The sequence below is a fragment of the Microplitis mediator genome, chromosome 7 (assembly GCF_029852145.1).
Source record: "Microplitis mediator isolate UGA2020A chromosome 7, iyMicMedi2.1, whole genome shotgun sequence".
Taxonomy (NCBI): Eukaryota; Metazoa; Arthropoda; class Insecta; order Hymenoptera; family Braconidae; genus Microplitis; species Microplitis mediator.
Window position 1 is genome coordinate 19552742 of NC_079975.1, and position 247094 is coordinate 19799835.

The window sequence follows — 247094 nt, forward strand, 5'->3', positions numbered from 1 at the left end:
TTCAACAAGTAAGTAATCAAGTAGCATTTATAACTAATTAATAAAATTTTTCATTCAGTACGAACTGGAAAACCTAGAATTTTACCATGGTTAGAAAAAAACGTACTGTGCTATTGAATAATTTTTTATTGTTCCTCATATGTGCGTCATTTCTTTATTACGATGGACAGGTGGCTCAATGGATAAATTGAACGAAATATGGCAGAGGCTCGGATAGCTTAACTAGAAGAGTACTTGGTGCGTAACCAGCATGGTCTGGGTTCGACTCCAAGTTCGGATTATCCATATTAAACTCAATTATTTATAAACTTTTCATCTCGACTTATTAAGATCCTAGAAAACTGCCCGGGAAAAAAATTTAGATCTGTTCTGATCAAATTAGATCAGCTCAGATCGAATCTGATCATAATTTATACTGAATCCAGATCCAAGTAGAGCTGATTTGATCTGTTCAGATCAAACTAGATCTGATCAGATACGACATTTTTCTTTGGGAAAAAATAGTCCACATCTACCGTGATTAAATCTGATCAAGTCGGATCAACCTAGATCAAGTTAGATCAACCTAGATCTAGTCAGATTAAAATAGATCAACATTGATTAAACGATCAATATGTGAAGTAAATATAAATAGATATAATTGAATTTGTACGGATCAAACTAGATCTGAGCTGATATAACTTTTTCTCAAGAAACAAAGTTCAGATCTGATCTGATCAGATTATAAAGAAATATTTCTCAAGAAATTATTTTCATTGGGTAAACACGTATGAAATACTTTAAGGAAAAATTCTTTATGTATCTTAGAAAAAGATTATTTTCATTATTGTTTATAAAAAGTGATCCTTTATATTTATGCAAAATATTTCATATTGATTATAATCATTTTTATTTAACAAAAAATCAGTCTAATTTATGACAATATTTAATTACTTATACTCATTTTGTATTACTGTCGAGATCAATAACTATTGGATATTTCGTTTTTTTTAAATTGGTATCTTCTTAATTATATGTTAATTTGTATTGTTTGGAGAAGAGTGATCTTGAATATGAATCTTTATTAAGTTCAATTTCAATTGTATCATTCAAAGGAGGAAATAAAGCTGATCTCACATGGAACATGAAACGTTTACTTTTAATTTTAATGGCTTCAATCCTATATATTCTATATTATTGTGATATATTTAATAAATTTTTAATCAGACATACCAATTTTTATTAAGATAGAGATAAAAAAAACAGATCTATTTAGATCTAGCGAATTAGATCGAATTTGATCGGAGCAGGTCTAAGAGTGTTTTTTATTTACCTTGATCTGTTTAGATCCAAGCAAATCTATTCTGATTAGAGTAGATCTAATTTGATCTAAATATACCCGGTCAAAATGCAGATCTGTTCAGATCTGAAACATCGGATCTAATTTGATCTGAATAGATCTAAATTTTTTTTCCCGGGTGTTATGACGATTTTCAAGATGACGTTCGAGTGTATGTATGTATTAAATTAGTTTTGCACTAGATCTCAACTTCATTTCAATATATACGTATATATATCAATTCCTAGATTCTGCAAGAAATTGAGCTCCGTTGATACAGTTTGTTTTAAGATATTCCAAAAATGAAATCTTTGGAAAAACTTTTTTTTTTATTTTTATTACTTTTAACATACTTTATGGATCGATTGTAACGTATGATCATTTCTCATCAGTTCTAAATCTCTAAAAACCCCGTCAAATGAAGAAATGATTTTTTGACGAAACCAACGCTGTGTGATTCCTTCGATAGTAAAAATATACACAGAGAAAAATGTCAAGGAAATATGCCTATGCAGCATAGTAATAATTACATTACTCTATAGTTTGGATAAGCAGTCTCATAATAGCGTCGTGACACAAACTATAGAGTAATGTAATTATTACTATGCTGCATAGGCATATTTACTTGACGTTTCTCTCCGTGTGTTACATCGATTCCTCACGTCGTTCTTGAGATATCTTTCTTACACACTATTTTTGTACTACGAGCTAAAGGACAGATGATGATAAAACTTTTTTTTATAATTATACGTATGCCATCACTCAATTAAAGTAGCAACCTTGTTAATTAGTATTTCTCTTAACATTAACGTGCTTTTCATAACATGTTCGTGCAATATAAAAATAACAAACAATTTAATATTTCACTTGATCTTGACAGTTCGACAGTAAAGCTCAACGTCTCTGCTTCGTATTCGAAGTTTGAATTATTTTCACACAACTCGTAAAATGGTTTTAGTGTCACATTTGTATAAAGTATGAATTAATAGATTACTGATCCTTGGCAACCGTAAGTAGCAGTACTAACACTGAGTATGATGTTTTGATAGCCTGCATAAAATAAAAGAGTATTTAACTCATTTACATGATGAAGATAAAAGTATAATATCGTAAGGCAAGAGATAAATGATACCATTTGTACACTTTACCCCAAGCCGCACGTTTGTATACATTTTTCATAACCAGCGGCATTGATATTTGAAGTTTTAATGTATATAGAACTACTCAAATCGAAATTCGAAATCAACTGGGTGAATAATTGCCTTTATGAAATCAAGTCTCCATAGTTATTTATTCATTAACTTTGGTTGAAATAGAATAAGTACAAGTACCCTATTATAAATTGAGTTATTTAATAAAAGCGGGCTATTAAAATGGACTTTATTGGCATTAAAACTTCAATCATCGATACAGATGTGTTAAAAACATGATTTTGCAATAATAATTTTCTTACAGAAACAAAGGTTTGTAATGACAAAGGAACAACACCAACTGCACGAATTTCTAATGACTGTAACGACAGTATCATTGGTATTGATACGGTATTACGTATTCCATGCTTGTGTTCATTTTCCCAACCGCACATCCACAGATTACTTGTCAATGACTCTGCCTTATTTACAATTTTATATCTTAATATAATGTTTATGCTACAGAACTATTTGCTGTCTTGACAAATTTTACACCCGTGAACAATTTTCGGACTAAACGCCCATTAAATCCGGAGTAAATTTTGAACAGATAATTTTTAATATTTAATTATAATTGATATTTAATAAATGACTTGGTTATGATTTTGTTTAAAAAACTGTTCTATTAAATATACACTGAGGAAAAAATTTCTTCTGACAACTAAATTTTAGTTATGACAACAAAATGATTTGATTGCCCATTACCAATCATATACTTGGTTGATTTAACTAAATCTTTTATAATCCACCAACAAAACAAATTATTGGAAACTATAAAATATTTAGTAAAAATAATTACGCGTTAAGTAGCAAGCATAAAATCAATTTGATTACCTGTAGAGCTTATAAAGTAGTAATTATGAAATATATAAGTGAGCCTTAGAAAATGAGTTATTACTAATAATTAAATATTATTTTAAAATGACAGATTATTTATTCAACAATTAAATAAATGCACATTTAGAAAAATAATTTACTTTCTTGACACGTACTTTCTTTTTACTATGATCAAGATTGTTCAGAGAAATATTACTCTTAAATATTAATGTCATAATGTTATATTTCTCTGCCACTGAATAACAGCAAACCCGTCCCATAAATGCAAGTTCGGAATATAAAACTTCTGAAATAAGTTTCTTACCAGGGACACTACAAGTGGTAGGCGCCATCTAGTGGCGAGCACCGAACTACACCCGTTGCTGTTGGCTAGCATAGTGACAACTGTCTTTTCTGATGGTAAATATTTATTAGGTTCAAATATATATTTATTAACTTCGAACAAATATATATATTTATTCTACATGAATATATTTTTTTGTGTCTAATAAGTAATATTCATTAGAGTTATCCCTTTAGAGTCTGACTTTGAAACCCCACTCTTCTGTCTGGCGGAGCCCGATAGAATTAGAAAGAGCGCGAAGCAAATGTGACAGGGCCGTATTATGAGAGAAAAAATTTCACCTACGCGGGAAGTAAAAATTATTTTATTTTTAATTTTTAATTTATTAAATAATAAATATCAAAGGACTTAAATTCAAAATAAGAACAACATTTGGTTTCATTATAAATATAGTTAAGTAATATTGCAATTACATACACTGTAAAAAATCACCGGGGTAAGTCCAAGCGGTGTAGGTGTTAAAATTATCGGTGTTAAATTTACCCCTAAAAGCGGTGTGAAAATAACGCCGCCACCGGTGTAAATATTCTAGACCGGTGTTAAAATAACGCCGCCGCCAGTGTAAACATTCTTTACCGGTGTTAAAATATTTTATTTTGTGAATATTTTTACTTACTCGATCACTATACTTGTTAATAAATTATATTTTTTTATTAATTTTCATGAAGAACTGACATTTTTTGTTTTATAATCTTTAAAGTTAATACTCCAAGCGGACGCAATTTATCCCGCTTTTACACCTGTTACCCCGCTTTTACACCGGTATTACTCCGGTTACCCCGCTTTAACACCGGTATTTTTAACACCGGTGTATTACTCCTACACCGGTGTAATTTCATTTTTACACCGGGCGGAGTTAAAACGAGTCCATTTTTAACACCGCTCTTTTTACAGTGTAGCAATGTATAAAATTTTTAAAATTTTTCTAACCTTACTTTCGGAGACTATTTCCTCACGTCAACAATACTAACTACGGCACTGTCGATGAACGCAGCGCGAGATTCAAACGAGTGGAAGGGTACTCACAGGCACACTACTACTCTCACATGTCACTTATACATGCTCACGGGACTCTACGATTCGCGCTCTCCCCACTAATCTCACGCGGAGACGTTTCGAGATCCTCTGACTCTAAAGGGTTAATATAATCTAACTTTGCTTTCATATTTGGGTTTATTGGCACTATTAAATAATTTAGTTGTCTATCAAACAAATATTTTCTGAACTCTACCAAATGATTTTATTATCTAAGAGAGAGAAATATTAACTTCAACCAAATAGAGTCTATTAAATCATTTGTTAAAAATGACAAAGTAGATTATGTTGACGTAATAAAATTTAGTTGTCCCAAATAAATTTTAGTTTAACAGAACTTAACAAAATCGATTTAACTGCCCAAAGAGAAATTTTTTCTCAGTGTAATTTTATTTTTACATTAAAATTTAAAAACGAACTGGATGCGGATTAAAACAAGATTCACATCAAAAATTCACTCCGCTAAAAAAGAATCTCCCTAATTATTCCATACATGGGGTGATTTTTTGAAAACTTCGAGTGACAGAGTTAATTCGGATTGAAAATTTACCCCGAATTTTTTTATAGTGTATCATTATCAATGATTCAAAATTAATATTTACAACTTACTGCTGCACTCATTTTGTTTCCATACCAGCACCAAACAAATAGTTGAAATAGGACGACTATGATTGCCAAAATTCTTCTGATTAGCAGATGAAGATTATCATAACTCTGAAAACATTGGGTGAAAAATAGTACATTGCATAGCGAGTGGGCTAGGTGAGTCTTTATATGGGAAGCACAATGTTTTTAACACGAATCGCAGGTACACATGTACGAGCAAGTGATTGTGCACTGAATACGAGTGCTAAAAATATTGTGTTTGATAAATAATGACTTAGCCCATATGATATGCATTATATTTTTTTTAACAAATGTCTGGTTTTTGCGAATCACGATATCAGCAAAGTAAACCATAAGTTGATTGGGGTTATATATAATAATCGTTTTTGGCTGCTTTCAACCCTCATTTCTTATTTATTTTATTTTAATTAATAAAAAATTATCAACGTATTTATAGATAGGAGAATAAGGGCTAAAAATCTACAGGTGTCTTTTGATACATACAAAAAGATGTCAAAGATTTAGTTGAATAAATAGATATGGTTTTTAAAATCTGGTGATTTGATATGAAATGACCTATATATATGTCGTAGAAATATCGTGAAATCAGACATTTTATGAACTGTCTAGACATTTCATGAACTGCAAACAGATCGTGTAACGGTCATTTCGTTATCCGGTGTCTAAAATTTTTAGGCATTTCATGAAATGAAACAGTCAGGCCTTAGATAGATCGTGTAATGTTGTAGAATTATAAGAAATGTCTAATTTATTTAGACAGTTCGTCAAATTTCTAATGGCGGTATTGTTTATAGTGTAATATTGTAAATTAAATAAATATTTTCGAACAAGTCATATTTCGCGCTCAACAACTCTGTGTTAAAGTTTAACCGTGAGCCTAGTGATCCCCAAAATATATTATGTTTCATCACGGATCAAAAAGAAGAAGTGAACCAAGTAGCTGTACAAGCCAGTGTCATAATAGAGTGATTCAGGCTGGAAAGTCTTATCTTGGCTGGCTCTCAATTTCTTTTACAGGATGAAATCAGCATGAATCTGCTATCTTTGAGGAAAGCTGTTAAAAACTCCAGCGGTGGACAGGGATACTTTCAATGCTCGTGTAGAGTTTCGGACGTGCAATGCACAACTAAAAGGTGTGATTGTAAAAAAACAAACGTGTTATGTAATAGTAGATCTCATGCTAGCGCTCTACACAATGAGAAATGTATTGCGTTTATCACTATACTTTTATATTCGTATAGTATGTAACACTATACTTATGGCGTTTTCTACAATACTGTATAGTATATAACGCCATAAGTATGGTGCTACACGCCATACTAATGGTACTCAATGCGATAGTGTATAAAAGTATGATTAATTCGCATTTACATATATCACTCCTAGACATTACACAATCAGCAATACCCCCATTAGGCATTTCACGAACTGTCTAAATAACTTAGACATTTCTTATAATTCTACAACATTACACGATCTGTCTAAGGCCCTATTGCATTTCATAATATGCCTGCAAATTTTGTTCACTTCGTGGAAGAAAAAGACCGTTACACGATCTGTCTGCAGTTCACAAAATGTTTAGACAGTTCATGAAATGTCCAATTTCACGATGTGTCTACACGGAGAGAAAAATATCGTCAGAATGACTATCCAATGTGTCCTCAAATGACGTATTGTCAGAATAACGATTCGTATCCCTAATTTAAGAATACTCACATGTTAATTTAACAATCTATACTATCGTTAATTTAAAGATATGCATTTAGGTTAGGATGAGTATTCATTTATTTAATTCAAAAATACGACGAATAGCCTTTGTAAGGATATGTAGTTTCGTTGATATAGGTAACTGTATCGCCAGCGTCAGGATCCGTATAGCTAAATTGGCTATACGTTTCATCGTTTTCGGTTGCCGGATGCCTAACTACAGAGTTTGCGCAATAGTCATGTCAGTGATTCATAAAACGCCTAAAATAAGGATACGAATCGTCATTTTGACAATCCCCACACGGAAAAAGTATATATCCGTATATATTCGGGCAAATCTGAATATATGCCGAATATATGCGGCATATATTCAGATTTGCCCGAATATATACGGATATATAATTTTTCCGTGCGGGTCCACTGTGAGGATACTCGGTATAGCTGAATTGGCTATACGGCGTATAGCCAGAATGGTGATACGTATACTTACTCTGACGATATTTTTCTCTCTGAGTACGTCATATATACAGATTATGACCAAATTTTTTGGAAAATCTACCATGAGGACAAATACAAATGCTAGATTTCTATGAATTGAAAATCTAAAAAGACCCACGGGGTTTTTAAAAGAAATAACATTTTCAAAAATGTATTTATATCGTTATGATCAAACCCTGCAAAATTTAATTCATTCCAAATTCGACATTCTCACTTTTTTCCAATCTTACTGTCTCTTGATACAAACTATTACTTACTAGAATTATTTGAAATCCATTCAAACATACTAATACAGTGCTGGTCATAATTTGAACAACTGCACAAAAACTGAAACAGTTATTGGCTACATTTAACATATTAATTATTTTTTGATGGTGTGTAACACAGTGCTTAAACCTCCAATCAAAGGTATCTTCGTCATACACATTCGTCTCTTGCATTTCAAACATCACGAATTCCCTTATTTCGTTGTCTTTATTATTATCACCATCGTTATGAGCGTTTGTTATTGCGCTACTCTGAAATATTGTTGAATTCTTATCTGATGACAAATTGATAGCACGTTTATTAGAATTACTGCGACAATGTCTGCAATTTGCTTTTAATATTTCTAATTGGACAGTCAGATATCTCATTATTACAATTACCATGATATCAACACCAAAAAGAGAGTAGTCGACAATTAAAATACCATAAGATATTGCGACATACATTAAATGATAATAAGGTGACTTTGATGCATCAAACGGAACAAAAATACGTACTGGAAATTCTCGGTTTTTAATGTCAGCACTAAAAATGCGTGCTGATGCTACTAAAATGACCATTCCAAAAACTGTCAAAAATTGTCGATTTTCAAAATCCGCTATCTCAGTAATCCATTTCATAACTTGAACATCTGAAATTTTAAGATTTTAATAAATTAATCATAAATCAATAATTATCTTTAGTTTAACTCACTGTTTTTTTTCTTAATTATGTCTATCGGTTCATAAATATCGTTTATAAGTTTCTTGATATTTTTATATTCAATGCAACATTTCAATCCCTTTGCTAATGTTTCGAAACTTCCGATCAAGAAACATAAATTATCTGTAATAAGTGATATCTCATTGATGTTAGCGATTGCATCGGCTGACATAATCAATGTTAATAACACAATTATGGTGAGGTTGAACAAACGGAAAATTGAATTTAAAAATCTAAAACTTGTAATCGTTGTTTCTACAGGCCAAATACCACCAAACCTTTGATACGTTTTAAAATAAAAAAGTATATAAATTAATAAATTGAAATTAGTATACTATTGTAAAATATATTCAAATAAACGTATAAAACATTATTGAACGTATTTAACTTCATAAAGTTTGTTCACCTCAGCATTGTAGCGAGTCTATTTATTGTAAGCTTATAATGCATAATGACAAGTATTTCTTTTATAACTGAATGTGAAAAATATTTTTATTTTCCAGTCTCGTTTTGTTCTTTAGCTATCGATTATATAAAGCAAGTTCTCTTCCGACTATCATTCAATATCTTTGTTTCTTTATTTTACAATGTTTTTTCACGCACACACCAAAAGACATGTAATTGAACTAAACGGTTTTGGGGTAGAAGAATATGAGTACTTTTACTCGTTATACATCAAGTACCAAATTACAGTCTACAAGTTATTACCGAGAAAATATAATTTACGTGAATAAAATATGAGGTAAATTTATCTAAGATGGACTTACATTGTTATTACCTGGCATCGATTCCGCGAACGTTAATTCAAGGGGGTTGAAGAAGTTTTTTCTTAGCACCGCCACTTTATCATATTTCTGATAGTCGTACAGTTAACATCACCTTTCTTTTGAAGAATCCTAATACTTAATAGAAATAATTTTATTTAAAAAAAAAAAAAAAACATTTTCGTGCCTTGGGATTCAGTTTCTGGGTTAAAGAAAAGAAAGCAAAACTTTTCTCTATCATTTGTATTTAAATTTATTTATAATTGTAATTAATAATATTTTTTCATTTTCTTCTCAGTATACAATACTTGTTTATGAAAGTGTTTTTAAAAGAAATCATTTTATAGTTATCAGAGTAAACACACAAAAAAAAAATGAGTTAAATGTAACCTAATCAATGAACGTTAAACAATAACATAAGTTTCGTGTTGAATATTTTACCTACCAGAGATGGGCAAAAACAGATTTAAAAATTACTACGTACTCAAATAAAGTTGTGTCTAATATCTAAATTATTGTTTTGCATCGGACGAAAAAATATACTTATTTAAACAATGACGGGAGCAAAAAAATAAAAAAAAAGTTTGTGGTCATTTTTAGAGGGCTGTAACATTGTGAAAAATCATCGCATAGACAATAAAAAAATGCTGGAAAATCTTAATACGCACACTCGAACGCTCAAGTCAAAATAAAAATGTAACTTGAATTTGCCTTATTTTGGTGTTATTTTTATACAAACATCTGATTCTATAAAAATATAGATCAATTCATTAAAAAAACAAAAAAAAACTTTTAATACATTCACTTTGTTAACGTCGAAAATTATACGTTATTGACAGATGTATTTATTTATGTTTTTGTTTTTATTTACACTTAACTGGCTTACTTAATCACAATTTGATACGACCACATCTAAGTCAAATTTCATTTTTGACTCGGGACTGCTAATTTTTCTGGAACTTGTCTCTGGAGGTGATTGAAGAAATATGAATAGAAACATAGCTACTTTTCTCATTACTTTTCTAACAACTCATAATATACGGGTCGAAATATTCCGAAAATCATGCCAGGACTGCTTTTTTGAAGCCCCTCTCGACTATTGAAATAATTATTTAAATCTGTTCTTTAGTTTCAGAAGTATCGCAAAGAGCAATTTTTTTTTTTTCAATTATCGTAATTAATAACTTACGCTATTTGGAATCGAAAGCCCATCAGACTTGGGAGTCTATCTGTACATCAAATTGTTAATTATCTAAGGAAATGTTTTATTTTTTAAATGTTATTTTTTGAATAATTTATAATCTGTTTAGTTGATTAATTGCATATCTTTTTCAGACATGGCACTCATTAAGGTTTCGCGGTTGACGCAAGCTTTATTATTTGAATCGATCGAGTCACTCAAGAGCTTCATAAAATTCACACTTGCATACACACTCGAACATCTTTCTGAAAGTCAGCGGTGGCTTCCAAATTAAATCTTAAAATATGTTGATATCTACTAAGGAAATAAAAAAAAAATGAAAAGATATCAGATTGTAGACGTCATCTTTATTTTGACGCTTGTAACAATTCGTTTTATCAGGATATAATAATACTTTGACGTAGTAACCATTAAATTAGATAGTTCCATTTCTTACCAGTATTAAATGGATTTTTAATTATCACTTTGAACAAGATAAAATTATCGTTTCCCTCAAATACTATTTATTTCGAATTGAATTTTGTATCGAAACACAACAGGTAAGAGTATTAACTAAATATTATTTTTCTATTATCGAAAAAGTCTAACGTTTAAGTTATTATAAAATATTTTTGTTTGAATTTGTATACTCACTCACTTTGTGAAAAATCTTCGGTGTAAATGCAGTGTAAATACGAAACGGATAATTATTTATTAATTTAATCTTCTTAGATTGAAGTTTACTCCAAAAAGAGAAGGAGGATAATTATGTTATTTATGAAGAAACTGCAAAATTACAAGTATTCAAATGAATCAAGCTGTACAATTTTGCATGAAAACATTTTTTTTTTATTTAATGTAAATCTATTAAAACATTAAAATTACGTTATTATACAAAAAAAAAAAAAGCACCCGGGTCAAAAAATTTTATCTGTTTTAAATCAAATAAAAATTTTAAGTTATTTATATTCGATTTTACTTTTGATTTGTATTTAATTAGCATGTGAAATTTAATCGAATTTTGCCTGTTCTATTTGATATTTAGACTATTTTCAGACACTTGTTTTTAATAATTTTTAGTCTGGTATTGGTCGCCTCTAGATCAAAATCAGACTTTCTCATTAAGTAGTTGTTTCGAGGTAGTCACGTCCAAAAGTATAGCTTACCAGATTAAAAAAACAACAACTAAAGTGGTTAGTTTAACGCTGCTCATTGAAAACTTTTGCAAAAGTACAGTCATATGGCTATCACATACATTCAAGTAGTATCAATACGTTTATGTACACATACATCCATAATATTCGAGAAGTGATCGTGGCAACAACGTTTACTGTTACTGCGCACCTTTTTTGCGTTCAGTGATAATTATTATCATAGTCGTAAGACATAACCAAAGTAACCATCAAAATATTAAGATCGATTTATAAAAAAAAAAAGTGTTAGTATATAAAGTAAAACAAGTGACGAATGTAACTCGAGGAAGAATTAAAATATTGATTTTTTCCTGTTTTCCTCAACACCTTGAATGATTGAGTGTGTTCATCGAAATAACAATCATCCAAGTACTGGGTAGTGAATAAAATGTCCTTGTCTTCAATATTTACAAATATTTAATGTAATTAATAAATTAGTTAAATTTTTTTATTAATAATAGAATAATTAATTAATTTCATTTATTGGTTATATTTTTATATTAAAGTGCCTATTTGTACTTTCGCGCGCTTCTCTTGTTGTAATATAAGCGCTGTTGTCACATTACACTACTGTTTTGGTACGTCTTTAAAATTTTTAACAAGTTTCAAGCTCTGATAAATTATAATTCAAAAACGGCGTGGTCAATAATTTTCATTTTTTTTTATGTGGTTTATAATTTCAGTTTCATATCATATAAAATTTTTGAAAGTTCCTACATTATGTATTGATTTTAGTCCAAAAAAATCACCCATAAATCTCTATTCTCCGTAAGAGCCCGTGTTAAAATTTCAGTATTTTGAAAACGTTTTTCATAAAATTGGGGTGGTCAATGTTACTCAGATTCCCTCATATGATTTGCAGTCAATCAAAGAACAATCAGGTGAAGTTTCATAAAAATCCTACATTAAATTAATCCACGCAACAACTAACTCAATACATGTATATTATATTATTTGTTTTTATTCAGACCAAAATAAGACTTTTACTGCTGATTATTTTTATTAGTCTGTATTGATCGTCTTTAGATAAAAAACGACTTCAAATTTTTACAAAAATTTGGAGACCAATTAGTTCAAATACAATATAGTTAAACTAAAGTTAGATCAAATTTTTCATTCCGGGTATTGCATTATTAATTTCATATCTAGTGCGAAGAATCATTCTCTTGACAGAACGAAACCAAAATTTATTTGCACTACTGCAAAAAAAAAAAGATCAAAATATTTTAAAATGAACTTGGGTCTCTCCGATTAAGAAAATTATTTTTTATAAAGTTTTTTAATTTTTGCACCAAAAATATATTAGATTAAAAATTCTCACTATCATCATTTAGTGTGGTAAGAATATATGAGATTCAAAAAAATTTTTTCTCTCTCAGCTTAGAGTAGATAAAAATCGAAATAAAATCTACATTTCCTGTGAAACTATTCCGCTGAAAAAAACTCTTAACTCTATTAATTCTAAACGCAGGATAATTTTTTTTTAAACTTGAGAACTGAGTTTCAAAATGAATTCGAGTAAAATTCATTTAAAATTCAGTCCTGATTATCAACAATATATGAGTATAAAAAAATTATAAAAGAATAAGTAACAATAAATCTCAACTGCACGATAATATTTGAACACGATTATTGTCTAGCAGATGACTCAGTCGTGTGCTGAACAGTGTAATCAGTCGTCTTTTAATTTTTCCATGCCCGCAATTTTTTTTTTCCTGCTTCAGGTCTCACGCAAGAATAACTAAATAAATATTTGTCGAATATTTATCAAAAGATGGGATTAATATTACACATTTTCATAATTCAATTATCATTTACAATGATAACTGTAATAAATTCGAATCTGATATCAGATACTCCCTTAAGAGATAACGTGAATGATAAAGAAAAATTATTCGAAGTTCACGAATTATTTAATAGAACACGGAGAACAGTTGTGACAACTAAAAAAGAGCATCTTTGGAATGGAGCTATTATTCCTTATGTAATTGAGGATATTTTTACTGGACTACAACATAGATTGATAAAACAAGCAATGCGTATATGGGAGGAATCAACTTGCATCACATTTGTTGAAAGAATCCCAAATATTCATTCTAAATATATCACGATCACTAAATTAAACTGCGGGTATCCAATTATATTAAATATCTCGTTATTATTTTATTGAATGAACAAAAAATTTTGATTGATAACTAATAAATTAATGATTTCAGATGTTGTTTCTTGTTGAAACCATCAGTAAGAAATGGTGGATTTTTGAGTTTAATAAATAGTTGTGATAAACTACCGATCGTTCTACATGAATTAGGACATGTAATTGGTTTTGAACATGAACATAATCGACCAGACCGTGATGATTATCTTGAAATAATTAATGAAAACATAATGAAAGGTAAAGTACACGGTAAAAACTATTCGGATCAAACGCGGATTACACTCGGCCTGAATGATTTTGTATTTCCCTATCAAAAAAATCCATGGGGGATTGCATAGGAACCCATAGGACCCCATACAGAAAGTATGCTCTCTTAAAATGAACCAGTGAAATTCCACTGATTCAACCAGTGAATTTCACTGGTTGAATCAGTGAACGTCGCGCTCACTGGTTTCAACCAGTGAACTAATAATATGTAAGCGCGCGAGTACAGGAGCATTCTGTACATGAGTATATTTAAGTGCTTTATTATGTCAATAAATAAGTAATATTTATTGATTATCTTCATGTAATATTTTAACTAACTTTTATATAACAATAATAATTATATGACACAATTTTTACAGAGTTTAAAAATAAATAACTTTAGAGTAATTTCAATAGCTTGGAGCTAACCTCAAAAATGAATGACATAATTTTAAAATTAAACAATATAAAAAGCTCATTGAAAATAGAAACAAATTAAATTTTTATAAATCCTAATAAATATTATTTATTTTACTACTAAATAATTTTTAATTAAATATAATTGTTATTAAGACTCTTTTTGTTTTACTTCACTTTGCTTATAAATAAACGTTTATCAAAAATAAAATTAATCTAACCTATTGTGTTTATATTTATGTAGTACACCGGCGTATCACTGGTTTAACCAGTGAGTTTTACTGGTTCAACCAGTGAGCCAAGCGATCATCTTATTCCACTGGTTCAATCAGTGAATTTCACTGGAGAATCAGTGAAATTTCACTGGTTCATTTTAAGAGAGTGAATTTATGTAAGAGTTCATAAGAATTAATATAGGAGTTTATGGATTTCTATGAGAATCCATGTAAGAAAGTATGGATATGTGGATTCCCATACGGGAAATCATATACCACAAATGGGTATATGAATTCTCACATATGAAACCCCCATAGGAATCCAGGCTGGATTCCCATATGGCTTTTTTTGTATGGTTGTTTAATTCTCTTAAATTGATACTATTTTCGAAGGGATGTAATGTACATTATTAATAAAAAAAATTTCCCGGAGTAAAATAATTTTAGGGAAATTCACACGTTCAATACTAAAATGCAGTTAAATCATGAAGTAAACAAATAAAAAAAATAAATTATGTATAATTTTTGACAGTTAAATATATTATATACGTAGAGAAGGGTTATCCAACGTAATTTATCAATATTCGAAATCAGTCATGTAGATTATGAGTTATTTCAGGAATAAAAAAGTTTTTTTATTTCTTTAGATATTTTAGAAATTACTCAATCGATTGGTTTTATAATCAGCTCTAGCAATTAAAGTACAAAGAAATTTTAGAAACATGAAGTAAATGCGCAATAGATGCTTCACAAATATGTTGTTATACGTTAACTATCACATTTTTTTTTTATCGAGAAGTAATAAAAATTTCATAATCTAATATTCCAGTCATTAATTTTAAAGATTAGTATTTCAAAACAACAATAAATATAAAAAAAAATAAAAAAACCAATGATAACTAATCATCAAGCAGTTTGATAGATATTTTGTAATTCGCCAAACTTTTGTTTCCGACAAACTTAGGGAAGGGAGGAGCAAAACGGAGTAAGGGGAGGGGAAGGCAAAATGAAGTACTTCTGAAATCTTATAAAAAAAATTTGTTTTTTAAACATTCCAAAATCACTTTTGTAAATATATTTGAGAATTATTTTGAATTTTATTTTGTTAAACTATTTCAACAATGAAAAGTTTCAGCCGAAAAATGTTAATGACATTTGTTTTATGAGTTTATGACAATAACTATTAAAAACTTTTTTCTTTATCCCTTAGTCGAAAGTACGCACTTCCCTCCCTAATTTTAAGGCCTAAAGTCTCATTTCCCTCTCCTAGTGGAGTTACACGCGCCCCACTTACATCGCCGGGAGCAAAAAATTTTTTCGTGCCTACGGAAACAGCCGGCTGCTGCCATCTAGTGATCGTCTACCACTTTATAAATAAAATTTTTCACGATAACATCATAGATCGTTACTTTATTTATATGTACGTCAGTGTTTTTTGTGTCTCGTTGTTTGTGATATTTTAAGTAAACAGTGTACTTGCAATAATAAAATGACTGAAAAAGTATCATCTTATGACTCTATGGACGAGGATGAGGTGATAAAAGATTTTGATGCAGAGGCGAGGTTAATTATTGAAAGTTTATGTATTCATTTATATATTATTTATTGGCAGGAAAAAAATCTTGTTCATAGGCATAAATTTATTTCTTTCGAAAAAAAATAATTATTTTTTATTTTTATTTTTTATAAGTATAATTATGTCTTTTTTAACTTCCCGCTAAGAAAATTGTAAATTTTCAAAAATTCGGGAAGTTATTGGTTTCGGTCCGATTTACGAAAATCGAATTTCCATCAGATGTCGACGTTTTGAGGTCCGAGGGAGCTATTCTGACTAATTTCACGATGATGTCCGAGTGTACGTATGTAAATACCTGTATCTTTTGAACGGATGAACCGATTTTGAACTTTAAGGTGTCATTCGACGCGGATTGACAATATCTTGAAGCCGAAAGAAAATTGAGCTTGATCGGTAGGGCTCGTTCAGAGATATTCCAAAAATAAAGTTTTTTGAAAAATGTTTTTTTTTGATAACTTTTAATGTGCTCAATAGATTGATTCCAAAATGGACTGGGCTCTAGAGCTTTATAAGCCGCGTCGAATGCCACCTCAACCATCAAAATCGGTTTATTAGTTCAAGAGAAACCGTTGTCGAAAGAATTAAAAAAAAAAAAATTTTTTATTTTTCCTGAAATATCACAAAAACGACTCAATAAATCGAATCCAAAATTTGATCAGCTTTAGAACTTGACAAAACGCGTCGATTGCCGCCTCAACCATCAAAATCGGTTAATTCGTTCGCGAGATATCGTGGGAGAAAGAAATGCTAAAAAATGGTTTTTTACAAAACAATGGCATACAAAAATATTTGCGAGCTCGAAGAGCTTGAAAATGTATTCACAATAGTGTTTTTGAGCTCGTTGAGCTCGAGAACAGCGGGAAGTTTTGGGGCTGGCCCGCAGGGTCAACTTATAGACCGATTTTTTTTGTTTTGTTTTTGATGCCTGCCCCCGCCGACCAGACGCACTCGCTTCGCTCGTGCTTTCAAATGTCGCGGGACAGGCATCAAAAACGCAACAAAAAAAAAAAAGGGAGACGGAAAAAAATTAAAGTTTTATGTATGTCCGAAAGAGGCGCGTCAATAGGGAGCAAATAAACAAACATGGCCGACCTGTCAGCTGAAGGCAGAACGTGGTTGTGTTGTTTATAGTATTCAAAAATGTAATTAATAAACGTACTTTCGACCAGGTATAAAGAAAAATCGTATACACCACACGGGAAGATAGTTAAAAGCCCTGCCCTGTGTGTCATGATGCCCTCGGCTTCGCCTCGGGCATCATATCACACAGGGCAGGAATTTCAACTTTCTTCCCTTGTAGTGTAATATACTATTTTCTTGCCTTGCATCCAATAATTATGAGAAATGTTATTTAGCTTTATGTAAATTACTAAGAAGAAAATTTAATTTAATCAAATTTATTCGATGGAGAGATGTCGCTGTAAAATTAAATAGTAAAAAACTTTTTTTTTTTTTTTTTTTTTTTTTTTTTTTTCAAATATCATCGAGACAAATGAACCGATGAATTTTCAAATCTGAACTGTTCTTGAACTCAATAATATGCAACGATTGCAGTATTAATCATCAGAATCAAATAATTTGCTAGACAGATATCGCTGACTACACAAAATTTACACTGTAAAAAATTCGCGGAGTGAATGCGGATTAAATCCGGAGTGAATGCGGAGTGAATTAATTTTTAATTATTCACTCCCCTTGGAGTGAAATTCACTCCGCAGGGGAGTTTTCACGGAGTGGATAATTTTTTATTAATTTAATCCCTCCGGAGTGAAATTCACCCCGGAGGGGAGTTTTAAAAATATTAATAATAAAATATAACTCCACTAAGTAAAATCGAAATAAAAATTCGCGTATTACAGTACTGATCAACTGATACGCACACACACACGCACACACACCCGAACACACGCACGCACACATTCGCACACACACGCACGCACACATTCACACACATGCGCACACACACCCGAACACACGTGCACACACCCGAACACATTCGCACAAACACATGCACACATTGCACACACCCGAACACACACACGCACACATTTGCACACTCGCACGCGCACTCACGTACGGACACACATCCACATATACGCGCACATACACGCTGTTTAACAACTAATATAAATTAATTTAAATGTTAAAACTCCGGACCGGAGTGAATTGGGAGTGAAATACAATCCGCATCACTCCGCTAAAAAAACTCCCAATAAAATTTTGTAAAAAATTTACGGATTGAATGCGGATTTAATCGCGAGTGAATGAATTTTTAACTCCCCTCGGAGTGAAATTCACCCCGAAGAGGAGTTTTGAAAATATTATTAATAAAAAATGACTCTATTAAATAAAATCGAAGTAAAAACTTGCGTATCACATAACTGATCAGCTGATACGCACACACACACGCACACTTACACACACCTCGATTTAGTCGTTCAGGAGATATCGAATCTATAGGCATATTGTGAATATTTAATCACCATATATGCACCTATATAGAGTATAAATAGCCATGTATGTACTTATCAAGTATTATATTTCAGTTGGACCCGATTGAAATTTCCCAATCGTCTCCAATCGGAAAATAATGTATATTTTCGATATCAATTAGTTTTAATCCGATTAAATTGAAATTGAAAATTAGAGATAGCTACCCTATCAAAAAAATCCATGTGAAGTCGCATGAGGACCCATAGGGATCCAGATAGGGAAGTATAGATTTATGTAAGAATCCATAGGAATTAATATAGCAGGGCGTGGATTTATATAAGAATCCATGTTGGAAACCATGTGTATTTGGATTCCCATATGGGATCTCCATATAGGATACTGTGGGTACCCGAATTCTTATTTGGGAACTTCACATAGGAAACTGGGTACCTGGATTTCCAAATAGAAAACCTACATACGAAGCTGTGGGTGCCTAGATTTCCATATAGGAACTCGGCATAGGAACTAGAATATATCAATTACTATGTTGGAAATTCATATAGGAATCTAGGTTCCTATATAAATTTTTTTTCTTTTTTCTTTTCTTTCTTTTCCCAAATAAAATATCGTCCTTTATCTTAGTTGCCTTGTATAAAAACCACATAATTCATTATAATTTATCGATGTATATTTATAATTTTTAAAAAAAGGTTATGAAGATGAGTTTAAAAAACAATCACCTCACGAAGTAGAAACATTTAATCAAACTTACGATTATCATTCAGTCATGCACTACCCTTCGGATTCATTTTCAATTTCGTGGCCTTTTGAGACATTGATACCTAAGCAAGGAATGCAAAATGAGGTTCAATTCATGGGTGCCCAAATAAAACTTAGTGAAGGTGATATAGCGACTACAAATCTTCTATACAACTGTCCCAGTAAGTATAACATTATTGAATACGATTTGTGTGTCAAGGGGTGAAACAAGGCAATTTTAGATAAGGCTAAGGTTGGCTGCTTGATGCAGAAACTGGCATGAATAAATTAATATTCACTCCGTGTCACACATTATTTTTATCATAATTATATGGATCGTATCTGCGAGTTTTAATGCCTGCACGGAAAAAAATAAACTTTAAAAATTAGTGTTTGAAATTATAATCTGGAACCCGGGTGTCAATATGGGGAATTTTAACATTCCAAAAAATAAATTTTATAATACGTGTCGTCAATTTTCTAAGTATCAGTTACGATTTTAAAGTTCAAATAGTAATTTATCTTGCATAGACAATAAATTTTCATACTTATCCTGTAATTATTCACGTTTTAATCATAAACGAAAAATTAATATTTAGAATGATAGCACAGGTCTACAATGATTTTGGTGCTGCTAAAAGTAGAACGGATTTCAAGTACATTCGGTACCCGGATAAAAACGTGATACTTACTTTTTTAATGCTACGTATAGATTTCGAGATTTCATTTATTAAAAAACAAAAGAACATTTAATTCAAAACAGTTAAATACATTTAATTACACATTTTATTTCACAGGTTAGAAGCTTCTCTTTTTAGATTTTCTCCGATGGATGTCTTCAGGACATTCCCGTGTAATACTCCAACAGTAATCTGCCATCATCTGCTCATCCCAGCGACCTTGGTATCTATCTTCCATCACCTTTAAATCTTGATGAAAACGTTCTCATTATAGTGCCGGATAGCTCAACTGGTAGAGCACTCGGCGCGATACCGAATTAGTCTGAGTTTGATTCCCAGTTCGGGCTATCTATATTTTTCTCAATTTATCTATAAATTGTCTTATTGAGAAGGTTTGCATGTTTAGGTTTACACTATATTTAAATGGTGGCATATCGACAGCATATCAATATTATTAATTTACAAAAAAATTTATTGATTATAATGACATTAACTATGATAAAATACGTTTTTTAGGTTATTATAACGATCGATACAAACCTGAACGTAGCTTCATAATTTTGACAGCTTCGCACGACATCTTGTGGGCTAATTAACCAAAATATAACCTAGAATTAGCGGCACCAAACAAAAAATTTTTTTTTGTAGACCTGTGTAGTTTTTACTGATCGCTTTATCATTATAACTTGTCGTTCCCAATTTAAATAGTTCATTTTTTTCCGTGTGGAATCAGTCAAAACGAAACAACTTAAGGATAAAAGTGCGTAGATGAATTCAACTGTTCGTGATTAGAAAGAGATATGATTATTTTGAGGCTTCCAATAATCAAACGTAGGCAGAACTGATACCTTTTTTTTTTTTTTTTTAAAGAAAGAATTGATGATTTTCAATCTGACTAACAACATTGATCTCAAAATGGTTCGGTTTAATTTATTTATGATAAGCAGTGATCTCGTAACCATAAAGCAATCTGTTCGAAATCTCACGTATTATTGTCAACTGCGCAATACTTGCCTGCTTCTGTAAATCTTGCAACACTCTGATAACAGTTTGAGATTGTGTCTTTTGCGCGGTTTGCACAACAGTTTATTGTGTGACATGAGATGAAACAAGTATTTTGAGGTTAGGGTTGGCTGACCAAACCGTAAGTGGGCGCTGGCTTCACCCAAAGTTTGAAATCATGTTTTATCTCGTGTCATGCACCAGTGTGTTACACACCATAATAGAAAGTAGGATACTCCAACCCGTGTATATGATTCCCTATACCTGGGCTCAGGCGAAGATCACAAACACGCGAATTGGGACGTCCTACCTTCCTCCGTGGTATTTTATATACTATTTGAAACGCTTTTCTTCATAAATTCTGCAAGCTTATTTCGGATATATTGCTAATGAACAGCTATAGTGAGACGTACAGATTTTTGCCAGAAACTCGCATATATTGGCCGTGTTTGGCCAAATTAAGTTTACTCAGGATTTAGTTCGGCCAAACACGGTCATTATAATTATAATAATTTTCTGTTAATAATTAGCTATACCTAACTAATACTGTCATCTTTTAGAATGTGGTGAGACCTTCTATAAACCTACCGGCTCTTTTTATTTTTCAATGAATTCGACTCGTTTGTTGATGAAACCTACACATTGCGAATGGAGAATTAGAGCTGCTCAAGGTGAAAGAGTTGAACTCGTAATTACATCATTGAGTATTTATGAGACTCCTAAGTGCGCAGTCGATTATTTGGAAATAAGAAATGGTTACTCATACAATAACTCCGTCTTAGGTATTTTATTTTTCTCCTAACACAATAATAGTACATTGCATAGCGAATGGGCTCACGCAAATTCGCCTTAGTTTCGACTTAACTGGCTTACTTATTCACGATTTAAGACGACCAAGTCTTAATCAAGTTTTATTTTCGACAAGGGTATCAATTTATTTATTTTGCAGCTCGTTACTGTGGGGATGTTAATGTAGCTACTCTAACCGCCAGTAATATTTTGTCCGTGGCATATGTCAAAATGAGTCAAAACATTTCTAACAGTGGTTTCAAAGCATATTATAGGACTATTTGCGGTGGAACTGTTAATATTAAAACAAATACTCCTTACAAAATAGAATCAACAAACTATCCAGATGCGTATCCACCCAATCAAAGATGCAGTTGGCATTTTACTGCTCCAGATAATCATCGCATAGCATTAAGAGTTCACTTTTTTGAACTGGAAATGAGTGACAATTGTATGAATGATTTTCTTATGATAAAAGCTGGCACTGAATACAGTTCACCGATTATTCGATTGGAATGTGGATCACAAGACTCTTGGCAAGTTAATTCAACTGGTCCTGAATTGTCAGTCATATTTTCCAGTGACAAGCTGATTGAATATGCAGGATTTTCAGCTACTTTATATGCAATACCTTTAAATAATTGATCGACTGATCTATATTTGTCAGGCGTTCTCTCAATTCAACCGAGGAAAATTTCATTGATTGTACATTAAAAATTCACTGATTTATAGTGAAACTTACGCTCTGACAAATAGAAGTTTCATGTGTGCCAAATATAAATGTAATGCATACTATATAGGGCTCATTTCTATGCCATAAAATACTACGTTCGGAGATATTGAGTTCCAAACTAGCATATTATAATGATTAAGTATAATTTCCAATTAGCTATAATACTAGGATCACGGAGATAATTTCTTAATGAACGTTATACTCAGTAATTTGGAGTAGTCCTGAGCCATTCCAAATTCTTATAAGAAATTGTTGTCTTGTATTTTAATTTCCAATTATTTTTGTTGGAATTGTTTGTAACTTAAATGAAATTCCCGATGAAAAAAGATTTTATACAATTGTATAAAATTATATACAAAAAATGGCCCGATCCAATTGTATATAACTGTATAGAAATTGTATACGATTCTACACAAATTGTATACAAGTCTATATAATTATATACAATTTTATACAAATTATATACAATTCTATATAATTATATACATTTCTATATAATTGCAATATATAGAATTATATAGAATTGTATACAATTTGTATAGAATTGTATACAATTTTCTATACAAATTGTACACAATTGGATCGGGCCATTTTTTCTATCCAATTATCTATAGTCTATATATCATTATATATAGTCCATATACAATTGATATATAATTCTATACAATTGTATAAAATCTTTTTTCATCGGGTTTCGAATTCCTTGAAGTAATTTTTACTCTACTCTGCTGGATAATAATTCTGTAGTCTACGTTAATATACGGCTCATCTCGGCTTCTCTCGCTGCGCTTGCCCATATAACATCTTCGGTCTGTTGAGAATGCGCCACAATATCAGACTCGTGACTTCACTCCTAGGCTGCCGGAACCCCTATCTTTGTACATGTGTATCGACAATAATTATTCTCATCCTAAATTTTTATGTAACAGGAAAATTACTGTGTAATAAAGATAAAGAATACTTTTTTATCTTTCTGCTCGTAGACCAATAAAAATTTATGTGATCTTAAACTAGTATACGAATTTTTGTTTTAATTGCGCTCCATTATTTTCATTTCGCGACTTGGTAATATGCACATGTTTATATTGCTAAATCATGAAAAAGCAATAATAGTTTATCTACATAACTGATAATACAAATGAGTCATATTCAAATTACTTCAACTATACTATGGTTGAGTATTTGAACGGATGACACCTTCAAACTTAAAACTATTGCACACCATATCGAAACATTGAGACAAATATATATTTTTTGTATAATTATTAGTAATTTTTAAATAATATATTTTGATTTCAATAATTAACTCAAGGTCGTAAAACATGTTGTACATTTTTTTTATTACTCTAAAAGTTATTGTTTTAGCGTCATTTTTTTCTTCGTATGAAACAGTAGTAACTGCATCAAATATTCGTGTCAAAAGATCTTTAGCTGTACTTGACAAAGATCAGTTATGGGATGATGGTATTATCCCATATGAAATAGATAATACATTGAGTGGTTCACATCGTAGACTATTAAAACTAGCTATGGAGGAATGGGAACAATCAACTTGTATTCAATTTGTCGACAGAGATAATGAAACCTTTCTACACTACTTATTAGTCAGTAGATCGGGCTTCGGGTAATTATAATTATACATTAATAACGACTCAAATTTCAATGCATATACTATCATTATTATATTTTTACTTGGGAAGATAAATCATACACACGGTAAAAAATATTATGTACATGTATTAGAAACGGTGCGTGTTAAATTTTTTGTGCTAATTATTTTGTGTTAAATTGAACTGTGTACACTGTAAAAAATCCGGAGTGAATTCGGAGTGAAATTAAATCCGAATTCACTCCGCATTCACTCCGCCACTCGGAGTTCCGGAGTTTTGAAAAAAATCACTCCGCATGCGGAGTGAATTGGGAGTTTTTTTTAGCGGAGTGATCTTGGAGTGACGCGGATTTTGATTCCCTCCCAATTCACTCCGGTCTGGAGTTTTAATACTTAAATAAATTTATATCAAACTGCTAAACAATGTGTGTGTGTGTGTGTGTGCAAATGTGTGCGTGTGTGCAAATGTCTGTACAAATAGGTGCGTGTGTGTGTGTGTTCGATTGTGTGCTTGTGTGCAAATGTGTGCGTGCGTGTGTGTGCGAGTGCGCGTGTTTGCCTAAATATGTATGTGCGTATGTGTGTGCATATCAGCTGATCAATAATGTAATACGCGAATTTTTACTTCGATTTTATTGAGTGGAGTTATTTTTTATTAATAATATTTTCAAAACTCCGCTCCGGAGTGAATTTCACTCCAGAGGGATTAAATTAATAAAAAATTATCCACTCCGCGCAAACTCCCCTGCGGAGTGAATTTCACTCCGAGGGGAGTGAATAATTAAAAATTCATTCACTCTGCATTCACTCCGGATTTAATCCGCATTCACTCCGCGAATTTTTTACAGTGTAACCTGGAAATTTTCAATTGATTTACTATTTAACACTTTAACAGTGTTACTTATTAGTATGAAAATTGAAATTATTACCATTTATCAAGTGTTCCTTTTAAATTAATAAAAAAATTCATGTTGTAAACTTAATCTATAAGTCATAGAAGAATTATTTAAAAAATGAAAGTGAAATTGACATTGTAGAAATGACAATTTTACTAAAAGTTTATATTATTAATATATTAAATTTGCCATTCACTTAAAGCTGGAATGCTTATCATATGAATAAAAAAGATTTAGATATAATTTTGAATTATTTCATGTACTGTAGAAAATAATGTTTCGCTAAATAAAAATGTGTTTTTGTTTTTTAAAAAAAAATTAATTAGTTTACTATTCACAACCGCCACGAAGTATTACGTGATTTTTTTTTAACTTCTTGACTAATAAAAATATTGTTTACTAGCAAAAAGTAGTTCAGTGTTAAATAATAATTGTTGTCACTTTTGAAAACCTCAACATAATATCTTAATTACATTTAATGAATATTCATGTTACAAAAATAAAATGTAAAAGTTAAATTTTTTTTGTGTCGGAACTGACATTTAAAAAGTGTTAAATTTACTTCTCGCATTACATAAATTTTGTGTTGTAATACATCCGAATAGTATGTTTTCAAAAACTATGTGGACCGATTCTAACACGCAAATTGTCTTGATTTTACCACTATATTTTTTACTGTGTACAGTCATATATACTAGACGTATGATCCATAGATGTATAACATATGTCCACATATAGATCATACATGGAACATATATGATCCATATACATGTCAAATGTGCCCACATAAAAATGATATTTGGATCCTATATATGATCCATATATTCTTCATAGGCGGCTAATTTTGATATATACTCCATATATGCTTTATATCGGTGTATATATGATTTATTTTCATCGGGATAAATTGACTAATTTACGTATTGTCCTGATTTATTTGCACTAGTTGTGAATCGTATGTCGGCAGAACTCTTAGTGGCCGAAATGATTTGAATTTGGGTGGTGGTTGTATGTCGTACAGAATTTTATTGCATGAATTAGGACATATAATTGGCTTTTATCATGAACATAATCGTCCAGATCGTGATGAACATGTAATCATCAATATGGACAATGTCAAAACAGGTAATAAACATATTTTGTTTCATCTTTAATTTTGCAATTAAAAGTTAATGCTATGAATTTTTAACAGGCAATAATTATAATTTCGACAAATTGTCATCTGAAGAAACTAATACACTTAATCAAAAATATGATTATTATTCAATAATGCATTACCGACGAAATGAATTTTCAATTGATAAGTTTAAAGATACGATAACTCCCATTGAATCAGCTAACAATGAAATTGATATAATTGGTAAAAAAGCACGATTAAGTGATACTGATGTTACTGCTACAAATTTACTTTACGAATGCCCCGGTATGTATTGGACGTAAACAATTACTGAAATTTGCTTGTATCAATTCATACATAGTAATTTTACGCAATATTCAAACTAAATCGAACGGTGAGCATTAAAAAAAGGGATGATTTGAAAAGCTCTTTCTTGAAAGAGCTTTAGTTTTTATAATTTAAGATATGCATTAAGAATTAAAATAGAATGCTGACGGAAACCAATCGACCTTATTTTTCGAGCAAGGGTGCTTATGGTTAAGTCGGAACTATCGAAAAAAATTCCAGTTGAATTTATAACATCATCGAGTTCGGTTTTTTTGATTAAGTAAATGTTGTTACGTTAGGGTTTACGTACAAACTGTATTTGAGGTGTTTATATACAGCTTCTCGTGAATCTGACACTACTAGCTCAGATTGAGACTCGTTTTTATGAATTTTACCCGAACTGGCCTTACAAATTACACTAATACTAGTACCTAACCTAATTTGGTGTTCAGTGAATGCTCCTTGATGGTGATGGAACTGGCTGATTTGTGGTTCTCTAGAATAACCCTCTCGGACCCGTGATAGCTGCTCTCAGCAGCGGATTCTCTTACTCTTAATTGTATGAGATGGATAGGAAAAACAGGCGAATTCACTCAAACACTGGTTTAATGTTAATAGAATAGACGTTTATTTAACTAACGGTATTCTATTTGCCACAACGCACACACACTGATCACAATTATCTGGTATTGGTTGACTAAGTGTTTCCAAATACCACAAAATGTTACTGTAACTACTTCTGCAGGACCTTTATCAACGTACTAGATAACATCCTGATTTGACCCGATAATAGTACAATACTAAATGATTGCTGTATTAATTAACTAACTGTAATTAATACACTGAATATAAGACCGAATTAACTAACTGTAATTTACTATAACGTCTTAATATTTCTGACTTTATATCTGGAATGAGACTAAATGTTCTCAAATGTAAGCTACTCATTACAAGACTACACGCTTTTAAAGTAGTTGATCGTGACTGATGGTATTAGACCAAGCCGCAGAAGGTACCAAAAGTGCGTCTGCACGCTTTTTTATAGCCTTCGCGCCATACTTAGCTACGTGATAATTACCATCCCGAATTATTCCGGAGGTGCACGATCCCACATCGTAACAATGTATGTAAGTGTTTGATATACTTTGTCTATACCATATTTTCGAAATGACTCATAGGAATCAAACTGATTGTTTTTGTTTCCATGTAGAAATAAATAACAGGCTAACGCTTGGTCCAAATTGGTGCCAAGTCTCGTGAAATGTGAGTCTAGCTTGGTTGCCAAAAGCTAGACCCTATCCTTTTTAAACTATGGGATGATGTCCTCGGCTCAAGCTTAGTAACCAAGGCTACGGCCAATCTTGGAGATTAAGCGTATACTAAGTGTTAAAATGAAAAAAAAATTACAAAGCCTGAACAAAGACATTACTTAAAATGATAAAAAAATTGATTAATTTAAATAATCATGATTTTACATTATTAATTTCATCTGTTAGAAACAAATTGATGCAATGATTATCAGTGGGTTGCAGTGTACATCCTCTGTAGCGACCTTTTACATTTTTGTCTTTTTAACTGCCTTCTTTCTAGTATCTGCTATATCCTACTATTGGCTCTTCTACTTATCATCTACCTTTTCGTGGAGGAAAAAGGAAGCTCGCCTTGCTATTAATACCTGTCTTTCATACCCTGCCTTACTCATCTAACTCCTTACACGCGTTTTATACTTTTATTCAAAATTTCTATTACATCATAATTAACGACGTTCACACCGTAATTGATACTAAAAAGCTTCAGACTTTGCGTTATTTGATTGAAGTATTATTTTTTAAATGAAATTTCCGATGCTACATCGTAAGAATTATGATTTTAAAGGTATAGTCCACCACTACAATAATCAATCGGAAAAATTACAATCATAGCATCGTAAATTTAACTGGAATTTTTTTCTGTGTACTGATTTTTTGTCACTCGGGTTCAAATCAAAACTAAATTAATTCTTCGACTAGTAAATGGCTAGTGCATCAAGCTTTTTCTACCATTTGTATAAATACTTCATTAGTATTCATTACAAACTTATCAGACATTGCTCAGTTTATATGAATTACATGCAATTCATGATTGTTTCATTTTGTTGTAATCGCAGAATGTGGAGAAACTTTACGATATTCTAATGGAACTTTTGGATCATCAAATAATTCACTTATTATTGGTGAATATTGTCAATGGAGAATTACGGCAGCCCATGGAGAGAAAATTGCTCTTGTTATTACATCATTAAGTGTTCCAAGAAAAAGTAATTGTCCATCAGATTACTTAGAAATCATCGATGGATATTCGTTGAGAAGCCCTGTTCTAGGTTCACTATTTTCTTACACAAATTAAAAAAACAACAAACTCATATTGATAAACGAAATTATTTTTACAGCACGTTTGTGTGGAAAAGGGAAAGTTTTGCAGCCATTAATTTCTACTTCTAATCATATGTTAGTAGAATACAAAAGAAAAACATTTAATAAAAAGAACTATGGTTTTACAGCTAATTATTATAAAATCTGTGGTGGTGATATAAATATTAACGACGAGGACAAATATTATTATTTAGAATCACCAAATTATCCCCATAAGTACGAAGCCAATAAAAAATGTATTTGGCATATAAATGCACCCCGAAATCGAAAAATTTCAGTCGTGTTCGACTACTTCAAACTTGAAAATTCTGTTGATTGTAAGAATGATTTTCTAGAAATACGAGACGGGAATGGTGATGATTATTCTTCCCCGCTCATTGGAATTTATTGCCATAAAAATAGTCCGAGGAAAGTACTTTCAACAGATAATAAATTATTTATTAAATTTGTTAGCAATGATGAAATTGAAAAAAATGGATTTTCGGCCATCATTAATGTGAAACACTAATGAAGAAATATTAATATAGGGTAGATTAAGCAGATTAGAAGTTTAAAAAATAGAAAATCTGTTATGATTTTAATATTATATTTTCAATAACAATTAAAATTTTCAGTACCCGAGTAAAAATGAAATTAAAATTTAACTTTAATTTTATTTATTTAATGTAGCATATGAAATTTCGCATATTCCGATAGTATATCCTTTCAAAAATAACGTACTCGAATTTCAAGTGCATGTCTCAAATAGTTTTTTTGAGTTACAGCCATCTGGAGACCAGCCGCTCATCGGTTCTCAAAACTACATTTTCCAAAATTGCTAAAGTTATAGCTCGAAAACAAATCATCCAATCATTTTGATTCTTATTGCAGCTTCTTTTATATATGCTTCTCCATATCAAGAAATTCTATTTTTTAGATCAAATAGAAAATGTAATTTCGGCATGCCAAAAATATTTTAATTTTCGCGAGAAATTTGATACTTTTTTTTTTAAAACTCCGAGATTTTGTTAAATTTCAATTTTTCTTTTCGATCGAGGGTCATGGTACACGGAGAGAAAAATATCGCCAGATTAAGTATACGTATCGCTATTCTGGCTATACGCTGTATAGTCATCTTACTTAACGATACGCCGTATAGCCAATTCAGCTATACAGAGTATCCTCACAATGTATCGTCAAAATGACGATCCGTATCCTTATTTTAGGCGTTTTATGAATCGCTGACATGACTATTGCGCAAAATCTGTATTTAGGCATCCGGCAACCGAAAACGATGATACGTATAGCCAATTTAGCTGTACGGATCCTGACGCTGGCGATACAGATACCTATATCAACGAAACTACATATCGTTACAAAGGCTATTCGTCGTATTGTTAAATTAAATAAACGAATACTTATCTTAACCTAAATACGTATCTTTATTTTAACGATACTATAGATTATTAAATTAATATGAGAGTATTCCTAAATTAGGTATACGGATCGTTATTCTGACGATACGTCGTTTGAGGATACATTGGATAATCATTCTGGCGATATTTTTCTCTCTGTGTACGGAAAAACTTTTTGGTTTTTGTGATTTCATGTTCTGAGAGGGTTGCTATCGATAGCTTGATACCGATAGTAATTTGACAATTGAAATTATTGAAATTTGCTGCCCGAATTTGCCGACAATTTGACAGCAAAAGTCGGAAAGAAAAATTTGCGGTTGATTTTTTTTCAATTCAGAGGTAAATTTATTTACTTGAAAAAACCCTACTAAAAGTTTTTTTGAATTTTTCGTCAAATGTCTACCAACTTCGGGTTTTTCCGTTTTTGACGACAATTTGTATACAACTTTTGAAGTGAATTTGCATTCTAATTCGGGTAATAAGTTTACGTCAAATTGTACAGTAACCTGTATACAAATTGTCGTTAAAAAGGAAAAAGCCTGAAGTTGACGGACATTTGACGAAAAATTCAAGGAAACTTTTGTAGAATAAACTTTTGCTAAGCAAACTGTGCTATTAGGGTCAGACCTGCGTTGAACAAAAAAGTTGTAATTTTATCCGGAGTGTAATCTAATGTACTAGGGACATTATATTTGAAGGAACTAAACAGGTTTTTTATTGACGAAAAAATCCCGGTGACTGCTGGGCTCGAATCCGTATTTAATATTTATTTTTTGAAGCAACAAAGAATATTATTATTGTTGAAGCCGATTGTTATTACCCTGTTTAGAAAATCTCATAGAATCCAATAAATTCTTATAAATTCCCATAGAAATTTTATAAGAATGAATGAGTTCTATGAGAAGTGCTATAGTTAAGTATAGGGCCTTATACATACAGCTATAAGAATCTATCGGATTTTTTAAGCAGGGTACTGTTGAGAAAAAAGAATAAGCAGTAAAAATAGATGCCAATTCAATACAAAAATTTTTTTTTAAATTTTATTAAAAACAATATAATATATATTCAACTATAAATAAATTTGCATACAATATATATTTGTAATATTGCAATAATAATAATAATAATATTTAACTTATACAACAAATGTTATTTACAAAAAATATTCAAATATTTAAAGTATTTTGTTACGTTTTTTTTATTGTTTCGTAAAAATATCGATAAAATTATCTTGAATTTAACTTCGCATTGAATTTAGCAATGAAATCCATCGCTTGATTATCTCCTTTTCGATGTTCTAAGGCACGAATTACATCAGTTGCTATAAATAAAAAATGTAATATTTTTATAAAATCTAATCATTATTTTATTGTTTTTATCTATAGAGTATTATTACTTTTATCCACTGGTCGTGATAATTTTAAATGAATTTGATCCAGAGAATCGATTCCAACATCATGACCGGTATCAGGAATATCACTAAACTGCAAAAATGCTTCTGCCATAAATCTAGTTCGTAGAAAATCTTTATCTTTAACATCAAAAACTACAATTGCATCCTCAATATTCCTTTGTTCTGGAGTCAAAGAACTGTAACAAAATATTAAATGAATGATATATTGACGATAGTATATGTGTGAAAAGGGATGAAAAAAGATAGTTTCAGTCAGAGGAGAAGTTGGCTGTGGATACGGGTTGGCATCACCCGCAGCAAAAAATTGTATTACAACCCTCGGCATAAATTTTAGTTTTCAATGGAAACTTCAAGTTTCAGTATCAGTATCAGCCAGTCAAAAACTTATTGATTGAAATCTAATTTGCAACTCACAATTAAACAGAAACAATTAATAATATTTTTTATTTACACACGCAGAGAATTTTTGGGTAAAAATTACCTATAAAGTTTGGTGCTGTGAGGACATCTAGCCAGTATCTAAATTTTTACTATGTTGTTAGTTGAAAATACCTTTCATTTACATGCTGTCAAATAGTTTCTTTTACAATGTGCATGCGAAAAATTTAGATACTTTTCACATGTCCTCGCAGTATTATGTTTTTTCGGTAATTTTTACTAAAAATTTCTCTGCGTGCACTTTTTTAACTTCCTGCTATAAAAATTGAAAATTTTCCAAAAAAGGAAAGTTATTTCTTTCGGTGCGATTTCTAGATGGACGTCCGCGCTCTGCGTGTATGTTTGTGTATGCGTGGGTTTATAAACTAATTTTTGTCGTACGATAACTTTGGAACGAATCAATCGGATTGAACGTGCTCGGCGGCAGTCAAAAGGGCTCATCAAGTCTTATATCTAGTAGATTTTGAAGTCGGTTGGTCAAATATTTCACGAGTTATACAAAAAACAAAGTTTTTTTTTTTTGAGGTTTTTTCGTATAATTCCTAAATCACTTGCTTTATTTACTTCAAAATGAAATCAGCTTTAAGTCTTGACAAGCCCTTTCGACTGCCACCAAGTACGCTCAAATCGGTTGATTCGTTCTAAAGATATCGTATGACAAAAGGTGATTTTTTTTAGCTAAATGTATTTTTTAGATCGAACCACAAAATAACTATTTTTGTTCTCAACGAGGTCAAAGTTTAGAAATAATAACGTTTTCGAGCTTCCTGAGCTCGAAAACAGAGCAAAGTTTTGGGGTTGGCCCACAGTATCGAGCGATTTTCAAATTTTTTTTATAAAAATCAATCATTAGTGTTCTGAAATATATGATGATAGACAAATGAAAAGTATCAAAGCTGAAATCAAAAGTGAAACTGGCGTTTAGCGGGTAGAATCATTATTTGTTTCTTACCAAGAGATGAAACGAATTTGTTTTTGCTCGCTGACTTGAAGCATTCACAATTTACGCATTCGTTTATATTTTCCCGCGGCATTGGGCAAAAATTAGTTTATTTCTACTGACTGTACAGACATTAAAATTTAAAGTCACGATACTTGTATCATGAAAACAAGTATTTACTTCGGAAAACTTTTTTTTTTTTTTGTAAATACTTACATGTTAACAGTCTCATCAAAAAGAGGAAAAAGTGTTTCTTTCTGCACATGAGTTTTCGGCAATTTTACGTCACAGAATTTTTCCTCCGGCAATAGTCTTATTTTTACGTAGGAATCACATTTTCCTGAAATCCCAAAAAAAATATCATCTTTAATTAAAAGTACAGAATGATTTCAAACTAATACCCTATATGGATCCCATAGACGAAGTTCATGCACGGTGAAGGTGATTTTAAATTATCTACGAATTAATTATGAATTTTTATATTATCCCATCATATAAAAAATCAAGTTTATATTCTTTATGTATACGTGTCATGCAACCCTTATTTTCATGTAAAGTGAATAAAAATAAATTAGAAAATGGACAAGCATAACAGAGTAATTGATAGAGAGGAGCATAACAATTTGCATGACATTCGCTTTACATACTTGTCTTCATCTCTTTCAGTCTTTTAGTCGGTTGTTTACTCTTTGAATGTAGTTTGCGCTCAAGAGTAGACAGCTTGCCTATTAAATCTCCTATAAAATTTAAAGAAAACATCATTCCCGACTACCAAGTTATTTATTTACCATCAAATTATTATCTCAGCATAGGCGGGGTCTATTTTATCGACTACAAGTACCGTCATACCAACTTCCAGACTAAAATATTTTTAAATTATTATCTTTTTTTCAATAACCAGTAAAATAGTTAAGCCATTCACTACCCAGCAGTAAACCACTAGTTATAACCATATTTAACTAAAACACAGTTTAACAGAAATATTCTTTGCCATCGTATCCAAATGCATTCGAGTAATTCTACGAAACTCGGTTAACTTTGCTGTCGAATTTTGATCATGCAATTCAAATTTTTCTTGCCGGTCCGGCATAATAATTTTCCTGAACAATAATTTATTTAGTATACACATAGAAAAAAATTCACGTCCGTAGCAAAAATGCTTTTTTAAGTACAGTCGAGTCGCGTTATGAACCCACCTTCAGGGCTGTCGAGGAATGTAATTCTAAAAATTTCTGTACCCCCATTTCTGCTAAGTAGTCGATTATGTTTTCCCTACTTTACAAGTGTGTGAGTTCGTACGTGATTATTTTCATAGTCGCGTTATGAGTCCGCCCGGTTGATAAGTCCGCACTTAATTCCGTATTTAATTTATAATTAATTATTTAATTATTTATTATAATAATACGTATTCAATGATTGAACCCTGGTTAAAAATATTGATTGAAAAGAATTGAGAAGCGGTCACTCCATGCAAACTGTATATCTATATATACAAACAAAAAAATTGAAATCAATTGAAATTATTGAAAAGAATTCGAATTTATCACTATTAATTATTTTCAATCAATATTTTTAAACAGGGAAAGTTGTGTTTTGTATTTTATTAAAAACTAAAACGTATAATTAATTAATATTTAGATAACTCTACCGATGCCCAGTTTCTCGAGCTTTTTTGGGTCTTACAGACTACCTAGAAGCTATTGTAGACAAAAATGTTTTCGATATAGTTTAATTGTTTTATTGCCGGTTTTGAAAGGTTCTATCTACGATTTACGATTACGCAAGTCTTATTTGCGTTTTCGTACGTCAACTACGTCTAAAATACGTCTTACGACTATTTACGTCTTCAAAGGTTGAATTTACGTTTTCAACGTCTTGTACGTTCAATCTACGATTTAAATTTCGACTCGGGTAAGTCTACATTTAACCAAAGTGAATTACAAATAATTAACTGCAAAACTGTTTATTCCGAGACTGACAAATTCACTGGCCCACCCCATATTTGTAACATTTACATGTCACTAAAACTAAATTCAAAATAGCTTACCAACAACAAAAGTTATCTGTTCATAAAATTAAGCCGTTTTTTTTTTTTTAAATAAAACGTATTATCATTTTTTTAAAACTGTTTATAATCGAAAATTAAAGCATTTCACTCCATTTTGTCCTATAAATAATTTGTATTCGTACCCATTTCATGTTGTTTATAAGAATTAAATTTCCTCAGTAGCAACTGAAATACTTGTTTAGACACCGAGCGAACTGAATTTTGCGAAACTACCCATTTATAAAACAATTTAGTTGAAGACACGTTATTATGCTTCAACGCATAGTGTAAAATCAAGTATTCAACTCACCATTACTATCCATAGGGCGGAGATTTCGGGCATTTAGAATTTGTACATTCAATGAATTGCTGATGAATTGGGCACGAACGGTGAGCATTCCAAGGGAAGCTTCCTTAATATTTTTTTGTTCTTGTGCCCGTTCCAAATGATACCGATGAATCAATTCCGCTGTTTCAAGTCCATGAAGACTAAGAAGCCGTTCTATTTTTTCCAAAATTTGTACATTTGCAGTCTCATCAGCACCCAAATTGAAAAATCTTATTAATGTATGTAAAGTACGATTAAGATTTGAATAAAATGATGGAGGTCTACGTTTTTCCAAATTTGAATGCACGAGTCTATACAAAGTTTCTGACATTATTTCCCAGATAACCAAAAGAACACGTTCAAAATTATCTTCATTAAGATTATCATGCAATGTCGTGATATTTGAATCTAAATACTGTAGCAAGCGATCCATTGCATTGCTCGTAGTGTCTATTAACTCAGCGCCTTCCATCAAATATCTACTCATAGCAGGCTGCATTTTACTTGCTACAACTTCAAGTAATTCGATAATTTTATTTTTTACAGTGTCCGTAGTATTGTTGATGAGAAGTTGCAGAGTTTGTCGACAACGGTCAGCTTCCTGTTGAGTTTTGCTTTCACTTAGACTATCAATGATGTCTTGGAGACCTAAATCATGAGTCAAGGGTTCGATTGAAGTTCTAATGTAGTCAATGTTATTGATAGCAAAGCACCAAGCATTTGATACTTCAAATTTGTTGTCATAAACACTGCTATTGTTTTCTGAATTCTGAATTTGTAGATCAACTTTTTCAGCTTTTGACGCCATCATATCAGCATATGAAATCGTACACTTACAGATATCATCTATTATCTTAGCAATAAAGGTGTAGGAGCCTTCGATGTCTGGCCAAGCTAATTGAGTCCAGAAGACTTTTATTTGGTAGAATATCGTTAAAGTATCAACGGCACTTGAACTGTACTGCACACTGGAGTCAACTGGTTGAAGTGTATCAAACTCAACAGCTCTTTCAATTCTTCTTAATGCTTTGTACACAGATATATCTAACCAATGCGAAACTCCAGCTCTAAACCATTCGTGGTAGCTTTGAATTTTCATTTGATCAATTCCGTCAAGACAAAACATGTTACTTAAAACAGCGTATCGTTGTAGAGTGAGATACAGCTCAAATAATGTTGTCCCTAATGTAAGTTCTGCTTCATCGTGACTGTCAACTTCAATTCGTTTTAATCGAAGACACACGTCTTCAATAATTACCATACACATATCACTTATTCGTTTTTCATACATGATGTAAAGTGTACGTGCGTAGGGAAAATTAATTTTTTTGATAAACATACGGTCATAAATTTCCATTGCCCGCTGAAGATCTGCTCTAATTAATTGGATTACTTTTATTTGATACTTAAGTGCATCATCGTCACTATCACTTTCTGGAGTATTATTATTCAATATATGATCAAACCTATAAATAGAAATGTCATAGTTTAAATCAACTTTATTTTGCTCATAACTTAATAGTGATAACGTTTTTATTTATCGATGATAAGCAATAAATCTTGTGAAATTTTATTATAGAAACATTAATTATCTATCTTATTAAAAGAATAAGGAAGATTTTATGACAACTATCTCTATAACAAAACTAATTAAATTCATAGAATTTGTTACTATAAAAAAGATCTTTTAGATCACTGTCGAAATATTTCACAAATATAAATCTACGAGAGAATTATACGGCAATAATTAAAAAATTTAAGTATATGTTGGGTTTGAAAAGTATTTTACAGTTACGATTATAAAAAAAAACTTAAGATTTTAAGCCAGATAAGAATATTTGCCGCATTAAATTTTATAGCTAATAAAAATTTTAAAATACAATCTGGTAGCCGGAAGAGCAGCCAGATTTTTTAAAACAAATAATGTTTTTATTTAAAAGTTATTATCACCTCAGTGGATCCGAATTACTGCATTTTACCGCAAAACACCGTAATTTACTGCAAATTTGTCGTAAAATGCCGCACTTAGGTAAACTACCGCACTTTTACCGTAAAATACCGCAGTATTGCTGCAAATCATTTGGTTAACGGCCGTAATTTCACTGTACATTTGCTGTAAAATGCGCTATTTTACCTTAATTACCGTAAAATACCTATTTTCGGCAAATTACGGTAATTTACCGTAATTCGGATCTACTAGGGCAAGTTGTAGTAAAATTTTTAAACTGAATTCGATAGTAGTAAATATCATTTAAATTATTAAATAAAAAATCTGAATTGTACTATCTACCAATTATATGGCAAAATCTACAACTATATGACAAATCTACTTGTTCTCGTTAATAATACGCTATAACCTAAGACTTGTGTCACTAATGCAGGGCATACCGCACACCCTCGTTTTAATCATATGTATCGAAAATAGCTATATCCTATTTTTTATATAGTTAAAATTAAAAATTTAAGATCATAGATAGAACAATAAAATTTTCTTCGTGCAGGTACGTAGGGACTGAAGGTTCCTCAAAATAAATAAATAAATAATTACCATTCAGCTCCGCCTTGAATTACTGAATACTCTAATGCCTTCATCACGTCAACTTTTGTATCATCTGGCTCAGGAAACCAGCCAAACATTTTTGTAGGAAATAATTCAAAATCCTCAGGAATTCGAAGTGAAGAAATAGATGATAGGATTCTAATAAAAAATTAAAAATTACCGTAAGCATTAAATAAACTTTAATGATTTTAATAAATAAACTTACCCTAAAATAGCGCCCATTTGTGTCATAACATTTTTATCACCAGGAGAAAGTCTTCTTATTTTTCTAATGCTATTTAAACACGAATAAATAATTTTTCTTGTAGCATCCCAGAATAATTTTTCTTCGTCTTTTGAAAACAAACAATTTTCCAACGGTCTGAGTAATTCGACAGCGACTTTATTAAAAACAGAAAAATGAAGCGGATGTTGTTGATGAATACGTGAGTATTCAACCCATTGCGCCAATGAAACATTTCTTGCTAACAATCCACGTTGCGCACTATGTTGAAGAATCAAAGCTTCAGATGGAGCAGACCAACGACCACACCAACAATATTTTTCAACTTTTTCTGTTTCCAATTCATGAAGAAGTAAAATTCTAACTAGATGCCGATGCTCTTGTGCTGCAACTTGAGTATTATGTTCTGCACTGAATGCCAGTCTGAGTTTAACGACACCACGTCGTTTAGATTTATTTTTTTTTTCAAGTGAATACCATGTTGTGTGTCCAGTTACCGGAATGTCTTTCAATGGTATTTTACATCGACCAATAAATTCATTATCATGACTACCAGTCGTCGCAGTAACTGCAATTTCTTTAGCTAGTTTTACTAATCCACGTACACCTTTAACATCTTTTACTTTGCTCATTTTTTCCGGTACCGTTTCAGCTGCATCAAAATCCCAAACTTCAAGACACAGAGTATCATTTTCGGCATCTTCTAGAGGTAATTCAAAATGTTCCTCCCAAACTGGAGTCAATGTTGTTGTCTTAACAGCCGTGTTGTATCTTCGAGTTGGTGCTGATTCAAGATAAAGTGCACAAAATGGATCACTTTTGCCATTTGAATCTTTTGAAATAAGCTCTTTAGCTTCGATTACTTCAACATTTAGATGCATTACCGGTGCCTAAAAATAGTTACATTCAATTTTAAATTACCATAAATTTCAATGAATGTAAATATAGATTTCATATTTATGTATACACTTTATTTTTAGATGTAACAAGTATTCGTTTAATTTACCTCCATGTTTTGAGTTTCCTCTATAACTTGCGAATGTAACTCATTGTCAACCTTGAAAGCTTGCTGCAGATGGTTAAGCAAAGCTTCCCGTCCACATTCATTTGTAACATCATAACCGATTTGGTGTTGCGTCATATAAACAAGAGCCGTATAAAGTTCTTCGATCTAATAACAAATAATGTAAACAATTTAAAATACTATTTAATTGTAGTTGACGTCATTAGAAAATTTATTGACATGAAATTCTTTTATCTATTAATTGCACGTGCAAAATAATAAATATTTCAATCAAAACTATAAACTACAGATAAATAGGTTTAATAAAATACTCGGATCGTAAACAGCCAATCAAGTCACTGAAATAGGGGAGAAGGGCAAAACGGGGGAACCCCAAAATTTTATAACTAAATTTTTTTTTCAAATAGTTTTTGTGAAAATACTTTAGTAATTTGTTCTTGTAAAAAATTAGTATGAAATTAATTTGATTTCTTTTTTTATCAATTTACAATAAAAAAACATTCGGTGTGAAATTACTTCAGATGTATTTCAATAATCAACTTGAGAATAATTACAATTTTTATAGTTTTGACATTAAATTAACTATTTACCTGAAGATCGGAACGTTTTTTGCTCAAGGAAAATGAAAAAAATTTATCTGATTTGATTACTAAAGGGTAACTTAAGGGGTAGTTCCGGAGTTTAGAGGTGACTTGTAATTCTCGGCTGACATACTAGCACCTATTACACTGTTAAAAATAATTTAGAAATTACAATACAAAAGGAATTAAATTTTCATAACTAGATATTTGAATTGTATTTTCAATAAAAAAAGCTTCAAATTTAATATACGTAATTTAATAATCAAGCTGGTATTTAAAATTAAGATAAAAAATATGAATTTTAATAAACGTACTTAAAATTTATACTTGTTTTTTAAATTTTCAAACCAAGTATTGAAAATTCTAAGACATATTGAATTTTAATATTTCCATTTGAAATTTCATAATACTTATTTGAAAATTCAAATGCTTCTATATAAAATTTCTGCGCGTGACGTGCTGCGCGTCCAGTAATCAAGGATTGTGTAGTGAAATATATAATACACTGTTAAAATAATTCTTTGAAATTTCAAAACATTGTATACAACGCAATAAACACATACAATTGTGTTGGAAATTTCATTGTAACGATCGTATAGAATTTAAAATAAACACTTTTGAATTTTCAAATACACGCTTCAGATTTTCAAAAACATTTATTTAAAAATTAAAAAGTAAGTATTTGAAAATTAAAAAAAGAGTATTTGAAAATTCAAAAAGAAGTATTTGAAAATCCAAAGTGTTAATTTGAAAATTCAAAAAAATGTATTTTAAATTCTATATGAAATTAGTAATGAAATTTCAAGCACAAATGTATGTGTTTATTGCATTATATAAAATGTTTTGAAAATTCAAACAATTTTTTTAACAGTAAAACGTGAAACATTTTAGAAATCTAGATCCAGTAGATTTTTTTCTTATCATTTTGTTTTTTTTTTTATTTTTGCTCAAATGACGTTTGTTTAATAATAAAAACTATTCAAAATTTTGTTTTTTTTCTTTGCATCCAATAATTATGTAAAATTTAATTTTTTTTATGTAAATTTCTTACAAGGAAATTTAATTTAATCAAATTTATTTAATATCCAGAAATTTTTTTCTCTTTTTTTAGGGGTGCCCTCTTTTGCCCGCAAAAAATGAAAATTTCTTTTAATGGAAACTGAAAATTTTTTCTGATTACTTTGAATATCAAAAAAAAAAAAAAGATTTAACCTATTCGAGTTACTCAGCCCTCCCCTCACCTATAAATAAAAACTAAAATTTGAAATCTCAATTTTTTAATTCTTACCGTCATTGCACGAAGAATCGCATTAGTTTTACGTTCTAATTCCGCTTTTGGAATACCTCGAAAGGTATTCTTACTACGGATGCTTGTATTCATCCCTCCAAATGTTTTTGTTACGACCATGATAGTAAATTAGTCGAAAACTTTTTTAATATTATTAATTACCGCAACACAAATTTTTTTTTGTCCACCATTAATTTTTTATCATTGTCATTAATTAAATTTATTAATCAAAAATTCTAAACTTTCATTAATAAATACACTTGAAATAATGCTGATTAAATGACTGAATTATGCAGAAATATAAAATATAATTAAAAAAACTATCAAGAAATAAATAATCTAATTCTCAAACACTAAACAATTATTTAAAATTTAATTTTGGTTCCTAAATAATAATTTATGGTCTCTATCTGAAGATCATCAACGACACATATGTTAACTTTTCGCATTAAAAAAAAAAAAAAAAAAAATCCACACGCTGTAATTCTTACAACAAAGATGAACTTCGTCTGTGACCTTTCCTATCGATAATCCACAACCAACGAGCCCCACTTATCCCCGCGCATATCCGATTATACGAATGTTCAAAGTTTTAATTGTTAATGAGTACTCAGTCATTAATTTAAAAAAATTGAATGCAAGTTAAAATGCAAAATTTTTTTTTTTTTATCATCAAGGAAAAAAAATTCTAGACATTGTCTCGGGTCATCATCACTTAGTACTAACTACGAAAGAATTAAGAGAATGCGGCACTAATGTCTACAAATAGTTGACGCTTTGCCATTTGATACGATGAATTTAAAAAAAAAGTTTGATTGATGTTTCTTAAAGTAGACGTACGTAATTGAACTTTTTAATTTTATTCGCAGTTTAAATATCATTTCTTTAGACGCGTAATTTTTGGCAGAGACTTCTAATTCATAGCTAAATAAATATATATATGTATAAATTATATATTGAATGAGGTGCGCAGGTGACCAAGAATCTGAGGTAGTCAATTCGAACTGGGCCGCATCCCGTTTAAACTAGTAAGTTGTCTATATAACCGTAGCGCGTTTAGTTCATCATATGTTCCTACAATTGCGTCCAATGAAAGTTGATATACCGACAATTAGCTGATTGACTATCAAGGCATCTCCAAGGCACTTTGTTGTGTTGCCATTCTAATAAACTTATTATTAATATTATTATTTATTTTTAAGATCGTTCTCGTCAGACGTATCACGATATCAATCACAAGGTTTTTATTCTGTGATTTTTATTTTCTTTAATATTTTAAATAAAAAATTATTACATGCGTCTAGAAATTTTTTTTCATTTTAATAGAAATTTGTTTTAATTTAGAATTTAATTTGTCCATTATATAATTATTATTGTGTCCAATTAAATTAACAGAATTAATAATTTTAATTTATAATTTGGAATAATAATTACTATACTAATTTGAATTATTTAAAAAATTGGTCCACTTAACAATTTGACTTGCGACTATTTTTATATTATTTAAAAATAAAAATTTAAACACAGCGATTCTACAAAAAACTTGTAACTTAAAAATAAAAAAATATTTAAGAGCTCAAGGAAAAAAAAAAAAATTGTCAAATGAATGAGAAAAATTTCTGAAATTTCACAATCGAACGAAAACTGACGTACTAAAAATATAACGAGTTTAAAAAATATATATTAATAATGTTTCTTTATAAAATTACTCTACAATTACACTAAACAAATAATCACAACAACTTAACAAGACTGTTATTTAATTTCTAAAGCTCACTGATACATATCACAGATTAAATAACAACTTAAATAAACATCTTCATATTAAATATGACTCGTGTAAGTATACCATTTTATTCTGTCTTCTTGATTTTATAAATTAACATCTAATAGATAAAAAAAAAAAGTAATATTGAAACAAATAAATAAAAATATATATGAAAATAAATTAAATGCAAGAAGACAGATACGTAACTAACTCTAACTCAACACTGCCAGGAATAGATGGACTGAGTTTATTTGTCAGCGAATCCTCGTGGTGGTGTTTCACCACGTACGTCACATTTGTAAGTACGAAAGCAAACGCTGAAACCCGATGAATCCCGACCAAGATTCGTCCCGATTAAACTAGACATATTATATATATATATAGTGTACTACAAAGTTGTTCATCCCGACCTAGTACCCTTGGTCAAGCTCACAAGATTTATATGAATGTCTCGTTAATTTTGGTGTCTCTTCTTTACACTATAATTTGAAATGTCTTGGAATAGTCACCCTTGAGCCAAATTCATCGGTTAATGTTAATGTTATACCAAGTAATTAGTATTGTCTTGTAAACAATATAGAAAAAAAAGAAACTGAAAAAATTGTTTTTTCTTTAAATTATAATCCGGAACCTGGGTATCAATACAGATAATTTTTAAATTTCAAACGATAAATTTTATATAATACATGTCATAAATTTTTAATGATTAAGTTACGATTTCTAAAGTTAAAATATCAATTTTTTCAGCATATACAATAATTTTTAATATTTACCCCATAATTATTTACATTTTAACCTTTAAACGGTACCCCTGGTCGGACAGACTGCTAATCAAATTTGAAATCAATGAAACATTTTTTAATATGTTCATGTTAAAATATTAATTAATGTGAATTTTCAAAATAAATAAAGTTTATAATATCATTAAATCATGACTTTTTCGTGAAGATATAGTTTTATTCATGTAAATAGATAGTCCCTGTCTCAAAAGTAAAAAAACCAAGTGTACTTCTAATAGCGGTCAGACGGGCATTACCCGTAGCGTGCAAATTTTTAGGATTACCGTTAAAAAGTTAATTATAATATAAAGAATTACTATTTAGAATAATAACATTTCCTGATCACTTTATCATTAAAATACTTGTCGTTTCTCAGTTGGCATCGTTCATTTTTTTCTGTGTAGGGTAGAAGGGGGCAAGACAATCCTGTTGGGGATTTTATTAATTTATTTTAATCGAGCATATTTTGTCATGAAATGGGACATAATGACTTCTTTCAAAAAATAAAGCAATTTTTTTTTTTAGATTTTTGACTTTTTGACTTTTTATAATTTAAAAAATTAATATAAATTTTTCAATAATTTTTTCCGTCAATGTCAAATTTTCGATTTTTCTGCACATCATTTTTATATTTATATAAGTTCAAATATTTACTGGTAAATACAAATTCAATTATAAATAAATATGAAAACAGATAAAATTTTGAATTGGAAAATTTTTTATTGCTTGATTTCGTAAGAAGAGTCCCGGTTATATTTATAAGACAAACGATAATTATTTTGTTTCTGACTTACAGAAAAATGGTCGAAATTGTCAGTGAATTTACTCTAGTGAGCTATCAGGCCCCAATAAATATAAAAATAGCAAAGAAATTTTTTTTTGATTAGGACTTTTCTAAGCGGGTCCGTTATAGAGTAGAGAAAATATGTTGGCCCATATTCTTTATAGATTTGATTATCAAGTGAAATAAAACATATAATAGGCTCATTAATTAATAAAAATTAGTCCGTTATCTGCGGATGAATAGTTTAATTTCTGTTTCACACACGGATCAAGTTTCTAAATAGCCTGCTATAAATTAACACAGCTTTCATCGAACAGGCGATGCATTGTACAAGTCGATGTACGATGATACGATTTCTTACAATGCATTCAATGAATCCGTTCAGATGTTTAATCAATCACAGTTGTCATTTAAAATACAATAAACAGACTTTAAGTGGCTTTATTGATACATTGATGTATGGGAAACAAAAATTTAAAAAAAAAAATAAAAATGTTTAATGTATCAAATTGTTAAACTTACATTCCAACCAACTGAGCCAATGACAATATCCAAAGCTTGTTCATTTTCATCTCTATCACTGTCGGATTCCAGTAGAGCTTCAGTTGGTTCTTCTATACTTCCTCCCTCGCTTATTACATCCTCCTCGTAATTATTGTCAGATTTAACTGGTAGCGGTCCTTCTGCAAGCTCTTGAGCTCGAACTTTTTCTGCTAATAACGTTCCCAAGTTCTCGAAAAATCCTCCGTCTGAATCTTGAATTCTATAAATATTTATTTATGTTGTTAAAAAAAAAATTATGTAATTTTTTTTATTTATAATCAATGAATTTTTATAAAAATAACTTTATGTAATTTTATACATGTTCCAGTTATAAATTATTATCTGGTATTTTTAAAAATATTTATCAGCTTTATTTAAGATATTAAATAATCAAAGTAATTTAGATAATTTGTCATAAATTGAAGACTTGTAAAATAAATAATTAGAATTTTATAATTTTGTAGTTGTTTTGTATTAAATTTAGTATTGGGCAATTAACTGGGGCATGGATAATTAAAAACAAAATTGATAAAATTTAATCAATTGATATAATGGTTCAATATAATATTTACTGAGAAAAAAATAACTTTTTTTCTCAGTATAATTATTTTTTTCTAAAAATGAATCAACATTTTTTTTAAACGCAAAATGAAAAAAAAAATTTCATATGCACTGAGATAAAAAAAAAAGCTTAAAAAAAAAAATATATACATTCTTGATCTAAAAAATGCATTTATTGCGAATTTGCGAGAAAGTTTTTTTTATGTTCTAGCTTCTACATGTAAAGAAAAAAATTGATAAATTCTTTTATCATACTTAGATTATTGAAACTAATAAAACATGTGGGTGCATGTGAATTTTTTGTCAACAAATATTCAACAATTTGAAAATTAAATTACGACTGAAGTGATTGTGGTTTCATCAGTCGACAAAAAAATTGTCACAAAATTTTAATTAATTTTCGGGCAAATCCTGATTAACGTCAATTTACGATTCCTCTCTACAGTAAGCTTACGGTGTTTTATGGTCGAATTACTGTATATTCATGGTGAGAATTCGATGCATTTTCAGTGTTTTATAAATAGAAATATTTACCAAAGTAATTATAGTTTTGTTAAATAAAAAGTGAAAATTTAAATTTCATCCTGCATGTGGATGAAAAAATCTCCGCCATGTGCTGGGCTCGAACCCGGATTCTTTCGATTCTAAATTTTTGCTGTTATCAATTGCGCCCACCCACGTACGTGATCGCGTAAGAATAAATAATATATTTATTAAGATACCAGAGAATTCTGAGTTGACGGTGATTTTATGGTTCTGTAATGTTTTATCGTTACGGGTCATGTACCATAAATACTACGATTTGTCGTAATTAGACCGCAATTTCACGATGAGTTTGCGGTATCTTATGTTGCGTTTGAGATGAATTTATCGTAAATTCACGGTAATTTTTACTTCTACCATAATTTTACGCTGCAACGGTGATACACTGTAAAAAAATTTGGTGTCAAAATGACCCCCGAGACCTTTATACGCCCGTGTAGAGTGAAATAACGGTGTAAAAAATCCTCGGTGTAAATTATCCATCCGTTTAATTTTAACGCGATGTAATCTACTTTTTTTACATCGCTCTGTGTTACTTATTAACAATGAGTACACAGAAGATGTTCATTATAATTTTGATTAATGAGCAACAAATGATCATCGAACATTTTTAACTACTTAATCAACAACTCTATTAATTATAATTAGATATTTCAATAATTTAAGACGATTTTTTCTTAACGCAAAACTACCATGAATTAAACATTTACACGCTCTGCGGTGTAAAAATTTTTTAATTCACAACACCTAAATTCAACGCGATATTTTATGGAATTATCACACCAAATTTTTTACACTGAGTCATTTACTCTATACCGAGTCTGAAAATTTTTACAGTGTACAAACATCGTAATTTTATAGTCACTTGGATCCGTCAGGGCTAATTTCTTAGATCAAAATTTTGCTTATCTCATAAAAGCTATTTTTTCTTGCAATGTATATTCGACAAGAATCTACCTTAATTTGCAACCTATAAATAACTAATGTATAAAAAAATAAAAATTCTACTTGTCTACAGAGATCAATGTAAATCTACTCTCTTAAATTTAAAACGGTGAAAATAGTGACTATTCACTGTTTACTAGTGAAAAGTATGTCATTAATTCAAACAGTGGTATACTTTTCACTAGCAATAAGTGACTATTCACTGCCAAATAGTGATTGTCACGTGATTTTCACTAATTCGTTTTTAGAGAGTAAAGTAAAATCGAGTTAAATCAAAATTATTTTTTTCTGTATATTACAATAAAACAAAATGCACTAACTATACACAAATATAAATATCATACACAAGTGCAGCAATAAAAAGAGAAAATTATTTTATCATTGAAAAATAAATAAATTGAACCTTGAAGCCATGCTTTAACACAACTAAACAAAAACACAGCTAAATTTTTATTACTCAAAAAAAAAAAATGAAAACATTCAGTACATAAATTTTTTCTGACACTTAAATTCACTACAGTATCACCTTTTGTGGATAAAGTTGTGCGCAACGAACTTCCAATATATACTTCCTACTGTGACAGGTTTATTTTCTGGCTTTTGGGTCATTCGAAATGCCGCAATTGCGTAGTAAGGATGTTTTGTATCACATTTTGCAAAATGAGCCATTTTGTATTTTTTTTCAGGCCTTAGACATAAATTCAATCATATAAATTATTTATAAAAAAATTATTTTAATAACTTGATTCAGTCTGTAACTTATAATATATTTATTTATCACTACAAAATTTTAACTTATTTTGTACAGTTATTTACTCGTTAATTAAATGATTTGGAGTATTTTAAATTGCCAGGTAAAATGATTCTTGTAAAGCAGTTATTATAAGACTGATTATACTATATTTCTTCTTCCGACTTGAGCCAGTGTTGAAACGTAGTAGGAGGTGTGTAAACCTACAATGCTAGTCTTATGTGCTTTAAAAATTGATTTCCATGATAACATTAATAATAAATGGACAAACATTCTTTCTATACTGCTTAGAATAATTCAAAAGTGTGTAAATTTATATAAATGTTGAGGTACAAAATATAAAATGTTGTTATAAATTTATTGTCTAGAAGGTCATTGAATCTTTAAACTTTATTTTTGACTATTTGTTTTACATATACCTTTACATTATATTACAATATTAATCATTGTCAAGTTTATGATGAATTTATTTATATTTATTTAATGACACATTATCACTTATCAAAACTCAATTGCAGTCTAAAATTCAGATTATGTGAATTAAACGATTATAACACACCTTTGTATTTATACAAATTATATGAGTTATCTATTTTTATATTCGTTATCTTATTATTTTCTTTTTTTAATTCTTGTTTCTTATTTATTATTATTTTTAGAAATTATTATTTATTACGCAGATGAGAGAGAAAATTGGCAATAATTCACTAAAAAAGCGGATTTCTTATTTCGAGAAATTTCGATTTGAAACCAGAAAACTTTTGTATTACACTGTAAAAAGAGCGGTGTTAAAAATGGACTCATTTTAACTCCGCGTGGTGTTAAAATGAAATAACACCGCGGTGTGGGAGGCGTAATTCGGCGGTGTTAAAATACCGATGTTAAACCGGTGTAAAAGTAGGGTAAACTGCGTCCACTCAGAGTATTAACTTTGGGAAGCTTATAAAACACAAAAAATATCTTGACACACACACACGCTTGCGCGCACACGCACTCAAACACGTGAGCGCACACACGTGTGCGTGCACACTCAAACACAAGTGCATACGCACACATTCCTATAGTAAAATATTTTAACACCGGTAAAGATTATTTACACCGGCAGCGGCGTTATTTTCACACCACAAATTTTAACACCTACACCGCTTGGACTTACCCCGGTCATTTTTACAGGGTATGAAGTGACAACTAAAATTTTCTGGGCCTAGAAAAAGTTTCTTACGCCAAGAAATTATTTTTCGTTCGAAGAAAAATTTGTTTATAGTTCATGATGCAAAAAATTTCTTGTGTTGAAAAGAGTTGTCTTGAGTTAGAAGAATTATAAACAAACAAATTTTTCTTCAATAAAATTTTTCCTTTGAAAGCAGCGTTTTTTTATTTAAAGATTATGGAACTACTTTTTATAATAATAATCTTTTCGACCAAGTGATGGAGTCACCAACTTTAGCCAAAAATTATAAAAAATGTAATCCAAGAAAACGAGTATCTCGGCTTTAGTGTCAAATGTATATAAAATGTTTTTTTTTTTTTTTTTTCAATTAACGATCTTTTCTCAAAATAAAACCATGATTTTTTACGACAATTAAGTTTACGTCTTGAATCAAGAATAATTATGTCTTATTTAAAAAAAAAATAATAATTAATTCAAATCATCATAGAAATTTAATTCAAATTCAAATATTTTCTAACCAAAAGTACGATTTTTTTGTTTTTGATGCCAGAGCTCTATTAATTTATTCAAGAATAATTTCTTAAATTGAGAAAGCTGAATAATTCAAATGACAAATAGCACTTTTGATACAAAAATGTTTGTTGATTAGACTAGATTTATACTTTTTTTTCGTGCCAAAATTTTTTCTCACTTTAGAATTTTGTAAATTTTTGTAGATCTATTTTAAACCAATACTAGATCTAAATAGATTCATCCTGTACGAAAAAAGTATATATCCGGGACATATCCGGGCACAATTGAATATATATGTCTTATACATGCGAGATATATTCAGATTTGCCTGGGTATATACGGATATATACTTTTTTCGTACGGGATATGGAGATCAGCATATTAGGTAACTGATTAAAAAATAAGTTCTACATTAATCTTATGAGATATAAATTTTTTTTTTTAGATTCTGTCATTAATGTCAATTTTTAAAAGTAAAAAAGAAATTAATTTAGTCAAATTGTATAAAATTTAAAGATTATTAGTTCCAAAATTTGAAATAGTTATTTATAAAATAATAACTTTTTAAACTCATTTTCTTAATATTTCATTCCTAATTTATGGTGAAAACAAAAAAAAAACAAGTTTTAGAAACGTATCTTTTAAAACAAAGTAAATATTTTAAGACGCTCACGTAATCGGTCAGTAGTCTTGACATTGATCTACAAATACTTGGATCGTAATTATCAGAAGACATAATTTATATTTTTTTCGACATATCCCAGGGCAATTAGTAATTAAATTTTATTAATGAATGACCCAATATTTATTATTCTAAAACTTTTAATTCTTATAAATTTTATAACAATATATATGTATAAATACGTTTAGTTATTGAGAGTGGGGCAAAAAGGGAAACCATTTTTCAACAAAAGAAATTTTTATTTTTGTTAATGGTTGTATATAATCTATAAGAAATTTGTTACTATAAGTTATCTTATCTTGCGGTTACAAAAAATTTTTTTCCGTGTACCGATCGTCGACTTGAATGTGATAGAGAAAAAATTGAGACCCCTCTTAACAAACAATTAAACAAAAAAAAAAAAAAAAATTGTAATAAAAATGGAGTCTTTACTGAAAAAAAATAATCGCTAGTTGCTAAAGAAAAAAATCGCTAGCAGCTAACGATTATTTTTTCAGTGTTATTTTACCTTGCACCCTTATCAAGTATATGGTGCCTCATCTTGCCCCACTCTTCCTTTCATGCATTCATACACATATAAATCTTAGTTATCGAAACAAACTACACTTACCGATAGAGTATCGTATAAACTTTCAAATTATTTCTCACAGAGAATCAACTTCCTTACACCTATTGTATCATAGTTAAGTTATATTTGGTACGGTATGTAAAAGTGATGACTGATGAGGCAATGATTCATTATTTAACCTTCACACGCCGATCTCTAAGTATTCTAAGAGACAATTTACAGTCTCTTTTAAACCATACCTAACATATACATATACATATTTACACATGATAAAATAACAGACATCACATATGTTAAGCCTTTCTTTTTTTTTTTGCATATATGTGTGACTCAATGGATCAGAATAGTAACGACTGAGTTACTTTCTAAGCATTTTGGTTTGACGTTTCGGCGCGCTTATTTATATCACATTTAAAGTCGCTTGACTACGTTGTATATGAAATTTATCAGTCTGCTTTTATCTTATATATTTCCAACTACATGATACTGTACAATTACTAATATGATTTTTTTAGTCGATCATAATATTAGTCATTAATTGATGTCATAATTGAATATATCGTTTGACAATTGAATATTATTTTCCATTAAAAATTTAATATTTAATAAAAAAATCAAAATACTGTTAAGTATTTAATGTATTTCAAATTCTAATTTAAATTTATAAATAAAATTATCAATTTCTAATTATTTAAAATTTTTTACCTGAGATCATGTTCTGTTTTTTCAACTTTTGATTCTTTTTCTTTAACTATTTTTTCATAAAATCCTTTCCACATCGCTTCTTCATCCATTGTTAATATTTATTATATTATCTGATTATAAAAAAATAGTAACTTTATTTAATTTTGATTATAACACCGGTGTGTTGACAATCGAATCTGTCAAACTCAATTCATTAACTCAAGCTAACAAATAAACTTAAAATTTCTTTATCAGCAAATAAAACACACGCGAATTAGAACCTTTGTAGATGTTTATTATTATGATAATTAAATTAATAATTAAAAATCGAATGAAGCAATAGAAATATTGAATTTAATGCAGATGTATGTTGAGTATTTTGGGCCAAGGATGCCGCCTTGTCAGGTATTTACTGGCTGGAGCCAAGACTAGTAGATACAGTTACGTTTGTCGAACGAGTAAGTGGAACAATCTTTATTGTCCCAGATGGCGCCACCATCCCGTCTATTGTACAGATTTTCACTTACCTATATAATAAGTTTCTCTATCTTATCTTAATTGTTATATTTTTTAAATTTAAATACAATACTAATTTATTCGCGCCAAAATTAAAACTTAAAGTATTTTATTTATACATTTTTTTTTGTAAAATAAAATGAATTAATGGAAAATTTTATTTACCCGACACAGATACTATTAAAAAATTAAACTGCAGATATGAGTCAAGCGTTAAATTCAGCTAGATTATACACTGACGTAATTGGATTTTTCAATTCATAAATTCAGAGAATATCAACTACATTGTGGCAATAGAGGAAAATAATGCAGATACTTGTCATTGTAATTGTTGTTATTTATATTCATAATTCAATTTTAATGAACATGAAGATAACGCAGCTAATAAATAAAAAAAGATTTATAGTTTTTGCACGATAATTTAAAATTGATTTTGTTTTATTTTATTTTTTTAATAATTTTTTTATTATTTATGATCAATAAATTTTTTCGATGAGATTAAATGTAATAAGTGATGAGATACGTTTGAAGATGTAATGATTATAAAAGGAAAATGTTACATTTTGTAACCAGTTCGCTTCGTCATGCATTGTGTGTTACTGATTATTTTTTTTTCCATTTGTAAGCTGATTATATTATATTTTATGTACACTCATAGAAGGATTTCTTAGAATTTAAAAAGATTTGATGTCTAAAGAAATTATTTCTTAAATACTAAGAAATCTTTTTAAATACTAAGAAATCCTTCTATCAGGGTATTAATATTACAACTGGTGGTACAAAGTTGAGAAATTGACCATTTTTTTGGTATATTTTTAATAATAAATCTAAATTATACTTAAACAATCTTGATAATTTGTGTATATTTTTAATATTTAAGTTTTTTTTTAAATTAACGTTTAATTAAAGCTAATTAAAAGCGATTAAACCCGTGCAAAAAAAAATTTGCCTTATTATGAATTTCATTACGAATTTGATAATTAAATTCAGATTTTGAAACAAATATGACTTTGATAATGAATTAGCTATAAAAATCCTCTAATATGAAATAAAACACATTTTTCTTATAATTAATTTAATATGAATCTCGTACTGAATTGATAATAATTATTATCAAATTTATCATGAATTACTCCTATTCGTTGTCTTAATTTTTTTCGATCCGTCGAGGAGAAAAATAGTATACACTCCTCGGGAAGTAAATAAGAAAGCCTCAGATCACATGTTTGTTGACCTCGGCTTCGCCTCGGCCAACAATTACATGTGATCTGAGACATTTCTTACTTTACTTCCCTAGGTGTGTAATATACTATTTTTATAATGTACTCATCACTTGTTTAAAGCGAAAGGCAAGTTTTTAAAAATTACCCATTAAATTATTAGATTTCAGCTGTTGGTTACCCATCAAATTCAGCTGTAGTAGAAAATTAGAGGTTTTTTATAACTAATTCATCATCAAAGTCATATTTGTTTCAAAATCTGAATTTGATTATCAAATTCATAATGAAATTCATAATGAAGCAAATTTTTTTTTGCACGGGAAGGAGGGTCAAGAGAGAATCTTGGAAATCTTTTACTTGATTCTCTTTTGATATTATTGACGTACTCTCTTAAAATGAATCAGTAAAAAAACTCCAATCAGTAAATATTCACTGCACGAATAGTCCCAAATATATCACTAATTGAATCAGTCCTGCAGGTCTTTTTACTGATTTATTTTAAGAATGTAAAACGAGAAATATTATCGTTAGCAGAGTACTAAAAAACATTCAAAATTACATCGAACTAATTGAGTACGAGGTATATCTCAAATAATTTTCTTTTGACTTTTTTCAATTGTGAAAAACAAGAGAAAATCAAAAATATTAACAGTGAATCAATACTTCGACTCGGGGTATGATATATTGCGGGCCAAATGCCAAAAGGGCGTATTACAGCAGTTAGATAGGGTTCCATGCCAAAAAGCCGTAAAAAAAAATTTTGCCATTCTTTTTAGAATCGCTCGAAACGTAAAGATCTGCAGAAAAAAAATTTTTGACGTACTAACGCCAAAAGAGCGTATCTTAAGATATGCGCCTCTTTGGCTTTAGGAAATTTTTGGTCCAAAGCCAAAAGGGTGTATAAAAAAAAATCAGGATTTTTTAAAATTTCGAAAAAAGTCTTCAAAATTGTCCGGAGAAGGTTTGTATGAAAAAAAATTTTGATAAAGTGAACATTTTTGATGGTAGTAACTTTAATTTTTAATCAACTAGGAAATTCCCAAATAATTAATAATTATAAGCTAGAGATGATAAAGTTTAATATTCGCTCCTATATTCAATGTCACGCGGAGCATATGGTAGAGAGCTAGTATTTGAAACGTACGTCCTTTCGGCTTTGGAAATTTTTTTTCATTTTTAGGCTTCGAACATGTTTACAAAACGATTGGTACAAAAAAAAAAAAAATTATACGCCCTTTTGGCATTTAGCACGCGATATAAATTACTGTCCATATAGGATAATATTTCTTTGAAAAAGCGTGTGTAGAATATTCATGTTGGAATAATTTACTATACATTTTGTAAAATAAATCCCGCTAAATATTTAATACTTGTAAATTTAAATAGTGTGTTTCAATGTTACTATATGAATAGAGTAATTATAAACCATATTTTTTCAGTACAAGTTACCAAATTTTTTTTTTCCACGAATCAATTTATCGTTTATGAAAATTTATCCACTGAGAATGATAGTTTGTGAATTCAATTAAATCTATTAAATCTAGATTTCTGAAATGTTTCGCATAGACGTTAGTATGTTCCTATCTTTAGTTACATGTTAATTGACTAAAAATAGTCCACCAATTTCTCATGCTTTAACCCAAACCGAACATTACTCTCATTTCGTATTATAATAAATATTGAATTAATTCTATTTACTGATTTTACAGCAATTCCTCTCAAAGGATCACTGGGGAATGAAATACACGATTTAAAACATAAAAATGATTCTGATTTCAATCTAAACCAATCGCAAGAAGTAGACTTAGTTATTGACGGATTGAAACAAATATTTGATGAAAATACACATGAACCAAATTTGCGTAAAAATGTAAAATCCATAAATAAAGTAAAATCTGAAATGCAAATAGTAGGACGCAATATTTTCGGAAAAATACAATATGTCTTAAACTATTTAGGACTATTCAGATCTAATAATAAATTTATGTCATCGATTCACAGATTAATTAATAATGACATCCGTTCATCAACAGTTAAAGATGAAGTTTTACGTCAATACTTATCGTTAGCAAATTTAATTCCTTTACATTCTCAAATAGTCACTAACATAAATAATCATTATCATAAAAGTAATTATCGTAGAAAAGGATATGCGCCATCTAATTTAAATTTATACAGTGGAGTAATTAATAATGATGATGTTCATGGATTTAAATGGATTACTTTAATCGAAAAATTGTCAAATCTTGTAATTAAATCTTTGGGTTGTTTGAACTCGAAAAAATGGTTTGATATTTCAAAATCATTCTCAAGAATTGTACAAAATTCATTAGATATTATTAAAAGAATAATAACCACACGTTTATCAAGAAATATCCCCAAAAATCCAAGAATGGATGGTCCGGCTTATAGTGATTTTCAAGCATTGGTTTGTCATATTTTAGTACGAGATCTGAAAAAAGACTTTACTAATTGTTTGCAACAAGTAAAGGCAATAGAAATTTGTAGTGCACAGAAATCAAAACAATCTTCTGACAAATCTTTAGTAAGAATGTCGAAATCATTTAAACAAAATTTAAATAATAATGTTGCCGGCAAGTGTTCCGTTAAATCTATTAATGAAACGTTAATAACATTTTGTGAAAACGGTTCAAAAAATAATTTAACGCAAAGTTTCATTTTTCTTTTCTCGAGACCTGTTCGAGATAAATTAATAAATTCACCGGATTTAAAATATATCATGGATTATATTGGTAAAGTCGTTATCAATAATGATGTAGGTTCTACTATTCTCAAAGAATTAGTTGGTATGAAGAGTGTGTTTGAGCCACGTATCAATACACAAAGTAACAAAGCTAAAAAATTGAAAAATAATTTATCAAAAATTATCTTACGAACGATTAATCGTGTTCATGAAATGAACACTGGTATTGAAAAAAAATTGATTAATACGTCAGGAGATTTAAAAATGAAATTATCAAACAATTTACGAACAATGAGATGTATTTATGAATTGATAGACATGATTTTAAATTCTAATATGTATGGATTTAATCAAACAAAATCTGATAAATCAAATATGAGCAGAAAAATGAATATTAATAATGATGGCAAAGTATTTATTAAAAAACATGGATTTGATTATTATGAGAAACCGGTCAAAGATTTAGTTATATCGATGAAACATCTAGCTGAAATAAATTCAAGAAAAAGTAGCACTATTTTTACACTTGCTAATACATTTTTACTAGCTACTGTATTTTATGAATGTATTAGTATATTAGTTACTTTAATGTATCGTGGAGATAATAATCATATTTTACCTTCAAATCCGGTAAGAAATTTCTTATCCTCGTGATTTAAGTTACTATTTTAAAGTAAAGAGCCCGGGTCAAAATAATAACATGCTTTTGAATTTTTACTTATGTGACTTGCTTTTGACTTAATTCACTTGATTTTGACTGCTATAATTTATTTGACTTGCATTTGACTCATTTAACTTGATCTTGGGTACACTTACTTTGTTTAACTTCAATATGACTTTTTTAACTAAAAAATTTAAGCCAAATTCAAGTCAAGTTCCACTTATTTGACTTAAAAATTTAAATGAACTAAGTCAAAATTAAGACAATGTGACTTTAATTTGACTTGGTTGGCGTAAATCGGTACTATCTAAGACAACTTAGTCAAAAATAAATCTAAACCAAATTTGTTTTCATATATTAAAATGTGTTTTTCATTCATGAAAAAAAGAACTTAAACTTGACTTGCTTTTGTCTTGCTTTATTTTCAATTTTCGAAATTACGCCAAAATCAAGTTATTTTTTGGACCTGGAAGACATTTTTGCGCTAAGAAGTTATTTTATCGCAAATTTGCAATAAAATCTATCTTAGCCAATAAAACACTACCTCTATTCAAGTAATTGTTTTTTAAAACAAAAAAATTTATTGGGAATTCAAACTAAGCATTTTCTTTGCCTAAAAATGTATTCCTTTGAGTTGAGAAATTAGTAATTTATAAACTCAAAAATATAGTTATTTTTTTTTAAGAAAATTTGTTGTCTCGATATAAGGTTTAATTTATTGAGAGCAAATATTTTTTCAGACGGATCATAATCATAGCCATAATCATAATGAAGGTTATTATGGAACTATCACTACTGAAAATGTAAATGGTGATGTTAGTAATTATGAAGACTATGACGAGCAACAAAACCGGATTTACAGACGAGAAGCTGGAGAACAATATACTGATTTTTCAAGCGTTCGAGAATCTATATATGAAAATAATGAAACATTTGATTACTCAAATTTTTATGATGTTGTCTTTCATGATTACGTTTATAAGAAAATATCATAAATTTTAAAATATGAAATATTCTCTTTGGAGATTTAGTTTTGCGTCGATGTAATGAAATGAATTAGTTAATAAATGATTCAAATATCTGCATATATTAATTCAGTTGTATCATTTTCGAATAAATAATAAATTTTTTAATCACATAAAGAAATAAAAATTTTACTAACTTATTTTTTTTTATTTCTGAACTAATTTTTTTAAACATTTCTTTTTTGATTATCAATATTTACAATACGATTTATTGTCTAAGTTTTCATTTTTTTTTTTTTTGAGAATTGACAATTAGTCAGTTTTTTAAGAGAATCTGATTTCGTAGTTAACTTAAGTATTATAATTTATTACCACATGTATATAACAACATTGAATTTAATCTCTCTTCAGAGGGGAAAAATTGTACTTTTCTGTTAAGGGAAAAAATACGAAATAAATATATGGATACGATAATTTTCCCTAAAAATACTTTTCAATAAGAAAGAATCGCAATTTTCTTCTAGCTAAACCAGAAAAAAACTTTAAATTTCGGGTGCTAGTATGTTGAAAAGTAGTATACACAGCTGAGAAGGCTGAATGCTTATCTAAACCCTCCTGTCTTTGCCTGCCTTCCTGAGCTTCAAGTATTTACTATATGTGAATTTAAATGTCTTACTTCCTTTCCTAATTTGACAGTAGTACTACTTTTAATGAAAACTAAATTTCCTATATTACCTTGCATATTTTTCGAGTAAATGCTATGTATATATATTGCTTCGAAAAAAGTTTCATTATTGTTAAGATTAATTAATTAATGTAACGGGACCTAAGTCCACCTCCTCCACGGAAGCCGATACCTCGCCCTTTTGGGCATACTCGCGTTGCGTGTGGTCCCTATTTTTATAATCAACACTACCATATATTATAAAAGCAAAATATGAACATAAGCCCACATTAGCTTACCCATTAGGCATGCATTGCATGTGGGTGCCTCACCGACAACCACCACGAGACCGACCTCATTCGGACCCAAACACTCCTCCCATCTCTGGTCGAAGTGGGGCTTGGAATGGATCCCCCATAGTACCAGACTTCAGCTCTGGTCAATTGCTTGCGTAGGATTAGTGGTGGGGGGCAAGTTCTTCCCCAACCCATAAGGGCTACCTCCACTTAGGAATATAATCACCACACTGAGAAAAAAATTTTCTTCTGACAACTAAATTTTAGTTATGATAACAAAATGATTTTATTGCCTATTGCTAATCATATATTTGGTTGTTTTAACTAAATATTTTATAATCCATTAACAAAACAAATAATTATAGAAACTATAAAATATTTAATAAAGATAATTACGCGTTGTAGCAAGCATAAAATCAAATTGATTACCTGTAGAGCTTATAAAGTAGTCATTATGAAATATATTAGTGAGCCTTAAAGATTGAGTTATTAATAATAATTAAATATTATTTTAAAATCACAGAATATTTATTTAACAATTAAATAAATGCATATTTAAAAAAATAATTTATTTCTTTGACACATACTTTTTTTTGTACTATGACCAAAATTGTTCAGGGAAACATTAATATTAAACATTAATGTCATAGTGTACAACAGGATACCCCTGTATTACTATCAAAAACGGGTTAGGGTCACTCTGCTAATTTATCTGCGAATATAATAACTCTGAAATAAGTTTCTTACCAGGGACACTACAAGCTGTGGGCGCGATCTAGTGGCGAGCACCGAACTACTCCCGCTGCTGCTGCCTAGCACCATAACTTCCTCTCCACCATATTTATTTTTTCTCCCAAAAAATTTTTCTTTAAGTTTTGATGCAAGCCAACAGCCGCGGGAATAGTTCGGTGCTCGCCACTAGATCGCGCCCAACCTCTTGTAGTGTCCCTGGTAATAAACTTATTTCAGAGTTATTATATTCCCAAATAATAGTACCATATTATTTGTTTTAATTAAATGAATTTTTCATTTGTAATCAACAAACATTAGGTTTAATTATATATTTATTAACCTCGAACAAATATATATTTATTCTAAATGAATATATTTTTCTATGTTTAAGTAATATTTATTAGAGTTGATATAATAATACTTTGCTTTAATATTTGAGTTTGTTGGCACTATAAAATAATTTAGTTGTCTATTAAATGAATATTTTCTTAACTTTACCAAATGATTTTATTATCTTAGAGAGAGAAATATTAATGTCAACAAAATAGAGTCTATTCAATCATTTGTTAAAAATGGCAAAATAGATTATGTTGACCTAATAAAATTTAGTTGTCCCAAATAAATATTAGTTTAACAGAATTTAACAAAACCGATTTAATTGTCCAAAGATAAACTTTTTCTCAGTGCAAGATTTCAGACACGCCATTATAAACACTTGCCTTCATCCATCACCTAGTGATCTCTAATCTATGAGTTTTTTTGTGGCCGCCATGATGTTTTAAGGCACAAAATGGCGGAGGTTGGTCCACTCCCCAATTATTGTTAAGATTGTTGAGATTTCTACAATAAATATATACACCTTCAAAACAATCTTAACTATTGAGTCCATGGCTTGGCAGAGTGGGACCAGCTTCAGCTGCTATGCAGAAGGATCCAGATTCGAACCCCAGTAATGACGAGTAGAACACATTTAATGTATGTTAAAATTATACACTAGTATAAGCTACTCTTTCCTCAATACCAAGCCGTTTGCTCGTTAGGCATCTTGAGACTCGTAGCCTCTAAAGTCAGGAGCTACCCCTATAGCCTGTGACAAGGTTCACCCCCGCTAGAAAAGCGCGAGAACGACATTGTGGCCAATGAAGAAGAGGGATTTCGACGAGATCCTCCGAGAGGATCCAACGTGACGTCATATAGCCATTCTCACCCTTCCCCTTATTAAATCCATTATTATTAAACGTCCGTATTATATGATTAGGTGTCGGGTCCAATAATGTTTAATTGTTAAATAAATATTTGGTTCTATTAACTAGCAAGTAAAATATATTAAAGTGTTTTTCTTACACTTGTAACACACTTGGTTTTAGAGTGTGAAATTACTATAAAACAAATGACAAGTATCAAAGTTGAAATTGCGAATTCCGTCAGTCAGCAGGCAGTAACATTATTTATTTCTTCCCAAGGGACGAAACACATGCACTGTAAAAATGATCGGGGTAAGTCTAAGTTAAATTTTAACACCGAAAGCGCTGCCACCGGTGTAAATATTCTTTACCGGTGTTAACTAAAATTTCCCAGTGTTAAAATATTTTACTTTAGGAATATTTTTACTTACTCGATCACTACAGTTAAACAGTGTGTGCGTGTGTGTGCGCTCGTGAGTTTGAGTGTGTGTGCGTGTGTGTCTGCGTATGTGCGCTCGAGTATTTGAGTGCGTGTGTGTGTGAAGATATTTTTTGCATTTTATAAGCTTATTTCCAAAGTTAATATTCTGAGCGGGCGCAGCTTACTCCGCTTTTACACCGGTATTTTAACGCCGCCGAATTACGCCTCCTACACTGGTGTCATTTCATTTTAACACCGTGGGGTTAAAATGAGTCCATTTTTAACACCGCTCTTTTTACAGTGTATGTTTCTGATGCCCACTGACTGAAGGCATTCGAAATATATGCGTTTGCTAGTATTCCTTCGCAGCATTGAATTGAAATCAACTCGTTTCGACTGGCTATAAAGATACTGTAACTTGAAACTTCGATGCTGGCACCATGAAATAGTATATTAAATACCAAGCGAAGAAAGTAGGGCATTTCTAGGGACGTCCTACCTTTTTCCGTCGAGTGAATATTATTTTTCACTAGATTTATACGCGAAAGTTTAAATTTTTACTTCTGTTTGTAGAAAGAATGGCGCATGCGCTAATTGTTATTATTTGTTTGCTCATAAAAAAAAGAACGACTTTCTTTCCTCTAAATAGCATAGGAATTTGAACTTACGGTGCAAGTATGAGTAAAATTCTTTTAGTTTTTCCGAAAAGTTAACTATTTTATTATATCTATATAATTTATATATAACTTATATAGTTTAATATAAGACTTTATATATAAGTCTGATTATATTAAATCATATTTAATTATATAATTTCTCCAGACAAATTATCCATTAAAAAAAAACTCATAACCATTTAAAAGGTCACATAATACATAAATTGTGTAAATTATATTGATGTCGACATACAAATGCTAGTGTGTGATTGATATAACTGTTTAATGACTAATAAAACTGATCAATGAGTGATTTAGTTATCTAAAGATTCGCTCAACAGACGTTTTTAAATTCTCAGTATTTTTATCTTTTTTTTTTATTATTCATAATTTCTGCGTTCGTTGAAATATTAAGTATAAGTTTATTACATTTTTGACATTATTTACATCGACTTTGTCGAGAAAAAATATATCTAGAGATAACGAAAAAACATATGTACACTCGGTTCTCAGTTGACCAGACTTTAAGATGTTCATTTTACTGTGCTTGTTTTTTTTTCTAAGTAATGATTATATATTTAATTCAATATTCAAAAAGAAGAATCAATCAATTTTTACTACACTTTTAGAATAATTGTACCAGTCTTAAAAAAGTAGTCAAAGCAACTTGAAATTTTTCCTATTATAAAAAAAAAAAAAAATTAGAATTGATCACTTTTTGATGTCTCGTAAAAATTAATTGATTTTTGTGATCTATTTTATTTTTATTGTCTAATTATATTTTAAAAGGTATCGCTGCTGAAAAAAATAATTTTATTCGTCCAATTAATAATAATACACGTTTAAAAATAATTAATGGACATCCAATAAATATTGAACTTCGACCATTTATGGTTTCACTTCACTGCAGAAATTTTTTTATATGCGGTGGAAGCATCATATCCTCATCTTGGGTATTAACTGCTCAACACTGCATGTAAATTAAATATTGTAAAATTTTATAATTTTATTATGAATTATTTTTGTTACTGTACGTTATTTATTTCGATTTTCAGTAATCCACAAGAACCATTACATCATTACTATATTCGTGCAGGGTCTGTGTATTATTACCAAGGGCAAATTTATTATTTGTCTAGGATTGAAATGATAAATACCGAAAACGAGTCTGCGAATAACGGCTCATCAGTGGTTGATTATTTACCAAAGCATGACATAGTATTATTAAAAATGACTCGAAAATTTAAATATTCTTCAACGATAAAACCAGCTAAATTGCCAATTAATGATGAAATTCCCCATTATCTTTGGGCTTCTGGATGGGGCTTAACTGAATCAAACGTAAGTTTTAATTTTTGTCTTACCAAAGAATTTTGTCAATTTTATAGCTATTAAAAAACTAAAAACTAGTAGGGAAGCCTTGGGCTCGATAAGATTCCTAAGCTAATCATTGGTAATTTTACTTTTTAAGACGAGTTGATGAAAATCACTATTTTTGGTAGCCAATATTCACTTATTGCTAGTGACAAGTAATGTAAAGGGCTCAGTTATTGACAGTCCCAGTATCTGGTACTTTCAACTTTATTTTAAATTTAAAAAATTAATTAATTCGAATAGATATAAATAAATTTGTTCTTAATTGCACGACTCATGATGCGAAGCATCTGAGTGTGCTTTACGATCAAAAAATTTTTAAAAAAACTTTTCCCGTACCTAATCAATAGTCATAAGAAAAATAAAAAAAAATAAAAAATATCTTAAGGAGAAAAAATTTTTAATCTGAGAGTGGCTGTAGAAGCCATTTTTTAGTTATAGTGCAAGCAGTTTACGGAAGAGCGTTCCAGAATCGAATCTGTTATCTTATCACCTTGTAATTATATAAATATAATAAAAAATACATGGATAGGTCAATAATTAACTGTAATTTTGTTTAAAATATTATTATATCATATTAAATAACATTTTATTATTAAAATGTGAGTATTAATAACTAGGCTCAATTTTATAGATATGTCACAGTTATTGACCCTTAAATCAATCATGATTTTTAATATTGGTGATGATTCGTTTGTTTACGTGAAGATTTATACTGGTATTTTATAACAGAATTTAAATAGTTCGTCTTGAAAAAAAAACATGCGCTATACCCTGTTTAAAAATATTGATTGAAAAGAATTAAAAGTGATGAAATTCGAATTCTTTTCAATAATTTCAATTGATTTCAATTTTTTTGTTTGTATATATAGATATACAGTTTGCATGGAGTGACCGCTTCTCAATTCTTTTCAATCAATATTTTTAATCAGGGTATTTATGATAAATATAGGATGGGGAGAGGTTAGTTTTCGCGATATTTTGATTGTACAACTTGTCCCTATAATCATTTAGCCTCTCCCTACCCTACCATACTCCGTCGTGCCTCGGTCTTCCTTACATTTTAATAATGCTTCTAGATTTGTTAATTTGAATATTTGATTTCATTTTCAGGAACCATCAACGAAATTACGAATAGTTGGGTTAACAAAGATACCTTATAATGCTTGTTTCAATATATCTAGTTATTCTAGGGTATTACTGAATGACCATCATATATGCTTTGGTAGTGGAGGTTATGATTCTTGCTCGGGAGATTCAGGAGGGCCTTTAGCAAATTATGATACAATATATGGCATAGTTTCATTCGGAATAACCAAGTGTGGATTTGGTCCTGGAGTCTATGAAAAAGTTTCTTTTTATTCTGATTGGATAAACTATATAATTAATACATAATACATTCTACAGTGAATTAATATTATGGTATCATGCATTATTATAATCTGTACTTATGAATTAAAATGGTTTTTGGCTTGGAACACTTATAACTGAGGCTCTGAAGTTAGTGCTTATAACAATTCTTGGAAGATATTTTAAACGGTTTTTCATATATTTTACCATGTATCTAAAACACCAATTCTTTGGTCCTACTTATAATTTAAGAACTTGTAAACTGTCAAAAATGCAATTTTCACCAGTCGATGCAGCGTTATTCGAAAATAAGTTATGATATTTATTACATTTCATTCACCCTGGCTGATCGGAATTACGGCCAATTACCGTAATATATCGCATTTTGCAGTAACTTACCGGAAAATACGGTATTTCCACAGCGAATTTACCGCATTTAGTAGTAATTTACGGTATTAGGCGATAATTTACGGCTTTTGCGGTAAATTACTGTAAAATACCGCAATTCATCGTAATTTATGGCATTTTTACCGTAAGCACTGTATACTTTTTTATTTTTACAGTTTTTACAATGCTTTACTTTACGGTAAAATACCGCAATTTCCGGTAAAAAACCGTAATAGTTGCAAATACCGTATATTACGATAAATGACTGTAAATTATAGTAATTATCGTAATTTTTCCGAATACCGTAAATTACCGTAATTCGAATCCGCCAGGGCACTCACTTTTTATTGTTTTTTTTTAAATTTACTTTTTAAAATACCTGCGTCAAAAATTTACATTTCTGCCCTGTTAAGTGGAAAAAATAGGATATATTGTGAGCCTCTAAATATTTGTGTAATTCTACTAACGGACCGAAAAAAATAATATGAGTTCAAATAAAAAAAAATGTTAAGTGAGTATAAATTCATCGTACTTTTTATTAAATTATTTGAATGTACATAAATAAAATACAGGATGAATTATTTGCGTGCTATCAGTCCTAAATTAGCCTGTTTCGACTGTTTCCAGACATTAATACTCCCAGTATCAATACAGGTAATATGAAAAATATTGCGCGTGACACGGAATAAAATACGATTTCAGACGTCAGGTAATATCAACTTTATCGTCATTCAAAATCGTCTTATTTCATCCCTAGCCATGTAATATACTATTTGAATATTAAGATGGAGCCTTACAGAAAAAAAAATATTTTCAAAAATTTTGCTTAGCGACTAATCAAGCGGACAAGAGTATTGCTAGCATATGTCTACAGTATACTATATTTTAATAAAAATCAAAAATAAATATCAATAAAAAAATTAATTTATAAATTTACATTCATAATACTATCAATGTGAATGCTTAGTGATAAAGATGATTGCTTAACAGAATACGGATGTGCTCCCATCTTTACTGAAGCTATCGCAAGATTAACAGGTACAAAAGTCAAGTTACAAAAGATACGACAATGAAATCACAGAGTGTGGCCCTCTCGTGCGTTCAGGTTGGTTGCACTCAGAGGAAGTCCATTACAAATATATAAATGTATATGTTATGTATATATATATAAAGTAGAGGTAGCATGGTTTCACACGGTTGCAGATGGACACGCAGACACGAGGCTTATAAACACAGGACTACACACGCACGTGGCTAAAAGAACTGCACGTACAATAAAATTTACCTCTCAGACTATCGTTTACTCGGATGACTCACCTGTACCTCCCTACATTCACCGATTCCTGTCCCCACTAGCCATTTCCGGAGGTCTTTAAACTTAACCACGTGTATTTTATTTTTATCCAACAAAATATAATAATAACAATAACAATAACACAACAAAACAAAAGAAAAAAAATGTATCCATGTTCAACTTACCCATCGATAGGAAACACTTTTGTTCTAAAGCTTTTTGTAATTTCACTCTTCAATTTTGTATACCACCCAAAATATTTAAGACCACACGTATTTTCAAGTGGCTTTAATTTTATTTTGGAATTGTTAGTACTTTCAGTCAGTGTCTTTGCCTTCTTATTCAGTGTCAGTAAAATTAACGAAGATGTAATGCCCGATTTAATAAGTATTTTTTCACTATTTTTCAATTTTTTTCTATGCCGATAAATTGGCTCGCGAATATCTGTTCCGATTTCCGTGTCCGTCATTATTGACAGCAACCTTTTCTGAGGACCAAGATTGATAACTTCATGTCTTTGATGACTTACATTGTGAGAGTCGTTTTTTAACAATTTTAGTCGGCTTCGTCTTATTGCTTTCTTGCGAACGAACGTATAGTCCACGTTAATTGTTTTTGACATTATTAGAAAATTGATTTTTCACATTATTTTAACTATTATATAGAATCTAAATTTTGTGAAAGGCTTTGATGTGGAAATGTAACTCGTGTGGTTGTTGAGTAAAGACTAAACCATAGAGTAAAAGAGCTATCGTGGGTGGGGAATAAAAAAAAATTCATTACGGCGTCAGTGACCGATGTAGTAGGGGTCAGTTCTCAATACAAAGGGCTTCCCACTTTTCCTTCAAACTATCGTTCTCGTAAAGATAAACAAATTAATATTATGTATACCAGTAATAATAATCAATATTATAATTTTGTTATTTTTCAAACAATTTAAAAAATTGGATAGTGAAAAAGAAAACTGTTAAAGTTGAATAATAATTTTTTTTTTTTCATCAATTCGTGGATATCATAACTTATGAGAACAATGAAATCGACCGATAGCTATCGAATCACGTAGTCGTTAATGTTTCTGTGACTTACAATAACGTCAATATGAACGCGTGCTCAGACTTAGTGATGATTAAAATTTTTTCTCTAAACCAGCGTAAAAAAATTCTTTATCTCATTACACTGAGATTGCATTGAGAATGACATAACGGAAATGAAAAATTATGTTCGTGCTGAAATTATTATCATAGAACTGTAAAAACTTTTTTTTTATTATCATCTTAAGTTAATAATTATTTTTATGTTTACTGGAAGGAACAAACTAATTATGATACTGAAGGTTGACGATGTATATCATTTTCATTTAGTATATCAAGTATATACTAATAAACGTGACATAAATCGGTTAACATTTTTTTAATGATATCTTGGACTTTAAACTTATTATTATCGAGAAAAAATTTCTGTACACAGAAAAAAAACTTACTCTAAATCAAGGAGAATTTCCTCGAGCCAAGAACATCCTTGTGAAGAAATAATTTGTTTTTGGTTCAAGGATATTTTTATTTCACAATTTATATTTTTGATTCAAGAAAACATTTTTTCTATTGATAATTTGAGTTCTTAAACCGAGTATAGTTTTGATAAATTGACAAAAAAAAATTTTTTTTTGCTTAGAAAACCACAAACTTTTGTTCAAACTTTATTACCGACTTAAAGCAAGAGTGGTAAGCCCATTCAAGAATATCGGTTTCTTGATTATTAAATTCCCTCACTTGACTGTCCAAACCATGGAGAATAGAGAGACATCTTTACCGTTTTCATAGTATTTATCAGCCTTCAAAACATTTCAAATTTCTCGACCTCAGCATCTGTAATCCTTATTTGACTGTGTTAAATCTTAGAACAAGGATTCAATTTCGAAAAAACATAAAATTCTTGATTCATGTAAAATATTTTTCTGTGTAATCTGTGACGAAGCAGTCGAAGAGGGCGAGTAGGACAGCGACCCAATAAAAAACGTTTGAATCCAACGAGATATGTCTGGATCTCGTTATATCTGTTTATATCCAAATGCAACCAAATATATGATCTTGCTAGATATAAGCATATATAATTATATCTGCTCCGACCTAATCATAAATAAGTAGATATAGAGATGTATTAAGATTGATATCCAAGTAGATATACTCATATCCAAACATAAAATATATCTGCTCAGATTCAACTACATATAAGTAGATATAGAAATTGATACTCATGCAGATTTGCTTATATCCAAGCATATACAAGTATATATGGTTATATCTGCTCAGATCCAACTGTATATATGTGGGTATATAGATATATGTGCTTAAATCTATGTAAGTTTCTTTAGAGATCGACATTTACGCCGATCTGCTTGGATACACTTATATATTCGTGGACATAGTGAGATCTGTTTGGATATTTTAAGATCTGTTTGGATATACTTAAACATAGTGAGATCTCTTTGGATATTGTCAGATCTGTTTGGATCCGCTTGGATCGCGCCAAAATTTGGATCCAAGCATATCTGACTGTTTGAATCCAATCATATATGCTTGGGTCTAAACATTTTTTATCGGGGAGTCAAATTTTTTTTTGTTCATTTTCATTATTATGATCCTGTCATTTCTGTAACCACACAATTTTATAAGAGTTAGTCGGCATTACTATTTTTGGAGTACCTACTTTTATTCTATTCAAATCAAAGTTATTTTAAATTAATAATTTTGTAATTATTCTTAATTCTTTCGGTCCTTCTTCTAACTGACTACTGGCAGTCAGCGACTGCAGGTGATGCCACAACTGATATTATTACGCTCTGAGAAAACTTTAACAATAAGTAGTCATGTGGCTGACAACGAGCGTAAGAACATCACTGTCAGTACTTTTGGAAGTGACCGTGAAAATAATGTACGGAGGCATGACAGCATATATTACTAGTCAGTGTAGTTTATTATCTATCCGCAAGTGAAGTAAATTGAACTGCACTCTTTTTTACATGAAGTACGGAGCAATCACACTAAAATACGAAAAATATTATCAAAGGCCCTCGCCAGATAAGCCGGGGTAAAATGCCCCCATTGCAATCGGGTTAAGTTTTCTTTCTGAAATACCTTATACTGTGGACAACTTCTCAGCCCAGTTTCAACTTCGAAATATCACGCGTTTTTGAGTTAAAAAAAAAAGTTTTTTTTTTTTTCAAATCTATTTTTCTCCGAATCTACTTGACAATATTAAAAAAAGTGCTTATGGGTTTTTAGATATCACTAATTCGTATTCCTAGAAAAATTTGCTCGATAATTGGGTAAGTTGGTCATGGGTAAAAATGCGATTATATTTTTAAAAAAATTTTTTTATGCCAAAAACGTATGGTACATCTTAGCTTTTTTTTGCACGTATTACTCTTACATTGACCTACAATATATATTTTTTTGAGATTTTTCAAAATATTAGACGATAGTTAGAAACAATAAAATATTCTTAAAACATTTTTTTTGCCTCAAATCCCTTATGCGTTACATCCATATCAGGATCCTCGTCAGGATACCCTGATCGGGACCTTATTTGAAATAAGGTTCACCCGATAAGGACCTCGTCAGGCCCTTATGAAAAATTCTAGTCGGGTTCCTATCTTAATGAAGTAACTGTTCCCATCTTTACATTTTGATGATTCTCATTTTTTTTAATTAACTTAAACTCCTATCGGACATGGTAAGCATTCTTAATCAAGATGATAATCATTACCATCTCAGAAGGCAAAATTGAAAATTTTTTCAGATATAAGTCCTGATAGCACGAGTTGCTCGTCAGAAAGTTGGTATTCATTGGTTTGCGACCAACTTGACGACAACTTGTCGACAACTAGCTTTTGTAGCTGTTGGCTACAGGTTACCTAGTTGGCTACAGGTTTCTCAGAAAGTTGGCGCCAGAGAGCAGCCGCAAGCCAAACGCAGGTTTCTGAGAAAATTGAAGGCAACTTTCCGTCAACTTATGGAATTGACAATTTTTGCCTCCAACTTTCTCAAAAAGTGACCGCCAACTTTTTGAATTGCCAACTTTCGCCACCAACTTTCTCAGAAAGTGACCGTCAACTTATTCACTAGGCGTGCCGTCGACATGGTTTCGGTTCAACTTCCAGATTATATTCAAGCTTTAAAAAAAAAATTAATTTTCAAATTTAAGTTCAGACAATTTTTCTATTGAGACGTATTAAAAGTAAACCACAATCTAAAACACTTTGCAAGGGTTCCTTATTCATAAATCATTTAAAGTGAACAAAAATTTTGGGGGTCCATTTTGCCCCCAGATGCCCCCCCGATATTGTACACCAAGAGAGAAAATAGAACATTTCAACCCTCGTGTGCAACTGCCTACCCGAACTAAAGGCTTCTTTTTCTCAGGTCTTTTTTTTCATCATGACGCATCATTTATCAACTGTTTGTGTTTTTAGACAGACATTTATCGTTTAAGTTAAATACTATAGGTTACTTTTCATTATAAGAATATGTGTCAATAAATATGCTTTCAACTTTTTTCACTTTTTCGCATCAAGTAATTAATAGCTAAAAAAGCCAATTTTGATATTTTTAAGCAACTAATTTTTTTGTCTTCAAAATAAAAGTTAAAAAAATACCTATTTAATACTTTTTCAGTCTCAGATTGTAGCATGCTAATTTCCTTAATATATCAATGAATATAATCTTAAAAAGCTTTAATTAAAATATTGCTACACGGAAAGAAATGTATGGTTCTTATCGCCATACTATTATTATAGTATTGCAGCCAGTACCATAAGTATGGCGTTATCTACTATACTGTATAGTACAAAAATCTTTGCGTAGTTTACATGTCTGTATAGCGGGATAGACAATATCAGTATGGGCTTGAGTCCCATACTACATTGAAGGAACGGCAATGTCACTAGGCTGCGTCACAATAGATCTTTGTGGAGTAGTCAATACACTATCGGATTACCATCAATACTGCGTAAATGTAGTTGCTAATTTTTTTATATAATCTTTATTAATGGCAATAATGCTGTACATTAATCAAATGAAAAAAGAAATCATAATCAAATTAATTTTAAAAAGAAATTAATACTTATTTTCTTATTCATCTTTTAAATTTTACAAAAAATAATGCCTCATAATTTAAAAATTAATTTTTTTAAAAGACATATTTCTATTATTTAAAGCAATCAATATATTTCAGAACATTTTTATCATATTTTAATTTCCACTGAATCCCATCGAGAATTTTTAATTGGTATGAATTGATTTCAATCGAGAATAAAAAAAAAATATAATATATACTGAAAATAATTAATATTAATAATGACATAGATTTATCATTGATATTATGTTCTTATATATTTCTCTACTTATAAATATTGGGTTTACTCTTTTAATATTTATAGATAATATATTTAAAACTATAACCAAACATAACCTACGTTTTGACTTTAATAAACTTTGGTACTACTACAATATAAGCATACGTAATTTTACAATACTGAATAGGGTTATCTGCCAGAAGCATTGTGGATACCACCAAGCAGTATGGGCCTGACGCACATACTGGCATGGACTCATACGCCATGATTATTGTGAATGTTACCATTCCCGTATGGTCAAATCATCTATACATACAATTTTTAAACGAATGAAAAAATCCTTGCTACCATACAGTATGGTGGAATCGACCATACAGCATAGTGGTATCCGCAAAAAATTTCTTTCCGTGTAAATAAATAAATAGAACTTAAAGAATAAATTCATTTTTATAAATAGAAATAAATAATTATTGTAAGAGATTATACTCGGAAATTGATTTAATGAACCATCACAAAATACTTTGTTTATATCGTACATTACCAGGAAATTAAATTAAGCTCTAATTGAACTTCAAATAGCTGACCTACGTGTGTTATATGTTTGTTAATAAAAAATATTTTTTACTTATCATTGTACTTATCCTTTGTATGATAAAGTTCAACGAACAATATATTATATTTTTACTTGGTCTATTGTAAACTTTAATTATAAAAGTAAAACGAAAAAAAAATTATATTGTACTTACTCGCGAGTTGAAGTCAATCTCTGGAATCTAGGATGTGATCTTATTGTTGGTTTTTTTTTCAGCGTGCGTGCCCAGCGCCAAAATTTAAATGAATCCATTATCTTAATTAACCGAGCTCTAATCTTTTAATTTGATGCACAACTTATGTATGAATAAACTAGTAACAGATATAATAATATTCCTTGTTGCTTATCAGACGTCTGCAGGATTACTGCAAAATTATTTGAGGTATATAATACTCAGAGACTCGTGAGTTAGATAATTATGTGATTTAATGAATGATAATTACACGCTTTGTGTGTTCCACATGACGCATGTTAATTATATCGAAATTGAATAATTGTTAAATTAATTGTCTACGTGATTAAATTTACACAAATATTATTTTTTAGTTTACTGTCAGATAAAAATAAAATTTACAGTTATTGTTATCGTGATTTTATTAAAATATGTTGTAAATAAAAAATTTTTTTTTCTTTCTATAGTATGTATACTTGATATAACGTAAAAAAATAATTATGATATCACTCCTATACGTTTAGTAATATAAATAAAGAAGTCTACCATAATTTAAAAAGAATATAATACACAATTGTTAACTATAATTGAATGGTATATAATAATGTATCTAATAGATCAACTAATTCAATATTTTATTTTCTTAATTTATACTTGTTAATTAATAATATTATTTATTGATTTTGATAAAAAACAGACATTTTTTGTGTTTTATAAGCTTTCCAAAATTAATGTTCTGAACGAACGCAGTTTTTACCTCTCTTTTACACCGGTATTACTCCATCTTTACACCGGTTTGATACCGGTATATTAACACCCCCAAATTACACCGCCTACGCCGGTGTTATTTAATTTTAACACCACGTGGTGTTATATTGAGTTCATTTTTAACACCTCTTTTTTATAGTATAGGAAATAGAAACTTTTGCGTAATTCTGGTATAATAGTGCAGTTATATTAGGGGTTTCACTTCGGAATGAGCGATAATAAGCTGTAAACTCGTATTCACCTTCATTTTGGTGTTTTAAAAGTTGTCTTAAAAGTCTCATAAAATCTTGTTTCTGCACCGTAAGTTATTCAAGGTCAAAAGTCACAAATATTAGTTTTTCACGACTATCTTGGTTTCTATACACGGAAAAAAATAATCGGTATCAGCTACCGACTATTTTTCGGCTGCCGCTACCGATTAGTTCGGTATTAGCTATTTATTATTTCGGTTCTACTAATCATTTTTAGTGGCCAAAAAAAAAACGATTTTTAAGGGATGTTATACGGGATTTTCACATAAAATTTAACTTTGAATCAGAAAATATCTAATTTTTTTCTTTGAGGTCATAGTTTAAAAGTTGTGGCGATTTATTATTGATTTCTTGAATAATTAAAAAAAATTACTTATAAGGACCCAAAATTGTTCTCTCGTCTAAAAAATGGTACTCAATGATTTAATATAAACATAAATTAATTAAAATAACATAAATAAAATAAAATATGAATGGAATATGCACAGACAACATCAAAATTCTTTACCTAAAATAAATCTATTGTAATAGAAAACTATCCTCAAATTGATCATTCCAAGAAATTTCTATTCAGAATAACTCTCTTCGGATTTACTCTGCTCCGAAACTTTTCTATTCAATGACAAGACTTCGAAATAACATTATCCATTATCGACTCAGCTAGAAAATAGTCGGTAACTGAGAAAACACTTCAATTTGCATTTCAACTAACGCTTTTTCTCATTTACCGATTATTTTCTACACTGTAAAAAAAAGTGGGTTAATCGAGACGGTATAGGTGTTCAAATTTCCGATGTTAAATTTCAACAACGAAAGCGTTGTTAAAATAACACCACCACTGGTGTAAATATTTTTTACCAGTGATTAAAATGGTAGTTGTAAAATTGTAAATTTTTTAAATAAATTACGTATAACATAAGTCATTTTTTAAATAAGTAAATAGTAAAATTGAAATTTGCTTCAGATAATATTCATCAAATTTTTATATTATTTCATATGTGATAAATTTTTTTTCTAATTTTTATACGTGGATTTTTTATTCCACCGATTTAACACCGGTATTTTAACACCGCCTACACCGGTGTTATTTCATTTTAACACTGCGTGGTATTAAAATGAGTCCATTTTTAACACCGCTCATTTTACAGTAGCTCAGTCGATAATGTTATTTCGGATGCGCCTTGCCATTGAAAAGAAGCTTCGAAGTATATTAGTTCAAGAATAGTTTTATTTTACGATAGAAATATTTGAGATAGAAAATTTTATGGAGTTGATTGTGCATAGACTCTTTTTGGAGCGACTTGTCATAATGACAATAATTATTATCTTAATATTATTTATATATGACAATATAATTACCTATACATAAATCATTTGAATCAACAAAATATTTCTGTTAAATTTTAGGTAAAAATATTTTAACATAAAATATAGGAATAATTTTAAAGGGTTTAAATTGTTATTATTTACTTCCATTACAACAGAGTATCGATACAAGCGTTACCATTTAATCTACTACTCTAGATACATAACAGACATTTTTATTTACAATCGGTAAATGATAAAATTCATCAAATGATAATACACAATATATATTTAATGAAAAATTAATTCTTCGACATGATTATTTTTCTCATTATATCACATTATGTTACTTTATTGTACCTGTTCTTAATGTACACATTGTAAATCTATAATTTTAAATAAGTAATGGCATTACAGTTTGTTATGTGTATTACAATACAAAAAAAAAATAGAGCACTACCTCTTCGCTTCGCGATTAAGGTGAGCGAAAAAATAGTCAATAATTAAAATACACTTGAATACTTCAACACAAATTGATAATAACAACAATAATGCTTTTAAAATAACGATAAAAATAATAATAAAATTTATTTTGCTACAAATATCAATTAATGATACAAGTACATACATTTATATAATACTTGAAATCACATATCGAATATTATTAAATTGCTCTATTTATTAATTTATTAACTGCGCTCATTAGATTGTCAGGCAAAGCATGCATAAAACTTTTTTTTGTTTTATGCCTCATATTATATGTACATATATTCATAATTTTCTACATATAGTATATTGATGAAATTTATTTATTAATTTAATTTTTTTTTTTTAACATTTCCTTATATTTTATTTACTTCCGGTCGCATATGTTTTATGAAAAATTTTTCATTTGTATATTTAAATTTGATATATAATTTAAAATTATTTTTTTATTTGTACATACTACAAATGTGTCATGGTCGTGTTTAGTTTGCATAAACGACAGATAATTATAATTTGTTTGATTTAGGCCAACGAAAGACCAATGATATCGTCTAATCAATCTTGCAAATTACTCTTAGCCTCACATGACTGAATCCTCGCAATTATTTTCTCCTTTCTATGATTCATTCATTGAAGCACATTTGATTTTTATCAATTAATGTACATATATGTGTATATATTTATATTTTTTTCTATTTGTTTGTGTATTTGAGGTAGTGTTTAAGGTTTTAAATAATAATGTGTGCGTTGTTTAATTATAAATGAAATAAATATTAAATTATAAAATCATTCTACTTTATGTTTACTAATTTTTTAAACGTATTATTTAAATTAAATTAATATAATGAGAAAAGCAATATATTTATAGTTAATATATTTAATGTGAGGGCTCATCCGTAATTTACATAACGCTTTTTTTTATACTTCTTCATACCCCCCCCCCCCCTCAAGGTCTTCGAACACTAGGAAGGAAGTTGCCTACAAACTTCCCTTCGCTATAACATAACATAGTTTATTTTTTGAGTAAAATAGTACTTTAATTGAATATGATATAGTACGAAAAGTCGAAATTTATTTGGGATACATGACATTATTTTTGACCAACCCTCTTTTTCCTGTAACAAATTACGACCCCCTCCCTCACGAAGGTTGTTATATAATTTATGAATGATCCCTGATATGCTTTATTTACTAAATACTTTTTTTTTTTTACCATATTGATTAAATTTTTTTTTTAGTAACCTAGTAATTTTTTATAGTCACTTGATTTAAGTCAAAGGATATTGCAATTTTTTATGTAATTGGCTTCCAGTGGAATTTATTGATTTTTTTTATACATCCTAATACATGAAATGTATGTGCCGCAAACATATTGTCACGATAATCTTTAGTGAAATAAGCACGTATTTAAGATAGAGACGCATGTACAATATTCTTATTAGTAGAACAATTTATTTTTTGCAATTATGACTAACTTTTAGTCACCATCACATGAACTGAAAAATCTGTAAACCGATTAATCTTGTGGGTCAGCTATAAAACTCTCCGGCATTTTCGAGCTAGAAAACAATATTACACATATTTTTTTTATTTATTTGAGCTCATAATATTTTTTTTCTATGTCAAAGTTAATGTTCTAAAATATTAAAAGAGAGTAAAAAAAAACACTTTCAAAATTTTATTATATACTTCTTAAAAAAAAAACTAATTGGTTCAAATAGTTTAAATTGTTACTAAACACGTAAGGTAACACGTAAGATTATTTGGGTCATAATTTTTAGCGATATTTGATAAGAATGATAAATTGTTAGTTTTTCGTACTATGTAGTAAAAAACTAGATTTTTGTAAATTTGACCAAATGCAACAGCGTCTTATATTTCAATTTTTCATGAGAAACTTTTAAATTTAGTAAGATCTGGTCAAATCAAACTCTATCTGGTCAGATATTCAATTTCGATCGGACCATATCTGATGGATCTATCTAATCAGACCTAATTTTATCTGCCAAATTTTTTCCTGGACAAACTGATTTAGATCTACGGTGATCTTTAACATACTTTAGCATACAGTGATGTTCTACGGACATCAATTGTATCATTTTTTAGAGCTCCATAGATCAAGATAAAAAACGATAAATTACTAAAGTAAAGAGAATTCAAAATGAGAATTTATATAGAGATTTCAAAGCTGTATAAAAAAATTTTTCAAAAATTTTAGATCTAGAGAGACCTTCAAGGATCAGAATTAATTTAAATAAATCGACTCTGTTCAAAATAGATGTCAATTATGGAAAAATTTGATTTTCGTAGATCTGAATAAATCGAAATTATTTTTTTCGTATTTTGGTAAGACCTGAATTTATACGAAGAATTCTGAAAAAGTATCAAGAAAAAAATACAACAGATACCATTAGATCTGCCGAGAAATGTTCAAATTTGGTCAAGTCTGAATTCGATACGTGACCTATCATAATTTTATCCGACCAAACCATGTCACCCATTATTAGATCTAATCTTTTTTCCCGGGTTTTGGGTTTATTAACGGAATATTAAAAATTCAACCAATCCCACTGAAAGCTAATTTGCGCAAAGAATGCCAGATATATTGATATAGGTCGAGTTATTTTAATTGTGCTGACGTAAAAAAAGTATATTGAATTATATAATTTACTTTTATGAATATCTTCCCATAAATATTTTGCTTCTCTTCACTATCATATCTTACTCGGGAGCTTGAATAAATTATATAAAAAAAATATAATAAAGTAGTTATAAATAAATAGTTAATATATACGCATGAGTTTTATAACTAATCTCGTCTCTAATATCGATAAAATACATTGACTATGTCGTAAAGTCTATTTTTATATGAACTATATTTCTTTATAAACTACAATGATATTTACAAGAAAAACATCACAATGATAATTAAATTATATGTAAATTGACATTTTCATTAATATTTTACTATATATGTAACATGTATGTACTTTAATAGTAAAAAGAAAGTCGGAAGATATGAAAAGAGACTTCGTCCAGCGAAGCATAACAAACATTATAAATAGTTACACAAACCAGTCAATTGAGTATAATAATGTGTATGCACATGCTCTTCGCATTGAAGACACGTCTGCCAATAATATTGGAATAAATATTGGATTATAAGCTATATAGATTGTTTGTTTTCTTCTTTTTGTTTTTTTTATGTTAATAGACGCAATAAAGGAGAATAGGACAATGATGATACGGTCTATTGCTATTTTACATCTAATATCGATTTGTTGCTGTCTCACTTGTCGCTTAACAATTTATGATTAAGTTAATATAAGCGTTAAATCTTTGTGCGGTGAGTATGTGAAAGAGATTATTGTGAGTGCCTAGCCGACATGGGGCTCATAAGCGGCGAGGCACTCATCTGTATCCCTTAATCGCTTATCCACAATCGCACATCGCGTTAAACGTTGTACAGTTAACCTATACTACGAAAATTACAGTACCAATATCATCATAATAAATAATATCATCAAAAATTTTTTTTTCTATTACAGTTAATTAGTTTAACTAATCTTTATCGTAATTATTATTTATTATTACAATTATTATTGATTATTACTAATCTCATTAAATTTTATGCTGCCATTTTCTATTTTTATTGAATTTATCTACTACGTATATATACTAGGGTGGTCGGTTTAGAATGACTTTTTTTTTTCACTCCTACTTCAAAATATTGTTGTAGACATTGGAAACAAATTCCCTTTAAGTTTCAGCTCTTCATTATAATTTTCACTACTTTACATTTGATTTTGAAGTTTTCCTATTTAAAATATATAGGATTTTCTTTTTATTCTCTATAGCTCAGCCGCATTTCTAGTTATCGAATCACCATTCGCGGCATTTTGCAGGTAATTTAATACTCTTCAGAAGTCTTCGTAGTAATTTTACTGAGACTCTAATTGTTTTTTCTGTATTAGTCTTGAAAATCATTTTTTTAATAATAATTTGGGTTTTTAGTTGATATTGACTAAACAACGAAATTTACAGTAAAAATACAGATAACGAAGTTTTTGGAAATTCGATTCTCTACAAAAAAGCACCACTTAGTTAAGTAACACAAGTTCTTTGTTCACGTGATATAGGGATTTTATTAATTTTATAAATAAAATATTTGTCAAAAACTTTTCCGAAGCTTATCAAATTTAAACCTTCGTATTTTCATTAATATGTTAAATTATTAACTGATTTAAAATTAAAATTAAAACGTTTTTGGTCGAATTTTTTAAAAAATTACCTAAAAAATGCTGCAAACGGCGACCCGATAAATTGAAATGCGGCTGAGCTGTAGAGAATTGAAAAAAAAATCCTAACTTTTCTATGGATTTTAAATGGGAAAACTTCAAATTCGAATGTAAACCACTTAAAGTTCAAATTAATGGTTGGAACTTTCAGAGAATTTTTTTTCAATATCTACAACAATATTTTGAAGTGGGAGTATGAAAACAAAATAGTCCTTCCAAACGGACCACCCTAATATAATCAATACGCATTGTTAATTATTTAATTTGCCTAATCTAAATTATTGTATTTCACAAAAAAATACTCGCAATACCATCACGGATTACAATAAATTACATTCGAATTGATTCATTTTTTATTATTGTTTACTTTAAAAAGGCCTTATAATTGTAGGCCACTTTCGGCAGTGCATCGAGATATTTTTATGATCCACTGATTAACTTCAATCCGTGATTGTATCGACTAAAATTTTTTAAATATAAATTTTATCTAAATATTGAAATGGTGAATTCTTGTTTAATTCCGGTTAGAAAAAAAAAAATTAATTTGACTATTTCACTTTGTGTCTTCCATAACGATTATAAACCGTTACAATTTCTTTAGTTTCTTACTAATATACAATTTACAGTAAATTTTAAATTCTATGTTACTTTTATAAACAATTTTACTTATAATTTAACAATATAAACTATAATACTCAATTTATCTAAGCAATATTTCAGCATCGATTAATCATTAAGATCATTAATCGATATTTACGCGAATAAGGATAGAGTTTATAATTTAAATATTAACGTCACATATATCTTAAACTTAATCCATAATAAATAAATATTCACATATACATTATATACATTTTTTATAATTAAGTTGTAATACGACAATCATCTAATTAATAATATATACACAATGGTAATCGAACATATTGTCAATGTTCACTCTTGATGAACCCACAAAACTCTATAAGAAATTATTATGTAGTTCTATATATTTTTATTATTTTTTATATTTAAAAACATTTTTAAACTATATTATTGTCCATTCACCATACCCTCAATTGAAATTTGATTACTTTGCCAAATTCATACATATATATTGAATATATATGTATATTTTTTTTTTATTTTAATATACACAGAAAAAAAGATTTCTTGGCGTAAGAAAAATTTTGCATTATATAATGAAACCAAAAATTTTCTTAGGACTAGAAAAATTTCTTGACGAAAGAAATTTTTTCTTTGCTCAAAAAAAGGTACTCGTGTACAATCGCTGCGCCACCTGTTTTTTCAAACAAAAATCTCAATATAGACAAATTACTTTGAAACCAATTGCAGATGGCAGATTGAAGATACATTTGCCTAAGCTATAAGTTAATACCAAAGGTATAAAATATGCTTAATTTTAAGATTATCTTTGTTATTTTCTAGTTCCGTGCTACACTGCACTAATTGACATAATTTTCTCATTATTCTATGCAGTGACTCTTAAATCAACCACCAGAACTTAAGATATATGTCTATGTGCCAAAATACATAGAAGTTTCGTCCTAAGTAGGTTGACAGACTCGTCAGCAAGGCTATGTTACCGTACACTTGCCTTGGACTACGCATTATACTAGTACGCACCGAGCTAAAGCCGTGTTGCGGGCTTCAACCCAATACTATACTAGTAGAGGAAGGCAGATACCGTCCAAATTATTTGCATCCAACTGTTAGGTAAGCTGTTCTACACCGCAAAAGTATAGAAATAACAGAAATATGCCAATTTTCAAGTATTACACGTGAGCTCCAATATAATTGTAGCTCTTAAATAAACCTATAGAACTCCACCGTCCATCTTACGATATTATATACAAATTTTAATTATATAATTGGAAACGTATTTTTGAAAATTTGCAAGATTTCATGTCATTTTCATCAATTTTACACACTTGAGGTGCAAGGCTTAGATAGGTATCTAGTGATAAAGAAAAATACATAGAGAAAACTTCATGCGCTGTCTAACTGAACACGGAAAAAATTTATTTATGTATATTTAAGGTGTAAGCACCTGGAACTTTGAAAAATGTGTGGAGCCGTGATTGTAAACAAATGCCCAAAAAAATTTTCGTTTCTAATTCATAATGCAAAAAATTTCTTAGGACAAGTAAAAATTTTCTTGGGGCGAATAAAAATTTTTTGCGCCAAGAAATTTTTTTTTATGTGTATCTATAAATTGATAGTAATAATTATGTCAATAATATTTATTTACGTCATATGAAAATCGCCTTTGAGTATTCTCGTAAATGTTTTTTTAAATTGTTGATTAGCTAGCGCATAGCAGAAAGGATTCATTGGACTGTTAGCGTAACATAGAAAATATGAGAACATATAAAGATGTTCATTAGTACAGGGGCGATGAGAACAAAAACCTTCAACTAGGGCCATGACATGATAGGGTGTCCAACAAGCAACAAAAGCACCTAAAATAAATGAAATAGTCCTAAAAGCTTTTCTAGCCCGATTTTCAGTTCGTGACTTTTGCCTACCAATTGTCGGATCTTTTTTTTGTGTTTTAGCTTTCAAACGTCGACCGATCGACTTTACAAAATCACGTCGTGATCCGCTACTGGTATCTGTTTCTTTGTCATTATCTTTTTTTTTCGACTGACGCTTTGGATTTTGGTTGATAACATTTGCCGCGACAACTGTTGGAAGAGCACTGCTCGAAGATGACATCTGCTGTGGGTTATTTGTTTTTTGTTCAGTCGTTGTGCCATTATTGGACGAGTCAACAGATGTGTTAACTACCGTAGTAATTGGTTGACGCTTAATATCTTCAACTTTAACGGTAACTTCAGTATTAACTTTACTAACAACGGTTGGTGATGTCTGCGACGATGCGTTGATCTGATGAGTGACGAAAACACGTGGAGGATGGGTTTGTGATGATGCGTGTGTTACTTGAGGATTGTGCACAGGTTGTGATTGGGTTGTGCCGGATTGGTGCTGAGCAGCTGCCCGGATGAGCGCCGCTTGTAGGAGACTAGTGTTGGCTGCTGATGTTCCAGTGTGCCCGAGGACAGGAGATGATGGTGCCGTTGACAGAGGATTCGCGAGGCTGAGGGAAAAAGAAGATGGTGGACTTTCATAGGAAGGACTAGGTAAAATAATTGAACTTTCATCCATATACCTTAAATCTGCGCCGTCCAGTCCGGTCATGATGTCGTAGGTTCCTGGTCCGTGGGCCATTAATGATTTGGTTTTGTCGATAGACGATGAAGTTGACGTACTCTCTGAAATTGATGGGCTACCTAGAAACTGTGTTGGCGGAGGAATTATACTTGGTTGCCCAGATGATGAGCTTTTATTTCGTATTTCGGATGGTGGTGTTTCTTCAATACGCTCAATGGTATGACTCAAATCAATGTCATTAGATCTTAATGATTGCTCAGGTGTTAATGTCGTACTACTTTTTTCGTGTTCAACTGTATGTTCTACTGTATTTTCAACATCTACGATACTGTGCTCTTGAATCTTCGGCAGTGTATGAGCTTTGGAAGCTGGATCTAGCAATGGAGATGTAGGTGACAATCTTCTCATCATTGGATTCATTTCGACGTTAATTGGAACCATTCCGTTAAGTCTGTTGTTGGTGGCAAATGCATGAAGAGCGCCTGTTTGAACCATCAATCCAGCAATTGATGATCGTTTCCGCACAGCTGATTGCTGGCTAGTTGTTGTAACAGCCACTGCACTGTCATCATCTGAATCAAATGCTGGACTACTTGATCGCTCAGATTTTTCCATTTCTGACGATACCATTCCTGATTTTTGTTTATTACCGGAATCTTTATTTTGAGATTGATGTGCAGATAACTTACGTGCGGTCGTGGTTTCACTACCATCCTTGAGATCTTCACCAGAAGCTTGAGCATTATCAACACTTGTACTTGACGTACCACCACTTGGATCTTTGGGTTTGTCTTGACTAAGTATTGTGCTTTGCGTCTTTGAGATTCCAATACCAGCTGCTCGGCCTGCCATTCCTGACATTGCACCAGCACTAAGCGCTACCATTGATTGCATCTTTCTTTGCTTTGCTTCACTTTTTTTCTGCATATCATAAGCTGTTTTATATATACCACCATAAAGAATAAATAGCACTACAAGAGTAGTCCAGTAATAACCAATTATCAAGGCAGTGTTAAATATAGGATCTTTTAAAAATTGTACAGCACATTCATTTGGTTTTAGATTTCTGTAACCAACAAAGTGTTCCCAACCAAAAATACTTATGAAAAACAATAGTGCTGGTATTATCCAAGTAATTGTCACCATCCATATAACACGGTTTTTAGTACGCCAACTCCGATACTTGGCAGCAATCTTGACTGAGCAAAATCGATCTATTGTGATTAATAAGACCGTGTACTGAGACACCAGACAAACAGTGTAATCTACCGAAAGCCATAAATCACAGAGAAGAGGACCAAGATCCCACGAACCCATTAGCACATATACAGTGTAGAATGGCATGGATACAGTGCCTGTAAAATAAAACTTTATTAGTAAGTTAAGTGTTTTTTTTTTTGTTTTTTTAATAACCATTACTACGGTTACCGATAAGCATGTCAGTGGCGGCTAATGATGCTATAAAGTAATTGCTTGGTTGCCTTATTGATCGATCGACAATAAAAGCTAACAGCACGAGGATATTTCCACCGATAGTTAAGACTATGCAAGCAGCAAGACATATAGCTATCAAGACTGTCTGCCAGAGTTCAAAAGGTAATGTGTATTCATCTGGATCAAGTGATTCGTCTAAAAATAAACAACATAAATCATTTAATATCCATATTATTTTTAAGAAAAACTAAATTGTTTCACTTTACAAAGTTCGATAGTATAAATTTTAAATATGTACGGAAAAATGAATCGTAAAGAGATCTTTAAAAAATATGAAATTCTAAACTCATAATTTAGATGATTATACTGTAAAAATTTTTCGGAGTGAACGCGGATTAAATCTAGAGTGAATGCGGAGTGGATGACTGTGTATTTACTCGTTCCCCTTTGAGTAAAACTCCCTATCAAGAGAAGATTATTTTAATATTGAAACTCTGAATTGGAGTAAATGTGGATCTAAATAAAATCCAGATTACTCCGAAATCACTCCGCTCAAAAAACAAACTTACTATTTACTCCGTAGGCGAAGTGATTTTTCCTAGAACTTCAGGGTGACGGAGTGAATTCGGATTTAAATTCGGAGTGAAATGAAATCCGTAATCAGTCCAAATTCACTTCGAATTTTTTACAGAGTATAATTTGTTTCTATAGTTTCAATTGTACTTTCATTTTTTATCTTTTAATTGAAACTACCTCAATTTACTTCATACACGGAAAAAAATTTACTGTTGCTGCAACAGGCGGCAGCCATGTTGCAGCAACAGGAAAAAATCCTGTTGTAGCAACAGGATTTTCCTGTAGTTGCAACAGGAAAAAATTCTGTTATAGCAACAGGATTAATACTGTTGCTGCAACATGAATGCCTCCCGTTGCAGCAACAGTAGATTTTTTTCCGTCAAAACGCAAAACTTTAAAGTCACGAAAGTATTTTTTTTTTTTTTTTTTTTTTTTTTTAAGAATAAATCAAATCTAAAACTCAAAAAAAAAAGTTTCGTTTTTAATAACTATGACACATGGTTACTAATTAGGGAAGAATGAAGTGAGTTTTCATAAATGTGTGAGGCAACATGAGACAACTTTTTAACCAAAAAAACTTTTTTTTCTGTAAATGTTTATCTCCAGTCACTAGAAAGAATGTAAAGTGAAAAGGTCACCCCGACTAGTACGACCAATTCGAAATTTGAACCAAAAAAATATTTATTTCGTGTTTATTATTTGTTATTTTATTTTTCGAAAATCGGTAAAAGTTGACTTGAGCGTACAATGAACTTAAAAAAATAAACAAATTGTTTTTATCAAGTTTTTTTTTTAATCTTTAAAATAAATATTCTATAACTATTAGCTATGACTCGCATTTTGGTTTTAAAAATTATTTTGAATTTCAATACAAAATTTAAAAATTTTTTACTAGATCTTATACGAGCATTGCTGTCATATTTTTTTTAATTTCAGTAAACATGAAAACATTTTTTTTTTGGGTCGAAATTTAAACATGGTCGAACTACTCGAGTCGACCAACTTATATTATTACACACTTTTTATAGAGATTATATCGATGGCCTAGTTTTTACACGTCGTAACCCACAGTCAAGGTCATTTGAAATTTTAACTGAAATTGGTTTGTGAACTCGCTTTCTTACGTTTGAAATATTGAAAGCTAAAAAAATTTTCGAGTATTTTGTAAATTAGTTCAAAAATCAAACTTACAATACAATTTTAGGGGAGTGTTGGTAAGTTTTTGATGACTCCTGTGAAGTTTTTTTCTGGATTACGTTTAAAAATTAGACTATCAATACTCAAAAAATTACAAAAAAAATTTTTTTGTGAAAAATCATGTTTGATTTTGCCCCAAGATCTAATGGAACCCCACTTTCCTATATACAAAAATTGATTATGAAATTGCAATTATAAGAGAAACTCACCTTATATGTTATAGCCGACTGTCTGTCAGTCAGCCCTAGAACTTTCCTTTACGAGCTTTTCGACTTTTACAAGAGTAATATTGAGGTCAAAGAGCTAAATTTTACATTTTCAAAAATGGAAAGTTCTAGGTGCAGCTCACAAAAGATATAAACGTTTTAGAATTTTTTTACCTGCATATGATGAATTTGTGATGTTGGTGATATTATTCCAAAACCAATCTGGAAATAGTTCACTGTATTCCCCGTTGAACCGAGAGTCATTGGAATCTAACCAAGTACCATTTAATTGGATACATTCAGCACTCATATGATCTGATATATATCGACATATTTGTTTTGGTTGTTTTTGAAATCGTCTGAAATGAAAAAAAAAAAAAAAAAATTGAAAGATAAATAATAACAAAAGAAAAACATATTTTGTCTAGGTTCATTTACGCTTTAGCAATATTTCAAGTTGCAAAGTAAACGTTGATAGTACTCTTCTCTTTGAGCTCATTGCGATGATATTGCAACTCGAAAGTTAGTTATGACTTACGCGATATATATATATCTATATATATATATTTCTACCACAAGTGGAACAGAATGAAGAGAAACGAAAGTGAGATTAGGGAGAAAATACCAACCCCAATGTATATTCCCCATTTTCCCAAGTGACAGCAACCTCTTCATAAATCTGATACTATAGTATAACCTATGTTCCATAATGGAACGACGGTATATTGAGTCAAAGAAATGAATGCACCAGTCTCAATACAATGGTTTTGTAATAAGTAAGGCATGAATGGTCTGCTTGTATATATATATATATATGGTAACATATATATGTCACAGTAATACACAATCGAATGATCTTACAATTTTAGCTTTTATATATGATTCATAATCATAATTTATAAATAAATTATAATTGGTTTCATTGTTTTGTAATAAGACGTCTGTGAATTTGACATTTATAAATTACTAAAAGATCTTACTCATTTATCCATGACATTTAAAGAGCTTACCAGTTGTCAGAACCTCACTACCGGTGGATAGGATATTACTGATGTTAGTTGACATCAGTATATTGTAGATAAAATCTTTAATATGTCAGTGAAACTTCAAATTTTCTTCTAATATTTTTATTACTATTGCTATTACTTTATAACCTTAAGAAAAAATACTACCCATACGAAAAAAATATATATCCGGATATATCCGGGCCAATCTGCATATATGAGACATACATTTTTATATATGTCGTTTATATGCAGAATGGCCGGGATATATCCGGGATATATCCGGATATATATTTTTTTCGTATGGGTAATGAACATTATTGGAAAACACTAATGAAAAACTAAAGGTATAGTATTTTCGCGCACTAATGCTTTGGTGTCATTAGTTTGCTTAGTGTAATTAGTACGTTTAGTATTCTTGGTATTTTTAGTGTCATAAGCGTAATCCACTTGTTTTTTAGTATCGACGGTGTAACCCAATAAAAAAATTTTTAATCCAATCATAAATACTTAGACTACTATTTGTACTGATTAATTGATTTATATTAATTTTTTATCGATGAAAAACAATTAATCATTACTAGGACTCGAACCTGGGTACTTCTACCTATCAGTTGAAGCTTGTACCACTCTGCCAATACCATGGACTGGAATAGTTAGGATTATTTCGAAGCTCAATATATTTGTCATAGAAATGTCAATGATCGTAACAATGCAAACGATATTAATCGTGGTAATTGAGCGATTTATAAATTTTTACCGTATTTATATAAAAGATTAATTATAAAATTATTAAGATACAGTTTTTTAACTTCCCGCTAAGAAAATCGAGGATTTTCGAAAAATTCGGGAAGTTATTGCTTTCACCCCGACTTTCGAAAATCGAGTTTTCATTAGATGCTGATGTTTTGAGGTCCTAAGAAAATATTCTGACTATTTTCAGAATGATGTCCGAGTGTCTGTATGGGTATGTGTGTGTGTGAACGGTCTATAACTTTTTAACTAATGAATCGATTTGGATGGTTAAGGCGGCAATTGAAAGAGCTTGTTAGCCATCAACTGTCCTAAAAATTTCAGATCATTTGATCAAGTAGACTCGAAAATATTTGCGAATTACGAAAAAACAAAATTTTTTTTTTTAGTTTTTTATTGATTTCTCAGAAACAAGTTGAACGATCGACTTCAAAATCTAATCAGCTTTAGAACTTAATAAAACGTGTCGATCGCCGCCTTAACCATCTTAATCGGTTAATTTGTTCGAGAGACATCGTTGGAGAAAGAAATGGTAAAAAACGTTTTTATTCGAAAACAATGGCACAGAAAAGTATTCTCGAGCTCGAAGAAAATGTATTCACGCCAATGTTTTCGAGCTCCTTGAGCTCGAAAACGGCGGGAAGTTTTGAGGCAGGCCCGCAGGGTCATCTGACAGACAGATTTTTTTATTTGAAACATGATCAATATACTGATATCACTTTCAACAATGATGTAGATTCACTAATAAGATTACTTATCAATATTATTGAAAGCATGATCGACACTAATCACTTTCAATAGTGATGTTGACTCACTAATCGGATTACTAATGATCACTAATGAAACACTATTCAGCACTAATAATTTTTAATAGTGTTGCTAGATTCACTAGTCGGAGTATTAATGATCAGTGTTCATTACTTTTTTTCCTTAAATTTAGTAGTCAGATATTTGCAAAAGCATTAGAAAAGTTTTTTATTCTAGATGATTCAAACCTGTATTTGAGACTAAAAAGTGATTTATTATTATAAATAAATTTCCTGTTATAAATTTTTTTATTCAAAATGCGAATTTTTTGCACATCTCAAGCGTGAAAGTGCTGAAGGTGCATTATGACCGATCTATTATTTTCGAATCATTCACTCATTAAATGATCTTTACACTCTTTTAATTACACTAAAATGTATACTAATACAAAGACAATTTATCAAAGAATAATTCCGACCCTACATCAAGTCGATAGATTTTTCCATTATTTAAATATACGATAATTAAAAACATAAAACTGATTAATTACAAAAAATTCAGGTGCTGTTTTTATTTTTACTATTGGTATTATTTTTCAAGACAAAAAGGCGGGATATTTAAAAAAAAAATTCAACTGAAAATAAGAAACAAAAAAATTGATATTATGAAATAAAAATAAAATAAAAGTAATGATTAAAATTAAAATGAGCAATTGAGGTGTCCACCTTTTGCATTTTCCAATATTTTTATATGAAGATGAAACTTAATTATAAAAAATTTATAATGAAATTTTTTCTTGTATAAACAAAAAAATATTTATGAATTTCGTTGAAAAAAACGAAACGAAATGAAAAAAATAATTTTCTTTATTAAAAACAAAAATGAGAACTAAAAGAAGAAGGTTTAAAATTGTAATAAGAAAAATTCAACGAATGTCTTTTTTTAGTATTACTACTTGAGCCAAGCACAAAGTCTGAAAATTTTTTAGTGAAAGAAGGTTGAAATAATCGCAAAAGAGATCCTTTAAAAATGAATGAAAATGAAAGGATAGTTTGATATGATGGAAGTAAAGATGAAAAAGATAGCAAGTGTATTCATCATACAGCAGCTATTTCCCGGAAAAATGTAACATGTCGAGAGTACCTCACCAGTAAAGATTGGAGTATATATGAATGCTTGTATGATTCAGATAGTATAGACATATAAGCCTCCAACAGCCGGGGATCATCACTGTAAAATGGTATGAATGTACAGGCAGATAAAGAGATAGAATGGTGGCTGACGTAAACAGAGGGTGCACTAGTAAAAAATCAGAGCGATGAACGGCGAACGAGTGAATGTGGGGAAAAGAGGATTCAAGGGCTGTGGGTGTCAAAACGAATGAGAGAATGTGCAAGGGGCAACAAGTACTCGGCACTGTTCCAACTCACTGTCAATTTTATATACGTCGCATCTATTTCATTTTAAAATTTACTAAACTGTTGCATCTAAACTCTTTTCTATACCAATAAGTAATGTTTTTTTTAAAGCAAGTCATATTTTGGTAATTGTTTAGAATCGGGGCTCACATGTTTTTTAATAAGCAGAAATCATAGTTTAGACAGATTTTTTTTTAATCCAAATTTATCGGCAAGTAGTCATCGGCGGGTTGATGATATATTTGATTTATTACCTATTATACATGCATCAATATTCTATGTGTCTGTACCAAATCGATTTCACGATTATTTTTGAAATTTTTCGTTCAGTGCCACGCTGCACTTTAGAACGTAATTTCCTTATTTTTTTTTCTATGTATTGACTCTTAAGTCAAACACCAAACCTTGAAACATACGTCTATGTGTCATAATAGGTAGTAATTTCGTCCTGAGTACGTTGACGGATTCATCAGCAGAGCTATATTAACGTACTCGTACATTGAACTGCGTCTTATACTAATACGAACAGGGTTAAAACTGTGTAGCGGACTTCGCTCAGCACTATAGTAGTAGAGGGAGGCGGATACCGTCCAGACTACTTGCATCTCAATGTTAAACGAGCTGCTGGAGATTATAAAAGACATGAAATAACAGAAGTATGCCAATTTTCAAGTATTGCAAGAGCTCCAAAATTATTTTAGCCTTTAAATCGACCTTCGAAACTCCACCCTCCATCTTGTGGTGTTATAAAAAGAATTATAATTAATATATGTAAAAATTTTACTTTTGAAAATTTGGAAGCTCTCATGTCATTTTCATCAATTTCTTGCCCTTAAGGTGCAAGGTCTGGATAGATATCTAGTGTTAAAGACAAAATTATACGCAGATAATTTAATCCGCCATGTAACTAAACACTTGGGAAAAAGTTATTTATAGATATTTAAAATATGAGTTCTTGGAACTTTGACAACCGTGATGAGCCCTGATTCCAAGCAATTACTTTTTTTTAAAAGCAAGCCATTTTTTTTAGGGGTGTCCGAATAGTTTTCGAATCGAATAATTCAAAGAATTCGTAAACTTTTGAATTATTCATTTATTTTTTAATTATTCAAAAATTTTCATATTTGTCGATTGGATTTTGAATATTCAATTCGAAGTTTGAATATAATATTTTTATCTTACTTATGTTTAAGTATAAAAAATTTATTACAATAATTTACGAATAACTCAGGTTTTGAATGCTTCGAAAATTTATAAATAATTCGAAAACTGATGAATATATTAAATTATTCATAAATTTATATTGTTTGATTCGGATTTCAAATCGAAAATTATTATTTGTTTTGACACGAATAATTCGTTAGTTAAAATTATTCGTACTCTCTTAAAATGAATCAGTGAAAAGTGCTTCAAATCAGGAAATATTCACTGCGAAACAGTCCCAAGTATATCACTGATTCAATTAGTGATATACTTGAGACTATTTATGCAGTGAATATTCACTGATTGGAGTACTTTTCACTGATTCATTTTAAGATAGTATACCAATTGCATGCCTTGAGCGCGAAGCGCTGAGGCTATGCTCTATACTCGCCTGAAAATGAAAAACTCGATTTTCTTTTATGCTATGGTTATACAAATTGAAAATCATCAAAGAAAGGGAAGTCGTTGACTTCAACTGCAGATGTCCGCGTTTCGAGGTCATAGATACCATTTATGACCATGTTTAACTCCCAAGTGGGCAACATCTTAGTTTTGGCTCGAAAAATCAAAGTGTGCTCAACCTCGGAAAACTAGTTTATAGCTCAGGGACAGGACAAATGAATAATAGCTAGTCCACATATTGAAAGCGATATAAGTCGAGTGAGCCCTTCTATGGGGGAATAAGGCGCAAACGCGCCTTACCATTTATCTCAAAGCGACCTATTTACCAGAACTGGGAACTGGCACTACAAGTGGGTTTTCCTAAGCTCACTTTGTCCAGAGTCTCTTTATTTTCTGAATTGGAATAAGTGATAGACACACAGAGATATGGACTCATGCTGGCTGTAGTTAGACACCACATGTCAATAGGAAACGTTCTTGGAATCACCACCGGTTAACGTCATCCTTGGCCACGTGATCATATTTTTTCGGCTAAGGGCGTCATCTGGGGCCGGAAACGGGAATGAACACAACGCCTGTGTACCTAAAAAGGTGAAAAAACGGCCTCCGTAAAGTCAAGTGAGCATTGAAAGGACTGGTCTCTAATTAGTTCTGTTACATTAATTAATTGACCATATTTGAAGAACTTTCTTACGAATGTGTTTAGACCACACAATAATTCTTGAACAAATCAACGAAATTGAACATTCTTTGCAGAAATCGAAAAAATTTATTAATACTTAAATATAATTGATTTTCAGAATCTAGTACACGGTAAGAAATGCATGGCGTTCAACACCATGCTGGTATGGTCTCAAAACAGATACTAAAATAGTATGTGAAATGATCCAAGACAGTATTGTAACGAGTCCCAGAAGTATGACGTTATTTACACTGTAAAAAATCACCGGGGTAAGTCCAAGCGGTGTAGGTGTTAAAATTATCGGTGTTAAATTTACCCCCGAAAGCGGTGTGAAAATAACGCCGCCACCGGTGTAAATATTCTATACTGGTGTTAAAATATTTTACTTTGTAAATATTTTTACTTACTCGATCACTATACTTGTTAATAAATGATATTTTTTATTAATTTTCATAAAGAACTGACATTTTTTGTGTTTTATAATCTTTAAAATTAATACTCCAAGCGGACGCAATTTACCCCGCTTTTACACCGGCATTAATCCACTTTTACACCTGTTACCCCGCTTTTACACCGGTATTACTCTGCTTTTACACCGGTTACCCCGATTTAACACCGGTATTTTTAACACCGGTGTATTACTTCTCCTACACAGGTGTAATTTCATTTTTACACCGGGCGGAGTTAAAATGAGTCCATTTTTAACACCGCTCTTTTTACAGTGTACTATACTGTATAATACTGGAGCTATTGTATTACTCACATGTATGCATAGCAGGCACGGCGAAACAGCATGGCCCTGAGACCCATATACTACAATGCCGAGAGCACAATGCTACTAGTTTTTCCCGCCATAATTTTTGGCGTGTCAATCAATGTATACTATCGTATTACCGACAAAACTATATAGATGTTGTTAGACTAGGTTTATATGCCAGAAGCATTGTGGATACGCGGTATGGGCCTGACGGCCATACTGGCATTACGGCGTCCGCGACACCTATCGCCAATGTTACTATTCCCGCAATGGTCGAATCATCTATGCATAAAATTTTACAACTTATAAAAATTATCGATACCATACAGTATGGCGTTCACGCCTATACTGGCATAGTGATATCCACAAAATATTTATTACCGTGTAGTTGAGCAGTTTACGAATTATTCAAAAAATAAAATTCAGGAAAAAAATTTTACTCCTGAAATTTCATCAGAAATTATTTTTTTCAAGTGAAAAAAAAAAATTTGTTCTCATATTTAAAATATCGAAACTAAAGTATTAAAAAATAAAATTAAGTATTCAAAAACTAAAATTAAAACTACGTTTTTATTTCGATAAATAACAATATATGTATTAAAGATGAACGATTCTGAGTTGCATTTAAACTTTGAAAGACGGAAATTGATGACCAATAAATTAATTGAGGTTGATTAATTGGGCAAAATACTAAAAGATAAAAAGTTTAAGCGTCGACGCAAGTGTTCAAAGTTCTGACTAGTTTCAAAGTTCGTACCTCAGCGATTTCATTTATTCTTCAAAAGAAAAAAAATTCAACATTTAATAAATAATTACTTCTGAAACAATATTTTTTAGTTTTAAATTACCGTTAAAAAAAAATTTATTCATTTCTATAGATTATATTAATATTTAATATTTATATAACTCGCAATATGTACTTTCGGGTGAAAGATAAATATTTATTCGTTCCAATCAGAAGAAATAAATATTAAAAAAAAAATATTTTATAGAAAAGAATTTTGAAAAATGAACAGGCTATAGTTCAAGTACAAAATTTAATTAAAAATATTTATAATTATTACTGAAAAAATATATAGTGCTATGTTACAAAAAAAATTAGTTAAAACGTTTGAGCCATTTATAAAAATATAATAGAGGCAAAAAATTGATGGAAGCATACAAAGGACGATGATGTCAGGGTCGTTGAATTCAAAGTGTTTAGTTTGTCCACTCTGTGGTCCTTTTATGTCCACCATGTTTACATTTTATTTTTAAATTCCCCTCGAGGAAATTCTTTTTCTCTTCTCTTTTTTAGATATACTATAGATGCAATACGTAACCTATAACCTCAGGCTGATATCAGAGACTGTGGCTGTACAAATCGAGGCCTTTTCCGGTGCAACATCGCTTTCCACCAAAAATTCACAGATAACCTCAGGCGGAATATTTCTCTGAGAGGAAAATGTACTCCAATTCACACGAGACAACGGACTAAAAAAAGTTTAAATTTGAAAAAAGTATTTTGTATTACTCTTTACTCTAGATGTCTTCAATTATAAGTTTTTTTTTTATTATTTTATTTTTCATTTTACAATAAACTTTTTTTTTTTCTATAGGACAAAAGTTGTCACGCAAATGTAACCGAAGAATGAGAAAATTCTCAAGACGTTGATAAATGCAAATGGAATTTGGGAAGTCAAGCAGTCACTTGGATAAGACAACCCTGACTTATCCTTCCTGAACAATGTGTTACTTTAAGTAAAATTGTTTCGTTGGTTATTTATTTATTAAATTCTTCCTCTACTTGTTTTACATTTATTAATGCTAAAATTATACTGTTAAAAACATTCCTTTAAATTCAAAGCAAATTACTTGAAGTTATTGGCAGGTTGAAATCACTCAAAAAAATATACAACATAAATATCATTAAAAATCGACTTATTTCTATACTTCATTTTTACATTACTCTACATTTACAAGCCATAAAAGTTGTAAACATTAAGATCACAATGTGCATGGAGAGAAAGCCATGACAACCGTTTCTAGTGCGCTTATGAAATATCATCACTGTAACGCTATGGTAAAATTATTTGTGATTATGGAACACACGCCTATAATTTCTGGGAAAAGTTCCCATAAAAATAGGAACAATTCTAATAATTATGGTGAAAGTCCCTATATCGTATGGTAATTGAACTATTGCAATGATCACCATACTCATGGAAATAGTTCCCATAGTCACACAGGAATAAATTCTATGTTCACATTAAATGGGTTCCTAGGTGTGTATGGGAATAAACGTCATGTACTATGGTAATCGTTCCCATCGATTATAGTAATGATTCGTATCATATATGGGAATCATTAGCATAATATTACGGTAACGATCACAATGATAGTATGGTAACCATACTATTATGGTAATGATTCCCAAAATATGAGGAATTTCTAAAGATTACAGTAGTACTTACCATAATATTATAGTGACGATTACCATAATATTATGGTCCCTTTTTCCATGGTAAATGGTAACGGTTATCATAGTAGGATATGGTACACTGATAAAAAAGTTGACTTGATTCAAGAGCGAAAATCTTGAACCAAGAATAGCATTTTGAAGAAAACGATTTTCTCGAGTCGAGAGAAAAAATTCTTGAACCAAAAGAAATTTACTTGAATCAAGAAAAATTTCTTGGCTCAAGAATTTTTTCTCTTGACTCAAGAAAATCGTTTTCTTCAAAATGCTGTTCTTGGTTCAAGATTTTTGATCTTGAATCAAGTCAACTTTTATGTCAGTGTACCGATTACTTTGAGAATGATGACCTAATGACACAGGAATTATTATGATAATGTTATAGGAACTATTCCACTGTCGTATGAGAATAAAAGCCATATAGATAAAAATCGTTACCATAATTTGTCTGGACGCCTTTTGTATATTTGATATTTCGAAAAAGCCTGTCCCTATGTGATATGGGAACCATTTGAATTGTTACCGTAAATTTCTTTCCGTATATTTTATTCCATTTCATTTTAATAATTGATTTTTTTACTATCCACAAGTCAATTACTATTAAATTATTTTCTTTTTCAAACTGATAGTTATTTGAAAAATCACGATTTGAATTAAATTTTTTTGAATAGTAAAATTGCATTTCAATTACAAGTTATGTTTAAGTTATGTGAAAAGTCGATATCGAGGTAAAAACTAATAAGTTATATTCATTTTTCATCACAATTATTCTTGAAAATCGAAATAGTATACAGAGTGACAAGGGATGAAACAATGTATGAATGCAAACCAGGGTAAAGTTGTCTGATTGAGCCGAAGGTGAGGACTGAAATCATCTGTACCTGCATTCATGTTTCATCCTGTGTCACTCATTATATTTTTCATAACATTTGCTCGAAACAGAGTTTCAATATTTGAGGTCTGTTGGAATTAGTTAATTTCCGCTTAATGATGAGGAAAGCTATATGCGCTTTTGTAAATCACGAATTATACAATCAAGATAAATTTTATTTACTTGTGAATTAAAAGCTATCAGTTATTTGAATAGTTAGCATATACAATTAGTTACAAGCAATTGACATGCCGTAGGTTGAAATGAACATGATTAGCTTTGACGGGCTAAAATCAAAATTGCATTCACCCTGCTAATTTATTGAATTAGCGATTTAATTGTACGCCACATTTTGTCATGGAACTCCCGTAAAATTAGATTGTTTTGACTGGCTACCCGATCAAAAAAATCCATACGGAAATCTAGCCAAGATTCTTGTGGGTTCCTACATTGCGTTTTCAGATGAATTCCCTTATGGTTTTTATAAGAATATTAATCTTACTTACGGAAAAAAAACTAATGAACACTCATGAACAATATTGAAAATTCATTAGTGTTAATAAGTGACTTATTAGTGATCATAAGTGACCATTTGTACTTCGACTAATAAATCTTGCCACACTATTGAAAGTGGTTAGTTTTGAATATTATTTTATTAGTGTTCATTAGTACTCTGGCTAATGAATCTTGCAACATTGATGAAAGTGATTAGTGTTGTATTTGTGATCATTAGTACACCAAATACTGAGTCTGGTAGCTCTATTAGAAATGATTCGTGTTAAATAGCGTGTTATGAGTAATTATTAGTAGTCTAATTAGTGAATCTTACTATCTTACTGGAAGTGATAAGTGCTGATTAGGGTTCAATAGTATTCATTGGTAATCCGAATAGTCAGTACTACTCTATTGTGAAATTCAAATGAATGACACTAAATGCACTAATTACACTAAACTATTAGTGCGCGTTTCTCATTAGTGCTGATTAGTTTTGTACGGTAAGGGCTAGACATAAAAATTCAGATACCCTCGATCCTATAGGAATCACTTATATAGAAACAGATTCCATATGAATTTCCTGAAAAGAAATCTATTCATCTAAATCCCCATGTCAAGTTCTTGTCTGGGAATCCAGGTACCCACAGTTTTCTATGTAGGTTTCCTATGTGGGAATCCAGATACCCATAGATTCTTATGTAAATCCATACACTTCTATCTTTCTATGGGTTTTTATGCAATCCCACATGCATTTTTTATAGAGATGCGTATATGATTAAACAGTGAAAAAAATAATCGGTAGCAGTTATCGATTGGCATTGGTAGCCGCTACCAATTATTTTTCGGTAACACACGGAGAAAAAAATATTGTTCCTCGAACGATCTAAAGTATAGCAACTCGTAGATCGTTACCACAACAATATGTATACTTATGGTAACAATAACGTATCGTTCCTGTAACTATCTATTAGATAGCTGTGAACCCTATACGACTTTTCGTAGTCGTCACCTGACACGGCACCACCTAACCTATTTAAGCATCTATTTTTGCGTCTATTTTGTGTATCAGATATAATTTTTGCAAGCAGACGCTCAATAAATAAATTATTTTATTTAGTTATCATTTATTTATTAATGATAGAGATTTTAAATGTCTCTTATCATTTGCAACGCACGTGACGTCAGATAGGGCTCAGAACGATACGGTATAGGCCTCAGAGCTACCTACCGTATTGTTGTCAGAACGATACAGTAGATCGTTGCAATAACAGTCTAGTAGATAACTTTTTCGTATTGTTACTGTAACTATACAGTATACTTTTCAGAACAATACTTTTTTCTCCATGCAGCTACCGAAATAATCGGTAACTGTTACTGAATAATCGGTAGCTGTTACCGATTTTTTTTGTATCAGTTACGTACCCTCACACACGCACTCGCACACACACGCGTACGCAGGGAAACACACACGCGCACTCGCGCACGCGCGGACACACTTTTCTCGTTATTCTGCTTTTTATCATTCGAAACCTTTTTTTATTTATTTATTTTTAACGTTATTGATTTTCTGCTGAGAAAATTAAAAGTTTAAAGAAAAGAGAATTTTTTTTTTTAGCCCAATTTTCGAAAATTAAATTATTCAGCATATCGACGTTTCAAAGTCTTTAAAAATTAATCTGACCATTTTCAGAATCACATCCGTATGCGCATATGTGTGTGCGAATGTAATCTTTCCATCATTTTTTAGCAAGTTTGTAAAAATTCAAGTTTCATCGAATGAATAGGTTTTAAAATATTCCAGAAAGAAAATCTATTGGCTTGAAAACAGCGGAAAGTTTTGGGGCTAACCCGCAGGGTCAATCGTTTATCAGATTTTTTTCTACAATTTAATACATAAAGTACAATAGCATTGCGATATATAAAATAGAAAGATTTAAAAGACTTCCTCTTTAGTTTTTTTTTTTTTTTTTTTTTTTTTTTGAGTACATTAACAAATTTTTTATAAATAATATTCAGAAATATTTCCTATTGTTGTTATGTCTACTGTGTAATTCTTACTTTCGTTCAACTGTGGACAATAGACCTCTTCAGTAATACCGAGGACTATTTTTCCTTTTTTTTTTATCCTCTCTTTTACTTCTATCTTTTTACTTGGCTGTCCAACGCGGGGTTCCCTAGAGTTGAGATGAAAGTACGGTATAGTAAACTATAGTTGTAGATGTTCTCTTGCTTGCGGCCTCAATGCAATGCTGTGGCTTGTGGTTTAGTTTACGCGCTAAAGTATAAGAGCCTTGTTGAATATTCTAAATGAAATGTAAGAAGAGTACAGTCATTTTTTTAGATTTATTTTTTTGAGGGAAATTTTTACGATTTTTTTTTTTCATTTAACATTTTAAAAATTAATTTCAAATTTTCATTAAGTAACTTTGCTTTTTTTAACAGTTTTCTATAAAGTTGTGTGAAGTTACAGGTTATTAATCAATCAATAAACTTGCAATTAAAACATTCTCAAGTGGGTTTTTAATTTAAAAACTTTCGAAATTTATAAAATCCTTCTATTAACTTCCCTACTTATATTTATTTTTTTTATTTACTTCAATCCAGAAAAAAAAAATAAAAAATAAATGATTCAAATCTATCGTTTTCATATTTAATAAACTCAATATAAAAATACAGTTTAATGAGGAAAAGTGAAGTGACCTTGACAGGTCCGTTATAAAGCACAACCTCGCCGCTTCGCGTTCGAGGCGTGCAATACATATTATAGGAGGTATCATTTTTAGAAATTCTCTGATAAATTCAATTTATTATAAATTCACTCTGCAACTATTGCGTTTAATTCCCTAACGTGAATTACCTCACTCGAGTATTGAATTTAATAGTTCGCATATGTATCGGATTATCACGTACATTGATGATAAAACAACGATTAATGTCAGCATATCATGAATTCAATCCAAATGATGTATAATATCAAAGATATGTATAGAGAAAAAGGTTAAGTTTAAAGTTGATTTTTCAGAAAAAATTTACTTGTCATTATTTTCCACTATTTCATTTTTAACTTCCCGCTAAGAAAATTGAAAATTTTCAAAAATTCGGGAAGTTATAGATTTCGGTCCGATATTCGAAAATCGAATTTCTATCAGATCTTGACATTTTGAGGTTCTAGGATATTATTCTGACTAATTTCAAAATCATGTATGAGTGTATGTATGCATGTATGTACGTACGTACGTGTGTAAATACCTGTATCTTTTGAACGGGTGAACCGATATCGATCGTCAAGGCGGCATTCGACGCGACTTGTCAATATCGAAAAGCTGTAAGAAATTAAAATCGATCGGTAGGGTGCGTTTGAAGATATTCAAAAAAAAAATTTTTTTCCAAAATGTTTTTTTTTGGGATAACTTTTTAGAATGCTTGATGGATTGATTCCAAAATCAACTGGGCTCTAAAACTTTGTAAGTCGCGTCGAATGCCATCTTAATCTTCAAAATCGGTTCATTCGTTCAAGAGAAACGTTGTCGAAAGAAATAAAAATTTTTTTTTAGTTTGTTTAAAATATCTCAGAAACGACTAGATCAGTCAATTCCAAAATCTGATCAGCCTTAGAACTCGATAAAACGCGTTGATTGCCACCTCAATCGGTCAATTCGATTGCGAGATGTCGTTGGAGAAATAAATGGTAAAAAACGTTTTTTTTTCGAAAACAACGGCATACAAAAGTATTTTCGAGCTCGAAGAGCTCGAAAATGTATTTACAACAATGTTTTCGAGCTCCTTGAGCTCGAAAATAGCGGGAAGTTTTAGGACTGGCCCGCAGGGTCAACCGATAGACCGATTTTTATTCTAGATGCTACATAAATTTTTTATTCCAGTATGAGATTATCGAGATAAAAAAATAAAACTTAGAATTTAGGATAAAATGAATTGAAGAAAAAAAAAAAAAATCAATCGAAAATTTAGCGAAGTATTAAATAAATTACTCGAGTAAAATTTATTTTATTTTAATTTCTAAGCAAAATTCTTAGAGGACCATTTTGCCTCTTTAAATTTTACTTTATTGAAAATCTCAAGGGACATCCCCCCACCCCTCTCATTCCTCTCTCTTTTTGTCTTAATCTAAATAAACAAGAAAGTCTGTTAATGATAATAATTAATTTGAATTGTCTCAAAATTACTCGAGAGTGCCTTGAAATATATGTCAAAGAATATTCTATTTTCAGAATCCAGCAATCATATATTTTTTATCATGAATATAATACCCAAAGGTTATATGGATCGAAATTGAAAGGTCTGACCTTCACAATAGTTCATCCACTTACGTACTAACAGGTGATCGTCCGAGTTATCGCCAGACACATTCATGTGAAGTAGACAATCTTTTTATTTTATCTCTTGTAATTAATCGATAAGCGCTTATTTATTACAAAACTTTATCAATCTACAGACTTCGTTAATGCTTTGGATCTTGTTACTAATAAATTATGAGAATTAAAAATTAGTAAAAGGAGCAAAAAAAAGGTATTGAATAATAAACTTGACTAAGAATATAACTCACAAAAAATCCCATAATTCAGAGAAGATGAATAGCATACCGTTAAAATATAATCAAAAAGGATTCAAGTACATACACTATAAAAAGAGCGGTGTTAAAAATGGACTCAATTCAACACCACGTGATGTTAAAATGAAATAACACCGGTATAATTTAATGATGTTAAAATACTGGCGTTAAATCGGTGTAAAAAAAATCCACATATGGAAATTAGATAAAAAAATGTATTACATAAAAAAAAATAATAAACTTTAATGAATATTATCTGGAGGAAATTTAAATTCCTACGTACGTATTTAAATAATTATTTATGTTATACATAATTTATTTAAAAATTACGCAATTTTACACCCACCATTTCAATTACCAATAATTTAATTAATTAATAAAAACACTGTTGAACTGTAGTAATTGAGTAAGTAAAAATATTCACAAAGTAAAATATTTTCAACACCGAAAAATATTTTAACACCGGGAAATTTTTTTAATACGAATAAAAACTATTTACATTCTTGGCGGTGTTGAAATTTAACACCGAAAATTTTAACACCTACACCACCTGGACTTACCCCGGTTATTTTTACAGTGTAGTTAAAAACCGGAAGTCACGTTATCTAAATTAGAATGTCGGTGAAGACCTTGAGGTTTATTGATTTCTTCCGATAATCTTTTTATATCTAACATAAAATTCAGTGTCGATCTTGCTGATAGTTTGTAGTTTTGTTAACAATTGTTATCATTATTTATTAATTCAGTATTAACTTTGCTCATATTTTCCAATGTTTATTATCTTTTCAATTGAATTCAGTCTCTAAGATAGCTCGTATAGTTCGCATCAATGAATGTCTTTGAACTTCCGAAATTTGTCCGTTCATCATCTAGCGTCAACATTTCATTATTTATTCACCAGTGTATCCGTGCTAGCTGCCGACACTGGTAACATCATCGATCGTTCTCGTTTCCAGTTTCAACCTTCCCACACTACTCTCAAAGCTAGTCGGCTTTTCTCTCTACTCGTGATCTGGAAACACGCGAGAGAGAGAGACTATAACGTGACCTGAAATATCGAATAACGTCGAGCCAACACCGACAATATACTGACAATTAAACAATATATATATTATATATATAGATATTGTAATGATTAAGAAAAAGCTTTCTTAGTTATCATTGATCAATTTTAATTGACTCTCGTGACTGAACTTTATTAAATTGTATCACGGATAAAGTTTCTCTTTCATTTGTTTTATTTTTTTGTCAGGAGTTGAGGATAAAGTGGTTGTATTCTATATATTGAGATTTTTAGTTTCTTTGTTATAAATAAGAGACGAATAATTTTGCAACGATTATTCATCAAACTTTTCAGAGTATCTAGGTAAATGCAACATAAAATATTTTACTGATAATACTGCATCGTTTTTATTTTAAAATCCATCATATACTATGTAGTTATTACTTATTCTTTTGCGGATTTTTTATATTCTAAAAAATGCGATGAATGGTATCTCCAATAAATATAATATAGTATATTGTATGACGAGGGATGTAACAAATCGATTTCAGATCAGGCTGACATCACCCGCAGTTTGAAATCGCGTTTTATCCTGAGTTACACACTATATTTTTCATGATTACCTTCATTGGGACTTAAAGTTTCAGTGTCAGCAGCCAGTCAGAAACAAGTTAATTTAAGACCAATGGCGCGATCAACTATTCGTGTAAGCGTAAATTAGGATTTGCAATTTATAGCTAAGCAGTAACTATGAATACTATTTGTTATTTACACTCATTTTTATAAAACTTAATCACAAAGTCAGAACTGTCATTTACATAAATAATATTAATGGCCTGAAATGACTATTAAACAACCCGACTAGAATTTTTCATAAGGGCCTGACGAGGTCCTTATCGGGTTAACCTTCAAATAAGGTCCCGATCAGGGTATCCTGACGAGGATCCTGATATGGATGTAACGATTAAGACCCATGAGGCACTTATTGGGATTGCCTTATCAGGTCCTTACCAGGATATCCTCATCAAATCCTTATCAGGATTACCTTATTAGTAATTATTTTTACAAAAATATTAAATTGCAAAAAAAAATAAGAGAATTTTAATTCGATCGAGAATGTTATCTATTATATTAAGAGCATTAATTAGAGGAAGTAAACATATTTTTTATTGATGAAAAAATCCCGATGACTACTGGGCTCGAACCTGCGTCCTTCTGATTCAAAGTCCTCGATGCTATCCACTGCACTGACATACATATGTGATCTTGTAAGTGTAAATATAATATTCATTATGATGTCAAAGAATAACTGATGAAGAAGTAAAAAATCTGTGCTGCAATGATTGACGTGATTTTTATATAATATTCTTTTGTACTTTGTTTAATTTTTAGCCTGTAAATGGAATATTTAAAGGGATGGGATAACTTTTTTTTTTAATAAGGATATCCTGACGAGGTCCTGATCAGGAACTTGTCAGGTTGACCCGATGGCAAATAACTTTTTTTTGAATAAAGATATCCTGATGAGGTCCTGATCAGAAACTCGTCAGGTTTGCCCTAATAAGGCAAACCTGATAAGGTCCTTATGGTACTTCAGGCAAATCAGGAAAAAATTCTAGTCGAGAAATGATAAGTATCAGAGTTGAAATTGCGAAAGCCTTCAGTTAGCGGGCAGGAACATTATTTGTTTCTTCCCAAAGAACGAAATCCATATGCTTTTGCCCGCTGACTAACGGCATTCACAATTTACGTGTTTGCTAATATTCGTTCGCGGCATTGGACTGAAATTAGTTTGTTTCGACTGGCTGTAGAGACACTGAAACTTGAAGTTTCACTGCTGGTATTGTGAAAAGAACATTAAAAAACATGAAACCAAGTAACTGCTCCAGGAACATAAATTGTGTATCTAGGAGAAAAATTATAGTTTGCCAATAAAAAATAAACGGAAAAGTTCAGAGAAATGGTGATAATTACTCTCATAATATTAAGAGAAAATTCCTATGTTTATGGAGGGATTACTTCTATACAGTGCTAGAATTATTCCGATCATAATCGAGGCCATTTTCAAATATACTGGAATTGTCCTCATAATATTATAGGAAGAGTTCTTATACCCTACAGTGACCCATAAAAATGGTCATTTTTTTTTTTTTTTTTTAATCACGTACAGAAATTCTGACGTTTCAGACATTTTAAAAACTCTTCAAAAATCAGTATGATTGAAAAATTTTCCATAATCCGTTTCTCTCTTACGGGAAAAAACCGATAAATACTATTGAAAATTCATTAGTGTTGAATATAGTGTTTTATCAGTGATCAATAGTACTAGTGAGTTTAGCAAGACTATTGGAAGTGATTAGTGTTGAATAGTGTTTCATTCGTGATCATTAGTCTGATTAGTAAGTCTTTAGCACTATTAGAAAAAACTAGCTTTGAAATTTCAAATTCAATCACTATATAAGTACAGTGAAAATTAATAAATTGCTCAATCATCTTGATTGATATCATTTGAATTGTCAAGATTATTGAGATTTCTATGATAAACATGGAGACCTTCAAAAAAATTCATCGAGTCCATAGCTTGGCAGAGTAGTGCAAGCTTAAACTGATACACAGAAGGATCCAAGTTCAAGCTCCAGTGATGATGAATAATTTTTCATCGATCAAAAAATTAACAATCATCATTTAATCAGGCCAAATAGTATCCAAGTATATATGATTGGGTCCAAATTTTTTTTATCGGGTTACACCATCGATACTAAGCAATGGTTAGGTTTCCACTATATTTAAATGGTGTATTACCGTACGATGGACGGTGTGGCTCAATAAGTTATAGATCAAATTGAACGGAATATAGTATAGTGCCGGATAGCTCAACTGGTAGAGCACTCGGCGCGATACCAAATTGGTCTGAGTTCGATTCCCAGTTCGGGCTATCTATATTTTTCTCAATTTATCTATAAATTGTCTTATTGAGAAGGTTATTTGCATGTTTGCATGTTTAGGTTTCCACTATATTTAAATCGATACTAAGTAATAAAAGCACTGCAATCATAATGATAAAAAGACTGAGAATACTAAACAAACGCTAAACGCGCGAATTACACGAAACAAACTAATGATCTTGAAGCATTAGTGCGCAAAAATACAAGTGCATTAGTTTTTCATTAGTATTTTTCAATAGTGTTGATTAATATTTTTCTGTAAAAGCCATAAGTGTATAGCCATTGTTCTCGTAATTTGTTTTCATTGTCAATATTCTAAATAAATTATTATCACACAAATGAATTATATTGGTTTTATAAAATTACTATTGTATAATTGAAGTTCAAAAACGCTAAATCAAATTATGTAATTGAGTGACAGATGCCTTTTTTTAATATTAAAAAATTGATTGAAATAAAGATTAAATAAAAAGATAAAAAAGAAAAAAAAAATTTATTTGACTGTTAGAGTTCATCTTGATAGGATTCATCAGGGATTTTCTTCTCAAGCATCTCATCTTACTCCATCTCTTTAGGCTGAGCTAAACATGAACACACACACACACACACACACACACACACACACTTACACACACACATATATATATATATATATATATATATATATATATATATATATATATATATATATATATATATATATATTATATATATATATATATACTCCTCAAGTCAAGCTGTTTCAGCTTTTTTTTATCCTTAACTTTTTACACTGTGATATTTTCATGCAACTACATCTTTCTTGAAAGATCATCAGCGATTTAAATAAGAAAAAATACTGTCTGTAGATCTAATATGGAATTGAAATTCAGTCGAGAGAAATTCAACAAATATCTTAAGAATGTTATTACCCCTTGTGTCATATTCTTTTATTGCGCAATGAAGAAAGGACAATGTTCGTTTCATTTCGCATGTTTATATAGATCACAATTGTCTTCACTCTCTGTCTTTCGTTATTTCCTTCATTTACAGAGTTCATTCTAGACATGTCTTCCGCAATTTTCACGATTTAATATTTTCTTTCGGATGGTAGAAAATAATTTTAGATGAAAAAAAAAATTGAACAAAATTTATAGGAGTGAATAAGCAACAAATTAAATTTAGACGTTAATTAATTTAATTGTTTTATGTAATAATTTAACGTAAGTTTTCTCAGTTAAAATAATTAAATTTTCTTTTGTTTTGAATCCTCTCTCTCCACCTCTTGACCTTTTGAACTCATCAAAAAATTTATCTTCATTTTGTTTTTATAAAAGCAACGATGCATTATGACAGTTGTTAAATTTAATAAACGGTAGTTTTAATTTATTTAATTCACGTATTAAAGGTCAGTAGTTTTCATTTGTTGTCACTTGCAATTAGCCAACATTGTACATCAAAAATATAAACGTTTAATTTCTTAATTAAATTATAACGACATCCATAAACTTTGAATAAATTTTTTTAAGCTTTACAATATAATTAATAAATTTTAATGTAATGCCTGAAAATTGTTTCAGCAGCATCCTAAGATCTCAGAATGTCGTCGTCAGTTGAAAACTAGATTACCGTAGTTCAGACCGTTCAGACTGAAATCTATGATGAAGAACTATAAAAAAATCCTACAAAATATTTTTTGCAACTCATGGTAAGCAAGCACGTCTTTGATTAGTTAAAAATGACAATACAAAAAATAAATATTGCACATAATGTCTACATTGTTCGTGAAAAATATGACAAATCTAGACTTTTTATAAATATATAGATTAGGGTGTTTCAGAAAAAACAAATTTTTTTTTGTTATTCAAAATTTGAAAGTATACCTGGAAATAAAAATTTTGGTGCCAATCCAAGCGATTAACAATAAAATTAAGGTTTGCCTTAATCCATTTTTCTACTTTCTATTTAAATAACATAGGAAAAAATTTTTTTTTTTTTTAGAATTTTCCAACTCAGAATCCAATCAACGGATTTTTATGCGCAATAAAACTTTGTGTAGAAAATTGAACGCTCTACAAAAAAAGTCTCTTATCATTTTTTGATAAATCCCACTGTTAAAAAGTTATTTAAGTTTCAAGTCAAATTTATAGTAAATTTTGAGATCTTTTCAGTTTTCCGGCGAAACTATCAGTCTTATAACAAAATGTCATAGAAACTTTTTTGTAGGTAATTTTATTCCTTACAAATTATTACGAATAAAATTTTTCGAAATTCCGCATTGTTTTCAATTTATTTCCATTTCAATGTCAAGCTCTTAAAATTAATCAGAAATCTTATTTTTTTAAGAGCTTGACATTGAAATGGATATAACTCGAAAACAACGCAGAATTTCAAAAAATTTTATTCCTGATAATTTGTAAGCAATAAAATTATCTACAAAAAAAATCCCTACAATATTTTTTGATAAGACTGATAATTTCGCCGGAAAAATAAAAAAATCTCAAAATTTACTATAAATTTGACTTGAAGCTTAAATAATTTTTGAACAGTGAGATTTATCAAAAAATGATAAGAGACTTTTTTTGTAGAGCGTTCAATTTCCTACAAAAACATTTATTGTGCATAAAAATCCGTTGATTGGTTTATGAGCTGGTAAATTCTAAAAAAAAAAAATTTGTTTTCCCGTGTTATTTAAATGGAAAATAGAAAAATGGATTGCGGCAAACCTTAATATCATTATTAAGAGCTCGGAATGGTACAAAAATTTTTATTTTTAGTTATACTTTCAATTTCTGGATACCATAAAAAAAAACAAATTGTTTTTTTTTTTTTGAAACACCCTAATATAGATATACTGTTTATTGATCACTAATCGATCCAACAGAAAATTCAATGAACAGAGGTCTTAAGTTAGGGCAACAGAAAATCGCAGACTATAGAAAATCATCTTACTGTATTGAATTAAAATATGCAATATACTGTATGAACCTGCCTAGGAACTCTATAGTTTTTACTGAGTATCCTTTATGTTGAAAACAATTCAAAGTATGACGACTAAGTTTCAAAGCTTGGTATAATAATTCCAATACTACACGAGCTTTATGGACAGAAGGGTGATATGGATTATAATTTAAGAGTCTCGCCGAACTCGTCGGTTTTTGATACCAAAATTGAAAAATAAAGATCAATTGCTAAGATTATCGAATGTAATTTATCAAATTCCGTGTCATTGTATGAAATCGTGGGCCAGACTAAACAGTATTTAGGCAGTAGAATTTCTTGACATGAATATTGCTGTAGAAAGAATAATAATAATAATAATAGTAATAATGGTAGTGGTATTGGTAATAGTGATAATAATGATGACAATGGTAATAATGGTGATAGTAATAATAATAACAATAATAATAACAACCGTAACCAAACGGCGTTAACGATGCACTGTTTTTAAACTAGACATAAATTTCGTTTCGATAAAGTAGAATACTGGACAAAGAACGAGTTATATTTAATCGCCAGATAGACGTGTTACAGATAATTAATTACACACACCCAAGTAGTCAAACGATACTATCTTTGTTGCACTAATACAGTAACCAAACTACTTTTTGGAATTAGTGGTTCGATTTGCACTTTGAATTAGTGAATGTTTGCTTATTTTTACTACTTCATGTTGAGAGAGTAGTCTGTAGTAAGTATTTAGATATTTTGTTTCCGAGAAATACTCAGCTGAAAATATCTGATAACTTGACTGTTTAAATAAAAAAAATAGTGTTATGCAAGAACTATTGAAAAAGTGAGACTTGTAAAAATTATTTCCGATTTTGATATTCGTGTCCATATTTATTAATATTTGATAAACCGTTGGTTAATACTGGATAAACTGTTAATTAATATTTCATGATTACGTTCACTAATATTTAATAAACCGTTTTGATAGTTGTTTACTTGGAATCAATCAAAGTAAACCGTTTATCAAATATTGATAAATTTTATAAATATTTGATAAATTCTTCTCTCAGTGTATAGATGTAATATGATTCCTGTTAAAAATTGATTTAAATATATTCATGCACACAGACAATATTTATTTTTTTTTATTGAATTTACATTTTGTAAAACTTGGAAACAATGTTCAATGATATTATTGAACGATCAAATATAGGGAATAACTGTAGAATACAAGTTTACCATAGACTGTCAGAGTTACATTATTTCCGCGGGAAATACAGACACAAATCCCGTGCAGAATTTCTAACGGATCAGAGATTTTACAACATGGATTTCAAATTCGCAATATATCCTATCTGTCTGCTTACATTTTTTTTTTTACAGCAAAAGCACACGCAAATTCAATTGTTCGTAGAAATGGAGACTGAAAAAATATCGCTACTGAGAGTAGTCTCTTTTATAAACTAAAATTAAATTTTCTGTATCTATAATATTCAATAGCAATTTTTAAAAATAAAGTTATATGAATAACCACGGAATCTTTTATCTTCGAATATTGCGGAATGATAAAAAATAAATATATTATTAGTCAACTCAATTTGAAAATCGAAGAAGTATGTTTTGTATAGATTTTTATTAAAATATTCGCTATATTTTGATTAACAATATACACATCGATACTTTTAAATTTATTTTTTGACAATTTTATTTTCGAAATAAAATATAGGGGAGGGTGGGGCAGAGCGGCCCCCCTAAGCCAATTATTATTTTTTGTGGCTTTCAACCATAAGATCACTTTACTTTGGTCCTATTTCGAACAAATTTATGAATTTTGCCAAAATTCTGAAAAAAATTTTTTTTTTTTGTGGGGTAGAGCGGCCCTCCTTCAAAAAGTGATAAAAAAATTTTTTTTTCGTTTTTTTTTTTTTTTTACATTGTTTTAATCATTAAAAATGTATTTCTTTCTCTTGACAACTATTTTTGGTTTTATATTACTCGAAAAAAATTTTTTAAAGTGTAATAAATCGTTCACTCTCGATTACCTTAATTACTAATTGTTATTTAATAAAAAAAAAAATCAATTCTATAGTTTTACTTTATTTCAAAAATTTATCAACTAAAAAAAAAAAATTTTATTTTTATAAATTTTTAGTGACCAAATTTGCCTCTTACATAGAGAAACGGCCGAAAAATATGAAAAAATAATTTTTTCGGAAGTTTCGGCTGGTCCATTTTGCTCCAGGTGTTATGCGTAGGGCTAGAAATGTGGAATTATACTAATTTTTCTATAATTTGACGATAAAAATATGAAAAAATCACTTTTTCTAAATTTTGGGCTTGTCCATTTTGCCCCAAATGTCATGCGTAGGGGTAAAAATGCGCAAACATATCGGATTTATAGTAATTAGTCGAAAAAAAAAAAATTTTTTTTTGATCAAAATTTCAGGGGGGCCGCTCTGCCCCACCCTCCCCTATTTATATTTTTTTTCTACATGGATGAAAATTTAACTTAAGCGAGAAAGAATGTATACTACTAAAAAAAAAAAAAAATAATAATAAATAAATTATGTGAATTGAAACGGATATAATGAAAAGTTTTAAATTAGCTACTAGATAACTTTTTTTTTCTTTATAATAAAATTTCCATGTTTTATACATTGGCTGTCTAGATTTCTGTAGAAATGTAAATGCACAAAATGCGAAGTCATCGACCGTTTTGCAGTGAGAAGAGGCAACAGGCGCGAAATATCTGTGCCAAGTCAGCAGACTTCTCCATTATCTCTATTCATACATATTATTTACACAAGTGATGTTCACTACAATTACACCCGACGTAAAAAAACTTCATCGTTATGGTTATACGTATACATGAATGGAAATAAAAATTTTAGTTTGACCAAAAAAACAAAAAGTAATACTAATAATAATAATAATCATTATTATTATAATAATAATAATAATAAAAAAAATAAAGTATACCAGACTTGGTATAATTTGCATCAAGGCTTTAAAAGCACATGTTAATCAGACCTACTATTTGTCACTGGGGATTTTTTTCACGTTTCTTTGATCATTTCAAAATATGTCGAGTTATTCGTTGTCAAAAATCTTAAATTAAAATATTGTTTTCGGCTTTAATTACAAAAATAGTAAAGATGAAAATCGTTAGTGTTCTTTTTAAATTGGAGAATAGCTTTAACATTAATAGTGGCAATCTTTTTTCTTTAAGTATACATTTGCAGAAGCAAATCAAAATGCACATTACAGCTGGATTAATTTTTCTTTAAATACTTAAATTTTTATGATTTTTGATGTCCTCTCATTTAGTGAAGACATCGAAAGTCTCTCTTTCTCTCTTTAGATGTTCTCAAATAGTCACACATTAGAGCTTGTTTCTCTAGTGAATCTCACTTTAGATCATTCTGGTGATTTTTCAATTAATCTTAACGAACTTTTGTCCAGCAGAACATTTAAATCGATTGGTGAAGCTAAGAAAGTCTTGAAGCCTTGGGGATACAAATTTGTTTGGTCCAAGGAAAATTCAGTGATTGTCAAGAAGAATGATGAAGCCCTAATCCAAGTCATCACGTGTCATGAAGATCTACTCAAAATTAAGCATCAGCTGGATTCATACTCTGTCATCAAATAAAACTAAAACATCTCAACAACGTCAAATCATCTGAGTAAACTAATAACTCAGTGGAATAACAACAGTAGATACGATAATAACTTTTCATCATGTTCTATTAGAGCTTACTGCCTGAATGCAAATTCTCTGTGATCTCACATGGTGGCGATTCTGCAATTCCTGGGTTTACATTCTCTACATCATCTTATTGTCATTACTCATTACTTAGACCTGGTTGGCTGAAGCAATATATCTGATTTGGTAGATAACATTCCTGGCTATAACATCGTACGCAGTGATCGTAATGTTCGTAGAGCTGGTATGGATATAGACTATCATGAACCTTTAAACTTATTTGTTACTCTTAAATCTACGATTTTTTGGACTGGCAAACCTAGCTCTCCAGAATTCATTGCTTGCAAGTTGTATGTCAGGAATGCCGCGCCCATATTTGAAGCATAAGATCATCTTCAGGCTCTCTAATGGAGGTCAACTTCAACAGTGCTTTGATGCCTCACACATCAAGTCCTTCATAAGCATTTGTTCCTTAAAACCTATTGTTCATGGAGCAACAACACCTGTAACCAGTCAGTCTGAAACTCAACTTGATCTCTGTATGATTCACAAACAAGATTAGATCGACTCCTAAGGAAACTCAGACAGATCTCGTGGTGCTGGACATCATCTAATTTATATATCTATGTATCTAGACAGCCCAATTCTTACTAACAGCACTTTTGACTTGTCAAAGACCTCTGATATTGTGGATCTCTAACTGCCCATCAACATGCTCGTTATGGGAAGTTTCTCTGAACCAGTTCCTCTGTGGATTGCCTCCTACACGGAAAAATTAAAACCCGACTGGTTACTGTTCTGCACCCGACTCAGTACGGTCCTGGAAAAAAATGCTCGGTTGTGGTGCAGCGCCACACTGATTACTGTGCAGAACCTGATTGAGTCGTGTGTGCCTTTCACTGTCAGGTTCCGTACAGTAATCAGTGTGGCGCTGCACCACAACCAAGCATTTTTTTCCAGCACCGTACTGAGTTGGGTGCAGAACAGTAACCAGACGGGTTCTAATCTTTCCGTGTAATTAACTGAGAGATCACACGCTGTCGGAAATCGTGAAGGCGATCTTCCTGACTGAATATTCACAAATATTGATATCTCTCAAGATTCCATACTTGACCCTCTACTTTTCTCACTCTTCTTTAATGATATTAGTGTGTGTACACTTTTGTAAATGTTTACTTAAGGCGGAAGACTTAAAAACCTACGTAGCTTGCTTTCCTTATGAGCTGGATCTACGTGAACGTCAGATGAATGCAAACATTAAGCGCATTAATAATTGGGCTGCTAAAAATCGCCTACAACTGAACTTAGGAAAAACCAAGATCATCCAACATGATAGCTGTTTTCCTGTAATCAATAATCGACAAAAGTAATTGATCGTTGATCAGAAATACAAATAATGTTTGAACATCCGTTATAAAGTCGTCATGTTCGAAGCCGGAACCCAATTTTTTTTTCGTTTTAATCTACTTATCGGATTGATAGCTCGTTTGTAGTCTGAATTCGCATCACTAATGGCGTGAAACGTTGCCCACCGGGAAACTCTTCAAATTTTTGATAGTTCAAAATCACGTGTCAATTACTGAGGACCAGAGAAGATCTATTTTCCTACAACTTATAGCAACAATTTCTATAATTATGGTGTAAAAGCTCCTATGTCGTATAGTAATATAGTTTGATAATCACCATCATACTCATGGTAACAGTTCCCACACGTAAATAAGAATGAATCCTGTTGTGACTTTGGAACGGTTCTAAGTGAACATGGGAATAAACTATATATCATGATAACCATGACCATACAAACATTCTCCTGGTATTATAGTAATCAGTTCCATACTACCATGGTAAAATTTACCTACTATTACAGGGACATTTACTATAATGACATAAAAACGATTACCGTAATTTCAAAAGAACTATTCCAATACCGTATGGAAATGAAGTCCACATAGATAAGAATGGTTATTATAATATGATAATAGTTACCATAATTGTATGGTAATGATCGCACTATTATGGTCCTCATTACCAAATCATTTGGAAATTCATCATATTATGAGAACTATTATCATACTACCATGATAACAATTACCATAATTTGTATGGATGCTATTCCTATGATTGATATTTAAAAAAACCTGTTCTCATACGATATGTGGATCATTCCTAAGGAATACTGTAATTATTACCATAAATTTTCTTTCTGCGTAACACTCAAGTCTTTCTTGTGCCTATTTTACGACAGGCTCATCCTAATCCTAAATTTATGACCTAGTTTTACGCACTTTATTCTCACAGCATGCATTCTGTCGTTCAAACTCGCCATCCCACATTTATAAAGTGATTTTTTTTATTAAGAATTTTACCATGTTCATCTCTCCTCTGTATAGCTTGATATTAAACTGATGATACCAGTAATTAACTTGTATGTGACGCTTCCACATTGTTGTTACTAGTTTGACATGTTGTGAAGCTGTTCGTCACGTCAACTGTTAGCTTTAAAGCTCGACAAAGGGATAGTCTACGCTCATATTGTCGTTCATGTGGTCACTTTGCTTAAAAGTTAAAAAAGCATTTTTTATTCATTTAGTTCACTTTTTTTTAGTAATCGTCAAATACCATAATATTTATAAAAGTCTGAATTCACACGATTTGATATTTAGTGAAATGATCAGCCAGAAAAATTGATTCATCATGAAAAAAAAAAAATTAATAGTGGCATTGAATTCGGAATCTTTAATTGGTAATTGTTTAGAATCACGGCTCCACCTGTTTATATCAAGCATAAATCCAAAAATATTCAAATTGCCAAGAGACTTGTTTCATTCTCTGGCATTTGTCGGCGGATTAAAGATGTACTTGATTATTTAGGTGTTATTTAAGCATTAATAAATTGTACGTGTATACCAAAGGTATAAAATTAGCTTGATTTACAGATTTAGTTTGAAATTTTTCTGTTCCGTGCTACACTGCACCATTTGACATATTTTTCTTTTTCATCTATGTATTGACTCTTAAGTCAACCACCAAAACTTAAGATATATGCCTATTTGCCATAATTTCTGTAGTTTCGTCCTAAGTACGTTAACGGACTCGTCAGTAAGGCTATGTTAACGCACTCTTGCCTTAGACTAGATCTTTTACTAGTACGAGCCGGCATAAAACTGTGTTGTGGGCTTCAGCCAGACACTATACTAGCAAAGGAAGGCGGATACCGTCCAAACTACTTGCAACAAAATGCTAGGTGAGCTGTTGTACACCGTTAGTGTATTGAAATAACAGAAATATGCCAATTCTCACTATACAAGAGCTCAAAGAATCTTTGTAAGTCTTAGTTAGACCTTTCTATCGCCACCGTCCATCTTACGGTATTAATAAAATTAATTATTTGTATCTATTAGAAATTTATTAAATTTATTTTGGAAAATTAGCATAATTTGTGTCATTTTTTATCAATTTTGCGCACTTTAGTTACAAGGTTCGGATAGATATCTTGTGTTAAAGACATAAATACATACAGAAAATTCTTTCCGCCGTGTAGCAGAACACGTGGAAAAAATTTAATTATAGATCTTTGATGTGTGAGCACTTGGAACTTTGGAAAATGCGTGGAGTCGCTATTGTCAACAAATACCCTTTAATTAATTAAATATTTTGCTGCGTTATTAAATTTCAAATTAAATAGCGTGAGAACAAATCTTGAATACGTGACTTGAATATTGATGATGCATAATTGATATAAGCGTTGTGTGCACATTGCACTCTTGGGGTGAATGTTGTTATAAATTTATTAAGGAGTTTCAATTAAAATAAGAGTCTTTCAAGTAGTATATTCTGTGGAAGGTTGATTTTAAGGATAGAAAATTAGTGCTTGCACAATGTTTAGCTCATCGCATGGGTACAAAATAATACTTACGTCCCGTGGGATCAGCAATTGAGATTGCGTGATTATTATATGCAGCACGACATTGCCTCTTTACTATTATGTATATAATACTTGTAAAAATATAAATTTTATTTTTTTGTTAAATGGAATTATTAACACTATTAGTTTTGCTTTTTGCTGTTTTCTATCCTAATAATTTTACTATTTATAATATTTGTTTATTTGCGGTTAATTATATTATCTATATTATTAAATAAAAAGTGTACTCTCTAAACATAAATTAGTGAAAATAAGTGAATATTCACTTATTCATGTTTAGAGAGTAGCGCTAGTTAATAAGTATTTGAGTAATAGATGAACTGACGTTTATCTTATTTTCCGAAGTAACTGTTTGCAAAAAAGAGCCTTAAATTTATGTACTAGTAATACTCATTTTTTAAAATTAATGAATAAGTATGTGTATATTTATCTATAACATGAGACGTGATGACTTTACCGGCGATACTATCAGTCTTATCACAAAATGTCATGGGAACTTTTTTGTAGGTAATTTTATTCTCGATAAATAGTACGAATAAAGTTTTTAAAAATTCCGCATAACTTCCTAGTTATTTTCATTTTAATGTCAAGCTCTTAAAATCACTCAGAAAATTATTTTTTAAAGAGCTTGACATTAAAATGAAAATAACTAGGAAGCTATGCAGAATTTCGAAAAACTTTGTCCGCAGTAATTTTTTCTGACATAATTATGTTGAAAACATATGATCAATAGGATAAAAAATGATAGGACCTCAATCGATAGGATCAAAAGTTGTAACCTTCAAGTCACAATAATTTCTGACCGAATCAACCGGTAGGTAAAAAAAAAAGTTTTTTTTTACAATTCCATATATAACGCACTATTCCACCAAGAGTATCGTGAAGAAAATATTATCAAGGAATATTCAAACATATATGGTAAATTCTATCTAGAAAATAATCAAAAACTATTCCCCAGACTTATAAAAAAAGATATTGGTTAAAATAAGTAGTTTTTAAAATCAGACTGCAGTCTATCAATATCTATACCTCTAAAATTTTTATTTTCCGAGTGAAAAATAAAATGTAGGTCAGCAATAATTTCTCAATGAAGTTCACTATTTGAATTTATAATGCAAGTTATATCTAAGATATAATTAGCTGTCAACCTTATAATGGTCAATTGAAATATGAATAATTCTGTATTGATTGTTAAGTAGTTTAAGTTCGATCAATTTAAAAATATTTAGAAATGGTTTGAATAGATACAGCGAGTTGAATAAAAGTAGACCATGCAGAAAAAAGAGGTGCGTAAATTTTTCCATTTCAAATATTTCAGTATACGATCTAATCGCTATCATTATTTAGAGTAATGTTTTTTTTTTTTTTTTTTTTTTTTTTTTTTTTTTTTTTTTTTTCAAATATTAATTCCGTGATAACGCAGTTCAAAAGCTATCAATCATCGTTAAATTCAGTACTCGATTATTTACGAATATTCGAATGAGTATACACATCTGTTAGTTAAAAAAGTTATTTTATGCACAATAAAACATTTTTATTATCAAAATTAACACATATGACTTGTAAAAAATCGTTTTACACTCATTTACATGTTATTTTTTGTAATACACTTAAAATGGAAGGCATTCAGCGCCTCTACTCGGAAGCTAAAAATATTAGATATGCCACAGCGGGTATTTAAGGTACACTGATAGAAGGATTTCTTTAAATTTAAAATGATTTGTTAATATTTAACAAATGGTTAATTAATGAACATGTTCAAATGAATATTTATTAACAGTTAACAAATTATTTATTAGCGAACATTTTCTTGGACCAAAAAAATGTTTATTAATATGTAGTAAATGATTTATTAGTATTTACTAAATCATTTAGTTGATGCAATTTGACGTATTTGAAGATATAACCAAATTTTCTTTCTCAAGATATGAACAATAAAAATATTTAAAAAATGTATTTTAAATAAAAAAATAATTCAAGTGAAAGATAATAATTATCATTCTATTCATTATAATGAATAATAAAAAAAAAAAAAACAATTATTAAAAGTAAGGTACCCGCGGGTACACTGTAAAAATTCGCGGAGTGAATGCGGATTAAATCCGGAGTGAATGCGGAGTGAATGAATTTTTAATTATTCACTCCCCTCGGAGTGAAATTCACTCCGGAGCGGAGTTTTAAAAATATTATTAATAAAATATAACTCCACATAATAAAATCGAAGTAAACATTCGCGTATTACATTATTGATCAGCTGATATGCACACACATACGCACATACATATTTAGGCACACACGCGCACCCGCACACACACGCACACACAAATTTGCACACACGCATACATTTGCACACACGCACACATTTGCACACACGCACACAAACACCTGCACACACCCAAACACACACTCGCACACACACACACACACACACACACATTGTTTAGCAGTTTAATATAAATTAATATAAATTTATTTAAGTATTAAAACTCCAGACCGGAGTGAATTGGGAGTGAAATAAAATCCGCGTCACTCCGAGATCACTCCACATGCGGAGTGATTTTTTTTTAAAACTTCCGGAACTCCGAGTAGCGAAGTGAATCCGGAGTGAATTCGGATTTTATTTCACTCCGAATTCACTCCGGATTTTTACAGTGTAATAAGGCCAGTCGGGTAATAAGGCCTAAGTGACAAAAATGATATTTAAAATAACCGCCTCCGCTAAAGGCTACTCTAGTAGATGAGTCTTGCATAGAGATGTTACGACAAATTTATTGAGTCCTGATACCATGTTCCCTGTCTTCTATATTTCATCATCCGTCATTTGATGTCGTAGCGCAGAAGAAATTATAAAAAACAATCTAGTCTTCTGACTCTTAAAAAGAATACTGATAGTTTTAAGTGCTGTTGAGCAAAGCAATCTAATCTTCTGTCTTTAAAAAAGTATTGTTGCTAAATTTAAGTGATGATTCATCTCTAATACCAATTTTATTAAGTATAATTAAACTATTCCAGTTTGTTTAACCCGTAGGCCTTATTACCTTACCGTAGTAAAATAAGGTCTTTTCGTATGGTTTTTGTAAAAGTTTAATTTTTTGTTTGTTTGTGGTATAAATTACCATTACTTTATTAAATTTTATGGCTAATGTATTGAAATACAGATTAATGATACATTTTGATAATTAAATGCAATATTTTCGATTCTATTCAAAATCTCCCTTAGCTAGGCCTTATTACCCGCCGGTACCTTATATTGTACAACTAGTGCGGTAAGTTGTCGCTTGCCCACGAGAGCAAAGTTGAGCGCACGAACGAAGTGAGCCGTATACAGGCTGAAGGCCCCCTTTGTTCCTAGGATCTAAAACATTCTTCTACCTCAATTTTTAATATGATAGGTGCTCGATTTACGTGGTTGCACACGGGTGGCCCAATTAGAGATTCTATTGTCAAACCTTCCATAATTATGTTCAAAATAAATTTTAAGTCAAGAAAAAAAAAAATTACTGATTGAGAATTTCTTGGCGTGGAAAAGGAAAGTTTCATTGTATATAAAATTTTATTTCTGCTCGTAAATATATTTCAACCCGACTATGACGGAACAGAAGTAAAATAAAAAGGCAAATTTTAATCGAAATGTAAGCTCCCTTTCTCCTTCATAAAAGGCAGATACTAGGATAGGTAATTATATAAAAAGCAGACAGATCAATCGATAAAAACAAAAGTGGAAAAGGTCTCTACAAATGATGTACACTGCAATCTACTAATAATAATAATAATGAATTCTCTATACTTTTATTATTATTTATTTTGAAAATTAACACGGTAGTTAACGTGTTTTCTCTTTTACCGGTTATCTTTTAGCTAAATCGATAACAGAGTGTTACTTTGGGTAGTTTTGTCATTGAACAAGTTCTAAAATAGAGTTTGAGTTTAAGGAGAGTTGTTCTGGGTAGAGATGATTCGGAGCAAATCAGTTTAAAAATAGTTTTATTTTACGATAAAGTAATTTTAGATAAATTGTTATGAAGTTGTCTGTGCTTCCGGTTCGATTTTGCAGTTTCTTTTAATCATAGCATAATTTACTGCATTCGGTTTGTTAATTTTGGTAACATCGTCAATAAAATATTACGATTTTACTCAGATATTTCATGAACCAAAATTTCAGAGCTATTTGTTTTTTGAAACTATTTTCATTTTTTTGAATAATCACAGTTTGTGGGAACTCATAGCTTTTTTCGGGCTCAATAAGCTAGAAAATATATTTACAATATTATATTTCATTTTACAGAACTCGAAAACAGCGGGAAATTATGGGTCTAGTCCTTAGGGTCAACTGTTTTCAAAAATTTATTTTTTAAAATCCATCAAAATATAATCCTTTAAATAAAAATTTTTGGGTTCAAGTTTGAAAGCTGTAGATGTACCTAACTGCCTTAGGTAACCATAATTCATAAAAATTATGAGGCTTTAGAATACAAAATAGTTCAGTGTTGACTTGGGTTCACGGTACAATATAAAGATATAGTTGATGCATACCTTTAAGCAATCTTTTTTGTCTCCCTGTTTCTCTCAATCTTCATTGTCGTAAATTTTTCGCCTTTTAGATTGATTTTTTACCGCACCGTACTTTGTTTCAACTCAGTCAAGTGTAAAATTAAAAAATAAATTAAAAAACTAAGTAAATAAATCAGTGAAATGAATGGTGGCGTTGGTGTACAAACTAATGAAGATTGACTGTACTAATTTATGCCCGACAGTTTGTGGTGTATACGCAAATATATTGTGCTAAGTCAATTGGAAAGTGGATATGGAACGTCATATGCAGACGATATAGTTATCCTATGACTTTAAGCTCACTAGTTTTCATGTACTAGTACTTCATTTATCATTATACTCATTATCGAATGTTAAATTTGTTATAAGATATAATTTTATTTGAGTATAAATGGTTATATCTTATATCAAATTCGTTATTCATAATCATATCCCTGTTTGAAAAATCTCACAAAATTCAATAGATTCTCATAAATTATCATCAAGGTTTTATGAGAATATATCAATTCGATGAGAAAGTTCTATAGTCGAGTATAGGCCTTATATACATGAAGCTATGAGATTGCCGTTTTTTTTTTCTTTTAAAGAGAGATATAACTATAAAATTATATCGAACTTATCATATTGCATAATATATAAATTTTTGCAACTCATGGTAAGAAAGCGCGTCTCTGATTGGTTAAAAATGATACTATAAAGGATAAATATCGCGAAGAATGTCCACATTGTTCGTGAAAAATATGACAAATCTACACTTTTTATTTATATATATTTGGGTGAGCCAAAAAAACCAACCTATCGAATTTACGTCTTAAAAAGGACCTATATATCGAGAAAAACATTCTCCCATTGGGCAAAATTTTTAGCTCAATTTTAAAAGGTGTCGGTAGCCATTTGAAATTTCCCATTTAAATAACATGCAAAAAAATTTTTTTTTATTAAAAATATTATAACTTTTGAACTGTGTGAGACAAAAACTCGGCTCTAGGATATTCATGTAGGGCATTAAATTACTTAAAAGAAAGTCCTGGGAGTCGAATTTGTAAACTTTATATTTCGTATACTAACAGGCTATCAAAGTCTAGAGTAAACAGAATCATACAAATTGAAGGCTTTATTTAGATTTTAATAAGAATGAATATTATTTTAAGTTAATTGAAAAATTAAATTTAATGTAATGTCCTGATTTACCAATAAAAGACATTATTTCTTACTATTCGATGCAAAAACTATTGTAACTATTGTAAGAAGTTTTTCATGGAACATCAAAATAATTGTGGAATTATTTTTGTTTATAAATTTGATACGATCCAAACTTTATTCTTCAATTACAACTAATTTCAAATATTAGACGGAAGGATTGAATATCAATTAGAAATTTTCGTGTTAGGTAGTAATTATTAAATATTTAATAGATACAATGTATGAGATGTCATTATAATTAATGCCAAAAATTTTTAATAAACTATACAATTTATCAGTAGTAAATTTTAAACTAAATATATTTAATTTTGAAAAAATTACATAATACGCATTTTACTCTTTATTTTTTTTTAGAAAAAGGGAGGCTGGGACACAACGGTTTTGACAGTAAAACTTATTACAGAAAAAACAATGTATTTCACAAAAGTTCCTTCATTATATACAGATTATTAGGAATTTAGGAGCAAAACAGAGTGGGATACAATGAGATGCCAAGAAATTCTAAAAAACTAAAATTAAATTTTACTAAACAAAAATTTTGTGCTTATAACTTTTTCGAGGAGAACATCGACCTGCCTCGGGAAGAGAAAATTTTTTTTATTGATGATAAAATATTATTAGATTCGTTCGAAATAAATCAAAATGATTTGTATCTACGTTTTTCTAATTAACACTAAAAATTTTTAAATGAATAATAACATTTGTTAATAGAACACGTTTTAAATTTAATCAATTTATCTTCAAAACCATTACAAACACATTTTTTACGACGAAATTATTCAGCATTTTCTTTCAATTTGTTATTATACACCTCATCTCTACTAACAAGGGTGTATTGAGTTGCATTCACTTTTAAAAAAGTTACAGTCTACTTGGGAAAAAAAATATTGTTGTTGCTTGATACAACGTTCTGAATATTTAATAAAGAAAAAAAAAGCTCAAACGATCTCAGTTTACGTCGAAAGTAAAATAAATATCTCAGGTTTTCGCGAACAAATCAGAAGAAACAGAAAGAGAATGAATACATAAATATTATTTAAAAGCATTTCATAATAAAAATTTAAAAAAAAAATTATAATTTACATAATAGCGAATAATTAAAAAATGGATTTTTATTGAAACGTATAAATTTTTCAAATTTGTTTAATAATAAATTTATAGCGAATCAATTTTTTCAATAGTACGAATACTTGTACATTCTTCCACCGAAAACCACATCCAATTCGATAGTGCATTTTAAAGCCTTGAAGTGAAAAAAGAACAAAACGATTTGTAAAGCAAGGCACGGACAAAAAAATAATAAAGCGGAAATCAATCAAGCGTTTGCTCTAGAATATATATCTGGGGTTGTGCGAAGCTATAAATTTTCCTTTTTCATCGTACTTTAATACTCACTTATTACTATATCTCACATTTAATATGATATATAATAATTGCTACACATATCCGTATATTTGTACTCAATATGCGATTGTTTTACATACATAAATAAGTGCTGTACATAGTTGAGTGCTCTTAGTACATACCAGAGCTTGTACTCTTACGGGAGAAAAGTAATAACACTATTGAAGATTCATTAGTGTTAATAAGTGTTTATTGGTGATCATTAGTACTCTGACTAGCTAATCTTGCAAAACTATTGGAAATGATTAGTGTTAAATAGTGTTTCATTAGAGATCATTAGTAGTCCGTTTAGTAAATTTACAGAGCTATTAAGAGTGATTAGTGTTGGCCACGCTTTCAATTATGTTGATAAGCAATCCGATTAGTGAGTCTACATCTCTATTGAAAGCGATATCAATATCGATAATGTTTCGAATAAAAAAATACGCTAACCTTATAATTATTTGTTTCATTTCTATGTAAGTACAGTAAAAATTTTTTAATTTCTGAATCATCGCGATTAATATCATTTGCAAGATTATTGAGATTTCTATGATAAATATATTGAGACAATGTGAATTGTCTTCTTCATCCTCAGCTGTGCGGTTCCCATTTTTCCCCGTCTCGTTGGCGTCTGAAACTACCCAAGTCATAGTGCCGTAGTCACATGACTAATTATCACGTCGACGCATGTCCGTAAGGGTGCAGTGGGGACAGAGTCCCGAGACGAGTCCTACGCCCAAAATTATCGGTCAATCACTTCGATCTTGGATCCCTAACTGCGCTAACATGCAATTTAACTCTTATAATTTAGTATTAGCGACTACCTGCTACTTAATTCTTTTATACTCTTATTTCATACTACTTTCTTAAAGTTAAGTTTATCTAGCTATAGTTAAGAATTTATTTAAACCAAACATACGGAGCCTTGCGCCCTTTTGTAATTAATAAATAAACACTGTGCCATGCGCCCAAATACTTTGTACTGGAACCGTTGCCGCCAAGGAGCAACTTAATTATTGATAAGGAATCACTGCGTACTATTGTAAGTAATTCTTGTTATTATAATAGGCAATAAACTTGTCTAATTTTATTTAATCATTGTGCCTGTATTCTGCCTTATCCTCTAATTTAACAATTTTAAGTTAATTATTTCTATAAACTAAATAAAATAGCCGTAAGGGAATTTAGTAGGATATTCATTGATTGTTGGTTGAATGAGTGCGAGTTTTTCTCATTACGAGAACCTCTCTGCGTTGTCCAAGTAAAATAAATTTTGTAGAGGCCAGCCTAAGCCAGGGTTCAACCCGCGAATTCTGGTGGCTGCTGGTGAAAATCGCAAGCAGAAAAAGCGATTTGTCTCAATATAGACCTTTAAAATAATCCTTACCATTGAGTCCGTGGATTGGCAGAATAGCACAACCTTAAAGTGATACATAGAAGGATCCAGGTTCGAGCCCCAGCAATGATGAATAATTTTTCATCGACAAAAAAATTAACACACATCAATTAATCAGTACAAATAGTAATCTAAGTATTTATGATTGAATCAAAAATTTTTTATTGGGTTACACCAACGATACTAAAGGAAAAGTGCATTTCGCTTATGACACTAAAAATACCGAGAACACTAAATGCACTAATTACATTAAACCAACTAATGACGCTAAAGCATTGATGCGCAAAAACACTAGACCATTAGATGTTCATTAGTGTTTTCCAATAGTATTCAATAGTATTTTATAAAGGATGGACTGATAATACTCAAAACATAAAATACATCAATAAATGGAAGTATAATATTTGTTGTGTTGTTAATAATTGTTTTAATAATAGGAACTGTGCTCATAAGTATGGTAATTATTATCATAATTGAATTAACCTACGAAATAGCAACAAACTATAATCATAAGAATTGTTCCCATAGTTATGGAGGCTTTTACCAGAAAGTATGAGCGTATATTACATAATTCCAAGTAATTATCATCATAACGATATGGGTTGATATTTTAAAAGCATACTAGGAACGGTTACCAAAATTTTCTCTCCTTGCATAAAAACGATTTCTATTGTGGTATGGTAATGGGTACATGCTATTAGGTTATCTGTTCCTATAACGAGAGGAACTTCTATATGTTCTTAATGCCATATAAATATAGTCATAATTGCGATATTACTACCCAGTAAAAAAGGATTCGTCAAAATCAACACACACCGTGTGTAAAACGAACATTTTACACTTATTTATATGTTATTTTAACATGTTGTGAGTGTCAAAAAAAGTTACACACGTATACGTTAAAAATAAAAATTTTTCAAGAATTCTTTTGTGATGGTCGACATTATTTTTAACATATTTTGAGTGTTGATTTGATAGTATCATATAAAAAGTATTACATTTGAATAAAATGACATTTTTGTGTGTTAAAAAATCAATCGATTGCGACAGTTCAAACAAGATAAATACTGTGTGTTAAATTGACACACAGAAGTGTTAAAAATTCAACACTCAGAATTTTAACACAAGTTTTTTTTACACTTTGACGATTCGTTTTTTACTGTGTATGGTAATAATTACAATATTACTACGGTGATTACTTCCACACATTATGGAAATTATTAACATCATTTATGGAAACGTTTACCATAGTAGTATAAAAATGATTACGATAATATTATGGGAAAGGGCCTTATGATAAATAGAGTTTAACTATGAAGAATATTTCTATGAGCGTAGTAATTATAACCATAAATTAAGTATCATACGATATAAGAATTTTGACTCTTATTATAGAAATTGTTCCTATAATTATAGAAACCATTTCCTTCATAGGCGTATATTTCATAAATCCATATGTAATTGTTGCTCTGACGAGCTAGGGTAATATTTCATAAACAAACTAGGAACAGTTACCATGATATTTTCTGTGTGTTAAATGCGCATCCTCATAAGCATATTGTTTGCTGTGATATGATATATGATATCTAAATGATGATTTTAATTATCTGTATTAATTCGAGATAAGCTCAAAATCAAACATTGAATAGATTGATTTATCACTTGGCTACTATGAGAATCTAATCGGTATGCGTTAGTTCAAATGCAGCAGTGAAATAATTTAAATTTAAAACTCACGTCACTCTCCATTTTGTCATGAAATCTGAACCAATTGTGAAAACTGACGCCGATGTTCGATTTGCATCGGTTGCATTGAAACTGCCATCCGTGCCGTTGTTACTCTCCATAACCCTCTTGACACCTCACCCGCCACGTTTAGATAAGAGTTTACCCAAGTGGCTAAATCCAGCCTCTCCTCCGCCACCTTAAGACACTCGAGTCATCTCCAGCACATTCTGAAAATTTCATCATTTATTATCATATTGAATCAGGGTTTTTTTTTTTTTGTTATACTTGAGTTATAAATAACAATAATGGAGAGTCATGTATTTACATGTAAATACTGCAGTCGCAATAAAATTCATGTGATAACTTGAAGATTTTCTGAGTTCTTAATTGTCAAGTTAAGCAAAATTTTTTACTTAAACAATTATTTTTGAATATATACTAATATATGTATGAATGTATTCGGAATATAATCGTGTGAGAAAAATTAGATCTAAATATAATCTAAAAACGTGCATCACAGTAAACTTTAAAATTTGAAACATTTCGAAATTTTAAGTAGAATTATTTTGGAATGTTTAAATGTCAAGAATCAAAACAATACTTTATTTAGTAGCCTTATTTAGTAAATATTCAAAAGTTTTGAGGATTTTTTTTTAAATAGCCGTAACTTGCTGAAAATTAATCTGATTAAAACGTTTTTTTTGCTTGTGTGCTTTTTGATGAATTTTCGTAAAAATTGATGCAAAAAAAAAAAAAATACGGGCAGAAGTTATAAAAAATAATGATTTTTATCAATTTTCATTATTTTATTTTTATGCGTCCTGAAACAAATTTTTTTCTCCCGCCAACTTGTTTTTTATTGAATATTGGAAAACGTTCAATTAAGTTTGATACTGAGTTCGTATTAATTTCATATAAAAGCTAAAAATATTTGTATCAATATATAATGAACTCCTATAAAGTTTTTAATTCAAAAAACACCTTACTTAATCAATTGTAATGTTTTACATTTTTATATATCTTAATAACCTACATATTTATGAAAGATAAATGTATAATTAAAGATTCTGATTTTACTGTTAGTAACCTAACTACTCTCTAAACATGAATAAGTGAAAATCAGTGCATATTCACTAATTCTGAGTGCCAACCGAACCACTTTTTGAAATTAGTGGTTCGGTTTGCACTTGGAATTAGTGAATATTCACTTATTTCCACTAATTCATGTTTAGAGAATAGAAAATTACTGAGTAAGTCAAGTTACATTTTTTACTTTAAATTATCCTGTATCGTAAAAATATGAGGAAAAATAATATTAATTAATTAAAATAAAAATTTCATATTTTTTTGTGCCATTGTACAAAGCATTTTTTCATTTAATTTAAAAAATGGAGCGTTTATAATGAAAACAAAATTATTAAGTGAACATATTGAAAAAAAAAAAAAAAAAATTATATAGTCTTTTAATTTTCAGGCTTGCAAGCTTGCTCGTTAATGTCCAAAGCATGCAAGAGACAATTTCGCAGCTCGTTATACAAACATGGGTCATCAGTAAAAGATTAACACGGGACTCAAGCTGTCTAGATAACCATAGTGATGATATTAACTCAACAGCTCTTAAAAGCCCGAGCTTATTGCCTCTTTAAATTAATTTCAGTATACACGGGAAAAAAAAGGCGTGGGAGCAACAGGACAAAATCCTGTTGCAGCAACAGGATTGTCATGTTACAGCAACGGGACACATCCTGTGGGAGCAACAGGACAAAATCCTGTTGCAGCAACAGGATTTTTCCGGTGGAATCAATAAAATAAGGAACAAGTTTCATGTACCAATTTTTTTTGTCAGTATAGTGAAATTTCAAAATTTGAAAAAAAATTTAGCTTAGAATAAATTCAAATTATGAAAAAAATTCAAATTTTGACAGAAACTTTTAATTTTAAAAGTGGATTTTTTTTTTCAAATTTTGAAATTTTACTATACTGACAAAAAAAATTGGTGCATGAAACTTGTTCCTTATTTTATTGATTCAACAACAAATCCTGTTGCTGTAACATGAAATTCCTGTTGCTACAACAAGATTTTGTCCTGTTGCAGCACCTATTTTTTTTCCGTGTAGTTTTCAGAAAATGTTGCCACTCTCTAAATCTGAAACAGTGAAAACCACTGAATAATAGTGCATATACACTATTTTACAGTTTAAGTATACCACTTGGTATACTTATAACTGTGAAACAGTGAATATTCACTGTTTCAAATTTGGAGAGCAGGGTTATAATTTAATAGCATTGTCATCAATGGTTTTATTGTTTTCTACTCGGTTTTCAAATATTTTTTTTTATTTCACCGGTAATTAAAAAAAAAATCTTGAAAAATCTAAACTTGTACACCTTGAACTCTCACGTCAAAATAAAAATGTACCTTAAATTTTTACAATCCACGTCTAACATTTGCAAAATCATCGTTATCGACAGTTTATATTTTTTTCAATTTGTTTTTTACGTTCATTTTAAACCGTGGCGCTGTAACGAGTATTATTGAAAAAAAAACTATCAAGTATAAGGTAAAATACCAAATACTCAGCCAGGGACTAGTACCCGATTACTCCATGTATCCATTTATCTATCATTATAAATATAAATATACAAATATATGGAGTGATCAGGTACTAGCCCCTGATTGAGTATTAGGTCTTTTACGTTATACTAAAAATTTATAAGAGTGAAATATATCGGAATAAATATGTACACGTAAAAAAATGATGTAGTTGAAGGTATTACACTGAACTACACTTTGTGGTCTTCATATCGACAAATCTAGTAACACAAATGATATTTTATAAGATTTGTCTTTACTGTATTAGTAATGGCCCATTAATAGGTCTACCATAAAAATCTCTACCCTACGACAAGTGAACCATAACCAGGCCTATCACAAGCAACTGTACCAGACAACAGCTATACCAGTTTCAAAAACTACCCGTGAAAATCTCAACCAATCAATAATTCTATCACTTAAAAACTCTATCACATTACCAGATTACAACCCTCCCAGTAACGAACTTAACCATAAAAATCTATGCTATATACATCTCTACCACAATATTGGTCACCCATAAAATTGCCTTCATTAGCATTTCTACCATTTACAAGCCTATCTTAAATAACTTAACCACATTTTAACTATACCAGAATAAATCTCCACTAACAAAATACACTACCAAAAAATAGCTCGACCATTTTTCACGTCTACCCAAAAAAAAAAACACTACCATATAGTGAGCACTACCAGAAAAATAACACTTTCTTTATGTTATACATAGCATATGATAAAGACAGTGTTGCTTTTCTGGTAGTGCTCACTATATGGTAGTGTTTTTATTGGGTAGACTTAAAAAATGATAGAGCTATCTTTTGTTAGTATATTTTGTTGGTGGATATTTATTCTGGTATATTTAAAATATGGTTGAGTATTGATATACTAGCAATTTTAATTTAAACCCGGATAAAAATAAACCCTGCTTGAAAAACTGGCCCTTAAGGATAAAAAATTTTAAACTACTGTAAACAATCTTCAAACCGCTTATTTTACATATATATTTAAGCAAATCAATTTAAAAATTTATTTTCCATATTGATTAGAATTTTTAATTTATATAAATGCCCAACCTAAATGAATTCATGACGTTATATAAATAAGAGAATCAATTTAACGTGAGAGCGTCGAGCTATCACTTTTTTCTAAAAGCTTGATGGTCTATTAAAAATATCACTACTTCTATTTTTAGAAAAATTAAATTTATCATCTCTGTATAAAATAATATAATAAAAACGAAAAAAACAATATTTTAAGATTAAAAGACATTTTTCCACTTTAATAGAGTTAAATGAGAATTTTCGTATATAATTTATAATTCCAATTTTAAAATATCTTATGCAGACAAGAAATTTGAACAGTTGAAAAATTTTATTAAAAATTCAGAATGAAGATTAGTTTAAATAGAAAATATAAAGATGATTTTCTCTTCTCTACAGGTGCATATGCATATGTACACGGATGAAAAAAAAAATTAGAAAAATAGCAGTTTTACATACTAACGCGACGTTTTAACTCAGAAACCGGATATATTTGGAAAAATTGTGTACACAGAAAAAAATGATTTCTTGACGTAAAAAATTTTCAATGACCCTAAGAAATTTTTTGCATTATAAATTGAATACAAAAATTTTATGGGGCGAGAAAAAATTTTTTGAAGCGAGAAAAAAATTCTTGAGCTAAGAAAATTTTTGCCTTCAATTCGTAACGCAACATATTTCTTGCGCCAAGAAATCCATTTTTACTATGTAAAAATCACAAAGAGCGAAAAAAAAAATACTTATCAAACAAACTTATCAGCACGTAACTGCAGTCTTCAAAGTCAACGACGCGATGCCCACAATATCTAGCTTTAAAACTTCAATAATTTATTAAGAAGCTTAATAATGAATCTCACAATCGTTTGAGAAATTAAGTAAGTATTTATACCTGCCAAATATAAAAGGTACAAAGTTTTCTCTAATTAATAACGGCTTTATAAGAATACTGTTTATAGGAAAACTTCAAAAACGCACTAATTGAATAGTTTAAACAAATTTTTTAAAAATTATTCTCGAGGAATTGATTTTAGAGCAATTTAGAGACAAATTTAATGCTCAACATGACGAAAGAAAAAAAAAGCTTAAACTCTTTTTCAGTAATTTCATCTGAAAGGTTATTTCCTTAGCTTCAAGATTTCTCCAACTCAATTTGTTCCTGCTTTATTGAATGATAAGCAAAAAGAAGGACTTCACTAAAATGATTATAACTCGGTAAAAAAATTTTGTAGGAAGCCTTCTAGCCTTCCTTATTAGTACTCAGAAAACCCACCCTTTAAATACATCGTAGATAAATTTAGCTGAATATTTTTTTTGTTAATAAACAGATTCAAAACAGTAAACTACCTCTGGAAACTTGTCGTCTTACTCACAAGAAACATAATTTTAATATCTAAATATTGAAGCTTCAAAATGATAACAGTACGATCATCATAAGAGAAATTACACCTTTTTTTTAAAATACAGTAAAAAATACCGATGTAAGTTAAATTCAACCCTTAAAAAAGTGTTAAAATAATACCGGTGGCGGTGTATAAATTTTTCCTGATGACACATATATAGAAAAAACGTAGTTTAATTTCTAAAGTATTAGAAATCGGATTGTATTTTGAATACAAAAAAAATGTATATTTATTGTTTAAACAATTAATGATACAAAATATTTACCGTCAAGTGAACTACCCATACAAAAAAAACGAATCAGCCCATTACTGGATCGTGAATGGCTGCCAATTTTCAAGCATCGACCGAAGATCGGCTAAATATTGGATGATAACGGTATGCCAAGCATAGCAGTCGCAAGCATTGGCCAATCGTAGCAATCAATCATCGGCCAAAGCTTGGTATCAAGAGCACTCGATCAAACCGTTGGTCAACGAACGGCGGTTAATTGTGCGCCGTTTTCATAAGCAAAAAGACGGCTGCCAATTATTCACCATGCACAGGCCAGTATAGTTAACCATTTATTGACCAATCATTGCAAACCAGGCATCGGCCGATCTATGGTAAAATTTCGAAGCTCGGCGACTTTGTATGGGTATTGCACTGTAAAAATAAAAACAAAATACGGTGCTTATGGTAAAAAAGCCGCAGAAATACCGTATTTTACGGTAATTACAGCGAATTACCGTAATTTGGATCCACCAGGGTACTCGGATCGTAGATAATTTATTCCCCATGTGCACCGTTAGATATAACTGATAAGTAACACTTCCATATCGGTGTGAGTTCATTTGAACACCGTTTTTTTTTTACAGTGAATAAACGATTAATATATAACACAGGTCTACAATGATTTTGGTGCTGCTAAAAGTAAAACTGATTTCAAGTACATTCGGTACCCTGATAAAAATGTGATACTTCTTTTTTTAATGCTACGTATAGTTTTCGAGAGTTTCATTTATTAAAAAACAAAAGAACATTTAATTCAAAACAGTTAAATACATTTAATTACATATTTTATTTCACAGGTTAGAAGCTTCTCTTTTTAGAATTTCTCCAATGGATGTCTTCAGGACATTCCCGTGTAATACTCCAACAGTAATCTGCCATCATATGCTCATCCCAGCGACCTTGGTATCTATCTATCATCACCTTTAAATCTTAATGAAAACGTTCTCATTATAGTGCCGGATAGATCAACTGGTAGAGCACTCGGCGCGATACCGAATTGGTCTGGGTTCGATTCCCAGTTCGGGCTATCTATATTTTTCTCAATTTATCTATAAATTGTCTTATTGAGAGGTTTGCATGTTAAGGTTTCCACTATATAAAAATGGTTATATAAGGCCAATTTCTATATACAATTATATATAATATTATATATAATTATATATAAACTTTTTTACCCGGGTTATGATAAAATACGTTATTTAGGTTATTATATCGATCGATACAAACCTGAACGTAGCTTCATAATTTTGACAGCTTCGCACGACATCTTGTGGGCTAATTAACCAAAATATAACCGAGAATTAGCAGCACCAAACAAAAAATTTTTTTTTGTAGACCTGTGTAATTAATTTGATTTCGGTGTCCTATATTCATTTTTCAAATTTTCAATACCATTTGTTATGACTAAACAATATTTCTTTTCTAACTAAATATTTTTGCACTTACTTGAAATTAATGAAACATCAGTAACGTTTAACAACATTCATATTTACTCAAGTTGAAGGTGTGTGTCGTACGACAGTGTTACGAAACAACAACAATGATATTATTGTACACGGCTAGTGATCCATTGATTCCGGGCTGCTTTTATGTTTTCATCAGTACATCATTCTAGCATTCATCCAACCACTCAAATAAACTTTATCGTATTTTACTTTTTTCATTACATGGATCCATATACATATTACTCGGATTATTGGAAAACTCTAGACATAAATTATATATTCTCGTCTAGCTATAACGAGTGCCTACCAAAGTATCCATTTCCTTCTACTCCAATGTCGATTTCTCGTTCATCTAACGTCCGACCTCTATTTCTTTTTTTTTCATTATTCACTATAACGAACCTTTATAAAGACAATTCACCAGCACTAATTGTGAACGAAACAAAAAAAAAATAAAACAAAATAAAAAGAAATATTGAAAACAAAAGATAAAATCGTCGACTACAATAGTCATAAAAATTCTGCATAGAAATAAGATGAATGTAAATATTGTTTAAGTATATTTCTTAAAATTCAAATTGATCAATAAATACATTGAAAGTTAACGAAATCAATAAAAATTATAATTATGTGAGAAACCGGAGCGAAATGAGACAGTATATTTTTGGTAAGTGTTCGGGAAAAAAATGACGCATCATTTTTGAGAGAAATAAAAGTTTAGCTTTGTCGCAAAATACTTAGTTGCGATTTTTAGAAAAAAATGAAGCAAGCTACATAAGTCAAAAAAATCTGAAGACCGGTTGACCCTGCGGGCCAGCCCCAAAATTTCCCGCTATTTTCGAGCTCATCGAGTTCGAAAACCTTGCGGTTCAAATATAATATAAAGTTTCAGCCACCTAGAGGGTCTCGTTGACCGCATCGAATAGGTTAAGAAAGTCGCGTGTGTAAAATAAAGTCCAGGGGACTTAGTAGAGTGTGACTGCGTGTGTGATATAGTCAAAGGTAGTCGACTATTATTATATAAGGATAATAGGTTATAAGGTTTAAAACTTAAAATAAGGAATGTATTTTCGAGCTCTTTGAGGTCGAAAACAATTTTAGGTACATTTTTTCTTTCAGCTCTTCGAACTCAAAAAAATCTGTAGTGATCGAAAGAGACTGTAAAATGGCAGATTCGGTTCAATTTTAGGTACGTGTCATAAATTTTATAGTGAGTTGTTCAGGAAAGATGATGAGGACAATGTTAATTTTTGTTTAACTTCATCGCCAATATTTTTTCAACTAAATAGACTGATTTTGACATTTGAGGTGTCATTCTATACAGTTTTTTGTCTCTAACGCTGAAATTTTTTTGAAAATAGTCAATTTAACGTTTTTTATTTTATTCGAAAAAAAAACACACTTTTGAAACTTTTTACGTTAGCAATATCTCTTGAACAAATGATTCAATTTTGATAGTTGAGGTGCGATTCGACGTGGCTTATAAAGTTTTAGAGCTGATTAGATTCTGGAATCAACCTATAAAGTAAGTTAGAAGTCATCAAAAATTTTTGAAAATCATTTTATTTCGGAAATATCTCAAAAAGCCAAATCGGCTCATCCGTTCAAATGTTACAGAATATTTACATACAGACATGCGTACGTGAGTACACACATACATACACTCGGGCATCCTTTTGAAAATAGTCAGAATAGTAAATATCTAAATTTTTCTAGTGCACATTGTAAAATTTGAAAAAAACATTTTTTAAAAAATTTAATTTTTCAAATAAATCCGACCATACTGTACTGATCTTTTTTTTTTAATCCTTTTTGGCTATCGTCCCTCTTGTGCCACGTGACAGTTACTGTTGTATTTTTTAATTGTCTTCATTCCGTTGATGTTGTTCTTGTTCTGTTTTAATACTATACTAATTAAGCTTAATTCTTCACAGATTGTAGGAATTACTAAGCCGCTTTGAATGCCACCTCAACGATCTAAATCAGTTAATCTGTCAAAAGTTAAAAACTATGTTTTACAATCGTGCTCCATTGAATGGATAATTGAAATAAAAGGCGTATGCACTCCAGGGTCACTCGCGATTTTTCACAGTAATGTATTTTTCATAGCATTCAAGTGCGTTATAAAATTAAGACAAATTATTTAGGATATGTATCGCATTACTTTGAGACAATGGAAATGCAGCTCATCTAATCACTTCGCAGTTGAGATGTGCAATAGTGGGTTATAAAGTAAAATTCATCTACCTTTTTTTTTTCATTTTCTATTTACCTATAGCTTAAATAACGAGTGCTAATAGACATTATAAAATATTTTATCGTGTTTTATGATACACATTACTTTCTCAGTATTACAGTTTACATATACAACTGTAGCAATTACTCTAGTGAATTGAGTTTGACGCACAATTATTTTTCTTTTTTTTTTTACTTTAGCTTCATGCAATCACCCCAACACTCTGGATAGACCCGACACAAACCATAAATTCTTGATTTATATTTGTTAGAGCGTCAAGTTAAGCTGACACACTGTTATATATATCTTAAACAATCATTGTTAAAAAAAAGTAAATCTAAAAAATGGTTGACCCTGTGGGACAAACCTAAAACTTCCCGCTGTTTTCGAGTTTAGGGAACCCGAAAATGTTACTATAGGTGAGCTTTTGAGCTCAAAGAGCTCAAAAAATAGTTAGGTCACAAAAATTTACATTTCGCTGAAAAAAAGTAATTTTTGTCCGACGATATCTTTAGAACAATGCGTTCGATTTGCACGTGCTTTGCGGTAATTGAAAGAGGTCGTTGAGACTTAGATTTGATAAAACTTAGAAATTAATTGGTCGAGCTATTTGCGAGTTATGCAACAAAATCCTAAAAAAAAATCGGTCTATTAGTTGACCCTGCGGGCCAGCCCTAAAACTTCCCGCTGTTTTCGAGCTCGTTGAGCTCGAAAACATTATTGTGGATACATTTTCGAGCTCTTCGAGCTCGAAAATACTTTTGTATGCCATTGTTTTCTAAAAAAACATTTTTTAGCATTTCTTTCTCCCACGATATCTCGCGAACGAATTAAACCGATTTTGATGGTTGAGGCGGCAATCGACGCATTTTCTTAAGTTCTAAAGCTGATCAAATTTTAAAATTGATTTATCCAGCCGTTTTTGAGAAATTTAAAAAAAACTAAAAAAAAATTTTTTTTTGAATTCTTTCGTAAACGGTTTCTCTTGAACAAATGAACCGATTTTGATGGTTGAGGTGGCATTCGACGCGGCTTATAGAGTTTTAGAGCTGATTAGATTTTAGAATCAATCCATCGAGCAAATTAAAAGTTATCCAAATAAAACATTTTTGAAATATCTCTGAACGCACCCTACCGATTAAGTACAAATTTCTACGGCTTCAAGATATTAACAAGCCGCGTCGAATGACACCTCAAAGATCAAAATCGGTTTATCCGTTTAAGAGTTATGAATATTTACATACATACATACGTACGTACGTACACACATACATACACTCGGACATCATCGTGAAATTAGTCAGGATAGCTTCCTAGAACCTCAAAACGTCAAAATCTGATAGAAATTTGATTTTTGCAAATCGGACCGAAACCCATAACTTCCCGAATTTTTGAAAATTTTAAATTTTCTTAGCGGGAAATTAAAAAGTGTGTTTAAATTATTATTTTTTGTATAACTTGTGAGCTAGTCGGCCGATCAACTTCAAAATCTATTCAGTTCTAAGTCTTGGTGAGCCTTTTTGATTGCTGGCAGATGTGCTCAAATCAGTTAATTCGTTCCAATGATATCGTCGGACAAAAAAAGCTGCACGCATACCCCACACACACACACATGTGCGTGCGCGCGCGGGCGGGCGTCTGTCCGAAAATGGTCAGAATAGCTGCTTAGGACCTCAAGACGTCAAGATATGTTGAAAATTGGAATTTCGAAAATCGGCCCGTAACCTTTATAACCGTAACGTTATATAACTTCTCTTTCTTTGATAATTTTCAATTTTGACCGCGCTCTCTTAAAATGAATCAGTGAAAAGTACTTCAAATCAGTGAATTTTCATTGCGGATCAGCCCCGAGTATATCACTGATTAGAGTACTTTTCGCTGATTTGTTTTGAGAGAGCGGAAAGTTAAAAAAAAATCACAAATCAAGTGGGGAATTGAATACTTTCTACAAAATTTTTTTGTTAATCAACAGTGATATATATAATTAAGCAGTATGATAATAATATGATCCATACGAGAAATTTCTAAAAGTCATTTACTACCATATCTATTTACAAACTTATCTATTGACATACTCTATCTGTATACACGGCACACGACGTACAATAAAACATTCATGAGTTAAGTGTATTAATGGTAAATCAATAAGTTTAACTTCTTGCTGTAATGTTCAATGCCATCGACGATATCCCATCGAATTCATATCTAGTCGATAATTACGTCGTCATACAGACGCGCCCAGGGGCTTGCTCGATTTAACTATAATCTAGGGGAATAACGAGCTATCGGACCTTGACCCTACTGGTTTTCTTGATTCAAAATGATCTCGACACGACACTTTATACCGATCGTACATAAAACTTTTCAAATACTAATTCTGTCAGTTTCTTTCTTACTTGATATATTGCTTAATATTATGACATTGTCATTTTTAATTAAACTCTAGAGTATTGAGTAAGTTCCAATATTTGTTTACACAGAGTAAAAAGTATTGCACTGAAAAAAAAAACATATTTTCGCTAACGACGCACCAGGTTATCGAGAAAGCAACCAATTTAAATGATTTATATTTAAAATAACTCCTGTTCCTTAGATTCCAAGAAATGGAAATTTGCCGCTCAAAAATTTTATCCTTAAAGCGGAAGTTCAGGTGTCGTTGAAGTAACGACCAGTAGTTTTAACATAAAGTATGTACATTTTGATGACACTAACTGCATACTCATTTGACTCCAAGTTATAAATATTTTGACGAATAATGAATCCTATTGAAATAAAAACATAATGGTTAACATAATCATAACATTATCAGCTGAAACAAATTTCAATTGACTGAATTTGTGTTTATAATTCTCTCAAATAATTTAACTATCCAACTGATTAATTTATTTTTTTCACTTAAAATTCATATGATGTTGAAATAATTAAATTTCTTCGTTGATTCAAATATTGGCGAGTTAATTCAACTCTTAATAATGTTGGATCAACTATTGAAAATTTGATAAATGAATATCGAAACAAGTTAGAATCAAAGACAGCTTAATTCTCACAACGATATCGCTTATTGACAAGAAGCCGTAATTCCAACGACGGTGATTATTTCAATTTCCGTCAAATGGTCAACACCATCCGGCTTTACTATGACACCACAGTATTTCAAACAAGAATAATTTCTTCGTGTAATCGACCTAGTAGCCAATCAGGGACAAGTCCTCAATTGTTCTGTGGATTTGTAGATCTATATTTTGATATTTCTATTAGAAATGTATGCGGTGATCGAGTACTGGTTCCTGATCAGCTACTAGGTCTTTTACCTTACTATACGCTGAAAAAAGGAGAAGAGTCATTTCTATGGGAGCCTAATAATTATCACTCTTCAGCACAGTAACGAAAATGCATATTTGAAGTTACTTCCAAAACAAAATGAATGCAGCTATGGTTACAAAGTACTGAAATCAATGCCGCACTCTACACATTAATATGCTGCCAAGATAACATTAGTATTTAAAAAAGTACTTGCGCGGGGAAAAAAAATTCTTGTCATTGGATGCATCTAATGGATCTTAATGCACTTTTCGTGAAGGAAGTGATCTGTATAGCTCTAACAACGATCTGAGTAGTTATAATTACCGTAACGATCCATTCTAGTTCCTTGAGATATGATCGCTGCCAACACTATACATATCGCTACTCGTACTAAACTCCAAACAGCTTGACGAGTATAGTAGGGTGGCCCAAAAAAACCGACTATTTTTTTTTTTTGAGTCTCTTATGAAAATTTGTTGGTTTAAGATGTTTTAAGAAGCCTCTCCAAAAATCAGCTCGATAAAAAATTTCCAAGAGGTCGCTCACGAATTTTGAAAATATAAAAAATGATCGAAATTCGGATTTTTTGTTCTAAATTTCTTCTTTCTCGTGGTAGCTATAGTTTATATTTATGAAATCATGACTACGCTGAAAATTTCAGCCCAAAACTAAAATATTTAAACGTCGCTCAAGAATTTTGAATGTTTCCGAGTACTGTCTCTTGGACGTTTTCGAGCGACCCTTGAATATTAATAATAAAACTTTTCAATTTTTTCACCATCAATTTGTATCATAATGAATAAAAATACAACCCGAGAAATATAAATAATAAATTATTTACATACTTTTTTATTTTTTAATTCAATTTTTAGGTTTTTTTGCTTATTCAAAACTTACCCAATTTCATTGTTTAAGACTGTCCGGTATATTTTCAGTTATGCAAAAGTTATATTTAAGTGAAATGACAGTAATTGAGTTATAAAAAAATACAAAAACTAATTCAAAGTATTAGTTACATATTATCAGTTAATATTCAAAATTCTTGAGCGCCGTTTAAATATTCAAATTTTGGGCTGAAATTTTCAGTGTAGTCATGATTTCATAAGTATAAACTATAGCTGCTACGAGAAAGAAGAAATTTAGAACAGAAAAATCAGAATTTCGATCATTTTTGATATTTTCAAAATTCGTGAGCGACCTCTTGAAAATTTTGTATCGAGCCGATTTTTGGAGATGCTTCTTAAAACATCTTAAACCAACAAATTTTCACAAGAGACTCGAAAATAAAAAATAGTCGGTTTTTTTGGGCCACCCTAGAGTATAGTAACAGTCAGGTAATCGTAGATATTTTCAATGATTTTTTTTTTGCACGCGTCGAGCGCAGAGCGGAGAGGTTGTGCTTTATAACAGACTTGTCAAGGTCATGCGATTTCTTCACATTAAACTATATGTATTATTTTCATATCACACTTACACGTTGTGAAAAACGCGTTAATATAAAGAGGAAGCACTAATGAATCAGCCTGATACTTTTATGAAGTTGTCCGATACGTATTGTTATGAAAAATAGTTCCAAAAAAAATTTATCGTGGATGTCAGTTAGTCTGGGGTTCAAAAAAAGTCTGTGGCAAAGATATCTCGAGAATGACTTGACGAATTGTCTTAATTTTTGTTTTCACTATTTTCAGAATGATGCAAAGAAGGTTCGTTTCGAAAATCACTACTGTAGTCCTTCTCGTTTTTTTAAAATTATTCATTTGTTTGAAAACCGGCATTTTTACATGCAAACAAACACACTGTAGCCATTTTTATTGGGAATGTTTTCCTTTCCTCATCTCACTTTTTTTTTATTGACTGTTATTTCACTGTATATTTACCATGCAATTTCTATCGAAAAAACGCGGGCAATTCAAATTTGTATTTTTCTTATATTTGTTGCTATTATTTATTTAATATCTTCATCAGTAAGTAAATAAGAATTTTCAGTATTGTACTTTAAAAAAATATTTCGTGTGAATTAACCCAATAATAAAACTTTTGTTTACCTTAAAAAAGAATACGTGGTTCAGTAATTAATAAAAGTAAATTGACTACTAAAAATATGACATGAGCATTTGAGGAGTGCATTTTTGGGTTTTCCAAAACTTTTTAAACTATATATTTTTTTCATAGATTGAGTATTATATAGCAATATAATAGATTTTTTATTTTTTTTTTTTTTTCTGTAGTAATATTCACAGGACATTTCTCTCCATGTGGAATTCACATTCCGATATTTTGATGTTAATTTAATTGAAAATGCAATATGCTAAATGCAATCAAAATAATTTATTAAATTTCAATATTTCATACGGACAAAATACTCTATTGCATAATAATTTAATAGAAATTTAATTTGTGTGTTATCACTGCTTGTTGAATTATTTTATTAAAACGTTCGATATTTTAAAGAAAAATAATAATTACTATTATTATTATTGACTTGAAAATTTTCGTAGGCAAAAAGAAAGTTAATTTTTTCTAGAACAGAATAATCGACAACATTTTCTTGAAAAACTTATTTTTGACCCGGGTATTGTTCAATTATAATTTTTATACAAAAAGAATTAAGATTATTAACCCTAATCCGGTGTCGCCGTTTTCAGCACCTGTAAACGTTGAACATGAGTCCTTAGCGTCCGCATCTTATTTAACTATATTATTCTGTAAGGAAAGATCTGAGTAAATTCGTAGGTCTTCTTTTGACTTCTACCTAGGTGATAGAGTTGTTGCCAGCCCAAAAATCCCTTTTTCAATAAACATTTTCATCTAAATTCGGAGGCATATAGGCTATTTACAGTAGAATATGTGGACACAAACGACCCATGTTCAACCGATTAGGGTTAAATACCAAAACTCATGAAGTTTTAAATTACTAAATAGTGGTAATTATTTTAAATATTAATAGAGGTTATTTTTTGGCGATGATAATAGTTATTATCAGTGATTACTGTTGACATAAAAAGGCTAAATAATTTCCAAGTTCCTGTGTTCAATCGAATTCCATTAACTCGAAACTTCCCGAATCTTCAGCTCCACTTCGGGCTACGCTCGGGGCATTTGATAAGTCGGAATTTCCAGGAAATTTTCGCTCCTCCGTAGATTGACTGTACGTGTTAATGGAATCTGCCTGTACTTGAGGTGTACCAATAATTGAAACTCACGACTCGAATCTAATACTAAAATTTGAAATCCAAATTGGATAATTCGAATTATTCGTAAATTTTCGAATTATAAATAAATCTGAATTATTCATAATTTATTGCAAAGAAACTTTTTGTAATTTATTGCAAGTAAAATAAAAATTAAATATTCAGAATTCTGTCCGAAATTAGGAATAGGTACCGGGAGCAATAGGGGTGTATAGAAAAAAAGCTCTTATCCCCTTACAGCGGCATACTTTGTTAGGATACGTCCTTACGACACCTGTAACACGATTTAGTCACCTTAAAAAGTTCCGAATGGAAATTAATACCACAAAATTACTAGCCTAATTCTGATGAAAAGTCACTAATAATTGACAAACAGGGATAATTACATAATTATTTGTTTTTTTTCAAAGACACTGAAAAACGAACCAAAAAATCGTGATCGTGAAATATGATTTTCTTGCAAATGTCGGTATGAAGTTTGTAGTTTAATAATGTGCCATTTTAGGCTACAATCTACATAGACGCCCGGGATTACATATATCTAATAATCGAAACAATCAAACTGACATAAGTCTACGAGTAGAATATGGAATTTAAGTCTCGTCTAAATCTAAATTATTTTTCCAGATGGTAAATATACTATCAAATTCCTCGGCTATGATCAATTATGAAGGATTCTCTTGTAAATCAGAATAAAATAGTTATTTTTCTCATCAGCCTTGGTAAATACGCCTATAATATTTAATTATTTTTAAGAAAATTTTTAGTCTTAAATTTCAACAGATTCAATATTGATTCGATTATGAATAACGCATTCCATAAAATTTAAGCTGGCATGACCATATAGTATTACACAATAGTTGACAATAAATCAGATAAAACCGATTAATCGTATCGGTAATTTTGAAAGCTTATCGGTCACCGTCATGCGTGTATAAATGATGTCTGATAATTAATTTTCGTATGCTAAGCGCTCGTTGAAACTGGTGTGTAATTATATACGAATCAAATGAACAAATAGACAAACCAGTGAGGTAAAATGTGAGTTCGTAGTTGAGGCCAATTAACTCTACGTGACGGTGTGATGAATCGGACGATTCAATAACATGAAATTTCGATGTTTCTACTCTCGGTTGCACTCACAAACTATAACCAACTGTACCAATGAAATGGACTGATTAAAACCATCACCTAGATTGAATTATTGTTGTTAGAGAATTCGTTAACCTACTGAATGTGCATTATTATTATACAGTTAGAAATTTTATGTATCTGTGTTGAAAAAATTAGTCAGTTGAATTTTTTGTGTTGATTTTTAATACAGAAATATGTTTTCAATACAAGTCGCTTGTGTTATTTTGTTAGAAAAGATTGCTTTGTGTTAAATGATCAGAATGTCCGGAATGTAAAACATGTTTTGTTTTTTTTTCGAAAATTAACATAAAAATGTTGTCGTTTGTTTAAATATTCCTGTGACTACCGCGCGTTTATTAATTACTATATCTAAGCAAAACACTGTAGTAACAGCATCGGCACGTTAAATCGGATTGTAACTGATTTTCAATTAATTATTAAAGAGATCGTATTTTTTTCCAAGCATACGTTTGTGTGCGTAACATGTAAGTTGTCGCGAGCAAAATAACATACATTTAATAGAAGCCGAGATTAATCGAAGATTAACGGAGACTACTGAATTTTATTCAAGTTACAATTTTTCATCATAAAATCAATGGGTTTAAAAGAATGGTATATTGGAAAATAAAAATTAATACACGTAGAGTAAGAATCGTTAGATGAAGATGAAATATTCACAGTAACCGATTAAATATAGGATTCAAACAAAGTATAAAATAACACAATTATACCACTTTGTCTGCTGTTAGAAAATAACTCATTACAGTAAAATATAGTCTAGGGACGTTCATATTTCAACAAAAAATATTAAGAATTGACATGAACAAAAGCGATTTTTTTGGAATGGCTTAAGATTACTTGAAATTATACAAAGTAATTTTCATCAAAATAGTATATTGCATATTTAGGATACTGAGATAGACTTTATGTGGTGAGGGCAATGTTTTTAGCACGAGTCGTATAGGGTCACATGCACGGGCCAAAGGCTCAACGAGTCCTTATGATGTTTAAATCGATGGAGCTCAGTCGAAAATCTTGAGAAACATTGCAATATTTCATTATAACACTCACTTTTCAGAACGCCGGTGGAAAACGTGGAAAACTATTTTGACTTTACTCAACTTCTAAGCACCGGTCGATAAATAGCCGTTTAGGTTTCGCAGCGTGGATGTCATATAGCACACAAATCAGACCTGCGTTGAATAAAATTAATTTCGTGTAGCTCTATTTAATTTAGAAATCACAGAAAATAACACCAGTTCATTGCTAAATTGAGGTTAAGTCAATATACACTTCGACAATACACTTGGATAGGTTAGGTTATGTTCATACACTGTAAAAAAGCGGTATTAAAATGATCTCATACGAGTGTAGCGGTGCTATCCAACCGGTATTAAAACGGTGTACATGTGGTATTAATCAACTTTGATCGGAATATGAAAGTATGAGTATAAGTATATCAAGATCTACAGAACAAAATAATAATTATATCAATAACAATAATAATAATTCACTAAAATTAAGTAATTATCGTTATTTGAGATATAAACGATTTCATAACCTATAAAATAAAAAATATCACGTTTCTTAAACTGAATAAATTGCTAAATATTTTGATCACTTATCAAATTAATTGTCAAAATAACAGATTTTATGCCTTCAATTTTTTAATATAAAATTTGTAATAGAGCTGAATTACCAAAATTTCTAACTGTGTAATCAATCTTTTATATTTTTTGAGAAATCCCATTAATGGTAAATTTATTTCAAATAGTGGCAACACAGTTTTACTACGACCTAATTCACTTCGTAAATCGGAAGTACTTCTCATCCTCCTGTTGACAATTGAATATACCCAGAGCTTCCTTTTCTGAGTCAATAAGAATAAAAATAAACGTAAAAACAATTCAAAAGAAAAAAAAAAAAATAGTGTCTTCAGACCTTGTAATTTCATTGAATTACATGTAATTGGAACGACCGCGACTAGAATGAACTGGCAGTCTATGACGTCTGGATAAATAAACGTTGATAGAATTGATTAGTAAAAAAAACAAACTAAAAAAATAATAAATGAAGAATATTTTCTTAGCTTAATCTCACTTTTCTTGTTGTCTACAACGACCATCGAGGAATCTCTATCGAACCACAAAGTTTGTTGCCACGGTAGGCATCGCATCTGTGGCCAAAGGGGATATAATAATTAACCTTCTCGTGAGTTCTCTACTTCTATAAAGAAGGCTATCGGTGTTAATATTCTTATCTTAGTCAAGATTTATCCCACTCGCAAAATGTAACTAATATAAAGTTTACCAGTATAAATAAATTTCAAAATAGCCGAGGGCTATAAACAATTTTTTTATTTGTTAAATGATGCGCTCTATTTCAAAAAGCTTTAGCATTGTCTTACAACAAGTAATTTATTTTTCATACTATGTTAATTAAATTAAAATAAATAGCTTTTATTAAATCAACAACATGGCATTATTTAATTGTCCAGTTACAACTAACTTATTGTATTATTAAAATTTTATACAAATATAAGTTCGAAATTTATTAATTTTTTAAATTTACACAATTAGAAATTTTGTGCTGAATTCAACACAAATCGTGTGTTGCAAACGGTCGACACAAATTTTTGTGTTAATTCAACACATAAAATCTGTTATTTTGGCAAAAAATCCATGTAAATCTATTAGACTTTTTGTGTTAAAGTTAACTAATAAATGTAAGCACATAACCTAACCAACTCAAGTATAATGATTGTTTTTTATCACAATCGCGGATGGGATGTTAATGTTCATGCAATTGTAATAATTTAATAAGTTAAATTAATATCTTATTAATGTTTCTTTATTTTGAATTTCAATATAGTAACTGATGTAATTTAATAATGAACAAAATGCTTCTATAAATTAATTGAACAAAAATGGTGAATATAAATAAATAAACAAATTCGGTAATAACTTCAAAATGGAATTTGCTTTGAATCTTGGTAAGGATGAGAACTAGGCAAGTCTCAACTAAACGGTTTGGGTTCTTAGTGGTAACTGTCTTATTATTTTTGTCTTGTATCTGAGAGACCCTTTAACCTCAGGACCCTTGAACTGTATGTAAAAATCTAAGTGTTTAGAAAAGGTGGGAAAAGTGACATTGTGATTGGGAATCAGCAATTGTAGGAGTAACAATCCTTGAAGTAGGAGGAGGTATTGCGAGAAAGGATAGACAAGAGAAAAGAGCGAGACATTAGAAAGGCTAGAAATTATTTAGAGACAACTGGAGACCATATGATATCGACATAGGCTTAGGACAGAAGACATTTAAAGGAAAAAGGCAATAAAGTAATGTAGTTCAGCTGGACGACGTCGTCTGGGAAAATAAGTTTAAATTTTACTTAAGGAATAAATTTTAAGAGGCTTTTAGAATTAAGTTGTAAATTATCTAAACTTAAATTCAGAGAAACTCACATTTTGAAGTTTTACAATATATAAAAAAAAAGGTCTTAAATCACAAAACTAAAATATTGTCAAACAATGGAATTAAATTTGGCTATGCTCTCAACGCTGATAGTTATATTGTCTTAAAAAATATTTGGAATAAAATAAAAAATTATAAAATGTTGAACTACAATATTATAAAAATCAGTCATAACTTTAAACAATGATCTAACCTTCGTACAACTTATGTCAATTTAGCAAGCAATTAATTCGATTTTCTGTGAATTATCGAAAAAAAACATTGAACCTGATCATAAAAATATGAAAGTCATCCAGATAGATAGATAGATAATAAATTTTATTCGAACATGAGATCTAGATCTTCTGTGGCCATTCAAAAAACAAAATATTTACATTAGCTTTTACATTGAAAATAAGAGTATAATATAAAAAATATAATAATAATAATAAAAATTTTTATCATTAATAAATAAATAATTTTGATAAAATAGAATAACTAATTTATTAAGCGCCTACCAGCAAAAAATATACCCGATACACAAAATAGACGGGAAAATGGATGCTCAAATAGGTTAGGTGGTGCCGTGTGAGGTGGCGACTACGGAAAGTCGTATAGGGCTCACAGCTATCTAATAGATAGTTACAGGAACGATACGGTATTGTTACCATAAGTATACATATTGTTGTGGGAACGATCTACGAGTTGCTATACTGTAGATCGTTCGAGGAACAATATTTTTTTCTCCGTGCGGGAGTGTTTTGCTAAAAAACACTAATTTTTTGTTTATTTTCTGAATAACACAAGAAGTGTGTTACATTCCAGATTTTCTAATCATTTAATATAAAAAATTTGCGAAAGTAAAATAGCAGAACCGGTTTGTGTTGAACTCACAAATTTCTGTGTTGAAAGTCAACACAGAAAATTTAACCAAACAATTTTTCAACACAAATACACGAAATTTCTACCTGCGTATATTTATTTAATGTGAACTCAACTACGTAAATTATATTTCACAATATAATTTATTAATAGCTTTACATGATTTCAAAATTGCCAATTTTTTGCCAACGGAGAAAAGAGAAAACACGTTAATCAACGATTAATTTCGATGAAACACATTAATACTGTAAAGGAAGCGGTGTTAAAATTAAATTATTCCAATACCAGAACGGTGTTAAAATGAACTCACACCACTGCAGTGGTGCTATTCAACCGGTGTTGAAACGTTGTATATGAGGAGTAAATCAACTCCGATTGGATTATGAGGGTGTGAGTATAAGTGTTTTAAGATTACGTTCTCATAGCGTACGAATTACATTACAGTTGAAATGAGATCAAACAAAAAAATGCGTTACTGTGCAGCAATGTAACCATTACTAGGCTCATAAAATAATATCAACTATACTTTTTAAATCGCATAAGAAAATTTACTTCAAATTTCTCTCCGTGTAGATAAATGAACAACAAGAGGGAAGTAACAATATCAAAAAGGTATTTCTCTTTTTTTTTGTTTAATAACAAAAAATTATGAATTCATTGTTACTTATTTATTACGAAAAATTACTTTTTTATTACTATTTATTAATTAACTAACTTATTTTTCATTCTTAACGTAAAATTAGTTTGATTTTGTTGTTTTTGTAGTCATGCACATTACACACTAAGAATTTAATATAATATAGTATTAGTTTTCCATGCATCCAGCCAATTGTTCGCTGCTATATATAAATATAATATGTATTTCGGGGCATTGATTACTAGCAATGTCTTGGTATATTTATATATAAACTTGCATTGTATTCATATATAGAATATTATCCAGAGACACGGTAGTGTCTCGCGCCAAGTACACGGTCCAACACATGTATATGTGTGAGTGTGTAGCGCGAGCCTACCTGTCTCTTTTCTCGAGTCGGAGTGGTGTTTTATGGTTATGTATTACATTTTTTTTAATTAAAATTTAAACACGGCTTATTTCTGTTTTTTCTAAATATTTGTGTCTCACTCAGACTTTATTAACTGAATGTTATCACATTTTATTATTATTTATCTCATAAAATATAAAAAACGTTAGCATATACTATAGTACCTTAAAATTTGAGATTTGAGAAATTTTTTCCATCTATAATTTATGCTTATTTATTACCGTCTTAGAATAAATAGTTTTAAGAAGGAGCACGATTGACTCAACATCGAAGTATTTAAAATCTGTCTTGATTTTTAGCACTAGAGAGCGCTTTCATTATCCGACACAGCCTTGTATGCACAAGCAACGAGGCCTAATGCCTAATATTATTTTACCCATGACGAATGAATGAGCGAGTTTGGGTTAACTATTAACTACCTTTATGACTACTTAGCTTGAAATTGACAATAATTTGACAATGAAATTACCTAAAATTTGCTGCCCGAATTTGCTGACAGTTTGACAGCGAAGGTTGAAAATAAAAATTTGCGGTTAATTTTTCTTCAATTTTAAGGTAAACTTGTACGATAAAAAAAAGGGTCGGTAATGATCATTCCTACCATTTCAGAAGGTAAGCAAATTTATACGTAAAATTGTCTACAATTTGAGCGTAAAAATATACTTAACAATTTTTCAAATCATATTAACGATAAATTGACATAAAATTTGCCTGAAAATTAAGGACAACTTTTTTCTAGTCAACTTTTGATGTGAATTTGCATTTTAATTCTGGCAGTAAATTTACCTCAAATTCAATAGTAAATTGCATACAACTTGTCGTAAAAAATGGAAAAGTCCGAAGTTGACGGAAATTTGAAGAAAAATTCAACGAAACTTTTGTACAGTAAAATTTTGCTCAAGCAAACTGTGCTATTAGGGTTAGAGTATAATTTGCGGTTATTATTTTGTCAATTTACACTTATGTCGTGGTTATATTTTAAGCAATTAAGTTTACTACCCTAATAGCACAGTTTGCTTTAGCAAAAGTTTACTTACAAAAGTTTCCTTGAATTTTTGTCAAATTTCCGTTAACTTCGGACTTTTCTGTTTTTGACGACAATGGGGTTTCGTTTTTGTCAAACTCGGCCCAGGGGGCAGCATTACCGCTAATTCGGTGGCGCGCCAAAATTTAACGTTAAAAATAATTTCTTAACTTGTCTAACAATATAGATACAAATACTAATAAATCATCGAAAGAGTAGTAAAATCAATAAAAATTATCTGTTACAAAAAAATTTGAAATCCCCCCAAAAACAGATTCTCTGTAAATGGTTGCGCCAAGTACACGTTCAACATTGATCTCAGGTTGCATAATAAATAATATTTTCACAAAAAAGGCTGAAATCATAAAACACCAAGTAACTGAGATTTTTAATAATTAAAAAAAAAAAAAATTTTTAAATAAAAATGAAAAAAAAAAATACTTGAACATACTTGGTGTGCGTAAATGCAAAAAATTAATTATTCAGTCATGTGATATGTTTTGAATATCTTACTCTTATATCTTCCTCTTAAATAATTTTTGAAATTGAGTTTAACAGCGCACACCAAGTACGTTCAAGTATTTTTTTTTTTCATTTTTATTTAAAAATTTTTTTTTTTTTAATTATTAAAAATCTCAGTTACTTGGTGTTTTATGATTTCAGCCTTTTTTGTGAAAATATTATTTATTATGCAACCTGAGATCAATGTTGAACGTGTACTTGGCGCAACCATTTACAGAGAATCTGTTTTTGGGGGGTTTCTATTCTACTCAGCTTTGGAGCATAAATTAAATAGTCTAAAAAAACACTTTAAACGTCGCAGTCAATATTGGAGTTTCGTTGCTCGGAAAACTACAAGGGTATGTACTGCATTAAAAGCACATATACAAGAGGCGTCACAAAATGAATAAAATCAAATGACGACTGGATTTGCAGTGTGATTCACGTTTCGTGAGCGATATTATTTTTTTATTATTGTATAATCACTCACACCAACTAGTTTTTTTTCGTTATGTTTACCACGTTTTATTTTTTACCAACAATTTTTTTGTTTTTCCCACATCGATTACTATTATATGCGATAGCTGTTTTGCTTTATCGCAATTTCAGAATATTTACTGGAATTCATATTTACAATTGACCTTTTGTTTTCAGTCAATGCAGTACCGCTTTTGTCGTCATTTAAATATATTTTTGATCAATATTCTGGTTCGCTATTTTAAAATTACAAAAAAAAGTACTTATCGTAATAGAAAAGTATTTATTTCAATAAAAAAACAGTTGAATAGATTTTTCATCTTTTATTTTTCTTGAGTATCGTAGCTTATTGATTTCTATACCATATCATTTAATTGGGCTTTTTGTGAATATTAATTTTATCAATTCACTTTTTAATTACTGCAATTATATGAATGTACAAAAACAAAAAAAAAAGTAAAATTTTTTAATCACATGATATATACACTGTAAAAAATTCTCGGAGTGAATGCGGATTAAATCCGGAGTGAATGCGGAGTGAATGAATTTTTAATTATTCACTCCCCTCGGAGTGAAATTCACTCCGCAGAGGAGTTTTCGCGGAGTAGATAATTTTTTATTAATTTAATCCCTCCGGAGTGAAATTCACTCCGGAGCAGAGTTTTGTAAATATTATTAATAAAATATAACTCCACTCAATAAAATCGAAGTAAAAACTCGCGTATTACATAATTGATCAGCTGATACGCACACACATACGCACACACACGCAGATATTTGCACACACGCACACAAACACCTGCACACACTCAAACACACACTCGCGCACACACACATATTGTTTAGCAGTTTCATATAAATTAATATAAATTTATTTAAGTATTAAAACTCCGGACCGGAGTTAATTGGGAGTGAAATAAAATTCGCGTCACTCCGAGATCACTCCGCTAAAAAAAAATTCCCAATTTACTCCGCATGCGGAGTGATTTTTCTTAAAACTCCGGAACTCTGAGTGGCGGAGTGAATTCGGATTTTATTTCACTCCCAATTCACTCCGGATTCATTTCAGATTTTTTACAGTGTAAACATATTTTTGTTCTTTGCATTTTCAGAGAAAAATAATTCAATGATCGAGTCACCTCTAAACGCTCTATATATTTTTTAAAGTCTATAATATTAAATATGTTCACTCTGACGTATACGGCATTAATGTATCGCACATGTAATTTTTAATTTAATTATTTTTTATTGTCCGCATATTCATTAAAACATCAAACAATCCTTTATTATTTTTTAATAGATTTCTATTGAGTATATGCTGCTATTATTATTTTTATTTCCATTTATATTTTCGTAAAGTACTAATAGCTTTTAAAAATTAAACATTAATTGGTATTCCAGGTGAAAAATTTATTGAGGTATTTGCTTTTTAATTAATGTTGAAGTTAAACGAACCAACAGTTTGCAGCGTTTAACAATGCCGATCAATTAAAAATTATATTTCATTAGCAGAATAATTATTTCGAAATAAAATCGAGAAATTTCATATAGAAGGATATATTTAAACAAATTAAATCTTTTTATTTTTAGAACGTTTTAAGTAATTGTTTTGGATATTTTTTTAATAATTTTAAAGAGTGATGTGCGTGATAGGTAACAATATTACAGATATTAACTATTATACTCAAAAACACTTCCATTCGACTTGTTACAGCTTTGATTCAACGCATACACAGTTGTCCTGTTTTGTCATGCCTGTGAAGTGAACTGTAAGTGGCCGTTTATCGATCGGTGTACTATAATCAATGAAAAGGCAATGCAGATTTCTAGGTTTTCCACCAGCGTGACATAAGGAGCCCTTAATGATACTCTTTGAAGCCATTATTGAATACCCTTTTTACAAGTATGCTACACGGAGTTTAATTATATTATCTACATTACGAAATTTTTAATTTTAACTATCAGATATAGCGTAAAATTTTTCACTGGTAATAATGATTAGTTTTACTATTGAAAAAGAGAACAGTAACAATTGATGGTGCACGGAGAGAAATTTATGGTAACCGTTCCTAGTACGTTTATGAAATATCATCCCATACTGTTATGGTAATGATCACTTGGAATTGTGGGATATAGGCCCATACTTTCTGGGAAAAGTTCCCATAAGTATGGAAACAATTCCCATCATTATGGTAACAGTTTTCATATCGCATGTGAAAGAATTATGGTAATGATTAGCATAATATTATGGTAATCGTTCCCATTATAATATGGTAAACGTTACTATAATATTATGGGGATGGTTACCATATATTATGGTAATCGTTACCATACATTATGGTAATCGTTAGTATAACATTATAGTAATCGTTACCATAACATTATGGTAACCATTACCATAATATATGGTAACCATTACCGTAATATATATATGGTAACCATTACCATAATATACGGTAACTATTACCGTAATATATATGATAACCATTACCATATAATGTAGTAATAGTTACCATAATATTATGGAAACGATTACTATAATATTATGGTAACGGTTACTATATATATGGTAATGGTTACCATAATGTTATGGTAATAATAACTATAATATATATGGGTGCCGTTCCTATAATCAACATTTGAAAAAAACCGGTTACTATGCATTTTGAGAACCATTCCCATAATATATTGTAATTCTTACCATAAATTTCTCTCCGTGTGGTGGCGATTGCTATCGAAGATGCTAATTCTAACTATTAAAGATTATATTTGTTACAACCGAAGATGGTAACTGTTACCATTCAAGTTTGTAAAAAATCTTAAAGAAGAAATAGCATAAATTTATATAAATTTGAATACTTTATTTAATTTCATAATATGTATGTGTGTGCGTGCGTGCGTGTGTGTATGTATGTATGTATGTAAAAAGGTACAATTTTGCGTAACGTATTTTATGAACGGCTCTCTATGAAAACACTTTTTTCGAATTTTCATCATGTTTTCAGCTGCTATAATACTGAATGCATGACGGAAATAATTTTAATAGGAAAAAAATTATTTTGCTGTTTAGTTGTAAGTATACTTGAAAGGCCATTGCCCATGAATTATTGATATTGACGAATATTTTCCAAAAAAGTGGTATTATTATTATTTCAGTGAGACGTTTTCTTACTATATTTCACGTTCAAAGATGTGGGAATAAATCATTTGAAAAAAAATTTGGCTTATGAGTTCGAATAACCATCTATAACTTAACGATTTCTTTTACACATTAAACTGCATGAAAATTGAAAAAAAAAAGTTTGCGTTCCTCCAACGCGAAACGTTAGACGTACTATACTTTTGCAAAATTACTTAGTTGGATTCCCACACTGTAAATCGTCCCTACCCAGTTTATTCTGCACGTATAAAATATGTAAAATAAAAAAATTAAATAAATTGCCAAATGCGGATTATGTTTTACGGTCTATTGGACTGTCTGTGCGAATGTATACATGAAAAACAGTAATATGCGAAAGACAATGAATCAAGCTAATTCTTTTTTCAATAATTTCATACTTTTCTGGACTGAAAATTACTATCATTATTCTTTTTTATTTGTAAGTAATGTATTTTTGCATAGAATAAAGGCTTAGACAAGATTGTTTCGGATATTTGTATTGTCTTGGCTGTTTTCAAATTATACCGAGCACTATAACAGTAATATTACGTAACAGTATATTGAAAAACAACAGGGCGCAAAACTGGACTACTTACGGTAACAAGTAAGTCTGTTATATTAAGAATATAAAGACAACTTGCCATTACACAGAGGATTTGTCATATTAACAAATATTTTTTTTCTTAACAACAAATAATTACCGTAAATAATTAGATTGTAATAAAAAGCAATTGATTTTAGTTTAACAACATATTTATTTTGTAATTCTCATAAGTCTATTTTGGTAGCATAAGAAATTAATATTTTGCTATCGCAGAAAATTTTATTTTACGAGTGAAAAATCCTCTTTTTAGGCGCAACACAGTAATCTTGTTATTTTAACAAATTAATTTCTTTGTTCTAAGAATATTTTGGTAGGGTTACAAACCACTACTTAGTGTATAACGACAGATTCGCGGTCGGTGTAAAAACTTCGTAAGCACAACAAATATTTTGCTATCTGTATGTTAATGCAGAAGTTTGTTACCGCAAGTAATTTGACCTTTACATTCATGAAAAATTTTCTTCAGTGCAGTTTCTGAGATTACTCGGGACTAAACAACTCATAAGCTTTTTGTCTTTATAATATTAGCAGGAGAAGAGCGGGCGAAACGGGACGGGGTGAGCAAAATAGACTATCCCAAAAATTTGTCAAAAAAATTTTTTTTACACACTGATAGAAGGATTTCTTAGCATTTAAAAAGATTTCTTAGTATTTAAGAAATAGTTTCTTCGTATTTAATAAATATTTCTTACTATTTGAGAAATGGTTTCTTAACTAAAGTACCGGCGGGTAATAAGGCCTAGCTAAGGGAGATTTTGAATAGAATCGAAAATATTACATTTAGTTATCGAAATGTATCATTAATCTTTATTTCAATACATTAGCCATAAAATATAATGAAGTAATGGTATTTATATCACAAACAAACAAAAAATTAAACTTTTACAAAAACCATACGAATAGGCCTTATTTTACTACGGTAGGGTAATAAGGCCTACGGGTTGAACAAACTGGAATAGTTTAATTATACTTAATAAAATTGGTATTAGAGATGAATCATCACTTAAATTTAGCAACAATACTTTTTTAAAGACAGAAGACTAGATTGTTTTGTTCAGCAGCACTTAAAACTATTAGTATCCTTTTTAAGAGTCAGAAGACTAGATTGTTTTTTATAATTTATTCTGCGCTACGACATCATATGACGGATGATGAAATATAGAAGACAAGGAACGTGGTATCGGGACTCTATAAACTTGTTGTTACATCCCTATGCAAGACCCTTTTACTAGAGTAGCCTTTAGCGGAGGCGGTTATTTTAAATATCATTTCTATCACTTAGGCCTTATTACCCGACAGGCCTTACAGTCGACTCTGTCTAAAGGTTCCACGTCGGGACAGGACCATTGCCTAAAGGTTCCCTCCCCACCATCAGCACTTCCCCTACAACATATTTTCCTTGAGCGCCGAGGCGCACGCTAAAACGAACACATTGCGCAGTAAACATAACCTCAAAAAAACGGGCATTTAAAGTTAGCGCTCGAAAACTGAATTGTGATTCGTCACTCGAGAAAGCGGGTGGGGGAATATCCGGGAACCTTTAAGCAATGTATTCTAGAACCTATAGACAGCGGGAACCTTTAGGCAGAGAACCTTTAGACAGAGTCGACTGTATTACCCTCGGGTACCTTAGTAAGAAACATTTGTTAAATCCAAAGAAATAATTTCTTAAATACTAAGAAATCTTTTTAAATGCTAAAAAAATCCTTCAATCAGTGTTCAATTTTTCTTCATCAACGTTTTTTTGCAAATTTTGTATTTTTTTAAAATAATTTTTTCCAAAAATTTTTGTTATTGAAATCATTTTTAAGTTGAAATCGATTCTTTTTACGAATCATTTTCTAATCATTAAAACTTATTATTTATAAAATAAATTTAAAGGAATGATGAGCATCAAAACGAAAACCAAAGTAGAATATAGTAATCACAGATCATTAACATCGTATGTATCATGGGACCGCTTGTTACAACTTTTGCACTAATTCTACGATTTAGCGGGCTCAATATAACGTTGGCCAAAAAAGAAAAAAAAAATACGTACGATGTCCTTTTCGTAAAATTTAAATTTTATTTATTATTATTTTTTATGTCAATATACGTTTTCTTTTAGTATTTTTATTGACTAACTATACTGTAAATCTGTTTTCACTTTTAGTCTAATCGACTAAACAATTTTTTTAGTCATTGTTTTTAAATAACAATGGAAAAATTTGTTGTTCCATTTTTTTGAGGGTTCGTCCGTTTTGCCCGTCCAGGAAAAAATAAACTTTCATTGGCAACCGAAAATTTGAATTCATTACTCCAAATAGAAGTCAAGAAATTGAGACCTATTGTATTTTAATCCACGAAAACTCACTATTTTCTTAGCGATTCCGCTTTCCCTGCCTTTCCCCTACACATATAAAAATAAATACTAGGGTTGACAAGCTCACTATAGGGTAGCAAGGATCCTTATCTACTTGTCTAGGATATTATATTTTTTTTCTCGAAATTCAAATTGACTATTATTATCAGTGTTTAAGGTGTACACTATTGATTATATAAGATGACTTGGAGCAAAATAAGACACCACTTTTGCGATAACGAAAAATCGTTTTTTTATTTTTACTATAAATGCTTAGTTTCGGTCGTAAACACGATGGGGTGAATTAATCTAGGCAATTTAAAATTTTCAGTAAGAATTTATTTATTTTTTGTTTAATGCTTTTTTTTTTTTACTCAAAATTTCCTTCTCTACCAACCATAGTTAAGCAACCTCAAACAAAAAATAATTTTTTTCACCTCAATAATGATATCTCTTTTTGCCCCAAGTTTTCCTATATTTTTATTGCAAATCACGTTTTGTACTGAGGATATATACAAAAATTGCTTTAGTCTATAAATATGGTTTGAAACATTATGTGAAAAAATTCTTTGATAGAAAAAAAAATTTGCTATATTTTCATTAAACGTAAGTAAAAAGTGAAATATATAGCGCACTAAACTTCACGAAGGTGCTTTATTACCTCAGCATTCCTATTTCACTCAGCTCTTCTTTAATTATAAGAAAAAAAAATAAACTAAAATAAGAGTTCATTGACTCAAAACTACCAACGCAATAATTTAAATTTTTTGTAATTTATAGATGTAATTTATTTAATGAAATGTGAAGTTTAATTTAAGAAATAATTCATTCCGAAATAATATGACAAACACTCTTATTAGAAATTTTGAGATGCAGTAATTAAAGCACTTCTACTGAAAGTGGGTAGTTGAGGTGCTTAGGTAAGTTTTTAACATTGCATTTCAAATGTTTAGTTACGATTCACATTCCGCTGAGCGTAATTTTCTTAATTGAAAAAAACTATTACCGTTTAATTTGAAATAATTATAAATATTGTTTTACATCAACAGCCATAAATTTCACTTTAATGTTTAAGTATAATTTATGAATTTATATTTTTATGGAAAAGTTAAGAAGATTGTTCTTCTAAGAAGGAACACCTGGCACCACAACGAAGACCCGGCTCCCGCAGTGACCCAAACAAACTACTCGAATTGTTTAGTAAACAATTCGTCTAAGTAAGACGATCATAAGCCCGGGATGCCGTCATGAACGAAGAGACCTGGTTATTCAGGATGGTCGTCACAGAGAGAAAACTGACAAAGAGGCGATATAATTTTTTTTTAGTCAAGCTTATAATAGTACATTGTATAGCGCGTGTACAAAGAGAAGGATATCTGACGAGCGTCAAGTTGATGATAGCTTATAGTGCATTCAGATAGGTATAAGGGTGAATAACGCATGATCCGCAGGCAAATGCGACTATTCGCCTGAGTACTCATGTGAATGCACTATAAGCATTATACAACATCGCAAAATGGAGGACACTATACTATATTGTGCTACGTGGGAATCAGCCTCTTTGCTACCACCAGGCAACGCTCGAAAATCAAACTTTCGCAGCGGGTATTACAATAGTACATAATTCACCTAGGGAGAAAAGTAGGACATTCCAAATCGCGTGTGTAATTGCCTACATGAGCCGAAGACTGACAAATATGTTTTTTCACCATACCTGCGCTGAAAGTCCAAAATCCTGACTGTTTAGAGGGAAGAAATTCGATCTTTCTTGTTATGAGGGAGCAAATGACAAAAATTAGTGCATGCGCTATTCCTCCCAAAAACAGAGGCAAAAATTTAAACTTTCAGGTCCAGGTCTGGTGAAAAATTGCATACACACCATGACGGAACGTAGAATGTCCTACTTTCCTTCTTTGGTGTGAAATATAGGGGGGGGGGCAAAACGGGATACTTAAGGAAATACTAAGTTTTCGAGGACTCAAATACGCTAAATCTTTCTGTTTTTAATGATATTCAAAGTAAATAAAAAAAAAATTCAGTTGCTGTTAAAAAAAAAAAATGTCACTTTTGGGGGCAAAATGGGGTACCCCCTCAAAAAGTGAAAAAAAAATTTCCGGATATTAAATAAATTTGATTAAATTAAATTTTTTTGTAAGTAATTTACATAAAGAAAAATGATATTTTACACAATTATTGGATGCCAAGAAAAAAAAAAAATTTTTGATGGTTTTTATCATAAAACAAAAGCCATTAATGTTTTTCGACTGACACTCGATTTTTAAAAAAGTTTAGCAAAAATATTCAAAATAATGCTCAATTATATTTACAAGTGATTTTGGAATGTTTAAAAAATGAAATTTTTTTTTTTATAAAATCTTATGGGTGCCCCGTTTTACCTACCCTACCCCGTTTTGCCCCCATTCCCCTACTATTACTATAATATTCTGTGATGATTGATCCGTGTTATTTATTATTAGTTTTTTTAACTTCTCACTACGAAAATTGACGATTTTCGGAAAGTTCGGGAAGTTATTGGTTTCAACCCGATTTTCAAAAATCGAGTTTTCAGCAGATGTCGAAATTTAAAGTTCCTAATAAATAAACATTTACAAAAAAAAATCATTTTTTTCACTGAAAAGTAGTATTTCATTTTGGCCCACTTTCACCTTGTATATATTATACCTTTCAAGTATTTATGATTGTACTTTTCTATCGGATTTTTCTAACTTTTCACTGAGAAAATTGTAAATAAAAAAAAAAGCGTTATTATTTTCATTTCGAAACATTTATTTTTTCATTAGTGTTTATAGCTATTCAGAATATTTTTTTTCAACAACAAATGATCACATTCCATGTAATTATCAAACTTATAACATTGACCGCAGGGGTAATCATATATACTTTATAAAATTTTTCCAAATCGTAGGGAGATATTTGGGTCATGCATACATAATAATTAAATTTTTGAACATAAAATAAAAAATAAAAATATAATCACATAAATCAATGGTATAACATGAATGAAATAATAATACTATACTGATTGGAGTGCTAAATATGATTCTATAAATTTGATTGTGGCTTTTGAATCTCCATTGGGATATAGTCACGCTCCTAATCATATATGCCACCACGAGTACATACATGTTTACCGCACCATGTATGACAAATCTACATCACCATTCTTCGCTTACAAATTATTATATACAACGCTCACTAAACTAAATATAATTTTATTACCATATCATACTTTCGTATATATAAATAGTACCTATAATTTACTCTACATTGCCAAATGTTACACAAAGAAATATATTTAGGGGACTTTACTAAAATATATGGATTAAAATTACTTAATTTATATTGAAAAGTAAAACACTATTGAAATTGTATAATTTTTAATGCCTTGAGAATTTAATTATCATTTATATTTAGTAACTTTCATCAAGCGAATATGCAAAAAAATATAAGCTGCATTAGTAAACTTAACTATCTATTTAATAAATTCTATTATGTAGTATAGTAAATTTTACTATTGTATCCTGACTAGAATTTTTTTTCTAATTCGTCTGAAACATCATAAGGACTAATAGGTTAATCTTAAGGTCGGCCTTAACAGAGCAAATTTGACGAGTTCAAATAAAAGAAGAAAGTTGTCGGTCATCGAGTTATTCTGATCAGGTCCATTTGAGGTTAAAGTCTCGATTGGAATTTTTTTTCTGATTTGCCTGAAGTACCATGAAAATATAATTCAACAATCGATTCAATTGTATAAAAAAATTTGATTCCTTTTGATGCTCAATTTACCGCCTGAAAATTAAATAAAGTACACAACAGTAATATATTTATATTGAGAATAAGTCAATCAAAATATCACGAGATATTAATTTCATCATCAGTTATCCTTTGGTATCACAATAAGTCTAATATTTATATATAGTGGATGATAGCATCAAGGATTTAGAATTGGAAGGATCCAGGTTCAAGCCTAGCAGTCAACGAGATTTTGTCGTCAATAAAAAACATGTTTACTTTGTCGAAGTAATGCTCTTTATATATTAGATCACATTCCGGATCTTATGAAAATTTTTATATTTTCGCAGTTCAATATTTTTTTTTATTAATTAATTATAAGGCAATCGTGATAACAGCGTCATGGGTCATCTACGTTATATTCTTATCAGGTTTTTATGGGGCAAATCTGTTCTAGTCTTTATCAGATTAGAAGATCAACATGAGCTGGTCCTTATTGTACTTTTATAAGAAATTCGAGCCTGATGATCTAAATATGTATCAGCGCTGGTTTCAATTTTTATATTCTACACGGAGAAAAATAAATGATTGGAGTTATCATACTAAATTTGTAGCTGCAATCATCTAGGATGATTAAAAAATTTTTCAGTGTAAAGATGGTTAGTGCTACAATTTGTTATAATTGCAGTTACCATTTTTTATAGTAACAGTTACCATCAGGATGATAACAGTAACCATTAAGATGATTACAGCTACTATCAGGATGGTAATATTTACCATCAGGATAATAATGTTTCCTATCAAGGATAGTGATAATTTATCACTGATAAAAACACTGATAAAGAAAAAAAAAAAATTATTAAATGCTATAAAAAAAATTGATCAAAAATTCAATAATTTTCAAGTACTGGTGCAAAATTATAAATTTTTGATTACAAATATGATGACAAACATACTTAAATTTTATTTATAAAATTTTTACAAAAAAATGACAATTATTTATTTTTTACAATTATTTAAATCCATAATTTGATGTTTAAAGTCTACTTGTCTTAGATGGTAACTTTAATCATCTTTAATGGTAACTACTACAATTTCTGATGGTAACTGTAACCATCTAGATCGTAAATACAACTATTTAAAATGATAACTGTAACTATCTCTAATTAACATACATGATTGTAACAGTTACCATAAATATGATTTATACAATCATCCAGATAGTTGTCACTACCATCGGGTTGATGGTAAAAAATTTTACCATAAATAGATAGTAACTGCAATCATTTAATTTTCTGAGTGTATACAAAAATTAGGCTTTCGCTGAGATTTGAACCCTGATATCGAGGGTGCGATATCTATCATTCTGTCGGTTTCATGTCTCTTCTGAACAAAAAACTCTGAACTTGTAATATATATTTTCATATGATATATTACCTTGACCAATTGTTGATTTCATCTATCTGCTTTCAAAGAATTACGAATGGTGTAGTAATTTCTTAATTGTTACATAACATTTGATACGACTCTATTGATCTGATTTAGAGAATTTACAATATGGATATTATCTTGCATATTGTACAGTATTTTGTACATACTCTAATAAATTTATACATTTTTATAGAATAAAAATCGTTAAATCATATCATGAAATATGATACTCAACGTTTAGTAAAAACTGAATATACTCTTAATAAAAATTGACATTCTATCAATAAAGAATATGAACGGAAGGGAATAGTAATAAAACTAATAACCTAAACATTTTTTAAACAAAGTTAGAACATCACAGTAAAAAATATTGTGTAAAATCAACACAGTTTGTGTGTTAAAAACGGTTGACACGAAATTTGTGTTGAAATTTCGACACAAACTTTGTGTAACCCCTTTTTAACACAAAGATTATGTTGAAATATCGCCACAAGAGGACGCAAAGAATTCCACAGTAACACACAAAATGTGTTAATAAAAAGTGTATAACACATTTTTTATGTTACAAAATAAAGTGACAGAAACTTTGTGTTAGTTTAACACACTACAATTTTTAATACAAACCGTTTTCGATACAAGTACACAATATTTTTTACTGTGATTAATTACTATTTTGTAATTCTTACTATACGAACAGTAATAAATATTTAAAGTAATCCAATTATTGATTTACATTATTATGTTTTACTAAAATATACACATATAAATTTGCAAGACTTATTTTCACCTTGTACCATTTACCTTTAATTGTATCCAAATTTCGGGTTTTCTTCTTAACTTTATGTCATGAAAATTAAAAATTTTTAATTAAAAAGGTTAGTTATTGGTTTCGGTCTGATTTTCGAAAATCGAGTTTTCATCTGATGCCGAAGTTTTGAGGCCCTTCTTAGAGAGCAATTCTGACTATATCCACGTAAACGTGTGTGTGTATATGTATTTATGTGTGTAAACTAATTTTTGTCATATGGTATTTTTTTAAAAAATCAAACGATTTTAAGGTTTGTTCCGATTATCGAAAGGGCTTATCAAGTCTTAAAATTGAAATTTTGAAGTCGATCAGCTGAGAAGTTTCCAAGTTATTTAAAAAATAAAAATCAAAGGTTATTCATTTTAGGTTTTTGTGGCGTAACTCATAAACTCCTCAATCGATTTACCTTTCTGAGCTCAAAAACGGCAGGAAGTTTGGGGGTTGGTCTGCAAGGTCAATCGTTTTTCAGATTTTTTTTTTAATTCTGTAATTTCGTTAACTTATTCTTACTATAAGTAATAATAATAATATTACAATAATCTAAGAAAGAAAACAATTTGTTAAGTTGTCAATAGCTAATGAAAACGTCAAATTATTATTCCGAATGAAAAGATTCGTGCCGTCATGTGGTGAATGTTGTACAGTAAATGACATATTTTCACGACAGCCGAGGAGTCATCATAAAAATATACATCAAGTCTTTAATCATGTTCTAAGTATTGTCGTGTAGTGTGAAAAAACTGTCACATTTATTATTCAACTACAAATGTACACATACATGGAAGGTGTTGTATATACATTTTCACCTATTTTATACATATATATATGTGGTTTATGAAGATTACTGTTTCGATAGTATAAAGCCACGCTCTAGAAATCATGAATCTACGAACATAATTAATGTTGAATAGTTTTGTGTATATTATGGCAAGGATTTTGTTTATTTGAAGGTCTTGCAGTAACTTTTCATTATCGCGGACAGCCAATCTTATTCGACAATTCAGACGATAACTTACTTTTATAAATATATAACTTGAAATATATTGTTTATGTTTAAATAATTATATTCATTATAATATTTATTTACAATTAAATATTTATTATTTGTTTTTTTAATGTATATTTTATTACTATTTTTTTTATTTTTAACTTTATTCCTATTAATAGCGTGACAATAGCTTATTACTAATTTAACTTATGTACTATTAAATAATACTTTAAATAGAAAAAAAAAAAAAAATATTACTACTATAAAATATAAATTATTTGAGCAAAAAAAATTTTATGTTGAATTGTGAAACGTGAATAAATAACAAGGGTATTTGCGGTTACACAATGCCTGTATTCAAATATGCTCTAATAAGGTCATATATACGCAAAATATGACCGTGAAGTTTAACATAATTCAAAAAATATCATCATGTGTATCCAAAGATTCGATCGATATTTATCGATCGCATCAGGAAAAAAGGTTAAGGGTAGCTATTATTGTATCTCATATTTTTCGTAAATTCTTTCATTCTCGAGGCCGCTACTAATGCGATTATTCGAATATGTGTTGTGCTGATATAGTTATGTTTAGTTTGTAACTAAATTATCTGAATGAAATAAAAAAGTAGAAAGAAAAAATCAATTATCTGACTCTATGCGATTGATAGATTTTAAAATTTTAATGAATAAAAATGAATGAATAGTGCAACGTTTCTGATAGTGTTACGAAAAATTTATTAGCTTCGTTGATTTATTCATGAAATAAAAGTTGAATAGTTCTTTTTTTTTCGTTAAATTTATCAAAATTTATTGAAAGATTATTTTTAGTTTTTTTAACATTAGTATTTAGCAATATCAATAGTAATTTTACGGCTATTCTATTAATTTACAAAAAGTATGAGCTAATATTAATTTGCCGTTTAGATGCGAAAATATGAAAGTACAAAATCAATAAATAATTTTAGTTACAATTATTATAACAAAATCAAAATTTATCAACATAATTTCGTAAAAAAAAGATCGAAATATTTGAAACTAAACGCAAATTTATTCATTTTAGAAAATGATTTTTTACGAAATCTTCAAATTTCTATTTTCAGTGGCATAATTTTTTATAGAAAAAAAATCCAATGATTCCAAAAGTTCTTTCGTTTTTTCAGTGTAAAACATAAGTTATTTAAAAAATAATTATCCTTAATGTATTAAATATAATGATTTCAGACAAAGTTAATCTTTTAGACTTTTCGGATCGAAAATTACTATGTTCCAGCTTTCCTAAATATTTCGAATTTTAAGGGGATATACGCTATCGGACCTCTTTCTCACTCTCAGAAAAATAAACGGGACTATCTTTGTTGTACTCGTAGAATAAATGAGAATTTTAAACCACTTTTTCTAGGAGACAAATTGGAATTTTTAAAAATACGAAATTTCTGGCCCTCTGTTAAGATTTTACAAAACGCTAAAGACTATATTTTAGGTTTCCAGTGTTTTTCCCTGAATAAAACTGAATTGAAAAACGGTTACCGTTACCCCTTAAAGATAAAAAAAATAGAATCAAATTTTGTTATTATTTCTCAATTTCCAAAATGAAGAACTCAATAAATCAATAGTTTTCCATTTTTTGTGAAATGGTCAACCTTACAGGTAAAATTTACCATTTATATTCATGGTAAACTAAATCACTAAAACCTTTTCTAATCTGTAACTTTTTCACAAAATGTAATTTTTTTACCTCAGAAAAAATCCCTTTTCATAACAGTTTTATCTATATTAAATAAAAAAATCCCAAACCTATACAAGGGACATATCTTTTCGACAAACGACTAACTTTTCTCATATCGCGATCTCCGCTAAGAAAGCGTCTTATCTTCCGAGATTTTCAAATTATTTTTTTTGGTGTGGTTAGTGAATTAATAATTTAATAGAATAAATTAAAATATTGTTTTTACAAATAAACTATAGTATAAAAATAATTCGACCAAATTTTATTACCTTGAGCATCCAGTTGATGAAACTTGATAAAAATAGGCCGGTTAGTATCGAACTTTCAATCAATTATAGTCATTGTTCATATCACAAATTTATTGAAAATCTCTCCACTAAAAAATTTTCACCATTTAATTTCTTATGCACCGAAAAATAAAAAAAAATTTTTTTTTTTTTGTTTACAACTTTACCACTTGTGAGTTCAGTTACACTCGTAAATATAAAAAAAAGTCATCAACTTTGTTGATTTTAAAATATTGCTTATGAATCTATCGCTCACTAGCCTATTATTTTTATTACTATTATTATTATTATTATTATTGTTATTATTATTGTTATTATTATTTTTATTATTATTATTATTATTATTATTATTATTATTACTATTATTAATATTAATGATTATTAAATTATTTATTATAAGTTCATTGACTTTTTCCCACCACATCACATTAATAATAAATAAATAATAAAATAAATAGATTAATTATATAAAATCATACAATAAGAAGAGGATGTTCATAATTTTTTTAGGAAGATCATTTATTGGAAATGTGAGCTCTAATAATATGACAATATCAAAAAAATAGTTAACATATTTTTTATTTTATTTTATATATACTTAATATTCATATTGTATCGTATACTTTTAAATTGAAGCTCACTGAATAAGGTGCCGTGATGCAACAGACACGCGACGTGAATTGAAAGTGGGCGCCGGACAAGAAAACGTTCATGAAGCGCGTCGACGGTTCCTTTGAGCGCAAGCGCACATGTCGTGACACCGACTACGACGATGACGACAAGTTTTTTCTCACACCCCCTATATTACTGCGCGATTGAAGCAACCACCGGTATAAAGATTATGGATGCTCGGTATACTCTCTTCTTCATAGCGTTATTATATACTGATTTATTCGCTACATTTTTTTCCGTCTCTTAAAAAAAAATTTTTTTTGTTTCAAACTTTTCGATTCATCTAATTTTTATTTTTTTAACTGTGCTTGCAACCGGTTAATAAAAAATTGAGTTGGTTAAATCAACGGGAAAATTATATTCCTATGCTTGGCAACGAGAACAAAAAAAAAATAATACCGTAATTTATAATTTTTTTTTTAACGTATAATTAATATTTTAAGTTAATTAAAAACTTCGTATGGAATTAATTGATTATTTGCCGATGTAAAACAAAAAAAAAAAAAAAAAAAAAAAAAAAAACTTAGCCAGCAAAGAAAAAAGAAGTACAAGGACAAAAAATTTTTTCGATGTTATCGTTAAAAAGTTTTTTTAATTTGTAGCCGATAACAGATTTTAAAAGTCATTGAAGGTTATTAGGGTTAGTTTTATAAATATAAAAAAAAGTTTTCGAAAACTTGTTAAATTTATATTAATACGTCATACTTTTATTATTCAAAGATTATTGAGAATTCTCACGGCTAGTTAAAGAAAACCAGGACAGTAGGAGAAACCGGACAAAAAACGAGGCATGAAAGTTATTTTTTCAGTTCCGGGACACAAAAAGCTTAAAAAAATCGAGGAAATTGGATATGAAATTTCTATTTTCCAATTTCAGTTTTATAAAAGACTAATCTTATTCTAGAAATCAGAGGAATCCCGGTTGTCCCATCTTATTATGGACTTGTGTACCCTCGAAATTACAAAAATATTTTTTAACATAAATGAATATATAATTCTCTAAAAAGACCTTTATAAGGAAAAAAAAATCTAGTAAAATATGTCAAAAATATTTTATACGACTTTTAAGGAATTTTAACTCTCTATAATATTTTACTCGTTAAAGGATTGAATAATGCTTTGCGAAAACAGTTTGTGATAAAACAGAGGAAACAATCTTACTGAAACATAAATTGCGATCATTATATAAATAATAATAGCATAACGATAAAAAAAAAGTATGCAGCAGTCGGTCTTCATTTTTTTCCACTTCTTTAAAGGGTGTAACTAACTGAAATATCAGAACTCTGCAATGATCTTTTTTAAATTTCTTAATTAATGTGAGCTAATAAAAATCAGAAAAATTTGGTGATAGTAGAGCACTACCTCTCTGCTTCGCGTTCAAGGTGCGCAAAAGTAAATTATCATAAAGTATTCGTTTAGTATTTGAGAAAATTACGAAAGTTCAAGAAGTGAAAAGAATCAGCCGTAAACTGTGAAAAGAATCTAAAACTTGACTGACCCTACAGGCCAGCTCAGAAACTTTTCATCGTTTCCGAGCTCAAAGAGCTCGAAAGCACTTTCGTCAAAATACCTATTCAAGCTCGACGAGCTCGGAATCATCTTTTAATATATTTGTATTTTTGAGTTCTTCAAGCTTCAACAAGCGGTTTTTAAAATTTTGTTCACGATTTTGCTTAATGAAATCAATGAATTCGGACAAAAATCAATGAATGCGATTTAAATAGAAAGTTCAATGAGTTTTGAATCAGATCAGAGCGTTAATATTTAAAATATGCGACAAAATTGTAAAAAACAGTGATTTTTCTTAAATTTTTTCGACAATATTACTTAAACTATTACAACGATTCCAATAAAATCTGTAGTGATCGAAAGAGACTATAAAATGGTAGACTTCATTAAATTTTACACTGAAAGAAATTTTCTTTAAAAATTACCGTTATATTCACGGTAATTGTGGGATGAATGGCACGACCTAATTATTCGTCGGTAAGTCAGATAATTTTTAACTTTTTTTCAACAAATTTTACCGTAGTTTACTGTAAATTTTATTCGGTTTTCGGTAAATTTTATGAAGTCTACCACAAAATAAATCATTTTTTTCGTAATTTTTATTTCAAAAATGGTAATAAATAAAAGCGCTGCATTATGTCCCAACGATTATAGTGAATTTAACGGTAATTTTGAAAGAGAATTTCTTTTTGTGAAGGTATATTTGAAAACTTATATTTTGAGTTATACAACGAAAATAAGGACTAATAGATCAGTCTTGACGTTTGAGGTGGCTTTCGACGCAGTTTTTCAGTCTGTAATGCCAAATAATTTTTGAAAATAATCAATTGAACCGTTTTGATTTTTTTCGGAAAAAACACTTTTTTGAAATTTTTTCGCTAACGATATCCCTTGAACAAATGATTCAATTTTGGTGGTTAAGGTGGCATTCGACCAGCTTATAAAGTTTTAGAGCTGATCAGATTTTGATATCAATCCATAAAGTAAGTTTGAAGTTATCAAAAGAAAACATTTTTGAAAATCATTTTATTTCGGAAATATCTCAAAAAACCAAATCGGCTCATCCGTTTAAATGTTACAGAATATTTACACACAGACATGCGTACGTGAGTACACACATACATACACTCGGGCATCCTTTTGAAAATAGTCAGAATAGTAAATATCTAAATTTTTCTTATGTACATTGTAAAATATACTACTCGATAGCATGTAAATGAAGTGCAATTTCCACTAACAACATAGTAAAAATTTAGTTACTGGCTAGATGTCCTTACAGTTCCAAACTTTATGAGTAATTTTTACTCAAAAATTCTCTGAGTGCAGAAATCTATGAAAAATTTTAGATTGTCAATAATTATTTTTTATTATTTACTCCCTCCAGTGTAATAGGCCAAAAAAAAAGTATTTAAACATTTATGGTAAAGCCCCTGTTCTGCATATTCTCAAGCATATTAAAGAAATGATAAGAGCGTTCAAATAAATACTTAACAAAATTATCTTGTGTTAGATTATAATTAAAAAATAAATGAAAAATTATTATATCATAAATAATATAATAATTGAAAAAAAATTCTACACGGAAAAAAAATTCGACGAAAAATTCCAATATTACTATCGTAATCCTGGACTATACTTTTATTATCTGTAACATTCAAATATATGATACGAAAATTTACAGTTTTTAAAAGATTTTTTACTATTCACTATCGTAATTTCATTAAGAGTTTATTGTAATCAATTCAATAAGAAATATTACAATGTTACTATCGTAAATAGTAAAAGAATAAAAAATAAGATTTAATTATACTATTTATTCTTTTATTCTTCCTTTTAATTTACAGTGCTGCCTCTATGTTTTTACAATACAAGCTACAAAAATTACGATAGTTGGATTGTAAATTTTCTGAAATGGTATAGTATATGCCATCTGAAGCGTTTACGTATGAAAGACAAGTGTTGTCACAAACCATGATGTGATGCTTGTATGAGTGTATATATATATATAAATACAAATGATGACATCTACTTTGTCTGTATTATTTGTGGTTCAACTATATATATTTATAAATCAGTTCATCTTTATCCACAGTGTAGTGCAGAAATAGAGGTTATTATTCATGACGTTTTTCGGACAATTGTAAATAAGAAATTTAAAATAAAAACTGTACTTTCGTCATTACAAACCTACATAGATTGTGGAATATAATAATTTGGTGGTGTAAGTATAATTATTATTATTCAATTTTTATTAAACTTAATATTCTGTGGGTATATCGTATGATCCTGAAGTTGGCAGATAATTAGTAATTTTCGGATTTTTTTTTTCACCAAAGAAATTACAAAAAAAAAAAAACTAAAAAAATACACATGTAGAAAATTTAAAAAACTATGGGTGCAATTTTTTAAAATATTTTTTTTTTAATTATTTATCGTCTAAAAAAAAATCCAAAAATTATTAGATATCTGCTAACTTCAGTATCATGTATATCGTTCGTTTTAAAATCATTTATCTGGACAAGAAGTTTATTTTTATAAACAATTTAGTAGTATTTTGTGGTCATAGGATAAATGATTCTAAATGAATGAAAATTTATTTTTTCTAATAAATTCAATTCTCCTAATTTTGTTACAGGATAATCTTCATTTGTCGACAATGAATAATTTTACCCGGCTTTGCGAGAGGTAAAACATTTCAATAACCTCAAATTATGGACATTCAACATTTCTTTATGATACTGAAGTTAGCAGACGCCTAATAATTTTTGGATTTTTTTAAAAATGATAAATTATAGAAAAAAAGTATTCGAAAAAATTGCACCTATGGTTTTTTTAATTTTCTACATGTGCGTATTTTGAATACAAATAAATGAGTTATTTATTCATAAATTTTATATATACCAAAAAAATATGTTTGAAAAAATATTAAATAAATGTTTTATTATTACTACTTCAACATGTTTTATTTTTATTTCGAGATTGTATTTTCCTTCTCAATTTAACTGTTAAAAAAAAAAAAAAAATTCCAAATGATAAATTTTTCTTTTTTATTAATTATAAGTTCTACTTTTTTAAGAAAATATATTTTACTCCATTGACTTCTAATTATTATTTTATATTTAAAGAAATTCTACATTACCGACTCATTCATTTTACGATAGTTGTATTAGAATTTATGTTAACACAACTTGTATAATTTACTCTATAGTATCTGATTTTTTCTTTCTGGTAGTAGTATAAATTATAAAATAAAAATTACGATAGTCTATTGTAAAAATTATTATTGAAAACTTATAGTCCAGCGTTACAATACTATATAATGAAAATTACGATAGTTAAATCGTAAAAAATCCGTGAATTTTTTTTCCGTGTATCATCTCTAATTAAAATGAGAAAAAAGTTACGGAAATTTGTGATATCCCAGTAATTTAGTTACAATAAAAAATAAAAAATAAAAAAAATAGAACGGATGACGGATTGTCTGATGAAACAAATTACCCACTCGAATCTAATGATCACACCTCCAACGATAATTAACGCTTGCAGCAACGTCGTCACGTGCCATCGTCCTGACGTATACCCTCTAGATATATGTGTATATACTACTGATGAGAGTAGAATATTATACGTCTATTCGCCTGCAACTAGTGAAAGAGAACTATAAATATATTTATATATTGAAAAAGTCAGAAAACATACTATATACTAGTATGGTCTAGTAAGTTGGTTGTCGACTAATGTAGAGGTAGGTCATGATGGGAAACGCTTTGTCCTATATGTATGTGGTGTATTAATGCATGTGACACGATAGTTACTGTAGCACATAGAAGCCAAGGCCGAACTCTCTAGTCGATCGATCTGGCAAATATTTTGAAAATAAGCTTTATTTGCTTCACACACCTCTCTGTTGACTTTAGTTATATTTATTCAAATATCTATACATACACATACATATAAATATATTTTTTTTTTACTCAATTATTTTTTGTTTTAGCCATTTTTAAAAATACTTCCAATAACTCAACTAACGATTTGTAAACTTCAGTCTCTTAGGTATGAAAATTTTTTTACCCTTCTTAATTAAATGTCTGTATATCTTTTAAATAATTATTTGAACTTCGTTAAAACTTTTTTGTAATATAAATTTAATGCCCTGGGAATATAAGTAAATGTATATACATTTTTATCTTAAAAATAAAAAAAAAGTAAAGTAGAATAGTAATAGCTCAGTTCATTTTTATATTCTACGAAAAGTAGGTACTACATAAAGGGAGTGAAATAGAAAGAGAGTGAGAGAGATGAAAAGGGAAGCTGGTTAAAGGTAACGTGTAGTCGGCGATAGCATTGACTTGCCCTAGGCATCGATAAGGCGTCTTCCATGTAATGTAACAGATATTTTTCACTACATTAAACGTGAAGTAGGAAATATGATTCACATTTTTGCTATAAACCACGGCATATTTGAATTTTTAGATTTTTAAATGTAATATCTTAACTTAACATTTATATTTTTTCGATTTTTTTTATTTTCTCAAGTGAATAAGTGCGCTAGTAAACGACTGAAATACTTTGATCTTTTCTGTCCTCTGAGTAATGTATTCTGTGTATTGAAGTTACGTTGATTTCACGAGGACATAAAAATTCAGAAATTTTAGATAAAATGAGTTATTTTTAAATCATGAAAAACTGAATTTTTTTTTTGAACAGACGCCATTTTGTCAAAAATCAAAATTTTGACTAGACCTCCGATCATTACCTGTATTTATTTATTACAAAACTAAATATTTTTGGTTTTTGGTTTTCAGATAATTTGGACCAGAGATATCTTGCTCACCGCCAAGCACCTTTTTTTGGAGGTCTCTCCGCAGATCATCTACAGGAGCTAGGGGATCCAATATTTTTTTAAATAAACCGCTGATTGTTAAAGTACATTAAATTCTGTTTAAGTACATTTTTTCCATTAATGTATAAAATAAAATGCCTCTTTGAAAAAATTCACAAAAAAAAACGCGTTTTTTCTGCCTCGCAACTGGATATAACCCCTTAAAGTAAATAATAGTAACCCGATGAAAAAAGATTTTGTCTAATCATATATGATCATATATGATTATATATAATGCTACAGAGGAAAAATGACTGTGGTAACATAGAAATAATTCCTATGCTGACGTAGGAATGTTTCCTATATTTTTATAGGGATTTTCTCTACGTTAACATTGGAAAAAACCCTGTGTCTACATAGTAATTGTTACTATGCCAACATAGGAAAAATTACTGTTTTTTTTTTCTCCGTGTAGTAACGATCTAGATAACTACTGTCACGATCCATTCTAGTCCCATTCACGATATGCTTGTTGCCTTCACTATACGTATTGTTAATCTAACTAACCTCTAAATAGCTACATAAGTATTATCGTGACAGTCAGGAAATCGTATCGTGCTAGTCACAAGAAATTTTTTTCTGTGTAAATGATCCGATTTGATCATACACACAAAAAAAAATTCTCGACTAAAGGTAAATATTCTTGATTCAAGAAAATTTTTTTGGAGACCTAAATTTTCTCAGATAAAGTAGAAATCTTCTCCAACCAAGACGAATTCTCTTGGCTCGAGAAAATCGACTTGGTTCCCGAAAACGTTTGTCTTCAAAGATATTTTCTTGACTCAAGATATCTGTTTTTTCTGTGTACATGATATGAAAAAGTTTAAAAAAAGACATTTATGTATAAAAAAATACAAGTTTTAAATATTACTATACATGACTATATTCATTCACATGATTATTTTAAATATGACTATGCATTACTATTCTAGAAATACCATTAAGAAAAACTGGACTCACTTACTCAAAGAATAATAAATAAGTATGACCTGACTATTGATTCTACTAATGACACGTTTGAGTAATTAACGAGGATGCTGCACTAAATAGCAAATATAAACTTTGGCGAAAACAGAGCCGAAGTTTTGAGTTTAAGTAACCATTCTCTTTTTAGAGATATCATGCCCAGATAGGTATTACATTGTGAGGACTATTTAACAATTAAAATTCCAATATATAAAATCATAATTATTGGTCAACTGAGACTGGTTGGGAAAGAACGAAGAGCAATTCGAATAAGTCATTGAATATGGAATCGACATTAGAAACTTATGTATGATCTGAAGCCTATATTAAGAACGAGAAACTGAAGCACATATACTGCAGATGCCCATAACATTAGGACTTCGGACAGGTTTTTGAAAACCAACTATTTCTTCCTAATGTCTTTATGATTGAAAATTTTTAAGAAGCCAAAAAGCTATATTAGTTTATTAAAACTAGGGGTGTGCGAATATCATTCGAATCGAATCGAATATTCAACTAATTCGAATAGTTAGATTTATTCGAATCATTCGAGTTATTCGAATAATTTGAATAATTGTCTTGTGCTCTTAAATTAATCGATTTCGATGGAAAAGTTGTCTTGTTCGGATGTACTTGACAATTTGAATATTTTTAACTTCCCGCTTAGAAAATCGACGATTTTCGAAAAATTGGGAAGTTATTGTTTTCAACCCGATTTGCGAAAATCGAAATTTTATCAGATGTCGACGTTTTGAGGTCCTAGGAAGCTATTCTGACTAGTTTCAGAATGATGTCCGAGTGTCTGTATGTATGTGTGTGTGTGTGTGTGTGTGTGTGTGACCGGTCTATAACTTTTTAACTAATAAACCGATTTGGATGGTTAAGGCGGCAATCTAAAAAGCTTGTTGGCCATCAACTTTCCTGAAAATTTCGGATCATTTGATCGAGTAGACTCGAAAATATCTGCCAATTACGAAAAAAAAAAAATTTTTTTTTTTAGTTTTTTATTGATTTCTCAGAAACGACTCGAACGATCGACTTCAAAATCTAATCAGCCCTAGAACTTAATAAAATGCGTCGATTGCCGCCTTAGCCATCTCAATCGGAGTATTCGTTCGAGAGTTATCGCGGGAGAAAGAAATGGTAAAAAACGGTTTTTTGCGAATATCTTCGAAACAACTGAACCAAACAATTTCAAAGCTTAAGCAGCTCTAGAACTTAATAATATATGCCGACTGCCGCCTCAACCATCAGAATTGGTCAATTCGTTCCTGAGATATCGTGGGAGAAAGAAATGCTAAAATCGGTTTTTTTCGAAAACAATGGCACACAAAAGTATTTTCGAGTTCGAAGAGCTCGAAAATGTATCCACAACAATGTTTTCGAGCTCAAAGAGCTCGAGAACAGCGGGAAGTTTTGGGGCTGGCCCGCAGGGTCAACCGATAGACAGATTTTTTTCATAGAATTCATTACTAAAATAATAAAAATTTTATTGTAAAAAAAGTGTCATCCGGTCATATCCGGAATGAAAAGGTGAATTTCGTATTTTGATTCGCAAATTCTACAGAAATTAAATAAGACATGCTACACGGCAAAATTTTTTTCAAATTTTATATGTCAGACAGTCTGCAAGATCTCTTAGAAATTCGATTTTCGAAAATCGGACCGAAACCAATAACTTCCCGAATTGTTGAAAATTTCTAATTTTCTTAGCGGGAAGTCAAAAATGTCGATAATTACGACGAATACGAATTATTCTTTAATTTAATGATTAGTTTATTATTTGGTTTGAATTCAGATTATTCAAAAAATTCGAACTATTCGAATTATTCTATTCGAGACGAATAATTCGTAAATTCGGATATTCGCACACCCCTAATAAAAACTGTTTGTCTAAACGATTTCAATTAATATGATAACAACATCCAAACTTTTCGAAAATACATTTCGCAGGCTACAGTATTGGACTGAATATGAATAACAAAAATATAATTGCAAGGCGTCTACGTGGCTAGTTAAATAACTTGGTAGGAGTACCTTTATGGAAAAATACCAATGAGCACTATTGGAACACACAAATGAAAAACTAAAACACTTTTGAAAGCGTAATCAACACTAATGGATTTTGATAGTTCTGTAGACTGACTAATCAGACTACTAATGATCACTAATGAAACAATGGTCAACACAAATTACTTGCAATAGTGTTGCAAAATTCACTAGTCAGAGTACTAATGATCACTAATGAACACTTATAAACACTAATAAATTTTCAGTTGTGTTTCATTGGTGTTCATTAGTTTTGTTTCCGTAAGGGTACACACAGACAAGGCTGCCACTGTCCTTTCTGACTAGAGTGAACGACGATCGCTCAGTGATTCGTATGTATTACTTCTAGCAAGTTACTTTTCGGCACAATAAAATCTTGCTGAAAAGTGAATCAGTTGATTTTTCACGCTCCGTTCTATAGCTTTGTCAAGTATCGAAAGAAATACTGATTTAACTCGCAATCTACGACGCTCGAATATTGAATTTTAAAGGCAGAAGTTATAAATATACTATTGCTCCCGCTGTTAAAGATGGCGCGTGTGTAGTTCTACCAATGCATGAATTTTGGACTTTCTGTCTCAAAATTGATACCAGAGATACGTACTTTCGATCGAGGTGTAAAAAAAATAGTATTACTGCCTAGTAGCTATCTTAGTCAAGATCTTGAAATCACAGTATTTATAGATATAATATTTCGCTATACTCTCCTTGACTAGCTCAAGATTTTCTCCAGAATTGATCAATATTGCCACTAGGGCATTATTTGTGTATATTTTTTTTTTTGCATATATTTATATTTGATTACATTAATATTTGTGATTCACTTTATTTATCTATGTCATTTGTATTTGTCTATGTATACAATAATGATGTTAAACATAATAGTATTACTATATTTTGCAAATAAAACATATGTTAAAAGTCTAGTGTTATAAGAATTTGTTGAAGAAGATGATGTGGTATATGGTAGATTATTCAGATGGAAAAAAAAGTGAAGTAGGCAAAAAAAGAGTTCGGTGACAGACATAGAAGGTAAGTAAAGGTTTGTAAAGGGTGAGATATAAGCGAAAGGGGTAGTTGACGACGGTGACGTCGGTGACGACGGGAGGTGAATGAAGAAAAAAATGAAACATTGGTTGGCTGAGTCTCATCATCCTCTGCTAATATTTACCTGGTCGGATACAAAGAGCTTGGTATACTAAAGCCTCGTGCCATGTCTCTGATAAAAATGTCCGGAAGTCAGTTGAGATCGACCAAAAGAGAGACGCGCTAACCTCGCTATGTCTTCCTACTATATAGATGGGTCTGACTGCGATCTTAAAAGCCACAGAATTTTTTTTTCTTTTTAAATGAATTCTTGTTAAATAATTTATAGGGGAGGGTGGGGCAGAGCGGCCTCCCTGAAATTTTGATCAAAAAAAAAATTTTTTTTTTTTCGACTAATTACTATAAATCCGAAATGTTTGCGCATTATTATCCCTACGCATGACATTTGGGGCAAAATGGACAAGCCCAAAATTTCGAAAAAGTGATTTTTTCATATTATTATCATCAAATTAAAAAAAAATTAGTATAATTCCACATTTCTAGCCCTACGCATAACACCTGGGGCAAAATGGACCAGCCGAAAGTTCCAAAAAAATTTTTTTTTCATATTTTTCGGCCGTTTCTCTATGTAAGAGGCAAATTTGGTCACTAAAAATTTATAAAAATTAAATTTTTTTTTTTAGTTGATAAATTTTTGAAATAAAGTAAAACTATAGAATTGATTTTTTTTTTTTATTAAATAACAATTATTAATTAAGGTAGTCGCGAGTGAACGATTTATTACACTTTAAAAAATTTTTTTCGAGTAATATAAAACCAAAAATAGTTGTCAAGAGAAAGAAATACATTCTTAGTGATAAAAACAATTTAAAAAAAAAAAAAAAACGAAAAAAAAATTTTTTTATCACTTTTTGGAGGGGGGCCGCTCTGCCCCACAAAAAAAAAATTTTTTTTCAGAATTTTGGCAAAATGTCCATAAATTTGTTCGAAATAGGACAAAAGTAAAGTGATCTTATGGTTGAAAGCCACAAAAAATAATAATTGGCTTAGGGGGGCCGCTCTGCCCCACCCTCCCCTATATTAAATTAAGTATTTTTAGTGTGTCCATAATAGAAGACTCAAAAAATTTTTCGGATGTTTATCACACCTTTTCCATTTGTAATGCAGGCTAAATATCTTAAAAATATCTCATTGATTATTGTAAAGTTTGACTTAAAAAAAGTATTACTTTTTTTAACGCTCAAGAGTTTTAGTTTCGTGGTAGAATTTCTCTTTAATTTATTGGAATTTATGTCAAAAAAAAAAATTTTTTTTTTGTTCTAAAAATACTCGTCGGGTATTAAATTTGTCAATTGACCGAGTTTCATTATGATTTAACTGCTTAGAAAACCTAATGAAAGGCAATTAAAAGTAGCCCCTCCCACTCACCACTGACTGTAAAGGCTCGAAAAATCTGAAAAAATTCAGAATAATACGTTGCTACCTGTATTTCTGACAAAAATTATATAGAGTCATGTGGGCGCTGTTGTTCGGAAAAACAAAAGTTTATTGAAAACATAAATGTGTCCGTTATTTAACGAACTGGACCATTGAAAGAGAAAAGTTTTTGATTGGATCAAAGAAAGACAGAATATTATAAAAGATATCGATCGCACATGATTGATATACCAATCTATAGATGTAAATAATAGCTGCTTTGAAAATAGATTAGAGAGTAAAAAAGTTGTTTAACAATTAATACAGCCCAGTTGGACTGTAAATCTAAGCGCATTAATCAAGCGAATTGTTTTTTTTTAAATCACTATTTGAATTATTGCAGTACCTTGTCTGGATGGGGCGCCAGTGACTAATCCAGAAACTAAGTGCAAAGGCATCCATGTAATGCTCTATCCAGATAATAATCAGATGAGTGAGTTAGTTTAATAATAGTTCAGTTTCCTAATGTATGCAAAGTACGCTTCCTTTGTAGGTAGGGATTCAGGCATTTGTAATTTTTGCGCTGCGGGCCTCATGTGGTCGCCTAATAACCTAGGAATTTAAACCTGACCCACGCTTGTTTTAGTTTCAGAATAATAACTTTGTGCCCGGCTAGATAGTTTATCTTGGACCAATATCGAGTGCCAGTAATATGCCAAAACTGTATATCTGAATATTGGCCCAATATTGAGTGCCAATGTAGTGCCAAGACTGCATCTTAGTATTGGTCAAATATTGAGTGCCAATATTATGCCGAGGCCGAGTCGTAAGTATTGGCCCAATATTGAATACCAGTATTATGCCAAAATTGAAGCTAAATAAAGAAGCACCTAAATTTATTAAAATTAAAAAAAAATAATGAAATTTGAAAAATCCCAAAGTGCATACCTCAAAAGCTCATATTTTATTTTCATTAATCAATTTATTTTTATTTTATTACGAAACATTATTTTACGATACAATATCGACAGTTCTTCTTGATTTAATCAAAGAAATCAATTGTAAATGATAAATAAAATAAAATTATAACTAACCCAATCAAATTCAGTATAAATATCATCCAATCAGATAATAATAATATTAATGAAAAAGTATTTATTAAGCAAAATGATAAATCATAAAATATGGAATATCCTTTGATGTTTTATAAACTTTTTTTTGATAAAAAAAAATTCTTACAAAGCCTTTATTTGATATCTTCCATGAGAGTACACTAAGAGAACAATTTATTTGAGCCAAATAAGATTTGTTTCAGGCAAATAAATTCCTTATTTGAATGGATCCAATTAATACTTATTCAAGACAAAGATATGGTTCATTTGAATGAAATAATGATTTGTTTATAGTTAACAAATCTGTATTTAAAGGTACATAAACTCGCAGATTTTCAGCCTAATTGTCCAGTCAAGTCTAAACGTTAGTCGTGACTTAAAATCTCCGTTCATCTCGTTCAAGAAATTACTCTGCGATAATTCTCTATATTCCAATTACTATTAATTCTTTCCCGAAAGTGTGAATCGAAATGAATCGGTGTGAACTCTACGGGGGTAGCGCCAATCAAAGTTCGTTGTTAAGGCTATGTGAGTAACGGTTTAATCATGTGAGTAACAGTTTAATCGTAGTAGTGCATGCATGTGCCCCCTTCTACTATTTTTTCTGTTCCTTCTCTTCTCAACAGGCTAGCGCTATCCCGCTTTAAGACAAAGACGTACGATTCAAATTGAGAGTAGAGACTCAAGGTCACCCGGGAAAGGGTTAAACTACGAAGTCAGTCTAAAAGTATTAACCGAGTAGAAATTGAACGCAAAAGCTCTGCCTTGTTCATCATACAATTTACCGTAGCTAAACGCTCTTCCAACCAACAACCAATCAAGTGTACAATAAGGGCTAAATACAACTTACAATCACCTGTAAGTTTTCAAGTTTTCTTAAGAAATTATTTATAAAATCCTTCATACTGATTATCGTTTCCTACACGGAAAGAATTTTCGTATGAATATTGCCATGTTATTTGTTCTAAAAATTACTCTAAATCGAGTAATCTTAGGTCATTACGACTTTTTACTTTCGAATTACGAAATTTTACGCTTTCAGTGAGTAAAAATCAATCAGATTAATTTTTACTCACAATTACGAGTAAAAATTACACCTAGCGGCTGTCTAAATAAATTCTCTCTAATTCAATTTTTACTCGTAGGTTATGATAAAAAGTTGATGATTCAATTTATAAAATTTATATTGAATTACAATAAAAATTACAGTTAATAGACTAAAATTTTCATAAAAAATCTAAAAATCATCTAATTGCTTTAGAGTATGACTTAAAAAGATAAATGTTTTGAAAAATAATAAAAAAAAAAATTACTTTTATTGTGTTGAAAAAGAAAAGATTCAAATTTTTTTTTAATTTTAAAATAAATATTAAGTTATAGAGAGATACAGAGATCGTCTTCTTTTCCAAGCCTACGTTTGTGTGCGTAACATGTAAGTTGTCGCGAGCAAAATAAAAGACATTTAATTGAAGCCGATATTAACCGAAGATTAACGGAGACTACTGAAATATTACTCTGCAGTTCAGAGTAAAAATTACTTCCATAGATAAGAAAATTTATTTGAGTTATAAGCAGTTATTCATCAAACAGTTAATGGGTTTAAAATAATGGTATATTGGGGAGTAAAAATTAATCGCATGGAGTAAAAATTAGTAGATTAAGATGAGATATTCACAATAATCGATTGAATATAAGACTTTTAAAAAATTACTCAGTAGTAGAGTAAAACATGGTCTAGCAACGTTAATATTTAAACAAAAAATATTAAATTTAAAACAAAAAATACCAATTTTTTGCAACGGCCCAGGATTACTCGAAATTACCGAGTAATTTTTATCAAAAAATTCTTTCCGTGTACTTTGTTACCGACACGACGAGGTCCCTGCCGCCCAAATAAAGGACTCCCTAACGGACCCAAATTACGGTAAATTACGGTAAACCCACCGTAAATTACGGTAATTCACCGTAAAATGCCGATTTACCGTAAATTACGGCGGATTTACCGTAAATTACGGTGGATTTACCGTAATTTACGGTTGATTTACCGTAAAATACGGAAATACGGTAATCCACCGTAAATTACGGTAATTCGGTAATCCACCCGAATTTTTTACGGTAGATTTATCGTATTCGACGGTAAATTTACGGTATACCCGCCGTAATTTACGGTAATCCACCGTAAAGTACCGAATTACCGTAATTTACGGTGGGTTTACCGTAATTTACCGTAAATCTACTCGAATTTTACGGTATTCTACGGTAGATTTACGGTAAATCAGGTCTGTTAGGGCTTAAGTCTCTTGACTCAAAATAAAAGACTGGTAAATGATTTTTATTTTTATTTTGCATGTTTGACTAACATCTACCATTTTTTTCCGGTAATATTAATAAAATTTAACTTGGAGTATAATTTCAATAAATGTCTATTTCTGTTATGATTAAATTGGATAAATTTGTTTTTTCAATGTAGATTAAGCGTATTTACTCACATTCGCTGACTTAATTATCATTATTTCAAGCAACAGTAATTATTTAATGTAAATCTTACAAGTTAAAAATTTTCTAAACTCTATACAAAAATCTCATCGGAGATATTTATTAAAGAAAATTAAATCTTTCTATAAAGTTGCAGTTAAGCTGAATACGAAAATGTAATGTACGTTCTGTATATAGTTATAAACTTGAAATAGTTTAACCTTTAGAACCAGAATAAATTAATATGATAAAGAATATAAAATATATATTTATTAAATAGGAAGTTTCCATGACGTTAAAGACAAACGCGCCGGGTAAATGTGACCAGGGAGGGTCAAAGCTTTCAAACGGTACAGTAATGAAATTATTGGAAGCTTCCGACATCGTTGGTTACCACTAACAAATATTATAGCTGCAGGCTACTAGTATAGATGTCAGTTTGTTGAGGCCTTGAGGTCAAATTTTCATCTAAGAGTTGTCCAAAACATCTTGGTATATATTTACACTTGTCTATATAAATAACATAATTTTGTTTAACAATTTTCACTCACTTATTGCAGTTTATTTTCGTTTGCTACTTCCACATTTTTTATTTACTTATCTTAAATAAGGAAATGGTAAAAAAAAAATTTTTATCGTAAAAAAAAATTTAATTAGATTTTATGTTCTATAAATTTCTTGTGAAAATGACATTTCCTAATTTTTATCCGACAGTCAGGATATGTTTTATTACTTTGAAGGCTACCTTGAATTAGTTAAGTCTTGCGATGCAATGTGGGCTACATCAGAGAAAGTGGAGGCGTTTATGAAGGGACTAAAATCAATCAAAATGCCACACATGTGCTGGTAATAGACACATGGCTGCTCTTGCTGGTCTAGTCAATCAATGTACCCAAACTAATGACAGAAACACAGAGCGGGTTGTTTATGTATCATGTAGCCTTTGACTTTAAGTGAATATTGCACTTAAAACCGAATTACTATCCATGCTAAATAAAATTAACGTTTAATTTAATTTCACTGACTATATTTTAAGCATCTAGAAACTGTTTCATAATATTATATGTTAGTTATATCTGCATAATAATAAATTTCTTATAGATGAATATAGCAGAAATTAGCTCTCGATATTTATAAAAAATAAAACATGATTGTCTATTTATACTAATAATTACATTTTCATCAGAATATTATCGCCCCCAAAAATAGATTCTCTGTATAAAGTTGCGCCAAGTACACGTTCAATGCGCGTTCATTGATCTCAGACTGCATTAAAAGCAATATTTTCACAAAAAAGTCTGAAATCACAAGAACACCAAAAAACGTAGATTTTTAAAAATAAAAAAAAAATACTGGAACGTAGTCAGTGTGCTTTATGCAAATAATTAATCATTCAGTATTGTCATATCTCTTGAATGTCTCTAATTAAATAATATTTAAAAATCTAAGTTTCTTGGTGTTCTTGTGATTTCAGACTTTTTTGTGACAATATTACTTTTAATGCAGTCTGAGATCGATGAACGCGCATTGAATGTGTACTTGGCGCAACTTTATACAGAGAATCTGTTTTTGTGGGCGATTATTTATTCAATTGACAATACATCGAAAATTCATTATTAATAACCGTAAATAATTAATTTTAGTCTTGAAAATTAGTTTAAACTACTCTCTAAAAATGAATTAGTGAAATTCTCGCGAATCAGTGGATAGTCACTATTTCTACAGCTATAAGTATACCACTAATTCAACCAGTGGTATACTTATAGCTGATTCCCAGTGAATGTTCACTAATTTAAAGTGAATTTCACTGATTCATTTTTAGAGAGTAAATTGAGAGCAATCAGTATATTGAAGCCATCCTGCATAAATATTACGGATGAGTTATTGCATGAGAGCATAAATTATTTAATTATCATTAAAACACATTTAATCTCTCTGTAAGCACAAATTAGTGAAAATAAGTGAATATTTACTAATTCCAAGTGCAAACCGAACCACTAATTTCAAAAAGTGCTTCGGTTGGCACTCAGAATTAGTGAATATTCACTTATTTCACTTATTCATGTTTAGAGAGCATTACAAAAGTATATAATTTTTCAAACAGAGAAGTACAGCAATCATATGGTCAAAATATCAGGGCAAAATTGCTGTCGTTTAGAAAATAAAGATTTGTTTTTATTGAAAATCGTTTACTTATTTGTGCACATGATCAAGGAAATTCGCTCACCCTTTTTCTAATGAAATAATGGAATTTATCTTTCCTTTTAAATAATGACCTATTTTGCCCTAGTACCTCTTCAAACAATACAATGGTTTACACTATCACACTTTAACAAATAATATTTTTAAGAATTCAAAATCCGACAATAATTGAAAGGTGTTCTGCCTAAACGTCGATTACCTCTTGAGAGAGAATGACTATTTTTCTGACAGTAGACGCGATTCTTCTTCGAATCTCCAACTTTCTCATTTCCGACTCTTGTGAACGTTTCTTGAAGAATGTTTCTATTTTTTTAAACAGAATTTCGACACCCAAAACAAGAAATGCCCAGGCTGCGGCCAGTGTCATTGCAATATAGACTAACGCAGAATCTTGGAGATTTAATTGCTCATAATCTCGTAATGCTTTTATTTTATTCATCTTGATTTTCCTTTTCATCAAAATTCTATACATATTACGCTTTTGAGCATAATCCGAAAAACCACTTTCAAACAACTTCATCGCTATTTTTTGAGCTTTTCCATTGAGTCCCCAGTTTGGAGAACTTGTAAATATATGGAGTTTATAAGAAAACTCTTTCGAAATATGTAAGTCTAAGTTTGTAGCTTCAAGCGAGTCAAAGTCAATTAAACAAGCGATTGAAGAATTACTTCTAACGTTCTTCATGCAATAATCTTGTTCTCCCGGATACATCACGTGGACATATTTATTTAAAGAATCTTCATCCCATAGCTGACTATCAAGTATTATATTATACTCATAGATCGTAGACCAGTAGACGTGGTAATTATTGTCGCGAAGATCCTTCAGGGTTCGGACATTTCTATACTCTGGTCGAGTCAATACTGAAGTCAGTTGCCCCTGTAACGCCGGATTAAAAATAAGAACAAATAAAGTTGCACTTAAGAACGTAATGCGTATCCATAACCGATTTATAGGGGTCTTTAACCCCATATTCAATAGAAATGACAAGAGATCTAAAGCAGCTCCACCGAAATGGAACTTGTGATTAAACAGAATTATGATAAATAGTATTACCAAAACAACGGACGACATTACTATATTTTGATAAGTAAAAAAATCGTCGGCTACTTGACTGAATGCCGGTATTAAACTTTGTTTTTGTGTTAGTATAACGTAACCACTTTGTTCATAAAAAGGAAAAACGGGCTGGCCATCAAAGACGAATTCTAGTAGTTGTGGATTCACTGGAGTTATCACGCTAAAGTCTATTACGTTTCCATTGTGAGCAATAGGGGTGACATTCATGGCTGAGAATAGATTCTTGTAGAAAAGAATTGTTTTTTTCAAGTACATATCGGATGTATTGGATCTGTCATATTCATTCAAATTTATTTTGTCAAAGTTCATCACCTCGAAATTCCAAAGTGGAAGTTGGTAATCATCTAAAATCTCCGTTTTGTCAAAAGTTAAACTGGAACATATATTCTGATCTGGAAAGTAGAAAAGATTAAAACTATTATAGATATTTTTTATAATAGATACAAAGTAGTTAATAGAAATTTTCACAATATATTTTTACACGCATTAATAATTTTACATTTTTTATAAAATTTCAAAGTTGTATTTACTAATCCATAAATATAAATTATCTTACCGTTAACAAATGGCATTTTGTAGACTGTCCACCAATCATATGGTCGTTCCGTTGACTCAACTTTGCTCCAGAGCTTTGGCGCCCTATCACCGTAAGGGTTAAACATATAGATGTTTGTATTGTTGTTGAATTCATTGGGGCACAGGAAATATGATTTGATAGCCTGACCTTCCCATAGCCATATCAAGGCCTTCAATGCATCGCCGCACTGGTTCCCGACTATTAACACTAAATTGTTGCTATTCCAAAAAGTTGATCGTAAGATTTCGCCAAGTGTATAGAGTAAATCAACAGAAAAAATGTAGCACTGAGATGAAATGTATGCATCGTATTTTTTCTGATAGTGGTTAAACCATGTTTTTGAAATCTCAGTTTGATCAAATATATAAACAGAACTGTTTGATTGGACGTTCTGTTTGATTTGGTAAATAATATCAGTCAAATTGGGCATAATCGCAACTTGGCTCAATTGATCAGGAAAACATAATTCTAGTAATTGTCGCTGTATAAAATAAAAAAACAAAGCAATTAACCATTTGAACATTATTCATAAAAAAAATCGTTTGCTAACTTACCGTATGAATGTAAAAACTAGGAGGATCTTTTGATTCTGAAGAATTGATCTTCATTTTGTTGCACACAACGACGCACACATACAATAAACAAAATAATATATGTCGTCAAATTCATTATAACTTTTTTAAATCATTAAAATATTTTAGCAAATTGTTATTTAAGTGCAATAATTATTTATTAGTTTATTGAGTAAAATCAATAAGTGGATGCTCGCGAAATACGCGACTTAGTTCTTGCGTTTGAGCCTCGTTACTAACGCAGAAATATCAATAAACAAATAATTCCCACTTGTGTCGTTGCAAAGGATACGTGTCCATCGGCGGTTCGAGTGTTACATGTGTTACCATCTAATTATGTGCACATTCACTCACACCTTTACAGTATATTTCCACTCCTGAACATTGATGCTTCCAGCAAAATCGATTTGTACATAATTATTTATTGTTCTTTTTTTTAACTTCCCGCTAAGAAAATTAGAAATTTTCAAAAATTCGGAAACTTATTGTTTTCATCCCGATTTTCGAAAATTGAGTTTTCATCAGATGTCGACGTTTTGAGGTCCTAGGAAGCTATTTTGACTATTTTCAGAATGGTGTCCGAGTGTCTGTATGTATGTGTGTGTGTGTGTGTGTGTACGTATGTATGTATGTATGAGTGTGAACGGTCTATAACTTTTTAACTAATGAATCGATTTAGATGGTTAAGGCGGCAATCTAAAAAGCTTGTTGGCCATCAACTTTCCTGAAAATTTCGGATCATTTGATCGAGTAGACTCGAAAATATCTGCCAATTACGAAAAAAAAAATTTTTTTTTTTTAGTTTTTTATTGATTTCTCAGAAACAAGTTCAACGATCAACTTCAAAATCTAATCAGCTCTAGAACTTATCAAAACGCGTCGATCGCCGCCTTAATCATCTCAATCGGTTAATTCGTTCGAGAGATATCGTTGACGAAATAAATGGTAAAAAAAGTTATTTTTTAAAACAATGGCACCCAAAAGTATCTTCGAGCTCGAAGAGCTTGAAAATGTATTCACGACAATGTTTTTGAGCTCCTTGAGCTCGAAAACAGCAGGATGTTTTGGGGCTGGTCCGCAGGGCCTACCGATGTCCAGATTTTTCAACTTAAATTTATCTATTCGGAAAATACAGGGTAGAGGCACCGTTTTTGGTCACTTCAGGGCCAGTTTTGGAGACTCGAAAAATTTGAATAAAATAATTTGTAAAAGACCCAATAACAGAAAATTTATTTTTCATTGAGTGCAAAGTACTTTTATTATACACTGAGAAAAAAAAAAATTTTTTTTCAAGTATTTTTTTTACTTATTTCTGTGAATATATTCAAATAATATAATATAATATAATATAATCAATTGGAGTCAGATAAATTAATTAACGTAGTGATTAAGATCCTATAAATCTCATCCCCGTCACTACATATATATATATATATATATATATATATATATATATATATATATATATATAAATTTATAGATATAAACGCATATACGGACATAACGGTTAAGAATTTTATTATAAATATACTTAATACTGATTTTTAATATTTTAGCGTCAGCTTGTTTTTCTTTTTGCTTTTATCATCTTTCCAAATTAGATTGATGATAGTATTTAGTTGTCTATCTTTTTTAAGTATTAGTGACAATGCCGCAACACTCGTTTCACATGATTCAACCCACCAAATTAATGCGAACTGCTTTTTTCGTGTCATAATTTATTAGCCTTGAGAAGTTAATAATTTTGATCGTGTAATTTTTTTTAAAACGATAATTTTAATTGTTAATATTAAATAGTAATGTGTTATACTCTTGTCTTCTTTTGCGGTACACGACTAAGCCAGACTAAACGTTCTTAACCGTTCAATTGGTTCTGGAACTTTCTGGATCGTTTTACCGTACATAGCTAGCAACTGCGTAAATATAATATTGATGGTTGGCAACAATGCTGTCTATCATTTATCTTTCTATCACTGTCATTTCTGTTGTATTCAAAAAGGATAAAAAGTAAAGGAGAGTCATTGACTTACTATAGCCAGCACCATCTACATTATTTCAAATATAGTAAGTTGGTAACATTGATACTGATTTATTTACGTTGAATTTAGTTGTCAAATTGATTGAACCAGCAAACCAGTAATTTCTGTTCGATTTTAATTCAATATATAAAAACTAGGAGATTAAAAATTATACATTGCTTATTAACGGCATAATATTTTGTGTGGTTAAACATTTTGTTATTTAAACTACAAACTACAAGTGATAGCGAGTTAACATCCTAACATGTCAAGAAAATCTTTTGGTGAACTAAGTAAATCTCGACAAATAGATCGTTTAAATCAATTAAAACAACACATTAATAGAAATAATAATCTAGAAGATAAACAGTTAATAGTAAATTATCCAATTAATGATAATTTGATTGAGGATCGATGCGGAGCTCCAAACGAACTATTTGGTCATCAAAGTTTAACAAATTTTTCGTATTGTATTAATAATTGACAGAGATCACTTCCAATAAACGGAAATTTATTATTGAACTCAATACATTTAATGCAATTGATCTAAATAAATATTTATTACAGTACTATCGTGTTTTTTATGAATAAACTTTGACAATAATGATGTTTTAGCGTCAGGATTATTAACTACATTCATAATAGTTTTGTATTCATGAGTTGTCAGATTATTGATCAAATTTTCTGCCCAGTTTTCAAGGATACGATCATTAGTTGCTGATAATATTTTGCCTGTGTACAAAAGAGGCGAATTCGTTATCTTATCATTCAATCTGTCATCGTCATTCGGATAGATCAATGCCTTAAAGGTGACAAAATTAATTAAATTAACCAAATATTTTTACGTAATAATAAGTATTAAAAATTATATACCTGAAACAAGCAATTGCCTTTTTCTGTACGAGCAACGTAGTGCGTTTCATTATTAACCATATAACGTAAGATTAGATTCTTATTGTCAAAAATAATCGATTCATTAGCCGGTTGTTTGTTCAAATTAATCACATAAATTGACGGAATAATTAGTTTCCGTCGTTCGAACTCAGAGCAAATAGTAATTTTTACACACTTGTAATTTCTATTTAAATACCTACGATCAACTCCATAGTGTCTGCGTTTAACTGATTCATGGAAAACGTCGAATTTATAATAATATTCTGGGGAATAATGAGGGTACGATTTATAAGTCACAAAATCGAGTTTAACTGCGTCGCTTTCGTTGTATTCATAACAATCAGTATGTTTAAGTGCAATAGATGAGTTAATTGTTTCATCGTGGACGTCGACTAACATATTATCGATCGTTATAGATGAATTTATATTTTTTAAATCATCAACATTAATAATGTCGCCAGGTTTTAAATATATCAATGTAGTCGAATAACTAAATGGATTTTCTGTTTGTAAGTCTTGTGATTTCGGTAATGCAGGTAGTGAATGTAATTTTAGACCAATAACAGCATTTCTCTCAAGAAGATTCAAAACATTGAAGTATAATGTTGTTTGATAATCACAACAATTGACAAGAGATTTTCCAAGTTTATCCAAGTATTCATTGATCTTATTTTCACGATCGCGTTCCTTACTTGCAATAATCACGCGGCTCTTATGTATAGAAGATTCAAAAAATTGGCTGTCAACATTACTCTGGTTTTCGTTTGTTGAATTACACAGTTCCGCTTTATTTACAAAAACCTGCAATTTATATTTAAGAATACTAACTTTACTTTCGTAAGTATCAAATTAATATTTTTGAAATTTCTATAAAAATTTGAACAATATAATTGCGTGAAATAAGTGATTTATTTGTGGTAAAGAAATCATTCAATTGCTGCAAACAAATGTTAGCTGGGCTATGTGTAAAGTATCGCCAAATTTTCCCTTCCTCTTTGCAAATTTATTATCTTTACCACAAATATATCATTTACTTACCACAAATAAATGATATGTTTCAGCCAAATTATAAAATTATTCGATCCAACTGTTATATGTAGTTGTACCAAATATGCTCATTTGTCCCCGAATCGAAATTTGAATCGTCAGTCGGACGTAATGAACGTTGGAATCGCAAGTCAAACGTATTCGACATTGAAATCGTCATCTAGATATTCAATGTTGAAAAAGATAGACAAAATCAATTTCTTTTGGCTTTCCCGTGGGGGATTTTAGTAGGTTGAACAATAAATATACTCCCGATTTTGCAGTATCCAGTTTACAGACTTGAGCTTTGGCACAAATATTCCCAACAATCTTACAAATCCGCCACCATCGGTATTTTTTTCGAAAACTAACTCCGAGAGAAGTTTCAGTGAGGTCGAGATCTAAATACTCTCGTTTTTTCATGATTTGGCTAATGGACTTGAACTTTGGCATAAATATTCCCAACCATCTTACGAATTTCTTACGATCGGTAACTTTTTCGAAAACTGATTCAAATAATGAAAAAAAAAACGAGAGGATTTTAATCGTTGACTCCACTGAAATGTCCTTCGGAGTTAGTTTTCGAAAAAAATACCGATGATAGGGACTTTGTAAGATTGTCGGGAATGTTTGTGCTAATTTCAAGTCTGAAAGACTTATGATAGAAAAAAAGAGCATCTTTAACTTTGACTACACTGAAATCCCCCTTGGAGTTGGTTTTTCAAAAAAAATATAAATGGTGGGGGATGTTTAAGATTATTGGGAACATTAATGCCAAAGTTCACGCCTGTAAGTCTCATTATTTCAAAACGAAAGTACTTTAATCTTTCACCCCAGTAAAACTCCCCTTGGAGTTAGTTTTCGGAAAAATACCCAAGGCGGTGGATTCGTAAGGTTGTTGGGAATATTTGGGCCAAAGTTCAAGTCTGTAATTCAAATGATGAAAAAATGCGAGTATTTTAATTTTTGACCACACTGAAACCCCCCTCGGAGTTAGGTTTAGGAAAAAATACCGATGGTCGGGAATTTCTAAGATTGTTGAGAATATTTGTGCCAGTGTTCAAATTTGTAAGTCGGATATGTTTTCTTATCATTCAACCCACTAAAACCCCCCACGGGAAAGCCGAAGGAAATCGATTTTGTCTATCTTTTTTAACATTGAATATCTAGATGACGATGTCAACGTCCAATACGTCCGACTGACGAATCCAACGTTTATTACGTCCGACTGACGATTTCAACGTTTATTACGTCCGACTGACCAATCCAACGTTTATTACGTCCGACTGACGATTTCAACGTTCATTACGTCCGACTGACGATTCAAATTTCGACTCGGGTCGTTAAGAAATATTTTAAAAAAGCCACAAATAAATCAATTTATTTAGGACAAATATTTCTTTTTTTTCAGTGTATATTTTAGCATTATCTTACTTGGATTAGGCAGTCTCCAGTAGTGATGGACGACACGAAGTGTGTTTCATTATTTCGTTTAATTCGTAGAATAGCTGTTTTATCAAGCAGTAGTTTAAAATTCATGTGACGATTAATAATTGGAAAATCACTTTCATCAATAACTTCAATGCTTAATGTTCGGATTTTTATGGTTCTGCATAATTTAACAATGCCATATAAATATTTATTGCCGATATAGCCTTGACTAGTGCGAAAGTAATTAGATTTCTGCTGATCATTGTTGTCAAGTGTTTCGAATTTTCTATCATCAATGCTGAATTCCATATGATAGTATGACGCTAAAGATTCAAAAGGTATACAATCTTTTTGATTGACACTAACATGATAAATGTCTGCAAAATCATCAGTTTCAATCAAACTTGAGGGTTTATAGCCGTCGAATATATTTCCAATGATTTCAGTTGAAGATTCCTTGAGATAATTTATATTAACAATGTCTGCAACATCTAATTCTAATAATGGTACTATTTTAGCATTAATACTTATCGCAAAAAGTACAGTGATGTTTATGAGTAATAGTTTATTTTTTACTGCGTACATTTTTTTCACTTATCGCACTCGTAATTTTATTGAACACACACCGAATATAGCTGAATGCAGTTATTGTTTTAAAGAACGAATTGCGACTTACACAAAAAAAAATAAGTGCCCTAGGCTAAAGTATATTTATAAAAATTTTGAAGAATTTCTCAGTAATTGCTCGTTTTTTTTTTTAATAAAAAATTTTTATTTATCATGATAGTGCACATTTTGTAAAGTTTGAAATTATGTTCATCTTAGGAAATTTTTTTTTATTTTTTTTTTTTAATAACGAAATTATTTTTTATTGACTTGGAGATTAATTTACAAAAAATTTGGTAAAGAAGTTTTTTTAACTTCCCGCTAAGAAAATTGTAAATTTTCAAAAATTCGGGAAGTTGAAGTTATTGTTTTCACCCCGATTTTTGAAAATCGAGTTTTCATCAGATGTCGACGTTTTGAGGTACTAGAAAGCTATTCTGACTATTTTCCGAATGATATCCGAGTGTCTGTATGTGTGTATGAGTGTGTGTGTGTGTGTGTGTGTATATGTATATATGTATGTAAACTCTTTGTAACTTTTTAACTAATGAATCGATTCGGATGTTTAAGGTGGCAATCGAAAGAGCTTGTTGGCCATTAACTTTCCTAAAAGTTTCAGATCATTTAATCATGTAGACTCGAAAATATTGGCGAAATACGTAAAAAAAAAATTTTTTTTTTAGTTTTTTAGTGATTTCTCAGAAACGACTTGAACGATCGACTTCAAAATCTAATCAGCTCTAGAATTTGATAAAACACGTCGATCGCTGCCTCAACCATCTCAATCGGTCAATGCGTTCGAGAGATATCGCGGAAGAAAGAAATGGTGAAAAATGGTTTTTTCCAAATATTTTCTAAACTGACCGATCAATTCCAAATTTTTATTAGCTCTAGAATTCAATAAAACGCGCCGATTGCCACCTCAAACGTCAAAATCACCCGAAAATTAAAAGTTTTTTTATACCCCTTAATTTTTGTGACCAGTATATGAAAACTGCACGAGCCTACTAATTTTTTTCTGGAAATAATTTAGAATTTCTAGGTTTTAATTCGAATGTTGAGTATTGATAGGCTTAACCAAATATGGTAGAACCATAGATCTAGTAGGTCCTAATGGATAATGTACAATTCCTAGGTCTTAATTAAGATATAGAGTACCAATAGGTTTTATAAAAATACGTTGACTACTGTAGAATGAATAGGACTTGATAAGATTCTGGATTATGCTTAGGCTGTAAAAAATATTTACAATTTAAAATTTGTACGCCTATTTAACGACTGAACATGTCATTTTTTTTCCGTAACCGACATTTAGAGGTTTTATATAGGAGTTGTTTTTCCATAGAAAATAAGTACTCAGTAAGTCCTTTTCGTTCTTTATTTTAGAATTTCTAGGTTCTAGAAAGGTTTAAAATTTCGACTCTGGCAATTATTCAATAGCAATCGTAAGTGCCTGACCTTTCCCCAATCCCCCCCTTCCCCCTGAGCCGTAGGATCTGAAATTTGTTTATTGGTGATTGTTAAATTACCTGGCGCCCAACTTAATGATTATTGAATAAGGTTGTCAATCGTAAGTGTACCCGGATATCACTCCGGTAGATTACCGGTAGTGGAAAACTTGTTACAATATATATTATCACACGATATAATGAAAATATCTCGGCATTTACTCATAGAAATGTTCATCTTGGCTTTAAAATTTCTGGCACGAGTAGTTGCATGGAGACGGTCGGATATTAACGGAATAGCTTCTACATTGCCGTCGGCGTGACATCGACCGTATCACGCTCTTGGTCACCACAGATGATTTTAGATTCACGCCATGAGCAGCTTGCAGGTTGGATCGTTGAAAGCTTACAGCCATCAACAAAAAGCTTTCTCTTTCATTCAATCTTTGTTCGCACATGGGGTGTTGAAATTTCTTAGAAAGGATAGAAAAACGATAGCAGCATTTGAAATATCTATTTGATATTAAATGACTCGACTTTCAACTAACATTTTACAACAAATCTCTCCTTTGTATAAATTCCATAGTGCACTTAAAGTTAGCTGGCTTTATTTCTACAGTCAGTTCTTTTACAATTATAATAGCTAAATACTTTGTGATGTCATGTGATTTATATTTTTTATTCAGTTTATGTACGTATTTTTTATACTTAACTTATCTTTATTAAAATTACAAAATAATTATAATTTATGCAATCTAATCACTGGAAATTTAAACTCGAGGGTATTTTATGATGAAATAATTTTTTCTGCCCTCCGGCCGGAAAGTGGCAACTTTCGGGCCGCTGCTCTGAACGAAGTTGCAACTTTCCGGCTTCGTCGAGCAGAAAAATAGTATACACACCTTGGCCAGTAAAAAAGAAATCCTCAGACCACATGTTTGTCAGCCTCGACTTATTTTACTGGCCTAGGTATGTAATATACTATTAAAAAATTATATACATTCATGACCTTATAGTATATAAACCACCAAGGGAGGAAAGTAGGACATTCTAACCCGCGTGTATAATTGCATTCAAAAACTCTGATTGGGAAATCCTATCTTCCTCCGTGGCATGTATACTTTTTTTTTACTAGATTTGTACTTGAAAGTTTACATTTTTGCATCTGTTTGTGGGAAGAATGGCGCACGCTCTCGTTTTTATCATTTGTTTTCTCATAGATGAAAAAAACAACTTCCTTCCCTCTAAACAGGGCAGGAATTTAACCTTTCGGTGTAGGTATGGTGAAAAATTTTTCGCCTTCGGCTCGAGAAAAGGAATTATATACGTGGGTTGAATTATTCTACTTTCCTCTCTTGGTGTGTAATATTCTAATTCTAAACTGTGTTTACTAATTTAACTTATGATCTTGAAAGATTACTTTTAGTGTCATTAAATAACTGTGTTAGATTTATTTTGCGTCTTAGACACGATGAACATCTATCACAGCACAGGTGTAATTTAGGATGGCTAAAGTTACGGAATCGAAGATTATACCTCATTGCATGTGAGTTTTATAAAGTGTTATGACTTGGGAGACCTAGTTTATTTAATCATCAACTAAAACTTAGATCTAATGTAATTTTACGTAGAAATCCATTGCGAACGGATACACCAGGTCCCTTTTGCACATACAGCTTGCTATCAAAAGTCTTTTATTGTAGTAGGTTGTACTTTTTGGAACTCACTTCCATTTGAGATTACGTCATCAGAATCACTAGATTTATTTCGTCAAAGATGCTTTAATTACTTAATCGATTTAGAGGAATCGAATGAACTATAGATAATAATATTTATGAGTATGGAACTGTTAAAAGTCTGTTGGACTGATTTGAGTTGAGTCTGAGTTTTGAGATGAGTCTGGTCATGTGTTATAAGTTATAAACTATAAATTACAAATTATAAATTTAAGCTTTTCACTACATGTAATAATTATTTTGTATATGATTGAAAGAGGTCAAACCTTACGATTGAAAATAATAAACTTGAAAAAAAAAGTTGTGAGTAATAGCCCATAAGTTAAAAAATTAAAAATTTAACTCAAAGCATATATTCATTTTCGAAAGCATGCATATATTGATTGAACAATAACAACTTTTTTCATAAATGCAATAATGGTTCATAAATGGTTTTACTGTATTTAGTTGAATATAGGCACTGTTTGTTTTAATCAATAATTTAAAAAATGGTGCAAGATTAATGGAAAAATCAAATTTAGTAGATTTTCATTAATTTATATCTAAAAAGCAGAGACAGTTAAAAAAAAAAGTGAGATTTATCTGGTATGGATATTCAAAACTAAACATTTAGTTATCTTGTTCGTGTGATCATTTACTAGTTTTAGAGATAAATCAGTAAAATTCTGTTATACGATGGCACATATATGAGATTGTGAGAAATGAACGTAATTCAACGTTATTGCGGAGACATAATGTTGCCAAGGCGACTCTTCATTATGCAAGCCAATCGTGCTCATAACTTCTCGGTAGCAGTCATTCTACCGCAAGAACGGTTAATTATGTAGTCATTAGGTTGTCTGCTTTCCAGCCTTACTACTATCAAATTCATTATCATCTCGGTAGGATTCCCATTTCTTATTCACATGAAGCTAAACTACTTTCTGTTTTTAAATATTCTTCAGATCTTACTATTTCTTTCTTTTAATAATTATTACAAAAAGTCATAGAAACTAGATCAAAGTATCTTATTTCATTTTACATGATGTTTTTTTTTTGTGAGCTTTCAAAATGAACAGAAGAGAGTAAGGTACAGTAGACTCTCGATTTTCTTCCGGTTCTCGGGGATGTTCGGAAAAAAATCGAGAGACGGTTACTGGGCGTGGGAACTGGTGGCGGTTATCCATCTGTGTGAACTTTACGTGTATTTGTGCAAGAATGAAGGGTCTCTACGAAACATAGGGTAATACCCTAATAACTACGTTTATTATTTTATTCATCAAATCAATATATGAAATATAATTATAAGTATTTTCATGATTCAATATTGTTAACAACAATTTTTAGTACATTAACAATTATTCATTTAATTATAAATAAGGAAACGATGCATCCGTGATAGAATTACTAATATTATTTGAATTATTACTACAACCCTGACAAGGTACTTCTATTAATGCTTTTATTCAAAGTACTATCAAAACTGTTATGAACCATTTTTTTACTACGAATTCCTGAAAAAATGTCCTTCAAAATGTTAGGAGCTATGATATAAAAAAGGGTAAAATAGAAGAAAATCGAAGCGGAAGAAAATCGAGAATCTACTGTGATAACAATCGTGGCGTGATCCTGAGCATACTGATTAGAGGGTTTTTTTTACATTGACAAATAAATTAGCATGCTTCTAGTATCCGCTGAAAAAGTATTTTTGCTTCCAGAATATTTTTAACGCTGACAGCAATATTGGTATTGCAATATTATGCATTCTAAATTTTACTTATTCACAGTAAGATACATATATTCGCTAGAAAAAAACTTTGTTTTACTATAGTAAGAACATCGAAATTAAGGATACTTTTAGATACACGGAGAAAAAAAAAGTAACCAGCAAGATACAGTATTCTGGCAGTCACCATACTCGATTAGCTGTTTGGTGGTTAGTGCAAGTATCTATACTAAGAGTGCTGACAGCAATTTGGATCGTGTATGGAATTAAAATAGATTACGACGGGAGCTATACAGATCGCTCTTTTCACGATACGCGAATCAGGATTCATCAGATCATTCCATCACGATACTTTTTCTCCGTGCAGTGCGCGGAAAAAAAAAAAATTAATATATTTATATTATAGAATACATTCTGAAACTAAATCACCAACAGCAGGGAATTTGAGAACGATGTCTCTCAGAATCGACTCCAAATCGTGATAAAGTTTTAGGAAGACCACAGGCACAGACTACCGTGTTTCCCGTGACCTCCCTTCCGCACTTGTTAGAAAGATCCAATGACTTTCAACTCTATATATATATTCATTTTAATAATAAAAACAGTTGTTGGGTAATTTTTAACTACAGATCTTATGATCGTACAAAGTATGAGTTTTGAGCTAATAACACCGAACGGTGTGACACACCGAAAAAAAATCACACCAATTCACACCGGGGGGCACCGCGTAAAGTCCTTCATTTTCACACCAAAAATTTTTTACAGTGTAGATGGCCATAAACATGGATCACATTTAATGTGTGTTAAATAATATGCTTGGGACACACTTGGTTTTAGAGTGTCATATGTGTTTATTTTGTTAACTATTTCATGGTTACAGAATTATCAATATATCAGGAGCTTTAAAACGGATGAAAACACTAGACGCATTGAACCTTATGTATAATAAAAATTAAAATAAATCGAAAGTAAATGAGACAATTCAATTTAAAACATACTTAATACATTTACTCTAGATACTCAGACAGTCTCACTGGGGACTGCGCGTTGCTAGTATATTAATTAAGAAAATAAAAAAAATATCTCTTGGCAAAGTAATTTTAATAAATATTTCAACACCAGTAATTAAAAAATAAACAATTAATTTTTAAGTATCTCAGTTAATGAAATTTTGATTATGAATTTTTAAACAATTAACTGACAAACAAAAAATACGAAAAAACGTCATTAAGTCAAACTAGCTCATTAAATGGTTGCTATGACGCTCGTTAAATACTCGTAATTATTCATCTCGAAACTCAGCCCGTATTGTTCTCCAAGATACCTTTGTTCTGTGGAAGAGTAAGCAAAACTGAACTTTGAAGGGAGTTTACTACCATAAGCCGAATAAGTAAGATGTCATTGTCGACGTTTAAGTCACATCGAATCAGATAAGATAAAATGAAATCTGATATAGTGATAAGTTTAATGATATGTTATTGAGTCCTGATTAATTATCGCTCTTGACAATGATTTATTATTATTTATAAATAATTATTTACGCATTATTATCATTCAGTCACTTGCAAGTTTATGTATTTTCATCTTCGGTGCATTTTGATCAAGTAAATCGACCCTTGAACTTCTTATCCATTAAATAATATAACTATGATTTCTTGAATTAAATTTAAATAAATGAATATTTTATTTTTTTATCGTTCTCTTGTTTTTGTTCCAGAAATAAATCAAATTGATATATGCAATTAAAGTTATTGATATTATCGAAATTTAACGAATAATAAAAAATCTTCTCAGTGTTTTTAAAAATATTTATTTTTAATAACTACAATATTTAGCTTGTGAAATTTTTGTTAAGACTTCAATTTAGTCGGTACTTTATATATTTGATTTGAATTTTTCATAACTTTCGATAAAGTTTGCGGACCTAAAGAAAATCAATAGATGCGGGTAAGTACTTATTATAACGGATCTAGAAAACCATAAATGGTTTATTATCTCTCTTAAAATGAATCAGTGAAAAGTACTATAAATCTGTGAATATTCACTGCGAATGAGTCCCAAGTATGTCAATAATTGAATTAGTGGTATACTCACGACTATTTGTATACGGAGAAAATGAGTCTAGAAAATACTATGATATTCAATATATTTTAGTAAGGAATACTAATGCAAATCAATAAATGCATTAAATTTACTATTTAATAGTAAATGTATAATAAAAATTACAAACTGTTAATTATTATTAATCTTCGGATACAAATATTGAGCTAATCCCAAATTATACTTGTTTCTGTAAAATTAGTTACTATCTAAACATGAATTAGTGAAACTTTCATTAATTACGTTAGTGAAGTAGTATTCACTTCATAATCAGTGTATTTAAATAACAAATTAGTGAATTCTCAGTAATAAATTTAGTACTATAATTTTCACTAGCAAATTAGTGATTTTCACTACTGAATTAGCGATATTTTCATACTTTCTACAAGTGAAACTGTTATTCACTTCTTAATTTGTGAATTTCACAATTTCACTAGTAACTTTAACTAGCAAATAATTAAATATTTTACTAAATATAAATATAATTACACTGTAAAAAATTCGCGGAGTGAATGCGGATTAAATCCGGAGTGAATGCGGAGTGAATGAATTTTTAATTATTCACTCCCCTCGGAGTGAAATTCACTCCACAGGAGAATTTTCGCGGAGTAGATAATTCTTTATTAATTTAATCTCTCCGGAGTGAAATTCACTCCGGAGCGGAGTTTTGTAAATAATATTAATAAAAAATAACTCCACTCAATAAAATCGAAGTAAAAACTCGCGTATTACATAATTGATCAGCTGATACGCACACACATATTTAGACACACACGCGCACTTGCACACATGCACACACACACATTTGCACACATGCACACACTTGCACACACACACACATTTGCACACACGCACACACATTTGCACACACACACATTTGCACACATGCACACATTTGCATACACGCGGACACACACGCAGATATTTGTACACATCCGAACACACACAAGCACACATTCGCACACACGCACACAAACACCTGCACACACCCAAACACACACACACACATTGTTTAGCCGTTTAATATAAATTAATATAAATTTATTTCAGTATTAAAACTCCGGGCCGGAGTGAATTGGGAGTTAAATAAAATCCGCGTCACTCCGCAATCACTCTGCAAAAAAAACTCCCAATTCACTCCGCATGCCGAGTGATTTTTTTTTAAACTCCGGAACTCCGAGCGGTGGAGTGAATGCGGAGTGAATTCGGATTTAATTTCACTCCGAATTTACTCCGGATTGGTTACAGTATAATAATTATGGAGCTATTTTTTAAAATTTTAATTAAAAACTTTCAAAATAAAAAAAAATATAAGTACAGAACAATAATATAGTTATATGAAGAGTACGTCAATCATAACATCACGGATTTTTTATTTCTTCATCAGTTATTGTTTGGTATCATAACGAATATACTATTTACACTCACGTGATCACATGCGTAGGTCAGCGCAGTGGATAGCATCAAAGACTTTGAATCGAAAGGAGGTAGGTTCGAGCCCAGCAGTCACCGAGATTTTTTCATCAATCAAAGTCATGTATACTTCCTCTGAGTAATGATTCTAATACAGTAATCATATTTCGAATCTAACTACAAGTGTCTTATATTTTTTTTCGCAATATAATATTTTTTTTTCACCGATAAAATTAGTGGATTCCCATATTCACTTTTCAATTTAGTGGATTCTCATATTCACTTATCAAATCAGTGAATTCCAATATTCACATATTTCTTTAGTATTCACTAATTCTGCGTGGTACGATTGTAGCATTGACAATTAGTGAATATCCACTTGAAATTAGTGAAAAATCACTAATTCATATTTAGAGAGTATGTAAAAACTAAACATAAACACGTTTCCGAGCTTTGCTATAATTTTTCCGTGTCTACTGTTATAACTTACTAATAATCTATCGTCCATTCTACGACTCACCTTTCAACGCATTATCCAATGTAATGTAGATATATTAATTATTACTAAACAAAGTTTTGAATGTTAAGTTAATAATAGCACAATTACAATTTATATCCATAATTTGAATCGAGTTTACTTACAATTAGTCAGATAAAGTAAACCTAATAATTAATACAACCGTTGGATCGTGCGTATTAGTTCCCATTTGACGACTTTTTTATTTATTTCTTCCTTATTAAACTCTTCACTAAACCGGTTTCAATGTCCGGCAACTATCAATCTATTCAATCCTGCTCATCAGAAGTAAAGACAAGGTCTTCGTACTCTGAGAGATATAAAAGTGTCTTAACCGTGAAAACATTTATCTTGTGCTACAGCTGTAGATAGTGAATTATTCATTTAATATAAAAGGTTGAAGACAAGTAACTAATTTGTTTAAAAGAAAAATTAAACTATTAATAAATCTTTTTTTTTTTTTATAGATTGAGGAATCATGGAATATTTTATCGGATTATCTAAATTATTGTCAACAATTATTGTGTGGGTGATTTGTGTAAAATATTGCTACAGTCATGAAAATAATACTATACGATTTCATAGACTTCCAAAAAATGTAATTCCGATATCATATGACTTACAATTACTTCTGCCTTATTTTTCTAATAATTATACGTATCATGGACGTGTCATTATCGATATATCTGTAATCGAACAAACTAATTCAATAATATTGAATTACGATGGATTGGACATTGAAAGTGAGAAAACTGAATTTTTGACTTATGAAATTGATAATTTAACTATTTTATCTCAATCATTCGACAGTGATAAACAATTTTTTACAATTTTGTTCAATCAAAAATTAAAGATTGGAATTTATAAGCTATACTTATATTTCAATGGTCACATTCGTGACGATCTTTTTGGTTTTTACAGAAGTAAATACAAAGCTGGGAATGAAACAAGGTGCAGTATTTTTTGAATTATTTAAAACCATTTGAATACAAATTTTTATTTATTCAAATTTATTAGCGTCTCATTTGGTTCGCAGTATTAAATTTTGTCTAGTTTTTTCCTATGTATATAATGGAAATAATCGATTGATGTGCATTCGAATACGGTGACTTTCCTTTTTATGACTTCTATTTAAAGTGATTAGACAGAATTTCAAATTTTTCCCTGAGTGTGCAAAACAGACCACCTTAATAACCCGAGTCGAAATTTAAAACGTATCTCAAGCGTCTCAGACGTTGTAAGCGTGATTAAAACGTTTCAGCTCAAAAACGTAATAAGTACCATTTTCAGCGCTTAAGTATGGAATAAGCGGGAAGTTGCAGGGATGGCCTTTAGGGTCAACGGTTTTCCTAATTTATTTTCGAGTGGTCTATTATGCCCCATATATCACATATTGGCCCGAAATATCATAAAAACATCATAGAGGTCATAACTTAACGGAAAATGGAAAAAAAAAATTTTACCTAATACCCAGTACATGACCTTTTTAATTTTAATCAGAATTAAAAAATTATTGAAAAGTTTTAAACGCGCTTTCAACGCCTGAGACGCTTGAGATACGTTTTAAATTTCGACTTGGGAACTTAATTGTTCGTATTATTTAAGCTTTCTCTTAATAATAAATGTGGGTATAATTATCGGGATTTAAATTTCAGGTGGATGGCAGTTACACAATTTTCACAGACTTTTGCTCGTCGAGCTTTTCCATGCTTTGATGAGCCATATATGAAAGCTACATTCAAGCTTCATTTCGGACATTATCGTAATCAAACGATTACATCAAATACAATACCAGATAAAATCACTCCAACGTAAAGTGCCAATTATTATTATTATTTTTAAATGCTTATAATTGATGCACTGAAACAAATTAATTTTTAAAATATAAGGATTGGTTTCAATGAGATTAAAACGAATCAATAGAAAATATATAGTTCACTATATGAAATTTAATATAAGAAATTTTCGTTTTTCAATTGTTAAGTCATAAAATTGTACAATTATATTATTTCATCGTATAATTTTTTCGATTTTTCGATTTTATTTTTAATAATAAATACTAATGTTTTTTAAAAATTTATATATTTTAGAAATTCATCGAATTATATTATAACATCAATGAAAAAAACTCCGAAAATGTCGACATACTTAGTTGGATGGTCTATTCACGATTTTAATTATCAGCAATTAGTGAACTCAACTAACTTTAGTTTGTGGACGAGGAAAACGATGACAGGAAAAGGTTCACTTGCATTAAAAGAAGGCAGATTAATTTATTCAACTTTAGAGTCATATTTAAGCATAGAAAATCCCATTAATAAAATTGACCACATAGCAATTAGTGATTTCCACTTCAGTGCAATGGAAAATTGGGGCATGATAACATTCCGAGAATCGGCAATTCTATTTGACAAAAAAACTACACCAACTAATGTTATACATGCAGGATTAAATACAATGGGCCATGAATATGCTCACACTTGGTTTGGAAATCTTGTTACTCCAGAATTTTGGAACGTAGTATGGCTGAAAGAAGGTTTTGCAACTTATTTTTCTTATATTGCACGTTCAATTATCAATCCTGATTATAAAATGATGGATTTGTTTGTTATTTATAATTTACGGTCTGCTCTTCTGAGTGATTCCGTAGCACACAATCGAACTATGAATGGTAAAGACAATGGAGAAGCTGATACCATTATGGGTTATGCTGACTTTAATGCGTATCAAAAAGGTATTGAAACAAATTATTCATGTTTTTATCCAATTATCTATCAATTGAATAAATTTAATTATCTAAATCCAGTTGACGCTCATTATAAGCAATCCCGTAATCAGCAAACTTTCCTTATCGTGCTATTCGTTACGACTTTCAAGTTCCCCCATTCTTCCGAGCAATCAGATTTCGTGTCTTGATGATCGTTATACGCATCACTTACTTTGTGTTTAAAACAATTTTTTTAAGTCATCAATTTTTGTATGAATATAATATCTCAATTCAAGAGCATTTCCACGTTATTAATTTTGATTTGTACGGAAATCTCACGAATTATTGGATTTTTAAACACAATTTAAATCATTGCTTATAACGAGTGATGTATCGATTTACATATGTACCAGGAGAACTTAGATGATGGAGGGCCCAAATCTTCCATTTATCTAAGAATTTTTCCCCCTACAACCTCTCACGGTTGCTTACAATGAGATTGAGCTGTATATCGATTTTGATGTAGAAATTTATTTAGTTGTCAGCATAAATTCCTTCATCTGTATATTTATAGGTAACCATTATATGTTTTGAAGATGTTCATTGAGCGAAATTATATTTATTATGTAATTTTTGCGGTAATGTTTCTTCTAAACACGAACTTGGGCAAAATGACACACCATTTTTAAGAAAAGATTGTTCATTTACTTTCGTTCAATAATGCTTGATAACGATTTATAGCAAAGAGTGAAGCAAGTTTAGCAGACTGGGTAACGCGCTTTTTTAAAATTCGTGCTAAAACAAATTTTTGTTTTCAAGCGTTTGAAATTAAATTAATGGGCCATTATTGAACAAAAAATTATTAGCTCTGTTGTATAAAATAAAAAAAAATTGTTTTAGTTTGAAAATAGTATTTCATTTTGCTCTGGGCTTTAGTCCTCTAAATATCAAAATTCTAATGATTTGTTTACGAATATTGAGAAATTCACTCTGTTCGATAACTTTAAAATGAATCGTTTATTTGAAAAACCCCATAAGTCAAGGAAACAAAATTTTTCAGGAAACACAAAAAACATTTTTCTGGAAAAACTTGACATTAAAATAATAAATAAATAATTGAATACAATAATGTTAGCGTCTCTGAAAAGATTCCAATAAGAAAAATTTAATTTTTTAACTAAAACTACTTGAAAAAATTATTTAAAGTTGATTGACTTATGGGGTGTCTCAACCAAACGGAAAAAAAAGTTATAAAATCATTGTTTTTTTAAATGTTTCCACTCAAATCATTGATTAGACTGATAAAATGAAGTATTCAATATGTATTTGAACTCTGAAACTCAGAAATTACAAAAAATTATAATTAATTTAAACATTTTAATCAGTCATACAACAGTCAACAATAAAACAATATTTGAAATTAATTTCCCAAAAAGCGCGAATTTTAAATAAAAAAAAAAAAAAATGATTTCTGTAAAACTAAAACTGCATATGTTTATTTGAGTCACTGACTTATGGGGTTTCTTAATTAAATGAAATTGCTGTCACCCCGTTAATTTTTTTTAAACGCTGATTTGATGCTTATTTTGATTGATTTCTATGCAGGGACATCCAAAGAGCCCAAAAAAGCAAAAAACCCAATTTCGTAAAAAACATGACTTATGGGATTTCTCAAATAAACGATTCAAATGCGTTAAATAGTAAAATGGTTTTTATTTTTTACAAATAGATTGTGTTGTTATCAATGATTTTATTTTTTAGGTTCATCGATTGTTAGAATGATCAATCACTTAATGGGATCTACAGCATTTACAGAAGCAATAAAGTCATTCTTAAAAGCCAAGTAAGTATATTTATCAATAAAAGCTAAAAAAATAAATTTAAAACTTTTTAGTATCCGTACAATTTGAATAAATTAAATAAATTCTTTAGTTTGTACGGTTATGTAACGCCTGAAGTGCTTTATGAACATCTTCAAAATTACACAATGACACAAGGGAAATTAATAGAAAACTTTAATATACGTGAAGTTATTGAAACTTACGCGAATCAACCTGGCTATCCACTCATTAGTATTAAAAGAAACTATTCATCTGGTTTAGTGGAGATTTCCCAAGAGCGTTTCGACCTAAATTCAAACTGGACCAGTACAAAGCCACCACAATGGTGGGTGCCTTTGAGCTTTGCATCAAAATCACAAACAAATTCAGCAATCTCATCAACATTTGGTTCCATCTGGTTGGCTCCTAAAGATAAGGACATAATAAAGATTGATAGTAATCCTCAAGACTGGATTATTTGTGATATCGACAAGGTTGGGTATTATCGCGTAAACTATGACTCACGTAACTGGCACATGTTGATAGAACATCTGCGTACCGATGAATTTCATACGATTAAACCAATATCCCGAGCTACACTTATTGACGACGCTTTTAATCTCGCGGAAGGGGGTTATATTCCCTACGATATATTTTTTAATCTTATCAATTATCTCAGCAAAGAAACTGAATACGAGCCTTGGTTTACTTCATTAAAGTCCTTTAATTTTCTCAACCAGATTTTCAAAGACTTGCCGGTTCTTCGTACTTCAATTCAAGTAATCAAAGTTTCTCAATATTGTCTTACCTTGTCAATAGATCCAAGCTGTACACGGAGAAAAATGGGCTTAAGAAATTTACGAATTGCACACCTCGAACGTGAAGCGAAGAGATAGTGCTCTATTATCGCCAAATTAAAAATCCGGGTTGCGGTAAACTTTTTTTGTCATGCTATCGATCAAACTTGAAACAGGAAATCGAGTCGCCAAAAAATTATTATGCTATACTACAAAAATTATTATACACACTGAAAAACAAAATTTGCTATCATAACAAAAATCAAGACTACGCAGCTATTTGTTATGATAAAAAAACTATCTTGGTTAACGCAACGAAGTGACATTTGTTGTGGTAAGTAAAGTGAAGTTGCTGTTGTAACAAATAATATGTGTTGAGGAAAAATTTTCGAATACACGTAGAATTCTGTGCATTAATTAGGTGAACAATATCATTAAGAATTTAATACGAGTTTTTTATTTTTGACATAAATTGTGTTTGTAAATTATGGTTAAAATATTAAACGCTATTTATTTTGAAAAATATACCAATATGTCTAAGTATAGCTAAGGGCGCCTTGAAGAAGTGATTTTTTTGACTCAAGAGAATATATCAAGGAGCGATTAATATCTTAGGTGAAGTAAAATTTTCCCGAGTCAAGAAATTTTTCTTATCTTAGGAATTTCTTTCTGTTCTAAAACAACTCAGATCTATCTGAAAAATTCCAGTAAACTTTTTTTCCCATCTAGTACAATGCTAAGGTTGATAGTCTGTATTGGACATAGTTGTGAACGTGATGCTTGGCCCAATTTGGAGAGACAGTTATTTTCTAGATAACAATTGTGAACAAAGTTTTTTGAGTTACTTTTTTACTTATTTACTAATTCTTGCAAAATTAGTAATTCTTAATGATATTGTTCACCTAATTACAGCACAAAATTCTATGCGTATTTGAAAAATTTTTCCGCAACACATATCATTCGTTACAACAGCAACTTCACTTTACTTACCACAACAGATGTCACTTCGTTTCGTAACCAAGATAGTTTTGTTATCATAACAAATAACTGCGTAGTCTTGATTTTTGTTATGATAGCAAATTTTTTTTTTCAGTGCACTTAAAAGTTATTGATAAATTGTAATGAATATTATTTGTCTAAATTAGGAATTATATTAGAAAATAAAAAAATTTCTAGAGGCTCGCAGTAATAATTATAGTGCAGTATACTAATTTTTTGACGACTCGACTTCCTGTTTCAAGTTCCGTCGACAGCATGATAAAAATTCGTACATTTTTTGACACCATTTTTCTCCGTGTAGGATAAGTTCATTTTGTGAAGTTACCACAGTTAAATAGTTTAATTTTCTTTAAATATTTTTAGAGCTACGTCAGACGGCTTTTAAAAACAATCTATGAGTCTTTTTCATTTGATGAAGTTGAGGATCAATTGAGGATTAAACTTCTACGTTCATTAATCTTGTCCACTGCGTGTGAAATGAATTACCCAGACTGTTTACAAAATTCAATTTTAAATTTTAATAAATGGATAAATAATTCTTCATGGATGTAAATTTTTTTAATCTTGTAATTTATTTAGTTTTTATACTTTGTTTTCTCTTAATAAAAAAAAAATAATTAATTCATTTGTATAGTGTTGAGCCAGATTTAAAGAGCTTTGTTTACTGTAATGGAATTCGATTTGGAAGTGCTAAAGACTGGGAAAAAGTTTTTAGTAGATTTATTGAAGCCGATTTGCATACTGAAAAGGAACTATTGATGAAAGGTCTTGGTTGTACTAATAATGTTACATTAATTAACAAGTATGTATTAAATCCAATGTTTGTTTTTCTTCCAGTAAAAAATTATTTTTTTTTATTCAACAGATTTTTAAATTACGCAACATCTATTGATGGATTAGAGTTGCCAAAGCAGTACCAAACTACGATAATTAAAGCAATATTAAGTGGTAATCGTAAAAATGTAAATTATACATTGGAATTTATGTCTAAAAATTTAGAAAAAATAATTAAGGTCAGAGGCAAAGAATTTTTAGTGGATATATTGATTTCGATTAAATATGAAATAACTTCTGCTGAAAATTTAAAAAAAGTTAGTAAAAATTACAGTTAATATAGTTCTTATGGCTACTTTTTTGTTTCGTAATGATAATGAATGAATAACGTTTTAGTTTTCATCACTTGTTGAGAACAATATTGATAGCTTGGGAAATCATATAGAAAAAGCTAGAAACGCTGTAAAATATGCTGAAAAATCGATTGCATGGATTGAAAAGTACTCACCTGTAATTGAACGCATAGTGAATTGACGGTCGTATCTCTACTGTTTCATTGTTTCCATACTGCGCACACACAAATTTATAAAGTGGAATTATGAGTAAATTAAAAACAAACGAGTGTAGCAGCCCCTGATAGCCACACTTTAAAGATAATTGCTCAGCAAGTTCTGCAGTGAAACATTTACGGCTAACTTAACGACAAGTTTCTGGCAAGCCTTGGCTGGATAATGCTTGCTTGCAAGTTGATGCAAATCTACTGCCGTCATCTGAATGTAATTTGACAGAAAAACTTGCTGTCAATTTGAAGTGAAACTTTCAAACAACTTAACGTCATTATCTGACAGTAACACTTGTAGTCAAATTGAATAAAAAGTTACAGGACAATTTTAAAGGTAACTGCTTGCTCTCCAACACTTTCCTTTATATTGGCTTCAGAATACGGCAGTAGCTTGAAGTTAACTTGTGGATAAGGTGGCTATCAGGGGCGTTTATGCTGATTCTACATAATTATTATTTGATGATAAATTCATCTACAGTCGGTAGCACAGAAATTTGTGTTAGGCAATTTGAATTTCATGTATCAATTGTTGTAAAGTATGTAACATACGCGTAGACCAGAGTATTTAGTGGGAAAATAAATGATCGGTAGAAACTCATTTACTTGTGTAAAGAAAAACATTTTATTTGATCCCATATTGTTAAAAAATATGACAGTAATTATTTTGTAACGAAATAATAGACACGTTTTTTTAATAGTGATTCTTGCACCTAACATATCTCTCTTTATAATCTGTCTAGCATCACTGCTTTACATCTCAAATATGAAGATTATACACATTTTTAGTAGTAAACGACCATACTTCCGGCACATATTTATTAATAATATAGCATAAAGCTATAGAAGCCCAGAATCTGTGATCAGTTGTAGAAATTAAATTAATTGTTATTTCACGTGAAATTTTATCGAGAAATTATTTCAATATTTCTTTGACAGCTATAGTATTGTTTTTAATCATTTGTACTTTTGAATAATATAAACAGATTTATTGAATACATGCATGATTTTCGCGTTTTATCGTGTTAAAAAACTGAACCCTACACTGATAGCAAGCGTTTCTCGTCAGAAAGTTGGTTTCAGTTGCGATCAACCTGACGACAGGTTATCAGCAACTTCATGCTCTGTATCTGATGACTATAAGTTATCTTCAGTTTTTCCAGAAAGTTGAAGCAATCTACTGCTGCAGAGTGAAGTTCAACAGAAAGTTTGCCGCAACTGCCCGTCAACTATCGCCTTCACACACCAATTTATGCGTTCACCTTGGCAAAAAGTTGCGGTAGGAGATTGTCGCAGCCCGACTAGAAATTTTGGTGAGGCTTGCCGAAAAATCAGTTTGGCCTGAACTAGGCTTGCCTAAGTAAGGCAAGTCTGATTCGTATCTAATTAGATTTTCATAAGGCAAAACGAACATTGGCATGCCGAAAAAATTCGATTGTGATCACGAAACTCTGTGGCATTGCCGAAGTACGGCATACTATTGGAATTCCTGACTGGTACCAAATAATATTTAAATAGCATAAATAAACTAAGGAGCCACAATCGGTAGTGTAGTGTAGTCGTTAAAGCGTCGGTCTTTCGTGCGTAGGGTTCCGGGTTTGAATCTCACGATATCGGTCCTTGAGTAGTTTCGCACTGATAGAAGGATTTGTTTGTATTTAATAAATCAATTTATTAAAATCTTTTTCAGATATTTTTTTGGGTGGAAAAAATATTTTTTTACTATTAACAATATTCGTTAGTATTAACAAAATCTATTTTTTATGAGAACAAAATTTTTGTAACTATTAAGAAGCTTTAATATATTGAAAAAAATATTTATTTCCACCAAATAAGATTTGTTAATAGTTAAAAAATATTTTGTTGGTGGTCGGTGTTGATAGATGGCTATACTTAACGTGTAGTTGTAAAAAAATATATATGTATATTAGGGTGGCGCAAAAAAACCGACTATTTTTTTTTTTTTCAATCTCGCATGAAAATTTGTTGGTTTACGATGTTTTAAGAAGCCTCTCCACAAATCAGCTCGATAAAAAATTTTTAAGAGGTCGCTCACGAATTTTGAAAATATCGAAAATGATCGAAATTAGGATTTTTATTTAAAAAATTTTCTTTTTCTCGTGGCAGCAATAGTTTATATTTGTAAAATCATGACTATGCTGAAAATTTCAGCCCAAAATATAAATATTTAAACGGCGCTCAAGAATTTCGAATATTCACTGACAATATGTAATTAATAGTTTGAATTAGTTTATATAACTCAATTGTTGTCATTTCACTTAAATATAACTTTTGCATACCCAAAAATATACAGAACAGTCTTAAACAATGAAATTCGGTCAGTTTTGAATAAGCGAAAAAACCTACAAATTGGATTAAAAAATAAAAAAGTATGTAAATAACTTATTATTTCTATTTCTCGGGTTATATTTTCATTCATTGTCATGCAAATTGATGGTGAAAAAATCGAGAAGCTTTATTATTAATATTTAAGGGTCGCTCAAAAATGTCCAAGAGACTGCGCTCGGAAACATTCAAAATTCTTGAGCGCCGTTTAAATATTTAAATTTTGGGCTGAAATTTTCAGCATAGTCATGATTTTACAAATATAAACTATTGCTGCCACGAGAAAAAAAAAATTTTTTAAATAAAAATCCTAATTTCGATCATTTTCGATATTTTCAAAATTCGTGAGCGACCTCTTAAAAATTTTTTATCGAGCTGATTTGTGGAGAGGCTTCTTAAAATATCGTAAACCAACAAATTTTCATGCGAGATTGAAAAAAAAAAAATAGTCGGTTTTTTTGCGCCACCCTAATGTATATACATGATTTTCATACGATAAGTTGCTTATTATTTTATACTTTGTGGAAAACAATTAATAAAATGGAAGCTTTGCTACAATCGTGGGATTTATACTCGATTTTTTGTGGTAAGTTGACAGTTATATATAAGGTATATTCAGTAGCATCAGTACTTAACCTATTCATTGTCTTGTCATCCTATTTTATTTTTTATATTCCGTTTCTAAAATTAACACTAAATTTATGAATTTACTTTTGTATTCCCACTCTAGTAAACCATATAACTGACTTTGAAATCCTTGGTAAATTCCTTACTAAAACTCGAGAAGAGACCCAAAAAGAAATAATCCCTAGTGTTTGTTTACGACTTCGTTTAAATAAAAAATATAATGAATATGTAGGTTTCTTTTTTATTTTACAACTATTTATTTTTTTAAATTCAATTCATTATTCTCAAAAAATTATTTCAAATAATTTTATTATTGATGAATAATTTTATTTTATTTACAGATTTCCCATCACGAGAAGATTAATGTAAAACTTTTCTAAAAATAATAAGAGGAATTTTTTAAATATTAATAATCCAGTGTGTAAATACTAATAAATGATTTATTAAATATTAATAAATCATTTTTTATATGTTAATAAATCATTTGTTAAATAGTAATAAATATTTAGTTAGCACAAAAAAATCGCTGCTAATAAATGATTTATTAACTGTTAATAAATATTTGTTAAGGACCTATCCTCTAATAAATTATTTATTAAATATTACCAAATCTTTTTAAATACAAAAAAATCCTTCTATCAGTGCGCGTTTTTCCTTGAATTAAAAATTTCTAATTTGATTGGACATTGAAATAACATTAAATTAACACATCTGATGATAACTGCCCTGCAAAAATAATTTTAAACGATGAAAAAAAAAAAATTTTAATTGAGTTAAGCAAAATTATATGGTCATTACAGTCATACATGACCATATATTGCCAATTTCTATGTATACGCATAGGGCTTGTATACGATGCAAGCCTTATGCGGTTGCCTCATTTGGCGCAAGCTCGATTTATGCTACCACCAGCAAGTATGGTTTCCAAACCACTGCCTAAGAAGGAAGCCAAATTAGGCAGGGCCTCGCAACTGCGTTACTTTCGGGATCTCGACCTAGTTTGGTTGCCTCATTTGGCACAAGTCTGAAATTTGGCATGCCTTATTCGGGCCTAATCACTGCCTAACTAAAATTTCTAGTCGGGAATGCGGCCATCAACTTGGCTACACGAGCTGCTCTAAACTTTGATTTGGCTTGAATAATCGAACTGCCTGAAGGCTTGGAGCAGCTCAGAGAGTAGTATATCACCCAAAAACAGAACTAGCAGATATTAGCTTGTTCGCAATTTGAACAGTTATAAATGGAGAGACCGCATCTTACCATTTTATCTCAAAGCGGCCTGTCCACCAGTAGAGAGAACTGGTACTAGGGCGGGCATCTCCAACTCCACTTCATCCAGAGTCTCTTCACTTCCTGAAATGAAGAGTATTAGGCTTATAAAGGTTTGAACTCGTAGCTGCTGTGGTTAGACACCACATGTCAATGAGGTGAAATCTGTGAACTCACCTCCGGTTTACGTCCACCCGTGGTCCTCAGTCAGTTATACCGGATATACCGGTTGACGGTAACGTGACAACAACCCACCCTGATTAAAAGAAACGATTCAAAACGATTCAATTTTACTACTATATTAGATATACATTCATCATTAAGTGAATCGTTTTGTTTAATCAGGGCACTACCGCAACTTGTCTTCAATTTGAACGCAATAAGTTTGCGACAAATGGTAGCCAATTTGTATTTGAGTTGAAAGCAATACTCGTTCAGCTGTTTGGAGTTTAGTTGGGTTAGCGATGTGTGTAGTGGCGGCAACAATCATGTCGGGAATGGGACACGAATAGATCGTTGATAGAGCTATACTCTCGAAACATGAATTAGTGAAAATAAGTGAATATTCACTAATTCCAAGTGCAAACCGAACCACTAGGTTCAAAAAGTGGTTCGGTTGGCACTCAGAATTAATGAATATTCACTTATTTCACTTATTCATGTTTATACAGATCGCTGACTTCACGAATCGCGCATTATGATCCATTAGATGCTTCTAATTACAAGATTTTTTTAAAGTGTTACCATTAGGCGTGTTCAGCCAAACTAAGTCCTGAATAAATTTAGTAAGATTTTGTACAGTAAAAGCATATTTACCATACCAAATCTCACTAAGTCCTTAGTAATTAGTTCGGCCGGACACGCCCATTCCTGTGAATGTAACAGTTACACTCTTTTTTTATTTATTTTAATAATTTTGAGTATCATTTCTAGTACATCAATAGCTTTATTTTTAAAGAGTTTGAAAAATTATATTTTTATTATTTTGTTCATAAAATAATTTTTGAAAATCAAGCTCGTTATAACGTTATTATTTTTTAAACTAAATATTTTTTCAAATGAGAAATTAAAAAAAAATATTAATAGCTATAATTGAGTTATAAAAGTCAAATATGTCAATCACGTACTGATTAAAAGACTGTAAATGATATCAATAGACTTTTATAACTTTGAATTATTAAGTTTAAATTTCAGAGAATTAATATTAACATAATGAGTGATATTAAATTTTATAATGTTTTATTTATTATTGTATCTGTATTTAAATATTCTGATAATATTCTTACATCAATTGGATCAGCTAAAATAATTCCAGAAAATTATCATTTGTTATTTGATTTTTCAATTGAAAATGATTGCAAAAAAAAATGTGTTTACAGAGGTCAAGTGAATATAACAATGAAAGTTTCCGGTAGAGCTGATATTTTTATGATTCACACTGATCCTAAAATGATAATTTATAAAGAACAAACACGGTAAGAAATAAACTTAATAATGTTATATTTAAATTTGTATTAGATAAAAAATTAGTAGTTTCGAAATCCGTCTGTAAATTTATTATCATTATTTTTTTATCATGGTATTGTTACGTTTTGAATAATTCCCAATATTAATTTTTAATTATTTATTAACTATTTGTATTTTCTATAAACAGTGGTCACTGATCCTGGTCACAGCACCACATTTACGTTTTGAGAATGACCCCAAACTAATTAAAAATAAAAATAATTTTTAATTATTAAGTTTTATTCAGGTTTGGCCTCATTGGAGTATCGATAGACCCCCGGAGGGCCCTGGTCGTCGATTATTTTATTGTAATTATTTATTTATTTAATTCTCGTGATTTAAAATGTATTTTCCGACCTGGTCTCCATTTTATTTATTATAGCAGCAGGTGAATGGATAGGTCATAGTGTAGGTGAAAATATTGGAGTGCCAATTGGCACCCCAAAATACGATTGAATTAATTTACGATAAATTGTAATTTATTAATTACATGGAGAACAGAGATTCGAGCTCTAAGAGCTCGCTCGTAAGACTAACTATTTAGTCATTATAAAAAATATAATAAAGTCAACAGAGTTGACAAAACGTTGACGCTGCATCTCAGGTTCCCTATGAGAGAATCGTCGTGGCCCGGGTCTCATGCATCGTCATCTATTTTGACTGCCCGCGAGCCACGGCGACTCTCTTATCGTAACTGATTTCCGTTACATCGAATTAAATTAATTTATGAAAAATAATTAATTTAATTTAATCGATAAAATATTACGGGAACGTAACAGTATCATGCAAATTTTTTTTTTTATTGTAATTGTGCTTGTCTCTTTTTTATGATTTCAATTATTTTCGTTTTCGTTATAAAAAAATCGTGTAACCATTTTTCAATTCTGATTACCCCACTCCATAAAAGTCATCTATCATTAATTTATTGAATAAATTTTTAATTTGTTCATACTTGTACTTAATAGAATGTTTCGCATCTATCCTAATCAGACCGAAAAACCAATAGATATAGTAGATTATATTATTACAAATGGGGACGTATCAACGATTATTGAAATACATATGGATGAGTTCTTTACTGTGATATCAAACTCGCGATATGTACTCATGCTTTATTTTTCTCGAACATTTGATGATCATCAAGGAGTTGATTATCTTGACGATAAGATGAACGATAGGTATTACCTAATTCTTAATTGACCAATAAATTTATTGAAAGTATTTAAGTTATTAGAATAATTAAAGAAAAGAAGTATAAAATCCAAATATTTACAGAATTCTATTTGTGACCATCTTAATACCAAATCATGCGCATCGCCTATTTCCTTGCTTGACTGAGGTGAAACATACATCAACATTTGATTTAACAATAATTCATCCAAAAGATTATAAATTAATTGCGGGAACAACGTTAGAGTCCGTTTCTAAAATAGGTTCTATGTCAATATCGAAATTTGAACGAACTCCTCACATTCAAGCTCATCACTTATTTTTTGCAATATGGACTTATGAATCTTTCCAAATAGAATTCATGACTGTTTGGCATCCACCACAAATGGATCCCGATCTACTTAATACACTAACTAGATACAGCCTTAAAAGTAATAAATGGATGATAAACGTCACAGATACATTTTATTCAGTTGACCCAATGAATATTGTTCCATTTCCGAGTTCACGTATTGCAGACATTTACGTCGCACTTGGTGTTTCTTTATTTAGGTAAGTATATATATTTATTTATTTATTTTCAATTTCTACACAGAAAAAACAGTTAACTTGAATCAAGGAAAATATTCTTGATTCAAGAAATTTTTTTTGATCTATTCGGAAAATAAAAATTTACTTGCCCCAAGTAAACAATCATCTTCAAATTTTTATCTTGAATCAAAATTATTCTTTTCACGTCAACATATTTTTACGCTTAAATCAAAAAATTTTCACTTGTTTCAAGAGTTTATATTTCTTAAAGAAAGAGATATTTTTTTTGGAGCAAGATAAATTATTTTTTTGTATCAATATTGCATTTTTTTTTCAATCAAGACGTTTATTTTTTTGGAGCAAGAAAATTTTTCTTAGCCCAAGTTAACTTTTTTTCGTTCAAAACTTTGAGTTTTTGGAGTAAGAAATTTTTTTTCTTGGGGCAAGAAAAAGTTTTTTGGCCGAAGTTAAACTTTTTTTCGTTCAAAACGTTGATTTTTTGGCAAGAGATGACTTCTTTTCTGTAGCCAAGAATTTTTTTTCTTAAACCAAAAAATTTTCAATTTCGCTTCAAAAATAAATTTTTTTGGAGCAAGAGAATTTACTGTCTCGAACCAAAAAAAATTTTTTGAATCAAGTGTTTTACTTTTATTAAATCAAGAAAGAAAATTCGGAAGACAATATTTTTCTTGAACCAAGTTAACAGTTTTTTCTGTGTAGGTAAATATTTAAAAAAACTTGTAACAATAAATTTTATGCACCAAGTTAAGAAATAATCTTAAAAATGTCTACGCCATTGAGCCAGTAAACAAAAGAATAATCTCTAATTGATATAATTTTTTTTGTAAAGAGAATCTCAAGTTTTATTTGATGAGGAAGAATCCACAACAACTGACAGATTAGAAATTTTAATGGATATCACGCGTGCCGCGGCACGACACGTTATTGGCATTATGATTTTTCCGAAATTATGGTCACATATATGGTTATATAATGGTGTTGCTGATTACATTTCAAGTTTTATATTTGATGAAATAGAACCATCATTTCGAATTCATGATTTATCATTGGCGAGAACACTTTTATGGACACGTATTGAACGTGATGTGCGGCCATCAACAACACTACCGTATTATTTTTTTGATACCTGGCATGATAAAATGTATTTTCGTAAAGATGAATATCAAACTTATCAAACTGAAGCAATTATTGCCATGGTTCATCAATATTATGATTTTAAAGATATCGGGAATTTGATAAAACAGTTTCTATTACGTGGGTAGGTTTGAAATTTTTAATTATGAATATTATTATTTTTTATAATTTCAAAATAAAGAATCATAATCATATAGTTCCCGGGTAAAAAAAATGACTTGGTTCAAACTTACTTATAGAAAACGTTTAATAAAGTTTAAACTTTTTGATAAACCCGCATTTATACACTGGCTCAGTCACTCAATAAGTTAATAATAGAAATAAATGTATTTTTTTTTACATATTTATAGAACGAATAAACCGTACGGCCCTGCACCAAACGACTTCGTCAAGAACTTAGAAGATAAAAGATTGAAAAACTTAGTAAGTGATTGGTACAAAAATCGTGGAACACCAATTTTACATGTCAATTTGGATGAAAGTGAAGAATTGGCTGAATTAACGCAGGTATTTTTAAATACATAAGTATGGGAAAGCCGAACTTAAAGGGATACTTGGAAATTCGGGTAAAAGTTTTCTTTTTTTCATATCATTTGCATTATTTTCTCATAGTTTCAATGCTCTATTAGCCAATCAGAAAACAAGCCTATTTCAGACCGATGCAGCTGCGGGTTGAAAGTCATGGAGTTTTTTTTTTTTTTATAGAAGACTGAAAATGTATAACTTCTGTATGTTAAATTCATTTTTGATTTCATGCAGCCCTGTCAGAATCGCATTTGTTCATTTTAAATATCATGACCTTCCCGCGGTCAAATAGCATGGTCAAATATACATTATAAATTCGAGTCACAGTTACAAGGATATATTAGTTGTTATTGATTAATGTTTATTCTGATCATTATACAACTCAATATACGTGAGAATTTTACACATTAAACGTCACTTAAAAAGAGTTTTTTCATACAACTAAAATAACTATATTCTATTACCTTGTAATAATAATCACTACATATTTTCATCAGTTATAAATTATAAGAAAATAAATATCGTTTTAGGAACGTTATAGCTTAATCGAATCACCAGACAATAAACAATGTAACTGGACGATATTAATTCGTTGTAAATATCCCATGCCATCTAATAATTCTCACTATAATATATGGATGTACTCAAACCAAAATAATCACTTAGTAAATGCTACTGAAATACAACAGTGTCTACTTGACAGCCATTCTATGGGTAAATGATCAAAAAATAATTTTTTATTTTAAGATGAAACTTATATTTGATTATAAATTTCAGTCGCATTGTCATATAAATAGATTTGATTATTATATTGCATTGCATATCGAGTGGGCTAGGTGAGTCTTTATATGGGAAGCACAATTTTTAAGGGCCAAAATACCCCCCAAAAATAGCTTAGTACAGGGGAATCTAACAGGTGGTGCCACTTACAAGACATCATCTGTTAGCAGCCTCTGTCCTAAAATAATATATTCCACCGAAATAAACCCGGTCAGTAATTTATCGCCTTTTTTTTTTTTGAGTAGAATTGTTGAGGACGATTCGTAGGTTCGAAACACGAGTCGTAGGTGCACATGCACGAGCTTCATCTAGAACTTAGTGTGTTAAGATCATTGTGCTTGATGGATAATGACTTAGCCCACGTACTATATGTACTATACTTTATTCAACAAATGTCTGATTTTTGCGAATTATTATGCCACAGTAAATCCTCTATCGGGTAGGGTTATACATGGCACTAGTTCGGGACTGCTTTCAACTCTCATTTTTTATTTATTAATAAAAAGTGATGATCAACGTATTCATACATAGACACCGACATTAAAGTTGTTAGATTGATTGTACTACTCATTCCAAATCTATTTAGTGTTTTTCAGAACGGTCGATAATCACTTTCGAGAAATGTGATTATGAATTCAAATGCGTTTATTTAAGACCCCCATTATCAAACGATATTGAGAAACACAGGACGCCATTTGCTTTTTAACAAATTATTAACTACCGATCGGTAAGCGGTCATTCAGGGTTTGATTTGTAGATATGATGAGGCGCGATAATCAGACATGCGTTGAATAAAATAATTTAATAAAATTGTATATTGATTAATTTTGTTTTTAAATTCTTTGAACATATACTGTTAAAATAAAGAAGATATTTATATGTATATCTTTTAACCAGATAAGATTATAAGAGTAATTGTCAAATAGTTTTTCTCTTTTTTTCAGCTGCTTATCGAGTAAACTATCCTGAATCATGGTGGTCTGATATCATTCATATTTTAAAAACCAATACAAAAGCGATTGGTGATATGCAAAGAATGAGAATAATAGATGACGTCTTTGAACTTTCATTAGCTGGATATATTCATGTTGATTTTTTATTCAGTCTCATTGAATACTTAGAAGTCGAAGACGATTATTTTCCTTGGCTTGCTGGTGGGAAAATTCTACTGAAACTTAGGAAATTTTTAGGCAATTCCTATGCTTTGTATCACAAACCATATTTTGATGTTCGTACTTATACTTTACATTTTATTCATTTTTATAACATCAAATAAGCAGTTTATGCAAACCATGTTTGGAAAGTTCTACTTCAATGCGTTGGACGGCGTTTGCTAACTGGCCAGTTTTTAAAGCTTGAGCTGTAGGCTTATATTATTTCACATGGTACTATATAGTGAGAAATTATTTTATAATGTCTATTCTATTACTATCTCTGATAGTCAAGTTGGCGGTAAGTTGATTTTATAGCCTACTGCTGCAATGTGTCACCAAGTTGACTGTAATACTCCCCAAACATGAATAAGTGAAATAAGTGAATATTCACTAATTTCGAGTGCCAATCGAACCACTTTTTAGAATTAGTGGTTCGATTTGCACTTTGAATTAGTGAATATTCACTTATTTTCACTAATTTATGTTTAGAGAGTATTAAGTTGGCGTGCATGCTAGTTGACCCTAACTTGCTGTTAATCTAAAATTAAGTTTTGTCCTTCAATTTTATCGTCAGCAGTTTGATGGTCACTTTTTTGGTCAACTTGCCTTGACATATCGACAGTAAGTTGATGCCAATTCGTTGTTCAAATTGTCCTTGCATTGTAGTCAAAAGTTAAAATGTTTCAATAAGTTGATAGAAACTTGACATTAACTAAATGAAAACTGCTAAAAAAACTAACAAATCACCGGGGTAACCCGACTAGAATTTTTCATAAGGGCCTGACGAGGTCCTTATCGGGTTAACCTTATTTCAAATAAGGTCCCGATCAGGGTATCCTGACGAGGATCCTGATATGGATGTAACGCTTAAGACCCATGAGGTCCTTATCGGGATTGCCTTATCAGGATCTTACCAGGATATCCTCATCACGTCCTGATCAGGATTGCCTTATCAGGTCCTTACCGGGATATCCTTATCAAATCCTTATCAGGATTACCTTATTAGTAATTATTTTAAAAAAAATATTAAATTGCAAAAAAAGGATAAGAGAATTTTAATTCGATCGAGAATGTTATCTATTGTATTGAGATCATTAATTAGAGGAAGTAAACATATTTTTTATTGATGAAAAAATCCCGATAACTGCTGGGCTCGAACCTGCGACCTTTCGATTCAAAGTCCTCGATGCTATCCACTGGGCTGACATACACAAGTGATCTTGAAAGTGTAAATATAATATTCATTATGATGTCAAAGAATAACTGATGAAGAAGTAAAAAATCTGTGCTGCAATGATTGACGTGATTTTTATATAATATTCTTTTGTACTTTGTTTAATTTTTAGCCTGTAAATGAAATATTTGAAGGAATGCGATAAATTTTTTTTGAATAAGGATATCCAGATACGGTCCTGATCAGGAACTCGTCGGGTTGACCCGATGGCAAATAACTTTTTGTTGAATAAGGATATCTTGACGAGGTCCTGATGAGGAACTCGTCGGGTTGATCCGATCGCAACTAACTTTTTTTTTAATAGGGATATCCTGACAAGGTCTTGATGAGGAACTCGTCGGGTTGACCCGATGGCAAATAACTTCTTATTTGAATAGGGATATCCTGATGAAGTCCTGATCAGGAACTCGTCAGGTTGACCTGATGGCAAATAACTTTTTTTTTGAATAAGGATATCCTGACGAGGTCCTGATCAGGAACTTGTCAGGTTGACCCGATGGCAAATAACTTTTTTTTAAATAAGGATATCCTGACAAGGTCTTGATGAGGAACTCGTCGGGTTGACCCGATGGCAAATGACTTCTTATTTGAATAGGGATATCCTGATGAAGTCCTGATCAGGAACTCGTCAGGTTGACCTGATGGCAAATAACTTTTTTTTAAATAAGGATATCCTGACAAGGTCTTGATGAGGAACTCGTCGGGTTGACCCGATGGCAAATGACTTCTTATTTGAATAGGGATATCCTGATGAAGTCCTGATCAGGAACTCGTCAGGTTGACCTGATGGCAAATAACTTTTTTTTTGAATAGGGATATCCTGATGAAGTCCTGATCAGGAACTCGTCAGGTTGACCTGATGGCAAATAACTTTTTTTTTGAATAGGGATATCCTGATGAAGTCCTGATCAGGAACTCGTCAGGTTGACCTGATGGCAAATAACTTTTTTTTGAATAAGGATATCCTGATGAGGTCCTGACAAGGAACTTGTCGGGTTGACCTGATGGCAAATAACTTTTTTTTTGAATAGGGATATCCTGATGAAGTCCTGATCAGGAACTCGTCAGGTTGACCTGATGGCAAATAACTTTTTTTTGAATAAGGATATCCTGATGAGGTCCTGACAAGGAACTTGTCAGGTTTGCCCTAATAAGGCAAACCTTATATTAACCTGATAAGGTCCTTATGGTACTTCAGGCAAATCAGGAAGAAATTCTAGTCGGGAAGTCCAAGCGGTGTAGGTGTTAAAATTGGCAGTCTTGAATTCCAACACCGAAGGCGGATGTGGACTTAGGTCCCGTTACATTGATTAATTCGGGAATGTGTGCATATGTGTGTGCGTGTGTGTAAGTGCGCGCGTGTGTGTCCACGTGTGTTTAAGTGGGAAGTGGAACTGTCGAATCATGGATTGCATAAAATATTGTATACGATATGTTAAAGAAATGGTAACTTCAATATGAGTGATTGTCGTAATTTGCCATGAATTGCTTCCTCTTTAATCTGTCACATAAAAAGATATTAGGCCATTACCAAATCGATTGTCGAATAAAAATTTATTTATTTTAGAAACTTGTTAAAAAGTTAGTGAATCATGTATACAATAAATTATCGTTGAATCCAAATCCAATGGAGAAGTATTATGAACGTTTACACAGAAAAAATGTTATGAATATAGCATGTAATTTCGGTCATGAACGTTGCTTGAGCGAGACTTATTCGAAGCTTAGATGTTATCTCTACAAATTCGTAAAAAAAGGCTGTACACCAGGGTATGAAATTTTTCCATTTCCAAATTAGTAAATTTTTTTTTTTTATTCAATTCACTACTGTACAATTTCATCATTGAGAAAAAAGTACCGCTGACAATTGTTTTTTTCAAATCTACAAAAAAATTTAATGAGAAAAATTTTTTTTCTTGTTAATAAATCACGTCTTATTTTGCCCCACTCTCTCCTACATTATGAACTAAATAAATTTATACCGCAATTTTGCTTCTAGTATGAAATTTTTCAAAATTAAACTATAGTTTATAAGGGAGGGTGGGGCAGAGCGGCCCCCCTAAGCCAATTATTACTTTTTGTGGCTTTCAACCATAAGATCACTTTACTTTTGTCCGATTTCGAACAAATTTATGGACATTTTGCCAAAATTCTAAAAAAGAAATTTTTTGTGGGGCAGAGAGGCCCCCCTCCAAAAAATGCTAAAAAAATTTTTGTTGTTTTTTTTTTTTTAAATTGTTTTCATCATTAAGAATGTATTTCTGTCTCTTGACAACTATTTTTGGTTTTATATTACTCGAAAAAAATTTTTTAAGGTGTAATAAATCGTTCACTCTCGATTACCTTAATTACTAATTGTTATTTAATAAAAAAAAAAATAAAAACAATTCTATAGTTTTACTTTATTTAAAAAATTTATCAACTAAAAAAAAATTTTTTTTTATATATTTTTAGTGACCAAATTTGCCTCTTACATAGAGAAACGGCCGAAAAATATGAAAAAATAATTTTTTCGGAAGTTTCGGCTGGTCCATTTTGCCCCAGGTGTTATGCGTAGGGCTAGAAATGTGGAATTATAAAAATTTTTTTTAAATAGACGATAAAAATATAAAAAAATTACTTTTTCAAAATTTTGGGTTTGTCCATTTTGCCCCAAATGTCATGCGTAGGGCTAAAAATTCGCAAACATATTGGATTTATAGTAATTAGTCAAAAAAAAAAAAAATTTTTTTTTTCGATTAAAATTTCAGGGGGACCCCACCCTCCCCTAAACTTGCATGATAAATTGCCTGTACTGAATTATAATATGTTAACATGTATTTCATTAACTTAATAAACTTCGGTTATTTATTTTTTAAAAATATAGAAGCTGTTTGAAATTGTGGAAAGATTGTATGGTAGACGCGGATATACGCGAAATTGTTTTTTGTCAAGGTCTAAGACATGCAACTCCAGAAATTTGGTACAGAGCTTTTCAATTAATCAACACAACAAAGTTATTTCATTCTACAAAACTTATTATTGCACGAGGTCTTGCTTGCACAGAAAACATTCACATACTTGAGAAGTGAAAACAAAATATTATATTTTTAATTTATTTCAGTCACATTATTTATCCATGTATTTATTTACTGTTTTATTTGTTTTCAGTTATATATCATTTATGTTAGATCATGAATATCTTTTTCCATCGGAAACAGTATTTCCTATTCTATTAACAGCTGCACGAGTTAATGAAGAACATGCACAACTGGTTTTACATTTTATCACTAAAAATCATGTTAAACTTATTGAGAGGTAAATAATCTGTGATTATAATTTATAATATATGAGCATGTATATAAGTACTGACATTTTTTTAGAATGCAAGTATGGCCTGACTTCCGTAAACAAGTTACGGGTATAACTGATGAAATTTATAATGACAATTACAATCCGAGATCATCTGATGTTAGTGACGAAACAGTAAGTTATTTACTACCGGACAACGTTAAAAAAATTATAATATCCAATTCACGACTGGCAGCAAGAATGCGCCCAATGATTGAACATTATCTTGAAAATAAAATAAAAAATAAAAGCAAAAGTTAAAATTTATCTGAATAATATATTTTTTATCACTTCTTGATAGTATTCGTTGGAAAGTTATTGAAATAAAATTGACATTTTTCATAAAAACCAAAATTATCCATGAAAACATAAACGGTAATTGTTTAGAATCACGGCTACACTTGTTTTTATCAAGCATAAACCTATAATTAGCAAAATTTGACGTCGCATATGCTCAGCCAAGTGCTGTATAGTGCTTGGCCCAGGCTTGGCCCAAGTATGTAAAACCTTGGCCAAAGCTTGTAAGCCAGCCTTGGCCCAGCCTTGGTAGGACTATGGAATGATAACATTGGGCCAGACCTGGTCCATGCTTGGTTGCGTCCTTGCCCATTCCTCGAGAAAACGAATAAATTTAATTAAAAAAAATTTTATTATTATCAACCTCGTAGAATTTATGATCATTAACGTTTAAACTATCTAAAGGAGGTGAATGATGTGAAAAGAACTCGGTGAAAAATCTGCTTGGCTCCGGGCGTGAACTGCCGTCCTTCTGATTGCTGGGTCCGAACGATAGCTACTGGACGAACCTACTAATGTTGAACTGATACATTTATATGATCTACTTATTTAACCATAGGTATAGCCAAACTTGGGTAATTCTACCTTGGCCCAAGTCTGGGTTGCCATTGTAACGGCCAAGGCTAGGTTACCCAGTTCTGGCCCAAGTCTGGCTTGCCACGTTTCTCGGAAAGTTGCCGTCAACTTATGGAAATGCTAACTTTTGCGGCCAACTTGGCGGCAGGTTGCGGCAGTAGATTGTCGCCAGGTTGCCGCCAACTTGGCTATCAGGGAATTTACTTATAAATGATAAATCAAGCTGAAGACGCGAGATAATTTACCTGCAGTCGATATCACCACTGATTGTTGGTAAAAAAAATTTCCTACGATAACCACCCCGATAGCCACACCTTTGCTCAGTACCCTGATAGCTACCCTAACTGTAAGTTAACTGCAAGCTACTACCATATTCTAAAGGTAACTTAAAGGAAAGTGTTGGTGAGCAAGCAGTTACCTTTAAGTTGACAGTAAATTGTCCTGTAACTTGAATTCAATTTGACTACAAGTGTTACTTTCAGACGTTAAGTTGATTGAAAGTTTCACTTCAAATTGACGGCAAGTTTTTCTGTCAAATTACATTCAGATGACGGCAGTCGATGTGCATCAACTTGCACGCAAGTATTATCCAGCAGTACTATAAGTTATAAGTTCTGCAGTGAAACGTTTTCGGCAAACTTAACGACAAGTTTCTGGTAAGCCTCGGCTGTATAATACTTTCGTGCAAGTTGATGCAAATCTATTGCCGTCATCTGAATGTAATTTAACAGAAGAACTTGCCGTCAATTTGAAGTGAAACTTTCAATCAACTTAACGTCAATGTCTGACAGTAATACTTGTAGTCAAATTGAATAAAAAGTTACAGGCAGTTTACTGTCAACTTAAAAGTAACTGCTTGCTCTCCAACACTTTTCTTTGAGTTATCTTTAGAATACGGCAGTAGCTTGTTGCTAACTTACGGTTAAGGTGGCTATATATAAGTTGAAACCCTGATAGCACAAGTTACTCGTCAAAAAGTTGGTATTCATTAGTTAGCGACCAATTTGACGACAAGTTGTCGACAACTCTAGCTTTTGCAACTTTTGGCTAGAAGTTACCGCCAACTTTCTGAGAAAATTGACACAAGGCCCAGGAAGAGCCGCAATTCGAAAGCAGGTTTCTGAGAAAATGTAAGGCAACTTTCCGTCTATTTATGGATCGCGAACTTTTGCCACCAACTTTCTCAGAAAGTGTCTTTCAACTTTGGAAGTACCAGCTTTTGTGGCCAACTTGGCGTCTAGTTGCGGCTGTTAGTTTGACGCCAGTTTCTCGCCAACTTGGCTATCAGGGTGGTTATCGTAGGAAATTTCTTTTACCAACAATCAATGGTAATATCGACTCCAGGTAAATTATCTCGCGTCTTAAGCTCGATGTATCAGACTACGGTAAAATTTGTTGAAAAAAACTTAAGAATTATCTCACTTACCGACAAATGATTAGGTCGTGCCATTCATCCCACGATTACAGTGAATTTAACGGTAATTTTGAAATAAAATTTCTTTCCGTGTATATATAATTTAATCATATATTTTACTCGTAATAATTAATATTTTTTTCGAATAGCTATTCTAAAATTACTCTGATGCACGGAAAAATTATTCTTGTTCGAAATGCTATGCCCATACAAAGTTTGGAAATCGGCCCTAGATCGGGCCATTACTGGGCCAATAATGTCTATTAATGGCTCAGCAATGGCAATTTTTCTTGGCCAATAAACGGCTTATAGCCGGGATAATAACTTCGGCCCATCAATGATGTGAAAAAAACCCGGTGAAAATTCCACTGGGCTCTGGGCGCGAACTGGCGTCCTTCTTATTGCTGGGTCTGAACACTGGCTACTGAACGAACCTACTAATGATGAGCTGATACTTTTATGTGATCTACTTATTCAGTCTACTTCAACCATTCGGTTTTATGAAATATAACGAGCGATTTAATTAATATTTTTGATTAAGAAAAAAAAATAACATCGTATTATTTTTATTATAATTACATAAGTTTTCAAAATAAAACTTATCAAATTTAATTGATTATTTATCAAGAACCCAGTTGAATTATCTTGCTCTACCACCACTATTAAAAACGACTTACAACAATTTATGACTTATTTCTTAATCAAATTAATTTTTGTAAGTAAAGCTATAAAATTGCGATTGTTGATTGCTAATGATAGTGAACTAAAAAATATATAAATTGTTAGTTGTAAATAACTTTAATCGAAAAATAGAAATATTTATTAATTAAAACTTAGGTTAATTCAAAAATAAATAATTATTCTATACTCTACTATAGCATATAATGTCTACGGTTATTTGTTGCAAGACAAAAGATTTGTACATATACATTTATATATATGTGTGATATGAGTCGGAGTTGCGTTACCCAGACTTTACGGGCAGTCAGCCAATGAAGATTATGTTGCACGCTTTTATAGTTGGTTTTATTGAGCCCGGGCCCTTTTGGTGAGTTTTTGGATCTCTGCAATCTACATATACATATATATGTAACTCCGTTTTGTTCAGCAGTTTTGCTTCTCTGTATTCCACATCCGTTGGTACTGTTGGTTAAAAAAAAAATACATATAGATATATATTTCAACTAACAATAGCGTAAATTTATGACAGTTGGGTTTACATGAATATGTCTGGGGCGTTGTTAAAAAATATTTTAGTTATTTGGCACAGGTTTTTAATACATAACAAAACTTATAAAAACTACCACTTAAAAAATTTATGTTTAATATTTTTTTCATTTGCTGCGGTAGCTTTCAAAAAACTAATGACTACTTATTATAAAACTATTTCGGTCATTCTAGTTTTCACCGAAAAAACTTTAATTTGAAACAACAGATTTTTTGCACTGTTTTGAAAACAAAAATTTTCTGCGGTAAGAAAAAATTTCTTGAGCCACAAAATTATTTTTAGTCCTTAAAATATTTTTATTTCTGTGTATAAAAGTCCCCTGATTGTAAAAAAAAATCCACTAAGCCAATGAATAGTAAATAAAAAAAAACGAACCTGCCGTCTTCTTTATTCGACTACTGAACTGGTTGATAAATCGGTATATTCAGTTAACTAATTAATTTGATGGTACTTGAATGAAATAGCAGTGTCTCGGATCTGGTCCTAACAAATTACCGTAACACACAATATATCCTTTCTATCGAGCTTAATCAAACAGGGATAGCGGATGATGGCTCGCTGGCCCTCGACATATTTGCCCATGCCCATGCCCGTTAGACCAGTCAATGATTTTATTGGGCAGTTGGATAGCTACTAGAGTGGATAGAGAAGAGAGGATACCGGGCACCCAACATCCCCAAGAGCTGCCAAGTATAATGGTAGTACGGCTGTACGGATGTTTGAGGCAGAAGCAGAGGGTCAGCATCAACTATCACCACAACAACTAAATCCTAACCCTTCTTGAAATTTTCTCGTACATGTGTTGGATTAAATTTCATCTACTTCCTTTATGCCTATATATATACGTATAAAATGTATACCGTTGTCCACTTCATAATGACCTAACTCAGTGTACTCGGTTATACCCTGGTCAAATGGAAAAGGGTCCAACATTCTCGACGTAGGATATAGAATACTATCGTACTGATAGTTACCCCGAAGGCATTCTGCTGCTGGATGTACACCAGCGGACCTTGGCCTCTGTCCACATTTCATCTGAGTCTGCAATTGCGTCTAGATACATCGTTTGATAGCCCCGAGCGTGTTTAGGACATTACACGATTGCCGAGGGGATAAGGAATCTGTGGGTTACGAGTCTTAAGAAATTTTCCCTTTAAATTTAAAATCTCTCGAGATACTAGAGATTTTTTAAAACTTTTTTTATGTAAATATGTTGAAAATTACGGTGCGATTGGGGTGAACAGAGTAAATAATCTAAGGGGTGAGTCAATTAATTTGTCGGTTCTTTATTTTAGCTCAATTTTTTTTCCAAAACAAATAATCGAAATTAGGACAAAATTTTTTCGTAAAATTTCGATTATTGACCGGAAACTTGATATAGTCTCTAAATCGATTTATCGAAAATGGGGGTAAAAAAAAAATTTTTAATTGTTTTTCATAAAAAATTATATATAAAGCAGTGAGAAGTATTCAAATTTATGAGAATTAAAAAATAAATAGTCATTTTAAATTCCGTTATAATTAACAAACACAAGACTAACCTACACAATTAAATCAATTAACAATGACCCTGACGTTATAAAAAAAAAAAAGAGGTTTATATAAAAAGCATAGCATAACTTTTCCTGTTAAAAAGCTATACATTAATATGACTCACCAGACGGTGTATTTTTTTACTCGGATGTCCAACCCAGACTATCTACGACTCTACAGCTACAAGCTGTATTAATGTATTAAATTAAGTACGTGACATTGTAGTAACTTGCATACAAAATAGTTGAATGAAAAAGTTTGTAATGAAACTAATCCAACTTACTGAAGTTAACTATTTTCTTTTTAAATATTTTTCATCTCATAGCTTCTTTATAAAATAGACATGAATTATTTAACAACTATGCATCGTATAATGAATAAAATTATCTTTGTCTTTAACACTAGCAATATTCTCGCCCGCTTCACTAGACGTCGATTCAGTTTTTTTCAAAACTTTTAAATTTACATTTTAAAGTTTTTGTGAAAAAATTATAATTCCGGCTTAACTATTGAATATATGACAAAAATACATATGGACAAATTTGTAGCCAGTTAAATTTTCTGTAAAAAAGATCTCTTGACATTTTCACGCGCAATTGATAATTTCGGCGTAATCGCAACTTGAAGTAAAATAGTAAATTTTAAGACATATTTCGTAAGTAAATTAATTCCTTACTTATTTACTCTATAACTTCAAAACTATCAGAGATATCTCAATAAGTCTTAATACATTTTTTGTAGCAAATAAAATTTCCTACAATTTTTGTTTAAAACTTTTTTTTCTAAAATTTATAGTTTTTTCACAAATTTAATTTTAAAATAAACGCGCTTTTATTTTTAAGTTTTTTTGTACTGATGACGTTCAATCGATTATACATTTTGTTTTAAAAAAAAATATAAATAAATTAACAATATAAATTTTTTTTATATTACAAAAACGTTATCATTTATTATCAATATATATTTAAATTTATTTATCATAATATAAAAAATTCTCAGTATATTTTATTTTATAATTAATATATTTCAGCTACAAAACATTAAAGTCGAGTTGTCTGATAAATTTGACAGCCGATACGATATAAATGCATTCGTCTCTATGAATAATAAGTAGTGACTAGTAATATATATAGATATAAGATTGAGTATAAAATGAAACCGCGAGTAGTTTAAATGCCATGAGATTCTCGTAGACGAGGACGATGTCATTGACATTGTGCAGACGTAGACGTAGACATAAATGCAAATGTAAATGTAGTTTTAGATGTTGATGTAGATATAGATGTAGACATCAGGATTGCTATTGGTGTTGTGCAGACTTATCCACGTAAAGTGGGTTCCGATTCCAATTTCGAAATCGACGCTAACCATCAAACTGTCATATAGATACTAGTTTTGGTAATTGCACTCCGACAATATGTATATATATGGAGAGTATATGTATATAAATTGGGAATTGTGATAATATCAATAAAATATAACTTAAGAGATGGGGGAAATAGTTCTATAGTAAATTTTACGGAGATTATAAGTGACAATATCTGTGAGGCTAATGGAGTTTCAGATGGCAGAGCAAGTTTTGTTGTCAACGCCAGATGTTCAAAAACCAACAGCTTATTCTCGTAAAAAAAAAGTTATCTTAGGGATTGGACGAAAAAAAAAATTTTTTTGGTGATTAGATTTTTCTTATTTTTCTGGGAGGACTAAAGCCGAAAAAAATAAGCAATCCAATAAATTTAGTGTTTTTTTTTTAATCGTTTAAAAATTAGTGACCAAAATTTTCTCAGGAAATTTTTCTTATTCAATTTATTTATAGTTCTTAGATAAAATTTTTTTTTTTATTTTGAAAATTCTCAAATGCTTACGTTCTGATAGAAAATTTTTTTGAAGGGCTCGAAAAATTTTATTTTTAATGGTGATAAAAAAATTTAAGTACAGAATTAAATAATTATTGCAAGAATGAATCACTAAGTTATTAATTTCTTCAAGTCTTGATTATTCAAATAATGAAAAATTTTTCTGACAAAAGTATCCGGTAAAATTGAATAAAAAATATTAGAAAGAAAATGTTCATTTTTCTTTAATAATTCTTTTCTCTCGATAATTTTCTCCAAGCGGCAGTCAATCATACCAGCGTACAACGGGAACATCGATTCAAATCCACAATCTAATATAATATTCGCATTTAAATGTTTAATATACAAACTGAGCTCATGAGAACGACCGTGCAATATTTTATAAAACGTAAGATTCGTCGTAGCTATTTTATAACTTCTCATTATCTCAATTTCTTCGCAACACTTTTTTTTAAAACAATCAAACTCTTTATTTTCGACAGCCATTAAATTTTTTTTGCTCACAAAAAAATTTGCCGCATTGAGTTTTACTATATGTTGTTTTATTTGTTCGATAATTGAATGATCAAAAATATAATAGTCTAGTATAGTTTTGTTATCACTATTAACAAAATTAATGTCAATGCTGGACTCCAACAAGTCTTGAATAATTTTTTTATTACGGGAATAAATGGCAACATGCAGAATTGATTCATTAGCAAAATTCACAGGACTAATATTGATACCACAACGTAGCAGTAATCGTACAGCTTCTGGATTTCTCGACAAAATGGCGGCATGCAGAGCCGTTTGACTAATGTATTGACTTTTAGTGACGATGTAGTCTATTTCTGCTCCGTAAGCCAACAGTAACTTTATTATTTTAGTATTTCCTGTGTAGGCAGCTTTGAAAAGTGGAGTTCCGTCGACTTGTGACAGCGCATTAACGTCAGCCATTTTGTTCAGAAGTAACTCAACCATCTTCTCACTGCCTTTTTCAGCAGCAATGTGCAGCGGTGTAAAATCCAACCCGGATTCGGAAGTACAAGTTGCATTTACATCAGCCCCTTTATCGATCAGCAGCTCAGCGGCCATTTTGTTGTCGTACTGAACAGCCACATGCAATGGCGCCCAGCCAGTTAGTAGTTGACGTTCGTTTATATTGGCACCGTAATTGATTAACTGGCTTATTATTTCTGAGTTATTCTTCTTTACGGCCACATGCAAAGCTGTCCCCCAAAACATAATATTAACATTAACATTTATTCCTTTATTTAGTAAATAAGAAACCAATTTTTCATCACATTTATCAACAGCTTTGTGAAGAGGAGTTGGTTTTTGTTGATTTATAAACGGGATTTTTTGAATCGTACTTAAGGTATCATGTTTTAATTCATTAGTTAATTTACTGTTTGTTTTATCCATTTGTTAGTTTTTTTTTTCAATGCAAAATCACTATTTATTATTTTTTTACATATATATGTATATATATAATTTTTTGATAGTGTTTACTCACTATATATTTCTGAATCACTTAAATATTGTAACTAAACAAGTCCACTGATATCAATATTTAAAACAAAATCATCTTGTCTCGATATTTTTTTATTATCGGGCCTTATCATACTTCGTTAAGAATGCTTACAGTCAATTAATTATCAGTAGCATAGAAACACAATTATTATTAAATGCATATTACTAAATGGGTATCTTATTAAGTTATTTATCACTTATCGTTAATTATATATTAACGATCATATTTATTTACAGATATATATTTGATATGTATTATTATATTTATAATCACTTACCATCATTTTAATTGATGTTCTGTTATATTTATTTATCACAATAAAAATTAATAACACGTCGAAAGACATTTATAAAATTATAAATAAGCAAATATATCATTTACGTCATGTTCTTATTCAATTTTTTTGTATCAAACTCTTAATAGTAATTTCTTATAACTTAAAATTTTTAGTAAAAATTAAAAATAATTAAACAATTTTATGAAGGGTATTTAGCAATAAATTATTTGTATAAAAGTGTATTAAATAAAATAAAATAAGTTGTTGGATGATAAAAAATATTTATTACTTAGTATCCATATTTTACAAATATGAGCTCATTTTAGTTTGAGCAATGAAATGATAGTTATTGAAAAATAAAATCATAAGATATTTCATGAAATAAAACAAAGAAAATAACAAAATAATTTCATCCAGTTAATGTCTTCTATTCCATGATCCACCGTAATTTCCACCTCCATGACCATGATGATAATTAGGGCGATGGTTGTAATGAGAGCCTCCATATCCGTGATGCTGATACCCCCGACCGCGGCTTGGCTCAGGTTCTGCTGCTCTTTCGACTCTCAAAACTGCTTCATCTTACAAGACAAAAATAAATATTTATTTGTCACAAAAATATTATACACTTTACAAATTTGGTTAAGACTAAACGGTAATTTTTTTTACGGCGATTCGAAATTATACGAAAAATATCGTGATTCTAAAACAATAACATTAGCGGATATTTGTATAACTTTAGATCCCCAGTGATAAAAATTCTGTATGAATTTTTGCGCATGCCCAAATTAATCGTTTATTAATACATTTAGAATCAGCATTGATAATATACGGAAAAAAATTTACTGTTGCTGCAACAGGAGGCATTCATGTTGCAGCAACAGGAAAAAATCCTGTTCTAGCAACAGGATTTTCCTGCAGCTGCAACAGGAGACAACCATGTTGCAGCAACAGGATTAATACTGTTGTTGCAGCAACAGGAGACAGCCATGTTGCCGCAACAGGAGACAGTCATGTTGTAGCAACAGGATTTTCCTGCAGCTGCAACAGGAGACAGCCATGTTGCAGCAACATGAATGCCTCCTGTTGCAGCAACAGTAAATTTTTTTCCGTGTACAAAATATATTTATTTGTTGCAGAAAGATATATTTAAAATAAAATCGATTTATTTGAGACCTATATTTTAATTTTTAAATCTATTAATTATTTTTTACACTCACCATTTAACTCCGATGATGAATAAGCAAAAACACAGCAGGCGAAAAGAACAAAGACAAATAGGAATAATCCAAGTTTACTCATTGTGGTAAATTTTATAAGTAAATTGTTTTTCAAGAGATGCGATACTACTGTTCTTCAAAATCTCGAAGAAGCTTTAGAATTACTTTAAAATCACGGGCTTATATATTCGCGGATCCATCCCCACTTATCTGGGCCTAGGGTATCCTGGTGACTTTTTCAAGAACAAATATTAAATACGTTTTTGTTATTCAACCGGTTCGAGTATTTTGGATATATATAACACTATTCATAATAAAAAAAATAGCGTCATTGTGATTTTATTAACTTCTAAAAAAAAAAAAACTATTACTTGCTAAAGTTTCCTCTTGTTTATTTAAATATTACCAGTTACTCAAGGACTGTTTACTGTAATTAATATGCCAACAAATTTTTCTTTATTCATTATATTAATCAATGGTGATATTTACGGAAATTCCATCTTTTATTTTTTTTAAGCGACACTTTAAAATGTCATATCTAACCGGTTTCCGAACGCTATTTTTTTATAACATGTTTTAAAAGTCATGGGCTATTGGGTTAGGCAGTCAAAAAAAAGTAATGACAAGTTCGGCTTACTATTAGCGTACCGGTCCGCTTCACAATTGAGTGTCGTTCATTTTTGGCGTATCTACTTTTGTTATGTATTTATTTCAACGTACCCGTGTAAAAAATACTATTGATAAAAACTGTAAAAAGCGTTTACTATCCCGGGAAAAAAAAGTTTAGATCTGCTTAGATCGAATTCGATCAAATCTTACCAAATTTGATCAGGTCTGATCAAATTTTATATATGAATAGGTACGAGCAGATCTGATTTGATCTGTTCAGATCAAAGTAGATCGAGGCTGATATAACTTTCTGCTTAAAAATCAGCCTGTCCAGATCTGAACAGATCTAATTTGATCTGGGCAGATATAAACAAAATGCAGATCTAAACTTTTTTTCCCGGAATTCTAAACTTCAAAACGTGACGTAACGACGAACTTTTTTTGAAAATTGTTTAAACTATAAAATTCAAGAGTTTCAAATTCAAACGTTTTTTAAACTTTCAACTTCTTTAAAGTTCAGAAATAGTTCATAATCAGCTTTTTCTGAACGTATTTTTGCTATGAAAATCGCTATGAAAAACCGGTCTATCGGTTAACCCTGCGGTTGGCCCCCAAAACTTTCCGCTGTTTTTGAGCTCCTTTAGCTCGAAAAAATTGTTGTGAATACATTTTCGAGCTTTTCAAAAATGTGTAATATACTATTGTATGCCGATCTTTTCGAAAAACAAACTTTTTTTACCATTTTTACTCTAACGATATCTCTCAAACGAATCGACCGATCGAGACGGTTGAGGTGACAATCGACGTGTTTTATTGAGTTCTAAAGCTGATCAAATTTTGAAGTTGATCGTTCAACTCGTTTCTGAGAAATTAATAAAAAACTAAAAAAATAAAATTTTTTTTTCGTAATTCGCAAATATTTTCGAGTCTACTTGATCGAATGATCTGAAATTTTCAGGAAAGTTGATTGCCAACAAGCTCTTTCGATTGCCGCAAGAACCATTCTAATCGGTTCATTAGTTAAAAAGTTATATACCGGTCACACACACACATACACACACACACACATACATACATACAGACACTCGGACATCATTCTAAAAATAGTCAGGATAGGTTCCTAGGACCTCAAAACGTCGGCATCTGATGAATACTCGATTTTCGAAAATCGGGGTGAAAACAATAACTTCCCGAAATTTTTGAAAATCATCGGTTTTCTTAGCGAAAGTTAAAAATGATGAAACCCAGCACTTTTAATGGAGCGTCAAAAAAAGCTTACAAAAGAGTCTAATAACGTTAATTTATAGTATAAAGTTAATTGTTTTTTTCTTTGTATTTTCAAAAGTTTAAAAATCGTTTAATAAAAGTTTGTCATTGTGTCACTTTTTGAAGTTTAGAATAGTCAACACTTCTTCAACAATTTTTTTTACACGGTTACTATTATCGTATAAATTGAGTATATTTTTACAGTACTAAACTAATAAAATGTCGAATTATTGTGACTTCATACATTTCTCACGTATTTTTTATTAGAGGACGAGGTTAAGTGTCATGCTTCGCGGACTGAGAGTAACCTTAAAAAATAGTTCATGCAGCAGTGGCACGCGCATGCGTGTCTTACTCATACATTTATTTTACAGTATATCGTGTATTTTTTTATACTTTTGAGCCAATCAGGTGTTCGGAAAAGAGGCTTCACAAACAGTTCATCTCCTTTTTAATATTAGGATTTTTTTTTTTTATGAGAAATCGCTAGTGACTGCGTTTGATCTGTTTCTAGTCCGCACCGATTCACGTCTGGACGTTTAATTACTTTTCATTATATTTATTTATCACAATAAAAATTGATGACAAGTCAATAGACATTTATCAAATTATTAATAAGCAATTATATAATTTACGTCATGTTCTTATTTATTTTTGGTATCAAACTCTTAATATTGATTTCTTATAACTTAAATTTCTTAGTACATATTAAATAAATTTACGAAAAGTATTTATCATTAAATTATTTGTATAAAAATATATTAAACAAAATAAAATGAGTCGTTTGATTGTAAAAAATATTTATTACTTATAATCCATATTACAAATTTGAGCTCATTTTAGTTTGAGCAATGAGATAAAATTTATTGAAAAAATAAAACGAACATTTTATGAAACAAAATAGAGAAAACTCAACAAGATAATTTTATCGAGTTAATATCTTCTGGCCCAACCACCGTAATTTCCATAACCGGCACCCCAATTATTTGGACGTTGGTTATAATACGAGGATCCACCAAATTTTGGCTGTTGATATCCAGTTTGAAAATAGTCTGGTAGAGGTTCTGCTGCTCGATAGGGTCTCAAGACTCCTTCATCTTACAAGAAAAAAAAATTAATTTCATACTTTTTATAATTTTTTATCAAAATAATTATAAAAATTTAATTATATGATCCAAATAATATTTATTTGAGCAAAAAAATATTTTATTATTGCATATATATTAACAAATAAATATTAATAAATAAATATTAATAAATATTAATAAATAAATATTTATTCGTGAAAAATATAGAATTTATTTAGACGATTTAGTTTCGTACAATAAATTATTTATTTGCGATAACTAATTGATAGTTGTGGTTAATAATGTATATCTGTGGCTTCAGTTTCGGCTCGAGATATTTTATTTTTTAATCAAAGGGTTAAGACTGAAGGGGTATAAGTGCAAAAATAAAAATTTCTAATATGTGTCTTGTGAAAAAGCAAAATTTTATGAGCTCAAAACCACTTTCACACAGAAAAAAAGAATTTCTTGGCACAAATAATTTTTTGCGGTATAAATTGAAATCAAAAAATTTCTTGGGATGAAAATAAATTTTCTGCGTGGAGAAATTTTTTTTAGTCCTGAGAAAATTTTTGTCTTGAATTCATAATGCAAAATATTTCTTGCGCCAAGAAATCCTTTATTTCTGGCACTTAAAAAAATTTTTTTGTCACTTATACCCCTTAAGTTCTAACGCCCTTTCAAATGTATCAATTATTTTTTAAACTTACCATTTAAATCTGATGACGGATAAGCAAAAGCACAACAGACAAAAAGAGCAAAGACAAACAGGAATAATCCAAGTTTACTCATTGTGTCAAATTTTATGATTTGATTGTTTTATAAGAGATGCGATACTACTGTACTTCAGTCTCGAAGAGTATTTAGAAGTCCTGTAAAATCTCGGGCTTATATACCCACGGAGGATCCCATCTTCTCTCATCTGGGCCTAGGGTATCCTGGTGACCTTCCCAAGAGCAAATATTTAGTGCGTATATTTTTTTCGACCGGTTTGATTATTCAGAACACAACATTATTAATAATAAAAAAATTTCGTCTTTCGTGTTTATTTAACCTGCTATGAAAAAAAAATACTGAATCGTTTGCTAACATGTCAGCTTATATAGATATAGTAATGATATTATTAATGGAAATTTTTTCGTTATCATCGTGCGACTCTGGAAAATATTGCATCTAACCGGTTTTCAATTGCTATTTTTTTCATAACTAGTTTAAAACCTCGCGGGATCTTGGGTTAGGCAGTCTAAAAAAACAAAAAATAATATGGGATTTCAAAATGTAAACAAGTAATAAAATATAAATTTATAATAAAAACACTGAAGCTAAACAGGCGAATGTAACATCAATCAGATGCTTGTGACACATAGAATTATTCATTGAACTGAATCAGGTGATAATAAAAACTTTATGAAGCAAAACATGTCAATTGCACATCAATTACACACTTATAATAATCAGACTCATTCACTGTGCGTTTAGTAAATATATTTTTTTTTTTCAGTAAAAAATGTCAGTAACATTTTAATATTTTTTTTTTTCGCGCTGATTTTTTCCATGGAAAGTTTGTAAACTATGCGAGCAGAAGGAAATTTACTATGTAGCATAGGGAAATTTACTATGCTACATAGTAAATTTCCCTATGTCTATATAGGAAATTCTATTATGTTAACATAGGAGTAATTCCTATGTATAAAAAATTTTTAAAAAAGATAATTTACTTCTTTCCTTACATATAAGGGAAAGGGAGGTAAAATGGCCCCCCTAAAATTTTGTATGCCTCGAAATATTTGAGGGCAAAATGGGCCCCCAATATTTTTAACACGAAAAGTGTTTGGGCGGGGGGAGTGGCAAAATGGGCCCCCTAAAATTTTTTACATGAAAAGTATTTAGGGCGAGGCGGGGAGGGGAAAAGTGGGCCACTAAGGCAAAATGGCCATTGAGTTTTGTTGGGGGCCCGTTTTACCCAACGTTTCAGGATTTATTTATTTTGATAGACACAGCAAATTAAAACCGAAAACTCAGCAGAAGGACAAAAAAGTGACACAAGCTGAAAAACTCACATTATAAAAATTTTTTGAGGGGGGCCCATTTAGCCCCACATTTTTTTATTTTTTTATTTTTAATGGACAGAACAAATTAAGGTCAAATACTTGGCAAGGGCGTATAACAAGTAAAAAAACTGAGAATTTGAAAATTTTGTTCTTAAGGGGCCCGTTTTGCACATAGATATTTTTAAGCCGGATTGATCAAATTAATGGTTCGTTTTAACGCACTCCGATTGGTGAACGTCTAAATCATACCCACTTTGTCTGAATTTGAGTATTTAAATTTTAGAATTTTTAAAACGAAAAACAAATCTCTCCTCTTTATGATTTTTGTAACACAAGAATTTTTCCTATGGTAACATAGGAAAATTTCCTATGTTAACATAGGAATTTTTCCAATGTGAAACATAGGAATGTTTTCTATGTTGACACATTAACTTTTACTATGTTAACATAGAAACTTTTCCTACGTATTATAGGAAAAGTTCCTATGTAACATAGTATTTTTTCATATATTTCTATAGGGAATTTCCTTATGTTTACATCGGAAAAATTCCTATGTGCACATAGGAATAGTTACTATGCCAACATAGGAAAAATTACTATTTTTTTTTTCTCCGTGTAGAGGTTCTATTTGAACCCGAATACTTTGTTTGATCTCAAATCCCCAATTATCCCAAAATTACGGAAAAATTTTGGACAAAAAATATTTTTTTTTCTTTACTAAATTTTAGGGGGTGGACCATCTTGTCCTGGTTTTCCCTAGATGCGCACGGAATTGAACATACCCATGAATCAACAAAATTTACAAAAAGAAAAATAAAAATAATAAAAAATTTACTTTGCAATTAATTGATGAATTATTTTGACTTAAAGTCTCAATTGAGTTTAAAAATTAACTCGCGGAAACAAAAAATTTATCCAAGTACTTTTCGTGCACTTGGATAGATTCCAGAGTTTTGAGGATATGTCAAGGGCGTAATAAAAGGACGAAAGACCGAGGGGTAGGTAGGATATATCGAGCTCTGTGTCGAGTTTTCGATACACTTACAACGGTCAAAGAGTATCTTTTTTATTATTAACAAACGCCAAAGAAAAACTATTCCACATCTACTTCTTATCTTCTTTACCTTTTTTTTTTTTTTATTTATTTATTTTTACTCCTTTTAACTGTCGTATGCGTACAGAATACATACATCGTGATGATCTGAATCATTTACGATCCTTAAGGATAAATTTACTGGGACATGTGACATCCAATGGCGAAAATAAAATTTTCTTTCTCAACCCTCATATCAATAAAGCCATATCTATATATACCAATGTATTTCTTATATTTTTCCTTACATACATCGATACACATGAATATAAATAATAATAATAATAATCATAAAAAACAGCACTCGTACAAAATCTGTATTGATTTATTTATTTTTTTTTTTTTTTGCTTCTCTGACGTCCCTATTTTTTTTATATTTTCTTATTCAAAATCTAAAATAATAAAATATACTACTGATTTATACCCATTGAGATATTGGAGCCTTCAATTCGGTTTTTTTTATGAGAAAAATAAGGGGGAGTTATGGCCGCCTCAAAGTGATCATTGAATTTTTTTTATTAATTTTTGTTATTGAAAAATATTTTACCGTTTGCATTAAATATTTATTTTAATTTTAACAGAAAAACGCGAAAGTTGAAATAAAAATTTGATCTGTTTCAAATTCAATAAAAATTTTAAGTTACTTCTAGTCAGTTTTCATTTTTTTTGTTATTTAATTAACATTTGAAATGTAATTGAATTTTCCTCATACTATTCCTTATTATACAATTTTGTGACTTGTTTTCAATTATTTTTAGTCTAATTTTGGTCGCCTCTAAGTCAAAATCCGAATTTTTTCTCATAATAGGATCGAAGTACCATTTGTGGCCACTGGTCCATTTGTGGACACTTAGTACTTAATTTTAATTAATAAAAAAGTATAAAATCAAATTTTCACTGTGGAAGTGTAATAAAAGTACACTTGCATACATTTCAAAAATTAGTTACGTCATTGCGTCTTTTACAAATTATTTTATTTGAATTTTTCAAGTGTCCAAAAATGGCCCTGAAGTGGCCAAAAACGGTACCTCTACCCTTTATTGTCTTTTTTTGTTCATACACGGAAAAAAAAAAAAATGTTGCTGCAACAGGAACGTTCCTGTAGCATGAGTTTGTGGCTGCAACAGGATATTCCTGTTGCAGCTACAAGATCAGTCCTGTTGCAGCTACGAGATCAGTCCTGTTGCAGCCACAGGTCCATTCCTGTTGCAGTAACAGTTATTTTTTTTCCGTGTATCCAGACCGAAATCTGTCCTTAGATGAAAAACAGCTTGAAATTTTTATAAAAATTCAAATACAGACCAATTAGTCTAAATATAATCTAGTTTGACTAAAATATGATCAAATTTTTTTGATACGGGAGAGTAACGAAAAATGATTATTTTTTATATCCTTTGAAATCTTGTTTGCAGACGCGAAACCCTTATTAGTTGAACTGAAGTTTGATCGACTATACTTTTTCCATTCCTTATTATATATATATATATTGGAGTTGTGTACATCATTTTGTGTGATATAGTATTGGAATATCATCGACACGCTCTTCTGGTCTTTTTCATATCAAAGAAAGTGGAAACGCGTATCTCCGGACCCTTTTCTATTCACTGTCCACTATTTGATCTTATACCCTCCTCATTCCTATTTTTTTTTCGGTTCCTTCATCTTTTAAGCGGCTCCTGACATCCTCAGATGCCTTTGCGATTCAACAGCACTCACTGGCACATGTAAATACAACTTTCACGTCCATATATATTTTATTTATATTTATATTTATTTTTTCCCTTATTTATTTTTATTTTACTTTTACTTTTCCTTAATATTTTTTTCGCTTGGTTACTTTTTACAGTTTGTGTAGACATTAAATTTTATTTTCCGTGCGCTAAACCCAACGTGTGTTCACTATTTTTTTTTCATATCATATATGCATGACATCAAGGGAGCGAAGCCCCTAGTTTATAACTATACACTAAATAAAAAAATATTATTATAATTTTTTTACTTCAATATTTTTCTAGCGAAATTTTTCGGATGAATTAATTTTATTTTTTGAAACTCGTACCGAAGAATACGCCGCTAACTGGCTAAAGTCAGACTCACAAAATTTTATATTAAAATGAAATCCTGTGTAATTGGTCAAAAGTGTCATATAATGTATTTTTTATCATTCATGCAATATAAGTGCTGTCTAAGCGCACGCTGTTTTGTTCGCCAAATAGCTGTTTGCCTAATCAACTGTTTTCACGACATTTGTGTGCGTTATACGATTATCTGCCTGCGACAAGTAAATTTGAGTGCGACAAGTCGCATGCAGATTATCGTATAACCTACAAAAATGTCGCGGCAACAGTTGAATCTGCATAAAACTACTTGGGGAATAAAACAGCGAGCACTAATATAGTACATATTGCATTAATAATAAAAAAAAAAGTATGTTCAATTCATGCGGTGTTGTCGATTACCCACACGAGCAAATGAGCGAACTCACTTCGTTCGTACGCTCAATTTTGCTCTCGACAACTTACCGCACTAGTTGTACAATATGCTATTAAATCACTGAATTTTAGTGAAATGGGCAGAGTATATCCCCACTCTATAATTCAAGCCAATGACTAATCTATCACCTTTCTCTCTCATGACGTCGCTTATATTTAGCTGCCTTATTAACATGACCAAAATCTCTAGACTGCGCATGCGCATCTGATTTATCAGCACGCGCATGTGTAGATCAATGCAACGTCAGCTAAATTTTATAACCTTTCATATTTCTATTTACTGGTTAGACATAACACCAAAGTTGATTTTTTTTTATTAAGTTTTGCTAAATGAGTAGTTTTCAATTTATTTTGCAAAAAATTTTTTGGGGCGAGTAAAGATTACTTGTGCTAAGAAATCCTTTATTTCTGTGTGCACTTCATGCCTTTTTCGAAGGATCAAATATTTATACTGCGCATGCTTGGGGTTACTCTAAATATATAGCAGCCGAAATTATGATTTTTTCCCGGAAATGGAAATAATCTACGGAGTAAAACTATAAAAATTAAAAAATACTTCAAATAGAGACCCAATACACCAGAGATCAAAAATAAATCACACCAAGAACTCCAGAATTCCAGCGATGATCGACTACGTTTTTTAAGAGGTTATTCATACGAAAAACATTACAGGTGCGTACTTATTATTTGAATAATTATTACAAGTGCTTAAATAAATAACAGACTCAATTTTATAATTATTTTGATTATCGTTATGCTCAATATTTTAATTAAACTTAAAATAAACCCCTCGCTCGGTAGTCTCTGTGTTCGTGCTACCACGTGTTCACAAGTAAATTCAAATCAGTGTAATTTCTTATAAGCTCATTAAAATTAACTAAAATAAGTGATCAATTTCCTCGAGAACTCAGTGTACTCGAATATTTAGGCGTTTGGTGCGCAAAAAAATAAATATTACCCAGACAGCATTAAAGTCGGAATGACTGCTTTACGACATCTTTTTGAAGGCGTCCTCAAGAAGTCTTATAATGACTTCTTAAAGGTGTCATTTTTAAGAACTCTTAATTGAAAGTTCTTGATGACTCCATAAATAAGACGTCAGTTTTGTATGTCTGTATAGCTTAACTGGTAGAGCACTCGGCGCGATACCGAATTGGTCTGGGTTCGATTCCCAGTTCGGGCTATCTATATTTTTCTCAATTTATCTATAAATTGTCTTATTGAGAGGTTTGCATGTTTAGGTTTCGCTTTCTATACTCGCGATTTTTACCAGCAGCCACCAGAATTCACGGGTTGAACCCTGGCTTAGGCTGGCCTCTACGAAATTTATATTACTAGGACAACACAGTGAGGTTCTCGCAATGAGAAAAACCCGCACTCATTCGATCAGACAACAGACAAAAAATAAATGAAACACCTTACGACCAAATGTATTCTTTTTTGAACTTCTTTATGAAGTCAAAATTAAGAGCTCCTGAAAGACGTTATGGTTATTTCATACTGAAGTCTTATTTGTGAAGTCAGAAAAAAGAACTCTTTGAGAACTCTTTTTAAAGACGTCTTACTGAATTCGCTAGGTGGCTCATTCGACATCTTGAGAACTTCTTGAAGACTTCTTTAAGATGTTAATGAGACGTTCAAATCATAAATAGGAATTCATTCAGAACTAATCAAGACGTCATTTTGCTATCTGGGTAAGTGTTCAATAATAAACTTCGCTCAGTAACCTCTGATTTCATGTTATTTATTCTCATGACATTCTTACAATCAACTCAGTGTTCACATAGGCTCAATATAATTATTTTAATTAATTACTCAAGCTCAATTAAATAATTTGTATTCAATTTATCACGTATTCATGAGCTAAAACATTCATCAGTATTAATTAATTAAATCAACGATGTAGTTATGTAACCCAGTGATATTATGTGCTGTGACAAATAAAAATATTGTTATATTTTTAATTATGCGTAGGGGAGGGTGGGGCAGAGCGGCCCCCCTAAGCCAATTATTACTTTTTGTGTCTTTCAACCATAAGATCACTTCACTTTTGGCCTATTTCGAACAAATTTATAGACATTTTGTCAAAATTCTGAAAAAAAAAATGTTTTTTTTGTGGGGCAGAGCGGCCCCCCTCCAAAAAATGATAAAAAAAATTTTTGTTGTTTTTTTTTTTTTTTAAATTGTTTTCATCATTAAGAATGTATTTTTTTCTCTTGAGAACTATTTTTGGTTTTATATTACTCGAAAAAAATTTGTTAAGGTGTAATAAATCGTTCACCCTCGATTACCTTAATTACTAATTATTATTTAATAAAAAAAAAAAAAAACAATTCTATAGTTTTACTTTATTTCAAAAATTTATCAACTAAAAAAAAATTTTTATTTTTATAAATTTTTAGTGACCAAATTTGCCTCTTACATAAAGAAACGGCCGAAAAATATGAAAAAATAATTTTTTCGGAAGTTTCGGCTGGTCCATTTTGCCCCAGGTGTTATGCGAGGGGCTAGAAATGTGGAATTATAATAATTTTTTTTTAATTTGACGATAAAAATATGAAAAAATCACTTTTTCAAAATTTTGGGCTTGTCCATTTTACCCCAAATGTCATGCGTAGGGATAAAAATGCGCGAACATATCGGATTTATAGTAATTAGTCGAAAAAAAAAAAATGTTTTTTTGATCAAAATTTCAGGAGGGCCGCTCTGCCCCACCCTCCCCTATTTTTCAAACATCCCAACCACCAACCAGTCCTGGCATGTATTTATTAAATTACTATTACAACACCAAATTATATATAAATTTAAAAAAATAATGAAAAAGATTAATTATTTTGCTTGAATTTCACTTTATTCAAATCGTAATTTTTAACACTTTATACAAAAAAAAAGAGAAACTTAAAAAATCAAAACAAATTTCAAAATTTATTTTACAGACGCCACAAACAATTAAAATAAATCTATACTGTGTGTATTTTCATAACAACGCACAGTAACATCATCTAGCAAATCGAACAAAGTATGAACAGAACAAATGAATTTTTTTTTATCGTCAAACGTTGCACAAGATGTTGAATAGCTACCTTTGGCGCATTCGCTCTCCGCTATTTCAATAACCATAACATAATTCATTTTATGATCGATAAATTGAAGCTGTGCTTCAGCGATGTCGGTCAAAATAAGTTCATGTTCACCTTCATTTATTTGAGAAATTTTTTCTATCCCTCGCTCCACAAGATATCGAACGGTTGGGTCGTCAGTTGGCAGATCTTCTGCTTGTACAATTATGTGTGACAATATTGAAATAATCGATACTTGCACTATTGTAAACACGAATAATAGTTTTTTTTCGTTAGACATATCGCACTGTTTATATTTTACCGCTTAGAGTTTCGATTTCAAATGTCGACTGTTTAGTAGATAGTGCGGACAGTTGCACCGACTACTTAAAGCAGTAAATATTGCCTGAGGGCACGTAATACCATTCAATGTATTGTATATATATGTATGTAATAACAAATAAAAAGCTGGGAGACGTTTATATGGGAACTGAGACTTTGCGACGCATATTGTTGTTACGAAATAGTTGTTTAATGACAGTTGATAATGTTAGTATTTCCGGAGCCTAATCTAGTCGATGATCATACGTTTTAACGTCATGAAAAAATTTTTTAATTACAACAAAAAAAAACCCATATGGTTGTCAAATAAACAAGTCTATTGCTAAACTATACGGTTGCGTAACAGTTCAACCAAAGACAAAATAACCGACGACAGAATAATCACGAAAAAATAACCGACGACAGAATAACCGAATGACAAAATAACCAAATGACAAAATAACCGCCCTTTTAACATGGATTTTGTGTGTTTTGTCGTCGGTTATTTTGTCATACGGTTATTTTGTCATTCGGTTATTTTGTCTGCGGTTATTTAAGCGTGACACCAACTATACACTGCGAAAAAAACGGTATAAGTCCATGCTATTCCGGGGTTAACTTTAACCCGAAAACAGTCTTAAAATTTTTCCCAGTGTTAAAAAAAAAAGTAGTTTTATTTTTCAAGTACCAGAAGTCGAATTATATTTCAATTACGAAAAAAAATTTTTATTGTTTCAAAAATTGATGATATGATTTATTTAGACAAGTGATTCAAAACTTGTTCAGTTCGCAATTTTAACGAAATATTGTCATTATTTTTTTCTGTTATGTAAATCTCAAAATACATTTTCACACCCTCATATTCCGATTGGAATTAATTTACTCCCGTGTATACCTTTTTAACACCGGTTAGATAACACCGCTAACCCAGAGATGAAAGTACGACGGGCCCAGGCTCGGCCCAAGTATGTAGAACCTTGGATCAAGCTTGTAAGCAAGCATTGGCCCAGCCTTGGTAGAACTCTGAAATGATAACACGGGGCCAGTCCTGGTTGCTAGACCTGGTCCATACATCGAGGAAACGAATAAATTTAATTTTAAAAAATCGGTCGATCGGTTGACCCTGCGGGCCAGCCCCAAAACTTCCCGCTGTTTTCGAGCCGAGCATGGGCCAATATAGGTGTGCCAAAGCTGGGTTCCCCAGTGCTGAGCCAAGTAAGGACCCGTCGTTCAACCCTGGCAGCTCCTGCATGGGAAGTAGCACCGCTATACGCTGGTCTGAGTTCATCTTAACGCCGTTTTTTACTATCGGAGACAATTATTTTTTTATATTTTTTAAATATATTATGATTACTTCAAAATATTTTGATTAATATCAAAATCGGAACATTTCAAATTTGGCGACAATAGACCACTACCTCTCTGCTTCGCGTTCTATATATTTTAATACATTTTTTTGTATAT

General features: G+C 30.4%; 11 protein-coding genes and 2 long non-coding RNA genes across 25 annotated transcripts; 7 read left to right on the plus strand and 6 right to left on the minus strand.

Moving 5' to 3' along the window:
- Positions 1 to 2154: 2154 nt before the first annotated feature.
- Positions 2155 to 9144, minus strand: LOC130671357 (odorant receptor 13a-like). 2 transcript variants are annotated; one of them, XM_057475202.1, is made up of 6 exons: positions 8931 to 9144; positions 8516 to 8802; positions 7813 to 8453; positions 5333 to 5437; positions 2772 to 2930; positions 2155 to 2368 (listed from the first exon to the last, which is right to left on the minus strand). In XM_057475202.1, the coding sequence occupies exons 1-6, from the start codon at positions 8972 to 8974 to the stop codon at positions 2309 to 2311; spliced, it is 1296 nt and encodes a 431-aa protein (XP_057331185.1). In that variant the 5' UTR covers positions 8975 to 9144; the 3' UTR covers positions 2155 to 2308. The 2 variants fall into 2 exon arrangements, with proteins under 2 accessions (XP_057331185.1, XP_057331184.1); XM_057475201.1 differs by lacking the exon at positions 2155 to 2368 and having other exon boundaries at positions 2586 to 2930.
- Positions 9145 to 12426: 3282 nt separating this feature from the next.
- Positions 12427 to 23035, plus strand: LOC130671150 (protein tolkin-like). The gene is made up of 6 exons (XM_057474871.1): positions 12427 to 12542; positions 13386 to 13791; positions 13878 to 14056; positions 19417 to 19647; positions 21708 to 21929; positions 22097 to 23035. The coding sequence occupies exons 2-6, from the start codon at positions 13436 to 13438 to the stop codon at positions 22579 to 22581; spliced, it is 1473 nt and encodes a 490-aa protein (XP_057330854.1). The 5' UTR covers positions 12427 to 12542; positions 13386 to 13435; the 3' UTR covers positions 22582 to 23035.
- Positions 23036 to 23864: 829 nt separating this feature from the next.
- Positions 23865 to 29673, plus strand: LOC130670738 (protein tolkin-like). Its single transcript, XM_057474209.1, has 5 exons — positions 23865 to 24293; positions 26121 to 26299; positions 26367 to 26597; positions 28765 to 28977; positions 29047 to 29673. The coding sequence occupies exons 1-5, from the start codon at positions 23992 to 23994 to the stop codon at positions 29535 to 29537; spliced, it is 1416 nt and encodes a 471-aa protein (XP_057330192.1). The 5' UTR covers positions 23865 to 23991; the 3' UTR covers positions 29538 to 29673.
- A 1784-nt stretch (positions 29674 to 31457) lies between these two features.
- Positions 31458 to 72194, minus strand: LOC130670735 (protein unc-13 homolog 4B). 7 transcript variants are annotated; one of them, XM_057474203.1, is made up of 11 exons: positions 51580 to 51961; positions 47716 to 47877; positions 45120 to 45360; positions 39380 to 39544; positions 38356 to 39263; positions 38139 to 38288; positions 35573 to 37056; positions 33863 to 33952; positions 33432 to 33555; positions 31820 to 32013; positions 31460 to 31744 (listed from the first exon to the last, which is right to left on the minus strand). In XM_057474203.1, the coding sequence occupies exons 1-11, from the start codon at positions 51666 to 51668 to the stop codon at positions 31650 to 31652; spliced, it is 3702 nt and encodes a 1233-aa protein (XP_057330186.1). In that variant the 5' UTR covers positions 51669 to 51961; the 3' UTR covers positions 31460 to 31649. The 7 variants fall into 7 exon arrangements, with proteins under 7 accessions (XP_057330184.1, XP_057330185.1, XP_057330186.1 ...); XM_057474201.1 differs by lacking the exons at positions 47716 to 47877; positions 51580 to 51961 and adding an exon at positions 66168 to 66692 and having other exon boundaries at positions 31458 to 31744; XM_057474204.1 differs by lacking the exons at positions 47716 to 47877; positions 51580 to 51961 and adding an exon at positions 72082 to 72194 and having other exon boundaries at positions 31461 to 31744.
- On the plus strand, positions 52536 to 57767 carry LOC130670736 (uncharacterized). The gene is made up of 3 exons (XM_057474208.1): positions 52536 to 52695; positions 55004 to 56628; positions 57400 to 57767. The coding sequence occupies exons 1-3, from the start codon at positions 52659 to 52661 to the stop codon at positions 57652 to 57654; spliced, it is 1917 nt and encodes a 638-aa protein (XP_057330191.1). The 5' UTR covers positions 52536 to 52658; the 3' UTR covers positions 57655 to 57767.
- On the plus strand, positions 61914 to 65270 carry LOC130670739 (ovochymase-like). The gene is made up of 4 exons (XM_057474210.1): positions 61914 to 62140; positions 62367 to 62553; positions 62633 to 62918; positions 64065 to 65270. Exons 1-4 carry the CDS (start codon positions 62107 to 62109, stop codon positions 64344 to 64346), a joined length of 789 nt encoding a protein of 262 aa, XP_057330193.1. The 5' UTR covers positions 61914 to 62106; the 3' UTR covers positions 64347 to 65270.
- A 2188-nt stretch (positions 72195 to 74382) lies between the features above and the next one.
- On the minus strand, positions 74383 to 165281 carry LOC130671455 (probable muscarinic acetylcholine receptor gar-1). 2 transcript variants are annotated; one of them, XM_057475354.1, is made up of 6 exons: positions 165001 to 165281; positions 125929 to 126146; positions 85966 to 86150; positions 83807 to 84007; positions 82377 to 83733; positions 74383 to 82304 (listed from the first exon to the last, which is right to left on the minus strand). In XM_057475354.1, exons 2-6 carry the CDS (start codon positions 126036 to 126038, stop codon positions 81452 to 81454), a joined length of 2706 nt encoding a protein of 901 aa, XP_057331337.1. In that variant the 5' UTR covers positions 126039 to 126146; positions 165001 to 165281; the 3' UTR covers positions 74383 to 81451. The 2 variants fall into 2 exon arrangements, with proteins under 2 accessions (XP_057331337.1, XP_057331336.1); XM_057475353.1 differs by having other exon boundaries at positions 74383 to 83733.
- Positions 165282 to 168786: 3505 nt separating this feature from the next.
- On the plus strand, positions 168787 to 170158 carry LOC130671309 (uncharacterized). The gene is made up of 2 exons (XR_008990500.1): positions 168787 to 169423; positions 169838 to 170158. It is a non-coding gene; the product is annotated as an uncharacterized LOC130671309 (long non-coding RNA).
- A 9235-nt stretch (positions 170159 to 179393) lies between these two features.
- LOC130671621 (aminopeptidase N-like) lies at positions 179394 to 209007 on the plus strand. Of its 4 annotated transcripts, XM_057475630.1 has the most exons (11): positions 200734 to 200871; positions 200943 to 201426; positions 202131 to 202286; positions 202566 to 203011; positions 203126 to 203209; positions 204944 to 205025; positions 205115 to 205781; positions 207162 to 207346; positions 207433 to 207600; positions 207664 to 207889; positions 207969 to 209007. In XM_057475630.1, exons 2-11 carry the CDS (start codon positions 200954 to 200956, stop codon positions 208104 to 208106), a joined length of 2625 nt encoding a protein of 874 aa, XP_057331613.1. In that variant the 5' UTR covers positions 200734 to 200871; positions 200943 to 200953; the 3' UTR covers positions 208107 to 209007. The 4 variants fall into 4 exon arrangements, with proteins under 4 accessions (XP_057331611.1, XP_057331612.1, XP_057331613.1 ...); XM_057475628.1 differs by lacking the exon at positions 200734 to 200871 and adding an exon at positions 179394 to 179532 and having other exon boundaries at positions 202566 to 203209; positions 207969 to 209006; XM_057475629.1 differs by lacking the exon at positions 200734 to 200871 and adding an exon at positions 198200 to 198392 and having other exon boundaries at positions 202566 to 203209.
- Positions 182901 to 185795, minus strand: LOC130671622 (uncharacterized). Its single transcript, XM_057475631.1, has 3 exons — positions 185564 to 185795; positions 184989 to 185490; positions 182901 to 184824 (listed from the first exon to the last, which is right to left on the minus strand). Exons 1-3 carry the CDS (start codon positions 185615 to 185617, stop codon positions 183536 to 183538), a joined length of 1845 nt encoding a protein of 614 aa, XP_057331614.1. The 5' UTR covers positions 185618 to 185795; the 3' UTR covers positions 182901 to 183535.
- A 5838-nt stretch (positions 209008 to 214845) lies between the features above and the next one.
- LOC130671959 (aminopeptidase N-like) lies at positions 214846 to 224178 on the plus strand. Its single transcript, XM_057476111.1, has 8 exons — positions 214846 to 215057; positions 215155 to 215601; positions 216431 to 216859; positions 217086 to 217242; positions 218038 to 218096; positions 223579 to 223725; positions 223791 to 223893; positions 224146 to 224178. The coding sequence occupies exons 1-8, from the start codon at positions 214846 to 214848 to the stop codon at positions 224176 to 224178; spliced, it is 1587 nt and encodes a 528-aa protein (XP_057332094.1).
- A 4980-nt stretch (positions 224179 to 229158) lies between these two features.
- LOC130671960 (serine/threonine-protein phosphatase 6 regulatory ankyrin repeat subunit B-like) lies at positions 229159 to 232066 on the minus strand. Its single transcript, XM_057476113.1, has 2 exons — positions 230926 to 232066; positions 229159 to 229259 (listed from the first exon to the last, which is right to left on the minus strand). The coding sequence occupies exons 1-2, from the start codon at positions 232064 to 232066 to the stop codon at positions 229159 to 229161; spliced, it is 1242 nt and encodes a 413-aa protein (XP_057332096.1).
- Positions 232067 to 232713: 647 nt separating this feature from the next.
- Positions 232714 to 234324, minus strand: LOC130671536 (uncharacterized). Of its 2 annotated transcripts, none has more exons than XR_008990531.1 (3): positions 234310 to 234324; positions 233673 to 233905; positions 232714 to 233033 (listed from the first exon to the last, which is right to left on the minus strand). It is a non-coding gene; the product is annotated as an uncharacterized LOC130671536 (long non-coding RNA). The 2 variants fall into 2 exon arrangements; XR_008990532.1 differs by lacking the exon at positions 234310 to 234324 and adding an exon at positions 234044 to 234058.
- Positions 234325 to 247094: the final 12770 nt, after the last annotated feature.

What these genes read in the sequence shown, in the direction of transcription:
- LOC130671357 (XM_057475201.1), bottom strand. Translation starts at nt 8,974, where the DNA reads ATGCATTATAAGCTTACAATAAATAGACTCGCTACAATGCTGAG. An exon ending in ATGGATTTCAAATAATTCTA is followed by an intron (nt 5,438 to 7,812) that starts GTAAGTAATAGT and finishes CAATGTTTTCAG; the next exon opens with AGTTATGATAATCTTCATCT. An exon ending in GAAACAAAATGAGTGCAGCA is followed by an intron (nt 2,931 to 5,332) that starts GTAAGTTGTAAA and finishes ATTGTAAATAAG; the next exon opens with GCAGAGTCATTGACAAGTAA.
- LOC130671150 (XM_057474871.1), top strand. Translation starts at nt 13,436, where the DNA reads ATGGGATTAATATTACACATTTTCATAATTCAATTATCATTTACAATG. An exon ending in ATCACTAAATTAAACTGCGG is followed by an intron (nt 13,792 to 13,877) that starts GTATCCAATTAT and finishes TAATGATTTCAG; the next exon opens with ATGTTGTTTCTTGTTGAAAC. An exon ending in TAATGAAAACATAATGAAAG is followed by an intron (nt 14,057 to 19,416) that starts GTAAAGTACACG and finishes TTTTAAAAAAAG; the next exon opens with GTTATGAAGATGAGTTTAAA.
- LOC130670738 (XM_057474209.1), top strand. Translation starts at nt 23,992, where the DNA reads ATGTTGTACATTTTTTTTATTACTCTAAAAGTTATTGTTTTAGCGTCA. An exon ending in GTCAGTAGATCGGGCTTCGG is followed by an intron (nt 24,294 to 26,120) that starts GTAATTATAATT and finishes TATTTGCACTAG; the next exon opens with TTGTGAATCGTATGTCGGCA. An exon ending in TTTACTTTACGAATGCCCCG is followed by an intron (nt 26,598 to 28,764) that starts GTATGTATTGGA and finishes TTGTAATCGCAG; the next exon opens with AATGTGGAGAAACTTTACGA.
- LOC130670736 (XM_057474208.1), top strand. Translation starts at nt 52,659, where the DNA reads ATGCATTGTGTGTTACTGATTATTTTTTTTTCCATTT. An exon ending in GATTATTTTTTTTTCCATTT is followed by an intron (nt 52,696 to 55,003) that starts GTAAGCTGATTA and finishes CTGATTTTACAG; the next exon opens with CAATTCCTCTCAAAGGATCA. An exon ending in ATATTTTACCTTCAAATCCG is followed by an intron (nt 56,629 to 57,399) that starts GTAAGAAATTTC and finishes ATATTTTTTCAG; the next exon opens with ACGGATCATAATCATAGCCA.
- LOC130670739 (XM_057474210.1), top strand. Translation starts at nt 62,107, where the DNA reads ATGTTCATTTTACTGTGCTTGTTTTTTTTTCTAA. An exon ending in GTGCTTGTTTTTTTTTCTAA is followed by an intron (nt 62,141 to 62,366) that starts GTAATGATTATA and finishes ATATTTTAAAAG; the next exon opens with GTATCGCTGCTGAAAAAAAT. An exon ending in GGGGCTTAACTGAATCAAAC is followed by an intron (nt 62,919 to 64,064) that starts GTAAGTTTTAAT and finishes TTTCATTTTCAG; the next exon opens with GAACCATCAACGAAATTACG.
- LOC130670735 (XM_057474201.1), bottom strand. Translation starts at nt 66,604, where the DNA reads ATGTCAAAAACAATTAACGTGGACTATACGTTCGTTCGCAAGAAAGCA. An exon ending in AAAGTGTTTCCTATCGATGG is followed by an intron (nt 45,361 to 66,167) that starts GTAAGTTGAACA and finishes AAATATTTATAG; the next exon opens with AATTCAAGATTCAGACGGAG. An exon ending in ACTGAAAGAGATGAAGACAA is followed by an intron (nt 33,556 to 33,862) that starts GTATGTAAAGCG and finishes TTGGGATTTCAG; the next exon opens with GAAAATGTGATTCCTACGTA.
- LOC130671455 (XM_057475353.1), bottom strand. Translation starts at nt 126,038, where the DNA reads ATGGAGAGTAACAACGGCACGGATGGCAGTTTCAATGCAACCGATGCA. An exon ending in ATGACAAAATGGAGAGTGAC is followed by an intron (nt 86,151 to 125,928) that starts GTGAGTTTTAAA and finishes TTTTCATTTCAG; the next exon opens with ACGATTTCAAAAACAACCAA. An exon ending in CGCCACTGACATGCTTATCG is followed by an intron (nt 83,734 to 83,806) that starts GTAACCGTAGTA and finishes TTTATTTTACAG; the next exon opens with GCACTGTATCCATGCCATTC.
- LOC130671622 (XM_057475631.1), bottom strand. Translation starts at nt 185,617, where the DNA reads ATGAAGATCAATTCTTCAGAATCAAAAGATCCTCCTAGTTTTTACATT. An exon ending in CTAGTTTTTACATTCATACG is followed by an intron (nt 185,491 to 185,563) that starts GTAAGTTAGCAA and finishes TATTTTATACAG; the next exon opens with CGACAATTACTAGAATTATG. An exon ending in CAAAATGCCATTTGTTAACG is followed by an intron (nt 184,825 to 184,988) that starts GTAAGATAATTT and finishes TCTACTTTCCAG; the next exon opens with ATCAGAATATATGTTCCAGT.
- LOC130671621 (XM_057475628.1), top strand. Translation starts at nt 200,954, where the DNA reads ATGGAATATTTTATCGGATTATCTAAATTATTGTCAACAATTATTGTG. An exon ending in AAAGCTGGGAATGAAACAAG is followed by an intron (nt 201,427 to 202,130) that starts GTGCAGTATTTT and finishes TTTAAATTTCAG; the next exon opens with GTGGATGGCAGTTACACAAT. An exon ending in CTGCTGAAAATTTAAAAAAA is followed by an intron (nt 207,890 to 207,968) that starts GTTAGTAAAAAT and finishes ATAACGTTTTAG; the next exon opens with TTTTCATCACTTGTTGAGAA.
- LOC130671959 (XM_057476111.1), top strand. Translation starts at nt 214,846, where the DNA reads ATGTTTCGCATCTATCCTAATCAGACCGAAAAACCAATAGATATAGTA. An exon ending in AAACAGTTTCTATTACGTGG is followed by an intron (nt 216,860 to 217,085) that starts GTAGGTTTGAAA and finishes ACATATTTATAG; the next exon opens with AACGAATAAACCGTACGGCC. An exon ending in TTGCATATCGAGTGGGCTAG is followed by an intron (nt 218,097 to 223,578) that starts GTGAGTCTTTAT and finishes ATTTGTTTTCAG; the next exon opens with TTATATATCATTTATGTTAG.
- LOC130671960 (XM_057476113.1), bottom strand. Translation starts at nt 232,066, where the DNA reads ATGGATAAAACAAACAGTAAATTAACTAATGAATTAAAACATGATACC. An exon ending in GTACGCTGGTATGATTGACT is followed by an intron (nt 229,260 to 230,925) that starts GCCGCTTGGAGA and finishes TAAATTTAAAAG; the next exon opens with TTTTGAAAAAAACTGAATCG.